Source organism: Oncorhynchus keta, chromosome 19 (assembly GCF_023373465.1).
Source record: "Oncorhynchus keta strain PuntledgeMale-10-30-2019 chromosome 19, Oket_V2, whole genome shotgun sequence".
In the NCBI taxonomy this organism is placed as follows: Eukaryota; Metazoa; Chordata; class Actinopteri; order Salmoniformes; family Salmonidae; genus Oncorhynchus; species Oncorhynchus keta.
The window spans coordinates 43,663,072-43,892,391 of record NC_068439.1 but is presented as its reverse complement, the minus strand read 5'-3'; the positions used below and the strand labels follow the sequence as shown (position 1 = coordinate 43,892,391).

The window sequence follows — 229,320 nt, the reverse complement described above, 5'->3', positions numbered from 1 at the left end:
ATTGGTATTTATCTATGTTTATTTCCAACAGGTGTGCTTATATTGTTTGATAAATCACACTTTTTATGCACTGGAGCATTCTAAATTAAGTTTAAGTTGTATTTTAGAATCATTTCTATACAATATTGATAAATGATGCCCCTGTATATGTATATAGATTATTATCGTAACAAATGCACTGATGTGGTTAGGTCCGGTGCAACCATTGTTTTAGAAATTGGGGGACATAACAAAAAAATGTATCCAGTCTAATAAACACTCCAAACAGCCTACCTGGCCGCTCCGAGGCGTCCGCATGGTCCTAAAGCATGCATGGACCTGGTTTTGTATCACAACCTATGATAAAATAGGAGGGACAAAAACCCAATTTCAGAATGGGGGGTGTCATGCCAAATAATATCCCCCGGCCAAATAGTGTTTTCTTCTACGTCACAATGAGATTCGATAAACTATTAGCGTCCGTTGCTATATCAACGCTGTGACGACCTAATGATTAGAATTTTGAAAATCATTACGGCCTAAATTATGTTATTTTATCATCGCTATGCAAACAAGGCTGATTTCCGCTGTTTAAAGTTTTGTTTAGCTAGTAAAATTAAAACATTAATTGGAACTACTTTTGGGTACCTTGTTAACATTACATGAAATCCATATCTTAAACGTTTCGGAAATGATACTGAAAACATGTAATCTGCTTGACACATTAAAGTTACTTACCTTACAGATCAAGAAGTCAGCTAATTTCTAATCCATTCATATGCGAATCCATTTGATTCATACACTGGCTTGTCTGGCTGTCATGTTTTTAGTTTAACCTGCCCTTCCCTTATCTACACTGAAATAATCTCAAATCAAATGTTATTTGTCACATACACATGGTTAGCAGATGTTAATGCGAGTGTAGTGAAATGCATGTGCTTCTAGTTCCAACCACGCAGTAACTACCTTATACACACAAGTGTAAAGGAATGAATAAGAATATGTACATAAAAATATATGGATGAGCGATGGCCGAACGGCATAGGCAAGATGCAGTAGATGGTATAGAGTAAAGTATGTACATATGAGATGAGTAATGTAGGGTATGTAAACATGATATAAAGTGGCATTGTTTAAAGTGGCTAGTGATACATTTATTACATCCCATTTTTTATTATTAAAGTGGCTAGAGATTTGAGTCAGTATGTTGGCAACAGCCACTCAATGTTAATGATGGTTGTTTAACAGTCTGATGGCCTTGAGACAGAAGCTGTTTTTCAGTCTCTCGGTCCCAGCTTTGATGCACCTGTACTGACCTCGCCTTCAAGCCAAAAACACTCAAATTTCATCAGCCTCCTGAGGTTGAAGTGGCGCTGCTGTTCCTTATTCATCACGCTGTCTGTGTGGGTGGCCCAATTCAGTTTGTCTGCGATGTGTACGCCGAGGAAGTTAAAACTTTCCACCTTCTCCACTACTGTCCCATCGATGTGGATAGGGCGCTGCTCCCTCTGCTGTTTCCTGAAGTCTATGATCATCTCCTTTGTTTTGTTGACATTGAGTGTGAAGTTATTTTCCTGACACCACACTCCGAGGGCCTTCACCTCCTCCCTGTAGGCCGCCTCGTCGTTGTTGGTAATCAAGCCTACCATTGTAGTGTTGTCTGCAAACTTGATGATTAAGTTGGAGGCGTGCATGGCCATGCAGTCATGGGTGAACAGGGAGTACAGGAGAGGGCTGAGAACGCACCCTTGTGGGGTCCCACTGTTGAGGATCAGCGGGGTGGATATTTTGTTTCCTACCCTTACCACCTGGGGGCAGCCTGTCAGGAAGTCCAGGACCCAGTTGCACAGGGCGGGGTCGAGACCCAGGGTCTCGAGCTTGATGACGAGTTTGGAGGGTACTATGGTGTTAAATGCTGAGCTGTAGTCGATGAACAGCATTCTTACATAGGTATTCCTCTTGTCTGGATGGGTTAGGGCAGTGTGCAGTGTGACTGCTATTGCTTCGTCTGTGGACCTATTGGGGCAGTAAGCAAATTGGAGTGGGTCTAGGGTGTCAGGTAGGGTGGAGGTGATATGGTCCTTGACTAGTCTCTCAAAGCACTTCATGATGACATAAATGAGTACTACGGGGCGATAGTCATTTAGCTCAGTTACCTTAGCTTTCTTGGGAACAGGAACAATGGTGGCCCTCTTGAAGCATGTGGGAACAGCAGACTGGGATAAGGATTGACTGAATATGTCCGTAAACACACCAGCCAGCTGGTCTGCGCATGCTCTGAGGACGCGGCTAGTGATGTCGTATGGGATGGCAGCCTTGCGAGGGTTAACACGTTTAAATGTTTTACTCATGTTGGCTGCAGTGAAGGAGAGCCCGCAGGTTTTGGTAGCGGGCCATGTAGGTGGCACTGTATTGTCCTCAAATCGAGGAAATCAAGGAAATATATGTAGCTATTGTAATCTAATTTCAGTAGTCCTAGTCCTTCAGTAGTCCTTTTATGATTATTTGTTTTCTATCTCGCATAGCTCATTAGTACACCCTTGTGGTTGAATATATATGTATCTATTGTAGGTCCTTGGATACAACAATGAATGTGGAGCAAATAAATACAAACAAAAGATAACTTACAATAATGAACACCCTGTGAAACAGCTGTAAAAACCAACCTGGCAATATTTAAGATTTTAATACATGAACTTTGATAGCCAGTCTCAGAAGGGGGGCTTGAAGAGAGAGACTGCAAAGTCCAGGCACTGCTGCTCTCTTTGTTCTGAGTGTTTGCAGTGCAGTGTTTTTAGTTATCTCACATATTATGTGCCTGGTATGAGAGCAAGAAAACTTTCTTAGCAGATAATGACAACAACAGTAGCTGTAGATTATGTAATGAAAAGTTGGAGGGTGGTTGGTAATGGATGACATCAGTTGGATCCATGTCTGGGTGTTGGGCAGAACCCCTAGTTCCTGGAGAACAGGAGCAGAGTTAAAGGGAACAGGGTAGGATACAAAGAAGTAAACAAGCAAACACACAGGTTACACTTTACTGAGAAAATTTCATGGATTAGTGCAGTGTTATAAATGGGAGATATGTACTTTTCATCACTTTTGGAAGGTATAGCCTACCTCAAGCTGGTCCCCCACCGACTGACCTGAACTCACTGGTTCTGGTGGATGGGATACCTCCTGGGGGGCAGGTGTTGAAGATGTCCACCATCATCTTGAAGGTGGCCTTGTTAGTCTCATCCTTGATGGGTATCATACATAACTAAAATCTAATTTTGGTTCCAAGAACCTTTTTTAATTGGTTACAGAATAGAAATTATAGTTAAGCACATACTCTTCTTTTACTGAAGAGTACGTGCTTAATGGGTATTGCCTCCACCCACTTGGTAGTGATCGGTCGCTGTCAGACACCAGCTGTTGCCATTCCTGGATTACTTTATTCTTACCCATATCTGTGTCATACCATATGTAGATTTTCATATTTGTAAGGACACACACACACTATAATTTTTACTTGCTGTGGTCAAATAAAGCAATCATTACAAAACAACTTATCAGGGCAAAATTTTTATTTGGACACTTACAGATCATGTGCCATGGTGAAACAACTTTGATTAGCCTCAACTCCGGCGCCACAGTCTTCACCCTCTCAAACTTCTGGCAGGCTAGACAGGGTACTGAACTTTATGTAAAAAGTGACAAATTGAAACATTGTGTGCTCTCTAATATGACATTAATTGAAATCATAATATTTCATATATAATAGAATGCGATTAATAAACAGAAGGTTATTTCACTTTCCCAGCTGTACACATCCTTGACAATTCCTCGTCAGAAGAAGCATAGGTTGATTTTGGCAATCATGCCCTTCCCTCTGAAATGGCCAGCATGCATCTCGGTCAGCATGGCCTCCTTCCTTCTTAGTAAAAATCACCCTCTTGTGTGACTGGCCATCCTTTCCCCGTAGGTAGATGTGATTTTTGTTGGAAGAAGAGTTGTTGAAATACTCAAGTCTAAGTACATTTGTACTGCTGTCGTTTGCTCTGTGTCTGTCTGTCTCTTACTTTCATCCTCCCCCATGTCTGTCTAGCAAAGACACCTAGTTAAGGACATTTGTAATTACCATAATTGCTTACACCTATCCATTTGATTGATCAGGTTTAATTTATAGCTAGATACCTCAATATGACAGATATACAACTATATCAGTGGAGGCTGCTGAGGGGAGGGGAGGGCAGCTCATAATAATGGCTGGAAATAAGTCAATTGTATGGCATCAACCACATGGAGACTACGCGTTTGATACCATTCCATTTAATCCATATTATGAGCCATCCTCTCCTCAGCAGCCTCCGCTCCACTGAACTAAATGTATAGTTAGTAATTAGCTAACGTTAGATTGAAAATGGTTGTTGAAAAATGGTTGTACATAGCTAAATCCGTCCAGTTATCTAATAGAAGTTAACTGTTTAAAGTTACTCTGAATTGTGAATTTCTCTGAATGTTGCGCCTCTTGTCGAGATCAGTGGTGTCATCATAGTACTTCTCCTGGTTAGAAAGATAAAATAAAATCTCCTCGAGGGATGCCATTAAAGTGCAAGCTAACGTCACATACAAACAGAAAGCTGCAATTAACAGTTACAGTAGCTTGCTTGCTAGCTAGCTAACGTTAACTAAATAAAACTGTCAGGCTAGCCAGCTGGCTAGCTGACTAGGCAGGCTTGAGGTATATAAATACAGTAACGTCAATCTAAAAACATCTTAAATTATGTATTCCTATTTGTACTTGTATAATGACAAATATACGGTAAAGAAAGTGTTCTCTTTCCAGTCTTTTCGGTCCTCTGAAGCAGCAGGTAGTCAGCAGGTTGTCATCGTTAAAAACACCGTCCTTGGAGAGAAATTCTGAGGTAATAATTTTGGGCGGACTGAGCGAGCGATTTTGTTGTGAAATAGAACTAGAACTGCCTGCATCCTCCTTCCTTTGCGACCGATACGAGGTCAAATAGAGCCAAGCAAACAGCATAGCAACGGACGCTTTGGTTCATTACGTTCCGGTCAGAATGAAGCAAGTTCTCGCAACAGCCCTAGCAACAGAAGCTAGAACTCATCGAATCCCATTGTGACGTTGAGGGGGACACTATTTGTCATGATAAGCCCCCGTCCCCAGTGAAAGTTGTGCCCCTGGGTTACATTGTATTATATAGCCTGTGTATGTTACACAAATTCACAATGGGATTCACAATGGAAAAACAATTCAATCGAAAAAAAATGATTTAATTATTACTCACAGAATTTCACACATTTTGAACATACAGTGCCTTCTGAAAGTATTCAATCCTGTAACGGATGTCGTCTGGAGATAGAGAGGAGGACCAAAGCGCAGCGTGGTAAGTGTTCATAATTTTAATTAAATAAAACACTGAATCAATACAAAAATAACAAAATGAACGAAACAGTCCTGTCTGGTGACATACACACGTAACACAAAGACAGAAAATAAACACCCACAAAACACAGGTGGAAAAAGTCTACCTAAGTATGATTCTCAATCAGGGACAACAATTGACAGCTGCCTCTCAATGAGAACCATGCTGGGCCGAACTCAAAAACCAACATAGAAAAACAAACATAGACTGCCCACCCCAACTCACGCCCTGACCATACTAAAACAAAGACAAAAACAAGGAACTAAGGTCAGAACGTGACAGTACCCCCCCTCAAAGGTGCGGACTCCGGCCGCAAAACCTGAACCTATAGGGGAGTGTCTGGGTGGGCGTCTGTCCGCGGTGGACGCTCTGGCGCGGGACTTGGACCCCACAGTTTTTGTCCGCCTCTTAGCCCGCCTACGTGGCCTCTTTAGAGCGGCGACTCTCGCCGCCGACCTTGGACTGGGGACCCAAGCCACGGGTCCCGAATGGACGGGAGATTCCGGCAGCGGACGGGCGGGAGATTCCGGCACTCCGGACAGGCGGGAGAAGGGTGATTCTGGTATCGACTGGCTGACTGACGGCTCTGGCGGCTCCTGGCTGGCTGGTGGCTCTAGCGGCTCAGGACAGACTGGCGGCTCTGGTGGCTCATCGAATCCCATTGTGACGTTGAGGGGGACACTATTTGGCAGACTGGCGGCTCCCACCCCAACTCACGCCCTGACCATACTAAAACAAAGACAAAAACAAAGGAACTAAGGTCAGAACGGGACAAATCCCTTTGACTTTTTCCACATTTAGTTGCGTTACACCCTGAATTTAAAATGGATTACATTTACATTTTCTGATCTACCCACAATACCCCATAATGTCAAAGTGGAGTTATGTTTAAGAAATGTATACAAATGAATTAGAAATTAAAAGCTGAAATGTCTTGTCAAGCCTTTTCTTATGGTAAGCCTAAATACGTTCAGGAGTAGAAATGTGCTTAACAAGTCACATAAATAGTTGCATGGACTCACTCTGTATGCAATAATAGTGTTTAACATGATTTTTAAATTACTACCCCTTCTCTGTACCCCACACATTCAATTATCTGTAAGGTCGTGCAATCGAACAGTGAATTTCAAGCACAGATTCAACCACAAAGCCAAGGAGGTTTTCCATTGGTTCACAAAGTAGGATACTTATTGGTAAATGGGTAAAAAAATATGTAAAAATAAAACAGACATAGAATCCCTTTGAGCATGGTGCAATTATTATTTACACTTTGGCTGGTGTATCAATACATCCAGTTACTACAAATATACAGGCACCCTTCATAACTCAGTTGCCAGAGTAGAAGGAAACCAACTCAAGGATTTCACCATGAGGCCAATGGTGATTTTAAAACAGTTACAGAGTTTAATGGCAGTGATAGGAGATAGGTGAGGATGGATCAACAACATTGTAGTTATTACACAATACTAACATAAATGACAGAGTGAAAAGAAGGAAGCCTGTAAGAATCGACACTGGAGACGAGAAGCAGGTACAGGAAGTGGACATTTAATAACCACGGATACGAACAGAATACGGACAACATCTGGACAGGGGAAATGAAAACAACAATAATGCTGACACGGGGATGAAACAGAGGAAACAGACAGATATAGGGTAGGCAATCAAAACGTGAAGGAATCCAAGTGAGTCCAATGAGCGCTGATGTGCATAATGATGGTGACTGGTGTGCGCCCTCGAGCGCCAAAGAGGGAGAGCGGAGCAGGCGTGACAGTACTCCCCCCCTAGTCTTGGTGGTTCCAAACTTCTTCCGTTTTAGAATGATGGTGTCCACTGTGTTCTTGGGGACCGTCAATGCTGCAGACATTTTTTGGTACCCTTCCCCAGATCTGTGCCTTGACACAATCCTGTCTCGGAGCACTATGGACAATTCCTGCGACCTCATGGCATGGTCTTTGCTCTGACATGTACTGTACACTGTGGGACCTTATACAGACAGGTGTGTGCCTTTCCAAATCATGTTCAATCAATTGAATTTACCACAGATGAAAAATTGCATGTTTTTTTTTAATAAATTGGTAACGTAACAAAATGTGGAAAAAGTGAAGGGGTCTAAATTCTGTCTCAGAAATGTATTGTTTGTTTATTTGGGAACCACTGATATTTTTATAAATATTCTCTTTGATTTTCCGTGAATGGGTGTGCGTTTCTGTATGTACTGTAAAAGTGTTGCATTCGTCCCTTTCCCTGCCCCAACTTGAGCTCTAACCAGGGACCCTCTGATTGTATGGGTATGAATAGTCTGTGCTCATGACTGTTTGTGAGTTTATTTGTGTGTAAAATGAAGATTCAGGCATTGTTGTGTGTGTGCATTGCTGTATGTGTGAACGTCCACAGTAAAGCATGGTTCTCTCATTTATATACTTTATCTGTCTGTGATTATGTGTTCCAGGCTCTCACAGACCTGTAACTTCTTCGTTAAGAGGCTCCTCTGTCCTCCACTCGTTACCTGTATTAATGGCACCTGTTTGAACTTGTTATCAGTATAAAAGACACCTGTCCACAACCTCAAACAGTCACACTCCAAACTCCACTATGGCCAAGACCAAAGAGCTGTCAAAGGACACCAGAAACAAAATTGTAGACCTGCACCAAGCTGGGAAGACTGAATCTGCAATAGGTAAACAGCTTGGTTTGAAGAAATCAACTGTGGGAGCAATTATTAGGAAATGGAAGACAAACAAGACCACTGATAATCTCCCTCGATCTGGGGCTCCATGCAAGATCTCACCCTGTGGGGTCAAAATGATCACAAGAACGGTGAGCAAAAATCCCAGAACCACACGGGGGGACCTAGTGAATGACCTGCAGAGAGCTGGGACCAAAGTAACCAGACAAAGTTCCCAGAGCGCTAAGAACCTTGGCGTGATCCTGGACAACACCCTGTTGTTCTCAACTAACATCAAGGCGGTGGCCCGTTCCTGTAGGTTCATGCTCTACAACATCCGCAGAGTACGACCCTGCCTCACACAGGAAGCGGCGCAGGTCCTAATCCAGGCACTTGTCATCTCCCGTCTGGATTACTGCAACTCGCTGTTGGCTGGGCTCCCTGCCTGTGCCATTAAACCCCTACAACTCATCCAGAACGCCGCAGCCCGTCTGGTGTTCAACCTTCCCAAGTTCTCTCACGTCACCCCGCTCCTCCGCTCTCTCCACTGGCTTCCAGTTGAAGCTCGCATCCGCTACAAGACCATGGTGCTTGCCTACGGAGCTGTGAGGGGAACGGCACCTCAGTACCTCCAGGCTCTGATCAGGCCCTACACCCAAACAAGGGCACTGCGTTCATCCACCTCTGGCCTGCTCGCCTCCCTACCACTGAGGAAGTACAGTTCCCGCTCAGCCCAGTCAAAACTGTTCGCTGCTCTGGCCCCCAATGGTGGAACAAACTCCCTCACGACGCCAGGACAGCGGAGTCAATCACCACCTTCCGGAGACACCTGAAACCCCACCTCTTTAAGGAATACCTAGGATAGGATAAAGTAATCCTTCTCACCCCCCTTAAAAGATTTAGATGCACTATTGTAAAGTGGCTGTTCCACTGGATGTCATAAGGTGAATGCACCAATTTGTAAGTCGCTCTGGATAAGAGCGTCTGCTAAATGACTTAAATGTAAATGTAAATGTAAATGTAACAAAGCCTACCATCAGTAACACACTACGCCGCCAGGGACTCAAATCCTGCAGGGCCAGACGTGTCCCCCTGCTTAAGCCAGTACATGTCCAGGCCCGTCTGAAGTTTGCTAGAGAGCATTTGGATGATCCAGAAGAAGATTGGGAGAATGTCATATGGTCAGATGAAACCAAAATATAACTTTTTGGTAAAAACTCAACTTGTCGTGTTTAGAGGACAAAGAATGCTGAATTGCATCCAAAGAACACCATACCGTGTAAAGGATAGAATGAATGGGGCCATGTATCATGAGATATTGAAGGTCACCACAGCTGCCTGATGGGGACGACAGAAAGCAGAGTTAGGCTGGAATTCAATCAAATTCGCCATAGCACTGTTAACCGAATGTCTGTTTACGAACTACTGTCTGCATGCACAAACAGACACAGACACAGACATGTACACACACACACGCACGCACGCACGCACGCACGCACGCACGCACGCACGCACGCACGCACACACACACACACACACACACACACACACACACACACACACACACACACACACACACACACACACACACACACACACACACAGTTATCTGGAAGCATTTACCTTTGCCACTCGTTCAGTCTCCTGGGATTGAGATGACCCGGATGTTTCTATCATCATTCTCCTGCATCACACTCTCTCCTTCGACCTCCAGTCTCAGAGTTGATGTGGCTGTCTCAGATCAACCTGATTCAACTCACTCTCTCCTCCTAGATTAGAATACCTTTACTAGCTCAAGCTTGGAAAATTCATTTGGAATTTTAATCTTCACTGCATCATTAAAACACAATACATCATACCTTTTGTGACTGAGATGGATGACAACGGCCTCATCCAACTCACTCTCTCCTTCAACCTCCTGTGACTGAGATGGGATGACAATGGCCTCGTCCAACTCAATCTCTCCTTCAACCTTCTTTGACTGAGATGGGATGAGAACAGCCTTGTACAATTCACTCTCTCCGTCAACCTCCTGTGACTGAGATGGGATGACAACGGCCTCGTCCAACTCACTCTCTCCATCAACCTCCTGTGACTGAGATGGGATGGCAAAAGCCTCATCCAACTCACTCTCTCCTTCAACCTCATGTGACTGAGATGTTTCTCAGCCTCTCTGTGATCTTTATTGGATCTAAATACAGAATAAGGAATCTCTCTAAGGTCACTATAATGTGGTATAATGTGAGTGTGAGGATGTGTTCCAATTAAAGAATTAGAATCATAGAAGTAGAATGAATCTTTCTAGAATTAGAATAGAATCAGTCTATGGTTCCAATACTCTGAGATGACTCGGCCTATCCAGAGTCATATATTTAGAGAATTTGGCCAGCTTTTAGAAAGGACTCCATGTTAGCGCCTTTGAGCCTTTCAATTATCCTTTCACTACAAGTCATTTATAAAATAGATGTTCTGTTACATAGCATTGTTTAAAATGTCAATATTGCCCATGGGGAGCCAGCTGTCATATGGATATCTTTGATTATACTGTGCCATGTAATGCATACATATTGATGTAAATGCAACATAATGCAGATGTTCCATCTCTCTAAATACATGGCCCTGGACCTACCTCTCCATAGGCGGTGACCTTTGACCTACGACAGAATCTGTATCTGTAGGTCTATGTGATCTTGTAACCAGTCACAAATGTGTCATTAGTGTAAATCACTTACCTGACTTCCTTCTTAACATCAGCATCATTGATGGGGTCATCCAGGTCTATGAGGGTGAGGTCATTTTACTGGCCTCTGACTCCTGAAAGACAGTACTAAGTCATGTTAAGATGTCACCTGCTGTGTTGTGTTTAGCAGTGTTTTAAACAACTGGGAACTGGGAAATCTCTGACTTCCAACTTCAGTGCGTTCAAGGGGGTGGGGGGGATATGGAAAAATAGTTTTGAACAGTCATCCAGCTCGGATTTCCAAGTCAGAAGCAGCACGGCTTGGTGCATCCGGTTGCGGACCCCTGACTCAACCTTTACCTCTCCCGAGCCCATTGGGAAGTTGCAGGGATGAGACTAGATCGTAACAAGATCGTAACTACCAATTTGATATCACAAAAAATGACAAAAAATGTAATTAAATAAATAAATAAAGTTGGAAACTCTGCCATCTTTCTAGAGCTCCAACATTCCGACCTGAAGATCACGGAAGTCATGATTTGACCGAGTTCAGTTGCCTTGAAAGCACCATTAACCCAACTCTCATTGTCACATCATAATGCATCATATGCATAGAAATAGAATGTCAGGTGTACAGTTCAGTTTGCCAGACAAATTGTCATGGTCAGAGGCTCTATCCTTTCTAGTGATTGTATTTCTATGGTCACTTCATAATGCATCATATCTATGCTTGTGTCTGAAATAGCACCCTATTTCCAATATAGTGCACTTCTTTTGGCCGGAGCCCTATAGAGTGCCACAGTAATGAGTCATAATCCCCATAAACCCAGTAGTCAAACAGGGAAATGGTTCCAATCGTTTTTCCACCATACTTTTTTCCCCATAGTGGATTTTAGAAACACTTCAAATAAGGGCTGTGTTTCAGGTAGGCTTACCCTGGTGTGACATTTTGATAACTGTGTAAATCTCTCTAGGACAAGGTGACTTTTATCAATATATTTGCCTGTATTTTCCCCCCCAAAATGAAATGCTAATTAGCTGCTAATGTGGCTATCATAAAGAACTACAAATGTCACGATGATCATGCTGATTGAGGCAAAGGTAAGAATCTCTTGATTAATTAATAAATTGGCTGCATTTCTTTAAATGGACAATTCTGTGAACTGTTTAGTGCAAGTTTTAAATTGACTCAATACGTGTTCGCAAAGGTGTCAACTAGAAATGATGTGTAGGAGCTTGCAGGGATTTGTAGTTTTGTATGTCTACTTTGATGGTAATTAGCATTTTCGAATCTGAGAGTAAATAGAGCCGAATATATTGCTAAAAGTCACCTCATCCGTGAGAGATTTACATGGTTATAAAAATGTCACACCAGGGTAAGCCTACACGAAACACAGCCCTTATTTTATGTGTTTCTAAAATCGCCAATGGGAAAAATGAATGGTGGAAAAACTCTCATGACTCTCCGCCATAGACTTTGTAGTTTGATATTACAGAATGAATAGCACATTATTTAATTTGTTAAACAATATTCAATCCACAGTAATTAATATAATTGAGGATTTAAAAATAATTATAAACTGGGTGGTTCGAGAACTGAATGCTGATTGGCTGAAAGCTGTGGTATATCAGACCATATACCATGGGTATGACAAAACATTTATTATTTACTGCTCTAATTATGTTGGTAACCAGTTTATAATAGAAATAAGGCACCTCGGAGATTTGTGATATATGGCCAATATACCATGGCGAAGGGCTGTGTCCTAGCACTCCATGTTGCTTCGTGCATAAGAACAGCCCTTAGCCGTGGCATATTGACCATATACCACAACCCTTTGGGCCTTATTGCTTAAATAACATGCCTACCTCAAACTCTTTCTTCTCCATGTCCTTGCAAAATCAGCACATTTCCTTGCCAAAATTAACGCTCCTCCAGCACTAGCGAGAATCAGACTGAACTGCTCCCGTGGTTTCAGATCAGTTTCAACATTTATCAGTGATGACGTAACAATGCTGTACAGATTTGACGCACTTGCGCACTTGCGGACTGTCTCAGCTCGTGCCCTCCCGAAGCTGGCTGTGGTGATTTAAGACATGCTATGCTTATGTGTGTATTTGTTTGTGGCCTCTGGCTCACTTTGCTGTCCCTTCTCCCTGGTTCCCCTCCTGGGCAGCGACCACCACCACCCTCATACTCTCTGAGTCTGAGTTGTTGAGTTCCTCATCCTTGTAGAAGCCTTCGTCGTGGCCGCGGTGGCCAATGTTGTTGAAGCTGCAGTATGGGCTGTGCTCGCTGCGCAGCACGGGCAGGCTGTCGAAGGTAACACTCTTGGAGGGGCTAGTTGTGTAGTGGTTAATGGCATTGAAGGACAGGCTGGGCGCCAAGGTGCAGGGGGACATGGGCATCATCAGCGCCAGGCAATCCGCCACGACTTTGTTGGGGGCGCAGGCCAAGGCAGGTGTGTAACCTGAGGGGTACAAATAGAACAGCAGAGGATAACTTCAGGAACATCACCGTTTACACTTTTGGTGAAAAACATGAAATAACAGCAGGCTAGGAGAGGTTAAGAATAGTTAGTTTCTACCATCCCTCATCAAACCCCAGGTCATTTTCACGTTGTCATTGATCACAGCACAGTGAAGGGGGCTGAAGGAGTTGCCCTCGGTCTTGTGGAAAACCTCCTGTTCCATCAGCACCTCTCCACACGTATCATGGCCTAGTGGAAGATTGATTCATTTCATTTAGAATTAAAAGTAATACGTTGCTCCAGCGGGAAACATTACGTACAGGAAAAAGATGACGTCACTGCAGACCACAACAATACCCTCAGAGAAAGCCAAGTATCTGACAATGGTGAAGTCACAAAAAACTCTTGAGCTACAACATATGCTATGTCAATCCCTGACAAACTCCTGTTTCAGTGTAAGCTCCTCCACTGAGAGTCATAACCCTACTTCTCCCACAGTGTTGTAGTCTTGTTCATTCCCCCACATTGCTCCATCCAGACCAATCTAATGCTTTTTAATCCACAAGAGGGAGTGAATGAGTGCATACTTCATGGAGGAGAGAATAGAGCTCCAGTCCAATTAGTCCAGTACGTACCATTGTAAGACCTGCCTAATTCAGGGACATGCTTACAGTGTTGGAGAGTGAATCAGAAAAGAGCTTCAGTCCAGTCAGTCCTGTACGTACCGTTGTAGCAGGCCCAGTGTAGTGGCGTGTAGCCATGGTTGTCTGTGATGACGGGGAGGGTCCACACTGACTGGGTGGCGCTAGGAGCCACCCCAGCACCCCGATGTGACCGGATGCCGCCGCCAGGGGAACAGGGATCCGCCCCTTACTTTCTCGAACCAGGAAGCTGGCGCTGTGTTGCAGCAGGTCCTCCACACACTCCTCCTGACCCGTCACCGCCTGGTTAGGAAGGGAGGGGTGACAAGAATGGATTTGAATAATTCATAATCAATTCAATAATAAGGAATCATAATAGGCATATTTGGGCATAATTTATATTCAATGCTAGATCCCTCACCAAAGCTATCCCTAGTAGTTCAATTGCCCCATCCCTAGATCAGAATTACGCCTCCCCCTCTCTTTCTGTGTGTGAGCACGTACAGCCAGCTCTACTCACTACCCTTCTGTGTAGAGCTGTTCTGTGCCACTTGTCTTTGGCTTCTACACTGGCTCCCTGGTTGAGCAGTGAGTACACACAGTCTGTGTGTCCCCAAAGCACCGACTGCATCATACGGGTTCTGATACACAAGACAACAGGTCATATTACAAACTGGTAATAACCAACCTGAGTCCCAAATGGCAATCTATTTCCTATATCGTACACTACTTTTGACATAAGCCCATAGGGCTTTGGTTTAAAGTAATGCACCAAGTAGGGTATAGGTTGCCATTTGGGATGCATACCTAGTGTCAAAATCTCTTTATTTCAGGAATTGTATCCAAAACCCAATTCAGTTACTGTCAATTCCCATCTTCAACGTGCACTGCACTATCGAGGTCAGCATTCCAATCAGCAAATAGATAGATAAACAGAGAGGATATAAGAATGTGAGATGATTGACCTTAAATAGCTAGAGGAAGATAAACAGAGAGGATATAAGAATGTGAGATGATTGACATTCAGAGGCTAGAGGAGGACAAACGGAGAAGATATAAGAATGTCAGATGATTGACCGTTGGTAGCTAGAGGAGGATAAACAGAGAGGATGTAATAATGTCAGATGATTGACCGTTGGAAGCTGGAGGAGGATAAACAGAGAGGATATAAGAATGTCAGATGATTGACTATTGGTAGCTAGAGAAGGATAAACAGAGAGGATATAAGTATGTCAGATGATTGGCCGTTGGAAGCTAGAAGAGGATAAACAGAGAGAATATAAGAATGTCAGATGATTGACCGTTGGTTTAAAGTAGTGCACCAAGTAGGGTATAGGTTGCCATTTGGGATGCATACCTAGTGTCAAAACCTTTTATTTCAGGAATTGTATCCAAAACCCAACTCACTTACTGTCCATTCCCGTCTTGAACGTGCACTGCACTATCGAGGTCATCATTTCCAATCAGTAAACGCAAACAATCCGAATGACCGTTGGTAGCTAGAGGAAGATTCTAGTTTGTTGGTGATGTGGACACCAAGGAACTTGAAGCTCTCAACCTGCTCCACTACAGCCCCGTCGATGAGAATGGGGGTGTGCTCGGTCCTTTTCCTGTAGTCCACAATCATCTCCTTAGTCTTGGTTACATTGAGAGATAGGTTGTAATTCTGGCACCACATAGCCAGGTCTCTGACCTCCTCCCTGTAGGCTGTCTCGTCATTGTTGGTGATCAGGCCTACCACTTTTGTGTCGTCTGCAAACTTAATGATGGTGTTGGAGTCATGCCTGGCCATGCAGTCGTGGGTGAACAGGGAGTGAAGGAGGGGACTGAGCACGCACGCCTGAAAGGCTCCAGTGTTGGATCAAAAGTGTTGCTACCTACCCTCACCACCTGGGGGCGGCCAGTCAGGAAGTCCAGGATCCAGTTGCAGAGGGAGGTGTTTAGTCCCAGGATCCTTAGCTTAGTGATGAGCTTTGAGGGTACTATGGTGTTGAACGCTGAGCTGTAGTCAATGAATAGCATTCTCACATAGGTGTTCCTTTTGTCCAGGTGGGAAAGGGCAGTGTGGAGTGCAATAGAGATTGCATCATCTGTGGATCTGTTTGGGTGGAATGCAAAATGGAGTGGGTCTAGGATTTCTGGAATAATGGTGTTGATGTGAGCCCTTACCAGCCTTTCAAAACACTTCATGGCTACGGATGTGAGTGCTAGTGGTCTGTAGTCAATTAGGCAGGTTGCCTTCGTGTTCTTGGGAACAGGGACTATGGTGGTCTGCTTGAAACATGTTAGTATTACAGACTCAATCAGGGACAAGTTGAAAATGTCAGTGAAGACACCTGCAAGTTGGTCAGCACATGCCTGGAGCACACGTCCTGGTAATCCGTCGGGCCCTGCAGCCTTGTGAATGTTGACCTGTTTAAAGGTCTTACTCACATCACCACCATTCTCTGTTCCTCCATGCCCTTCCCACATACCTAAATTCATGCCGATCGTAAACACAGATCAGATACTGCGGCCGCACCCAAATGGCCCACAAATCTGTAGGCTAAGATTTTTGAACGAGTCACACAAGACAAGTTTGGATCAGGTTAGAAAAAAACTACCATCAATCAATGGACCATTCTCTAAGTAAAAGAAAACAGCATAGTATGTCTAATTAAACAGCATAGCATGTCTAATTAACTAATTTCCTCCACACTGTTCAAACAATGAACCCCAAATAAAATTGTAGCCTTATAGAGTCCCCCCAAAATGTTTCGAAGTGATAATGTTAATCTAAGCTAAAACAGATAGCCATGTCCTTTATTATAACATTTTATTTTTAACTGATATGGGAGCTAATATGGTAAAGCAGAATATCAAATTAGGATAATGTTGAAGTTTACACTGGATGGATGACTGGATGAGACCATTCCACCATGCCTGGACACTGATGAGAACAGTTTGGTTTGAACTGAACATGAAGAGCTACATCCTGAAGAGAACTGTCTTCATATTATATACACAGCAGTAGCTGTGGGCAGATGTGTGGACTCGAGTCACATGACTTGGAATCGAGTCAGTCACAAATATGATGACTTGCAACTCGACTTTGACTTTAACACCAATGACTCGTGACTCGACTTTGACTTTAACACCAATGACTCGTGACTCGACCTGAATTGATACCCTTCCCCAAGCCCAAATATGAAAAATTATGCAGTGCATCAACTCTTCATTTAACGGAATAACTTCTCTGGGATAGGTGGACATAATTTTCACGTCCGGATGAAAAGCGTGTCCAAAGTAAACTGCCTGCTACTCAGGCCCAGAAGCTAAGGTATGCATATTATTAGTAGATTTAGATAGAAAACACTCTGACGTTTCTATGTCTGTGACAGAACGTTTATGGCAGGCGAAACCCCGAGGACAAACCATTCAGAATGATTGTTTTTGGAGGTCTCTCTCTTTTGAATGTGTTTTCATTGGGAATAAGATTTCCTATCGCTTCCACTGGATGTTCCTATCGCTTCCACTGGATGTCAACTCAACGGTCTTTAGAAATTATGTAACTTTTGTAGTCATGTTGCACGAGTTGGAACCGGTGTTTTTCTGGATCAAACGCGCCCAAAAAATTGACATTTTGGAAAAAACATCGAAAGAATTAATCGAACAAAAGGACCACTTGTGATGTTTATGGGACATATTGGAGTGCCAACAGAAGAAGCTCGTCAAAGGTAAGGCATGAATTATATCTTTATTTCTGCGTTTTGTGTTGCGCCTGGAGGTTTGAAATATGATTGTCTGTGTTTGTTTACTGGGGTGCAATCCTCAGATAATAGCATTGTTTGCTTTCGCCGAAAAGCCTTTTTGAAATCTTAGACGTTGGTTGGATTCACAAGTGTAGTTTTAATTTGGTGTCTTGCATGTGTGATTTCATGAAAGTTAAATTTTTATAGTAATTTATTTGAATTTGGCGCTCTGCATTTTCACTGGATTTTGGCCAGGTGGGACGCTCCCACATATCCCAGACAGGTTCAAGTTTGAATCGGACAGCAGCCAATCAAATTGTGCCAGCGGAGACAAAGTTGCGCGTGACAATGCAGAGGAACGTCGGCGGGTGAATTAAGATTGAGCCATTGGAAAGATGATAAAAAAAATATTATTTTCAGATACACAGACTACGCTGTAGTCAACAAACAACAGATTGCAACTTGCAAAACAATGCGGGAAGAAAATTACAGATGGAGTTGCAACAACTACCAAATTTGTTTGATATTTGAAGCTGCACAAAGAACGGTAAGTCGTGGCTAATATAGCCGACAGCTATATATAACTTTGTTAGTATAGCATGTAGGCTAACATAACATTAAATCAATGAGCCTCCACACAGTCAGACAGTGCGGGAACGTGATCATTGCACCCAAGATTCAGACCAGGCAAGATTGTGCTACAATACCAGATGAACAAAAGTGTCACAAGTGAACCACAACAGTCTCCAATCTCACAGTTCATGGAGAACCGTGTAGGGCAGTACAGCATGAATCATTCACAGCAGAAAGCTATCAACAATACAATACTGTCCGACCTGGTTATCGATTGCAACTTGCAGCTGTCTATTGTGGAAAACAAGAGTTTTCATCACTATCTGTCAGTGGTTGACAGTAAGTACAGCCCAGTGTGTCATAGAACATTGACATCAAAAGTAGAGAACCTCGCTACAGAGAGACGTTCAAAACTGAAAACTCAGTTGAGCAACACAGACCATGTTTCAGTCACAGTGGACATTTAGTCTGACCGAAAGATGAAGGGGTTCCTTGGTGTCACTGTGCACTGTATGGAGAAAGATAGAGAAAGGATACAGCTCAAGTCCAATCTCTTGGTCTGTGACTGCTTCAAAGGCCCACACACGGCCAAAAGAATCTGTGAGCAATTTGAGGCCATATGTGGTGAGTACAGCATTAAAGATAAATTGGACTATATCATTAGTGACAATGCTGCCAACATGAGAAAAGCCTTCACTGTGTGCTTCCCCATTGAACAAGAAGATGAAGTACATGACGCAGATCACCTTGATGACCCAGAGCTCTGGAATGAACTAACCCTGGAAGACCAGCAAACAGTGGATGCTGCTATTGCAAAGAAAACAGCACTTGCAGTGTTTTGCCCACTCTCCAGCTGTTGCTGGGAGATGGCTTGAAAGAAACAAAAGTGATGACTCCTTCTCTTTCACAGTTATCAAAATCAGCTCACTGCTACATACAAGCATAACATTCAAAGAGGTGTTTGAGGCTGACTTTGGGGAAAGAGGCATCCCTGCTGTTGTCAACACAAAATGGAACTCAACACTGAGACAGGCAGTGAAGGCAGTTATCCAATGTGACCATCTAAAGCTCAGTCATGTTCTAGAAAAGGCTGGGCACAAGGAGTTGTTGTTCACAGTACGGGAGTAGAATAAGATGAAGGAGTTGGTGGACACCCTGAAGCCATTTGGAGAAGCAACAGATATGACACAGGGGGAGAAGATAGTCACAATCAGTTCTGTTGTTCCCTCTGTCCTGTCCCTGAATCACCACCTGGAGCAGTGGAAGCCTCAAGTCCATTTCCTGAGCAGCCTGGTCAGAAGTCTCCAGGTATCCCTGAACAAAATATTTATTGGAATCTTCATCAATGTGAAAATGGCCAGGACACAAGATGCCCCCTTTTCAGATCCAGTCTACCTCAAAGCAGCTGCCTTGGACCCTGCTTTTTCTCTGATGTGGGTGGAGCAGCATGTGATGGTCAAAGAGGAGGTCAAGGAGGAGGTGGCACAAAGAGTGAAAGGTAAATATTATTGAGTTTAATGTAACTTTTTCTCATAATTGAATCCAATTGACTGCAACAATAATACATTTTCAGTTCAACCCACTGCATCACCAATATTCTAATACCAGCCTTTTTGTTTCTGCTATGCTTTTACATGTTTTGCCAGAACTGATTCTGCAAGATGCTACAGGGACTGAGCAAGCTGTGCCTCTTGTTGATGTGGAAGAGCGAGAGGTCCATAGTCTTGGACAAGAAGAAGGGCTGTTTGCAGCATACTGTAAGAGGCAGAAGAAAGCTGTTGGGACCACTCCAGCACTACAGCTAAGTCACTACCTTGACATATGCGAAGGACAGAATGCCCTCTTGTTCTGGGCAATGAACAGGAAGGCTCTTCCTTCACTGTCCCGAGTGGCCATCAGGGTCTTGGCAGTTACTGCCTCCAGTGCTGTGGAGCGTGTCTTCAGCCATGGTGGCATCATACTGCGGCCTCATCGTGCACAAATGACTGACAGACTTTTATCGAATTTTGTATTTTGCAAATGCAATGCATCATAGGGTCCTGAGATAAAATAATGTTTTTCATTTGAACTGTATATGCATCACACACACACACACACACACACACACACACACACACACACACACACACACACACACACACACACACACACACACACACACACACACACACACACACACACACACACACACACACACACACACACACACACACACACACAGTCACCATGTTCAGGTTTTATCTCCCATCTTTGGGATCTGTATTTTCTTCTCTTAGGCCTACTTGACGTTCCGCATCAGTTGTTTTGATGTACCTTTTAATAAATGATTGAAACGTTATGGCAGGATTGTTTTAGGTGTCTAGAGTATATCTGGAGAGAGAGAGAGAGAGAGCACTACAATATTTTGTTTTTGTTTTCATATTGATGTGTCTTTCTCATGGCTACCCATGTATTTCCATGGAAATATAGTTTTTTTGGAAAGCATTCATGATTTGCGTACATTTAATATACTATTACTCTTGTTGAATATGAAATGGTATTACATTTGGTGAAGAGCACATTATGACTTGTTTTAGTACTCGAAGATCAAAGTTTAGGACTTGACGGCCTTGACTTGAGACTTGACTCGGACTTGCCTGTCTTGACTTGGGACTTGAGTGCTGTGACTTGTAAAACAATGACTTGGTTCCACCTCTGGCTGTGACTGGAGCATCTCAGCTCTACAGAGTCCCCCTCCTTCACACAAGACACTTTGTCCACATTCACATCCACTGGGGCATCTATGAATAACATCACTAGTAAGATTTTTTTTACTACTGTATGTAATAAATATCTTAGGGCAGATTCAATGTATCAACCACAAGCTAAATCTACTTCAGCTTCAAAAGGGAAGTATGCCATATCCATGCTGTGGACCAAGTTCATGTGTCACGACTTCTGCCAAAGTCGAAGCCTCTCCTTGTTCGGGCGGTGCTCGGCGGTCGACGTCACCGGTCTTCGAGCCATCATTGATCAATTTTTAATCTTCCATTGGTTTTGTCTTGTCTTCCTACACGCCTGCTTTCAATCCCATTCATTACCTGTTGTGTATTTAACCCTCTGTTTCCCCTCATGTCTTTGTCAGAGATTGTTTGTTTGTTCAGTGTTGTGTTGTTTGTGTTGGTGCGCGACGGATCCACGTATCCACTTTGTTTTATTGTTATATTTAGTGTTGGAGTTATGTTTAATTTATTGTTATTAAACAACTCCATTCCATTCTCCTGCGCCTGACTTCCCTGCCACCTATACACACAACTCTGCATCATGTTTCCTTTTCAAAAAGGTTTAGTTTTAGTTTCATATTCCTCATAGGTACAGAAGCATACTGTTTTCACAGAAATTAAAGTATAAATCTTCCAAACAGTGTTATTAACTCACAGGATTGGTCCACTTACTTTTGACATTGAGAGTTTTGGACCGGTTCACTGTCTTGCCTCCCCTGTACACTGCTGTACAAACCTGGCTGGGTGTTATCAGTGAGGGTGGGGTTAAAGGTCAGGCATGATGTCACTTTCCACTGGCCGTTGCTCAGCTGCTGTGATTGGACGCTGGGTGTTCCGGAGTGGGTCCATGTGAGGTGAGGGGAATCAGATGGGCAGGAGTGAGACATAGAGCAGGAAGCAGAAACCACTTCCCCCACCTTCACCTCCTCACTCATTGACAGAGAGGGGGGGTCTAGAGAGTCTGCAATTAGTAAAGAGAGGAGAACAGTTATAGCATAGACCAAAAAATGACCTATTTTTAGCTGATGGGAATGAATACACAAGCAGCATATCAAACTGGGATAATGTTTTAGGTTACACCTGCAACAGTAAGAATATGTGTCACTGCATATACGCTACCGTTCAAACGTTTTTTGAAAGAAAATTTTAAAAATTGTGCATTAAAATAGCATCAAATTGATCAGAAATACAGTGTAGACATTGTTAATGTTGTAAATTACTATTGAAGCTGGAAAAAGCTGAATTCAAGTTTATTATTTTGATAGGCTAATTGATCATTAGAAAACCCTTTTGCAATTATGTTAGCACAGCTGAAAACTGTTGTGCTGATTAAAGAAGCAATAAAACTGGCCTTCTTTAGACTAGTTCAGTATCTGGAGCATCAGCATTTGTGGGTTCGATTACATGCTCAAAATGGCCAGAAACAAAGCACTTTCTTCTGAAATTTGTCAGTCTATTCTTGTTCTGAGAAATGAAGGCTATTCCATGAGAGAAATTGCCAAGAGAGAATCACTGGAGAGAATCACTGAGAGAGTGTCACTGAGGACAGGGGAGAATAACCATCAACTTCCAAGCATGATTTGCCCTATTTAAATAAACCTATTTTCCTCCCCTGATTTGCTTTTGGGTCTGTGTTATTATAGAATAACATCAACTACTAACATAATCAAGAATGTGTATCTTATATGATCATTTAGCTTGATAGCTAATAAATAATCAGCTCAATTGGTTGGTACTTAATGATTTAGTGAGACCCGGGTTTGTGCAGATTTACGAATTATGCCAGGTTCAGAATGAGACTTATGAGGAAATTAATGCATTAGTGACTGCTATGAAATCGATATTCTGATATTCTTTGAGTTAATTTGGGAAACGGTAACTCATTAAACAAACTTTCCCCATGGTGCCCCAGGTTAGGGAGTTAATGGTTACCTGATTAATTTAATTTAATAATTCTAAGCAAGGCTCTCCAGAGGGTAGTGTGGTCTGCACAACGCATCACCAGGGGCAAAGTACCTGCCCTCCAGGACACCTACATCACCTGATTTTTATGTATATTTGTATTTTATTTCACCTTTATTTAACCAGTTAGGCTAGTTGAGAACAAGTTCTCATTTACAACTGCTACCTGGCCAAGATAAAGCATAACAGTGTGAACAGACAGTAAACAATAAACAAGTCAATAACACAGTATAACATTTTTACAAAGAGTCTATATACATTGTGTGCAAAAGGCATGAGGAGGTAGGCGAATAATTACAATTTTGCAGATTAACACTGGAGTGATAAATGATCAGATGGTCATGTGCAGGTAGAGATACTGGTGTGCAAAAGAGCAGAAAAGTAAATAAATAAAAACAGTATGGGGATGAGGTAGGTAAATTGGGTGGGCTATTTACCGATGGACAATGTACAGCTGCAGTGATAGGTTAGCTGCTCAGATAGCAGATGTTTAAAGTTGGTGAGGGAGATAAAAGTCTCCAACTTCAGCGATATTTGCAATTTGTTCCAGTCACAGGCAGCAGAGAACTGGAAGGAAAGGCAGCCAAATGAGGTGTTGGCTTTAGGGATGATCAGTGAGATACACCTGCTGGAGAGCATGCTACGGGTGGGTGTTGCCATCGTGACCAGTGAACTGAGATAAGGCGGAGCTTTACCTAGCATGGACTTGTAGATGACCTGGAGCCAGTGGGTCTGGCGACGAATATGTAGCGAGGGCCAGCCGACTAGAGCATACAGGTCGCAGTGGTGGGTGGTATAAGGTGCTTTAGTAACAAAACGGATGGTACTGTGATAAACTGCATCCAGTTTTCTGAGTAGAGTATTGGAAGCTATTTTGTAGATGACATCACCAAAGTCGAGGATCGGTAGGATAGTCAGTTTTACTAGGGTAAGTTTGGCGGCGTGAGTGAAGGAGGCTTTGTTGCAGAATAGAAAGACGACTCTAGATTTGATTTTAGATTGGAGATGTTTGATATGAGTCTGGAAGGAGAGTTTAAAGTCAAGCCAGACACCTAGGTACTTATAGATGTCCACATATTCTAGGTCGGAACCATCCAGGGTGGTGATGCTAGTCGGCCGTGCGGGTGCAGGCAGCGAACGGTTGAAAAGCATGCATTTGGTTTTAGTAGCGTTTAAGAGCAGTTGGAGGCCACGGAAGGAGTGTTGTATGGCATTGAAGCTCGTTTGGAGGTTAGATAGCACAGTGTCCAAGGAAGGGCCAGAAATATACAGAATGGTGTCGTCTGCGTAGAGGTGGATCAGGGAATCGCCCGCAGCAAGAGCAACATCATTGATATATACAGAGAAAAGAGTCGGCCCGAGAATTTAACCCTGTGGCACCCCAATAGAGACTGCCAGAGGACCGGACAACATGCCCTCCGATTTGACACAATGAACTCTGTCTGCAAAGTAGTTGGTGAACCAGGCAAGGCAGTCATTAGAAAAACCGAGGCTACTGAGTCTGCCGATAAGAATATGGTGATTGACAGAGTCGAAAGCCTTGACCAGGTCGATGAAGACGGCTGCACAGTACTGTCTTTTATCGATGGTGGTTATGATATCGTTTAGTACCTTGAGCGTGGCTGAGGTGCACCCGTGACCGGCTCGGAAACCAGATTGCACAGCCGAGAAGGTACGGTGAGATTCGAGATGGTCAGTGATCTGTTTGTTGACTTGGCTTTCGAAGACCTTAGATAGGCAGGGCAGGATGGATATAGGTCTGTAACAGTTTGGGTCCAGGTTGTCTCCCCCTTTGAAGAGGAAGGCCAAAAAGATCATTAAGGACAGCAACCACCGAGCCACTACCTGTTCACCCCGCTATCATCTAGAAGGCGTGGTCATTACAGGTGAATCAAAGCTGGGACCGAGCTCCTATCTCAAGGCCAGAAGCCTGTTAAAACGTCTTACTCCTAGGCGTCCTGCTAGCGGGACAACTTCCGGTGAAACTATAGGGCACACAATTCAAATAAATAATTATAAAAATTATGGATATTAAACATTTATGAACATACATATCTTAAATTAGTTAAAAGCTTAAATTCTTGTTAATCTAACTGCATTGTCCAATTTATGTCTTTGTGCTTGTCTCCACCCGTGTTGCCAATATTCCCCATTATGCCAAGTGTATTTATACCTGTCTTCCCTCTTTGCCAGTTGCCAGTTGTTTCGTGAAACCTACCAGCGTTTTCCCTCTTGCTCCTGTCTCTTCTAGTTCCTGTTTTCTAGTTTTGACCATTCTACTTGCCCAGACTCTGAGCCTGCTTGCCGTTCTGTACCTAGCCACACAACACTGGATTATTGATCCCTGTCTGCTCTGACCCTGAGACTGCCTGCTGTTCTGGACCTTTTGAACCCTATCTGGATACTGACCTCTGCCTGCCCTTGACCTTTTTGCAAATAAATTCATTAAAAATCCTACAATGTGATTTTCTGGATTTCTTTTCTCATTTTGTCTGTCATAGTTGAAGTGGACCTATGATGAAAATTACAGGCCTCTCTCATCTTTTTAAGTGGGAGAACTTGCACAATTGGTGGCTGACTAAATACTTTTTTTGCCCCACTGTTTACTCTATGTAGACACAGAATAAAATAAAAACACAAGAGCCAAGACATGGTGACATAAAAGTGACATAAAAAGGTTACCACTCCTGAAATCAATCACACACAATGCCTTTCCTGGCCTTAAACAATGGTACCGCTTGAACCTATTGAAAGATGCACAATAGCATAGAGATAGTGGGAGCCCATTAATCAAAAGACTTTAATCAGGAATGACACCTTGGTCTTTTTCTTGTGGGTGGTGGCCACAATGTAACAATTGATGTCAACAATATAATCACGGTTAAGAAGGGAGGTCAGCCATAGAGCCTTTCATATGGAAACTGAAGTGGAGGCAGGTACACTTAGTTAAGAATCACAGACCGAGTCTCACGCAATGTTCCGTATCAATATGAAAGAGCTCCTGGTAAGTCACACGTCACAAAGGCTCTGAAAGGACTTTCATATGATTAGGAGACGACAGATGAGTGCTGCCCTGCCGCTCAATATAATTGACTGTTATCTGCTGCTTTTTATCATTCTTCCCCTCTAATCAGGGACTGATTAAGACCTGTGACACCAAGTGGGTGCAATTAATGATCAGGTAAAACAGAAAAACAGCAATACTCCTCGTAGGGTCAGATTTGAATACCCCTGCTCTCTACTGGGGTGGCAGGTAGCCTAGTGGTTAGAGTGCGGGGCCAGTAACTGAAAGGTTGATGGATAAAATCCCTGAGCAGACAAGGTAAAAATCTGTTGTTCTGCCCCTGAACAAGGCAGTTAAACAACTGTAGGCTTTCATTGTAAACAAGAATTTGTTCTTAATAACTGACTTGTCTAGTTAAATTTAAAAAACACTATACATGTGTAGGATGCCAACCTGCTTTATGAAGGCTTCACCATGTGTGGGTGTGGGTGTGCTGATTGTATTGTACTGATGATCAGAGAGCCTCATTGGCTCTTGGGCAGAAGCCGAATAGAATTTAAGGCTGAGCTACAAAGACCCCATCACACCAGTTTTCCAGCTCAGGTAAGAGAATACTGAATTCCAGATAATTGGCATATATTGTTTTGTTATGATACAACCATACCTCGGATGATAATTTAAGAATATCCCTTTCATTGACATTGTTCAATGTCCTCATTTCAACACAATTATTACTAATATCAATGTATTTATTTATTATGATTAAATGTTGCTTTTCTATGTTGTGAAATGGGCATTAGTCTCATTTGACTCATCATTGTAGACACAGGCATTGCTGATGAGAGTGTATAGTTGTCCTTTGGGGTGTAAACTGTATTCTCTGATTTCAGCTATGTGGATGTTACTGTCTAGCTCTGTGGTGCTACTGCTGAGTGGTGAGTCCTGAAAGTCTGGGTTTTGTTTTCCTTTTCTTTGCTTTTTTATACCAACGATAATCCTGAAGAATGTTGGTGTTTACCCATTAATTGTAGGTGGTTTCCCATTAAATGACTGGGAGCATACAGTGTTTAGAGTGTGTGACCATCTTTATTTTGTAAAAAATTTTTTTTTAAATCCAAATGTTAAGAATAATAAAAACACAGAGAAAGGATAGTCTGCAAAGAAATGTAAACCATTGATAAATGTGCTACCGTGAGATTAATACAAATGAGGTGCCATGCACACAAGACGCATTTAAATCAGTACTACAATAAAATATTGCATATCAAACCACTGTAAAAGGTTATTCCTACAGTGAGACTGATTCAGAAATTATAAATGGTTGCTGAGTACACGTTAGAATGTGTAGAATTGCAATTCTAAACTATATCCATATAATATTCATTATTATCTCTCTTACAGTTCTTATTTGAACAGCGGAAAATAAAAATACAGCAATATTGTGCTGTGGGTGACTATTAAATTGCAATCTGATAAGACCTGACGAATATGGAAAGACTATGGGCTCTATTTGAACAAACCTAACGCAATGGTAAATTTAAGCGCAGGCGGTAGATTTATGCTATTTTTCACTGTCACAATTATCAGCGTACTTACTGGAGTTGGTGCGAAAGGGCTGGGTTTGGATAAATAAACAAGTTGTAGGTGTGTCGAGGCTTGACCCCCCTGACTGACCATTCTGAACATGCACCATGGCTAAATATGTGGTTGCTTCAAGTTGTGTATTTAAGGTCTTTTATGTATTGACTTGGAATCAACTGTAATTCCAAAGTTGGTCTGTTATAGTTTGTTAAATGGCTTACAGAAACAAAATAACAACATTTAGATCTATTTTTACTAAATACCTTAACTTGAACTTGACCCATTTGCAGTCCACATTGTTCTACTGTAAGTAATTGCGCTGCTTCAATAGCATTCACACGGATATAGGGATAAGGCATACTGTAAATTGCATTATGGCTTAGCATGAACATGGCAAACATTGTCAAAAAGCAATATAAAATTAATGATTGATAAGGCCTAACAAGAGAACAAATATTTTAAATCAAAACAACAACTTGTTTTAAATAGGCTGTCACACTTACAGGTACCATCATTTCTCTCCGTGGGCATATAATATTAAAACAACAAAACACCTAACCAACAATGCAGTTAAAAAAATTATTATTATTATTATTAAAGTGACAATGCGTATATAATAACAGAGAGTAGCAGGGGAGTAAAAGAGAGGGTGTGGGGAGTGGACAATGCAAATAGTCTGGGTAGCCATTTGATGAGGTGTTCAGGAGTCTTATATCTTGGGGGTAGAAGCTGTTTAGAAGCCTCTTGGACCTAGACTTGGCAGTCTGGTACTGCTTGCCGTGTGGTAGCAGAGAGAACAGTCTATGACTAGGGTGGCTGGAGTAGTTGACAATTTTTAGGGCCTTCCTCTGACACAGCCTGGTATAGAGGTCCTGGATGACAGGAAGCTTGGCCCCAGTGATGTACTAGGCCATACGCATTACCCTTTCTGGTGCCTTGCGGTCGGAGGCCAAGCAGTTGCCATACCAGGCAGTGATGCAACCAGCTCTCGATGGTGAAGCTGTAGAACCTTTTGAGGATCTGAGGACCTATGCCAAATCTTTTCAGTCTCTTGAGGGGAAAAGGTTTTGTCGTGCCCTCTTCACGACTGTCTTTGTGTGCTTGGACCATGTTAGTTTGTTGGTGATGTTGGCATCAAGGAAATTGAAGCTCTCATCAACCTGCTCCACTGCAGCCCCATCGATGAGAATGGGGGCGTGCTCGATCCTCTTTTATCTGTAGTCCACAATCATGTCCTTGGTCTTGATCACGTTGAGGGAGAGGTTGTTGTCCTGGCACCACATAGCCAGGTCTCTGACCTCCTCCCTATAGGCTGTTTCGTCGTTGTCGGTGATCAGGCCAAACACTGTTGTGTCATCTGCAAACTTAATGATGGTGTTGGAGTCGTGACTGGCCGTGCAGTCATGAGTGAACAGGGAGTACAGGAGGGGCTGAGCATGCACCCCCGAGGTGCTCCTGTGTTGAGGATCAGCGTGGCGGATGTGTTGCTACCTACCTTCACCACCTGGGGGCGGCCCGTCAGGAAGTCCAGGATCCAGTTGCGGAGGGAGGTGTCTTGTCCCAGTGTCTTTAGCTTATTGATGAGCTTTCAGGGCACTATGGGGTTGAACTCTGAACTGTAGTCAATGAATAACATTCTCACATAGGTGTTCCTCTTGTCCAGGTGGGAAAGGGCAGTGTGTAGTGCAATAGAGACTGCATCATCTGTGGATGTGTTGGGTTGGTTTGCAAATGTTGGGTTGGTTTGCAAATCGGAGCAGGTCTAGGGTTTCTGGGATAATGGTGTTCATGTGAGCCATGACCAGCCTTTCAAAGCACTTCATGGCTACAGATGTGAGTGCTACAGGTCGGTAGTCATTTAGGTAGGTTACCTTAGTGTTCTTGGGCACAAGCACTGTGGTGGTCTTCTTAATACATGTTGGTATTACAGACTCGGACAGGGGAGAGGTTGAAAATATCAGTGAAGACACGTCCTGGCAATCCGTCTGGCCCTGCGGCCTTGTGAATGTTAACCTGTTTAAAGGTCTTACTCCAATTGGCTGCAGAGAGCGTGATCACACAGTCTTCCGGAACAGCTAATGCATGTTTCAGCGAGCATAGAAATAGTTTAGCACGTCTGGTAGGCTCGTGTCACTGGGCAGCTCATGGCTGTGCTTCCCTTTCAGTCAAGTGTATTTATAAAGCCCTTCTTACGTCAGCTGATGTCACAAAGTGCTGTACAGAAACCCAGACAAAAAAACCCAAAAGCAAGCAATGCAGGTGTAGAAGCACGGTGGCTAAGAAAAACTCCCTAGAAAGGCCAGAACCTAGGAAGAAACCTAGAGAGGTACTAGGCTATGAGGGGTGGCCAGTCCTCTTCTGGCTGTGCCGGGTGGAGATTATAACATAACATGGCCAAGATGTCCAAATGTTCATAGATGACCAGCAGGTTCAAATAAAAATAATCACAGTGGTTGTAGAGGGTGCAACAGGTCAGCACCTCAGGAGTAAATGTCAGTTGGCTTTTCATAGCTGATCATTCAGAGTATCTCTACCGCTCCTACTGTCTCTAGAGAGTTGAAAACAGCTGGTCTGGGACAAGGTAGCACGTCCGGTGAACAGGTCAGCGTTCCATAGCCGCAGGCAGAACAGTTGAAACTGGAGCTGCAGCACGACCAGGTGGACTGGGGACAGCAAGGAATCATCAGGACAGGTAGTCCTGAGGAATGGTCCTAGGGCTCAGGTCATTCACACAGGACACCGGATAAGACAGAAGAAATACTCCAGATATAACAGACTGACCCTAGCCCCCCGACACATAAACTATTGCAGCATAAATACTGAAGAATGAGACCGGAGGGGTCGGGAGACACTGTGGGTCCGTTCGATGATACCCCCGGACAGGTCGAAACAGGCAGGATATAACCCCACCCACTTTGCCAAAGCACAGCCCCCACACCACTGGAGGGATATCTTCAACCACCAACTTACTGTCCTGAGACAAGGCCGAGTATGGCCCACGAAGATCTCCCCAACGGCACAAACCCAAGGGGGGGCGTCAACCCAGACAGGTAGGTCACATCAGTGACTCAACCCACTCAAGTGACGCACCCCTCCTAGAGACGGCATGGAAAAGCACCAGTAAGCCTGTGACTCAGCCCCTGTAATAGGCTTTGAGGCAGAGAATCCCAGTGGAGTGAGGGGAACAGGCCAAGCAGAGACAGCAAGGGCGGTTCGTTGCTCCAGTGCCTTGCCATTCACTTTCACACCCCTGGGCCAGATTACACTCAATCATAGGACCTACTGAAGAGATAAGTCTTCAATCAAGACTTAAAGGTTGAGGCCGAGTCTGCGTCTCTCACATGGATAGGCAGACCGTTCCATAAAAATGGAGTTCTACAAGAGAAAGCCCTGCCTCCAGCTGTTTGCTTAGAAATTGTATGGACAGTAAGCAGGCCTGCGTCTTGTGAATGTAGCGTACGTGTAGGTATGTATGACAGGACCAAATCGGAAAGATAGGTAGGAGCAAGCCCATGTAATTCTTTGTAGGTTAGCAGTAAAACTTTGAAATTAGCCCTAGCCTTAACAGGAAGTCAGTGTAGAGAGGCTAGCACTGGAGAAATATGATCACATTTTTTGGTTCTAGTCATGCCGTGTTTAGCACTAACTGAAGTTTATTTAGTGCTTTATCCGGGTAGACGGAAAGTAAAGCATTGCAGTAGTCTAACCTAGAAGTGACAAAAGCATGGATAAATTATTCTGCATCATTTGTGGACATAAAGTTTCAGATTTTTGCAATTTTACGTAGATGGAAAAAGCTGTCCTTGAAACAGTCTTGATATGTTCGTCAAAAGAGAGATCAGGGTCCAGAGTAACGCCAAGGTCCTTCACAGTTTTATTTGAGACGACTGTACAACCATCAAGATTAATTGTCAGATCCAACAGAAGATCTCTCTGTTTCTTGGAACCTAGAACTAGCATGTCTGTATTGTCCGAGTTTGAAAGTAGAACATTTGCAGCCATCCACTTCCTTATGTCTGAAACACAGGCTTCCAGGGAGGGAAATTTTGGGGCTTCACCATGTTTCATCAAAATGTACAGCTGTGTGTCATCCGAATAGCAGTGTAAGTTAACATTGTTTCCCGAATGACATCATCAAGAGGTAAAATAAATAGTGAAAACAATAGTGGTCCTAAATTGGAGCCTTGAGGAACACCGACATTTACAGTTGATTTGTTAGAGGACAAACCATCTACAGAGACAAACTGATATCTTTCCGACAGATAAGATCTAAACTAGGCCAGAACTTGTCTGTGTAGACTAATTTGGGCTTCCAATCTCTCCAAAAGAATGTGGTGATTGATGGTATCAAAAGCAGCACTAAGGCCTAGGAATGCGAGGACAGGTGCAGAGCCTTGGTCTGACGCCATTAAAAGGTCATTTACCACCTTTACAAGTGCAGTCTCAGTGCTATGATGTGGTCTAAAACCAGACTGAAGCGTTTCGTACATTGTTTGTCTTCAGGAAGGCAGTGAGTTGCCTTGCAACATTTATTTATTTTTTTGAGAGTAATGGGATTTTCAATATTTATTTTTGTATTTTTATTTCACCTTTATTTAACCAGGTAAGCTAGTTGAGAACAAGTTCTCATTTGCAACTGCGACCTGGCCAAGATAAAGCATAGCAGTGTGAACAGACAACACAGAGTTACACATAGAGTAAACAATTAACAAGTCAATAACACAGTAGAAAAAAAAGGATATAGGCCAATAGTTATTTTATATTTTCTGGGTCAAGGTTTGGCTTTTTCAAGAGAGGCTTTATTACTTCCACTTTTAGTGAGTTTGGTTTACATCCGGTGGATAGAGAGCCGTTTATTATGTTCAACATAGGAAGGCCAAGCACAGGAAGAAGGTTTTTCAGTAGTTTAGTTGGAATAGGGTCCCGCATGCAGCTTAAAGATTTAGAGGCCATGATTATTTTCATCAATGTGTCAAGAGATATAGTATTAAAAAACCTGAGTGTCTCCCTTGATCCTAGGTCCTGTCAGTTTTGTGCATACTCAGGACACCTGAGCTTTGGAGGAATACACAAATTTAAAGAGGAGTCCATGATTTGCATTGTAATGATCATGATCGTTTTGTCAAATTTATCACTGCTGAAGTGAAAGCCTTCCTCTCTTGGGGAATGTTGCTTTTTAGTTAGCTTTGCGACAGTATCAAAAATACATTTTAAATTGTTCTGATTTTCCTCAATTGAGAAAAATACATGTAGTATGATCGAGCAGCAGTGAGGGCTCTTCGATACTGCACGTTACGGTCTTTCCAAGCTAGGCGGAAGACTTCTAGTTTGGTGTAGCTCCATTTCTGTTCCAATTTTCTGGAAGCTTGCTTCAGAGCTCGGGTATATTCTGTATACCAGGGAGCTAGTTTCTTATGACAAATGTTTTTTGTTTTTAGGGGTGAGACTGCATCTAGGGTATTACGCAAGGTTAAATTGAGTTCCTCAGTTAGGTGGTTAACTGATTTTTGTACTCTGACGTCCTTGGGTAGATGGAGGGAGTCTGGAAGGGCATCTAGCAATCTTTGGGTTGTCTGAGAATTTATAGCACGGCTTTTGATGATCCTTGGTTGGGGTCTGAGCAGAATATTTGTTGCGATTGCAAACGTAATGAAATGGTGGTCCGATAGTCCAGGATTATGAGGAAAAACAATAAGATCCACAACATTTATTCCACGGGACAAAACTAGGTCCAGAGTATGACTGTGGCAGTGAGCAGGTCCGGAGACATATTGGACAAAATCCACAGCTCCGAAAGGCTTTTGGACTGGGTCTGTGGACTTTTTGGACTGGGTCTGTGGACTTTTCCATGGGAATATTAAAATCACCAAAAATGTGAACATTATCTGCCATAATTCTGATAGGAATTCAGGGAACTCAGAGAGGATCGCTGTGTATGGCCCAGGAGGCCTGTAAACAGTAACTATAAAAAGTGATTGAGTAGGCTGCATAAATTTCATGACTAGAAGCTCAAAAGACGAAAATGCAGTCGTTTATTTTTTGCAAATTGAAATTTGCTATCGTAAATGTTAGCAACCCCTCCGCCTTTCCCGGATGCACGGAGGATATGGTCACTAGTGTAACCAGGAGGTGTGGCCTCATTTAACACAGTAAATTCATCAGGCTTAAGCCATGTTTCAGTCAGGCCAATCACATCAAGATTATGATCAGTGATTAGTTCATTGACTATTACTGCCTTGGAAGTGAGGGATCTAACATTAAATAGCCCTGTATTGAGATGTGAGATAACACAATCTCTTTCAATAATGACAGGAATGGAGGAGGTCTTTATTCCACTGAGATTGCTAAGGCAAACACCACCGTGTTTAGTTTTGCCCAACCTAGATCGAGGCACAGACACGGTCTCAATGTGTCCAGCTGAGCTGACTACACTGACTGTGCTAGTGGCAGACTCCACTAAGCTGGTAGGCTGGCTAACAGCCTGCTGCCTGGCTGGCACCCTATCTCATTGTGGAGCTAGAGGAGTTTGATCCCTGTCTATGTTTGTAGATAAGATGTGAGCACCTCTCCAGCTAGGATGGAATCCGTCACTCCTCAGCAGGCCAGGCTTGGTCCTGTTTGTGAGTGAGTCCCAGAAAGAGGGCCAATTATCTACAAATTCTCATGACTCATTTTAAGTCTAATACTGCGGGTAATGGAGTCACCAATGACTAGGGTTATCAATCTGTCAGAGCTAATGGTGGGAGGCTTTGGCATCTCAGACCCCGTAACGGTAGTAGGAGAGACCAAATAAGGCTCGGCCTCTGACTCCGACCAATTTCTTAATGGGGAGAACTGGTTGAAAGTTTCTGTCGTCTGACTGAGCGACACCAGTTGAATATTCCTACAGCATTTCCTTCCAGAAGCAATGAGAAAATTATCCGGCTGCGGGGACTGTGCGAGGAGATTCATCCTACTATCTGTACTTATTGGTGGCACAGACGCTGTTTCATCCTTTCTTACACTTAAATTACCCTTGCCTAACGATTGCGTCTGAAGCTGGGCTTGCAGCACAGCTTTCCTTGCCATAAGGTGATCTTTCTTCAGTATATTATGAGTACGGCGACTTTAATTAGAAGGCATAATGTTAATGTTACTGCTTAGCTTCGGCTGGTGGAGATCCTGACAAACCACGTCCAGATAAATCCTCCGGGGTGAAAAAGTTGAATTAAAAAAGTTGAGCGAGGGCAAAAATAATAATATAAAACGGTAGTTAAAAAGTAAAAACCGTAAATTTGGCAGGTAGCAAAGTAAGGTTAACAACAAACCGCACAGCAGCACGTAAACAAGTCTACAAGTTGTGACCGGAAATAGTCTGTAATGGTAGTCTGTAATGATTTGCAAGCCCTGCCACATCTGACTCGCATTAGAACCAGTGTAGTATGACTCGATCTTAGTCCTGTATTGAAGCTTTGCCTATTTGATGGTTTGTCACAGGGCATAACGGGATTTCTTATAAGCTTCCGGGTTAGAGTCCCACTCTTTGAAAGCGGCAGCTCTAGCTTTTAGCTCGGTGCGGATGTTGCCTGTGATCCATGGCTTCTGGTTGGGGTATGTTCGTACGGTCACTGTGGGGATGACATTATGCGATGCGCTTATTGATGAAGCCAATAACTGATGCGGTGTACTCCTCAATGCAATCGGAGGAATCCCGGAACATATTCCAGTCTGTGATAGCAAAACAGTCCTGTGGCTTAGCATCTGCTTCATCTGACCACTTTGTTATTGATCTAGAATCAGGAGGATATAATTGTGGTCAGAATGAGGGCGAGGAATGGAGGGCGAGGAAGAGCTTTGTATTCATCTCTGTGTGTGGAGTAAAGGTGGTCCAGAGTTTTTTTTCCCTCTGGTTGCACATTTAACATGTTGATAGAAATTTGGTAAAACTGATTTAAGTTTCCCTGCGTGAAAGACCCCGGCTTCTAGGAGCGCCGCCTCTGGGTGAGCGTTTTCTTGTGTATAGCTCATTCAATGCTGTCTTAGTGCCAGCGTCTGACTGTGGTGGTATGTAAACTTCAATAAAATATAACAAAATGGAAAAAAACACATTACTTTTTCATGTTTCTAAATATGAAGTATACAGGACCCAATAGCACATTAGGCTACTCTTGTTCTGTGCACAAAAGGGCAGTGTGCGTCACGGCAGGATAAGCTGCGTTTCCACAGTCAAAATTCATACCATAGCCAATTGCGTTACCACTAAAACCAGCTTTTCGTTGGTCTTAAATATCCCTATCAGCGCTGCCTGAAATTAGCACTTGGATCATGCTTTTAAGGACACACCTCAAATATTTCAACACAGCCACTCTGAGCTTAAGTGAGCTGATACAGTGCATTCGGAAAGTATTCAGACCCCCAATCAAGCTGTAGAAACATCTCAAGGATGATCAATGGAAACAGGATGCGCCTGAGTTCAATTTTGGGTCTCATAGCAAAGGGTCTGAATACATATGCTTTTTCTTTTTAATAAATATGCAATATTTCTAAAAACCTGTTTTTGCTTGGCCATTATGGGGTATTTTGTATAGAAAATAATATGGCTGTAACATAACAAAATGTGGAAAGATCAAGCGGTCTGAATACTTTCCGAATGCAATGTATAAGACAGTCAAACCTGGCGTTAGGGCTGGAAAATGCCAGTGAGCCTGTTTTTACATGATGAAATTGCAAACCAATGTACGTTTGACACTAGCGCTGCCTTAACGCCACCCCAGAACAGAGCGCTCTAGATAAAACAAAGGGTATTTGCTATGCTGACACTGATAACTTACAATATAAAATGTGTGTGTTAGGTACATATTAGCCCTGCAAATCCACAATGACAGAGATTGTGTTCTATTGACTATCACAAAAAGTGTTCAGCTGACCAAATCTGTGCCAATGGCATAGTATCAAATGTTGCATAATTGCTACAGCTGAACAAAGGACATACAATTATGGTATCTAGACAGATCAAATCAATTATAGGGATTTTCTGTCCACTTTGAAGAACATAACATTTACCATTAGAGCACTTTGTAGGACTCTGCTCTGCAGGACCAGCTACTGTCCCACCAAAGATAGGCACCTGCTGGGCAATGGGCGACCCCCACTACCGCACGTTCGACGGCCACTACTACAGCTTCATGGGCAACTGCACCTACATCATGACTAAGAACTGTCATGTTGACAAAGACCACCCAGCCTTTGAGGTGCAGGCCAAGAATGTGGTGGATCGTGCAAACTCGCAGCTTACCTCAGTGGGAATGGTCACTGTCAAGGTTTACGGAGTCAACATTGACATTGTCAACTCTGAATTTGGTCTTGTCCGGGTGAGTGGAGTCACAAGTTTTCTATCTGTGTTATCTGTTCAACAATCCTTGTCTTTGTTTGGTGTACATGGGTGTACTGTATCTGCATGTACCGTGTGTAAATTATTTTTCTAATGTGGTTTGATTTCCTTGCAGGTTAACTTCCAGTTGTGGAATCTTCCCATCAGCTTAGACAATGGCAAATTGAAACTCTCCCAGAGTGGATTTTCAGTTGTCCTGGAGACAGACTTTGGTCTGATGGTGCAGTATGATTGGCTGAAGTACCTGGTGGTGACTATGCCCAGGAGCCTGGCAGGCAAGGTGTGTGGCATGTGCGGCAACTTTAATGGCAAACAGGATGACGAACTCACCACTCCCAGTGGCTCCCTTGCCAGTAATGTTGTGGCCCTAGGCAAGAGCTGGAGGGTATCAGACAAGGGAGGTGATGCCTACTGCAGAGATGAGTGCACAGGCCAATGTGAGAACTGTGAGAGCGGCTTGGTTAAGCACTTAGAAAGGGAGATCTTTTGCACCTTTCTCACAGAGATAATGAATGGACCCTTCAAAAACTGCAATGCCGCCATTGACTACAAGATCTTCCAGGAGAACTGCTTGTATGACCTTTGTCGGGGCGAGATCATGAAGACGTACATGTGTGACACCCTGCAGGTGTACACCGATGCCTGCCAGAGGGCTGGGATCAGAGTGTACAACTGGAGGGGCATTGCCCATTGCCGTGAGTGACTTGCAAAGACAACTGATCATTTTCAGGAGGATTCGAGCATAAAGGACTGCAATACTTTATTTCCCATTTCAAATGTTGTAAAACTGAGTGTGGTTTGTGGTCTTTTCCCCCAGCCAAGCCTGAATGCCCAGAGCACAGTCACTATGAGTTCTGTGGAAGCGCCTGCCCTGCCACCTGTGAAGACCCAAATTCTCCCTCAAAATGCAAAGCCAGCTGTGTGGAGGCCTGTATCTGTGACGAGGGCCACCTGCGCAGTGGGAACAAGTGTGTGCCGAAGTCCCAATGTGGCTGCCAGTACAAAGGCCACTATGTCGAAGCCGGAACATCTTTCTGGGGGGATGATAGCTGTACCAAACGCTGTAACTGCAGCTCCACTGGTGGGAGTGTTGAGAGCCAGGTGGCCAGTTGTCCACTTGGACAGCAGTGCAAGGTGGTTGATGGCATAAGAGGCTGCTACCCTACAACCTTTTCCTCATGCATGGTGTCTGGTGATCCACATTACCACACCTTCGATGGACAACTCTACAACTTCCAGGGCACCTGTGTGTATCAGATGGCTAGTGTCTGCTCCAATGACACCAGCCTGGAGCACTTTAGTGTTGCCATACAGAACGATGGGCGAGATAAAAAGGTGGGGTCCATCACCAAGCTGGTAGAGGTCAAGGTCTATGGGTACACGATTGTCATCAGCAAAGAGCACCCAGGATTTGTGATGGTAAGAAATTACTTGTAATAAAAATGGCATAGTTTTGATTACAATGCCGTCAGAAAATGCTCATACCCTTTCATTTATTCCACATCGATTAAATAGTGTACCCCATAATGACAAAGTGAAAACATGTTTTCAGAATTGATTGCAAATTTGTTGAAAATGAAGTACAGAAATATCTGATTTACATAAGTATTCACATGCGTGAGTCAATACATGTTAGAATTACCATTGGCAGCGATTACAGTCGTGAGTATTTCTGGGTAAGTCTCTAAGAGCTTTGCACACCTGATTGTACAATAATTGCAATAATATTTTTGAAATTCTTCATGCTCTGTCAAATTGGATGTTGAGCATTGCTAGACAGCCATTTTCAAGTCTTGCTATAGATTTTGAAGTCGATATAAGTCCAAACTATAACTAAGCCACTCAGGAACATTCAATGTTGCCTTGGTAAGCAACTCCAATATAAATTGAGCAAAAAAAGAAACGTCCCTTTTTCAGGACCCTGTCTTTCAAAGATAATTCGTAAAAATCCATATAACTTCACAGATCTTCATTGTAAAGGGTTTTAACACTGTTTCTGTTTCACATACTTGCTCAATGAACCATAAACAATGAATGAACATGCACCTTTGGAAAGGTCGTTAAGACACTAACAGCTTACAGATGGTAGGCAATTAAGGTCACAGTTGTGAAAGCTTAGGATACTAAAGAGGCCTTTCTACTGACTCTGAAAAACACCAAAAGAAAGATGCCCAGGGTCCCTGCTCATCTGCGTGAACGTGCCTTAGGCATGCTGCAAGGAGGCATGAGGACTGCAGAACGTTGCCAGGGCAATAAATTGCAATGTCCGTACTGTGACATGCCTAAGACAGCGCTACAAGGAAACAGGACGGACAGCTGATCGTCCTCGCAGTGGCAGACCACGTGTAACAACACCTGCACAGGATCGGTACATCCGAACATCACACCTGCTGGACAGGTACAGGATGGCAACAACAACTGCCTGAGTTACACTAGAAATGCACAATCCCTCCATCATAATATAATAATAATAATAATAATAATAATAATAATAATATCCGCAATAGGAGAGAGGCTGGACTGAGGGTTGTAGGCCTGTTGTATGTAAGGCAGGTGGCCAGGGCAATAACCGGCAATAACATCGCCTATGGGCACACCGTTGCTGGACCAGACAGGACTGGCAAAAGTGCTCTTCACTGACGAGTCACAGTTTTGTCTCACCAGGGGTGATGGTCGGATTCGCATTTATCGTCAAAGTAATGAGCGTTACACCGAGGCCTGTACTCTGGAGCGGGATCGATTTGGAGGTGGAGGGTCTGTCATGGTCTGGGGTGGTGTGTCACAGCATCATCGGACTGAGCTTGTTGTCATTGCAGGCAATCTCAACGCTGTGCGTTACAGGGAAGACATCATCCTCTCTCATGTGGTACCCTTCCTACAGGTTCATCCTGACATGACCCTCTAGCATGACAATGCCACCAGCCATACTGCTAGTTCTGTGAGTGATTTCCTGCAAGACAGGAATGTCAGTGTTCTGCCATGGCCAGCGAAGATCCCATTGAGCACGTCTGGGACCTGTTGGATCGGAGGGTGAGCGCTAGGGCCATTCCCCCCAGAAGTGTCTGAAGTGTCTGGGTAACAGCTATAACTGGCAAATCTGGTGCAGTCCATGAGGAAGAGATGCACTGCAGTAATTAATGCAGCTGGTGGCCACAACAGATACTGACTGTCACTTTTGATTGAGACTCCCCCTTTGTTCAGGGACATATTATTCCATTTATGCTAGTCACATGTCTGTGGAACTTGTTCAGTTTATGTCTCAGTTGTTGAATCTTGTTATGTTCATACAAATATCTACACGTTAAGTTTACTGAAAATAAACGCAGTTGACAGTGAGAGGACGTTTATTTTTTTGCTGAGTTTATATTTGGCCTTGTGTTTTAGGTTATTGTCCTGCTGAAAGGTGAATTTGTCTCCCAGGGTCTATTGAAAAGCAGACTGAACCAGGTTTTCTAGGATTTTGGCCTAGCTTAGCTCTATTCTATTTTTTTATATAAAAAACTCGCTAGTCCTTGCAGATGAAAAGCATACCCATATGATGCCGTCACCACCATGCTTGAAAATATGAAGTATCAGTATCAAATATCAATGATGTGTTGTGTTGGATTTGCCTCAAACAAAACACTTTGTTTGCAGGGCATAAAGTTAATTTCTTTGGCACGTTTTGCTGTTTTACTTTAGTGCCTTATTGCAAACAGGATGCGTGTTTTGCTATATTTTTATTCTGTACAGGCTTCTTTCTTTTCACTCTGTCAATTAGGTTAGTATTGTGAAGTACTGTAACTACAATGCTGTTGATCCCTCCTCAGTTGTCTCCTATCACAGTGGACCCTCTACAAGGGTCCACAGGAAAAGTTCTGACACTTCATCAAAAAATAACAGTTCAATTATTTCGCACACAATATGTTAATACAAGTTTATAAGGGTTTACACTAAATTACAGAAAGGCAGGCCCTATTTGTCTGTCATTCATCCTCCCTACCGTGCCATGTTACAGATGTGTGGGGTAGAGATAAGGTAGTCTTTCAAGAATCATGTTAAAACATTGCATATGTTAGCTTAGTAGAAGCCTTTTAGAGGTTAAACACTATTATTTCACTATCTGTGCAACTTAGTGGTGCAGAGGTCTAAGGCACTGCACCTCAGTGCTAGAGGTGTCACTACAGACCCTGGTTCAATTCCAGGCTGTATCACAACTGCCTGTGATTAGGAGTCCCATAGGGCGGTTCACAATTGGCCCAGTGTTGTCTGGGTTTGGCCGGTGTAGGCAGTCACTGACTTGCCTAGTTAAATAAAAAAATATTTATTTAATCCATTTCAAATTCAGGCTGTAACACACAACAAAATGTGGAAAAGTCAAGGGGTGTGAGTACTTTTTGAAGGCACTGTATATGTTAAAAAGGTCAACAGTGAGGTTAACTGAACCATTCCTCTACTTTTTTGTTTCCTTCAAAGGTGAATGGTGAACTTGTGAATCTTCCTGTAATAATCAATAAACTGCACATATACAAGAGCGGTTGGTTTGCTGTGATCAAAACTGACTTTGGGGTGGAAGTGTCCTATGACTGGAACAGCATAGCGACAGTCACCGTCCCCAACACTTATGCAAATGCAATGTGCGGCCTGTGTGGCAACTACAACCACAATCCAAACGACGACATGCAGATGAGGGATGGAAAGCAGGCTGCCACTGCAGAGGAGTTCGGTCAGAGCTGGATATTAACAAAGATCCCTGGTTGTGTGAACGGCTGCAAAGGCCCCTGTCCTGACTGTAGCATCGCCCAGAGGGATCAGTACATGACAAACAAGTACTGTGGCCTCATCAGTGACCCAACAGGCCCCTTTCGTGACTGTCACTCCAAGGTGGAACCCATGGGTTTCGTTCAAGACTGTCTGCATGATGTCTGTCTGTACCAGGGAAACAGGAACATGCAGTGCAATACCCTAACTGCCTACACAGCTGCCTGCCAGGATAAAGGGGCCGTGGTCTACTCCTGGAGGTCAGATCAATTCTGTGGTATGGATTTTTATTTGATTTTTTAAATTTCTTTTTACAAATTACATGTCAGGTAATTTAGATGGTGACTATGCATTTACATTTTGCAATTGTCAATTCTCGTAGATGCCCAGTGCCCTGCGAACAGCCACTATAGGCTTTGTGCCCTGGGCTGTTCAGCCACATGTCAGAGCCTGTCAGCACCCACTGGCTGTGCAGCTCTGTGCAAAGAGGAATGTGCCTGTGATACTGGCTTCCTTCTCAGCGGAGACCAATGTGTTCATCTCTCCCAGTGTGGTTGTCTTCACGAAGGAAGATACTACAAAAATGGACAAGTCTTCTACCCCAATGGACTCTGTCAGCAAGAATGCACATGCAATGGCACGGTAGGGATGATGAATGACAGAAAAATATGACCTACCTTTCTGTAATTGAGTGTAAACCCTTATAAACTTGTATTAACATCTTGTGAACAAAATAATGGAACTGTTATTTTTAGATGAAGTGTCAGAGCTTTTCCTGTGGACCCAATGAGAAGTGTGAGGTGAAGAACGGCGTCAGGGCTTGCCAGCCTGTTGGAAAAGGAGTTTGTTCCATCTCAGGCGACCCACATTACAACACCTTTGACAACAACACCTATGACTTCCAAGGCACCTGCACCTACACTGCAGCTCAAGGCTGCCATCTGGAAGGTACACACCTCAACCCCTTCTCTGTGGTGGTGGAGAACGAGAAGTGGTATGCTATGTCATCAGCTCCAAAAGTGTCCGTTGCCAAGCTTTTAGCTGTAGAAGTCTATGGTAACATTCTAATTCTACGCAGGAACCAAATCGGAATGATCATGGTATGTATATGATTTTTTTTAAATCATGTGTCTGTGTTCCGTTAATGATCTTTAAAAAATAAAAAATAAAAATTGTCATTCATGTTGATGACTGACACATCCATATAAAAAAAAATCACTCAGATTGAGTTTAATTGCAGCCCAGAAGTGAGTGAGAATCAAACACAACATGTCTTCCCCAGGTGAACGGCATCCTGACTAACCTCCCATTGAGCCTACCCAACGGTGCAGTGCAGATTTATCAGGATGGCTCGAATGATGTCATATTGACAGACTTTGGCCTAAGAGTTACCTATGACCTTGTGTACCACGTCACCGTCACTGTCCCTGGCAACTACAGAGGCAAGACCTGTGGTCTGTGTGGCAATTTCAATGGTAACAAGAATGATGATTTCCTGCTACCTGGTGGACAGATGGCCAAAAACGTCAACTCTTTTGGGACGGCCTGGAAGGTCAGCATGCCTGGGATGGTGTGTGAGGACGGTTGCAGCGGGGACTTCTGTCCGAAGTGTAACTCTAAGAAGAAAGCCGTGTTTGGTGCTGACTGTGGTATCATTACGGATCCTAAAGGACCCTTTGCCGCCTGCCACCATGAGATAGACCCAGCCTCTTACTTCAGAGACTGCCTCTTTGATGTCTGTATGGCTGAGGGAGATTCAAAAATGCTTTGCCGCAGTGTTGCTGCTTACATGTTAGACTGTCAGGAGTTTGGTGTAAATATCGAAAGCTGGAGATCACCAACCTTTTGCCGTGAGTAGTTTAGGGTTTTTTTCTGACACTAGACCAATTTTTCTATAACTCTCTCAGGCTGGTCTCATAGAATAGACGTAACGTAGTAAAGGAAAATCCAGGGCACTCACATTTTTATGATATGTAACCATTTAACAAACAAAAAACTTTATTTAACTAGGCAAGTCAGTTAAGAGCAAAATCTTATTTTCAATGACAGCCTAGGAACAGTGGGTTAACTGCCTTGTTCAGGGGCAGAACAACAGACTTTTACCTTGTCAGCTCAGGGATTCGATCTTGCAACTTTTCAGTTACTAGTGCAACGCTCTAACCACTAGGCTACCTGCCGCCCCAACCATACAAAACAAAACGACGGTGGTTGGTTGGGTTAGATGGGTGGGCGTATAACGCGAACGTCCAGCATGCATGTTCTTGTTGGAGTTCGTTACTTGTTCCTTGTCAATCATTGGCTCATTGGTGAAATTAGCATTCTGACAATATCTTTAATTAAATCATTCAAAAACCTTTATTAATGCAATTGCAGACAGAAGTTAACAGGAACATAGCACGCATGTTTCCGAGTAAGTTCTGCAAAATAGAAAAGGTCCCAAGTTGCTTTTATCATGCTTGTAGTCAACCCCCTGTGATGTAACTGCCTATGTCATTACCTTCTACTCATGAGAGCAAAACCATGCCTACACATAAACAAGAGTTTTAGTGTTATCTAAAAGCTTAGCAGTAAATGTCCAAGTTGATTTATAGTGGAATGTCTGACTAGTCTCTTATCGCTTACACTCCACTGCAGAGTTCTGTCTTAACAGTCACATATTTCTTAGACAGTTTCTTTATAAGAGGCAGAGATTAGAAAAGACTGTGGAACAATATTAAACCTTTATAATGAATATATATATATATATATATATATATATTGTTAATATGTAGTCTAGGTCCCTATAAATGTAAGGAGGGAGGGGTCTTATAACCCCTCCCCTTCTATTAATACAACATAAGCATATTAAATTATTATAATACATCAAACATTTGGTACAGCCCCTATCAGGACCCCAAGGTGAACCCCTGACATTCTCATCACAGAAAACCTTTGCATTTTAGCTAATTAGCAACTTTGCAATGACTTACTACTTTTGAGCTACTTTGCAACTACTTAGCATGTTAGCTAACCCTTCCCCCAACCTTAACCCCTTAACCCCTTAACCTAACTCCTAGCCCTAACTTTAACCCCTATCCCTAACCCCTAGTTAAGCTAACATTAGCCACCTAGCTAACCTTAGCCATGACAAATTGGAATTTGTAACATATCATATGTATTGCAAATTCTTAACATAATGTATGAATTGCAGTTCGCAAAATATCATGCGAATTGTAATTCGTAACATATCATACGAAATGGGTGGTGGACATCCACAAATGAATTACATACCATACCAAACGTACTCAATTTGAGTGTCCCTTATTTTGTTACGTCTACCCGAGTCCAGATTGACTCTTCAAATCAGTCCAACATAACTTTCTTTTGGGTTTCACATTCAGATAACCTCATATTTAAAGTCATAACTAAAAGTCATGTTCATGCAAAAGGACTAAACAATAGTTATTTTCTCATATGTCCACAGCATTCTCCTGCCCTGCCAACAGCCACTACCAAACCTGTGCTGAAACCTGTGCAACTCCATGTCCCGGCCTATCTGACACCATCAACTGTCCCACCACCTGTGTTGAGCGATGTGCCTGCGACAAAGACTTCTACTTCAATGGTACTGGCTGTGTTAGCTGGGACCAGTGCAGCTGCTATACTGGTGGACACACCCTTAAGGTAGGGGCACTGCAAGCTGGAGACTAAAAGCATACTTTAAGCATTATTTGAAATATGTGAAAAATTATTTTACATATTCAGCTGAAACTGAATCTGGCCATGAAATTAAGAACTATGTATTTTGGAGAGCTGTCTGTGACTCACATTTGTATGTGTAAAAGTCTCACTAATATGTGTCTGGGATGTTTTTAGATAGGGGAATCCCTGATTTCAGACAACTGCTTTGCAGTCCACATCTGCCAAAAATCTGGAGTTGTTCTGTCACAGTCTATGGTGTGCCAGAGTGAAGAGAGCTGTCAGGTCAAGGATGGTCTACGGGGATGTTATCCTATCCCGTCACTTAATGCAGGGGTACATGACTGAGTAAGTAGCCTCTGACTTCCCCCATTGGTGAGCCACTTCACCATAATGTCATATGATTGTGAACCTAACCATCAATATATGAGACTGTGTGTCAAATAATGGTGTTTGTAGGGTATTGGACTTGAAACTTGTGATTTTAACTTAATGAGGATTTGAAAGTTAAAGTCCACAGTGTCTTTTGAAAACATAACAGCAGGTGTTAGCATTCATTCTTACATGATAGGTTCCAGTGGAGAAGGAAATGATATGCACTCAAAACATCTCTCCCCTTCTCTTTTACAGTGATATATGTGAGACAACTGAAGGACATTCTGCTATTGGAGAATCCCAGCAAAAAGACATATTCCTTAAATACCTATGATCATTCGTCAATGATTTGTAACAAACAGTAATTCAAATAATTTAGAAGGAATGCCATCAATACATTTAGAAGGAATGCCATTTTCTGCCAAACCCTAGCCTCATATTTTTAAAACAATTCCAGAAAGTGATTTGGAATGGTCAAATAATTTCAATGGTAATCAAGTCAACCAAATGCTTATCTCATTATAGGTTAGAAATTAGATGTTAAATATTTACTATGTAATAGAAAGGACTCCCGAGTGGCGCAGTCACCACAGACCCTGGTTCAATTCCAGGCTGTATCACTACCGGCCGTATTTGGGAGTCCCATAGGGTGGTGCACAATTGGCCCAGCTTCGTCCGGGTTAGGGTTTGGCCGGGATAGGCCATCATTGTAAATAAGAAATTGTTTTTAACTGACTTGCCTAGTTAAATAAAGGTCAAACAAATATATACATATATTATCTCCATGTAATTTGCTATCTAAATTATACTGAAAAGTATCGTTCCGAATATGCATTCTTGTTAATAAAAAATACAATGAAATATCCATTCATAAACGTGTACAGTGCATTCAGAAAGTACTCAGACCCCTTCCCCTTTTCCACATTTTGTTACGTTACAGCCTTATTCTAAAATTGATTAAATATTTTCTCATCAATCAACACACAATTACCCCATAACGACAAAGAAAAAAGTTTTTTTAGAAATGTTTGCAAATTTATAAATTATACACTACCGTTCAAAAGTTTGGGGTCATATATAAATGTATTTTTTTTTGTCCAAACACTAGTCTCAACCTCGACAGCAAAGAGGCAACTCCGGGATGCTGGCCTTCCAGGCAGAGTTGCAAAGAAAAAAGCCATATCTCAGACTGGCCAATAAAAAGAAAAGATTAAGATGGGCAATAGAACACAGACACCGGACAGAGGAACTCTGCCTAGAAGGCCAGCATCCCGGAGTCGCCTCTTCACTGTTGACGTTGAGACTAGTGTTTTGCAGGTACTATTTAATAAAGCTGCCAGTTGAGGACTTGTGAGGCGTCTGTTTCTCAAACTAGACACTAATGTATTCTCCTCTTGCTCAGTTGTGCAGGGGGCCTCCCACTCCTCTTTCTATTCTGGTTAGAGACAGTTTGCGCTGTTCTGTGAAGGGAGTAGTACACAGCGTTGTACGAGATCTTCAGTTTCTTGGCAATTTCCCGCATGGAATAGTATTCATTTCTCAGAACAAAAATAGACTAATGAGTTTCAGAAGAAAGTTCTTTGTTTCTGGCCATTTTGAGCCTGTATTCAAACCCACAAATGTCGATGCTCCAGATACTCAACTAGCTTAAAGAAGGCCAGTTGTATTGCTTCTTTAATAAGCACAACAGTTTTCAGCTGTGCTAACATGATTGCAAAAGGGTTTTCTAATGATCAAATAGTGTTTTAAAATTATAAACTTGGATTAGCTAACACAACATGTCATTGGAATACAGGAGTGATGGTTGCTGAGAATGGGCCTCTGTACGCCTATGTAGATATTCCATTAAAATAAAATCTGCCGTTTCCAGCTACAATAGTCATTTACACCATTAACAATTAACAACTGTATTTCTGATCAATTTGATGTTATTTTCATGCACAAAAAATCTGCTTTTCTTTCAAAAAACAAGGAAATGTCTAAGTGACCCCAAACTTTTGAACGGTAGTATATGTATATATATATATATAATCCCCGCCATGACCGTGAGTTCCATAGGGTGGAGCACAATTGGTCCACCGTTGTCTGGGTTAGGGGAGGGTTTGGCCGAGGAGGCTTGACTTGGCCCATTGCGCTCTAGCGACTCCTTGGGGCGGGTGCCTGCAGGCTGACTTCCATCGTCAGTTGAACGGTGTTTCCTCCGACACATTAGTGCAGCTGGCTTCCGGGTTAAGCGAGTGGGTGTTAAGAAGTGCGGTTTGGCGGGTCATGTTTTGGAGGACGCATGACTTGACCTTTGCATCTTCCGAGCCTGTTGGGGAGTTGCAGCGATGAGCGATTTTACAGACACAATATATTTTACATTAGTTATCTTGTTATTTTTAGTCCTAACCTTCAGCTCCACTCAACCATCGTTGAACACCGTCCAGTTTTAATTTCTATTTGCCATTTATTTTTCAACTGTGCTGTATTACAAAAGTTCAACCTTTCTATTCTCTTAGTTTCTAAAGATTGTAAATTAAAATAAACATTTTTGCAAAAAGTATTATGATATTATTGATCGATTGAGTATGACTTTTCAAATCACCCAGCAGGCTCCAGGCAAATGTTGCAATTCTTCAGCTTTTCCTGAACCTGCAACCAAAAACAAGCCACATATGGACAGTACCAAAAAAGATGATCTAAATGATTCTGTCTGTTCGCAGCAAAATCTGCAGAGCTGGGATGGTTGTAAACCCCATAAATATATATATATATATATATATATATATATATATATATATAACATTCTATTGGTTGCAAGAATTTTGGATAATAATTTAAATTTAATAACTCAAAGTTTTGAATCCAGCGTTGTTTTGTGTATCAGTTACCATGTGCCATGGAATCGGTACATCGAAAATCTCTTCCCAACTATTTTGCAATCTATTTGGCCCAGCTGTCATTTTTTGGTACACATGTGGGCACCTAAAACCGCGAGCAACTGCGGCCCCTCACGAGGAGTTCAGATTTTTTGTGGCCCCCACCCCCATCCAAGTTCCTCATCCCTGGTGTACAGTGAATTCAGAAAGTATTCAGGCCCCTTGACTTTTTCCACATTTGGTTACGTAAAAATTTAATCAAATTTTATTTGTCACATACACATATTTAGCAGATGCTACTGCGGTTGTAGCAAAATGCTTGTGTTTCTAGCTCAAAAAGTGCAGTAATCTCTAACAATTTCAGAACAATACACACAATACACACATATTTAAAGGAATGGAATTAAGAATATCTAAATATTTGGGTGAGCAATGTCAGAGCGGCATAGACTGAGTTACAGCAGAATAGGATAGCATACAGTATTTACATATGAGATGAATAACGCAAAATATTTAAACATTATTAAAGTTACTAGTGTTCCATTATTAAAGTGGCCAGTGACAATTTCAAGTCTATGTATATAGGCAGCAGCCTCGAATATGCTAGTGATGGCTGTTTAACAGTCTGATGGCCTTGAGATAGAAGCTGTTTTTCAGTCTCTCGGTCCAAGCTTTAATGCACCTGTACTGACCTCGCCTTCTGGATGATAGCGAGGTGAACAGGCAGTGGCTTTGGTAGTTGTTATCCTTGATCTTTTTGGCCTCCTTTGACATCGGGTGCTGTAGGTGTCCTGGAGGGCAGGTTTGCTCCAGGTGATGCATTGTGCAGACCGCACCACCCTCTGGAAAGCCCTGCAGTTGCGGGTGGTGCTGTTGCCGTGTCAGGCGGTGATACAGCACGACAGGATGCTCTCAATTGTGCATCTGTAAAAGTTTGAGGGTTTTAGGTGCCAAGACAAATTTCTTCAGCCTCCTGAGGTTGAAGATGTGCTATTGCGCCTTCTTCACCACACTGTCTGTGTGGATGGGCCATATCAGTTTGTCAGTGATGTGTACCCCATGGAACTTGAAGCTTTCCACTTTCTCCACTGCGGTCCTGTTGATGTGGATAGAGGGGTGCTGTTTCCTGGCGTCCATTAACAGCTCCTTTGTTTTGTTGACTTTGGGTGAGAGGTTGTTTTCCTGGCACCACACTCCCAGGGTCCTCACCTTCTCCCTGTAAGCAGTCTCGTGACTGTTGGTAATCAGGCCTACTACTGTTGTGTCGTCTATAAACTTGATGATTGAGTTGGAGGCGTGCGTGGCCACGCAGACATGGCTGAACAGGGAGTACAGGAGGGGCTGAGAAAGCATCCTTGTGGGGCACCAGTGCTGAGGATCAGCGAAGTGGAGGTGTTGTTTCCTACCTTCACCACCTGGGTAACAGCCTTATTCTAAAATGGATTACATCATTTTTCCCTCATCAAGCTACACACAATACCCCATAATGGCAAAGCAAAAACAGGTTTAAGAAATGTTAACAAATGTATAAAAAAAAAAAAAAAACTGATATCACATTTATATAAGTATTCAGACCCTATAATCACTACTTTGTTGAAGCACCTATGGCAGCTATTATAAAACAGATTTTTTTTAATTTTGCAAATGTATAAAAATAAAAAACCTGAAATATTAAATTTACATAAGTATTCAGACACTTTGACAGCGATTACAGCCTTGAGTCTTCTTGGGTATGACGCTACAAGCTTTATTTGAAGAGTTTCTCCCATTTTTCTCTGCAGATCCTCTCAAACTCTGTCAGGTTGGATGGGGAGCTTCGCTGCACAGATATTTTCAGGTCTTCCTGACCAAAGCCCTTCTCCCCCAATTGCTCAGTTTGGCTGGGCGGCCAGCTCTAGGAAGAGTCCTGGTGGTTCCAAACTTCTTCCATTTAAAAATAATGGAAGAAGGGGACCTTCAATGCTGCAGAAATATTTTGGTACCCTTCCCCAGATCTGTGCTTCAACCCAATTCTGTCTCAGAGCTCTACGGACAATTCCTTTGACCACATGGCTTGGTTTTTGCTCTGACATGCACTGTCAACTGTGGGACCTTATAAAGACAGGTTTTTGCCTTTCCAAATCATGTTCAATCAATTGAATTTACCGAAGGTAGACTCCAATCAAGTTGTAGATACATCTCAAGGATGACGAATGGAAACAAGATGCACTTCAAATCAAATCAAATTTTATTTGTCACATACACATGGTTAGCAGATGTTAATGCGAGTGTAGCGAAATGCTTGTGCTTCTAGTTCCGACAATGCAGTAATAACCAACAACTAATCTAGCTAACAATTCCAAAACTACTACCTTATAGACACAAGTGTAAGGGGATAAAGAATATGTACATAAAGATATATGAATGGGTGATGGTACAGAGCGGCATAGGCAAGATACAGTAGATGGTATTGAGTGCAGTATATACATATGAGATGAGTATGTAAACAAAGTGGCATAGTTAAAGTGGCTAGTGATACATGTGTTACATAAAGATGCAGTAGATGATATAGAGTACAGTATATACATATACCTATGAGATGAATAATGTAGGGTATGTAAACATTATATTAGGTAGCATTGTTTACACTGTGGATGTTTAAATGATGTATTCAATATGGACACGAAAAATACAATTATTTGTGTGTTATTAGTTTAAGCACACTGTGTTTGTCTATTGGTGTGACTAAGATGAAGATCAGAACAAATTTGATGACTAATTTATGCAGAAATCCAGGTAATTCCAAAGTGTTTACATACTTTTTCTTGCCACTGTACGTGCTGGGGGTGTATGTGAATAGATTTCAGGTTGCTAAAATGCTGTCAGTTCCCCTTTAAATTGTCTTGTGGATGAAAGAACGGTCCAAGGTGTTCACAGGCCACCACTGAAACAAGATACACAATTTATTAAGATGAGAACTGAGATTACTGCATTTATCACTTTGTTACCACACGCAGCGCACAGAATGAAATTGAGGAGCACAGCGAGGAAGTAAAATGTTAAATCACAATGCTTGGGAGAGAGAATTTTTCACATACTGTAGCTTTACGGAAAAACATCAATTTCAAGTGATTTTCCACATGCAATTATGGGATTTTTCTGTAAAGGGTCAGAGAGCATAAATGGAGGTAGCTTTACCCCAAATTAAGCATACATTTTCACAACTTCAATGTTATTGATTGCTTTTCAGATTTGAATCCGTTTCAGATTGATAACCCACCTGCAGGTGGAAAGGCCGGTGCGATAATGCCGTACATATATTCCTGCATAGTCAGGTGGAGACTATTGTCTCCTGAAGAATCCAGTCTTCCACAAGCTCCACACACTTTGTCAGCCATGTGGGCACTCACTGTCACTGTGACCTCCTGAGAGAGGCTGCATGACACCTGAAGGCCTGACATCCTCTCAATCATCACTGTCTTGTCAGAGACCTGCACTGAGACCTCATTACTCAGCTGGCGGGGAACTCACCTTATTCCCGTTGATCTGTGAACAACATTGAAAAATAAAGTATGGATGGAATAGTATACAATCTCACAATCCTAGATACTGAAGGGAACTGGTGTCATCCATAAACAATCTTTAATTATCTATAAATAAATATACAGCATCTATGAACTCTCCCAAGTTTCATGCTTGCTGTTGACAGTGATGATCAGGTCATTAAAGTAGATGTACACAGCAACAACGCTCTTGAGGCCAGTCTTCCCACAGGCCTGCAACTTCCCCACCACTCTGAACCACTCTTCCACCAGAGAATTTTCATCCTCTATTAGGTCCCATGGCTGTGATTTCACCACCACTTCCATTGAACAGGGTGAAGTCTCCATCAAACACTTTTTGAGATAGCAGCCCCGGTGACCATTCGTGACCTGGCATCTCTCGTTAGCGTTGCACTTGGTCACTTCACATCACCAGAGGCAGTACAGGTACAGAGCTCCTGGCAAATCATCTGACAACACAGACTCACCAATCTGAGGGAGAGAAATAGGTACAATACATTGTTATTGTGGCAGCGTTATAATGAGGAAGTTCTTATAATATAGGGACATACAGTATATCTATGAATTTACATTGGATAATAACTTCTTGGAATAAACATTTACAATAAAATACTGTACATTACAGTATACAAGTATTTTCTGAATTATATACCTGACAATAATGTGTATTGGTGGTACATATTCTTCTTTGTGTAATGTAAACACAACACATTGGTTGTGTATGTTCTAGGTAAACCCCACCTTGTAGGTGTGTCCTTTGTGGTAACAGCTGCACAAGTCCCACTTAAGCCTGTCCCATTGAAGTAGTAGTCTGCATTGCATGCACAACCCTCGGCACCGGTGGTGGGGGAGGTGATCATGTCAGAGAGGCTGGACCATGGGGTGGCGCAGCTCTGGTAGTGGCTGTTGGCAGGACATTCCAGGGCTGCAAAGGAATAGATTAAGTGATTATGCGATATTGTGTACAGCCTTAACACTCAATACTGCAGACTGCAGGAATCAAAATCACCTTTATTCACCAAGTACATTTGCATGTACCAGGAATTTGACCTGATGAAAAAGTCCTGACAACAATAGTTAGAATACACAGACAGAATATATAGAAAAGAGAAAGCCGAAGAAAGAAATCGGTCCCAATCCACAGATTACTGAATAATTATGAGGTTGGTGTTCTCCAGTTATAGATGTTCACCCCAGTCCTGGCAGTCGATCATGTATGCTGAACCTTACAGTTCAGACAAGCAGACATCATAGACACAATCTCTGAAGTAAGAGGCGGGGTCTATCACATTGTGGCAGGAGGCGAAAGGATCTTTAGGGTTTGTGATGAGACTACACTCAGCCTCAAATATATATTTTTTCTTAGCGTCACACTTGGGGCAGACTGATCTTCCAGGCTGTCCCAAAGGTCATGAGGTCCATGGTTATTTTCCCATTAGTCAGTTAGAACTCATTTTTTTTTGGGGGGGGGGGTTCAAATTGCCACACAGACTACACGTCTTGTCCCGGTAGTTGCCAGGACAAGATAGTGACGTGGTACACAAGGTCATAGGTGACTCTCAGGTTGAAGTCTGTTGTGATGACATCATAGGTGCCCTCTTGGTAGGCCTTCACTGCTCTGTTGTTTAGATTCACAGGGAGGCTCATCATAATTCCATTTACCTGGATGAATGACATATTAAGTATGACAATGACAACGGGTCAGTATCAAGCCTTACCTAATTATATGCAATAGGTTAGTTAGAACGTAAAGTTTTACTTTTATTATCCTAAAATTACGATGGAATTGTCTCATTCATTCATCAAACACAAAAATGGTATGCATACATTTGTCATACCAGTTAAATGGAATACTAGCCATTTTCATTTCCACTTGATTTTTCCTTAGAACCATGTTACGATAGACTTCTACAGCCACAAGCTCGGCCACGGATACCTTTGGATTATTTTACATGCTGTACCACCACCACAGAGAAGGGCTTGAGGCGTGTGCCCTCTTGATGGCAGCCTTGAGCTGCAGTGTAGGTGCAGCTGCCTTGGAAGTCATAGGTGCTGTTGTCAAAGGTGTTGTAATGTGGGTCGCCTGAGATGGAACAAACTCCTTTTCCAACAGGCTGGCAAGCCCTGACACCCTTATTCACCTCACACTTCTCATTGGGTCCACAGATGAACTTCACACACTTCACCTGATAAATAACATAAGAAATATGTAATTAAGCCATGAAAATAGCCTTCACATGAAAACATGTATTGTTTGGATGTATGGATTAACACTTGATTTGATCAATATTTTAGTAATTTTAGTAATGACTGTTTGCAGGGAGTTTGAACTCTGGAGTCAAATAGAATTGATGAAAGCTTGATTAATGAATGTTGGGGGAGGGACTCTGAAAAATAATATAGATATAAGATCAATATGAAATGTCTGACACACAGCAGAAGTCTTTGGGCCTCCATGCAAAGACCACAGCTCTTTTCTGCTGGCATGCTGCATTGTACGTTTGGAGGCTACTGCATAGTGTGTTCTTGTTGCCATTGTTAAGGCATACATCGTATAGTCATCAAAGAAGCTGTTAAGATCCACCTTGGCGTGGCAGTTACGGAAGTGATTTTACCACATAACTCATTGGTCTCAAAATTCTATTTCTGTGTGACGTCACAGTTAGGACAATGGTTATTGTCTTTACAGCCATGGACACAATCAGGGATCTCTGCAACTCTCCAGCTCTGACCAAGTTCCTCTGGTGTGGCGACCTGCTTTCCATTCTTCATCTGCATTTCAATGTTGAGTTTGCGGTTGTAGTTTCTGCACATGCCACACATTACACCAGCGTAAGTGTGGGGGATGGTGACAAGTGACATGGAGTGCCAGTTGTAAAGATACTTTCACTCCAAAGTCAGTGTGAACCACTGCAAAGCCACTACTCAGGTACACTTACACCTTACCTTTGAGCAGTTTCACTGGGAGGTTGGTAATCTCTTCATCTACCTGTAGAAAAAATGTAGAACGTGTTAATATGGGGCGGAATAGATGAATAAATAAGAAATATAGATTTATCTATTTACAACAAACAGTGAATAAAAGTGATTATAAACTGGTGGTTCGAACCCTGAATGCTGATTGGCTCGGGTACGACAAAACATACATTTTTACTGCTCTAATTACATTGGTAACCAGTTTATAAAAGCAATAAGGCACCTCTGAGGGTTGTTGTATATGGCGTTGCGTCGTGCATAAGAACAGGCCAACGGCGTGGTATATTGGTAGATATACCACACCCCCTTGTGCATTGTTGCTTAAATATATCCCAGCATACCTCACCAGAACTAAACCTTTGTTTTCTTTGCTGAAGATAATGGTGTGTCCATAAACAACGACCTCCACCAACTTAGTGCTGTAGCTCGCTTTTTTACTACGGCTGTCATTTTGCACTAATAATAATAATAATATATGCCATTTAGCAGACGCTTTTATGTGTGCATACATTCTACGTATGGAAGTGCTTAAGGGCTTTGTTGTTGGAGCAAACACCAGCCATCTGACACACACAGGTGCCCAGGAAGCTGTAATGGTGGCCATCGAAGGTGCGGTAGTGTGGGTCACCAGACACCATGATTGTGGAATAGGCCATTGGGGGGCAGTCTCACTTCCCATCAACTATCTGGCACCCCTGCTCAAGAGACAGCCAGTGCTCTTGCATCTCGGGCTCCTGAGTGGCGCAGCGGTCTAAGGCACTGCACTTCGGTGCTAGAGGTATCACTACAGACACACTGGTTTGAATCCAGGTGGTATCACAACCGGCTGTGATTGGGAGTCCCATAGGGCAGTGCACAATTTGCCAAGTGTCGTCCGGTGTAGGCCGTCATTGTAAATAAGTATTTGTTCTTAACTGACTTGCCTAGTTTATTAAAGGTTAAAAAAAAGCATTTTTAAATTAACCATTTTCAAGTTGGATGGGTTGCATGTACACCTCTCAATGCACTGCTCATCCCCCCCAAAAGGATGCTCTAGCTTTCACAAAGCGACCGCTGTACAGGCATCCACACTGGGCACACACTTAAGCACATAGGCCTTCACACAACTGGTTTTGCACATAGAGGGACCTTATGGGTCTTCACAGGTGGCAGGGAAGCCCCTTCCACACACCTCATAGTGGCTGTTCTCTGGGCATTCAGGGGCATCTTTTTGGGGAGGAAACAGGGCATCATTAGAAGGCAAGGCATAGATCTGATTAAGTTAGTGGCAGAGAATCAAACTATGGTTACACAGTCACACAGCTAGTGTGTTTACGACAAAGAATACGACTTTCCCGAAGCAGATCCTTTATTCGCACCACCACCCAGGGCATTTGATCTGATTCCAGAGCCGACCCAAAACAACGTCGCCGCAGAAGAGGTAGACGGAGCGGCCTTCTGGTCAGACTTCGGAGGCGTGAACACCACCCATCGCTTCCGAGTTTATAACTCGCCGATGTCCAGTCTCTAGATAACAAGGTAGACGAAATTAGGGCAAGGGTTGCTTTCCAGACAGACATCAGGGATTGTAACATACTCTGTTTCACGGAAACATGGCTCTCTCGGGATATGTTATCAGAGTCAGTACAGCCACAGGGAAGGGCAGAGGTGTATGCTTCATGATTAACGACTCATGGTGTAGTCGTAACAATATACACGAACCCTGTGGCCAACGTAAGACATTTTAACTTGTTAACCCTCGCAAGGCTGTTTACGGACATATTCAATCTCTCCCTATCCCAGTGTGCTGTCCCCACATGCTCCAAGATGGCCACCATTGTTCCTGTACCCAAGAAGAAAAGGTAACTGAACAAAATGACTATTGCCCCATAGCACTCACTTCTGTCATCATGAAGTGCTTTGAGAGACTAGTCAAGAATCATATCACCTTCACCTAACCTGCCACCCTAAACCCACTTAAATTTGCAAACCGTCCCAATAGGTCCACAGACGATGCAATCGCCATCACACTGCACACTGCCCTATCCCATCTGGACAAAAGGAATACCTATGTCAGAATGCTGTTCATTGACTACAGCTCAGCATTCAACACCATAGTACCCTCCAAGCTCATCATTAAGCTTGAGGCCCTGGGTCTCAACCCCGCCCTGTGCAATTGGGTCCTGGACTTTCTGACTGACCACCCCAAGATGGTGAAAGTAGGAAACAACATATCCACTTCATTGATCCTCAACAGTGGGGTCCCACAAGGGTGCGTGCTCAGACCTCTACTGTACTCCCTGTTCACCCAAAATTGTGTGGCCATGCACGCCTCAAACTCAATCTTCAAGTTTGCAGATGACACAACAGTAGTAGGCTTGATCACCAACAACGACGAGATAGCCTACAGGGAGGAGGAGAAGGCACTCGTAGTGTGGTGTCAGGAAAACAACCTCTCGCTCAACGTCAACATAACAAAGGAGATGATCGAGGACTTCCGGAAACAGCATAGGGAGCACCTCCCTATACACATCGAAGGGACAGCAGTGGAGAAGGTGTAAAGTTAAGTTCCTCGGCGTACACATCATGGACAAACTGAAATGGTCAACCCACACACAGACGATGCAACAGCGCCTGTTCAACCTCAGGAGGCTGAAGAAATTCAGCTTGTCACCTAAAACCCTTAAACGTTTACAGATGCACAATTGAGAGCATCCTGTCGGGCTGTATCACCACCTGGTATGGCAACTGCACCACCCACAACCACAGGGCTCTCCAGAGGGTTCTGCACAACGCATCACGGGGGGCAAACTACCTGCCCTCCAGGACACCTACAGCACCCATTGTCACAGGAAGGCCAAAGAGATAATCAAGGACAACAACCACCCGAGCCAAATAGCTTCTATCTCAAGGCCACCAGACTGTTAAACAGCCTTCACTAACACAGAGAGGCTGCTGCCTACATACAGACTTGAAATCATTGGCCACTTTAATAAATAAATCATTAGTCACTTTAATAATGCCACTTTAATAATGTTTTCATATGTTGCATTACCCATCTCATATGTACAGTGGGGCAAAAAAGTATTTAGTCAGCCACCAATTGTGCAATTAATTGTTATTCCTGACAATAACAGGACCTTACTCTCCTCCAGTTTTGTCTACACAAAATAGTTTGGTCTCATAAGATTTTTGTTTTGCTTGCTCACTATCTAGTAATTTCCACCAAGCAGCAGAACTGTGAATCATTGCAGTGAGCCCTTCATCCTTATAGCAGAAAAGTATGATTATCCCTGACACCACACAACAGCCTCTCTTTGAAAATAACAGGAACTCGTAAGCACTAAAACACATCTAAAAGCCATGCCAAATGGATTCTAATTTCAGACCTACAGTACTAACAAACATACACAAACTCTGAAATCGCTTACTTGAATGACTGGCTACTGGCACCATAGTCAGGTGCCACCTGCCAGGACAGGTGTCACCTCTGTACATGGCAAATCCTTCTGTCCAGATGTTATCACATCTCATATCGACTGGGAGGGGTTCGGGGAATACATCAACACAATCCGGATGCTTGGTTGCTGTTTATGTGTATTCTGTTCCATAGTAACTCAAAGCCATTTGCTATATCCACACCAATGCAGAGGTTAAAGGTCCAATGGAGCAGTTTTTACCTCAATATCAAATTATTTCTGGGCAACAATTAAGTACCTTACTGTGATTGTTTTCAATTAAAACAAAAATACAAACAAAAATAGCTTGTTAGCAAAGAGACATTTCTCAAGCAAGAATTTTGCCTGGATTATGTGGGAGTGGTTTGAGTGGGGAAGGGAAAACTGGCCATTATTGGCAGAGAGATTTGGAACTCTTTCCTATTGGTCTAATAACTAATTTAATAGACTAGCCTGTCACCAGGCTGGCCAAAACCCCATCCCATCAAAACAGACTGTAATTTCAGGCGGTCTTTTCAAACAGCTCTTACACTAAAATAGCATTATAATAATTTTCACAGTTTTATTCCAATCTCATTGTGTGGAAATCTTCACTAAGTGTACAAAACATTAGGAACACCTGCTCTTTCCATGCCATATAGACTTACCAGACGAATCCAGATGATAGCTATGATCCCTTATTGACGGCACTTGTTAAATCCACTATAATCAGTGTAGATGAAGGGGATGAGACCAGTTAAAGGATTTTTAAGCCTTGAGACAGTTGAGACATGGATTGTGTATGTGTGCCATTCAGAAGGTGAATGGGAAAGACAAAAGATTTAAGTGCCTTTGAACGAGGTATGGTAGTAAATGCCAGGCGCACCGGTTTGAGTGTGTCAAGAACTGCAATGCTGCTGGGTTTTTCACCCTCAACAGTTTCCTGTGTGTATCAAGAATGATCCACCACTCAAAGAACATCCAGCCAACTGTGGAACGCTTTCAACGCCTTTTAGAGTCCATTCACCGACGAAGAGAGGCTCCTAATGTTTTGTACACTCAGTATATATAAAAACGCAAGAATATCACATTTTTGACTGCACCTGGCCTTTAAGAAAAGCATACTGATGCATATGAAAAATAGATACACTGATTACATTTGGTAGCTTCAGAAAATGTGTATTGTAATATTCAGTAGATGTTATATCTAATGGCATTTACAATCCCTAACAAATATATTCCAGTTAAGTTGGTCTTTCAAAGCACAACAAAATGCGAGATGTCCAGTAGCTAAATGTCCAGCAGTTAAATGGTGAGGGAACTCCTCTCTGTGTAAAAGGTAGATTTCAGAATATTGGATGTTGTGTATTCCTGGAAAAAATCAGAACTCATATAAACAGTATTGAAAACATAGCTTGCTCCAAAAAATGTATCTCTTGGCACAACTTACCATGGGCATGGGGTAAATTGAGAATAGGGAGAGGGTAAGCATGATTAGCCATTGGCTCAACTTGACCCTTGCCAAATGTCACAATTAATTAATTAATGGAACGACATCAAACACATGGAAACCAGTTGTTTGACTCCATTCCAGCCATTACAATGAGCCCATCTGTCACGTTCTGACCTTTATTTTCTGTGTTTTGTGTTTAGTTAGTATGGTCAGGGCGTGAGTTGGGTGGGCAGTCTATGTTTGTTTGTCTAGGTTTTGGGAATTTCTATGTTTCGGCCTAGTATGGTTCTCAATCAGAGGCAGGTGTCATTAGTTGTCTCTGATTGAGAATCATACTTAGGTGGCCTGGGTTTCACTGTGTGTTTGTGGGTGATTGTTTCCTGTCTCTGTGTGTGCACCAGATAGGACTGTAATTTGAGTTTCACATTTCTTGTTTTGTTAGTTTGTTCATGTGTACCTGAAAGCATTAAAAAAGTACCATGGAAAATTACCACGCCGCGTATTGGTCCTCTGATCCGTTTCGCCTCTCTTCTTCGGAAGAAGAGGAGGAAACTCGTTACAGAATCACCCACCACAATCGGACCAAGCGGCGTGGTAAAGGACAGCGACGACAGCAGCGGCAGCATCAACAACAGAGGCCACCATCACAGGACTCCTGGACATGGGAGCAGATACTGAACGGAGAGGGACCCTGGGCACGGGCTGGGGAAAATCGCAGCCCCAAAGCAGAGCTGGAGGCAGCGAAAGCTGATCGGCGGCAATATGAGGAGCCAGCACGGCAGTGCGACAGGTACGAGAGGCAGCCCCAAAATTTTTTTTGGGGGGGGGCACACGAGGTGTGGTACTAAGCCAGGTAGCAGACCTGAGCTCACTCCTCGTGCTTATTATGAGCAGCGCATTACTGGTCAGGCACCGTGTTATGCGGTTGAGCGCACGGTGTCGCCAGTGCGTGTCCATAGCCCGGTGCGCTATAGGGCAGCCCCGAGAGTGGCATGCGAGTGTGGGCATTGAGCCAGGGCGTATGGTGCCTGCTCAGCGGGTCTGGTCGCCGGTACGCAGTCTTGGTCCAGGTTATCCTGCGCCGGCTCTGCGTGCTGTGTCTCCGGGCGCTGGGAGGGTGCAGTGCGTCCTCTGCCTGCGCTCCGCTCGTACCGGGCAACTGTGGGAGTGGAGCCTAGGGGAGAGGTGCGTGTAGTAAGCACTAGATCTCCCGTGCTTACCCACAGCCCGGTTCAACCTGTGCCTGCACTCTTGAGGGTCCGGGCTCGAGTAGTTGTCCAGCCTGGGGAAGTGGTGCCAGGTTGCGCACCAGAGCTCCAGTGCTCCCCACAGCCCGGTCTTTCAGGCTCCTCCTAACACCAAGCCTCCTGAAAGTCTCCCCAGCCTGGTAGTTCCTGTGGCAGCCCCACGCACCAGGCTGTCTCTCAGTCTCCTCCCTGCAGGTGCTCCCGCCTGTCCGGCGCCGCTGCCGGAGCCTCCCGCCTGTCCGGCGCCGCTGCCGGAGCCTCCCGCCTGTCCGGCGCCGCTGCCGGAGCCTCCCGCCTGTCCGGAGCCTCCCGCCTGTCCGGCGCCGCTGCCGGAGCCTCTCGCCTGTCCGGCGCCGCTGCCGGAGCCTCCCGCCTGTCCGGCGCTGCTGCCGGAGCCTCCCGCCTGTCCGGCGCCGCTGCCGGAGCGTCCCGCCTGTCCGGCGCCGCTGCCGGAGCGTCCCGCCTGTCCGGCGCCGCTGCCGGAGCCTCCCGCCTGTCCGGAGCCTCCCGCCTGTCCGGCGCCGCTGCCGGAGCCTCCCGCCTGTCCGGCGCCGCTGCCGGAGCCTCCCGCCTGTCCGGCGCTGCTGCCGGAGCGCCTCCCGCCTGTCCGGGAGCCTCCCGCCTGTCCGGCGCCGCTGCCGGAGCCTCCCGCCTGTCCGGCGCCACTGCCGGAGCCTCCCGCCTGTCCGGCGCCGCTGCTGGAGCGTCCCGCCTGTCCGGCGCCGCTGCCTCCTGTAGCAGCTCCACGCACCAGGCTGTCTCTCTGTCTCCTCTCTGCAGGTGCTCCCGCCTGTCCGGCGCCGCTGCCGGAGCCTCCCGCCTGTCCGGCGCCGCTGCCGGAGCCTCCCGCCTGTCCGGCGCCGCTGCCGGAGCCTCCCGCCTGTCCGGCGCCGCTGCCGGAGCCTCCCGCCTGTCCGGAGCCTCCCGCCTGTCCGGCGCCGCTGCCGGAGCCTCTCGCCTGTCCGGCGCCGCTGCCGGAGCCTCCCGCCTGTCCGGCGCCGCTGCCGGAGCCTCCCGCCTGTCCGGCGCCGCTGCCGGAGCCTCCCGCCTGTCCGGCGCCGCTGCCGGAGCGTCCCGCCTGTCCGGCGCCGCTGCCGGAGCGTCCCGCCTGTCCGGCGCCGCTGCCGGAGCGTCCCGCCTGTCCGGCGCCGCTGCCGGAGCGTCCCTCCTGTCCGGCGCCGCTGCCGGAGCCTCCCGCCTGTCCGGCGCCGCTGCCGGAGCCCCCCGCCTGTCCGGCGCCCAGGCGCCGGAGCCCCTCAGCCCAGAGGCGCCAGAGCCCCTCAGCCCAGAGGCGCCAGAGCCCCTCAGCCCAGAGGCGCCAGAGCCCCTCAGCCCAGAGGCGCCAGAGCCCCTCAGCCCAGAAGCGCCAGAGCCCCTGTCCCTCTGTCCAGAGCCCCTGTCCCTCTGTCCAGAGCTTCTGCCCCTCTGTCCCGAGCTGCCCCTCTGTCCAGTGGGGTCATTGAGAGGGGTTGCCATGGTGAGAAAGCCACGGAGGCGGAAAATAAGGCGGACAAAGACAAGGGTGAAGTGGGGTCCGCGTCCCGCGCCAGAACCGCCACCGCGGACAGACGCCCACCCAGACCCTCCCCTATAGGTCAAGGTTTTGCGGCCGGAGTCCGCACCTTTGGGGGGGGGTACTGTCACGTTCTGACCTTTATTTTCTGTGTTTTGTGTTTAGTTAGTATGGTCAGGGCGTGAGTTGGGTGGGCAGTCTATGTTTGTTTGTCTAGGTTTTGGGAATTTCTATGTTTCGGCCTAGTATGGTTCTCAATCAGAGGCAGGTGTCATTAGTTGTCTCTGATTGAGAATCATACTTAGGTGGCCTGGGTTTCACTGTGTGTTTGTGGGTGATTGTTTCCTGTCTCTGTGTGTGCACCAGATAGGACTGTAATTTGAGTTTCACATTTCTTGTTTTGTTAGTTTGTTCATGTGTACCTGAAAGCATTAAAAAAGTACCATGGAAAATTACCACGCCGCGTATTGGTCCTCTGATCCGTTTCGCCTCTCTTCTTCGGAAGAAGAGGAGGAAACTCGTTACACCATCCTCCCATAGCTCCTCCCACCAGCCACCTCTGCTTTTGTGCTAGGTTTAGGACATCATATTGTAGCTTATAGAGATCCCAACTAATGTATAAAACAGTCTTAAAACTATGTGCTTTGGATGAGATACAAAACCTCTAACACAATACAATAATTTGACTAGGTTAAATCAGTTTTTTGGACCTAACAATGCTTACAACATTTTCCATGTGGTTTCTGCCTTTACAGACTCAATGCAAATTTGGTGACATTATTCATTTTGTGTATGGTTTCCTAGAAACAAGGGGTGGCTCAACTAACCTTTTTCACCTCTAACCTATTGGTTTACAGAGCTGGTGAGTCATGGTTTTTAGCTGATTCGCTGCTGCGGAAATTGTATGCAATGCTATTGAATAACAGTATTTATGTTCAGGGTGGTGAATAAAAACATTGCTTTAGTCATACCCTACAGGAACTTTAAACCCAACACACTCAAGACATTGTTTGACATCTTCTGCTTCACAGAGTCGTGGCTGAGCGACGACAATATCAACATACAGCTGGCTGGGTATACGATGTACCGGCAGGATAGAACAGCGGCATCTGGTAAGACGAGGGGCGGCGGTCTATGCATTTTTTGTCAACAACAGCTGGTGCACGATATCTAAGGAAGTCTCGAGCAATTGCTCGCCTGAGGTAGAGTTTCTCATGATAAGCTGCAGACCACATTACCTACTGAGACAGTTCTCATTTATATTCTTTGTAGCTGTTTACATACCACCACAGTCAGAGGCTGGCACCAAGATAACATTTAATGAGCTGTATTCTGCCATAAGCAAACAAGAAAATGTTCACCCAGAGGCAACGCTCCTAGTAGCCAGGGACTTTAATGCAGGCAAACTTAAATCAGTTTTACCTCATTTCTATCAACATGTTAAATGTGCAACCAGAGGGAAAAGAACTCTGGACCACCTATACCCCACACACAGAGATGCATACAAAGCTCTCCCTCGCCCTCCATTTGGCAAATCTGACCATTAATTCTATCCTCCTGATTCCTGCTTACAAGCATAAATTAAAGCAGGAAGCACCAGTGACTAGATCAATAAAAAAGTGGCCAAATGAAGCAGATGCTAAGCTACAGAACTGTTTTGCTAGCACAGACTGGAATATGTTCCGGGATTCCTCCGATTGCATTGAGGAGTACACCACATCAGTCATTGGCTTGATCAATAAGTGCATTGATGACGTCATCCCCACAGTGGCTGTATGCACATACCACAACCAGAAACCGTGGATTACAGGCAGCATCTGCACTGAGCTGAAGGTTAGAGCTGGTGCTTTCAAGGAGCGGGACTATATAACTTAGAACCCGGAAGCTTATTATAAGAAGGCTAGGGGTCCCGCTAAGCCCTCCGACAAACCATCAAACAGGCAAAGCCAATACAAAGCCTCAATACAGGACTAAGATCAAGTCGTACCACACCGGCTCTGACGCTCGTCGGATGTGGCAAGGCTTGCAAACCATTACAGACTATAAAGGGAAGCACAGCCGAGAGCTGCCCAGTGACAAGAGCCTACTGGACGAGCTAAACTACTTCTATGCTCGCTTCGAGGCAAATAACACTGAAACATGCTTGAGAGCACCAGCTGTACCCGAAGACTGTGTGATCACGCTCTCCGCAGCCGATGTAAGACCTTTAAACAGGTCAACATTCACAAGGCCGCAGGGCCAGACGGTTTACCAGGACGTGTACTGCGAGTATGCACTGACCAACTAACAAATCAAATTGATTTATATATCAGCTGATATCTCAAAGTGCTGTACAGAAACCCAGACTAAAACCCCAAACAGCAAGCAATGCAGGTGTAGAAGCACGCTGGCTAGGAAAAACTCCCTAGAAAGGCCAAAACCTAGGAAGAAACCTAGAGAGGAACCAGGCTATGAGGGGTGGCCAGTCCTCTTCTGGCTGTGCCGGGTGGAGATTATAACAGAACATGGCCAAGATGTTCAAATGTACATAAATGACCAGCATGGTCAAATAATAATAATCACAGGCAGAACAGTTGAAACTGGAGCAGCAGCACGGCCAGGTGGACTGGGGACAGCAAGGAGTCATCATGCCAGGTGGTCCTGAGGCATGGTCCTAGGGCTCAGGTCCTCCGAGAGAGAGAAAGAAAGAGAGAGTTAGAGAGAGCATACTTAAATTCACACAGGACACCGGATAAGACAGGAGAAGTACTCCAGATATAACAAACTGACCCTAGCCCCCCGACACAAACTACTGCAGCATAAATAGTGGAGGCTGAGACAGGAGGGGTCAGGAGACACTGTGGCCCCATCCGATGATACCCCCGGACAGGTCCAAACAGGAAGGATATAACCCCACCCACTTTGCCAAAGCACAGCCCCCACACCACGAGAGGGATATCTTCAACCACCAACTTACCATCCTGAGACAAGGCCGAGTATAGCCCACAAAGATCTCCGCCACGGCACAACCCAACAAGTGTCTTCACTGACATTTTCAACCTCCCCCTACAAGAGTCTGTAATACCAACATGTTTTAAGCAGACCACCATAGTGCCTGTGCCCAAGAACACTAAGGTAATCTGCCTAAATGTCTACCTACCCGTAGCACTCACATATGTAGCCATGAAGTGCTTTGAAAGGCTTGTCATGACTCACATCATATCCCAGAAATCCTAGACCCACTCCATTTTGCATAAAGAGACACAAGAGATCCACAGATGACGCAGTCTCTATTGCACTCCACACTGCTCTTTCCCACCTGGACAGAAGGAACACCTATGTGAGAATGCTATTCATTGACTACAGCTCAGCGTTCAACACCATAGTGCCCTCAAAGCTCATCAATAAGCTAAGGACTCTGGGACTAAACACCTCCCTCTGCAACTGGATCCTGGATTTCCTGACTGGCCGCCACCAGGTGGTGAGGGTAGGTAACAACACATCCACCACGCTGATCCTCAACACAGGGGCACCTCAGGGGTGCGTGCTCAGCCCCCACCTGTACTCCCTGTTCACTCACGATTCCAACACCATCATTAAATTAGCAGATGATACAGCAGTCGTAGGCCTGATCACCGACAACGACGAGACAACCTACAGGGAGGAGGTCAGACACCTGGCAGAGTGGTGCCAGGACAACAACCTCTCCCTCAACGTGATCAAGACCAAGGAGATGATTGTGGACTACAGGAAAAAGAGGACCGAGCACGCCCCCATTCTCATTGACGGGGCTGCAGTGGAGCAGGTTGAGAGCTTCAAGTTCCAATGGGTTCCACATCACCAACAAACTAACATGGTCCAAGCACACCATGACAGTCGTGAAGCGGGCACGACAAAACCTTTTCCCCCTGAGACTGAAAAGATTTGGCATGGGTCCTCAGTTCCTCTAAATGTTATACAGCTGCACCATCGAGAGCATCTGGTTGCATCACTGGTTGCATCACTGCCTGGTATGGCAACTGCTCGGCTTCCGACCGCAAGGCACTACAGAGGGTAGTGCGAACGGCCCAGTACATCACTGGGGCCAAGATTCCTGCCATCCAGGACCTCTATACCAAGTGGTGTCAGAGGAAGGACCTGAAATTGTACTCCAGCCACCCTAGTCATAGACTGTTCTCTCTGCTACCACACGGCAAGCACTACTGGAGTGCCAAGTCTAGGTCCAAGAGGCTTCTAAACAGCTTCTACTCCCAAGCCATAAGACTCCAGTGCCCCTGCACATTGATTCTGTACTGGCACCCCCCAGTACAGCGGCAGCGTAGCCTAGTGGTTAGAGCGTTGGACTAGTAACCGGAAGGTTGCGAGTTCAAACCCCCGAGCTGACAAGGTACAAATCTGTCGTTCTGCCTGAACAGGCCGTCATTGAAAATAAGAATATGTTCTTAACTGACTTGCCTGGTTAAATAAAAATTAAATTAAATATATTGTTATTTTTTACTCCTCTTCTTGAATTATTTGTTACTTTTAGCTCTTATTCTTATCCGTATTTTTTGAAACTGCATTGTCGGTTAGGGGCTCGTAAGTAAGAATTTCACTGTAAGGTCTACTACACCTGTTGTATTCGGCTCTTGTGACTAATACAATTTGATTTGAATTATACATTTTTAAAGGTACATATGAACATTGTGCAGAACACACATTTCATTGTTTCACAGACATTAGGCTGATAAAAGGGAGAAAAAAAAATCAACATCCTCTTTCTCAGGTTGCAAGTTCAACATGGAAAGGTAAAACATTTAAAACAACACATTCCACTGCACCTATCCTGTGTATGTGACAATTAAACATTTTTCAAGAGGCAAAACAATTCTTATTTATTTTAAATGTTTTTTTGATAAGGCTTATCCAGTAGGCTAAATCACAATGTGCCGTCATAATAACATTCAATATTTGGGTTTGCAAGAGCTATTTTTGTAACATGAAACATTTTTTCATGTCATCATGTGTCCTTGACAGAATGCCAGTTTCCTGAATGAGGCCTGTTGGCCACTACCTGCATGGAGACCATGTGAGTGTGCTTGTCTGAACTAAAGCCTGTGTGCTTACCAAAGTTGCCATGGTGCAATAGAAAACTAGGCACTTTGGCACAAAGTGCACATTTTGTTTTATTTTAGCGGTATGATGACGGAATGTTATTCTAATGAAGACAAGGAATGCTCGACTGACTAGCGCTATAGGTAAGGCCATAGAATGCGTCATTCTGTGCTGTGCACAGCAACCTCCCCCGGTTATTTTCCTTTGTCAGCATAACAGGCTATTATTCACTCACAGCTAACTTTGCACTTAAATAATGGTGTTTTTGGCAGACTTTATTCTTGGTACTTCACCCTATAATTGCAGCCCTGAGTGACCATCATAACCAGTTTAATATTATTGGTGGCCCCCTAGATGAGTAAATGGTTTCACCTAATTGGGGAGGATGAGCTCGTGGTAATTTGCTGAAGGGTCTGAATACTTATGTGATATTTCAGGTTTTTTATTTTTTTTATAAATTTGCAAAAATTCAAAATATCTGTTTTTGCTTTGTCATTATGGGGTATTGTGTGTAGATTGATGAGGGAAAAAAATCAATTTAATCCATTTTAGAATAAGGCTATAAAGTAACAAAATGTGGGAAAAGTCAAGGTGTCTGAATACTTTCCGAATGCACTGTACTAGCATGTTTGCTAACCCTTCACCTCACCCTTTTTGGTAACTCTTCACCTAACCCTAACATTAACCCTTTCCCCTAACCTTAACCCTTTAACCTAACTTCTAAACTTAACCCTAACCCCTAGCCTAGCTAACGTTAGCAAGCCAGTTAACATTAGCCACCTAGCCACTTTTTTTTGCAAATTCGTAACATTTGACATCCACAAATGAATACATACCATACGAAACATCTCGGAATTACGTACAGAATCATTTGAAATGCTCTGAGACCAGGTTGACTGATGAGGAATGAGAGAAATGTGTCGCTGTATGGACTACAACAATAAAAGGGACTTGATCAAGGTCAATGTTGCCAATCAGGCAATGGAGGTGGACAGGAGTGTGACATTGAAGTGGAAACAGGTAATTTTGTGACTGAGATATCAAGAGGCAGTATTCCTTGTATGTAACAGGCATTCAATATGTAAGTAGGGCCTACAAAGATGTCCAGTGTGTAAACTCATAGAAATAAGGGTCAAGTATTGTTCCCTGGGATACAATAAGATCAAAATACACATAATGTACCTTCAGAGGGACACATATAATCTCACACGGGTACTGTTCGGTAACTTTTAGGGTACATGTGCAAATAATCTAGTATAGTAGTACATTTTTGTACCCAATAATTTTTTATATAAAAAAATATACAATTATCACACTCTCAACTTACGATACATTTCTGTTTCCCAGGGTCCAAACGTATTTTGTGTACCCTCAACTCTTGATGGTACTGGTCGGTACCTTAGCTTAGCAGAAAACCAATGTAATGAAGAAAGGTACATATGTGGATTCACCATAAGGTACAACTATGAATTTTTGCAACCTAAAATAAACTAAACGGCTTTGTCACTGGGCTGGTACCCTAAAAAGGCAAATTTGAACCATAATCATTATCATATTTCCCAGAATGCTCCACTGCAGGTAGATAAAAATAAATACAAGTTTGTACATTTATATTGATTGATTAATCTTGTGTTGTATAAATATCATACATTTGTCTAAACTAATCCAAATCAGTTACATTTTTTTTCTGCACCAATTACTGAAATGGTTGTTCCGGTTTAAATGGCTTAGGTCGTCTCCTCACATTGGTTCTAACACCACTTTCAGGCCTGATGTGTCAGGGTAAAATAAGGCCATATGAGATATGTAATATATGTCATAAAGAGTTACATTTTTATGATGACATTAGCCTAGGAACTCATTTGGTCAAGGCCACAGTACTGGAAGTGAATGACCACAACAACGATGTCTCTGTCACTAACAAATACAGTCATGGGTGGTAACTCTACAGTTCACTCAAAAATGCTGGGCACACGTAATTCCAAAGTGGATAATTGGGTAATATTTGGTTGAGACGTTGATCAATGAGATTCCAACCTATATTCACCCACTCAAAAAGACAGCCAAAAGTTAGTTGGATTTCCAATATGTTATCACTATGCTTTCAACCATCTAAAAAGCACAACCAAATTCCAATGGATTTTTGGTTTAGTTGTCACCTAAATGTCTTGAAGGACCTTGAAGGTCTTAAGGTCACTAATTAGTAAGGAACTCCCCTCACCTGGTCGTCTAGGTTTTATGTTTGGAAAAATAACGTTCCCAAAGTAAACGGCCTATTTCTCAGGACCAGATGCTAGAAAATGCATATAATTGACAGCTTAGAATAGAAAACACTCTAAAGTTTCCCAAACTGTAAAAATATTGTCTGAGCATAACAGAACTGATATTGCAGGCGAAAGCCTGAGAAAAATCCAATCAGGAAGTGACTCTTATTTTGAAACCTCTGTGTTTCTATACATCCCTGTTGCACGTTGAAAGGGATATCAACTAGATTCCTTTTTCTATGGCTTCCCTAAGGTGTCAACAGCCTTTAGACATAGTTTCAGGCTTATTTTGAAGAATGAGCGTGAACGACCACATTGCGTAAGTGGACAGGTGGGGGCTCTGAGTGATTTGTGTGCAAAAGAGAGAGGCGGCCATTGTTACTCCCGGTCCTAGTGAAAAGCCAACTGTCTCGGTTGATATATTATCGAATAGATATTTGAAAAACACCTTGAGGATTGATTATAAAAAACGTTTGACGTTTCTGTGTACATTATGGATTAAATTTGGAATTTTTGTCTGCGTTGTCGTAACTGCTCTTTCCAGTGGATTCCTGGGCATAACGCACCAAACTAACGGAGGTAATTGGATATAAAAAATATCTTTATGGAACAAAAGGAACATTTGTTTTCTAACTGGGAGTCTCGTGAGTGAAAACATCTGAAGATCATCAAAGGTAAATTATTAATTTGATTGCTTTTCTGATTTTCGTGACCAAGTTACCTGATGCCTGGTGTACTTATTGTTTTGTTACACAAAACTTTTTTGTTTTGTTATTGTTTTGTTACACACAACTTACACAAACGCTTGTATTGCTTTCGTTGTAAAGCTTCATTTCAAAATCTGAGATGACAGGTGATTAACAAAAGGCTAAGCTGTGTTTTGCTATATTTCACTTGTGATTTCATGAATATTAATATTTTCTAGTAATATTACTTGACTGTTGCGCTATGCTATTCAGCGTTGCTGATGACAAATATACCGGATCCTGGATGGGTGGTTCTAAGATTAAGACATCAATCAAGTGCAAGGGTGAAGCGAAAACCCGCAGACACTCGGCCCTCCATGGAATGAGTTTGACATGTGCATTAGATTAATGTGTTATCACAGGGTTGTCATGGCTCTATTTAATACTGTGAGTTTCTCAGTCTCTGTTCTGGACCTGGGGAGTGTCAAGAGACCTCTGGTTGCATGTCTTGTGTGGTACCAATGGGTGTCCAAACTGTGTGCCCACTGCTTGAAAAAAACAGTTCGGTACATTCAACAACTCGCACAACGGCCAATAGTGATGCAGTCAATCTCGCCAGTGTAACGGTTTTCTATAGGCAAAGGAGAGTCAGACCAAAATGCGGCGTGGCTATTGCGATCCATGTTTAATGAAACAAAGTAAACACGAATCAAATACAAAAACAATAAACGTAACACGAAAACCGAAACAGCCTAATACTGGTGCAAAGTAACACAGAGACAGAACAAGGACAATCACCCACAAAACCCAACACCAAACAGGCTACCTAAATATGGTTCCCAATCAGAGACAATGACTAACACCTGCCTCTGATTGAGAACCATCTCAAACATAGAACTAGACAAACTAGACATGTAACATAGAATGCCCACTCAGCTCACACCCTGACCAACCAAAACATACAAAGCAAACTATGGTCAGGGTGTGACAGCCAGGAGAGATTGACGCGCATGTTACTAACATTCACCCTCCGTGTACATCTGAGTGCAATTACGTGCTGCTCTGTTCTGGACCAACTGCAATTTGCCTTTGTCCTTATTTACCGCACCTGACCACACAACTGGGCAGTAGTACAGATGCAAAAAAACTAAGGCATGTTTTGACCATGACAGCTTGCTATCTAGGGTTTACAGCCGGCGGTTTAGCTAGATGACGTTACGGGTTGACGTTACAGGAAACGGCGCAGGTCCTAATCCAGGCACTTGTCATCTCCCGTCTGGATTACTGCAACTCGCTGTTGGCTGGGCTCCCTGCCTGTGCCATTAAACCCCTACAACTCATCCAGAACGCCGCAGCCCGTCTGGTGTTCAACCTTCCCAAGTTCTCTCACGTCACCCCGCTCCTCCGCTCTCTCCACTGGCTTCCAGTTGAAGCTCGCATCCGCTACAAGACCATGGTGCTTGCCTACGGAGCTGTGAGGGGAACGGCACCTCAGTACCTCCAGGCTCTGATCAGACCCTACACCCAAACAAGGGCACTGCGTTCATCCACCTCTGGCCTGCTCGCCTCCCTACCACTGAGGAAGTACAGTTCCCGCTCAGGCCAGTCAAAACTGTTCGCTGCCCTGGCCCCCCAATGGTGGAACAAACTCCCTCACGACGCCAGGACAGCGGAGTCAATCACCACCTTCCGGAGACACCTGAAACCCCACCTCTTTAAGGAATACCTAGGATAGGATAAGTAATCCTTCTCACCCCCCTTTAAGATTTAGATGCACTATTGTAAAGTGACTGTTCCACTGGATGTCATAAGGTGAATGCACCAATTTGTAAGTCGCTCTGGATAAGAGCGTCTGCTAAATGACTTAAATGTAAATGTAAATGTAAATGGGTTGCGTGAGTGATTTGTCCCAAAAACTACGCTTTTAGTCGGTTAGATATTTAGCACCAGCCTCTTGCTAGTTACGCATTCTAAAACTGACTGGAGCTCTATGTTAAGGGTCTCCGTTATTTAATTTACGGTTGTAGCTGACGTGTATACTGTTGAGTCGTCAGCGTACATAGACACACAGGATTTATTCAAGGTCAGTGGAAGGTCATTAGTAAAAACAGAAAACAATAATGGCCCAAGCAAGTTGGCCTGCGGTACACCAAACTCAACCGAATTAGCATTAGCTGCTTAAAAGTTCCTTCCTCACCATTTTAAATAAGCATGCTCCATTCAAAAAATTTAGAACCAGGAACAGATATAGCCCTTGGTTCACTCCAAACCTGACTGCCCTTGACCAGCACAAAAACATCCTGTGGCGTACTGCATTAGCATCGAACAGCCCCCGTGATATGCAACTTTTCGGGGAGGTTAGTAACCAATATACACAGGCAGTTAGGAAAGCTAAGGCTAGCTTAGTCAAACAGAAATTTGCATCCTGTAGCACAAACTCAAAAAAGTTCTGGGACACTGTAAAGTCCATGGAGAATAAGAGCACCTCCTCCCAGCTGCCAACTGCACTGAGGCTAGGAAACACTGTCGCCACCGATAAATCCACTATAATTAATCATTTCAATAAGCATTTTTCTACGGCTGGCCATGCTTTCCTCCTGGCTACCCCTACCCCGGTCAACTGCCTGGTACCCCCCACAGCAACTCGCCCAAGCCTCCCCCATTTCTTCTTCACCCAAATTCCGATAGCTGATGTTATGAAAGAGCTGCAAAATCTGGACCCCTATCAATCAGCCGGGATAGGCGATCTGGATCCTCTTTCTAAAAGAATCTGCTGAAAATGTTGCAACCCCTATTACTAGCCTGTTCAACCTCTTTCGTATCGTCTGAGATTCCCAAAGATTGGAAAACTGCCGCGATCATCCCCCTCTTCAAAGGAGGAGACACTCTAGACCCAAACTGCTACAGACCTATATCTATCCTACCCTGCCTTTCTAAGGTCTTCAAACGCCAAGTCAACAAACAGATTACCGACCATTTAGAATCCCACTGTACCTTCTCCGCTATGCAATCTGGTTTCAGAGCTAGTCATAGGTGCACCTCAGCCAAGCTCAAGGTCCTAAACGATATCATAACCGCCATCGATGAGAGACATTACTGTGCAGCCGTATTCATCGACCTGGCCAAGGCTTTCGACTATGTCAATCACCACATTCTTATCGGCAGACTAAACAGCCTTGGTTTATCAAATGACTGTCTCGCCTGGTTCAACAACTACTTCTCTGATAGAGTTCAGTGTGTCAAATCGGAGGGCCTGTTGTCTGGACCTCTGGCAGTCTCTATGGAGGTGCCACTGAGTTAAATTCTTGGGCCGACTCTCTTCTCTGTATACATCAATGATGTTTCTCTTGCTGCTGGTGATTCTCTGATCCACCTCTACACAGACGACACCATTATGTATACTTCTGGCCCTTCTTTGGACACTGTGTTGACTAACCTCCAGAAGAGCTTCAATGCCATACTACTCTCCTTCCCTTGCCTCCAAGTGCTCATAAATGCAAGTAAAACTAAGTAAATGCTATTCAACCATCCTACCGATCCTCGACTTTGGCGATGTCATTTACAAAATAGCCTCCAACACTCTACTCAACAAATTGGATGCAGTCTATCACAGTGCCATCCGTTTTGTCACCAAAGCCCCATATACTACCCACCATTGCGATCTTTCCGCTCTCGTTGGCTGGCCCTCGCTTCATACTCAACGCCAAACCTACTGGCTCCAAGTCATCTGCAAGTCTCTGCTAGATAAAGCCCGCCTTATTTCAGCTCACTGGTCACCATAGCAGCACCCACCCGTAGCATGCGCTCTAGCAGGTATATCTCACTAATCACCTCCAAAGCCAATTCCTCTTTTGGTCACCTTTCCTTCCAGTTCTCTGCTGCCAATGACTGGAACGAACTGCAAAAATCACTGAAGCTGGAGACTCATATCTCCCTCACTAGCTTTAAGCACCAGCTGTCAGAGCAGCTCACAGATCACTGCATCTGTAAATAGCCCATCCAACTACCTCATCCCCATACTGTATTTTTTGTATTTATCTTGCTCCTTTGTTATCTCATCTTCTGCACATCATTCACTCCAGTGTTTAATTGGTATATTGTAATTACTTCGCCACCATGGCCTATTTATTGCCTTTACTTACCTCCCTTATCTTACCTCATTTGCACACACTGTATATAGACTTTCTTCTACTGTATTATTGACTATGTTTGTTTATTCCATGTGTAACTCTGTGTTGTTGTATGTCTCGAACTGCTTTGCTTTATTCTTGTCCAGGTCGCAGTTGTAAATGAGAACTTGTTCTCAACTAGCCTACCTGGTTAAATAAAGGTGAAATTAAAAAAAATCTAAAAAAATAAATGTAGGACAGTGAAAAATACATCTACATTTAATTCATTTTAAATTCAGGCAGTAACACAACAAAAATGTGGAGAAAGTCAAGAGGTGTGAGTCCTTTATGAAGGCGCTGTATATCATCAATGCTATTTTGGCCTATGATTATATACTAATATAATGTAATAGCCATATTTAGAAAAAAACAAAGTTCCAAAGACTGGACCTATAATAATGTATAAGCGATCATACAAGAGGTTTTGCAATGATTCCTATTTAGAAGATGTGGAGAATATTTGTTGGTCTGATGTGTGTAATGAGGAACAACTTGACACAGCACTTGAAGCATTTATGAAATAGCTTCTTCGGGCTACTGATAGGCATGCGTCCATCAGAACTGCCAATTCCCCATGTATTGATGATGAATTGAAAAACTGTATGGAGAGGTATGAGGCAACGGGAATACTAAATAAGTCTGTCAACACAGCAGAATGGCAAACATACAGTAAATTCAGAAATCACGTAACAAAACTAAATGAAAAGAAGAAGAAACTATACTATGTAAAAAATATAAATAATATAAAGAATGATAGTAAAAAGCTCTGGAGTAGGCCACCTAAAAAATGTCATAAAAAAGCTCCATCCTCAGTTCCATCCTTCATTGAGGCAGATAGATGGCTTGTTCATAACAAAACCCTTTGATATTGCCAAACACTTTAATAACTTTTTTGTTGACAAGATTAGCAAACTTAGGCATGACATGCAACCAACAAATGCTAAGCCTTCATATTCATGCATAATGGACAAAATAATAAAAGACGAGCACTGTAGTTTTTAATTCCGCAAAGGTGAAAGGCGGAAAAGGTGAACAAATGATTGCTGTCTATTAATAAGGACAAACCACCTGGTACCGACAACCTGGATGGTACATTACTGAGGTTGGTAGCAAAATACATTGCGATTCCTATTTGCCACATCTTCATTTTAAGCCTAGAAGATGACGTGTGCCCTCAGGCCTGGAGGGAGGCAAAGGTAATTTCGCTGCCCAAGAATAGCAAAACACCCTTTAATGATTAAAGCAGCCGACCAATCACCCTGTTACCAGTGCTTAGCAAACTTTTGGCCAAACACAATGTTATTTTACAGAAAACAAATTAACAACAGACAAGCTTCCAGACAAGCTTAACAATAATACAAGCTTCCAATTGGCTCATTCATCCCTCCTCCTCTCCCCTGTAACTATTCATTGCTGTAAGAATGTGTTCTCAATCAACTTACCTGGTAGAATAAGGGTAAAGTAAATAAATACAAATCGTGTTTAACGTGATTTTTGAATGACTACCACCTCATCTCTGTACCCCACACATACAGATAATTGCAAGGTCCCTCAGTCGAGCAGTGAATTTTAAACACAGATTCAGCCAAAATCCAGGGAGGTTTTCCAATGCCTCGCAAAGGGCACCAATTGGTAGATGGGTAAATAAAAAGCTGACTTTGAATATCCCTTTTAGCATGTTGAAGTTATTAAACTTTGGATGGTGTATCAATACACCCAGTCACTACTAAGATACAGGTGTCTTTCCTAACTTAGTTGCCGGAGAGGAAGGAAACCGCTCATGAATTTCATCATTAAGCAAATGGTGACTCAACAGCATTGTGGTTACTCCACAATATTAACCTAATTTACAGAGAGAAACGAAGAAAGTCTGTAGAGAACAAAAATATTCCAAAACACGCATCCTGTTTGCAACAAGGCACTGAAGTAATACTACAAAAACTGTGACTTTTACTTTACTTTTTGTCCTGAATACAAAGTGTTATGTTTGGAGCAAATCCAATACGACGCATTACTGAGTACTACTCGCCATATTTTCCAGCATTGTGGTGGCTTCATCATGCTATGAATTCACCTTTCAGAAGGGCAATAACCTAAAACACAAGGCCAAATCTACACAGGACTTGTTTACCAAGACAGTGAATGTGGCCGAGTTACAGTTTTGACTTAAATCTACATCTAGCAATGATCAACAACCAATTTGAAAAGAATAATGGGCAAATGTTCCACAATCCTGGTGTGGAAAGCTCTTAGAGACTTACCCAGAAAGACCGACAGCTGTAATCGCTGCCAAAGGTGATCTACAAAGTATTGACTCAGATGTGTGAATACTAACGTAAATTCGATATTTCTGTATTTAACTTTCAATACATTTGCAAAACTTTCTGAAAACATGCTTTCATTTTGTCATTATGGGGTATTGTGTGTAGGTGGGAGAGGAAAAAATCAATTTAATCAATTTTGAATTCAGGCTGTAACAGTCAATCTATTTAGTTTTTAAGTGGAGATCTCTTAACAATCATTCTCACGATAGCACATTGGTAATAGTAAGTGACAAACATAAGTAGGTCTGGGCATGGTTAAAACCAGGTTATGCAAAAAAGAAAGATGTGAAACTTAGCCCTACATAGTATGTCACCCTATATTTTTTGATGATGCAACACCAAATTAACATCCTGAAGTATAATCTATAGTTGAGCAGAAATAGGAAGGAGAAAAAGGAGACACTTTTTTAAAAGCCAAGACCGATATAATAATTCTGCCTGAAAGATCTAACGTTGACCAAGTTTAAAACGTAGGCTATGAGTAAAAGGAACGTCTGTGGTGGAACTTTTGTGTGTAGGGTATAAGGTCGTTATAGAAGGTGATCTTAATACTGTAACACATGGGAGTCAAACTCATTCCACGGAGGGCCGAGTGTCTACGGGTTTTGGTTTTTCCTTTCAAATGAGACCAAAAAGTAATAAATAAATAATCAAACAAATACTTAAAAATTTAAAAAAGACCTAGACAACAAGGTGAGGGAAGTTCCTTACTAATTAGTGACCTTAATTCATCAATCAAGTACAAGGGTGGAGCGAAAACCCACAGACACTCGGCGCTCCGTGGAATGAGTTTGACACGTTTTGGAACAGAAGCAAACGACCGGAAGGCAAGTTCGAATCAATTCTCAATCTTTGTTGTATTATGAAACGTAAATGTGATGTGATGCATTGATGTTCATCATCGCTATTCATCCCAAAAACAAGCTAAATATAAACAAAATAAATAATCAGAAAGCCTATTGAGCATGAAATAAACACACACAAAAGCAACCAAACAAGATATGATGCAAAATGACTATCTCATGAAAGAGAAAAAGAATCAGAGCTATGGTTTTAAAGCTGATCTTGTAAAAAAAAAAGGTTAAAATCTTGGATGAGCGAGCAATGGGTAGCTATAGATAGATCAATTCTCAGTTGGTGCTGCCCAGCCTATTATTATTTTCTCATTTGCTGTCCAGCCTACTGTTAATTTGTCTTTGTGGATTTAACGTGGAAAATCTGATGTTTTAAAGGTACAAATTCAGCATATTTTATACAGATTTGTTTATGTTTAAATTTGGTTACCATAATAATGACATAATCCTGTCGTGTAAATTTCGACCTCAAAACAACAGTTTGACTTTTTTCAAATGCAATCTATTTTCCACGTCACAATACGTTGACAAATTACATTGAAACAATGTGGAGTCAACCAGTTTGTGCCCAGCTGGAAGGCACTCTGAGAAATCATATTGGAGGCGTGGCTTAGATTCAGTTATTTTTGTCCACCCGTGTGTGGAAGTGTTGTATCAGTTGAAGTGGTCTATGGTAGAGGTACACTTTTACACTTTCAAGAAACAAAAGGCTTTGTCACTGTGGTGGTTCCTATAAAGGCTAAATGTACCTTTCTGAAAGCATGATTTGTACCTGTGGCCTATATGTAAGAAAGGTACTATCTGAGGTACACACTGGGGCATAATTATGTACCTACAGTGCACCACCCCAGTGACAAGCATTTGTACCTCTTTAGGAACACATCTAAAAGAGTGTAGTACTTAAAGTCCAACAACTATGAATGATAGGCTAACTGGCTAAATATGGCAAAAGGCCTACATGTCAAGCCCAAAGAAGTGGATATATGATTTGATTTTATTAGGATCTCTTTCAGTCCTCATTTGGGCTAATCCTCCAAGAGGCCTTATACATTCAAATACAATTTATAATACAATCACATATTCACATTCAACACACTGTTACAAATGGAGGAAAGGTTAACAAAGCAAACATTTGCAATGTAATCCAAGATTTTGAGGAAAGACCGAGCAGTACTCATTTGATTAGTACCAGTAATCTGTGACGTACTCAGCCATTTCCTTTTCCAGTATCTACACCCTGCTCGCATCATTACACATTCATGAGATTGGCACGCCCCGGGACTCACTCCCCCTACCATCTGTTGGATAAAAGCAGGTTGAAGATGAGGACAGTACAGCTTGGACAAACTTGAAGGAAAGCAGAAGACTTCTATCTCCCACGCAAAACTTCACAGTAAGAGCAGAACAGAGGTTTTTTTTTCGAACAAAAACAAAAACAAACAAAACATGATTTTGGCTGGATTTTTCGCACATTCTTGGTTACTTGCACTACTGACTCTTGATTGTGCCAAACTTGGAGGTATTGTATAATGTTTCTATACATTTAACATTTTGAAAGGGATTACACTCAAATCTATTATTTGTCTGCTATGAAACAGATTGTCTGAATGTATCATGTTTATTCAAGCTCCCTCTCTTTTTATCCACACATTTTCTGCACACTTTTGCTCTGTCTCTTCTATTCACAGGTACCCAGAATTTTAGCTCTCTGCAGGAGCCTGACGTCCCTTTCCCTCCTGCACGCCCAACCCTACAGAATCTTGCTGCCATATGTCACTATGGACAGAGTCGCCCCCGGTATCCACCTAGCTTCTTTCCACGCTCTGGTGTCAGTTTTTTCCGGCGCTGTGGAAAAGCCATCAATCGTTTGGAGTCTTGGTACAGCATGTGCTGCAGTGGAGAAGTCGCCCAGCAAAATGTCCAGATCCTGTGCTGTGCTCAGCAAGCTGTGAGTTGTGTGTGTGTGTGTGTGTGTGTGTGTATGTATTTTTTTTTTATATGATTATATTGCATATTGGAATGATTTATTTGAAGTTATTCTGTACTTTTCTCTATGTTTCTGTCCTTGCAGTGGCAGAATGCACTCTCCGTGTTCTGTGTCGAAGAGTTTGCCGTAATGACCAGGGCATACCCGTGCTGCAGGAAGAGTGGAGAGGCCAGGTGGAGCTGCTTTAACGATGAACTCCCAAACCCCTTTTACGAGCCCACTGCAGGCTACATGGCCCCCCAGATGCCTCATGAACCAGGGTTCACCTGGAAGCCAAACACATGTTAGAGGCCACATGACTACAATATTTTGTATCACCTGAGCTTTTGTCTAAAAAACACCTCATGTTTAATCTAATGATTGATTAGTATTTCTGGACTGACTTTATTTGGATGGTATATTAAAAGGTTGGGGTTAGAGATAATAAGTGTGTTGATTAGAGATAGTAAGTGTGTTGATTAAAGTTGATCTGTACACCTAGGGAGACTATGCTATCCTTATTAGTTACCTTTTCTGTGTAATTTTCATGTTTGCACTGCTTCTTTTCTTGCCACTGAAAAATACAAATATTATGCAAAACCTTTTGCAACCCTCTTATTGTCATGATAATTAATTACACATTTCTACTACCACTGCCAAGTGTTGCTGTTGTTCCAACAAACTGACTGAATTTGATGTATTTTTGGTATAGTTACCTGCAGGCCGGATTGTATGGGTACAAATTCCTGAATTTCCTGAATTTGTAGTTTACTTTCAGACATGTTATGTAGCACTATATTGTTTTATTTATCTGTTATTTTACCAGGTAAATTGACTGAGAACACGTTCTCATTTGCAGCAACGACCTGGGGAATAGTTACAGGGGAGAGGAGGGGGATTAATGAGCCAATTGTAAACTGGGGATTATTAGGTGACCGTGATGGTTTGAGGGCCAGATTGGGAATTTAGCCAGGACACCGGGGTTAACACCCCTACTCTTCTCTGTTTCTATTGGATCACTTCAATATGGTGTTCTTCCACGCGGCAGGATACATTCCGAGTAAGAATTTCAGATTAGTCCTGTGTACCGAGTAGTGCTGCAGCTGACCGACCACCTTAAATATCTGCAGCTGCACTACTTCCATATTTTCCTTTTTTCGACTCCTTCCAGAGAGGATTCGCTTGGTAAGAGGGCTATGTTAGAGTGTATAAGCGCATAAGTATACCCGCAGCTATTCAATAGCTTGGAGCAGCTAGCTAGCCTCTCCATCAGGCTTAGACCAGCCACCCGGACAGCTGATGAAACCAAGGAGTATTTCTGTCTGTAAGTCCTTTTGTGGGGAAAAACTCAGACTGGGCGTGGCTCCCCAGTGGGTGGGCCCATGCCCAGTCATGTGAAATTCATAGATTAGGGCCTAATGAATTTATTTCAATTGTCTGCTTTCCTTATATGAACTGTAACTCAGTAAAATTGTTGAATGTTGCATTTATATTTTGGTTCAGTAGGATTTGAGGTTGATTTCCAAAAAGACGAGGGCTATAGCTTTCAAATGAGATGTTGCTTTCTATTTTCTGACAGAAATAGGGGGGAACCCACCCCCAACTCGCCAGACCCTGTACAGCATGGCTATCAAACTCATTCCACGGTGGGCAGAGTGTCTGGAGGTTTTTTTTCTTTCTTTCAATTAAGACCTAGGTAACCAGGTGAGGGGAGTTTCTTACTAATTAGTGACCTTAATTCATCAATCAAGTACAAGGGTGGAGAGAACCCACAGACACTTGGCCCTCTGTGGAATGAGTTTGATACATACTGTACAGGGTCCAAAACAACCACTCAGAGTTTAACAGGATAACTTCTATAGAAAAACAGCCCTAATGTTGTTAACCAATATTGTCTTCATCCAGTCACATTTGATTATTTTCAAAGCTATATCTCACAATATTTGACATACAGCAGGTTTTTAAAGGATCAGACTTGTCGCTTCATGTTTTCATTTTGGCCATGGAAAAAAATATTGCGATACTGATATCGTCACAGCCTTTGTACGTTTGTAGGTTGAAAATGTTGCTGAGATGTGTCATATGTTTGTAATGATTATGTTAACATTTTTCTATCATGTATCATTTTGCATCTCAACATTGTAGCGTGGAACTGACTTCAACTTGGTCAGAAACTGTTATATATGCTATATCAAGCTACTGCATTTTTATCAACTTCACTGAGATGGTCCATATACACTTGACTGTTTATCCAGGGGCCATGTGTATCAACCGTCTCAGAGTAGGAGTGCAGATCTAGAATCAGACCCCCCCCCCCGTCCATGTAATCTTATTTCTTGTCATCTAAAAGGCTAAACTAATCCTAAATTGGTACTCGCCGTTTGTTTCCTGACTCCGTTATCCCTTCTTCCCGTGTCGTTGCTGCAGAGCTTTTTGAGATCGGGCACTACAGCAAACTGTTGGGGATCCACATCCTGGAGCAGGCGGCCCGGGAGCAGGCTGGAGAAGGGGCAGTGGGGGCGGCCGACCAGAGGCCCCCACCATCACAGGGCCAGAAGTCCCTGTACTGCACCGCCATGGAGACCATCCGAGGAGAAGCGCACAGCAAGGAGGCATTGGACACTGAGAACAAGTTTGTATTATGCATTTTCTTTTGTTTCAGGAGTTTAACCCTTGGCCTATAACGGTCGATCTCAATCCACCGGTATCGCCCTTCCACATTGGTCTTCTCACGAAAATGTCTGTAGCGTCCAAAAGGTTTGGGCTACACACTAATATGACCCCTCTGTGGAAAGTTGAGACTATGATGAATACAATGGTGTTCTCCATTTTGAATGGAAGTATTTCAATCAAATCAAATCAAAATCAAATCAAATGTATTTGTCACATACACATGGTTAGCAGATGTTAATGCAAGTATTTATGGAAGTGTGCACTCCCTGACATGTATTTAAAAGGAATATGGTGGAAACTCCTTCCAGTCATGCTTGCACCAATACAATGCTTTTAAATGCATAATGGGGTGTGAACGAGTGCACACCTCTTGAGAAGGGTACAGAATTGGAGCGCAAGGAGGCTAACACCGCAGGCTCCGGACCCTCTCCGTTCCCCCAACCCTACAGTGGCAGCTGCCTAGGAGTCCCACACTCCCAAAGCACACAGACCGAGACTGAGGGAGACAGCGGTGATCGATGTTAAGTGGAAGGGTTTAGGAAAGGGAAGGGAGTTTTGGGAAGAGATGTATGTGGATGATGAGAAATGGTGTCTGGTTTGTTATTAAGCATATTGTGGTCATTGGTTGCAGTTGAGAGCACATACCAGTGGTTGACGCCTTGTACAAAACAAATTATTAATGTTCCCCCCTATACTCAGGCATGCAGTCAGGACGCCCTGACCTACTCCCCAAGATCCCCACACACAATGATGTCACCAGTAACTCTGGTGAAACAGCCCTCCAACTCATTGTTGGGAAGCTCGGGGCTCGCTACCACGGCTCCTCCCATCAGGTTTGTGTCTATGAACGAGTGTGTCTTTCACCAAGCTGTCCTGTTATATTGAGTAATTTCCCATTGTTTCATCAATACATCACATCTGTGTCATGTTAATACGGTTGTATAATGCTTTCATTCTCCGGTCCTCTCACAGGTCAGTGGGAAAGGAGGAGCACAAGGCAGCCAGCACAGAGCAGGACACTAGCACCCCCAAGAGGTGAGGAACGGAAATGCATTCTCAGACCTTTCCACTATAAGCTCTTGGTTTCACACAGACACACACAAACAACTTCTCTCTTGTCCTCCGGTGTTGAAGCACTGACATCAGTGTCATCAGTCGACGAGTGTTTCTGTGGAGATAACGTCATCTCACTTAGTGGCATAGATCCTCAGACATGCAGCTGTTCTGTAAGTATTCGATACCTCAACCTCTCAATACCTCAACCTATTAGTACCTAACAGTAAAAGTATTTAACACCTTAACCCAGCGGTGTCAAACTAATTCCATGGAGGGCCTAGTGTCTGCTGGATTTAGTTTTTTCCTTTCAAGTAAGCCCTAGACAACCGGATTTTACTTAATTAATATAATGTTTACATACCCTACATTACTCATCTCATATGTATATGTATATACTATACTCTATATCATCTACTGCATCTTTATGTAATACATGTATCACTAGCCACTTTAAACTATTCCACTTTGTTTACATACCCTACATTACTCATCTAATATGTATTTATATACTGTAATCGATACCATCTACTGCATCTTGACAATGTCGTTCTGTACCATCACTCATTCATATATCTTTATGTACATATTCTTTATCCCTTTACACTTGTGTGTATAAGGTAGTAGTTTTGGAATTGTTAGGTTAGACTACTCATTGGTTATTACTGCATTGTCAGAACTAGAAGCACAAGCATTTCGCTACACTCGCATTAACATCTGCTAACCATGTGTATGTGACAAATAAAATTTGATATGGATTTGGATAGGGCTGGGCGGTATATCGTATTTTACTATATACCGGTATTGATGCACGGAGCGGTTAGGGTTTTCACTTGACCTTTTGTAACAGTATTTCAATGTTTGGTTTGTTAAATGTGATACGCAACTCAGTTTTAATAGTTTACTCAGTTTTCTACTTGAGTAGTCTTTCTCCCCCTCCTCCTTCTGCATGCCGCTGACCACACCAAGCCTGCCCCATCACTCAAGGAGAGTGCGGATGCTCGACCACGGAGTCACAAGCACTTTATTGCGGTTCACTCTGCATAGTCAGATAGATGCAGAAAGATGTTGGTGAGAAAGATGCTGCTTTCTACAAGTGTTCTATAACTACACTATTAGTTTATCTTACTGTCTGCAAACTACTGTCTGATAGTTTGTCTTTTCTTAGCAAGTTCTAGCTAAAATTAATTGTTTGCCACCAATTCTAAATCACCAGTTAGGTAGCTTTCTAAAATGTACTAAGAGTCAGAGCAAACGAAGCTAGCAAATACAGTGCCAGTGCTGGTGTAGGCCTAGATAAGCATGTTTGTGCAGCGGTATCTTCTAAATCGGAGAGGAATAGACAACGCATGAATATGCTAGCTTGCTACATGAGGTAAGAAAATATGTAATGTAACATCTAATTAGGGTCCCCTGAAAACACTGTCCAACACTGTCAATTCCTCCCTGGCATATTCATTTGTTGCCATGTCAAACAATATATTCAAGATAATGCCCACAGTAGTGTTGGAATCATGGAAATATAATGCTTCATCTAATTCTGTAGTTGGGATATAGTGATATTCCATCTACAGAATTAGATTCATTATTCTATTTCCATTATGCCAACAGTTCATCAAATAACTAGGCCTAGATTTTTTTGCCCATATCATGCAGCTCTGCATGGCAGTGTGGAAATTATAAAAGTGTAGGAAATTGAAACATTTCTTTAAAATGCAGATTTTTTGTTTGAAGTTGGATTGAACCGTATAAAACAATCAGAATGAAGAAAGACCCACTGAACTTATAATTTGTGTTGCCACCCTAAAGGTCATGAACTACTCAAACATATTCAGAACTTAAAGATGGCGCGGGAGAACGTTGTACATTCTCCCAACCAATTGTGCAATTTTGGTATTGTTTTTGCATTTTGTGAGAGAGAAGACTCCAAATGCCTTCCATTCTCCTTGCTAATGTGCAATCGTCGGAAAATAAAATTAATGACCAACTAAACTCAGCAAAAAAATAAAACGTCCTCTCACTATCAACTGCGTTTATTTTCAGCAAGTTTAACATGTGTAAATAAATATGTTTCAAAGATTCAACAACTGAGACAAACTGAACAAGTTCCACAGACATGTGACTAACATAAATGGAATAATGTGTCCCTGAAAAAAAGGGGGGGGGTCAAAATCAAAAGTAACATTCAGTATCTGGTGTGGCCACCAGCTGCATTAAGTACTGAAGATGAGATGTTACCCCACTTTTCCACCAAGGCACCTGCAAGTTCCCAGACATTTCTGGGGGGGGTGGCCCTAGCCCTCAACCTCCGATCCAACAGGTTCCAGACGTGCTCAATGGGATAGAGATCCGGGCTCTTCGCTGACCATGGCAGAACACTGACATTCCTGTCTTGCAGGAGATCACGCACAGAACGGCTGGTGGATTGTCATGCTGGAGGGTCAGGATGAGCCTGCAGGAAGGGTACCACATGAGGGAGGAGGATCTCTTCCCTGTAACACACAGCATTGAGATTTCCTGCAATGACAACCAGCTCAGTCCGATGATGCTGTGACACACCGCCCCATACCATGACGGACCCTCCACCTCCATATCGATCCCGCTCCAGAGTACAAGCCTCGGTGTAACGCTCATTCCTTCGACGATAAACGCAAATCCGACCATCACCCCTGGTGAGACAAAACCGCGACTCGTCAGTGAAGAGCAATTTTTGCCAGTCCTGTCTGGTCCAGCGACGGTGAGTTTGTGCCCATAGGCAAAGTTGTTGCCGGTGATGTCTGGTGAGGACCTGCCTTACAACAGGACTACAAGCCCCAAGTCCAGCCTCTCTCAGCATATTGAGGACAGTCTGAGCACTGATAGAGGGATTGTACATCTGCAGTCCTCATGCCTCCTTGCAGCATGCCTAAGGCACGTTCAGGCAGAAGGGCAGGGACCCTGGGCATCTTTCTTTTGGTGTTTTTCAGAGTTAGTAGAAAGTCCTCTTTAGTGTCCTACGTTTTCATAACTGTGACCTTAATTGCCTATCGTCTGTAAGCTGTTAGTGTCTTAACGACCGTTCCACAGGTGCATGTTCATTAATTGTTTATGGTTCATTGAACAAGCATGGGTAACAGTGTTTAAACTCTTTACAATTAAAATCTGTGAAGATATTTGGATTTTTACTAATTACCTTTGAAAGACAAGGACATTTGCAAGGGCATTTCTTTTATTGCCGAGTTTATTAAGATTATCCTAACCGGCATTAAGATTATCCTACTGGACATTTAAAAAAACTTTAACATCTTATGTTTCACCGAGACGTGGTTAATAAAGAAACAGACAATATAGAGCTGGCGGGATTTTCCATGCACTGGCAGAACAGAGGCGCTACCTCTGGTAAGACGAGGGGTGTGTGTGTCTTTTTGTCTTTTTGTCAATAACAGCTGGTCTAATATTAAAGAAGTTTCGAGGTATTGCTCGCCTGAGGTAGAGTACCTTATGATAAGCTGTCGACCACACTATCTACCAAGAGAGTTCTCATCTGTATTATTTGTAGCCGTCTATTTAGCACCACAAAGTGAAGCAGGTACTAAGACCGCTCTCAACCAACTCTATAAGGCCATAAGCAAAGAAGAAAATGCTTACCCAGAAGTGTTGCTTATAGTGGCCGGGGACTTTAATACAGGCAAACTTAAATCAGATTTACCACATTTTTACCAGCATGTCACATGTGCAACCAGGGTAAAAAATTAATTCTAGACCACCTTTACTCCACACACAGAGATGCATACAAAGCTCTCCCTCGCCCTCAATTTGGCAAATCTGTCCATAATTATATCCTCCTGATTCCTGCTTACAAGCAAAAACTAAAGCAGGAAGTACCAGTGACTCACTCAATACGGAAGTGGTCAGATGCCGCGGATGCTACACTACAGAACTATTTTGCTAGCACAGCCTGGTATATGCTCCGGGATTCATCCAATGGCATTGAGGAATACACCACCTCAGTCACTGGCTTCATCAATAATTGCATCGATGATGTCGTCCCCACAGTGGCTGTACGTACATATCCCAACCAGAAGCCATGGATTACAGGCAACATCCACATCGTGCTAAAGGCTAGAGCTGCCACTTTCAAGGAGCGGGAGACTAATCCGGACGCTTCTAAGAAATCCCGTTATGCCCTCAGGCAAACGATCAAACAAGCAAAGCGTCAATACAGGATTAAGATTGAATCCTACTACACCGGCTCTGATGCTTGTCAGATCTGGCAGGGCTTGCAAACAATTACGGATTACAAAGGGAAACCCAGGCATGAGCTGCCCAGTGACGCAAGCCTATCAGACGAGCTAAATGCCTTTTATGCTCGCGTCGAGGCAAGCAACACTGAAGCTTGCACGAGAGCACCAGCTGTTCTGGATGACGCGAGCATAAAAGGCTGTGATAATGCTCTCAGTAGCCGATGTGAACAAATCCTTTAAACAGGTCAACATTCACAAAGCAGATGGGCCAGACGGATTACCAGAATGTGTATTTAAAGCATGCGCGGACCAACTGTCAAGTGTCTTCACTGACATTTTCAACCTCTCCCTGATCGAGTCTGAAATGCCTGCATGTTTCAAGCAGACCACCATAATCCCTGTGCCCAAGGAAGCGAATATAACCCGCCTAGATGATTATCGCCCCGTGGCACTCACTTCGGTAGCCATGAAGTGCTTTGAAAGGCTGGTCATGGCTCACATCAACAACATCCTCACGGACACCCTAGACCCACTCCAATTCGCATACCGCCCCAACAGTTCCACAGATGACGCAATCTCAATCGCACTCCACACTGCCCTTTCTCACCTGGACAAAAGGAACACCTATGTGAGAATGCTGTTCATTGACTACAGCTCAGTGTTCAACACCATAGTGCCCACAAAGCTCATCACTAAGCTAAGGACTCTGGGACTAAACACCTCCCTCTGCAACTGGATCCTGGACTTCCTGACGGGCCGCTCCCAGGTGGTAAGAGTAGGCAACAACAAGTCTTCCACGCTGATCCTCAACACTGGGGCCCCTCAGGGGTGTGTACTTAGTCCCCTCCTGTATTATCTGTTCACCCACGACTGCGTGGCCAAACACAATTCCAAAACCATCATTAAGTTTGCTGATGACACATCAGTGGTAGGCCTGAACATCAACAACGATGAGACGGCCTATAGGGAGGTTGTCAGAGAACTGGCAGAGTGGTGCCAGGACAACAACCTCTCCCTCAATGTGAGCAAGACAAAGGAGCTGATCGTGCACTACAGGAAAAGATGGGCCGAACAGGCTCCCATTAACATTGACGGGGCTGCAATGGAGCGGGTCGAGAGTTTCAAGTTCCTTGGTGTCCACATCACCAATGAACTATCACGGTCCAAACATATCAAGACAGTTGTGAAGAGGGCACGACAAAACCTTTTTCCCCTCAGGAGACTGAAAAGATTTGGCATGGGTCCCCAGATCCTCAAAAGGTTCTACAGCTGCACCATGGAGAGCATCCTGACCGGTTGCATCACCGCCTGGTATGGGAACTGCTCGGCACCTGACCGTAAGGCACTACAAAAGGTAGTGCGAATGGCCCAGTACATCACTGGGGCCAAGCTTCCGACTATCCAGGACCTATTTAATAGGAGGAGTCAGAGGAAAGGCCATAAAATTGTCAGAGATGCCAGTCATCCAAGTTATAGATTGTTTTCAGCCATTAGACTGCTGAACAATTCATAAAAATCGCCACCAAACAATTTACATTGACCCCCCCTCTTGTACACTGCTGCTACCTGCTGTTTGTTTCCTATGCATAGTCACTTCGCCCCCATAATTTGTATTATTATTTTAGCCTACTTGGTAAATATTTTCTTGAACTGCATAGTTGGTTTAGGGCTTATAAGTAAGCATTTCACGGTAAAGTCTAAACTTGTTGTATTCGGCGCATGTGGCAAATAATCAAATACCCTGTTTTTTGTAAAAATATTTTAATATGATATTATGGCCATATCGTCCAGCACTACAACCAGGTAAGGGGAGTTCCTTACTAATTAGTGACATTAATTCATCAATCAAGGACATGGGAAGAGCGAAAACCCACAAACCCTCAGTCCTCCGTGGAATGAGTTAACGTGCCATTTTATTTTTTATTTAACTAGGCAAGTCAGTTAAGAACAAATTATTATTTACAATGACAGCCTAGGAACAGTGGGTTAACTGCCTTGTTCAGGGGCAGAACGACAGATTTTTACCTTGTCAGCTCGGGGATTCGATCTAGCAATATTTTGGTTCCTGGCCCAACGCTCTAACCACTAGGCTATCTGCCGCACCTAACCTATCAACACCTAACAATGAAAGTATAGTACTCAACACCTCAACCTCTCGTTACAAAACCTATTAACTAGCCTACTAATATTGTTTCACTCGCTAAGTCTAGGGGCCTAGTTAACCGTCTGTAACCTGATTTTAAGATGTGCATCTATACTGAACAAAAATATAAATGCAACATGTCAAGTGTTGGTCCCATGTTCCATGAGCTGAAATAAAAAGACCACAGAAATGTTCCATACGGACAGAAAGCTTATTTCTCTCCAATGTTGTGCACACATTTGTTTACATCCCTACTAGTGAGCATTTCTCCTTTGCCATGATAATCCAGCCACGGAACAGGTGTGGCATATCAAGAAGCTGATTAAACAGCATGGTCATTCCATAGGGGCGCCTGGTGCTGGGGACTCTAAAATGTGCAGTTCTCACAACGCCACAGATGTCTCAAGTTGAGGGAGCGTGCAATTGGCATGCTGACTGCAGGAATATCCACCAGAGCCTTTTGCAGAAAATGTAATGTTAATTTCTCTACCATAAGTCGCTTCCAACATCGTTTTAGGAAATGTGGCAGTATGTCCAACTGGCCACACATCCGCAGACCTCGTGTAACCATGCCAGTCGTGGACCCTCACATCCGGCTTCTTCACCTGCGGAATCATCTGTGACCAGCCACCCGGACAGCTGATGAAACTGAGGAGTATTTGTCTGTTACAAAGAAAAACTAATTCTGAATGGCTGGGCCTGGCTCCCCAGTGGGTAGGCCTGGCTCCCAAGTGGGTTGGCCTATGCCCTCCCAAGCTCACCCATGGCTGCATCCCTGACCAGTCATGTGAAATCCATAAATTAGGGCCTAATTTATTTCAATTGACTGATTTCCTTATATGAACTGTATCTCAGTAAAATCTTTGATAATGTTGCATGTTACTTTATATTTTTGTTCAATATATGTGAGAAATCCGCTTATGAGGAACCAGAATTTTGACGACATGTTTAGTATCACGATACTCTATACCATTACGTTACTTGATGCCAAAATGAGAACACGCCAAAAAAAGGCGTATTAGCCACGGTCATAGACTGGCACTTGATCCAGACAGATCTTTTGAGTTCAATATAATTACATTTTTTACTTGAATATGTGCATTAATGAATCAATTATTCATTACATTTTACTTTGATAAAAAAAACAACATCAAGGTAATCATTTATTTGAAAGGTAAATCTCTATTGATGAACTGGGTAAACTAAGATGTAGCCTAGGCCTATTTACAATACAGGTGAATGCATATTTCAACAGGAGTTTGTGCATGCATTGAGTTATTGAGCTTGTTTTGGCTGATTTAATGAGGCTAAAGATGAAACTCAATCTGTTTACCTTCCATTTGGGACTATTGTACTTTATTGTACTGATCGAAGGTCACGCATGTAACCACGGTTATGAGAGCTATTTAGATCACTCCAGTATATTGGTACCACTCCGAGGTGAGGATTTCAAATCTAATCAAAGTTTGTCGAATCAAAGTGCGCCGAATACAACAGCTGTAGACCTTACAGTGAAATGCTTACTTACAGGCTCTAACCAATAGTGCAAAAAAGGTATTAGGTGAACAATAGGTAAGTAAAGAAAATAAAACAACAGTAAAAAGAAAGGCTATATACAGTAATGAGGCTATAACAGTAGCGAGGCTACATACAGACAGGTTAGTCAGGCTGATTGATGTAGTATGTACATGTAGATATGGTTAAAGTGACTCTGCATATATGATGAACAGAGAGTAGCAGTAGCGTAAAAGAGGGGTTGGTGGGAGGCGGGACACAAAGCAGATAGCCCGGTTAGCCAATGTGCGGGAGCACTGGTTGGTCAGCCCAATTGAGGTAGTATGTACATGAATGTATAGTTAAAGTGACTGCATATGATAAACAGAGAGTAGCATCAGCGTAAAAGGGGTTGGGTCAGGTGGGGGGCACAGTTGGGTCGGGGCGAGGCACACAATGCAAATAGTCCGGGTAGCCATTTGATTACCCGTTCAGGAGTCTTATGGCTTGGGGGTAAAAACTGTTCAGAGGCCTTTTTGTCCTAGACTTGGCACTCCGGTACTGCTTGCCATGCGGTAGTAGAGAAAAGTCTAAAACTGGGGTGGCTGGGGTCTTTGGCCATTTTCAGCGCCTTACTCTGACACTGCCTGGTGTAGAGGTCCTGGATGGCAGGCAGCTTAGCCCAAGTGATGTACTGGGCTAAGGTCTAGGGTTTCTGTGATAATGGTGTTGATGTGAGCCATTACCAACCTTTCAAAGCACTTCATGGCTACAGACGTGAGTGCTACGGGTCTGTTGTCATTTAGGCAGGTTGCCTTTGTGTTCTTGGGCACAGGGACTATGGTGGTCTGCTTGAAACATGTTGGTATTACAGACTCAGTCAGGGACATGTTGAAAATGTCATTGAAGACACCTGACAGTTGGTCAGCACATGCCCAGAGCACACATCCTGGTAATCAGTCTGGCCCCGCAGCCTTGTGAATGTTGACCTGTTTAAAGGTCTTACTCATGTCGGCTATGGAGGACATGATCACACAGTCGTCCGGAACAGCAGATGCTCTCATGCATGCCTCAGTGTTGCTCGCCTTGAAGCGGCTATAGAAGTGATTTAGTTGTCCGGTAGGCTCATGTCACTGGGCAGCTCGCGGCTGTGCTTCCCCTTGTAGTCTATAATAGTTTGCAAGCCCTGCCACATAAGACGAGCGTCTGAACCCTGTATTGATGCTTTGCCTGTTTGCTGGTTCGTCGGAGGGCGTAGCAGGATTTCTTATAAGCTTCCGGTTTAGAGTCCCGCTCCTTGAAAGCGGCAGCTCTAGCCTTTAGGTTCAGTGCAGATGCTGCCTCTAATCCACGGTTTCTGGTTGGGGTATGTCGGTACGGTCACTGTGGAGACGACGTCATCGATGCACTTATTGATAAAGCCAGTGACTGATGTGGTGTACTCCTCAATGCAATCGGAAGAATCCCGGAACATGTTCCAGTCTGTGCGAAACAGTCCTGTAGCATATGCTTCATCTGACCACTTTTTTATAGACAGAGTCACTGGTGCTTCCTGCTTTAATTTTTGCTTGTCAGGAGGAATCAGGAGGACAGAGTTGTGGTCGGATTTACCACATGGAGGGCGAGGGAGAGCATTGTACGCGTCTCTGTGTGTGGAGTACAGGTGATCTGGAGAAAAAAAATCCCTCTTGTTGCACATTTAACATGTTGATGGAAATTTGGTAGAACTGATTCAAGTTTCCCTGCATTAAAGTCTCCGGCCACTAGGAGTGCCGCCTCTGGGTGAGTGGTTTCTTGTTTGCTTATTTCCTTATACAGCTGACTGAATGCGGTCTTAGTGCCAGCATCCGTCTCTGGTGGTAAATAAACAGCCACGAAAAGGATAGCTGAAAGCTCGTTAGGCAAGTATTGTGGCCTGCAATTTATCCCAATAAATCTAGGGACTTCCTTAGATTTCATGCACCAGCTGTTGTTTTCAAATATGCACAGACCGCCCCCCTCGTCTTACCGGAGTGTGCTGTTCTATCTTGCCGGAGCAGCATATATCTCGCTAGCTGAATATCCATGCTGTCATTCAGCCATGATTCCATGAAACATAGGATATTACAGTTTTTGATGTCCCGTTGGTAGGATATATTCGTGATCGTACCTCGTCTAATTTATTGTCCAATGATTGCACGTTGGCGAGTATTATTGACGGTAACGGCAGCTTTCCCAGTCACCTTCTCCAAGTCCTGACCAGGCATCCGGCTCGTTGACCTCTGTACCTGCGTCACTTCCTCTTGCATATAACGGGGATGTTGGCCTTGTGGGGTGTTTGGAGAATGTCCTGTGCGTCCTCCTTGTTGTAGAAAAATATCTTTGTCTAATCCAAGGTGAGTGATCGCTGTCCTGATATCCAGAGGCTCTTTTTTTGCCGTAAGATATGGTTACAGAAACATTATGTACAACATAAGTTACAAATAACGCGAAAAAACCCACAAAATAGCACAATTGGTTGGGCGCCCGTACAACTGCTGCCATTTCTTCCGGCACCATTTTATTCATGTACAGATTTACTCCCGTGTACACCTGTGTCACAGCTGGGGTCCGCCCCTATATATAGACCCCATGGCCTCAACACACGTTCTCTACATCATTGAGGCGCATCTTGCACCTTAGAGGATTGGTGTGATCCAAATAGCGCACATCTTTATGTTTCACTATACTGGATCATTGCAATATTTTGGTATACCCATACCAGATTAGTCGGTGCTAGAGGGAACTGGCCAGCCAGTGGTGAAGACGCAGGGGCCGTCAATGTGGAAAGGGGGGTCCCGGCACAGTCCCCGGAAGGGGACGCGACGCCCAGGACCGCTGAACCAACCGCACAGGGAGGTGCCACATTTACCCGATGGTACCTAGCAAAGGTGCAAGAGGAAGCCCAGCTGGCCGCAGCACAGATATCAGCGAAGGGCACTCCTCTCAGTAGAGCCCAGGACACAGCCACACCTTGTGTTGAATCTGCCACCACAGATCCCAGCACTGGCCTGCCAGCCAAGTGGTATGCTGTCATAATCATTTCCATAATCCAGTTAGAGAGTCTCTGCTGTAGAGGCTGTCAAGCCCTCATCCAAGCGAGCCTGCAGGTATTGGAGGACATACTACACCCCGCATGACTCGGGCACAACCTCAATACCAGTGCACCAAGAGCAGAACAACCACCAGTGCAGTTGTAGCCGGCGCCCTTGCGTTCTGCATGGTGTTCATTACACCCTCCTGTAGTACTAACATGGACCATTGGTGCCATTCAGTGGCCAAGCCCACAGACTGAGGTGGTGCGGCCTTGGATGCCACAAAGTTCCCCCGGCCTGAGACAGCAGGTCCGGTCTCAGGGAAAGTTGCCAAGGTGTCCCAGACAACAGCGACAGCAGAAGGCTGAATCAGGGTTGTCAGGGCCAGTATGGGGCCACCAGAAGCAGACGATGCTCTGCCAACCTGGTCTTGTCCAGCACAGCCTGGATCAGGGGAAAAGTGCAATGCTCCAGCCCTGGCCAATTGTGAGCCAAGGCATCCAAGCCCAGTGGGCCTGGTGGCTCCAACATGGAATACCACAGAGGGCAGTGCGCATTGTCCGGGGAGGCAAACAGGTCCACGAACACTCTCCCGAACTTGTCCCACAGGTGCTGGACCACCTGGGGATGTAGGCTCCAGTCCAAAGGTGGCGGGCCCTCCCTCGAGAGCATATCCGCTGCCACATTCAGGATGCCAGGTACGTGTGCTGTGCGTAGAGTCGCTAGACGTCCCTGAACCCAGAGAAGGAGCTCCCGTGCCATAAGATGGAGGCGGTGTGACCTCAGTCCACCATGATGGTTGATGTAAGCCACCACTGTGGTGTTGTCCATTCTCACCAGGACATGTCTTCCCTTCAGATGTGGAAGGAAAGACTGCAGGGTCAGCAGTACAGCTCTAGTGTATTGATGTGCCTGTCGCACCAAGAAGGTAGCCAACAGCTGCTGGCCGACTTGCCCTTGGTCACACCAGCCGAACTGGGGGGCATCTGTGCTGACCAGCTCCCGGCGGCACATCCTCAGCATCTCCACCCCATCTGAGAGAAAGGAGTGACAGGCTGGGGACTGGGGACAACATGTGGAACCTCAGTACCTTTAAGTACCCATTGAGGTTGTAGAGGTCCAGAATTGGTCGAAACCCTCCGTCTCTTTTTGGGACCACAAAATAAGGAGTAGAACCCACATATATGTTCTGAACTCTCGATCCTGCGGATGGCACCCTTGTCCAGGAGTGAAAGAGAGCCGCAGGGGGTCGGCCACCGTGGTGTGGCCACCATGGTGGGGCCACCGTGGGGGTCGGCCACCGTGGGGACACGAAGGCCGGCACCCGAATTGGAGTCGGTTCCCCTCGAGCATTGTGGACAACACCCATGGGGATTCAACACACTCCTCCCACTTTGCTCTATGAGATCAGGAGAAACGGCCGAGGCTGGGGAAGGGCGTGTTAGGGGTCCTGCCGGGGCCCACCTTTCCTCTGGCGCCCCGAGCACCTGGCTACCCCAGGCACATCCCCTGACGGTTGCCAGGTTGTTGTTCCACTGCACAGCTAGCATAAACAATTTTACCCCAAGAAGTATACAATTGCGTCGGCGTTTCCTTCCCTTCATTGTAACGTATAAATAAATCCTTTATGAAACAGATATAAAGCAAACAAGATGTGTGTTATTCTTACCACACCATAGTACTTTGTAGTCCCATTTTGAAAACTTTCTGGTCGCTCTCCACCGCCGGCTTTTGATGGCCTGTCAACCTGGTAGCCCCTTCATGGTAGTGAACAGTGCCAGCATTGTCCCCAGGAACATCCTATCACTGGCCAACAAGGAACAGCTGTCATCTCCATCGAAGCTATCAACCTCCTGACACAGGTCATGCGCCCTCCGTTCAAGGTGGTCCCTAACCCTAACCCTGTCCAGGACTAGCAAGCAGATGGGCTCTGCCTGCGGTGGCTCCGGGCAAGCTTCCTGGGAGGGGTACTGTGCCCAGTAGAGGGCCTAACAGATTGCTGGCGCACCACTCCTGAAGGAGGGAGCTCATCCCCAGCCTGAGCCCGAGCCTGGCTGACCCACTCGCGCATGGCTTCCAATCACGCCAGGCGCAGGCGTTCTGAGAACATCACAAAACAGGCATCCAGTAGGGCGCTCCACCGCCCTCTCCGCGTGGCTCAAACCCAGGCAGTGCATACACGAGGTATGCAGGGGGTGTGCCACAATCACACCTGTCAAAAATGGAAGCCATAAACTCAGCCAAGCGAGCACGGCCATGGAGCTGGGTTCTGACACCCTGGTGAGGGATACATTACCCAGTATCTCTGCAAAAACAGGGAAGACACGTGTGGGAAAAACAGGCAGACAAAAAACAGCAACCAGGTAATGGATTTGATTTGTGGTTCTCTTTTTTTACACCAACTGCAATATCACCTAGCTGGTTTAATATCAAGCAGTAAAAACAGCACCATATGATGGAGTAACTCAACATCTCAACATAGTGGAAGCCCACCACAATACTCTTACATTCTGCAGGGGATTCTGCAGGGGAAAGAACCAAAAAAGAAAACACACACCATGTGAAGCAATTCACAGCACACACAGAACAAGCCAGTTGGAAAGTTGTGTACCACAGTTTGTGGCAGCAAGAGGCACCAATATATTAAAGGATGCACACAGAGTCTAGTGTAACGCTAACAAAACACAAGCACGACAACCACGGCGGAAGATACAGATCAACCACGTGCAGCAAGTGGAGCACTCAAGAGGAGGGGCTGGCCATGTGGCCGGATGCAAACAGCCAGTGAGTATAAGTCCACTCAAGATATTACACTTCCCAGTGACTTACCAAACGAACCGTACGGACGTCCACCGAGAAAATGAAAGATAATGTGTGTCGCGGCCATGGGGTCTATATATATGGGGGCGGGGCGGGGCGGACCCCAGCCGTGACACAGGTGTACACGGGAGTAAATCTGTTTTTGGTGACAATCAGCAATATTTTTGCGTTATGGTTTGTAAGTGTAACAGTGTAATTACATTTTAAATTCCTGCATAAAATGGGTATTATGCCACCTCCTGGTAGATTAGTGTGTTTACATTGTCTAATACACCCAGTGATAAAATTATGGGATTCTGGGTAATCCACCGCAGATTTATGCAGAATTGCTATGGTTGAGGTGAAAATTGAATGGTTCCGGGAGAGAAATTTGTCAAATCCACCTTTTACATTGTACATTAGAAATGTATGTTATTAGTAACTACTGTTGTTGGTTTGGCTTCAAATAAACCACTGTTATTTGCTGAATATCAGTTTTCCTTGTGGGTTTTATGCTAGCTAAAGTTCCCTCTTTGAAATTGGTAGCTAACTCGAAAATGCATCTTCTTTAGGAGTGCTATTTATATCCCCATCGACTAATGATCATTCATCCATACTATGTGTGTCCCATCATTGCAGGTAATTTATGACAAATGTATATGTTTTATAAACTCATAAGCACCAGCCAGTGTATTTGCCTGGTTTTGTTAGTTGAGGCAAATATGTAGCACCTTCTAGGTGTAATATATTTCTTTGTAATACATTCTAGGTATATTATATATTTCTTTGCCACAAGTGTGACATTGAGTAATTTCAAGTTATTTTTTATATATTTTGAATACTAAAATGGATGATGCTGTAAATATGAGATTACACATGGAAACAATGTATTTATTTTTATTATAGGAATTATTAGAAATGGTTAAATCCACTATATGATCACAATGACCTTGATAGACATTTTGATAGTTTTTTTGGTAGTATATTATATAGCAGATTTATGGAGAATAGCTGTGGGAGTGCTATTTATATCCCGTCGACGAATGATCATTCATCCATACTGTGTGTGTCCCAGCATTGCAGCTTTGGAAATAAATTAACTATCCATCCATTGCTCCATCCTGTGTTGACTCACTAACTTGAGGGACAGGACCAGGAAGGTTACATAAGCTAAATATATTTTGATTTGTTTAACACTTTTTTTGGTTACTACATGATTCCATGTGTCATTTCATAGTTTGATGTATTCAATATTATTCTACAATGTAGAAAGAACAACCCTTGAATTAGTAGGTGTGTCCAAACTTTTGACTGGTACTGTATATTGGAATCACAGAAATGCCTTTTCATATGCTGTCAATTGCACATTTGTATTTCTGTTCTTGGAGAACTGGCATCTTGAAAGTCTTGAAAGATGATGTAGGGAAAATATTTTTGCATAATTTACATGATGTGCTGTTTACATTATTTAACATTTTATTATGAATATGCTTGGAGGAATGATTACACATTTGGGTATCAGAAAAAAAAGCAAGGGTCTTTGATATGAGGTGCTATAGTTACGTAACAAACGCAACTATGGTGTGCGCAACTATGGGGCAAAACAGACTTGGTTTAGATTGTTGACAACATGTAAACTATATTACAGTTGTTCGTTATGTAGCTAGTTCATTTTAGCCATATGAGCATTAACATGAAATCAGTCAAAACAAGACATGGTATCAAGAACAAGAATGAAACTAACTGAAACGAATCACTTACTCATGCATGGCAGTTTCTTGTCATTGTTGCCTACGTTAGCTATTTGGCCATCCAGAATCAAAAGAACTCACTGACTTCTGCACATTTTAGCTGCTCATTGTCAGCTAAAACATCTATTAGCCAATCACATGTCTTGTTTCTTCTCTCCAATAGACAGTGAGGTTCTTACATTGTCAGAGAGCGACCAGAAAGTTTTCAAAATGGGACTCGAAAGTACTATGGTGTGGTAAGAATAACACACATCTTGTTTGCGTTATATCTGTTTCATAAAGGATTTCTTTATACGTTACAATGAAGGGAAGGAAACGCCGACGCAATTGTATACTTCTTGGGGTAAAATTGTTTATGCTAGCTAAACCAGTGGAATAGGGGGATTTACTGACTGACTTAAGTCATTAGCTGTCTAGCTAACGTTATCTATCGGTGTCAGGGAACATCAAGGGGAGAAATTCGTTAACGCTTTTCATTATCATATACGTTATTTGTGACTTTGAACAAATGGATAACAAACCAATGGCACCCGTTTGCCTACTAGCATATGATGTTATTAACTAGCTTTACCTGCCATTTAGCTAAACGTTAGCTTAGCTTGTATGCTAATCACAAGAGGTTGTCTAACGTTAATTGCTAGCTAGCTGGCTAGACAGACATGAACTGTAGCTAAAAGTGTGTCTTTGATAGCAATTTATTCAGCCTAGTTATTCATATTTCCGGGTGTATATCAATTGGCTTCTTTACATATGTAATATTTCTGGGTGATCTAGCAACTTGGCTAGAGTCCCCTGGCCCTGAGAAAGGGGGACTGGCGTTGCCCATTCCTATCCTACATGTTCCCATGACCAGTTCATCTTGAATGTTTCAACTGTCATCCAAACTATTCTAGTTTGCATAAGAATGGCATTTGTTGATTTTTATCTAGCTGTTTACATTCTTTCATTAGCTACCCTTTTACATTTTGCAGTGTCACAATTCTGAAAGCAGGTGTTTATAGAGCTGTGCAATATGGACAAAAATTCATATCGCTATACATTGCCTGAATTGATGTGATGATAAATGGAACGATAAGTCTAAAACATTCATGTGCATTTTTTTTTAAATTACCATTTAAACTGCTACTACCAGTAGTTTGATTGTAGTCGCCATCAATTGGCCCATTAACAATCACCCATATTAGCACCCTTGTTTAATTTCAAACTTCACATTTCTCTAGTATAGGCTACTTATCAGAATGAACGTTGTCAGCAAAAGGCCTGCGATAAATGATTTGTATGATCGGTGTTGATAATTTTTAGTTTATCGTCCCAGCTCTGCATAGCAGCATTAACCATTCTGATAATCCTATTGTTCTTCAATCCGGCTCATTTATGTCCCTCTCTCATCCCCAGTGTGGACAATAGTGAGTATATGCGCAATGGAGACTTCCTGCCCACTAGACTACAAGCCCAGCAAGATGCCGTCAACATCGTCTGTCACTCCAAAACTCGGGCAAACCCCGAGAACAATGTTGGCCTAATCTCGATGGCTAAGTAAGCTTGTGTTTTTTTGTGTGTTCAAAATACGAGTTGTCTGACTGAGAACCAGGAGAACAAATAACTATTCTGAAACGAGTGTTTCATATGAACATGTGAGTCTGAGACTAATTGAACTGTGTGGCCTGTAAAATGAAATGGAGGCCTCTGATACCAAATAGTGGCATTTAGGTGGAAAACCGATGCCTTGACTGACAGACATTCCCAGTTTTAATGCTGTTTGGTTGGATTTTTTATGTTTGACTGCAGTAACTGTGAGGTCTTGACCACACTGACCCCAGACAGTGGCCGCATCCTGTCCAAACTGCACGCTATCCAGCCCAAAGGCAAGATCTGCTTCTGCACTGGCATCCGGGTGGCCCATGTGAGTGTCATTGCTTTTGCAGAAAATGTCTTTGAAAATGTCATATAAGCCAGATCATTATTTTACACTGAGTTACAAAGGTTACAATTGAGCAGGCTAGTGTGTGTGTGTGTGTTCATGCATAATGTGTTTTTCTCTGTGTCTAAATAGCTGGCCCTAAAGCACAGACAGGGGAAGAACCACAAGATGAGGATAATTGCCTTTGTGGGCAGCCCTGTGGAAGACAGTGACAAGGATGTGAGTTTGCCACCTACCAGTGTCTTATCTAAACATATATTTCTCTTACTTTGATGATATAGCAACTAGCCTAACCGAGTATTATGTAATTTCTCTCACAATGGCACTATTTTCTGGCACATACAATTTTTGTATAAAATGAATGTACATTATAGCTGGTCCCACAGAAGGTGTGTTTTCAACAATAGACATGCAGCTTGTCACCATGGTTACTGGTCTTTCTCTCCCCCTCTGCTTCCGTTCATCCCAATCTATGGCCCCCACAGCTTGTTAAAATGGCCAAGCGCTTAAAGAAAGAGAAGGTCAATGTGGATATTATAAATTTTGGGGAAGAGGTAAGAATCGTTTCCTTGTGCCAGTATTTTTAATTAGCCCTATTATTTTTATGTTTTCAGTTGAAGTCGGAAGTTTACATACACTTAGGTTGGAGTCATTAAAACTCGATTTTCAACCTCTCCACAAATTTGTTGTTAACAAACTATAGTTTTGGCAAGTCGGTTAGGACATCTACTTTGTGCATGACACAAGTAATTTTTCCAACAATTATAATTCACTGTATTACAATTCCGGTGGGTCAGAAGTTTACATACGCTAGGTTGACTGCCTTTAAATTGCTTGGAAACTTCCAGAAAAAGATGTCATGGATTTAGAAGCTTCTAATAGGCCAATTGACATCATTTGAGTCACTTGGAGGTGTACATGTGGATTTATATCAAAGCCTACCTTCAAACTCAGTGCCTCTTTGCTTGACATCATGAGAAAATCAAAAGAAATCAGCCAAGACCTCAGAACAAAATTGTAGACCTCCACAAGTCTGGTTCGTCCCTGTGAGCAATTTCCAAGCGCCTGAAGGTACCACGTGTACTATTGTTTGTACAGATGAACAAGTATAAACACCATGGGACCACGCAGCCATCATACCACTCAGGAAGGAGACGCATTCTGTCTCCAAGAGATGAACGTACTTTGGTGCAAAAAGTGCAAATCAATCCCAGAACAGCAGCAAAGGACCGTGTGAAGATTCTGAAGGAAACGGGTACAAAACTATCTATATCCACAGTCAAACAAGTCTTATGTTGACATAATCTGAAAGGCCGCTCAGCAAGGAAGAAGCCACTGCTCCAAAACCACAGACTACGGTTTGCAACTGCACATGGGGACAAAGATCGTACTTTTTGGAGAAATGTCCTTCTATTTTTGTTTCATTAGAAACAAAAATAGAACTGTTTGGCCATAATGACCATTGTTATGTTTGGAGGAAAAAGGGGGAGGCTTGCAAGCCAAAGAACACCATCCCAACTGTGAAGCACGGGGGTGGGAGCATCATGTTGTGGGGGTGCTTTGCTACAGGAGGGACTGGTGCACTTCACAAAATAGATGGCATCATGAGGCAGGAAAATTGTGGATATATTGAAGCAACATCTCAAGACATCATTCAGGAAGTTAAAGCTTGGTCGCAAATGGGTCTTCCAAATGGATTATGACCCCAGGCATACTTCCAAAGTTGTGGCAAATGGCTTAAGGACAACAGTCAAGGTATTGGAGTGGCCATCATAAAGCTCTGACCTCAATCCCATATAACATTTGTGGGCAGAACTGAAAATGCGTGTGCGAGCAAGGAGGCCTACAAACCTGACTCCATTGCACCAGCTCTGTCAGGAGGAATGGGCCAACATTCACCCAACTTATTGTGGGAAGCTTGTGGAAGGCTACCCAACACGTTTGGCCCATGTGAAACAATTTAAAGGCAATACACTCAATTAGTATTTGGTAGCATGTAAACTTCTGACCCACTGGGAATGTGATGAAAGAAATAAAAGCTGAAATAAATCATTCTCTTCATTTTAAAAATAAAGTGGTGATCCTAACTGACCTAAAACAAGGAATTTTTACTAGGATTAAACATCAGGAATTGTGAAACTGAGTTTAAATGTATTTGACTACGGTGTATGTAAACTTCCGACTTCAACTGTACATGCATACATACATACAGTGAGCACCATAATTCATTTTTGTGTTATTTTGGTTCTGTACTCTAGCACTTTGAGTTTGAAAGGATACAATGACAATGAGGGTGAAGTGCAGACTGTTAGCTTTAATTCGAGGGTATTTTCATACATATCGGATGAACCGTTTAGAAATGACCACCTTTTGTACACTGTCCCCCCATTTTTAAGTTACTACAAGTATTTGTTGAATTGGCTTCACAGATGTGTGTTGTTAGGCAGGTGTATTCATTTGTGTCGTTAGTGAATGCAGGAGAGCTGTTGATGAATGTATTGATTCTAGACTGCGCTTGCCTTTGGAGGTTGTTGTTGGGGTGTGACAACACGAGGAAGACGGCAGTGTCGATGCAAATGAAGCTGGCCATCATAAGGCTCAGAAATGAAGATCAATCAATCAGGAACATTGCAAAAACCCTGGGCATGCCCAAGTCAGCAATTTGGTTCATCATTAACAAGAAAAAAACAACCGGTGAACTAAATTATGTCAAAAGACCTGGTAGACCTAGGAAGACCACTGTAGTGGATGGACGGAGAATACTCTCTATGGTGAAGAACCCCCCCCCCCCTGACAACAGCCCAACAGATCAAAAACACTACCCTGGATGCAGGTGTAGATGTGTCAAAGTCTACCATACGTGGAAGACTACACCAGCAGGACTACAGACGGTACGCTACAAGATGCAAACCACTGATAAGCCTGAAGAACAGAAAGGCGAGATTACAGTTTGCTAAAAAAGCACCTACAAGAGCCACAAAAAAGTATTTTGGACAGATGAGACAAAGTTTAACATGTAGAAGAGTGATGGAAAGTGAAGTGTGGAGGAAAAAAGACATGCCCATGATCCAAAGCATCCCACCTCATCCATGAAACATGGTGGAGGGGTGTTATGGCTTGTGCCTGTATGGCTGCCAGTGGAACAGACTCACTTGTCTTCATCGATGATGTGACTGCAGACAGAAGTAGAACAATGAATTCTGAAGTCTACAGAAATATTGTATCTGCTCAGATAAAAACCAAATGCCTCAACTCATTGGTAGGCACTTCATCATGAAACAAGACAATGACCCTAAACATACTGCTAGAGCAACAAAGGGGTTTTTGATGGCCAAAAAGTGGAAAATCGTTGACCGGATCTGGATCCAATTGAACATGCATTTTACATGCTGAAGAGGAGACTGAAGTTAATAAGTCCCCAAAACAAGCAGGAACTGAAGATGGTTGCAGTATAGGCCTGGCAGAGCATCACCAGGGAAGATACCCAGCTTCTGGTGATGTCGAAGCATCGCAGACTTCAAGCAGTCATTGCAGGCAAAGGATATTCAACCAAATATTAACAATGATTACTTTATTCTACATTATGTTAAACTGTCCAATGTTTTTTGATGCCCGACAATGGGGGGACAATGTACAAAAGCTTCTATAATTTCTAAACGGTTCATCCGATATGAATGAAAATACCCTCAAATTAAAGCTGACTGTCTGCACTTTATCCTCGTTGTCATTGTATCCTTTCAAACTCAGTGCTAAGAGTATAGAACCAAAATAACAAAAAAAATGTCACTGTCCAATGAATTATGGTGCTCACTACATGGAATCATGTGGTAACCAAAAAAGTTATAGTTTATATATCTATTTTACATTGAGATTCTTCAAAGTATCCACCCTTTGCCTTGACGACAGCTTTGTACACTCTTGGCATTCTCTCAACGAGCTTCATGAGGTAGTCACCTGGAATGCATTTCAATTAACAGGTGTGCCTTGTAGAATTGATTTCCTTATTGCGTTTGAGCCAATCATTTGTGTTGTGACAAGCTAGGGATGGTATACAGAACATAGCCCTCTTTGGTAAAATACCAAGTCCATATTATTGACTGAATTACTCGCGCTGCTAAAACACTCGACCACTGCTACTCCAACTTCCGGGATGCTTAAGGCCCTCCCTTCGTCAAATCTGATCACGACTCCATTTTTCTTATGCCTTGCTATAGGCAGAAACTCAAACAGGACGTACCCGTGCTAAGGACTATTCAATGCTGGTCTGACCAATCGGAATCCACACTTCAAGATGGTTTTCATCACGCAGAAGGGATATGTTCCAGGTAGCCTCTGGGAATAACATTGACTAATACACTGTTACGGTGACCTAGTTTATTTAATTTTTTTATTTTACTAGGCAAGTCAGTTAAGAACAAATTCTTATTTTCAATGATGGCATAGGAACAGTGGGTTAACTGCCTGTTCAGGGGTAGAACGACAGATTTTGTACCTTGTCAGCTCGGGGATTTGATCTTGCAACCTTTCGGTTACTAGTCCAATGCTCTAACCACTAGGCTATCAGGAAGTGGATAAGAGATGTTGTACCCACGGACTATTAAAACCTACCCTAACCAGAAACCGTAGATGGCAGCAGTCGCGCAAAATTGAAAGTGTGAACCACTGCATTTAAGGTGACTGGTAATATGGCCGAATACAAAGTGTAGTTATTCCCTCCGTAAGGCAATCAAACAGGCAAACGTCAGTATAAAGTCAAAGTGGAGTCGCAATTCAACAGCTCAGACACGAGACGTATGTGGCAGGGTCTAAAGACAATCACGGACTACAAAGAGAACCAGCCACATCGCGGACACTGTCTTGCATCCGGACAAGCTAAACACCTTCACCCACTTTGAGGATAACACAGTGCCACCGACGCAGCCCGCTACCAAGGACTGTGGGTTCAAATTCTCAGTGGCCGACATGAGTAAGTAATTTAAGCGTGTTAACCCTCACAAGGCTGCTGGCCCAGACTGCATCCCTAGCCACGTCCTCTGAGCATGCGCAGACCAGCTGGCTGGAGTGTCCACCATTTGTTCCTGTACCCAAGAAGGCAAAGGTAACTGAACTAAATTCCTATCGCCCCGTAGCACTCACTTCTGTCATCATGAAGTGCTTTTGAGAGTCTAGTCAAGGATCATATCACCTCTACCTTACCTGACACCCTAGAATATAATAATAATATAATAATAATAAATAATAATATATGCCATTTAGACCCACTTCAATCTGCTTACCTCCCCAAAAGATCTACAGACGATGCTGTCTCACTGCACACCGCCCTGTCCCATCTGGACAAGAGGAATACCTATGTAAAAATGCTGTTCCAGCATTCAACACCATAGTATCTTTCAAGCATATCATGAAGCTTGAGGGCCCTGGCTCTGAACCCCGCCCTGTGCAACTTCCTGACAGGCCGCCCCCAGGTGGTAAAGGTAGAAAATAACACCTCCGCTTTGCTGATCCTCAACACGGGGGCCCCACAAGGCTGTGTGTGCAGCCCTCTTGTACTCCCTGTTCACCCATGACTGCGTGGCCACGCAGGCCTCAAACTCAGCCATCAAGTTTGCAGACGACACAACAGTAGTAGGCTTGATTTCCAACAATGACGAGACAACCTACAGGAAGGAAGTGAGGGCCCTAGGAGTGTAGTGCCTCTCACTCAACGTCAACAACACACAGGAGCTGATCTTGGACTTCAGGAGACATCGGAGGGAGCACACCCATATCCACGGGACCACAGTGGATAAGGTGGAAGCTTCAAGTTCTTCGGCATATCCATCACCGACAAACTGAAATGGTCCACCCACACAGACAGTGTGGTGAAGAAGGCGCAACAGTGTCTCAGGAGGCTGAATAAATTTGGCTTGGCACCTAAAACCCTCAAACTTTTACAGATGCACAATTGAGAGCATCCTGTCGGGCTGTATCACCTCCTATCACCTTCTGCCCACAACCGCAGGGCTCTCCAAAGGGTGGTGCAATCTGCCCAACTCCTCACCCTGGGCAAACTACCTGCCCTCCAGGAGACCTACAGCATCCGATGTCACAGGAAGGCCAAAAAGATAATCAAAGACAACAACCACCCGTGCCACTGCTTGGTCACCCCGCTATCATCCAGAAGGCAAAGTCAGTACAGGTGCATCAAAGCTGGGACTGAGAGACTGAAAAACAGCTTCTGTCTCAAGGCCATCAGACTGTTAAATAGCCATCACTAGCACATTAGAGGCTGCGGCCCCATATACATAGACTTGAAATCACTGGCTGCTTTAATACTAGAACACTAGTCACTTTAATAATGTTAATGTTTACATATTGCTCATCTCATATGTATATACTGTATTCCATTCTGCTGTATGTTAGTCTATGCCGCTCTGACATTGCTCGTCCAAGTATTTTATACATTCTTAATTCCATTCCGTTGCTTTAGATTTGTGTGTATTGTTAGATATTACTTGTTAGATATTACTGCACTGTTGGAGCTAGAAACACAAGCATTTCACTACACCCGCAGTAACATCTGCTGGACACGAATGTTGACAATAAAATTTGATTTGCAGAGGATAAGTATATTAGAGTTAACAGCCTCAGAAATTGCAGCCCAAAAAAATGCTTCACAGAGTTCAAGTAACCGACACATCTAAACATCAACTGTTCAAAGGGGACTGCATGTTCGAATTGCTGCAAAGAAACCACTACTCAAGAACACCAATAAGAAGAAGAGACTTGCTTGGTTCAAGAAACAGGAACAATGGACATTAGACCGATGGAAATCTGTCATTTTGGTCCAATGAGTCCAAATTTGAGATTTTTGGTTCCAACCGCCGTCTCTTTGTGAGACGCAGAGTAGGTGAACAGATGATGCGTGTGTGGTTCTTATTGTGAAGCATGGAGGAGGTGTGATGGTGTGGGGGTGCTTTTCTGGTGACCCTGTAGTTCACTTATTTAGAATTCAAGGCACACTTAACCAGCATGGCTACCACAGCATTCTGCAGCAATACGCCATCCCATTTGGTTTGCGTTTAGTAGGACTATCATTTGTTTTTCAACAGGACAATGACCCACACACCTCCAGGCTGTGTAAGAGCTATTTGACCAATAAGGAGAGTGATGGAGTGATGCATCAGATTACCTGGCCTCCACAATCACCCAACCTCAACCCAATTGCAATGGTTTGGGATGAGTTGGACCGCAGAGTGATGGAAAAGCAGCCAATAAGTGCTTAGCATATGTGGGAACTCCTTTGATTGTTGGAAAAGCATTCCAGGGGAAGCTGGTTGAGAGAATGCCAAGAGTGTGCAAAGCTGTCAATATTAACCATGCTACTTTTGAAGAATATAAAATATTTTGATTTAACACTTTGGTTACTACATGATTCCATATGTGTTGTTTCATAGTTTTGATGTCTCAACTATTCTACAGTTTAGAAAATAGTCAACATAAAGAAAAACCCTGGAATTAATAAGTGTCCAAACTTTTGACTGGTACTGTTTATATATACAGAAAGTATTCAGACCCCTTGACTTTTTCACATTTTGTTAGGTTACAGACTTATTTTAAAAAGTCTATTTTTTTCACTCAAACTACACACAATACCCCAAAATGATAAAGCAAAAACAGGTTTTTAGATGTTTTTGTTCTTCTTTTTTTTTTACTCAGTACTTTGTTGAAGCACCTTTGGCAGAGATTACAGCCTTGAATATTCTTGGGTGTGTCCCTACAAGCTTGGCACACCAGATTGTCTCAAGCTCTGTCAGGTTGGATGGGGAGCATTGCTACACAGCTATTTTCAGGTCTATCCACAGATGTTCGATCGGGGTCTAGGCTCTTGCTGGGCCACTCAAGGACATTCAGAGACTTGCCCCGAAGTCACTCATGCGTTGTCTTGGCTGTGTGCTTAGTGTCGTTGTCCTGTTGGAAGGTGAATCTTTGCCCCAGTCTGAGGTCCTGAGTGCTCTGAAGCAGGTTTTCATAAAGGGTTTCTCTGTACTTTGCTCTGTTCATCTTTGCCTCGATCCTGACTGGTCTCCCAGTCTCTGCTGCTGAAAAACATCCCCACAGCACGATGCTGCCACCACAATGTTTCACTGTAGGGATTTTGCCAGGTTTCTTCAGATGTGACACTTGGCATTCAGGCCAAAGAGTTCAATGTTGGTTTCATCAGATCAGGTAATTTTTTTCTCATGGTCTGAGTGTCCTTTAGGTGCCTTTTGTGAAACTCCAAGCAGGATGTCTTGCCTTTTTACTGAGGAGTGGCGTTTGTCCGGCCATTCTACCGTGAAGGCCTGATTGGTGGAGGGCTGTAGAGATGGTTCTTCTTCTGGAAGGTTCTCCCATCTCCACAGAGGAAGTCTGGAGCTCTGTCAGATTGACCATTGGGTTCTTGGTAACCTCCCTGCCCAAGACCCTTCTCTAGGAAGAGTCTTGGTGGTTCTAAACTTCTTCCATTTAAGAATGATGGAGGCAACTCTGTTCTTGGGAACCTTCAATGTTGCAGACATTTTTTGGTACCCTTCCTCAGATCTGTGCCTTGACACAATCCTTTTTCGGAGCTCTACGGACAATTCCCTTGACCTCATTGCTTGGTTTTTGCTCTGACATGCCTTGGGACCTTATATAGACAGGTGTGTGCCTTTCCAAATAATTTCCAATCAATTGAATTTACCACAGGTGGACTCCCAAGTTGTGGAAACATTTCAAGGATGATGAATGGAAACAGGATGCACCTGAGCTCAATTTTGAGTCTCCTAGCAAAAGGTCTGAATAGTTATGTAACTAAGGTATGTTTTTAGATTTTTTTTATTTTTTATATTAGCAAAAATGTGTAAAAATCTGTTTTTGATTTGTCATTATGGTGGTGGGTGGGTGTGTGTGTGGATTGAGGGTGGGGGCAATTTAATACATTTTAGAATAAGGCAGTAACTTAACAATGTGGGTAAAGTCAAGGGATCTGAATACTTTCCAAAGTGTGTGTGTGTGTGTGTGTGTGTGTGTGTGTGTGATTAACACAATTACTTGGTTTTAACTCCTGCTTGTTTCCATTCCAAGCTAAATAAATGTATTTCATACATTTTCATAGATAACACAGTATTAACTCTTGAATGGTTCATTCTCACTCTCCCCTTCTCCCATATTCTCTATTGTGTGTCTCTTCCTCCATCGTCCTCCAGGAGTTTAATACGGAGAAGCTGACTGCCTTCATCAACACTCTGAATGGGAAGGAGGGTACGGGTTCCCACCTGGTGACTGTACCCCCAGGGCCTAGCCTGGCTGACGCCCTGCTTTCCTCCCCCATCCTGGCTGGGGAAGGAGGCTCTATGATGGGCCTGGGCGCCAGCGACTTTGAGTTTGGCGTGGACCCCAGCGCCGACCCCGAGCTTGCTCTGGTAAAAATGCAATAGGGTTCCTTTTAAAGTGACATTTTTGCATTTATATTTCGGTCATTTAGCAGATGCTCTTATCCAGAGTGACCTTAATCAGTGAACCAGAGTCACCAGCATACAGTTTTTCTGGCCTTTAACTGTGTTCCTCTCTACTCAGGCTCTGCGTGTGTCCATGGAGGAGCAGAGACAAAGGCAGGAGGAGGAGGCTCGCCAGGTGGCTGTTGCTTCTGCAGCCAATGTCACCACAGCAGACAGTAAAGAAAGTGAGGGTAGGTATAGATATGTGTGTATATTTAGTGAGTAAGTTTTGTGTATCCCTTTTGTCTGCTGTATTATTTATGCATAACCATTCTAATATCTCACGTATGTTAGGCATAAAGGAGAATACAGATGTTTGTACTGTAATGGTTTAATTCCTCAGAATCCGAGGAGGCCCTGCTAAAGATGTCAGTGTCTCAGCCTGAGACGGGTGGTGCTGCAGTGCTGCCTGACTTCAGCAATATGACAGAGGAGGAGCAGATTGCATACGCCATGCGGATGTCTCTGGCCGGAGAGGGTGCGTTATAATCACCATCCACTCTCATGCTTTCAGAATAGCACCCATTGACACACACACACACACTTTGCGGTGTGGATGATTAAAAATAGATTTTACATTTTTTTAACATTTCGTTTTTAAAGCTTGTTACTTACCAATGATCTGGACTGTCATAGTTACACCGCAAACCAAAACAAAGGGACATTTCCAGATACATAGAGTTTCCATATGATATACATTTGATTTGATTTTGACCCTCTCCCTCCATTCCCTACCAACCCATCCCTGTGATTAGAGTATGGCGATGCTATGGACACTGAAACTGCCAAGGTAGGTAACTCGCATGATCAATGAAATCAGAAACCTTATAGTTTGTTTTTCAATACAGTCGTGTGACGTCGGTCCGCTAAAATTTCCCAGTTGCAGTTTATGAAACACGCCCTTTCTCGATTTAGTCACTGGTGTTTTGTCTCATTTGTGTGTAAGTTCTCCATCTCCCTTCCAATCAGGATCACCTCTATTTGCAAGTACATGTACCAGGAATTTGACCTGCTCAAATGGTGCTGACAACAAACAGAATACATAATCAGTGCCTTTATTAATGATGTGCCTTGTGGTTCTTCCTCAGGAGGAGGATGACTATGATGTGATGCAGGACCCAGAGTTTCTCCAAAGCGTCCTGCAGAACCTGCCAGGTGTCGACCCTAACAATGAGGCCATCCGAAACGCCATGGGCTCCCTGGCCTCCCAGACAGGCCCACCCAAGCCTAACCGCAAGAAAGACGAGGATAAGAAGAAATGAGGCATGGGGACAGACAAATTGACGACACGCATGGGTTGTGTCTGAAATGGCACCTGAAATGGCACCCTAAATAGTGCACAACTTTTGACATGGCTCTGGTAGGGTAGTTGACACCGACATAATTATGCAAGGCTACAGACAGGAAGACAGTTGGACGGACACTAACGCATGATATGACGGACAGTCAACAACATTCACAAGAAACCCACAAGCACACACAAACAGACCAAACTGGAATGCCACCAGGATTGTCATTGGCATACAATCTAAATCTTTTCCGGTTTCTCACTGATTTACCCCATCTTAACTGACTGATTCGCAAGACTGACTGGCATTATATGTTGTATTTAATGACAGGGTAAATCAGTGAGATTGGGGACCTATCTTAACTGACTGACTGGCATTATACGTTGTATTTAATGACCGGGCCCCAAGCTTGTAAACTAAACAATATCCTCCTTTTATTTTGTTATTTTTCTATTGCAATAAATAAGATGGATGACGCTTGTTGGTGTGTATATCTGTCTGATTGATTGCTTGCCCAGTCCCCACTCCCCTCCACCCCATATAGCCAGAACAGCAAAGCTTAATTAGAGAAAGGTGTGAACTATTGTGGCAAGAATTAACATATCAGTTTTTATTATGTTATCTTTTGTGTTCACATTTAATATTAACAAATGACGTTTGTCCGTATGTGGCACCATTTCCACGACTATTTCTTTTTGTAGCTTCGGCAATACAAAAATTGCATTAATACAATGATCTGATAGGACCTCTTCATTGTGTGGCAGGAAGTAAAGGCACGTCATCTTGAGCGAGCGACAATAGTTGAATCACAGATCCAGGTAAACTATTTAAAAAAATATGTGCAATTGAGAATCAAAATTCCGGTCCAATCAATTGTCCACAGTGACAATGATTTATGGTTATTTCCCAGTAACTCGTTATGAAGGCATGGGATGGCCTCCACTAAAGGACCCCTCGCTCTGCTTGGGCTCAGCGCGGCCGGGCCATCTAGCCTGGCGGGGGAAGCCGAAATAAACTTGAACAGCTGCGAGACGTTTGCGCTTTTAAATGATTGATTAGTTGTGAAGCCATTGCAGGTTAATCCATATGTCAAGTATATAAAATTTAACGTCCACACTCGGTGAATTAATCTATTGAACCGATAAACAATTGGATGTATTTCTTAGCTAAATATGTTTTCGCTAGTCTGTCGTAGGTTTTAGCCAGCTAGCGATAGCTATTTGTTGACAATCGTAGCGAGACGGGCTATGTGTCAAACTGCATTGTGTTCATGCTAGCTGGCTAGGTAATAACAGCACCCCTCTCGAAATGTTTACTGTATGCAATGTTTTGCTAAACTGGCTAATAGTCGCTGCAAATTCTTGGGTCAAATACAATCCTGTTCGACATGGATCTGTGTTAATAACTTGCTTAGCTACTAACTAGCTAGCTACCTTTACTGAACTGCAACACATAAGGACAGCCAGCTGGCTAGCAATTTCAATGAGAAATTAGAAACACAGGATGTTTTAAACTTGGAATCATATCACTCATTTTCTGTCCTCTTGGTTTATCCTCTCTTGCAGGATTTGGTCCCGGCATGGGGGACATGAAGACCCCAGATTTCGATGACCTATTGGCAGCATTTGACATTCCTGACATCGATGCTAAAGAGGCCATCCAGTCTGCTGATGAGGCTGACGGGCCAGGCGGTGCACCTCTGGGAAAGCCGGACGGTGGGGTTGGTGTAGGGCCATCTCTGAGACCAGCTAGCCCCACGGACCCACAGGCTGACACCCCTATTGTCAGCGTTATCGTAAAGAACTGTGTACGGCCTGACATTGATGGAGGGGATGAGGACACAGACCAGAACACTATGGACAGCATTGCCGGGGTCGCTATGGGTCCACGGCTCGGTGTCTGTGCCCCAGACATAGCGGAATCTGAACCACTCAATCACAATGGGTTTGGGGCTGCTGGTATAACTATGCCCCTAACCCAGGCTCAGGCCCAATCTAATGGGGAGCCGTGGTCAGTGTCTACCCCCAAAACGGAGGGTGGAGGAGGCGGTGCTGGATCAACTAAATTAGTCAAGCAGGTTGGCAATATATTCAACAGACTGAAGCCTCTCATGGCGCAAGGGTCGGGAGACCCTGTAGGGAGGGCGAGGAAGATGCAGCTCCTACAGCAGCAGCACACACGGCAAGAGGCAGGCAAAGAAGCTTCGTTATCCTCCTCTTCATCTGTTGTGTCTGCGCCTCTTGTCTCAGGAGCGTCAGTAGGACTGTCCTCTCCTTTCTTCCCGCCTTCCAAGCCTCTGCTCCCGTCCCCGCCATCCGCCCTCTCCTCACACCCGTTGCACTCATCTCAGCCGTTTAACGGGGCACCTAAAGCCGGCCCGACATTGTGTCCCAGAGACTCAGAGGGGGTTGATTCAGATCCGGACCTAGGGCCCCCGCTGCTGATCCAGGAACCCCCTGGCTCCCCCTCCCGCACCCCTCCCAAACTGACCCGTCGTTTTAGGTCCTCTGCTGGCAGCTCTGACTCCACCCATCCCATGGCCTCATCGGCAGCTCACCCCAAACCAGGGGACATTCCCTCGGGCTGTCTACCACAGGAAGACAAACACCCAGAGCATGTTATAGAAGAGCGAGACTCACCTGAAAGTCCTGAGCCAGAAATACCCATATCGGCTGCACCAGTAACCGCCAAGAGGTGCTCCAGCCCTGCAGTAGCCTCCACACCACCCCCCTCAGACCTTCAGGAGCCTAAGGAGGAGGAGGAGGAGGAGATGGAGGTGGAAAATGGAATAGAGAAGGCTATGGATGGAAAGGCAGATTTTGGAGAGGAAGAGGGTGCAAGAACAGGAGAGGAGAAAATGGAAGTGGATGATGGCAAGTCTACACCTCCAACCACTGAAAGTTGCACCTCAACTCCAGGAGGGCCTGCTGCTCCTGCCCGGCCCCTCAAAGTGCGGATAAAGACCATCAAAACCTCCACTGGTGGAATCACCAGAACTGTTACCAGAGTCGCACCCAAAGCAGGTGCTGCTGGAGCCAAGGGTTTGGAGCCTAGCAAAGCTCCACCAGGGGTGCGGAAGACCCCAGTCAACAGGGCCTGGAAACCTGACACTCCCTCTGGTCGTATGGCACCCTCCCAGTCACAGAAAGCAAAGAGTCTCAACACACTACCCATGTCTACACTAGCAGCCAGTAGTGCTATGCTAGCCGCTGCAACCAAGGCTCAGAACAAGATGGCTGCCTCCTCGGACTCGGACAAGGCCAAGGTATCTGCCACTGCTGTTAGCATCACTAAATCTGCCGCCCTGCCTGCCACTCCCTCGGTTGCCTCCTCTCCGAAGTTCTCAGTAGCCACGGGTGGGATGAGTGTACGTCCTGTTGGTGCTAAAACGTCTAACGGGGGCAGCGCCAGCGTCCTAGCCGGTACTCACCAGCCAAACAAGCCTGCCTCCATTGTGAACAGCACGGGCGCCGTCATTTCCCGCAGCCAGTCTAGCCTGGTGGAGGCCTTCAACAAGATCCTCAACAGCAAGAACCTGCTGCCCAGTTATAAGCCTGACCTCTCGGCGGCTCCGCCCCCAGAGTGGGGGCTCCCTCTGCCTGCCATGGGCTACCGCTGTCTAGAATGTGGCGATGCCTTCGCCTTGGAGCGCAGCCTGGCTCGCCACTATGACAGGCGCTCGCTGCGCATCGAGGTGACCTGCAACCACTGTGCCAAGAGGCTGGCCTTTTTCAACAAGTGCAGCCTGCTGCTACACGCCAGGGAGCATAAGGAACGAGGGCTGGTTATGCAGTGCTCTCACCTCATCATGAGGCCCGTCACCGTGGAGCAGATGATTGGCCAGCAGGACACCACACCCATCAGTAAGGCGGCAGTTTCGGGAGAGTTTAGTGAAAATGGCTTCGTCCCATAGGACGCAGTAAAACAGTTTAAGCAATTTAGGACGCATACAATGTGGCTATATAAACAAAGCTTTATTTCTGTCAGGATGTGGTCCATGTTATTATATGAAACACAAGAGAGAGATACCATCATGCAATTGACTTCCAACTTCTTTGTATTCTTGCTTCGCTTTCTTGCTTTGTTGACCAGGCATGTGTTCCCCTTCTTCAATCTCCTCTCCTCCTCCAGTCTCCTCCCCCACGTCCGGAGCCCCCGCAGTGTCATCCAGTTCCAGCCCACTGAAGGACACACAGTCTCCCTCTGCAGCCCAGCTGAGACCGGTCCGCCGTGCGCCCCAGATCCCCCAGGTGCTGATGCCCCTCCCCAGCAAGAAGGGAGAGGTGCTGCAGTACCACAACTTCAAGTGTCCCGAGTGCCAGGCCCAGTTCTCTGGCAAGGCCGAGCTGGTCGCCCACTTCCAGCAGATCAGAGCTACCCCCAACTCGGTGAGTCCTTTGATACAGAGCCTGAAGTATGAGTGTGCATTATTCACAGGCTAATGACGAACTACTAGTGTCAAGCTTAGTCATACATAATGACTGAATAAGGCAGTTTCCCAGACACAGATTGTGGACTGCTTTACTTTATGTATTACGCAATATTAGTGTTTTACTATGAAAACAAGGCATTTGTAAGGCCTCAATTAACTTTAAAACATGTTCTCTCTCTTCCTTGGCCAGACCTGTGGGTGTGCATTGATGACTGGCTTATTACACAGCACTAGAAATAGTAGTGTATTCATAGTGTTATGCCTTAGTCAACTTTTAAACATTTTCTCCCTCTCTCTCCTCCCTACCCAAACCTGTATGCTGTACTCCCCTCCCATGATGCTGCTAATGTTTACTATGAAAACGAGTTCTGATTAATTCCTCAATGTGTGTGCTGTATGTCAATTGTTAAACCTCTCATCTTCCTGCCCAGACCTGTATGCTGTGCTCCCCTCCCATGATGCTGCCTAACTGGTGCAGTGTGTCGGCTCACCAGAGGATTCATAAGCACCGGGCACCCCACGTTTGTCCAGAGTGTGGGGGCATCGCCCGGCAAGCCAGCTTCCAGACCCACCTGGAGGAGGCCTGTCTGCACTTCGCCCGCCGCATTGGATATAGGTGAAGAGATAGCGTCTGAAACAAATGTAATAAGTCCGCACACAAAAGGATGTCGCAGAAGTATTTTCACTAGCTTAAACAGATGTTTCGGCTTAAGCAGCCTTATTCAGTGTGTCGGTCATCTGCACTGATAGACAATTGTGCTACAAATACATGCACGTGTACATACCACAAACTACTGCTTAGATGCAGCGTTATGTATTATTATGACACTCCATTGTCAGGTGGATGTATGAGGGATACATACAGTAATCAAATGCAAATACACTCCCTCTAACTCAAAGATATGTGAAAAGATGTGGTTGAGGATTCTTTCCTTAGTGGCATCACAATCAAGCCATCCAATATTAGCATCAGTGACTAAACCTATGTGTTTAACATTTTGTTGTTGTTCATATCTGTTCCCCAGGTGCTCCAGTTGCCAGGTGGTCTTCGGGGGTCTGAACTCCATCAAGTCCCACATCCAGACGGCCCACTGCGAGGTGTTCCACAAGTGCCCCAGCTGCCCTATGGCCTTTAAGTCTGCCCCTAGTGCACAGGGACACATCAGCACCCAGCACCCCACCCTCACCGGGGGACAGGCCAAGTAAATACCCCACAGTCGCTGAACCATGTTATGTCTCTAGGTTTAGAGCAGTGTTGTGCAATCCTGGTCCAGAGGACCCAGAGGTGTGTACGTTTTTGTCCTAGTGCTCTAGCACTAACACACTTAATTAATGTGTGTTAGAACAAAAATGTACACCTCTTTGGGTCCCCAGAATTGGGAAAAACTGGTTTTTAGTTGATTGTAAAGCATGTCTGTTTTTGTCACAATTTGAGCCCTGAAAAAAAAGTTTAATTCACTCCTAAATACCCTCTTTCTCTGTATTTGCAGATTGATATACAAGTGTGTGATGTGTGATACAGTTTTTACCCAGAAACCCTTACTGTACATGCATTTCGACACCCACCTGGCCAAGCAGAAAGTGCATGTGTTCAAGTGTCCTGACTGCACCAAACTCTACGCACAGAAAGGTTCCATGATGGAACACATAAAGGTTTGTTTAGTGAAATTCCAACTCATAGGTAAACATACGATTGTAGTAAAGGAAAGTGACATGTTAGTTGATCAATCCCCTGGATGGTAAATAGTAATTTATAGGAGCTAATTTGTCAATATTGTCTTCTCTTTTCTCTTGTCTGATTGGTTATCCCTTTCTTACTTCCTCTTATCCAGACTGCTCACAGAAGGCAGTCAGTCAAACAGGAGGGCCAATCCAATGCCTCTGCCCCTGCCCCCACCAACCCCTCAGCCCCCTCCCTTCCAAAATCCAAGCCCTCTGCAAAAAAGGACAACTCAGATGGGGAGGACTGGGGCCGAGACCAAGAGGAGGAGGAAGGAGAGGAAGAGGGGGGTGAGGACTATGAGGAACCTGAGAATCAGTCTAGTTCTATGGAGGTAGGCAGCCATCGTGGGACCATCTCAGAATGGAGCTGCCAGCAATGTCAGAAGACCTTCACACAGAGCGACGACTACATCTCTCACATGAAGACAGAGCACGGAAAGGTAATTATCTGTATAACCTATGACCCACTTCACATTAAAAAAAATAAAGATGCGAATCGATTTATTTTTAACAAATCAAATGATTTGCTTTGCCATTGTAGTATTTTGGATTCGGTTAGATCGCGGTGAATTGAATCAAATAATAATTTGTGAATTGCAAAACATAAAACTGTGTAGCCTTCCATTGGGATTATGTTGCTGTGTGCATTGCAACACAATAGATGCCAGTCAACTTGCAGAGAAACCTTCTAAGGAAAAATACATCTGACTAACCTAGAAAATACAGTGCATTCGGAAAGTATTGAGACCATATGACTTTTTGCACATTTTGTTACGTTAGACTTATTCTCTAAAATGGATTAAATATATATTTTCTCATCACACTACCCCAGAATGACAAAGCCGAAACAGATTTTTAGACATTTTTGCAACTATTAAATATAAAACAAACAACTTATTTACATAAGTATTTAGACCCGTTGCTATGAGATTCAAAATTAGGCTCTGGTGGATCCTGTTTACATTGAAATATGGCAGAACTATGCCTCTGGAAAAATGTACTAATTTGGCTGGGACATGCTTGCTGTAGCTAGATTTCCATACAATTTGCGTCCGATTTTCATGTGAATATTCGAAAATCTGCATAAATGCTAATTTTCCCACGAGATATGTTGCCATCAAACTGACTTATTGCGGATAAAAGTCTGTGCGTGCTGATGGAAATAGGATATGCCGGTTATAAATGCAGACCAAAATATATATAATTCGACATGTAATGGTAAAATTAATTCTGCGAGAAATTGATATAATAACCATCATAACGAAGTAAACATGGAGTTGCGCGATATGTTGTGTGGTCCTCCCACCACGACTTGGGAAACCGTGCAGTTTATTAGGCTACAGATTAAAGAAATTATGAACTTCACAGGGTGGTGAAAGTGCACATGATGAGCTTAATGCCTCTGTTCCAATAAATATCCAGGGTCTTATTTTTGTGACGTAATGATCGATGCTTTTTGACAAATAAAAATACCGTTCTTATCCATAATAATCTCTTAATGTAGGTTGCTTACATCATCGGCAAGCTGTTGGCTAGAGCACATGTGCCAAGACCAGACTAGGCACATTTTCTCAATAACGCAACAGATTTTGTGACAAACCCATCAGTAGAGTTCAATGCAATGGAAACCCATTTTACTTGTATTTTTCCATTCGGTACATGGGAATTTAACCAACTTTTTTATGTGCACGACGTGGTTTTGTACCAAGGTTGTTTAGTATTTGTATGACCTTAGTGTAATGTGTGGGGGTGTGTGCACAGAGGACTCACCCTCTTTTCTCCTCAACTTCCCCTGTAGACTATGAAGAAGTTCCCGTGTTGTGTGTGTGAGAGCTCCTTCTCCACCTCTTCCAGCCTGCGGCGCCATGTACGCGTCATCCACGAGGGCAACAAGAGAGTCTTCCACTGCCAGTGAGTGAACCCCATAATCATCTAAACATCCACAAAAGCACCATATTTTGTCCCCTGTAGCTCAATTGGTAGAGCACGGATAGTGGGCTTTGATTCCCAGGGCCACTCGTACATAAAAACAAAGGCTGTATGCATGACTAACTCACTTTGGGGGGGGGGAAGCGTCTGCTAAGTAGGATATATATTATACTTGAAAATGTCTGTAGAGTTGATATGACAAGACAATTAGCAGGGATATTTAGAATGTTAAGTTTAGTCGAATATCAGCCCACCTAAGGAAAGTGTGCAGCATCCTCAGAGCCTATGTGTATACTTATGTGTTTGCAGATATTGCACAGAGGGCAAGCGGACCTTCAGCAGTCGGCTCATACTGGAGAAGCATATCCAGGTCCATCATCACAGGGTCAGAGCCACTGACGGACAGGTCAGTTAGAATCCATTCTTCTTTCCATCACTTGGTGGGGGTACATTTCAGTAATGTTACCCATGGATCTGAGTATGTTAAACCAAAAATCAATACTGCTTTTTGACGTTCTCTCTTTTTGACCCCCCACCCCTCTGTCCCCATGCATGGATCTCCACAGATCAGGAAGCGTTCAGTCCCGGGTAAGGGCCCAGGCAGCTCATCTGAACTTGACGGGGAGGGGGGGCCACCAGGGGACGAGGAAGGGGGTGGCACGGACAGCAGAGAGGCCACAGAGGGGGGCGAGGAGGGCAGCATTCCTGTGAAGAAAACGCGAGCGTCGGCGCTTCCCGAGCCCGAGGAGGACGACAAAGTGTTCCGCTGCGTGCCGTGCGGCTTCACCACGGAGGACGGCGCCGAATTCCAGCGCCACATCCCGCAGCATTGCGCTGATGCTGCCTCCTTCCAGTGCCTGCAGTGTGGCGTGTGCTTCGCCTCGGCTGGCTCCCTGGGACGCCACCGTTTCATCACCCACCGTGTGAGAGATCCCCAGGGGGAGTCACACCACAGGCCACCCCGCACCCCCTCCTCCCCGGACGACTTACCCTCGTCCCCACAGGACGGAGAGGACGGTAAGGGGAAAATGAGCTGCAGGGTGTGCAGCCGGCGCTTCGACAGGGCCTCCGACCTTAACACCCACTTGAGGACCCATGGCATGGCCTTCATTACTGCCCACAAGACGGACAAGCCCCAGTAGGGTGAGAAGTTGCTGATCCTGGGTCAGTTTTGCATTTCCCTCACTAATGGTTAGGATTGGGGGAGAAGAAGCAGATCCTCGATCTGTAACTCGGGGAAACTTCACTCCAGAGCCGGACAAGCCCCAGTATGGAAAGGAGGGGTGAGGCCTCGGAGTAACCGACAGGCCTGGGAGATGAGGGGTTTTGACTTGGAATAATTTTAGGGGAACTGAATGTGGATAGATGAGAGCTGACCCAGATGTACTTCTGTGCCGTTTTGAGCCACTTGACCTCCTTCGTCACACCTGCATGCTGAGCAGTGGACTGGACACTCATGAGGATGGGAGTTCTGAGGGTCAAGACCACCTGATCATAGCATCGATATCACCCATACGTGTCCAACATTTCCATGATTGTGTACGTTTTTCTGCCATTAATATGGTTTGTCTATCTTTAATGTGAACCATGCTATCATTTCTACATGCATTTCTTTCCTTTTCCAAGCTGTGTCTTGAAAGGTATTCTGTCTCGCGTTGCATCCACACCGACCCACTGTACAAAGAAAGCACTCTTGTTGGTCATAGATCAGTTTCTATGGGTCCACCTCTTGAGTGAGGGTTCGATAACTGTTCTCAAATCAGTATCTGAAGCAAAAAATAGTATTGAGAGTAACACTGATTTTAAGTACTAATGACATTGTTCTATTTATTTATATGAAATACATTGTTGTCGTTGTTTGTGAGACATTGCAGCCAATCTTATGGTAAAGGGAACTTGAAATGTATGACACAGACAGGTGAGATTTATTTCTCTGTTTTGATACGCTGAACAAAAATATGAACGCAATATATAAAGTGTTGGTCCCATGTTTCATGAACTGAAATAAAATATCCCAGAAATGTTCCAGGCGCACAAAAAGCTTCTCTGAAATGTTGTGCACAAATGTGCTTTTAGTGAGCATTGCTCCTTTGCCAAGATATGCCACACCTGTTTGGTGGATTATCAAGAAGCTAATTAAACAGCATAATCATTAAACGGGTGCAATTCGGTCACACACAATGCCAGATATTTTGAGGGAGTGTGCAATTGGCATGCTGATTACAGGAATGTCCAGCAGAGTTGTTGCCAGAGAATTTAATGTTAATTTCTCTACCATAAGCTGCCTCCGTCGTTTTTGAGAATTTGGCAAGTACAGCCTCACAACCACGCCAGCCCAGGACCTCAACACAAACTGTCAGAACCTATCTCAGGGAAGCTAATCTGTGCACTCGTCGTCTTCACCTGACTGCAGTTTGGTGTCAACCATGTCAGTTGGCAAATGCTCACCTCCGATGGCCACTGGCACGCTGGAGACGTTCTCTTCACGGATGAATCCCAGTTTAAACTATACGAGGCAGATGGTGTTGTGTGGATGAGCGATTTTCTGATGTCAACATGGGGAACAGAGTGCCCCGTGGTGGTGGAGTTATGGTATGGGCAGGCATAAGCTACGGACAACGAACACAACATTTAATCAATGGCAGCTTGAGCGCACAAAGATATTGTGTCGAGATCCTGAGGCCCACCGTCCCGCCATTCATCCGCCGCCATCACCTCATGTTTCAGCATGATAAAGCAACGCCCCGCCCCATGTCACAAGGATCTGTACACAATTCCTGGAAGCTCAATGTCCCAGTTCTTTCATGGCCTGCATACTCCAGTTGCCCATTGAGCATGTTTGGGATTGACATGTACGAAAACGTGCTCCAGTTGCCGCCAATATCCAGCAACATCGCACAGCCATTGAAGAGTGGGACAACATTCCACAGGCAACAGCCTGATGAACTCTATGGGAAGCTGTGTCACACCAGATACTGGCTGGTTTTCAGATCCACGCCCCTACCTTTTTTATTAAGGTATGTAACCAACACACACATATTGGTATTCCCAGTCGTGAAATCCATAGATTGGGGCCAAATGAATTTATATTGACAGATTATTTTATATGAACAGGAAAATCTTTGAAATTGTTGCATTTATATATATTAAGTTCAGTGTAGATTATTGTAACCCGTCTTGTTTCGAGTGGTACATTGTCATCAATCCTCTAGCCAAGATAAGTGAGTTCCAAGGTTTTATCAGTGGTGGACATGGGTATATGTTGGGTACATGTCATACTCTAAAATAAAGTGTTTGGGTTTTGTTACTTATGAAAATGTGAATTTAAGTATAGTATTTGTACTCAAATGTTTTGTTCTTCAACCAATTTGAAACAAAAATGAACAGGATTTTTATGGGAGGTAGGCTAGCTATAGATTGTCACTCACAACTAAGCAGAGGGAGAGTGCGAGGGGTTGTAATTTGTGTTTTAATGTGTATGGGCATTTCTCTGAGTTGTTTTCTAACTGCAGAATCAGTGCTTGAACTATTTGTTTTTTTGTTTGTCACCTGCTATGAAGTACTGTGTGTGTGTGTGTGTGTGTGTGTGTGTGTGTGTGTATATATACACACACACACACAGTACTTCATAGCAGGTGACAAACAAAAAAACAAATAGTTCAAGCACTGATTCTGCAGATATATATATATCTTGTGCATTCGGAATGTATTCAGACCCCTTCCCTTTCCACATTTTATCCTTGGGTATATATATATATATATATATACACACACTGCTCAAAAAATAAAGGGAACACTTAAACAACACAATGTAACTCCAAGTCAATCACACTTCTGTGAAATCAAACTGTCCACTTAGGAAGCAACACTGATTGACAATACATTTCACATGCTGTTGTGCAAATGGAATAGACAACAGGTGGAAATTATAGGCAATTAGCAAGACACCCCCAATAAAGGAGTGGTTCTGCAGGTGGGGACCACAGACCACTTCTCAGTTCCTATGCTTCCTGGTTGATGTTTTGCTGGCGGTGCTTTCACTCTAGTGGTAGCATGAGACGGAGTCTCCAACCCACACAAGTGGCTCAGGTTTTCATCAAGGACCTTTCTGTACTTTGCTATGTTCATCTTTCCCTCAATCCTGACTAGTCTCCCAGTCCGTGCCACTGTAAAACAACCCCACAGCATGATGCTGCCACCACCATGCTTCACCATAGGGATGGTGCCAGGTTTCCACCAGACCTGACGCTTGGCATTCAGGCCAAAGAATTCAATCTTAGTTTCATCAGACCAGTTAGGAGCCTTTAGGCAAACTCCAAGCGGGCTGTTATGTGCCTTTCACTGAGGAGTGGCTTCCGTCTGGTCGCTCTACCATAACAGCCTGATTGGTTGAGTGCTGCAGAGATGGTTGTCCTTCCATCTCCACAGAGGAACTCTGGATCTTTTGTCAGTGACCATCAGGTTCTTGGTCACCTCCCTGACCAAAGCCCTTCTCCTGTGATTGCTCAGTTTGGCCGGACGGCCAGCTCTAGGAAGAGTAATGGAGGCCACTGTGTTCGTGGGGGACCTTCCATGCTGCAGAAATGTTTTGGTGCCTCGACACAATCCTGTCTAGAACCTCTACGGACAATTTATTCGACCTCATTGGTTTGTGCTCTGACATGCACTGTCAACTGTGGGACCTTATACAGACAGGTGTGCCTTTCCAAATCATGTCCAATCAATTGAATTTACTACAGGTGGACTCCCAAGTTGTAGTAACAGAATGCACCTGAGCTCAATTTCGAGTCGTAGCAAAGCGTGTAAATAAGGTATGTTTTATTTTTTGTAAATTTGCTAAAAACCTGTTTCCGCTTTGTCATTATGGAACATATATACACTGCTCAAAAAAATAAAGGGAACAGTAAAATAACACATCCTAGATCTGAATGAATTAAATATTCTTATTAAATACTTTTTTCTTTGCATAGTTGAATGTGCTGACAACAAAATCACACAAAAATCAAATGTATCAACCCATGGAGGTCGGGATTTGGAGTCACACTCAAAATTAAAGTGGAAAACCACACTACAGGCTGATCCAACTTTGATGTAATGTCCTTAAAACAAGTCAAAATGAGGCTCAGTAGTGTGGGTGGGCTCCACGTGCCTGTATGACCTCCCTACAATGCCTGGGCAAGCTCCTGATGAGGTGGCGGATGGTCTCCTGAGGGATCTTCTCCCAGACCTGGACTAAAGCGTCCGCCAACTCCTGGACAGTCTGTGGTGGTCTATGGTCTGTTGGTGGATGGAGCGAGACATAATGTCCCAGATGTGCTCAATTCGATTCAGGTCTGGGGAACGGGCGGGCCAGTCCATAGCATCAATTCCTTCCTCTTGCAGGAACTGCTGACACACTCCAGCCACATGAGGTCTAGCATTGTCTTGCATTAGGAGGAACCCAGGGCCAACCGCACCAGCATATGGTCTCACAAGGGGTCTGAGGATCTCATCTCGGTACCTAATGGCAGTCAGGCTACCTCTGGCGAGCACATGGAGGGCTGTGCGGCCCCCCAAAGAAATGCCACCCCACATCATGACTGACCCACCACCAAACCGGTCATGCTGGAGGATGTTGCAGGCAGCAGAACGTTCTCCACGGCGTCACCAGACTGTCACATGTGAACATAGCAAAGTACAGAAAGGTCCTTGATGAAAACCTGCTCCAGAGCACTCAGGACCTCAGACTGGGATGAAGGTTCCCCTTCCAACAGGACAATGACCCTAAGCACACAGCCGAGACAGCACAGGAGTTGCTTCGGGACAAGTATCAATGTCTAGGGTGGCCCTGTCAGAGTCCAGACTTGAACCCGATCGAACATCTCTGGAGAAACTTGAAAACATGTGCAGCGAGGCTCCCCATCCAACCTGACAGCTGTAAATTTGAAGGGGAAGAAACTATTCAATTTTAGAATAAGGATGTAACGTAACAAATTCAAGGGGTCTGAATACTTTCTGAATGCACTGTATATACAGTACCAGTCAAGTTTTCATTGAATCCATTTTAGAATAAGGCTGTAACATAAAATGTGGAAAAAGGGAAGGGGTCTGAATACTTTCTGAAGGTACTATAGATAAATAATGATTCCGCTTTTATTTTCCCATCTGTATTGTGGTCTGTGTGCTGAATTGCCATACATTTTATGTGCCGTTTCAAAATAAATGTGTACGGGAGAACTTTGCTTTATCAAGCCTTTACTTCTGTCCAGTCATTGAAGAAGCTTTATATAACTGTTTAGGGACAGTATTGTATTTTTAATTTAGGTACATTTACAACTACAGTATTTTATACAGATAGATAATCATTCCTCTGTTTATAATTGTGACACATACACTAGTGTCTTGAAAAGAGTGTAATCTTATAGCCCTTTAGGATATAACAGTTTAAAATCCCACTATTAGATTCTCCCATTTCACATGATAGTTCCATCAAGTCCATCCTTAGGGTCTTTTTTTTCTGGATGTAGCTCCACTGCCTGCCTGCTCTCAGTGGCCTGTCCTTGGGCTGAGGACTCCGAGATGAGCCCCTTCTCTGGATGGTGGACCTCAATGAGGAGCTCGTAGATCAGTGTGCCTACCAGAGCGCCGGCACAAGTAGCCACTAAAGGCACCCACCACCAACCACGTCCCGCCCTGAGAGGGAAAGAAAGAAACAGTAACATCTCTTACCTGCTATCTGTATCAGTGTATACACATAGTCAAAGTACAATACTTTGCGATCAGCTTAAGATCCTCATGTGAATTTCAAGATCCCCCTAAAAATGCCTAACATATTAAAGTACTTGTTTGGTTTACTTAAACAAGGGCATTAAGAGTGTCAAAATATGTAGCAGAACTGACTTACTTAAACACCTCATCCCCCCAGCCAGCAATGTATGTGAACAGTCTAGGCCCAATGTCTCTGGCTGGGTTCAGGGCGTAGCCACTGTTGGAGCCCATGGAGACTCCGATCACCAACACCACAGCCCCCACCAGCACCGGCTGCAGACCTGCAGGCGCCGGGCTGTTCCTGCTGTCCCCCAGAGCCAGGATACACACCATGAGAGCAGCCGTGCCAACCACCTGGAGGTGGTGAGCCGGTTAACCACTACAGAGCAGTGACACCATGATGGCTGAGGCGCCATTCAACCTCTCCCAAAGGATTGATAACAAATCAGCCCTTAGTAAAATACCTGATTGAGTCTTCCAGGTACAAATACATTTCCAATAGGTTTATTTTAGTTATCCTATATTCATGTAAACTAAGAAGGGGGTTCCGACCTGGTCCATGATGCCCCCCCACAGGCTCAGGTAGTCAGCAGGGTATGTGGAGAAGATGCCTGCTGTGGCTTTGGGACCACTCACGGTCAGGTGACCACCGCTGTAGAACTGTATAGCATCTGTGAATGGAAACTCGCACAATCATGCTCCAGCCATAACTTTTGATTTTCTAGTATTCAAGGTTGATATTCTACATTTTCCCCTTACCATAGTACTGCAAGGCTACGGTGGCAGCAGCCATAAAGGCCCCCAGAATCTGGAACAAGACGTAGAAAGGCAGGCGTGTCCAAGGATGCCTGCCCAGAAAGCAGAGGCTGAGAGACACTGCAGGGTTCAGGTGAGCACCTTTGAGAGAACAAAACAACCATTATTTGATCATGTATCAACTATTTTATCAAAATATGGCCTCTTTCTTTCCTCTCCCTCATCCACATGTATAGATTTACACTCATAGACTTTACCTGACACCCCACGGGAAACATAGACTCCAAAGGTGGTTCCCAGAGCGAAACCCAGATTGATTGACAGGTAGTGACCGTTACTGTTTTCAGATGTCGTTACCTGGGCAACGGAGCCACATCCAAACAGCTGCAGTCACAACAAAACAAGGTCTGTGTCAGAGGAGTTATATCCCTAATGCATCGTATCCCCATTTTTTAAACTACTGCTTGAATTGAGATGTCAAATAATCTCAGAATGTACTGTCATGGGTAATAAATCAGGTAACCAGGAAGGCCTATATCAAATTTCAATTGAAAGTGGTTCCCCATTGTCGTTTACTCAAATAGTGGGGTAACCTCAGAGAACCATTCCAGATTAGACACGATTGGCTGATAAGCCAGTCTTTACATTCCACTGTTCTGAGGAAGTGTATCGCTTTATGATTTTGTTGTTCGCTATAATTTTTTATTGACCCTGACAAGAGCAACAAGGCATTAATCTCAAGGCTTGGGGCATGTTCAATAGGGCAGAACGTTTAATATTGCAAACGGAAATGTACAAACATTCTCTTTTCCAAAATACTCAAACTCTACTGATTTAGGAATTCCCTCCCACACCTCTCCTTCCACTCGTGCTCTCTTTCGCTCTCTCTCGGAGGTCAAAGTCCTTGGTTAGCCATTGTAACGATCCACCAATAGCATAAATGGGGTTTTGCAAGCACTTACAATTCAAAACAAGATCAGAGCGAGATAGCATGTGGAAGGACTGGAGATTCAAATGAGAATAATAGAAACATTAAATGCCAAAGTTATCCTTAGTTGGATTGCACCTGCGCTGTCCCTTACACCATTCACTGTACTTTGACAGACCGACCAATGGACAGATGTCTAAAGGAATAAGGCTCAACCTGAAGGATACACACCAACACACATATAATCCTTGAAATACTATAATCATCTCCCTCTGCCTAACCTCAACCCTTACAACTGAGGTACTAGAAGGACAAGTCTCTCCAACCATTCCTACAGAGCAGCATGTACTATTCTGCCCAGTATCAGAAAGGCACTCACAATCATGATGTAGACCCCCAGGCACTCAGCCAAACACTCTCTGGCAAGGCTACTCCTGATTCGAAATTTATTTAGCAGTCGGTCCATCCCTGTAGCGTGTTTTGGACACTAAAAAGGAAGCTAATATAATGTCCTCATCAGTAGTACTACGTAACTTGGACAGTGAACTTTTCCTCTCCGGCTGACTATTAACACGTTCACAGACTCATACCCGCAATCCTCTACGTCACTTGTTTTATGGCATGACTGAGGCTTGTGTATGTAGAAGGGTTATCAATCTGTTGGTCGTTCCACGAATAGAGTCGTTTCTGTGTTCTTTTTAAGTAGGAATTGTGCACCAATATTACATTTGTTTGTTAAATTAAATGAAGAGCCCTTTAAAACAACCCCGATATTTGATTTTTTTTTTTTTTTTTTTTTTTGGGGGGGGGGGGCGTCAGCTCTAATATTGGAACTAGATTGTGGTTTATATCAATTTAATTGTCTGCATCATTTCCCATCCCCCATATTTATTGTATAACTATATATGATTTGAAATATATATATTTTTCCTTAACCCTACCACTTTCCCCTAACATTCTATTGGTTGCAAGAATTTTGTATCATCATTTAAGTAGAAAAACGCTAAGTTTTGAATCCAGCGTTGTGTTGTTGTATCAGTTCTTAAACCATGTGCCTGGGAATTGGTGCATCGAAAATATTTTGCAATCTGTATGGCACAGCTGTAAATTTGTTGATCTAGCTCCAACAGTGCAGTAATATCTAACAATTACCAACAATACACACAACCTAAAAGTAAAATAATGGAACTAAGGAATATATAAATATTAGGATGAGCAATGTCAGTGGCATAGACTAAAATACAGTATATACACATATGAGATGAGTAAAGCAAAAATATGTAAACATTGTTAGAATGGCTCGTGTTCCATTATTACATTTCAAGTCTATGTATATGGGGCAGCAGCCTCTAAGGTGCAGGGTTACGTAACCGGGTCAAAGCCGCCTAGTGATGGCTATTTAACAGTCTGATGGCCTTGAGATAGAAGCTGTTTTTCAGTCTCCCGGTCCCAGCTTTGATGCACCTATACTGACCTCACCTTCTGGATGATAGTGGTGTGAACAGGCAGTGGCTCGGGTGGTTGTTGTCCTTGATGCTCTTTTTGGCCTTCCTGTGACATCGGATGCTGTAGGTGTTCTGGAGGGTAGGGAGTTTGCCCCGGGTGATGCGTTGGGCAGTGTGATAGATAAATGATATATTTACCTGATTTGTATGACATTAATAATTAACGATTATATACACTTAACTAATAGTGAGACATTTCTCTCCTTCATTCTGAGTGAAGTGAGAGGAGTCTTTTGAAGCTTGGCCTAGCAACTGATTAATGATGGCCAGGTAAAGACCTACAGCTGGCATTCCCTAGATAAGATGAGGTGGGTGTAACCGAGATAAATAGAGCCTGGGGGAGTAGAACATAATTATTGTGTCTAATTATCCTGGCATCTGGGAGACAACACCAGAGGCAGATGACAACAGAATGAACCCAAAGTGGCTTATGGTGCCCCCCTATCTATATGGGAAGGGTGGAACCAAACATACTTGGTATCAGCTATATAAAAAAAAAAACTGTGCATTGTCTGTAAAGGCTGCTCAGCCCAACAGTCAAGACTGTTGAGTTGACCGGTTTCATTATTGCAATAATGAATTGATTTTAAATAAAGATGATTATTTGAAGAAATTAATTTCCACAACAGCAGACTGACTCTGTAGTGCCCTGCGGTTGCGGGTGGTGCAGTTGCCATACCAGGCGATGATACAGCCCGACAGGATGCTCTCAATTGTGCATCTGGAAAAGTGTGTGAGGGGTTTAGGTGCCAAGCCAAATTTCTTAAGTCTCCTGAGGTTTAAGAGGGGCTTTTGTGCTTTCACCACACTGTCTGTGTGGGTGGACCATTTCAGATTGCCAGTGATGTGTTTCGCCGAGGAACTTGAAGCTTTCCACCTACTCCTCTGCGGTCCCGTCGATGTGGATCCTCTGCTGTTTCCTGAAGTCCACGATCAGCTCCTTTGTTTTGTCGACATTGAGTGTAAGGTTATTTTCCTGGCACCACACTCTCAGGGTCCTCACCTCCTCTACTGTAGGCTGTCTTGTCATTGTTGGTAATCAGGCCTAATACTGTTGTGTCGGAGGCATGTGTGGCCACGCAGTAATAGATGAACAGGGAGTACAGCAGGGGGCTGAGCTTAATGATGAGCTTGGAGGGTACTATGGTGTTGAATGCTGAGCTATAGTCAATGAACAGCATTTTTACATAGGTATTCCTTTTGTCCAGATGGGATAGGGCAGTGTGCAGTGCGATTGCATCGTCTGTAGATCTTTTGAGACGGTAAGCAAATTGAAGTGGGTCTAGGGTGTCAGGTAAGGTAGAGGTATTATAATCATTAATTAGCCTATCAAAGCACTTCATGATGACAGAGGTCCGATAGTCATTTAGTTCAGTTACCTTTGCCTTCTTGGGTTGGGGAACAATGGTGGCCCTCTTGAAGCATGTGAGAACAGCAGACTGGGATCGGGAGAGATTGAATATGTCCATAAACACTCCAGCCAGCTGGTCTGCCCATGCTCTGACGACGCGGCTAGGGATGCCGTCTGGGCCGGCAGCCTTGCGAGGGCTAACATGCTTACATGTCTTACTCACGTTTGCCACAGAGAGCCCACAGTTCTTGGTAGCGGGTCAGGTCCGTGACACTGTGTTATCCTCAAAGCCGGCAAAGGGGTTTAGCTTGTCCAGAAGCAAGACTACAGTGTCCCTGACATGGCTGGTTTTCCCTTTATAGTTTGTGATTGTCTGTTGACCCTGTCACATACGTCTCGTGTCGGAGCCATTGAATTGTGACTCCACTTTGTTTCTATACTGACGTTTTGCCTGTTTGCTTGCCTCACGGAAGGAATAACTACACTTTGTATTCAGCCATATTCCCAGTCACCTTGCGGTGGTTCGCACTTTCAGTTTTGCGTGAATGCTGCCATCTATCCACGGTTTCTGTTTAGGCTAGGTCAGAGTGGGTACAATATCTCCTATACACTTCCTGATAAACTCAGTCCCCGTAACAGTGTATTCGTCAATGTTATTCTGAGGCTACCCAGAACATATCCCAGTCCGCGTGATCAAAACAATATTGAAGCGTGCATTCCGATTGGTCAGACCAGCATTGAATAGTCCTTACCACGGGTAATTTCTGTTTGATTTTCTGCCAATAGGAAGAGAGGAGCAAAATGTAGTCGATCTGATATGCCGAAGGGAAGGCGGGGGAGGGTCTTGTAGGCAGGCATCCTGGAAGTTGGAGTTGCAGTGGTTGAGTGTTTTAGCAGCGAGAGTACTACAGTCACAATGTGTTGATAAAACTTTGGTAACGTTTTCCTCAAATTTGCTTGGTTAAAATCCCTACAATAAATAATAATAATAATAATAATTATCCCAACAATAAATGCGGCCTCAGGATATGTGGTTTCCAGTTTGCAAAAGGTCCAGTGAAGACCTTTGAGGGCAGTCGTGGTATCGGCTTGAGGGGGAATATACACCGCTGTGACTATAACCGAAGAGAATTCTAGGTCGGGTGAACAAAAGGACTTGTGTTTCTGTATGTTATCACAATCACGAAACATAAACCCCCACCTTTTTTCTTCCCGGAGAGTTCTTTTTTCCTGTCTGTGTGATATACTGAGAACCCAGCTGGCTGTATGGACAGGGACAGTATATCCAGAGAGTGCCATGTTTCTGTGAAACAGTATGTTACAATCCCTGATGTCTCGCTGGAAGGAGATTCTCAACCACTTTATTATCCAGAGACTGAACATAAGCGAGTAATATGCTCAGAAGCGGTGGGTGGTGTGCACACTATCTGTCGGCGCCAAGTTTGAATTTGAGTTTCACCATAATATTTGCTGTAATATAAAGGTCTGTCATTTCTGGTGGATTAAACAGAAATTGCAACCAAATGTCTATGGATTGTTTTAAAAATAGCGATACTTTGGAGATTATTTCATTTTCAAATAACCGAAAGTCGGAGGTTGTAACCTGAATAGAGGGAAAATGGCCATTCTTTACTAATCTGCTAGAGAACCAGTTTGGATTTAAGTAAAGCTTTTGTATGACTGAAGCCTTTAGTATTTAATCATTTATACCCTCCGAATTCAAATTCATTATATAAATAGGCCCGTTTAATTTTGTCAGGCTTGCCATTCCAAATACAATTGAATAATTTTAGCTTATATAAATTTATAAACAAGTCATTAGCTTAGTGATTTCTTCACAAATAGACAGGCATTTTTGTTTCCATTGGATTACCTCTTGTCCTCTTGAAAATGCGCAGCAGCCTTGACAAAGGTATTCGGTGTACACCTTATGAAATGTTAACAAGATGACCAATGAACACCCCAGGGGTGAGACCTATGACTGACCGACAGATAGACATAACTGAAACGATCTTGAGTACATGAAGGAACTAACTTCTGTTGTAAATGGCACCATCTCTCCCAGGTTGGCAACCATCCTGCTTTTGGACACAGAGGAGGAAAGAGGCTGAGATCCACCGATGAGGAGGGCCGGAGGAGAAAAGGGGAAGACCACAGCCAGAGGGCCAAGATCAAAGGTCAGAAGAACCAACAGAGGGTTCAGCCACAGAACCTGAAGAGTCATTAGATGTCGAGGAAACCATCATACACACACACTATGGTTGTGAAACAAGAAAATTGCAACCATGGAAACACACATGCAGGGTATTTATTGCTCTCACATCCTACCCGTTCCCTTTGTGGACGGGGATGTGGAGAATAATAAATGGGTGAAAGCAGTGACATACATAGGATTACAGGGGAAGGGGAACACATCTGGCACACGGGTAATGATTTTCCATAAACCCACCTCCATAGTCTTTCTGTGGGAAACCCAGGTAGTACCAATTAGAAAGAAGGAGTTTGGATGTTAATTATTCCATTTTATGCAAAGTAACAATACCAGGGTTAGATAAAGAAACAGCAATTATACTATTCTGATGTTGGTCACTAGGGGAAAGGAAGCAGCATTGGAATGTGGATTATCCAATAAGACAATAGGTTATAGTTCAGATGCAGCTAAATAATTTAAAGAGGGTGGGCCCATTGAGACTAAATGGCCATGTTAGAAGAAGGTTCCTAGCGTACAACCAGGTAACAATTCCCAGTTGATTAAATGCATAGAAGTACAATGGGGAGAGTATCTGACTGGTAGTGTAAAGCCTCTAAATGATAAAGGAGATGTTGTGTTGGCAGGATTAAAACCAAAAATAACTCCCCCTGTTTGTATCTGCAACTCGGGGAATTGTAGGAAACACCACTAATTGCCTGTCTTACACAGGCCTAAAAACAGATACCAGTAGTTTTGATGTACTGGATAGGCAACAATTGATAACTAGGGTAAATATGTCAGACATAGGCAAAGGCATGGGTACACCTCCAGATCATCTCTGGCTACATGTTCCTCCCCATGGGATGGAAAGGGTGTTATTATCTGGGGGAAACTGAACTGACAGTAGCAACATTACTTGCTTCTGAGTTGCTGAACAGTTCTTTGCAAATTAGTTTCAGATCGAATGGCAGAGCTAAAAGAGCCGTGGCTCAAAATAATGAAGCTAATGGACATGTGTTGTCTCAGAGATGGCAGCCCTAGTCATCTTTCTAGGTGCAGGAGTTGTAGTAAAGGGGATTAATAATTTGACATACTCCATGCAGGCCCTTACTAGTTTGAAAGTTCAGGGTTTTAATCAAATCTGAAAAATGTAATGTTAATTTTGGAAATGTGATGGAAAAAGTTGTTGACTTTGTTTTCATTGTTTACTCCTATGCTTGTATAGGAGGTTTGGTCGATTTTGGTTACCGTTTATATTTGTAAGAAAATTACTAACTGCTCTTGAACATGCTGGAATGATGGTGTTGGTGGAAGCTGATACAAATCGTGCTGAAGGTGAGACTGGTTTATTTCTGGTTTCTCGTAATCTCATTATTTTTTCAACTCGTGCGGTTCTTCCAAGGACTCAAGAGGAAATGGGAGTATAGCCAGATTCATCCACCCCCACCAGCATTCCAGGAACCTCGGGAGTTGTTTCTCCCTTTAGAAGGCCATCACTGTGATCAAATGGATCTGGGGGATTTGCCAACTCTGTTTGATTTCAGAGGAGAATATTATGATTGACGCTGTGAGACTAATTAGTCTCAAAGGGGGAAATGAAAGGGGTTCACCTAGGGGTCGTACCAAATGTTTGATGTATTATAATAATTGATTATGATTGTGTTGTATTAATAAAAGGGGAGTGGTTATAAGACCCCTCCCTCCTTACATGTATAGGGTCCAAGACTACAGATTAACATTATGCGGTTTAATATCGTTCCACAGTACTTTTATAGTCTCTCTGCTTCTTATGAAGAAACTGTCTGAGAAATGTGTGACTGTGAAGACAGAACTCTGCGGAGGAGTTTACGAGATAAGAGATTAGTCAGACATTCCACTATAAATCAATTTGGACAAACTGCTAAGCTTTTAGATAGCTACATAAACAAGAGTTTTAGTGTTGAGTAGGCATGGTTTGGTCTCATAAGTAGAAGATAATGACTAAATGCTAAATGCTAAATGGCATATATATATATATATATATATATATGACGTATCTAGGGCTGGACTTTGGGTTTAATAAAATAACTTGGGACCTTTTCTTTTATGCAGAACTTACTCGGAAACACGAGTTATGTTCCTGTTGTCAACTTATGTCTGCAATTGCATTAATAAAGGTTTTTGAATGATTTAATTAAAGATAGTCATAATGCTAATTTCACCAATGAACAAGGAAATGAACCCCAACACCATGGTAGCCAGATCTTGTCTATTTTTTTCTAACTTTGTATAAAAATGTATTGTTGCGAGAATTTCTCTCTTCGGGATATGAATACCGAGTGTGTCCACTTCGCCGCCAGACAATTGTGTTGGTAAAGTACACGGTAATGTAAAAGTTGTATTTTTTTTGTGATCCAATAGGTATTATGGTACACTTATCATAATTTGGTTGTAATCCAGAGAGGTTATGAAAAAAAATCTAGATCCTCTGAGGCTATGGAAGGATCCAAAAGAAAACATGTATCATCAGCGTACAATGACACCTTTGTTTTTAAGGACTGGATTTCTAGCCCCTTGATATTATAGTTGGATATGATTTTAATAGCCAACATTTCAATGGCAATAATAAATAGATATGCCGATAGTGGAAAACATTGTTTTACTCCTCTTGACAGTTTAATACTTTGAGAAGTAAACATGATTTATTATTTTACACCTAGGGTTACTATACAGTTGAAGTCGGAAGTTTACATACACCTTAGCCAAATAGATTTAAACTCCTGACATTTAATCATGGTAAAAATTCACTGTTTTAGGTCAGTTAGGATCACCACTTTATTTTAAGAATGTGAAATGTCAGAATAATACTAGAGAGAATTATGTCTTTCAGCTTTTATTTCTTTCATCACATTCCCAGTGGATCATTAGTTTACATACACTCAATTAGTATTTGGTAGCATTGCCTTTAAATTGTTTAACTTGGGTCAAACATTTCGGGTAGCCTTCCACAAGCTTCCCACAATAAGTTGGGTGAATGTTGGCCCATTCCTCCTGACAGAGCTGGTGTAAATTAGTCCGTTTTGTAGGCCTCCTTGCTCGCACACACTTCAAGTTCTGGCCACACATTTTCTATGGGATTGAGGGCTTTGTGAAGGCCACTCCAATACCTTGACCTTAATCCATTTTGCCACAACTTTGGAAGTATGCTTGGGGTCATTATCCATTTGCGACCAAGCTTTTTCCATCCACATAATTTTCCCTCCACATGATGCTATCTATTTTGTGAAGTGCACCAGTCCCTCCTGCAGCAAAGTACCCCCACAACACGATGCTGCCACCCCCGTGCTTCATGGTTGGGGTTGTGTTCTTCGGCTTGCAAGCCTCCCCGTTTTCCTCCAAACATAAATGGTCATTATGGCCAAACAGTTCTATTTTTCTTTCATCAGACCAGAGGATATTTCTCCAAAACGTACGCTATTTGTCCCCATGTGAAGTTGAAAACCGTAGTCTTGCTTTTTATATGGCGGTTTTGGAGCAATGGCTTTCTTCCTTGCTTAGTGGCCTTTCAGGTTATGTTGATATAGGAATCGTTTTACTGTGGATATATATACTTTTGTACCCGTTTCCTCCAGCATCTTCAAATCAAATCAAAGTTTATTTGTCACGTGTGCCGAATACAACAGTGAAATGCTTACTTACAGGCACTAACCAATAGTGCAAAAAGGTATTAGGTGAACAATAGGTAGATAAAGAAATAAAACAACAGTAAAAAGACAGGCTATAAACAGTAGCGAGGCTACATACAGACACCGGTTAGTCGGGCTGATTGAGGTAGTATGTACATGAAAATATGGTTAAAGTGACTATGCATATATAATAAACAGAGAGTCCTTTGCTGTTGTTCTGGGATTGATTTGCACTTTTCGCACCAAAGTACGTTCATCTCTAGGAGACAGAACGCGTCTCCTTCCTGAGCGGTATGACTGCTGCGTGGTCTCATGGTGTTTATACTTGCGTACTATTGTTTTCACAGATTAACGTGATACCTTCAGGCGTTTAGAAATTGCTCCCAAGGATGAACCAGACATATGAGGTCTACAATTTTGTTTCTGAGGTCTTGGCTGATTTCCCCATGATGTCAAGCAAAGAGGCACGGAGTTTGAAGGTAGGCCTTGAAATACATCCACAGGTACACCTCCAATTGACTCAAATGATGTCAATAAGCCTATCAGAAGCTTCTAAAGCCATGACATTTTCGGTACTTTTTTTCCAAGCTGTTTAAAAGCATAGTCAACTTAGTGTATGTATACTTCTGACCCACTGGAATTGTGATACAGTGAATAATTAGTGAAATAATCTGTCTGTTCAGTCATTTTTCCAACAATTGTTGTGTCACGCACAAAGTAGATGTCCAAACCGACTTGCCAAAACTATAGTTTGTTAACAAGAATTTTGTGGAGTGGTTGAAAAACTAGTTTTAACGACTCCAACCTAAGTGTATATAAAGTTCCGACTTCAACTGTACATAACTTTAACCCATTGTATAACAGAGTTTCTCAAATTGAAATGTTCAAGGCATTTGTACACACACAACCGTTGAAAAGTTTGGGGCCACTTAGACATTTCCTTGTTTTTGAAAGAAAAGCACCTTTTTTCCATTAAAATAATATCAGATTGATCAGAAATACAGTGTAGACATTGTTAATGACTATTGTAGCTGGAAACGGCAGATTTGCTTTAATGGAATATCTACATTGGCGTACAGAGGCACATTATCAGCAATCATCAGATTTTATTAATCACATGCGTCGAATACAACAGGTTGACCTTACAGTGAAATGCTTACTGACGAGCCCCTAACCAACAACGCAGTTTAAAAAAAATACAGATAAGAGATAAAAGTAACAAGTAATTAAAGAGCTATAAAATAATAATGGAAAGACTATATACAGGGGGGGGTACCGAAACACTGAAAGGGAAAAAAGGATTCTGCTAGTCCGTGGTGAGTAATCGCAGTCCTGATGTCTAGAAGTTATTTTCGGTCATAAGAAATGGGAGTGGCAACATTACGTACAGAGTAAGTAAAAAAAAAAAAGTTAAACAATTAAAACGAACAAAAGACCACAATCGGCTGGTGGCACGTCTGCCTTCTCCCGCGCCATCTTATCACTCCTGTGTTCCAATGGCACGTTGTGTTGGCTAATCCAAGTTTATAATTTTAAAAGGCTAATTGATCATTAGAAAACCCTTTTGCAATTATTTTAGCAGAGCTGAAAACTGTTTTGCTGCTTAAAGCAGCAATAAAACTGGCCTTCTTTAGACTAGTTGAGTATCTGGAGCATCAGCATTTGTTGGTTCGATTACAGGCTCAAAATGGTCAGAAACAAAGAACTTAATAATAAATTAGACTTTATCTTTGTTGAATAAGTTCCTCCAGTTCTTTTTGTTATTCTGTGCCTCTATGGTACAGTTTTTATTGCTATCTATTTGTATTGTTAGTCTGAACTCTTTTGACCTAAATTGCTTCTGTTTTAAAGATGAGTATAAAATGTCCAATACAATAAGGGGATCTGCTATGTTGGAAAAAGTCCGTTATAAATTCTTCTGTCCTGGTTAAAAACAAGTTGTCATCCAATAGGCTTTGATAAAATGTCCAATATCCTCGTCCACGTGGAAACTCTAAGAGTAATGTACAGTGCATTTGAAAAGTATTCAGACCCCTGGATTTTTCCACATTTTGTTACGCTACAGCCTTATTCTAAAATGGATTACATTGTTTTTCCCCCTCACTCACACACACACAATACCCCATAATGACGAAGCAAAAACAGTTTTTGGGACATTTGTGCAAATGTATAAAAAATAAAACTGATATCACATTTACATAAGTATTTGCGTCTTCTTGGGTATGACCCCACAAGCTTGCCACATCTGTATTTGGGGAGTTTCTCCCTTCTCTGCAGATCCTCTCAAGCTCTGTCAGGTTGGATGGGGAGTGTCACTGCACAGCTATTTTTAGGTCTCTCCAGAGACGTTAGATCGGGTTTAAGTCTGGGCTCTGGCCGGGCCACTCAAGGATATTCAGAGACTTGTCCCAAAGGCACTCTTGCGTTGTCTTGGCTGTGTACTTAAGGTCATTGTCCTGTTGGAAGGTGAACCTTCGTCCCAGTCTGAGGTCCTGTGTGTTCTGGAGCAGGTTTTCATCAAGGATCTCTACTTTGCGCCGTTCATCTTTCCCTCGGTTCTGACATGTCTCTCAGTCCCTGCCTGCTGAAAAACATCCACACAGCATCTTGGCAGGTTTCCTCCAGACGTGACACTTGGCATTCAGGCCAAAGAGTTCAATATTGGTTTCACCAGATAATCTTGTTTCTCATGGTCTGAGAGTCTTTAGGTGGCTTCTGTCTTGCCACTACCATAAAGACCTGATTAGTGGAATGCTGAAGAGAGTCTTGGTGGTTCCAAACTTCTTCCATTCAATAATGGAGGCCACTGTGTTCTTGGGGACTTTCAATGCTGCAGAAATGTTTTGGTACCCTTCCCCAGATGTGTGCCTTGTCTCTGAGCTCTACGGACAATTCCTTTGACCTCATGGCTTTGTTTTTGCTCTGACATCCACTGTCAACTGTGGGACCTTAGACAGGTGTGTGCCTTTCCAAATATTTTCCAATCGTAATAGATGCTTCTACAACTTGGAGTCCATCTCAAGGATGATCCATGGAAAAAGGATGCACCTGAGCTCAAGTTCAAGTCTCAAAGCAAAGGGTCTGAATACTTAAGCAAATAAGCTGGTCTTCATTTGTAATAAATGTGCAAACATTTCTAAAAACCTGTTTTCGCTTTGTCATTATGTGATATTGTGTGTAGATTTCTGAGGTTTGTATTTTTTAAAATAAATTTTAGAATAAGGCTGAAAAGTAACTACATTTGGATGAAGTCAAGGGATCTTAATACCTTCCGATCTTTGGTAAAGGAAACACCCCCCCCCCATGCAAAGGACCACCTAACATTTGGCGAGCTTGCCAGGAGTGAGTGACCACTGCGCCTGGATTATCTTCGTCCCACTGTGCAGCTCATCAAATTATAAGGTAAGCAGACACCTGTTAAACCAAAGGTCTTAAATTATAAAAGCACTGTGTGGTTGAGGACTCACTCCAGTATGTAAGTGGCATCTCACTCATGGGGTTGATAATTACAGGAACAGTCAATACCTACATTTATGAACAAGCCCGTAATAGGATGTATATGTGATAAATGACACAGAATCCCAGGTGTAATAGTTAGAAATCCCTGAGGGTCTAATGGAACCTTGTGTGAGGAACTTGGTTATAGATTAGGATGAACCAAGTCAGTAGAGGTACTGGTTGACAAGTGATTGAATATGTTATATGCGCATTGGTGTCCTTACCTGAGCGAAGTTACGGGTTTTTTAAGAATTGTTGTGTATGGTGTTCTTACCTGAGGGAATACACTGGTTTTATGTATGGTGTTCTTACCTGAGGGAAGACACTGGTTTTATGTATGGTGTCCTTACATGAGGGAATACACTGGTTTTATGTATGGTGTCCTTACCTGAGGGAATACACTGGTTTTATGTATGGTGTCCTTACCTGAGGGAAGACACTGGTTTTATGTATGGTGTCCTTACCTGAGGGAAGACACTGGTTTTGTTTTGATATATGTATAAATGGTGGGATTTTAGATTTGGTGTAGGACAATTGTTGTATGAGTTGTGTATTTGATAACAGTGAATGGATATATGCTAGTCAATATCAAGAATTTCTATGTACTGAAATAAATCTAGACTGGTATAGACAACAAGTCTTTAAGACTAGTACAAGAAGGGACACATTTGCAAATTGCGTGTTGGGAAAGACATGCGAGTTTAGTCTTCCATGACATCCACAAGAGAGGAGACAGGGAGACCCCCGTACTGTCGTTAAAATACAATTGAAACCCATTATGGTTATTTACCACACATATGTGGAACCATTTACAGGAGCGTGGTTCGTGAATAAATGTAGTGAAACTAAAGACGAGGGGTTATTGAAAATAGAACTGGGTTGGGTATATCATCCTGTGTTACGTTCTACTACCTGTACACGGGGATAGAACTGGGTTTTTCTACACTACCATACAGATAAGTCACTCAGTCCACATTACATAGAACCTGATTAAAACAAAATCACAGGGCACCGTGACAGATTCAGCCAAAGGCAGTACAGAGACAGTGGGTTCCACATCAACGAAGGCTGGGTCTGACCTCTCTAACACTGCACTGCCTGATTCTGACTTGGAGCTTTTCGCTGACCAATTTTCTATGATTCTGCTTATGCAATAGGGGTTTGTCTCTCCTGGTGTGGTGTCTGGAGGAGTAGGGGTTTTCACAATGCTTGTGGAAGTCCTATTCGTAATAGAACTATGGTTTGGAGGCTATGATGCTGCCCTCTGCTTTGTGAAGGTTGCTGCTCACACTGGGCAGGAAAGATTTTGTGAGTATGGGTAACACCATGGCAGGCGAGGCTGCTAAATTAACCAATTTAAATTAGCCCATTTAAATTAGCCCATTTAGCAGCCTCATCTGCCATGGTGTTACCCATACACAGCAACCTTCACAAAGCAGAGGGCAGCATCATAGCCTCCAAACCATAGTTCTATTACGAATAGTGGTTGACTGTGTTGGCTCATTCCTCACTACATGTTTGTGTGGGTGAAGCCGGCCCTGTCAACACGTGGGTAAAGTTTGTTCGAGACTTAGGTAGAGAAGTGTCCCCAAACGGGACTACGGTGTTAATTTTGTCGAAACCCAAATCCATGGGAGAGTTGTTTGGTTCAATGAGTAGTCCAATAGCAGAGACGGATCAGGCCTGTGGAATGTTGTATTCTATGAGTGTTTTGATTTTTTGTTGTCTTGGTAAATGGGCAGTGAAGAAGACCATGCCTGGTTTAGTAGTATTGGCTTTACCTGCCTCATATGATGAACACTATGATACTATGATGCCACTGGTGTTGACCCCAACTATGACCCTCTTGCTTGCCCATCTGACCCAGAGGATGATGACTATACCACCTATATGTGAATGGTTAAAAGGTCCAGATGTCTAACATTGATTTCTGTACATGGTTATATGAGACTAGGTAGCCTCAAAGGCATTGGGGTTACCCTGGGGGTAACAAAAAAAATGGCTTTTCATATTTTTCATCCTTGAAATGCAAGAGAAAGGCCATAATATAATATTGCAGTTTAGGCAGAATTTAGATTTTGGCCACTAGATGACAGCAGTGTGTGTGCAAAGTATCAGATTGATCCAGTGGAGCATTGCAATTACTGGACAATATTTTGTATCAAGTTTGCCCATATTTTCCGAATTGGTCAATTCATACATAACTATAGAGAACATACAAAAAATTATATGGTAATACAAAATTTAAAGTTTACACACTCAGGAATGTCATACATGATGGATTAACTTTCACATATCTAGATGGCTGGGCGGGGTGGGTGTGGAGCCAGAGACAGCAGGGGTTCAAATTATAGAACCCAGTTCCTACATTTGAATATAAAAACTGATTTTATAAAACAAAACTATGCTACAATTTATCTCTGGTACCCTCAGAAGGACATATCAGAGCAAGATTACTGAATGTAAGTACATTGTTTACCTTCAGAGGTAACATTGCAAAAATCAGAAACTTTCTGTCCAAAAATGATGCAGAAAAATGAATCCATGCTTTTGTCACTTCTAGGTTAGACTACTGCAATGCTCTACTTTCCGGCTACCCGGATAAAGCACTAAATAAACTTCAGTTAGTGCTAAATACGGCTGCTAGAATCCTGACTAGAACCAAAAAAATTGATCATATTACTCCAGTGCTAGCCTCCCTACACTGGCTTCCTCTCAAAGCAAGGGCTGATTTCAAGGTTTTACTGCTAACCTACAGAGCATTACATGGGCTTGCTCCAACCTAATCTCTCTGATTTGGTCCTGACGTACATACCTACATGTACGCTACGGTCACAAGACTCAGGCCTCCTAATTGTCCCTAGAATTTCTAGGCAGGGATTTCTCCTATAGAGCTCCATTTTTATGGAACGGTCTGCCTACCCATGTCAGAGACGCAAACTCGGTCTCAACCTTTAAGTCTTTACTGAAGACTCATCCCTTCAGTGGGTCATATGATTGAGTGTAGTCTGGCCCAGGAGTGGGAAGGTGAACGGAAAGGCTCTGGAGCAACGGACCGCCCTTGCTGTCTCTGCCTGGCCGGTTCCCCTCTTTCCACTGGGATTCTCTGCCTCTAACCCTATTACAGGGGCTGAGTCACTGGCTTACTGGGGCTCTCTCATGCCATCCCTGGAAGGGGTGCGTCACCTGAGTGGGTTGATTCACTGATGTGGTCATCCTGTCTGGGTTGTGCCATGGCGGAGATCTTTGTGGGCTATACTCAGCCTTGTCTCAGGATGGTAAGTTGGTGGTTGAAGATATCCCTCTAGTGGTGTGGGGGCTGTGCTTTGGCAAAGTGGGTGGGGTTATATCCTTCCTGTTTGGCCCCGTCCGGGGGTGTCCTTGGATGGGGCCACAGTGTCTCCTGACCCCTCCTGTCTCAGCCTCCAGTATTTATGCTGCAGTAGTTTGTGTCGGGGGGCTAGGGTCAGTTTGTTATATCTGGAGTACTTCTCCTGTCCTATTCGGTGTCCTGTGTGAATTTAAGTGTGCTTTCTCTAATTCTCTCTTTCTTTCTCTCTCTTGGAGGACCTGAGCCCTAGGACCATGCCCCATGACTACCTGACATGATGACTCCTTGCTGTCCCCAGTCCACCTGGCCGTGCTGCTGTTCCAGTTTCAACTGTTCTTCCTTATTATTATTCGACCATGCTGGTAATTTATGAACATTTGAACATCTTGGCCATGTTCTGTTATAATCTCCACCCGGCACAGCCAGAAGAGGACTGGCCACCCCTCATAGCCTGGTTCCTCTCTAGGTCTCTTCCTAGGATTTGGCCTTTCTAGGGAGTTTTTCCTAGCCACCGTGCTTCTACACCTGCATTGCTTGCTGTTCTGTACAGCACTTTGAGATATCAGCTGATGTACGAAGGGCTATATCAATAAATTTGATTTGATTTGAATGTATCAAACCAGTTGCCATGATAATTTTTGTTGCTGTTGTGCACTCTCCTCAAACAATAGCATGGTATTTTTTCACTGTCATAGCTACTGTAAATTTGACAGTGCAGTACAAGAATGTAAGCTTTCTGCCCACATAAGACATGTCTATGTCCTGGAAAGTTGTTACTTCCAACTGTCATGCTAATCACATTTACGCACGTTAGCTCAACCGTTCCGGTATAGGGACACCAGTCCCATAGAGTTTAAACAAATCAAAAGATATTCTTCAAAGTAGCCACCCTTTGTCTTGATGACAACTTTGCACACTCTTGGAGGTGTGGTGGGGCATTGTCCTGTTGAAAAACAAATGACATTCCCACTAAGCACAACCCAGTAGCCATGCTGGTTAAGTGTGCCTTGAATTCTAAATAGACAGTGTCACCAGCAAAGCACTCCCACACCACCTCCATGCTTCACGGTGGGAACTACACATGCGGAGATCATCCGTTCACCTAATCTGCGTCTCACAAAGACACGGCGGTTGGAACAAAATATTTCAAATTTGGACTCATCTGACCAAAAGGACAGATTTCCACTGGTCTAATGTCCATTGTTCATGGTTCTTGGCCCAAGCAAGTCTATTCTTATTGGTGTCCTTCAGTAGTGGTTTCTTTGCAGAAATTCGACCATGAAGGCCTGATTCACGCAGTCTCCTCTGAACAGTTGAGGTGTGTTACTTGAACTTTGTGAAGCATTTATTTGGGCTGCAATTTCTGAGGCTGGTATCTCTAATGAACTTATCCTCTGCAGCAAAGGTAACTCTGGGTATTCCTTTCCTATGGCGGTCCTCATGAGAGCCAGTTTTATCATAATGTAACCGATGTGAAATGGCTAGCTAGTTAGCGGGGTGCGCGCTAATAGCGTTTCAATCGGTGACTTCACTCGCTCAGACCTTGAATTATTTGTTCCCCTTGTGGAGCGATGTGTAACGATGCTTCGAGGGTGGCTGTTGTCTATGTGTGCGATGAGCGGGACAGAAGCTATACAATAGCTTCTTGATGGGTTTTGCGACAGCACTTGAAGAAACTTACAAAGTTCTTGAAACTTTTCGCATTGACTGACCTTCATGTCTTCAAGTAATGGACTGTTGTTTCTCTTTGCTTTTTTGAGCTGTTCTTGCCATAATATGGACTTGGTATTTTAGCAAATAGGGCTGTCTTCTGTATACCACCCCTACCTTGTCACAACACAACTGATTGGCTCAAACACAGTAAGGAAAGAAATTCCACAAATCAAATTAACAAGGCACACCTGATAACTGAACTGCATTTCAGGTGACTACCTCATGCATCTGGTTGTGAGAATGCCAAGTGTGCAAAGCTGTCATCAAGGAAAAGGGTGGCTAAGAATCTCAAATATGTTGATTTGTTTAACACTTTTTTGGTTACCACATGATTTCATATGTGTTATTTCATAGTTTTGATGTCTTCTCTATTATTCTACATTGTAGAAAATAGTACAAATAAAGAAAAACCTTGAATTATTAGGTGTTCAAACTTTTGACTGGTACTGTGTATAATTTTAAAATTGAATTCCACAATGAAGTTCTATGCGTAATAAAGTAGGCACTTCATACAAAGGATTGTTACCTTTAAACAGGATTGGCATGACAACAACAAAAATAATTTATTGTGATTTATCCTATACTGTCTCTAACACCATTACCCCTTAGCCACAGATGTGGGAAACATACACACTCTCCCTACAAACAACCACAAACTCAGGTGGTCAACAGTTGTTCCATCTCCGAGCCCAACTCAAGAGAATACTTGATGTGCTAATGCATATACAGTTGTAGCCGTTTGAGAAGGCATGCAAAAGTGATGGACTTGCTTTGACAGTCATTTCTGAAGATCATTTATTTCATGTGACGTCATTTACGGCGGTCCCTCATTTTAAGGTCAATCGTGTTTCATGAAATTAACTCTCATATTGAGGTAATTATTTTTTATAAAAGAAACATTGAACATAGTCATATCTCTGGTAAAGCAGGTGAGCTGGTTCTACTCTTTTTTTTAGCCATTTTCTGATGTTTTGTGATGGAAAACTGAGCATGTCGAGAATAACATGTCAACCCCGTTACCCATAGCTAGAAGTGTTTTAAAAATACAACAATTGTTAAGCTTGCATTCAACTGCCCCTCCCTGCTGCACACAACAAGCTTCCATTCCCCCCGTCACAAGGGGATTCATGGCTGATTTAAGATGAAAAACTCAACCCTGTTACTTTAATGTCACTTACTATATCCATTTTATTCTTTACCCCTTGAGATGGTAAAATATAGTTTTTTATTAAGTTGAACATGTGCTCTTTATGGCAATGTTAAAATTAGGTGAATCGTTTATACTACCAAATTTGTGAAACGACCCCTGTATGACATCTCATTAATGCCGGTTGCCAGCTCTATGGTTCATACTGTTGTAAACAACAGTATCTTGCCAGTTGGTATCACACAACAGTATCATTAAATGGAGTGTAAATGGAATGATGTATAGATTGCTCAAAAGCTGTATATTTATGTATTATATATGGCTCTGTACTGTTGATAGAGCTCTCTGTTACAACACCATTGCAGCATAAATACGAAAAGTTTGATCGGGCTACGACAGTAGGATTCCACGAGAGTTACAAATTATAACATTCACACTGCTTTGACTTGATAAATACCACTTATTTGGATTATCTCTGTTTCATACTTGGAGGGGTTAAGCATAAATGAGGCTACCGGTAGTTGTCTTGAATTACCACTTACCAGAGGTACCTTACACTCACTGAAAAGGCCCTTGGTCCCCAGAGTCAACTTCGTCTGGGCTATTACCGCACAGCCAAACATCTGAGGGAGAGAGAGAGAGAGAGGGACGGAATGGGGATAGAGGAGAAAGGGCGGGAGAGGCATGGGGGAGAGCAATGTTCCACGGTCAAGTTAGTACAGTCAACATGCATGCTAGACAAACGTCTTCGATAGAAAGCACACTGATAAGGGAATGAAGATGGAAGAGAAAAAGACGGAGATTGCAACAAGGTTGGCGAGAACTAAAAGCAGCATGTAGAGACTTGCAATGGAGGTGATGGAAGAGTAAAGTAATTTCTAATTGAGAACATTCCATTTTAACCCAGGGTTGCTCTGTTCAGCACTCCAACTCTCAAGTCTTGACTACCTTGTCAAAACAAATCTTTCACTGACTTGCCAAGTTAAATAAAGGTTCAATAGAAATAAAGGGTCAATGGATTCTTTCAGAACAGCATTTCGATTATGCTCAACATTGTGGTGAGGTAGTTTTTGCTCCCAAGCACTTTCAAACACAGAATAAACAAATTCCTAGGAGATGTAAGAATGCATAAAACATTAACAACCCTTGAGAAATAAATACGTTTTGGGATAAAGTACTCACCATAAGGACGAACGTAGCCAAGGTCTTAACAGCGTATTCCTCACCCGTCTCTTCAGTCCCTCCATCCTTTCTACCCATCTGTACCAACTAAATCAATTGTTTCCATTTCTAAGTCTCCCAATTGTTCTCTATCAATATTACCCTCTCAGATATCCGATTGTCTCGTCCTGGTAGTCCTGCGTCAAACCCAAAATACTTACAACTAAAGTGGTTAAACTATCTGTTTACAGAAGCTCTGTCCAGGTAACTCAGCTTGTCCGTCCTGTATGACCCCTCTATTAACGCAATAAGTATGTCACGGGGAGTAGGACAAACGAGCAACTACTCTGTTTGGAACAACAGTCTACAACCATGTTAGATAAACTGCTTCCAGTAGAACTATTGACACTACGGTAGCCAAGCAAGTGAGAATGAGGTCAAAAACAAACTGCCATTTCATTCATGTTTATTTCTTAAAACAGTTTAGTCTCTGACAATATATATACACTGCTCAAAAAAATAAAGGGAACACTTAACACAATGTAACTTCAAGTCAATCACACTTCTGTGAAATCAAACTGTCCACTTAGGAAGCAACACTGATTGACAATACATTTCACATGCTGTTGTGCAAATGGAATAGACAACAGGTGGAAATTATAGGCAATTAGCAAGACACCCCCAATAAAGGAGTGGTTCTGCAGGTGATAACCACAGACCACTTCTCAGTTCCTATGCTTCCTGGCTGATGTTTTAGTCACTTTTGAATGCTGGCGGTGCTTTCACTCTAGTGGTAGCATGAGACGGAGTCTACAACCCACACAAGTGGCTCAGGTAGTGCAGCTCATCCAGGATGGAACATCAATGCGAGCTGTGGCAAGAAGCTTTGCTGTGTCTGTCAGCGTAGTGTCCAGAGCATGGAGACGCTACCAGGAGACAGGTCAGTACATCAGGAGACGTGGAGGAGGCCAACAACACAGCAGCAGGACCGCTACCTCCGCCTTTGTGCAAGGAGGAGCACTGCCAGAGCCCTGCAAAATGACCTCATCAGGAGCATGCCCAGGCGTTGTAGGGAGGTCATACAGGCACGTGGAGGCCACACACACTACTGAGCCTCATTTTGACTTGTTTTAAAGACATTATATCAAAGTTGGATACGCCTGTAGTGTGGTTTTCCACTTTAATTTTGAGTGTGACTCCAAATCCAGACTTCCATGGGTTGATAAATTTGATGTGTGATTTTGTTGTCAGCACATTCAACTATGTAAAGAAAAAAGTATTTAATAAGAATATTTAATTCATTCAGATCTAGGATGTGTTATTTTAGTGTTCCCTTTATTTTTTTGAGCAGTGTATTAGAACAGATGAGGCCAGAGGTAAGCGTTTAGAGCTCAATTATGGTAAGATATCCATGCTCTCTCTATTGCATCTCAAGAAATAAGTATGACATGAAGTACATTTTAAAATCAGAAGCCTTGGACTGTTGCTACACAGGCCATTAACACCACACCTACAGAAGTATCTGGCAATCATGAAGATCACATGAAAGTTAACCCATATTTTAGACTACATGTAGCAATGCCTTAGTTCAGGGCTGGTCAACAATCTTCAAAATTACTTCAGTTTGTCCTCGTGCAGCAGCAAAAAGGTAGGCGTTACACTTGTTTTCTGGACAGACCATTTAATTGTTGTGAGAAGTAGCCTACTTCTTTTGTACTTCATCTTAGTTCATAGAAATGGCATCACAAGCATTATTTTGTGTGTGATTCACACAAAAATCAAAAGCTTCTTAGTGTGATGCTTATTGAGGCAAAAGGGGTACAGAGTTCCTCTTGTGAGTGTGACTTCATCCCAAATGGCACCCTATTCCTTATATAGTGCACAAATTTTGACGAGGGCCCTCAACAGGTTGTTTTTCATATTCAAACAAGCATCACAATTTCATAAAACACTATCACACCTCTATTGTTCAGTCATAAATTCACATTGCAGAATCTGAAAAGGACTTAAAATATATATATATACATTGATAATTTTCTGGTGCCTGATTTAAGCTCTTTCTGCAAACAAACTTGCTATTCACAAAAGGGTTACTTGACTTAAGTTTAGTCCATACCGTTTCCTGCCTAGCTTATCAGTGGTCGATTAAGAATCACACTGCCATGCTATACGTTTTACAATACATAAATACTCAGGGTTTTTGGTGATCAAAGTTGGTTCTAGCCTGAGTGCCAGTCTGTTGCACCATCATGCCAACTCAACGGCATTGGCAAGAGCACAATCAGATCTGGAACTAAGGATCTAAGTTGATCCAGCCTGCCCATAGAGTGAGGCAATATAAACAGGCTTCATTAAATCCTTACCGAATATACAACCAACCCTAAACATTACTTTACTGCCATGTGCCACAATACAGTGAAATAATGTCTAAAAATGATGACCTTCCGAGCTCCAAATCAATAGGTATATCTCCCGCCTCCAAAGAATTTGTGCATGTCCAAAAATGTGTGTTGCCACCTGGGGAAAACATTTGCTTAATATACTGGTAAGTCCGTTGCACAAAGTTTCACATAATATACAGTTCTCCCCCATATTCAGTGATAAATACATGGCTGCCAACTTTGACCTAAACCATGACCATGTACAGTTCTCAGTGTCAGGTTATTTTCACATACAGACCTATGATTAGACACAATTGTATGCAAATTAATACGATTGCAGTCCTAAATATGATCTGCCATAATAAGGCACCTATCCCCTATGTAGTGAATGGCTCTGGTCAAATGTAGTGCACTATATAGGGAATTGGGTGTCATTTGGGACATATATTTGAGTTTCTCCATGTTGATCATCTTGGGGAAAAAAAGGGAGCACTTTATTGTGGACCAAGATACAACTTTCAAAAATAAGTAGACAAACTTCTACTGTCTATCATTTTGAGGTGAACTGTGCCTCAGGCTTCACAACTTCGGAAGAAAGAGCTCGTCTTTGGCTGAGTGGGAGACCGAGCAGGTGGAGCTAGAATCTGATCCAGCCCTCAAGCGGAGACTTGCGAGTCCAGATCTGAGGAGATGGTGTTTGGGAAATGATTATGGAAATCCAACAAAGATCAAGACTATCTACCTTTGTTACAACATCTTTATCAAACTGGAGCGTTGCAAAGTTCGCTATTTGCTAATATGAGGAGTTATATTTGAACCCAACCCTGAAGCACTTACAGGACCTTACGTCTAAATCTAAATAACTTGGCCATTTGACAATTACATGCCCATACCTTCGTACACTTTTGGCCCCTGCTCTTGACCCCTTTGTAACCCTTTTCTCCAAATATCATTGAACCAGAGAAAAGAAAAGAGAATCAAAGGACATGATTACTGAAGAGAAGAGATTGAAGAGAGTATATATGCAAGAATGTACAATGCTGTAATTTGAGAGTGATGACTGGGCAAGACCCCCCTTATACCTTAGAAAAACGTGTCCAGCGATCAAAGGGTGTGTTGGGGGAAACATGGGTCACCAGATGAAGGTCCTGACGGTCCTGAGGGTGGCCCAGTCGGCCCCTTTCAACATGAAGTCCCTCAAGGAGTTCCAACTGGACCCTCCGCCACCTCTCTCCGGCCTGACCTGGGGAGAGGGCACCTCAATACTGGGAACACCTGGCATGAGGGAGAGGTCACAGAGATTAATACAGTGTTACAACATTAAACAGTAATTACAATAATGTTATTAGACCAGTCTATTACAGAGATGATGCTCAGTTGGTTATGGCAATTGGCAAGCATCAGTCAACAACTATGGAATCTGCCTCAGTTAAATACCTAAACCAGTAGTAATGGCATGGCTCATCTATAACCATATATTCTTTTAACCAGGGAATTTAATTCACACTACACATTAGAATCAGCACTGCCCTGTCAATATCAAGTTTGTATTGGTATGTCCGAGGGTTGTGTTGTGTTTTTGCCATCATACAAACACCTTGTCATGCCAAAGAAAAAAGGCCAGTGACCAGGCCAAGGATGGCTGAGTGCTCCTACCCAACTGTCCTGGTCAAAACTGGCCATCGAATCAGCCTAGCGGTGAGAAGAACTCTTACATCTCTTTGAAAAAAATGGCCAAATACCTCAGACTCCTGGATCATCACTCAGTTTGGGCCCAAGCTGAACCCAAACCCCCACTGATCATCAAACGGGTCATGCTGGCCACCACCACCTTAAGAACCATCAAAGTACATTCCATCCTACTTTTCATCTTCATCATGTGTCATGCCATCAAAGAAGTGGTCTCTGAGCAAGATTAGGAGAAGTGAGCAAGGATAAACTATAAGGAGATGTAATGTTGCATCTAAGCAGTTGTGCTTGTACAAGGAAGTAATAGCATTTTGCTTGTTTTGGGTGGACACAGCTACATCACAACCTACACTTTAGCCCCACCTTCTGTTCAAAATCTTCTAGCACGAAATACTTATTTTGTGATAGAAGACAAGCCAATAAAATACTTATCATTAAAATAGCTTACATATAGCTAGTCAGCTCAACGAGTTAGGGCGCTGGTTTAATTAGCTTCAAGACAGATTCTTAACAGGGGTTATGCAGTGCCATTCATGTTATTAGCAATCTACACTGAACAATAATATAAAATGCAACCATTTCAAAGGTTTTACTGAGTTATATAAGAAAATCAGTAAATTGAAAAAAATGATTAGTACTGATCAATGGATTTCACTACTGGAAATACAGATATGCATATGGAAATACAGATATGCACAGCTACCTTAAAAAAAAGTTAAGGGCCTGGATCAGAAAACCAATCAGTATCTGGTGACCACCATTTGCCACATTCAGCACAACACATCTCCTTTGCGTAGAGTTGATCAGGCTGTTGATTGCAGCCTGTGGAATGTTGTCCCACTCCTCTTCAATGGCTATGCGAGGTTTCTGGATATTGGCTGGAACTGGAACACGCTGTCGTGCATGTCGATCCAGAGCATCCTAAATATGCTCAATGGGTGACATGTCTGGTGAGTATGCAGGACATGGAAGAACTGGGACATTTTCAGCTTCCAGAAATTGTGTTCAGATCCTTGTGACATTATCATGCTGATACATGCGATGGCGGTGAATGAATGGCACGACAACGTGCCTCAGAATCTCATCACGGTATCTCTGCATTAAAATTGCCATAGGTCAAATGGAATTGTGTTAGTTGTCCGTATCTTATGCATGCCCAATACCATAACGGCATCATGGGGAATTTGGCCAATATGACGCCACGCGATGCTGTCTGCCATCTGCCCGGTACAGTTGAAACCATGAAGAGCACACTTCTCCAGCTTATTTTCCACCATAATTTGCAAATTAATTCATTAAAAATCCTGCAATGTGATTTTCTGGATTTTTTTCTCTCATTTTGTCTGTCATAGTTGAAGTGTACCTATGATGAAAATTACAGGCCTCTCATCTTTTTAAGTGGGAGAACATGCACAATTTGTGGCTGACTAAATACTTTTTTGCCCCACTGTATATCACCTTCGGCCCTCCAGGTACCATGAAACAGATCAAATACGCTCATTTAAATCAAACGTTAGATGTAAAACTTGGCTACAACCACTAGCATAAAAAAAATAATTTACGCAATGAGGCTGACAACAGATCAGAACGTTTAGCTTAAAAGGTGTTGATAGTTTATTTCTTCACATTATAAGCGCTTGAATAGGCACATGGAAGTAGGCTATAAGCTCGAATGTTCCAAAACGCAACAATTAGCGGGAGAACTCATTGCTCAAGTGATCGCAAATGCAATTATGCGTGTAATTCTGATTATAATGGTGCATTTTAAAAATGGTGAAAATTCTCTTCCCCAAATTTGAAACTCACGTGCTGCGTACACGCATGTTAAAGCTCTACACCCATTGGAGTGTATCAATATGCTTAATTTTAAGCTGTTATTTGGCCACTTTAGTTGCGATAAACCTTATCAAAACATAGTTCTATGGACTAGGCTACATGAGGTGTGCGACTGATTGAATAATGTCGCATTTTTTTTTTTTTACCGTTTGCCTTACTGCACACAAGCTGGGCATCATTCACAAGTGATAGGATAACATTGTCACCCATCCGACTTCGATATAATCTAGTCTTTACATATACGAAACAATGTGTTCTGATGAAGAATGTACCATTTCCATACACCGGTCTTGAAACAAGGGCAGGAGAAAAAAAAAAAATCAATCCACTGCTCAAAATAAAGGGAACACTAAAATAACACATCCTAGATCTGAATGAATGAAATATTCTCATTAAATACTTTTTTCTTTACATAGTTGAATGTGCTGACAAAAATCACACAAAAATGATCAATGGAAATTAAATGTATCAACCCATGGAGGTCTGGATTTGGAGTCACACTCAAAATTAAAGTGGAAAACCACACCACAGGCTGATCCAACTTTAATATAATGTCCTTAAAACAAGTCAAAATGAGGCTCAGTAGTGTGTGGCCTCCACGTGCCTGTATAACATCCCTACAACACCTGGGCATGCTCCTGATGAGGTGGCATATGGTCTCCTGAGGCATCTCCTCCCAGACCTGGACTAAAGCATCCGCCAACTCCTGGACAGTCTGTGGTGCAACATGGCGTTGGTGGATGGAGCGAGACATGTCCCAGATGTGCTCAATTGGATTCAGGTCTGGGGAACGGGCGGGCCAGTCCATAGCATCAATGCCTTCCTCTTGCAGGAACTGCTGACACACTCCAGCCACATGAGGTCTAGCATTGTCTTGCATTCGGAGGAACCCAGGGCCAACCGCACCAGCATATGGTCTCACAAGGGGTCTGAGGATCTCATTTCGGTACCTAATGGCAGTCAGGCTACCTCTGGCGAGCACATGGAGGGCTGTGCGGCCCCCCCAAAGAAATGCCACCCCACACCATGACTGACCCACCGCCAAACCGGTCATGCTGGGGGATGTTGCAGGCAGCAGAACGTTCTCCACGGCGTCTCCAGACTCTGTCACGTGCTCAGTTTGAACCTGCTTTCATCTGTGAAGAGCACAGGGCGCCAGTGGCGAATTTGCCATTCTTGGTGTTCTCCTGCAAATGCCAAACTTCCTGCATGGTGTTGGGCTGTAAAAGCACATCCCTCACCTGTGGACGTCAGGCCCTCATACCACCTTCATGGAGTCTGTTTCTGACCGTTTGAGCAGACATGCACATTTGTGGCCTGCTGGAGGTCATTTTGCAGGGCTCTGGCAGTGCTCCTCCTTGCACAAAGGCGGAGGTAGCGGTCCTGCTGCTGGGTTGTTGCCCTACTACGGCCTCCTCCACATCTCTTGATGTACTGGCCTGTCTCCTGGTAGCGCGTCCATGCTCTGGACACTACGCTGACAGACACAGCAAACCTTGCCACAGCTCACATTGATGTGCCATCCTGGATGAGCTGCACTACCTGAGCCACTTGTGTGGGTTGTAGACTCAGTCTCATGCTACCACTAGAGTGAAAGCACCGCCAGCATCCAAAAGTGACCAAAACATCAGCCAGGAAGCATAGGAACTGAGAAGGTCTGTGGTCACCACCTGCAGAACCACTCCTTTATTGGGGGTGTCTTGCTAATTGCCTATAATTTCCACCTGTTGTCTATTCCATTTGCACAACAGCATGTGAAATGTATTGTCATTACATTGTGTTGTATAAGTGTTCCCTTTATTTTTTTTGAGCAATATATATATATATCTCCATGCACTTAAACAGCGAATGGGGGATGCTTTTCCAGTGCTTCATTTTCATGCCAGCCAGGTAGGCAGGCTATACCCCTGTTGCAAAGAGAAGCAATGTGCTTAATATTAGGAAAGTAGGAAAGCCTATACAAAGCTGATTGCGATCCTCTTTTTAAGAGGCCATCACGGTTCTCACGCAATTGCATAGCCTATAAAAATGTTTCTCAACATGAGCTCGCTCTCATGATTCGATTTTCGATTACATTTGCATTGCTGTTAGAGGGATTAGAGACAACAGTGCCAGACAAATAGCAAGTGTGGTAGGCTACTAATGGCCATCAGCAGCAAGCCAAATTATCGTGACTAAAATGTCACGTGGAATTTGACAACAGTCATGATTCGTGACCGCCGGTGTGGCGGTAATAAGGTCACCATAACAGCCGTAGCACCAAGTATGCACCATGCAGAGTTCTACAGAGAAATGTTTTATTTGATAATGCTGTAACAACCCAGCCCTGCACACCCCCTTGGATGACTACAGAGCAGAGACGTCCAATCCTTTTAATTTAAGGCTGTCCTTGAGGGTTCCCTTCAATTCATGTCTTTTGAACTAAGTACTGTATTCAACCAAATTATACTAAAAATAAACATGAGTTAAAAAGGGAAACTTGCAGAATGACAGCCCCAAGACCAAGGCTGTGTTCAGCTGACTAAATTGAAGACACTACTGTATTTACAAGCCACACAATACAAGCCAAAATGATGAAAATGCATTTTCCTGTTTATTTAATTAATATTTATATATTTTTTACAAAATAAAAAACATGAAACAAAAAAGCTAACCAGTCTGATTTGAGAAGGGGGAAAGCCATTGAACAAACAAGGACTACAGTACTTGTGTGTGTGATATACACTACATGGCCAAAAGTACGTGTGGACACCTGCTCGAACATCTCATTCCAAAATCATGGGCATTCATATGGAGTTGGTCGCACCTTTGCTGCTACAACAGCCTTCACTCTTCTGGGAAGGTTTTCCATTACATTCTAGAACATTGCTAAGGAGACTTATTTCCATTCAGCCACAAGAGCATTAGTGAGGTCGGGCAATTAGGCCTGGCTCGCAGTCGGTATTCCAATTCATCCTAAAGGTGTTCGATGGGGTTGAGGTCAGGGCTCTGTGCAGGCCAGTCAAGTTCTTCCACACCGATCTCAACAAACCATTAATTTCTGTATGGACCTCGCTTTGTGTACAGGGGCATTGTCATGCCGAAACATTAAAGGGCCTTGCCCAAACTGTTGCCACAAAGTTGGAAGCATGTCGTTGTATGCTGGAGCGTTAACATTTCCCTTCACTGGAACTACGGGGCCCGAACCATGAAAAACAGCCCCAGAACATTATTTCTCCGCCAAACTTCATAAATGGCACTATGCATTTGGGCAGGTAGCAGTCGCCTGGCAGCCGCCAAATTTCGATTCGTCCGTCAGACTGCCAGAGAGCAAAGTGTAATTCATCACTCCAGAGAACACGTTTCCACTGCTCTGGAGTCCAATGGTAGCGAGCTTAACACCACTCCAGCCGACACTTGGCATTGCGCATGGTGATCTTAGGCTTGTGTGCGGCTGCTCGAGCATGGAAACCCATTTCATGATGCAGCGACGAACAGTTCTGCTGACGTTGCTTCCAAGGGCAGTTTGAAAACTCCGTAGTGAGTGTGGGAACTGAGGACAGACGACTTTTATGAATTGGAGGACATTATTATTATTATGTTATGAATTGACTTGTTGGAAAGGTGACATCCTACGACGGTGCCACTTACGACGGTGCCACTTTGAAAGTCAATGAGCTCTTCAGTACAGGCCATTCTACGGTCAATGTTTATGGAGTGATGGCTGTGGGCTCAATTTTATACACCTGAAATAGCTAAAATAGACTAATATGAATAGGTGTCCACATACTTTTATCCATGTAGTGTATAGGTACACACACACTCATCCATCCATTTAAAAAACACACAGTACAAAAAGAAAATCACTGACAAAAAAAGTAACATTTTGTCCATCAGTAATCATTGCTGCAGGTTTCCTAATAATATATTGGTGGGGGACAGGTGGTGGAGTGAGCGTGTAAGGGATTAGAAAAATAACTCGAACACATAGGTAAGGGTGTGCCCTGGCCTCCCGTACATCAATGTTGTACTGCAGAATCTACAAAATGTTTCTTAAAAATTAAATCACGGGTAAAGCTAATTTGCAACATAAAATAATGGGAAATCAATTCAATTGGTATCAGTTTGAGGGACCACCAGTGTACACACACAATATAGATATCTATATCTAGATTGATCTATATATATATATATATCTATGGTAAAAAATAAACTTCACAACTCCTCTGTCAATTTAGAGAAACCATTAGTGAAACTAAAATGTTGTAAAAACCAAATGGGAAACCAAGGAAAAGTTAATCTGCGTTTGGGTTTAGGGTGGGAACAGTACATTTTGACCAAGTATAAGGGGGTGAGGGGAGAAATAGAAAGCCAGCCTGTCCCCCACCTTCAGATTTGTCTTTGTTCCTCCCATCAGTAAAAACAAAAAAACATTATTTCTTTTAGAAAACAGTCCTATGTTACATATAACAGAGTGGGGGGGGTTGAACACGATACAAAATTCCAAACACTCAATAATCAGCTCTTAACAAACTGTTACTATAACCATTTAACTCCACCCCGCTCTCTTTTTAAGACTGCCCCCATGCTCTCCTCGCCACACTAGTGCTTTCCCTCGGTGTGCTGAGTCAAGAGAATGGGATCACTGTAGGAGAGAGGGGGTTATATGGAGACCATTTGTGGGGAACGACGCCCCTCTCTGTCAGACTTCGGGACAGGGGGCTGGATGATGGGCGGGTGTTAGTTGGCCCCCCAGTTGTAGCTGTTGTATGCAGACTTGTTGATCTGGGTCTTCTGTTGAAGCGAAGCATTCTGGCTGCGCTGTCCAGTGCCACCGCTCTGTTAGAAGGAGAGAAGATTGGTCTGTTCCTTAGGCAGGGTATTCTGTGCCAACCATTTCTCTCCAAGATTGTGTGACACACACTCCGTCACATACACACACAGTACCTGTCCGTCCTGCTGCAGATGGTGGTGCAGGATCTGCGAGTGGGGCTGCTGGTGCGGTGCCAGGATGTGCATGAAGGGGGCTGGAGCATAACCAGCCGCAGCTGGGGGGTTGATGGGACCCCCGCCACCCAGGGCCGAGGGCAGGCTGAAGGAAGCTGCCGGTGTACCAGCGTGGAAACCCTGCTGCTTCTCATAAGACTGCTGCTGAAGGGACCAACACAACAAAGTTGGACGCCAGTCTTTCTAGTCTGCAGATTTTACACTTGTTTTCCTGCATATAGACACTGGTTTTCATAACCTTTCCGTATGTTTCAGAACATAATATTTTATTCTAGTGTTTATAGCATTATTCTCACCTGCTGTGTCTTTGTGTAAACAGACCCTGAAATGTCTGGGACCCCGGTGTTGCTTGATGTCACCGAGACTCCTGCAGAGGAAACAAAGGGGTTTGGACACATTTACTTCATCATGTTCACCAGGTTACAACCCCTGCAGGAGAAGCAAGAAAACCCCTGGGAGTCAGATCCACAGAGTGGTCCAGGATTAAGGCAGCAGTTTCAAATAAATTGTCAAACATGCATCACATTCAAATTAGGTGCAGGGTGAGAAACTCCACACAGAAACATTAAGGCTTGTACATGATTTGCTCCTATACCATTCCTATAGCAATAATGCCTTTTACATGATTTGCTCCCACACCATTATCGATCCTATAGGACTCCTTGTACATGGTTTGATTTCCTCCTACAACTCAGACTGCCCCATTGAAGCATGCGCATTGATTTTGTGACGTTGCCAGGTAACCCATCTCTATCTATACACCTTGGATCAAAACTCAGTACAAGGCTGTATAGGAGCAATTACAGGACTTTCAAGAAGATGGTCACTAGATGCTAATACACAGTATCAGATGCATCAATGTAAGAGAAGGAGAGTGGGGAAAAAAAGGCAGCAGGAGAATGAAAGAATGAGAGTAAAAATAAAAAAAAGACGATGCAAAGAAAGATGTGGCAGTGTATCAGTTCCAGTCAGGCATGGCGATGAGGGTCTGACTATCTGGTGGCAGCTACGTATTGTTCTACTGTCCCACTGCACTCGGAGGTCGGAAGCATCCATTTCAAGGGAAAAGCCAGAGAAGAGGCAAAGACTGAAAACCCGATGCTTCCAGTTTCTTCCAACCTGCTCAGGAGTTTCTTTTACGTCTGCTGTGTAAGGTTAGTCCCCCTGTATCGCCATGGAGACGCAGGACAGGGTCAACAAATGTGCGGCACAGAGAACAGAGACTAAAACCCGAGATTCTAACCTCCGGCGGTCACTCAAAACGACAACTTCCGTTTACCGTTACCTAGCATCAAACTCAGGAAATTCACTTTAACAACATAAAAAAAAAACACATTCCCTTTTATCTACTATAGTTGAGATAAAATATACATAGAGTTTGAGAGAGAGTATCACTTTGTAAACATGATACCGTCACACCCCAGTCTCCTGTCCCCATTTGAGAGCATGGCAGTTCAACAGGCAGGGCTTCCATTTTGTCACTCGTTCACCACCCTTGGTGTGTGTATCCTGTGTCAACCACACAGGACAATGGGCAGAGAGGTACTGCTGACACATACATTTAAGCAAGCACACATTGGTGGAAAGCTGGCAGCAGAGTGTGCATGGACCAGGGCTACTCAACTGTTAAGTGGTAGTATTGGGGCATGGAGGCAGAGGGTGGCGGTTGACTGCATAACGGGCATTTGTGTGGTGCAGACGGTAAGCAGCGATGAGTGAGAGGATGGAGGTGATGACGGCGCGAGGAAGTGAGGGTTGGTGTGTGGCGGCACTCACCGACTCCAGGCCCGCTGACAGAGCTGGCTTGCTTGTTTTGTGCAGAAGCGGCGGCGGCCACGGCAGTGCCGTATCCACCCTTACAGAAATCCCCACTCCCTGAAGCCTGGCCCATATCCTCATAGCCTGAAACAGTCAGACGCAGCCCACAGCGTTAGACACACCAGGCAGGGTTAGGGGGTGTCAGGCGGGGCGGGGTGGAGGCAGGAAGCAGAAGGTGGTGCAGATAGCAGAAGGTGCTGTGTGACCAAGCGGATAGAGGGAGAGAGATAGGATGATGGAAGGATAGAGGTGGAGAGAGGTGAAGTTTTAAGATGACCTCCATGTGGGAGGGGGTGGAAGGTGGAGGGTGTAGCTAGAAGAGCAACTCCAGTTGTTGAATGAGCAGAAGCAAGCAATGACAGGCAAAAGCAACAGAACACCCACCACCCTACTCCCCTGAAATATATGTAGTAGAAGGGCCATCGATACAGTCCACTTTTCAACTCCAAAACTACTAAAATAGAACAAATGAACATACTAACAAAAAAAGTACAAGGGTAAACTATATCCTTCCCTTCCCCATTCAAAAGAATAATGTAAGTTGCAGAATCATACAACTCCCATTTCAGAACAGTGTAAGAAACTTTTGAAGTCTTACAAACGCACACCCTGCAAAAAAAAAAAAAGACAAACCATAAAGAGCCTCGAACTAATAATCAATATTGGTCCCAGATCACTATAGCTGGCCCATACCAGACAGCACTCAGGGTTGGTGTCGGTCGAATGGTTTGATGGTAACGGAGGCAGCAGGCAGTTTGTCTCCAAGAAACAGAAACAACTCCATACCAGCAGGTCAACAGTGACTGTGGCTCAGGGTTTCCGTTATGAAAATGTGGCACCGGACATTTGACCGGGAGCATTTGAAATTTACCAGACATTTGAAATTTACCAGACATTTGAGAAATTCAGATGGCCGCGTATGCATTGGGTGCATAACCTGATTAGGCATCCACCAACAGTGGGGGGGGGGGGATCTTGGAGGTTTCAGGTTTCACAAGGTTGTGATCATGAAAAAGGAAACTATGACATACACTGCTCAAAACAAATAAAGGGAACACTAAAATAATACATCCTAGATCTGAATGAAATATTCTTATTAAATACTTTTCTTTAAATAGTTGAATGTGCCGACAACAAAATCACACATTATCAATGGAAATTAAATTTATCAACCCATGGAAGTCTGGATTTGGAGTCACACTCAAAATTAAAGTGGAAAACCACACTACAGGCTGATCCAACTTTGATATAATGTCCTTAAAACAAGTCAAAATGAGGCTCAGTAGTGTGTGGCCTCCACGTGCCTGAATGACCTCCCTACAACGCCTGGGCATGCTCCTGATGAGGTGGCGGATGGTCTCCTGAGGGATCTCCTCCCAGACCTGGACTAAAGCATCCGCCAACTCCTGGACAGTCTGTGGTGCAAAGTGGCGTTGGTGGATGGAGCGAGACATGATGTCTCAGATGTGCTCAATTGGATTCAGGTCTGGGGAAATTGGCGGGCCAGTTCATAGTATCAATGCTTTCCTCTTGCAGGAACTGCTGACACACTCCAGCCACATGAGGTCTAGCATTGTTTTGCATTAGGAGGAACCCAGGGCCAACTGCACCAGCATATGGTCTAACAAGGGGTCTGAGGATCTCATCTCGGTACCTAATGGCAGTCAGGCAACCTCTGGCGAGCACATGGAGGGCTGTGCGACCCCCCAAAGAAATGCCACCCCACACCAGGACTGACCCGCTGCCAAACCGGTCATGCTGGAGGATGTTGCATGCAGCAGAACGTTCTCCACGGTGTCTCCAGACTGTCAAGGCTGTCACATGTGCTCAATGTGACCCCGCTTTCATCTGTGAAGAGCACAGGGCGCCAGTGGCGAATTTGTCAATCTTTGTGTTCTCTGGCAAATGCCAAACGTCCTGCATGGTGTTGGGCTGTAAGCACAACCCCCACCTGTGGACATCGGGCCCTCATACCACCCTCATGGAGCCTGTTTCTGACTGTTTGAGCAAACACATGCACATTTGTGGCCTGCTGGAGGTCATTTTGCAGGGCTCTGGCAGTGCTCCTCCTTGCACAAAGGCGGAGGTAGCGGTCCTGCTGCTGGGTTGTTGCCCTCCTACGGCCTCCTCCACATCTGATGTACTGGCCTGTCTCCTGGTAGCGCCTCCATGCTCCGGACACTACGCTGACAGACACAGAAAAGCTTCTTGCCACAGCTCACATTGATGTGCCATCCTGGATGAGCTGCACTACCTGAGCCACTTGTGTGGGTTGTAGACGCCGTCTCATGCTACCACTGGAGTGAAAGCACCGCCAGCATTCAAAAGTGACTAAAACATCAGCCAGGAAGCATAGGAACTGAGAAGTGGTCTGTGGTCCCCACCTGCAGAACCACTCCTTTATTGGGGGTGTCTTGCTAATTGCCTATAATTTCCACCTGTTGTCTATTCCATTTGCACAACAGCATGTTTGTCAATCAGTGTTGCTTCCTAAGTGGACAGTTTGATTTCACAGAAGTGTGATTGACTTGAAGTTACATTGTGTTAAGTGTTCCCTTTATTTTTTTGAGCAGTGTATATATATATTATCAGAGACTAAACTGTTTTAAGAAATAAACATGAATGAAATGTATCGGCAGTTTGTTTTTGACCTCATTCTCACTTTCTTGGCTACCGTAGTGTCAGTTGTTCTACTGGAAGCAGTTTATCTAACATGGTTGTAGACTGTTGTTCCAAACAGAGTAGTTGCTCGTTTGTCCTACTCCCCGTGACATACTTATTGCGTTGATAGAGGGGTCATACAGGACAGACAAGCTGAGTTACCTGGACAGAGCCTCTGCAAACAGATAGTTTAACCACCGATGACCACTTCCAGTTGTAAGTATTTTGGGTTTGACGCAGGACTAGACGATCTAATATCTAAGAGGGTAATATTGATAGTGATATAAAATATACACTGCTCTATCATGCACACGCACCCTCACGCTGTTGCGGAAAGATTGATGCATGTTTGATAGTGTTTTGATGCTGTATTGTTTGTCCTTCATGTTCTAATACCTTAAAGTTACCCCTTCGATGTGTTTAAAATATATATATATATATTTACAAAAGTGCTCAAAATGACAAAAGCAAACAGATTATGCCAAATAATCTCAACATAACATTCATGTCAAAGACGCAATGACGCGTGTCCTTACCGCGCACTTTGAACACGTTAGAACAACTGTCCACGTTTACTTTTCCTCAGCCAACGAACAGCAAAATCACTAGCCTATGCATAGGTGCGCGTGAGTTCCAAGGTTGGGGAAGCAAATTTTCACCATAAAAATGCACCTTTAATAAAGCATTCCATGCGTCATCTTATTTACAGATTTATGTAAGATGGCCTACTATTTGTAATGTGATGAGTAGATTGGACAGTCATTATTTCGGCTAATAATATAACTCACTGTTCTCAGAAAAAGACTGCTCAATGAATGCATGGCTGAGCATGTGTTATAGCAGATATGTTCCTTTCTTTGCACAGGAAACACATTTCATGCAATTCTCCTACACTGAGACATTCAAAATATTTTTTTAATACGACAAATTAAAGGATAGCCTACTCTGCTAACACTGGAAAACATAACATTTAGCACAACTTTGACCATATAATTGGCCTACGAGAAGAGAAATAGAATATGACATCCATCTGAACTGGAGGAAATGATTTCCCCCCCAATTTTTTTTTGTTGAACAAGAATGCTCTCCACTGGTGCCATTAAGGTGTTGTTCTCTCAATTAAGTTGAGACTTTTCCCTTAGGTTTATGGACATGCCGCTTATGAGCATATGTCTAACTACTATCCCCATAGTAGTAAAGTGTATATATTCTATTGGTCAGCTTGTCTAGAAAGAAATAGCCCAGACAGACCCTGGGACAATTCGTACAACCAGTAGGCCAAGGCAACATATATTTTCTTTAAAGCAATGAATCTGATGCAACAGATCAGAACTATTAGCTTAAAATGTTGATAAACTATTTCTTAACATTATTAGAGCAGCAATGCACACATGGCAGTAGGCAACGTACAAATGTGCATTTGGTTACCAGACAATGAAAGAAAGTTGAAAACCAGTAGAATATGAGAGAAATAGGCTACTGGTTTCAATGGCATATGGAAGTATTGAAATAAATTGCCTCTACAGAAATGGTTTGATTTTGGATTTGCTACTTTGGAGGTAAAATTTGTAAGTCGCTCTGGATAAGAGCGTCTGCTAAATGACTTAAATGTTAAATGTAAATGTAAAACATACGCAAAATGTTCACATTTCAAACAATTAAGTAGCTATATGTTTTCAAGATGCATACGGCATCCAGCTCAATGCTAAGTGGTTGCCTATGCATTTGAATGGTGAATGAAAAGCGTGTTTCAATTGCCAGTTGAGAAATAAAAATCTTAAATCGTGGACCAAAAACTATTTTTCACACACTATTGCATTTAGAATTGTTGCGCACTGAGTGGGCTTATAAAAGAGCTGCCTGACAGATTTTACGCCCAAAGGCTCTGTACGCATGTGATACATAATGAATATACACTGACATGCCAATTTAATTCCACATACTTATGCAAATTAACACAGACCGAAAAGCATGACCGGTCAAATTTCCATCAACTGACATTTCCATCAATGAATAGGCAAAAAAAAAAAACGTTACTTCAGTGGGATTTTTCTTCTCCCGAACAATTGGGCGGCGCTAATTTTATTCATCAGCTTCTCCATTTTTTAACAGCCTAAAGCCGGCTATTACTGGCTAACGGAAACCCTGCTGTGGCTATGCATGCTTGATTAGAAAGGTTGGAGTTCATGCCGTTTCATCCACTAGCCATGTTGAAGAACATTTGATGTTGACCGGTAATGTGGGCAATGTCAGCCTTAGCAGGCTTAGGCACAGGCAAGTGTTGCATCAAACCCAACAAACCTTTGAATGTGAGAGGCCTACTAAATATAAAAGTGAAAGCACACATTGTCAACTAAACTGACTTTCAGTTGCATGTAGTGTAGATAGCCATTATATCAGCATGTACAGTGTACTGAATGACCCCTGAACAGATGCCGTTACACAGGGTGAGTCTTACCAGTGTTGTAACCATGGGTACCGTAGCCGCTGGCCTGCTGGAAGGCAGTTGCCGAGGCATTGACTCCAACGTTCACACCGTGCTGCTTCGACGAGGTAGGAGCCACCTAGAAACCAACACAGGTTAGAGGTGAAACTAATATAATTCTTTAACTAACATATGTAAAAAATAAAATGTAAAAGTGCTTTTTCAGGGGCGTCACACTAACACATGCCATTTAAAATTCCTTTTACAGCATACTGGATTCTCAATTAAAGCGAGAAACTGTTTACAGTACATTTGTGTCCCGATTAGAAATTAGGACAGTTCACAATTCATATTAACAAAATGCATTTGTACATGTATCAGGAGAACATGCTCTCGTTGACTTATAAACTCCATAATATATATTTTTTTAAACATCCAAAACAACATCCAGACAAATCATGTGAAGCCTCACCGGGAACATAGCGGGGCCATACTGGAAGGTGTTGGGCAGGCCTGGCACGCCAGTGTAATAGGGCAGGCTGGTGTAGCTGTAGCCTGGGGGCAGCGCTGGGTTGAGGAAAGGCTGCTGCGTGGTGTGGTGCGCCTGGCTCTGGTTCTGCTGCGTCTGCTGGGCCAAAGTGGTGGCCGGCGCCGGGGACGACGCATCACCTCGACCAAACTTTGATAAGTCACCTGCCCGGGGGTGAGTTAAAGGGGATGAGGGAGAGATGAGTGAGAAAAAGTGACAACTTCCATTGTGTTCAAGCAATGGGCAGGTGAGTCATTGAGATCAGTTAGTCACGGCGATTAAGGGGAGACTATCTGGTGCCAGCTGCACACTGTTCTAGCACCACTGCCCCCCTGATGCGTGTTTGTTCCCAACACCAAACCACTCCCATCACTGTGTTGGCACTCTGTACATAGACCGTAGAATAGGAAAGTAGAGTCAGACAACTGAGACTGAGGTTAGAACGTTGCTTTACCAGAGTAAGGGTTGTTGCTCAGGCTGCCATCTCTGCCAGTCAGTGCTGTGCTGGGGGTGGCAAACGGGATGCTGTAGTAATCCTGAGACGACAGAAGAGGCTCAGTTTTGACTTGTACGAAAGGATTATGAGACTATATATACCCAATTGCATCACATCGCAAAGTTCCTGGAAACAAATGAGTTCCAAGAACAGTTGTTCACATCTTTAAATAACCAGCGGTTGCTAGAGTTACTAGCAAAGTCATATTTGGCCAGTCCACACATGGATGGGTTATATCCAGATAGCTTAGACTCACCAATGGTATTCTTGTCTGGAGCATCTGTAGGTCATCATAGCCATACACCTGAGGCTGAGAAACAAGACAAAGGGGGGGTTACTTTGGGAATTTCCCTCCAATTGCAGTATACGAAGCACTAAATATGACCTTTTAGAAAGTGTAAAAAAAACAGAACATAGAATGACGATATGCGCAGATATAAGCAGTCAGTCACACTTCGATAGACCTCATGATTTCCATGACCTAAAGACAGGTTTAGATGACAGAGACCGTGAGGAGTACTTACAGGGTAAGCATGCAGTAGTCCGGGGGCCATTATGTATGGGTTGGGAAGCAGAGGGGGCACTCCAGGAGGCAGGTTAGGAGGTGCTTTCCCTGTAAAGAGACCAGCAAAAACAAGACAAAAAACATGTGAAATAATAGGATGGAAATAGTATTAGAAAAAAACAAAAAAAACATACAACATACTTCAAGTTAACACACCCCATCACAACTCAAATCTAAACCAGACCCCATTTACGTCCCAAATGGCAACCTATTCCCTATATAGTGCACTACATTAGAACAGGGCCCATAGGGCTCCAGTCAAAAGTAGTGCACGATATAGGAAACAGTGCCATTTGTGACGCACACCTTTACCAACAATCCATGTCTAACCTGAGGAGACTGCAGAGCTGCGTGATGAGGCGGAGGAAGCGATAGCCTGGGCTGGTGCTCCTGTGGACATGGCTGCGGAGGCAACGGCTGGAGGTCCCATGGAGGCTACTGTGTGGAGGCCCATGGCCGCTAGGTTGCTCACAGGGGCCAAGCCCGAGGGGGCTGACTGAGACACTATGTTCACTGAAGAGGGCTGAGGGGCCCCCATGGAGACCTGCTGAGCTGCTGCAACCACCGACGAGGAAGAGAGGACAGAGGAAGAGGGGACCGCCGAGACAGAGGAAGTGAAGGAGGAAGAGTGCAAGCTAGAGTCCTCTATGCTCTGGTGCTGTAAGGATGGATGAATGTAGAGAAGAGGAAATGGTTATGATAAACATGATTAAATACCCACTAGGTTAGATTAAGAAGTATTTGACGCATCCATCACAGGAAATGCAATCTCTTCTCTCACACACTCACCATTAGACTGGTGTTGGATGTGCGGACTTGGGATGGCGCGAGACTTTTCTGCTGTGTAGAAAGGGAACTGAAAGAACAAACGATCCTCCATCAATTTAGTTGAATAAAGAACCATTATCCACTGGCACTCCTACAATCCAAACTCTTCAAATTACTCAAGCCCTTCAAGAGTGGCATCTTACTTGCTGTGCTGAGGCATGGTATTCGGGGGCAGCTCTTCATTGTGCCCCAGAGCGCTGTGCGACAACTGATTGGATGTGGTCAACAAGGACACGGGCCCTGAGCAATTGTCTGTCAATGTAGCCATGGAGACTGACGCAGGCGTGGCCGAATCAGAGGCCGACTTCACAGACACTGCAGAGCCTGCTGCAGCTGGACAGAAACAGGAAGTACAGAGAGGGAGAGAAAGAGTCTGGGATTAGTGTCAACCCAGATAGACGACAGCTCTAGAACACACTGTCTAATAGGGCAGATTGGCATTCCAAACAGTTTTAACTTTTAGGGACACTGGGCGAATAGCTGTAAAATACTAATAGAGGACCACAAAATAACAGGCATGGTTCCTGAGTACTTAACCTACATCCAGGAAATGCATTACGATGCATGTTAGCAGATTACCACTCATAAACACCACATATTAGACTTCCTTCACTGCAAACCCTCACCGCTACCAAAATCACTCACCTTCCACAGAATGCGTCTGTATTGAATTGAATCCATTCTGAAAAAACAAATTCAGGTGGGCTTGTTAGGGTACAGAAATTTAGGAGAGTCGTTTCCATAGCAACAGGCTACTCAATAACAGAGGGAGCCAATCAAAGAAAAGTGAGAAAAAAAATCTAAGAATCAAAGCAATATGAATAGAGGAATTAATCTCAAGGAGGCAGAGCAATAGGAATGTAGGGAGGCTCACCTCTTTCTGCGGGGAGGAGTCAGGGGTGGGGAAGCGCCGGGCCTGGGGAGCCCTCTGGTCGTACATGTCAATCTGACTGGGGTTGGAGGGAATCGCCTCACTGGAGGACAAGAAGCAGAGAGATTAGATAAAGCCATGGGTTACTTTGAGAAAAGAGAAGGGGTCCAGCATCAAAGTGGGCCCACTTTGACGCTGGTGCCCCACACATGCGTGTGTGGTGTTATAGCGGTATACAACTCATATCGTACACCAATTTTGCAGTGTCTGGTATGACCGGTGTGCTCACCAGCTGGGGCTTGTGTAGAGGCTGTTTTGAACCTGGCTTCCTGGTGTGGTGGTGGTGGTGGTGTTGGCGCTGTCGTACTCCTGGAGCACAGGTTCAGAGCCAAACTGCAGTGCTCCAAACTGCAGATTCAGCCCAGAGATGTCTGCCGAGCCAGGCATCTCCACCGCCATCGCTGGGATCTGGAATAAAATATAATAAAGATATGGTTGACGTCTGGGAAAGCAAGGTAATTATTTATGAAAAGGTAAGCAGAGGTAGGGAGGGAAACAATGGTTAGGCTAACAGTAAAGTGAATGTGTGCACACCGTTGGCTGTGAGTGAGCAACTGTTACCTATCGAAAATAATTAGAAATTAGGCGCAGCATGACCAGCCATTTTACATTGTCCTTATATCAGTGTTGAGCTGTTACCTTGGTGGTGATGGAGGTCCTCTTCTTCTGTTGCTTGAGCTTGTGCTGCTGCAGTGGCAGAGGGCTGGAACCCTGAGCATCCGATGAGTCAGGGGACACCTGGTGCCCCAAGGGGGGCACCACCATCTTGGGGAGGACAGACACAGGGGGCGCCATGTGGGACGAGGGGCTGCTCTGTGAGGGCAGGGAGGAGGAAACTGAGGAAGGGGGGAGGAAAGCATCCAACACGGAGGTGGTGGGCTGGTAGGGATGGCGCTTGGTGAAGGGGCTGTGGACCGGAGGCTCTGGCTGGGCCTTGATGTCTGGGGGGAGAGAAGGATGGGAGAAAGGAATATAGGGGCGGCACCTGACCGCTATAAAACATCCAATTCTGAACCATGCATAGGGCATTTAAGATGTCTTCTCTTCATAACCAGTCATGTAGGCATTTTTCAAAATCTCTGTAAACCCAAGTTAGTCTAGCCACTATGTACACCACCTGCTTTACTTAACCATACCAATTGTCCCTATATATCTCCTCTTACCATAGTGGCCCAGCTCTGCGGAGTTGGTGTCCCAAGAAGAGGGGGTGGGGTTGGGCTGTCCTGTCTGGGACTGCTGGGCAGCCAGCTGGGCCAAGGCTTGTGCAGTCTTAAATTGCTCCAAGAACTGGGAGCCGCTGGTCGTCCCTGTGCTGCCTCCTTTAGGGTCCCCCACCTCCCCAAAGCCCTTCCGCAGCATGTTCACCTGCAATGGGAAAAAAAGAGGAACTGAAGTCCTGCAAGTTTCAGGAATGAGCGTCGAACAGAATATAACAGCTGTGCTGGTTTATTGCTAGAACTAGTGTTGTCACGATACCAACATTTTACTAACGAGGACATGCAAACATTCGTAAGGTTGTGGCAGTGATGGTGGACTGAAGATGGCGGTGTAAAATGAGTTATGCAAAATCACAATATTCATTATCTCTAAAACGGACTAAATAGTAGCACTACACCGATTTATTTAATTGTGGGCAATAACATTCAAGCTGAATAATAACACCAAAAAACAAGGCCAGAGAAGTTAATTGATAAATATTACAAACACAGTCAAGGACAAAACATGTCGGAAAGGAACCAGGACAAAAAATAAAAATGGAGAACCAAACTCCAAGACAATGCTACAATATTCCTCGACAGACAGATGATTTATGCTTTTCGCCACCTGGTACGCCAAGAGGAGAAACCGTTCTGCTAAAAATCAGTGAATGATAAATTGGGTGTACTTGAAGGGGAGACTCAAAATGAGTGACGAAAAAGCTGTGACCATGGATAAAGAAACAAGCTAAAAGATAATACTGTTGAAATGGATGTTAAAGAACATGTTTCTGAGAGAAGCCTTACTTGGAATACAGACTGTCGGATATTATTTCATCCTAATCAGACAGTTTTTTTTGCATGGGACGATACATTGGAGATAATATAAGACGAGTATGGGAAACAATAGAACACAGATAATTCTGGGAAACCAGGCCTGGTATTCATAGCTAACTTTGAAAAGTATGACAGGAACTTATATATAAATGCCTGGAATACTTCAATTTTGGAGAACCTCTGTTACAATGGGTTAAAGTTATGGTAAATTAATTGCAACTTCTCAGAAAGCATTAAAACAATTGTTTTCCACAATCAGCATGTCTATTTATAATGGCCTTCAAAACATTAGCTGTTCAAATAAGATCCAACAATAATATCAAAGGTCTAGAAATCTAGGGCTTAAAAACAAGGTGTTAACAATTCATGATTGTAGATTTAAAAGAAAATATGAACAATTTGGATCGCTCCACAGCCTCTATACATTTTCTAACCTCTGGATTACAATCAAATTATGATAAATATTACATATTGATCACTAATAACTTTTACATTACCATGTAGTTTACCAATAAAATGGTCAGACGGTTAAGTGACAAACTCGCTATTCACATCCCGAAAGAAAGAAATTCTCACAACAATAAAACATTATAGAAAGTTACTTTTGCTAAGATCTTGCTACCGTGGAAAGGAAAATAGCTGTCAATTAGTGGAATTGTTTTTCCCTCTTTAGTCATATCCCAGTTTACGCATTTGCTAATGGCCTTGCCTACACCTATAAACTTGTTTTTTAATAGGTTATATGAGCAAAAAAGTCCATTTTATTTAGAATTGTAAGCCAGACAATTTAAAAACAGGCTTATTTATATGATGAATATGAATTCAGAGAGCAGAGATTAAAAAAAAAAAGAGCATTATACTCTTACTACAGGCTTAGGTCATATGGAAGTTATACTTAAATCCAAACTGGTTCTAGCAGAAAAGAATGTCTCACCCCATGTTCAAGAATGGCCTTCACCCCCCCCCCCCAATTTATTTAGATTGCAACCTCTCACTTTCAGTTATTTGAAAATGAAATATCCCAAATATCACTATTTTTTAAAACAAGCCATAGAAAGTTGGTTACAATAAATTTAATCCACCAGAAAAGACAGAACAATTATGGTTAAACACAAATATACAAAATAACAAACTTAAGATTTCCTTTATTTTAAATAATCTATGTAAATAATATCATAAATTGGACTTGCGGAGTTGTCACACATATGCAGCTAACAAAAATATATGGAAATGTCTGCTTTACTCAAGATTACAACCAACTAATTGCAGCACTACCAAAATGTGGAAGAGGCAAGTGGAAGTGGGAGAAAGTAAAAGGAATAGAAAGGTTCAGAACTTTTGTGAAACATCAGTTGAAAAATAAAATGGCAAATAGAATTAAAACTGGACGGCGTTCTGAGCAAGATGGGAGGGGTTGAGCAGAGCTGAAGGATGGGATTAAAAACAAACACAATATAACTATTGTAAAATGTACTGTGTCTGTAAAATTTCCAAAAACTGGCTTCTACTTCCAGCTTATAAACTCAGCAAAAAGAAATGTCCCCTTTTCAGGACCCTGTCTTTCAAAGATAATTCGTAAAAATCTGAATAACACTGTTTCCCAAGCTTGTTCAATGAACCATAAACAATTAATGAATATGCACCTGTGGAACTGCCGTTAAGACACTAACAGCTTACAGATGGTAGGCAATTAAGGTCACAGTTATGAAAACTTAGGACACCAGAGGCCTTTCTACTGACTCTGAAAAACACCAAAGGAAAGATGCCCAGGGTCCCTGCTCATCTGCGTGAATGTGCTTAAGGCATGCTGCAAGGAGGCATGAGAACTGCAAATGTGGCCACGGCAATAAATTGTAATGTCCGTACTGTGAGACGCCTAAGACAGCGCTACAGGGAGACAGGACAGACAGCTGATCGTCCTCGCAGAGGCAGACCACGTGTAACAACATCTGCACAGGAGCAGTACAACCAAACATCACACCTGCGGGACAGGTACAGGATGGCATTAACAGCCCGAGTTACACCAGGAATGCACAATCCCTCAATCAGTGCTCAGACTGTCCACAATAGGCAATATAATCACCGGCAATAACATTGCCTATGGGCACAAACCCACCGTCACTGGACCAGACTGGACTGGCAAAAGTGCTCTTCACTGACAAGTCACGGTTCTGTCTCACCCGAGGTGATGGTTGGATTCGCGTTTATCGTCGAAGGAGTGAGCTTTACTTCGAGGCCTGTACTCTGGAGCAGGATCAATTTGGAGGTGGAGGGTCCGTCAGGGTCTGGGGCGGTGTGTCAACCTCCTCCCTCAAGTGGAACCCTTCCTGCTGGCTCATTCTGACATAAAAATGTTACATTTTATGCGTGCGAAATCCCACCGGGGGAAAAAAAAGTGTTGATAATAAGGGTCCTTTATTTTTTACAATTTGAGCTAGAGACATTATTTTTGCTGTAAAGCTGCAAGCATGCCTGTCACACTGCTGTACTCTATTTGTCCTCCCTGGCACTCCAAGGCCACGTGACAGCGTACTAGCAAAGCAAAGAGAAGAAATTACACAATGCATTAACTTTGCTCGCTCTGCACACTGCTCTAATGTATCAAATACACAAATGTAACAGAAGACTCAGTGACTGCATCCCCGCTCACCATCCCGGCTAAATTAGAGTTGAAAAACTGATTGAGGAACAGATGTGCAGGAAGAGAGGACGGGGAGAAGCAGGTGAGTGATGGCTGGAAGAGGATGCTGGATGGCTGATTACAGCTCCCACACGTGATATGATATGCGTGTGTAAGTGAAGTGGATATTACTGGACCGGCGTATACAAGACTTGTAGCTTTTTCTTCAAATGTAACTGAATTTATAAACAAAACTGACTTTATTAACATTTTATAACAGGCGTTCTTTGGATTGGTAGGGCTGGAAAATGTTAGTGGTATCATACGAAACTGTACTAAAGTATTTTTAAAAATGTTGGTATCATAACGTTTTGGGTCAATACTTTAGTCACTAAAACTGTAGAATAGGGTGAAGGCAGTTGTGTGTCCTGTGGGCTCACCATGCTGTGCTGGGTGTAGGAGGTGCTGCTGGAGGTGGTTTGAGACAGCGGCTGCTTGGAGTTGCTGAACACAAGTGACTGGGGGAGGGAGGGGGGCTGGCTGGCCTCTATGGGGCCCGGGGCCTCAGAGGACGGGGAAGTCTTCCCCAGCAGCACTGCCAGGTCAATCCTGCAGGGGACAGAGGTCAGAGTTAGTAATTAGCCTTATCTGAGCCAGAACAGCCCATAGAGCAGGAGCCCATCTCCTGCTTCTGTAGCGTGAGGCAGCTTTATGTACAAGTACAACCCCTAGACAGGACACGAGCCTATCACAGGGTCTGAGAAATGGATGTTGTTCTGACTCACGTTAGCTAATTGATTGGAAATGTGATAGTATGTTTTGGGGTGGATGAAACATAATACAGAGCTGAAAATCGTAGTCAACACCAGAAGTGCTTGAATTACAAATTTGAATGTTCTACACTCAGCAAAGGTAATAAAACGTTGGATATTTGACTAGACTGCAGAGTTTGGTGATGTTGAAGACAAGTGTTTTACATGGACATGAGTCAGGATACACAATGCATGGCTTTCAGTGAGTGGAAAAGTGGTTGCATGTATATGGGTCTTCTTATAAACTAAGGTACCAGTGAGGGTTTCTTATGCGGGACAACTTGTTACATTACATCATTGATAATAATCTGCCGATTTTTAAAAAATGTGATTGCATTAAGATTTAAGATGGGAACGTTGCTATATTCAATACAATTCACGAGTCGATTTAAAACCTGTTTAACGCTTTATCATGGTGGTGTCTTGACAGAGCTGTTCAAATTGTGACAAAAACCCACTTCTGTCATTGCATTTATGGCTTTCTAAGTTGTCGCTATAATACAAACTGAACAAAAATATAAAACGCAACACGTAAAGTGTTGGTCCCATGTTTCATGAGGTGAAATAAAAGATCCCTGAAATGTCTATGTTTACAACCCTGTTTGTGAGTATTTCTCCTTGGCCAAGATATTCCATCTACCTGACAGGTATATAAATTATATTAAACAGCATAATTATGACAGGTGCAACTTGTGCTGGGGACAATAAAAGGCCACTAAAATGTGCAGTTTTGTCACAACAATACTACAGATGTCTAAACTATTGAGGGAGTGTGCAATTGGCATGCTGACTCCAGGATTGTCCCAGAGCTGTTGCCAGAGTATTGAATGTTAATTTCTCTACCATAAACTTCCTTTATCGTTTTAGATTGAGCAGTACGTCCCACCGGCCTCAACCGCAGAGCACGTGTACGGCGTCGTGTGGGCGAGTGGTTTGCTGATGTCAACGTTGTGGACCGAGAGCCCTATGGTGGCAGTGGGGTTATGGTATGGGCAGGCATAAGCCACCAAAAACAAACACAACTGCATTTTATCTATGGCAATTTGAATGCAAGGAGATACCGTGTCAAGCTCCTGAGGCCCATTGTCTCAGTCATTCCATGGCCTACATACTCATACATACCACCCATTGAGCATGTTTGGGATGCTTTGGATCAACATGTATGACAACGTGTTCCAGTTCCTGCCAATATCCAGCAACCTCACATAGCCATTGAAAAGGAGTGGGACAACGTTCAGCAGCCTGATCAACTCTGCGAAGGAGATGTGGCGCACTGCATGAAGCAAATGGTCACACTAGATGCTGACTGATACTTTTCTGATCCAAACTTATTTTTTTAAAGCTATCTGTGACTAACAGTCACATAGTGTTCCCAGTCAGAGATAAGGGCCTAACGCATTTATTTCAATCGACTGATTTCCTGTGAATGGCTGTGGGTGTGTGCATTACGCGTCAGGCCCACCCACCTCTGTCCTGCAGTGATGGTGACATTCTCCTGGGGGAGTGGCATGGAGACCACACTGGAGGCTGTGAAGATCTTGGTCTCTGACAGCTAGAAGAGAAAGAGAGAGCAAGATGAGCAATTGAAATATATATATTTTAAAAAACAGAAAAATCAAATAGACAAACTCTCGTATCTGTTAAGCGTGTGACCTATTCCGATAAGGGTAACCAGTGGAGCACAAATACCAATAGAAATAGAACCTAGGCCTAGATTTCTGTTCATCTTCCCTTGACATTTATACTTACTTTCACACACACCAGCTTGCTGAGCGGGCACTAGGAGAGCCAGCAACTTGTGTAAGGTGCGAGTAGTTAAATTATTCCACGAGATATTTTATATTCATTTACAGACCATTTTACTTAAGAGTGTATAGACAGACTGACTGTAGAGGTCCGGACCAACAAATTTGCTTTCTGATTGTAGAGAAAAATGAGCAGGTGCGAGCCCATCTGACGCTATCGGGAATTTATCAGCCTCCATATGTGGTCTTAGCAAATTGTCTGACCTGCTGTATAACTATGCTCAATCTGAATTAGTGATCGTGATTTTAAATCTAGATTGGTTATTGCTAGTATCGGATGGGCTGAAAGATATTTGTATTGAGCTAAATCTAACTCGGCTAAACACTGAAAAATCCTCTTAGATATTATTCTAACAAAATCTCAATTTTAGACAATTGAATATTTGCCAATGAGATTAGTGACCATTGTCCCATTGCACATAAGATACTTTTTATGCAGTTCTTTATGTCTGAGCTGGGGTTTAAGTGACTGAGGGATTGTCAGCTAGCATCGACTCAGATCATGCCCATAATTGTTTTATTTCCCTGTTTAACTCTGTTGCAGATAAACATGTGTCAAAAAAACAACTAAGGGTTAAAGATGGATGTAATCCTAGGTTAACACATGAATTGTGATAACATCCTTTTGTTCACCAGACCTAGAATACCTTAAATGCTGACCGTTTTACGGGAGACTGAAACACAGCAGGCTGTTAAACAGCCATCACTAGCCTGCACCTTACAGACTGCTGTAACCCTGCACCTTACAGACTGCTGCCGTATATATACAGACTTGGAATCACTGGCCCCTTTAATAACAGATCACTAGTCACTTTAATGTTTAACCTCTTAAGTCGACCCCCTACTTTTTTGAACATTCTGTTAAAAATCGCGCAACATTTCAGCGTCCTGCTACTCATGCCTGGAATATAGTATATGCATATGATTAGTATGTGTGGATAGAACACTGACGTTTCTAAAACTGGTTAAATCACGTCTGTGACTATAACAGAACGCGCGTTTCATCGAAAAGCGCAAGAAAATCTGATCACTGAAAAATATATCAATGCGCCACTTGCATGTATTGTTGAATGGAAACCAAATTACATGGGGCTTAGATTGCAATCCCTACAGCTTCCACACGATGTCGCCAGTCTTGTCATTTGCCTTGGCTTTGTTTCTTGGTCAAACAAGCGAGAGACAGCCCATTTCTTCCGGTCTCCGACAGGATGTTTTGGATGAGAAATATCCGGACAGGATTTCAAGATGTGGAGCTATTGAATACACATCGCCCAGTGATCAATTTGATAGATTATTAATGTTTACTAATACCTAAAGTTGCATTACAAAAGTATTTCGAAGTGTTTTGTGAAAGTTTATCATCGACTTTAATTTTAAAATATGACGTTACGTTTTAAAAACACTTTTTTCCTTGATCACAGTCTTCATAGATCGATATTTAGGGTATATATGGACCGATTTAATCTAAAAAGAAGACCCAAATAGTGATGTTTATGGGACATCTACGAGTGCCAACAAAGAAGATTGTCAAAGGTAATGAATGTTTTATATTTTATTTCTGCGTTTTGGGTAGCGCCGGCTACCGCAAAATATATTGTTTAGGTGACGGTCTGCTATTCTGGGGGGTGCATGCTATCAGATAATAGCTTCTCATGCTTTCGCCGAAAAGCATTTTAAAAATCTGACTTGTTGGCTGGATTCACAACGAGTGTAGCTTTAATTCAGTACCCTGCATGTGTGTTTTAATGAACGTTTGCGTTTTAACGAGTGCTATTAGCATTTAGCGTAGCGCATTTGCATTTCCAGATGTCTAAATGGGACGCATGCGTGCCGGGTCGACGTAAGAGGTTAAATACCGCTTTACTCGTCTCATATGTATATACTGTATTCTATTCTACTGTATTTTAGTCAATGCCACTCCAACATTCCTCAATCTAAAATGTATGTTTCTTAATTCCCTTCCCCATACTACTTTTAGATGTGTGTTGTGAACTGTTACATTCTACTGCACTGTTGGAGCTAGGAACACAAGCATTTCACTACACCCACAATAACATCTGCTAAATATGTGTATGTAACCAATACAATTGTATTTTTCTGAGAAAATTACAGAAACTATTTTGTTAAGGCTAGATTGCCAGTCCTTGATCCCTGGATAAAAGCTAAATTAACACATTTATTGAATTACGTATCAGAATGGTAGTAATCCAGACAACTTCCAGAAAGTGGTAAAATCTTTGAAACAAAACTCACCCCCCATAGCCCTGGCAGGTTCTGAATCTTTTAATGCTTTCAATAACCCTTTCGCTTCAGCTTGCCACCTGTTTGAAAGGATAATCTCTGAAAATGAATCTCATCTCTCCACTAGAGGGAGTCCTTTAGTCACCTCAGAACAGATTGTAGAGAAGATGATGCACCAACACATACTTTATTTTCATGTGAACCCCTTGAGGTCTATGAACACAGGGGCTGGTTCACTTGATCCCTTCCTACTGCAGCTCTCTGCCCCACTGATTGCAACCCCTGACCTATATTTTTAATTTGACAAACGTTTCTGGTGTTGTCCCTAAGATCTGGAAAGCGGCACGTCCTCCCCCTACATAGACATACTTCTGACTTAACTGCCATTCCATTTCCAAATGATCTTGCTTTCCAATGTTAAGAATCCCTTACTACCTTTCAGCTAAGAACTTTAAATTCACTATATTCCTAATGTGCACCAATCTGGTTTTAGACCAGTTTCAGCTGCTATGGTTTAAGATAAGTTCAAATTGTTTGGATCAAAAATCATTGTGCTACGTTATCCAAGCCCTTCAATACCGTTGACCAGTCCATTCTTATTCAAAAGTTTACTAAAATAGGCCTGGATCAGGCTTCTTGCAATTGGTTTGAAAATTGTCAGACAGGACTTAATGTGTCATCTCTGATGGTGTTAAGTCTAGTTTCAGACAACACTTATGTATGCCATTGCCGAAACTGTTGAACAGGCTATAGAGGCTTTAGAGCAGAAAATCGGACCTTGTTACCTTAAAGTCAGCAAAAAAAGAAACGTCCTGTGTCAACTGTGTTTACGTTCAAACTTAAATATTTGTATGAACATAACAAGATTCAACAACTGAGACAAACTGAACAAGTTCCACAGCCATGTGACTAACGGAAGTGGAATAATGTGTCCCTGAACAAAGGGGGATTAGGGGGGGGTCAAAAGCAAAGTAACAGTATGCATTAAGTACTGCAGTGCATCAGCTGCATTAAGTACTGCAGTGCATCTCCTCCTCATGGACTGCACCAGATTTTCCAGTCCTGCAAGGCACTTGCAAGTTCCCGGACATTTATGGGGGGGGAATGGTCCCAGATGTGCTCAATGGAATTGAGATCCGGTCTCTTCGCCGGACCATGGCAGAACACTGACATTCATGTCTTGCAGGAAATCACGCACAGAACGAGCAGTATGGCTAGTGGCATTGTCATGCTGGAGGGTCATGTCAGGATGAGCCTTCAGGAAGGGTACCACATGAGGGAGGAGGATGTCTTCCCTGTAATGCAGTGTTGAGATTGCCTGCAATGACAAGCTCAGTCCGACGATGCTGTGGACACCACCCCAGGCCATGACGGACCCTCCACCTCGAGCCCGCTCCAGAATATAGACCTTGGAGTAACGCTCATTCCTTTGAAAATGCACACGAATCAGATCATCACCCTTGGTGAGATAAAACCACGACTCGTCAGTGAAGAGCCCATTTTGCCAGTCCTGTCTGGTCCAGCGACGGTGGGTTTGTGCCCACAGGCATCGTTGTTGCCGGTGAGGTCTGGTGAGGACCTGCCTTACAACAGGCCTACAAGCCCTCAGTCCAGTCCCATCAGTCTGAGCACTGATGGAGGGATTGTGTGTTCCTGGTGTAACTCAGGCAGTTGTCGTTGCCATCCTGTACCCGTCCGCAGGTGTGATGTTCGGATGTACAGATCCTGTGCAGGTGTCGTTACAAGTGGGCTGCCACTGCGAGGGCGATCAGCTGTCCATCCTGTCTCCCTGTCTTAGGCTTCTCAGTACGGACATTGCAATTTATTGCCGTGGCCACATCGGCAGTCCTCATGCCTCCTTGCAGCATGCCTAAGGCACGTTCACGCAGATGAGCAGGGAACCCTGGGCATCTTTTTTCGTGTGTTTTTCAGAGTCAGAACGGCGTCTTTGGTGTCCTACGTTTTCAGGACTGTGACCTTTAATTTCCTACCGTCTGTAAGTTGTTAGTGTCTTAACGACCATTCGACAGGTGCATGTTCATTGAACTGTTTAAACTCTTTTACAATGCATTTCTGTAACGTTATTTTTACGAATTATCTTTGAAAGACAGGGTCCTGAAAAAGGGACGTTTCTTTTTTGCCGAGTTTAGAAAGCCCTGGTTGGTTTAACGCAATGGGGATAAGACTGAATACATTATGTTCTCTGGTTCTCGCAAGAACGTTTCAGGTGGACTACATATTTATTAATTGCATGGATCTTTCATTGATTGGGTTCCCACCTACAAGTATCTGGGCATTTGGATTGATAGACTTAATGTTTTAAAAACATACGGATGAGCTAGTCAAAAAGCTAAGATTTAAAAGTGGGCTTTTTTAGAAATATATCTTTCTTCTCCCTATATAGCAGGAAGCAGATAGTCAACTTTCCTGCCAATTATTGATTATGGTGACACCATTTACCAGATTTCAGCAGCCACTACTCATAAACCTCTGGATGTGGTCTACCATAACGCAATTAGTTTATCCCTGGTGACAGTTAATACTCACCACTGCATCCTGTACCAAAAGGGTGGCTGGTCCTCATTAAAGTCCCGTAAATCAATTAATTACTCTTTGATTACGAAGCCATAATACACAAGCTTCCAAATGACTTAACTTTGTTGCTAACGTATAAAATGAGCTACCAAACCCACTCACAGGACTGGTTAACTCGAGGTCCCTCTGGTCTCAACAAATTAAGGTAGATCCTCCTTTAGTTTTAGTGCCCCCACTGTTGGAATAACCTACAAAAGTCCTTGCATCTTGATTCCTTGGTTAAGCCAGTTTAGGACTCTGGTATTTAATGAATTCATTGAGGATTGCAGTTTGAGTGTATACCTGGGCGATATGGCCAAAATATGGTATTTTGACATGTGTTTGATTAATAAATGTTCTAAATTTGCTTATTTCAATTAGTCTTTCTCCATTCAGATGGCTTTATACAGTTCAATTCAACTTCCAACCTAAAATAATTTCCTGCATTTCCATCCATTTCTGCTTTTCCTGCACCCATTTGAGATCATTTCCACGATACGGGCAAAAATACTAGGCCTTATTTTTAACCAAATGTTGCAATTGCAATTTATATCAAAATACATGTGTTGACTTTTGGAATCACAGAAATTGAAGGATTATTATAATTCTATAGTTAGAATATAAATAGTGGACACTTTGAATACAGTGTTTGACATGACGACGAATGAAAATGCCATGGATGAGTTGTGACACGGTAGGAACCAAAGTGATGTTCAGTGTTTCCTAGGGGATCCTATAATCTTTGGCTACATTAAATCTTTATTTATGCTTCACCTATTCCTCTGATTTAGAAGATACTGTTGCACAAATAACATGCTGAAGTAGGAGTAAACTATTATATATATATATTTTTTTTAAATGGACATTACACAGTGCATCACATTTAACAAACCAAACATAAAATACCGTTACAGAAGGTAAAGTGAAAACCCTAACCGGTCCGTGCATAAATACTGGTATATAGTAAAATACGGTATACCACCCAGCCCTAATTGAGTGTAGTGTTTTATTGTTGAAATTGTGCCTTTTTTTTTTTCATTCTTGTTTTAATTGTAATGTAAATCGTTCTTCCTGTTGTGAAAAATTGTTGGTACTCAGGGCACCATTGGGAATGAGACCCTGGTCTCAATTAGGCTCCAAGGCACTAAATACTGAAAAAAATGTGGCAAAGTGTTAGGGACAAATTCAATACAACACATTACGGAGTACCACTCTCCATATTTTCAAGCATAGTGGTGGCTGCATCATGTTATGGGTATGCATGTGATCATTAAGGACTGGGGTGTTTTTCCAGGATAAAAAAAAGAAATGAAATGGCGCTAAGCACATGCAAAATCGTACAGGAAATCCTGGTTCAGTCTGCTTGCCACCAGGCACTGGGGAGATTAATTCACTGCTCAGTAGGTCAAGAACCTCAACATAAGGCTACATCTACACTGGAGTTGCTTAGCAAGACAGTGAATGTTCCTGAGTGGCTGAGATACAGTTTGGACTTAAATCTATGCCAAGACCTGAACATGGTTGTCTAGCAATGATTAACAACCAATTTGACAAAGCTTGAAGAATTTTAAAAATATATTTTTTTAAATGGGCAAATGTTGCACAATCCTGCTGTGGAAAGCTCTTACGAGTTACCCAGAAAGACTCAGCTGTAATTGCTACCAAAGGAGTTCTACCAAGTATTGACTCAGGGGGATGAATACTTGTGAGATATTTCTGTATTTCCTTTTCAGGCTGTAACAAAAAAACTGAAATAAGTCAAGGTGTATGAATACTTTGAGGGTGCTATATGCAGAAACATACCATGTGATTTCTCATTATTTTTACAATAAGAGGAGATCTGTCAAAATACGGAGTACATCAATAAGTCATACATCAAATAGGCACACCACCAAATCAATGAATACGCATAGTAAAAATGTACTCACGTCCTCATTCCAGTCCTCAGTACCCCACTCTTCCGTCGCACTCCTCCAGGCACCTATAGGAATGTAGAGGAAAAAAATACTGAGTAATAGGTTTCAAACCAACCAGGCATTAAACCAAAAAAAGGATGGAGGTTCAATCTTACAAGGGGCAGAGTCAAACTTGGGTTGGTAATTTGTTCCCTCTCCTCCTGCAGAGTACTCAATCCCTACAAAAAGCAGAAGTGAAAGGTGAGACATAAGATTACAGAGGGGTATACTGGGTACCGGGTTTGAGGCGTTAGCGAGTTGACCAAAGTGAACTGAGTTTAACTCGGGATAACCTGGACCATGAAAATAGCTCACCTTTAAGCAAAGTACATTTCTATGGCAATGAATCCTTCAGAACTAACCTGCTCCAGGGCAGACTAACTTCATTTATTTAGAATGAAGCGTGAGCTGCGAGTTGAGCAATGAAATCAGATTCCCTCCACTTGTTAAGAATTTGTCATCATCCCCTTCATTTGAGAAAGACAGATTCAATATTTTATTACCCAAATGTTTAAAAAAAAAATAGTGTTAAAATAGTGTACCGGTACACGTATTCGTACCAAACAGTTTGATACGGGGACTTTGGTTCAGCCTGTGAACCCAAATTAACACATAGAAAAGATATAAAGGGGGTGCAATTGACACTTGAGACAGTGTCATGGTGCGTTCGTAACCAAGTGGAAATTTACTACATATGACATGAGAAAGATACACTTGAACAGCCCTCAAACTGGTAATTACTAGTGGAAAACTAGGCTATCTACTTCTCCCACATGGTGACCTCAGAAGTCACCTAAGGAAATGGCCTCCAGAAGAGCAGTTTTGGTAGTTAATACAACAAAATATTAATGTGTTTTAACTCATTTGTTTAGACATATAGCTGTACTTTTAGTTTATCGTTGACGCCAATTGGTTTCTCAACGAGTTCAAATCATATGAATGCATTCAACTTGTATTAACGACTTCACAACAATTTTAAAGCTGAACATTGTGAATTGCCTGTAAATTTTCCCACTGTACCAAAACGTGACCCTAAAACCGCATTGCATACAGAACCGTTACACCCCTATTAAAATACCTATCACATTACACATTTAGTAATAATAGAACACACTTGAAACTTCACAGTAAAACTTGACTTAAATGATTTTATCGATAGGAGTGGGGAAAAGGTGCTTCTGCATTGATAAGTACACCAAAGACTATGAACGAAAAGTCATAAAATAAAGATGACACATCTAAAAGCCAATTTCACAACATAGCCAGAATGGTCTCAATTATGCACGCCCATTACAAGCCTGCTATAGTTAGCAGTCTGAGCTGGAATGTTAAGCTAACTTCCACCTAACCCTTTGGTAGGCCAGCTGGGTTTTCCACCATCTTGCCTACACCCATCTTTCTGATTATTTTAGGTCTACAGGAAGTGTAAAGGTTTTGTGTTTTTGGACTAGGCACTAGCTTAGTTTCTTAATGGTTCCTTCCTTTGGCTCTAGATAAACTAGATGGACTTTCAATCATCTTGCAGAGATATATGAAGGGTCTAGGCTGGGTGGTTTTGGACTGGGGCTGAGCAGTAGCTGGGCTCCTTACTGGGTCCTTCCTCTGGCTCCAGGTTTCCCGTGTTGTTCCAGGTGCTTCCCCCGCTGTAGCTCTCCTCTGTCTGGGTCGGCTCAGCGTAGTCCGCCGGGTTGAACGTTCTACAAAAGAGAAGAAGCCGTGGTTTTGAGCACAACCCCTTCCTATGAGTCTACCAACTGGAATATTTGACTGGGGTGAGATATACTGTAAAGGAGGAAGTAAGTAAGCAGCGAGATCGAGGAAGTGATTGAGGTGATCTGATGTGTAGCAGTTAGACAACATTCATCTGAGAAATTTCAGGATGACAGATTCAAAAATACTGGAGGACAACCAAGGAATGGGAAAATAATCCAGGCAGTGCCTTATTTATCCTCAACTCTTTCTCTGGCACTGTGCGGTGGCAAAAAACATAACATCTTTCAACGCATCATTTCACAGCAACGCTTCAGAGACAATTATAGAAAAGCACGCATCCTTAAAATAACTATTCTCTTGCTTCTTTCAGGCTCAGGCACACAAGTTGTACAGTGCAGAACAACGTAGTGCAGTACAGTAAACAGACTTCAGTCATTTTCAGGATCTGACTGGAATTTAGACTATTCACGTTTGACTATCTCCCGGTGAGAACTAACAATAACAGGGGTGCTGTAGATTGGCAGGGAGGGACTTTTGATTGAACCACTGGTCACGCCCATTTAACAGAATTGAAATACTGTATCCCTGACAGAAATATTAGAATAAGCTACTACCGTAGATTGTATTTTAGTTTAGCATGTGTAAATTCCCCAGTGTAGAGATGTACAGATTAAATTCTGATACTGCTACAGTGCTATTTGGGTTATTAATTGGATTCGTCCTGCCCTTCTTGATTTATTGCATCCTCCCTACACATTGATATTTGACTGCATTGTTAAGATAAGCATTTCAACGCACCGCTATAACACCTGCCAAACTGTGTAAGCGACCAATAAACATTCATGTGATTTCTTATGGGGCTTGGGTGAACAGGTTTACCCTCAATGTTCAATAGACAGCTGTCATTTAACCCCATATCGTGTTACCAGGGTGCACGACATTGGTTTCATCTGCCCTGATACCCTGTGTGTCTAGCTCCATCCTTCCCTCTCTCGTGGCATTTGGCAGAATGATCCCCCCAACAGATAGCAAGATTGACACACTGACACACCAGTGGCGGTGCACTCACCTCTCATCTCCTGAAAAATCATATCTGGGCCCCTTATCAATCTGGCTTTAGAGGAAAAACAACAGCAACGATTACAAGCAGCACAACGGGGACAGATGGGGATGCAGTGTGTGGTTTTAGACTTCATTATTTTACAGAGGAATGTAGGGAAATCACATGCATGGACAAGTCACTACACTCACACTTCTGCAACACACATCTGTCAACACTGCATTGTTGGGGCAGTGTCACTTTCTATAGGTGTAGTTGGTAGACTAAAAAAAGGGGAAAACATGGCTGCCAAACAAACACTCAAACTGAAGACTGTGTTCCATAAGTAACAATAATTGCATTATGATCAGGAGAGGAAGCACAGTTAAAACCAACAGAACACACTCATGCAAACACAGGCGCCCAAAGGCCACAAGAGCAGCAGCGGAAGCAACACATCCTAAGAGGGACATGTTGGGGACAACGCAACACAAACTGCCTGGCTGTCAGTCTATGTAAGCCTATGGCGCTGGCTCACTCACTCTCCAGGTTAGTCACCATCAGAACAAGCCAAACTTGCGCACACATACACGCCGGCTGACTGGAGCCGTTCTGCCACAGCCAACGCATTGGCCCTCTCCTCTAACGTATCCCTATTAACACTGTAGAATAACATTAAAAGATAATTTCAACTTGTTAAAATGAAAGCACTGATGCAGTTGAAGTAGCCATTTAAACACAATTTTCACATTTTATGATCAGTTAATCTTATGTTCCACAAACCAGGTGATTCAGACATAAAAGTCACCATTAATTATGTCAAAGGGATGAAATGAACATGCAGGTTCATCTTTGAGGAAGCGTTTTAACCTGCTGCACCCCTGGGAAAGAGCCCACACTAGCAGCGCCCACTCACCTAAACCCCACAAAGCCTGGTCTTTGACAACCCTAGAAATAGTAGACTCATCTCACTGGAGCTTAAATGCTAGCCCTGACACCTAGGAGGAATTATATAGCCAACTAAGTGTTAATTATAATTAAATACAAAGTGACATACAAGATAGAAATATGTCTAATGTAGAATGAATTTGATACTACTCATTATCAAAGCCGGTATAAAGGACCGTTTACAATCTCATCACTGTGAGCCTCGTCAAAACAATCAAAAATATATTGTATATAAACATCTAGGGTGCTCAATGACCAGGATTGGGTAAGAGGCAATGCATACACAGACAGACAATACAAACACACAAACCGGTGCTCCATTCAACCCAAAAGGGAATGACAAGGAACAAGAACACCATGTCAGAGACACCGAGAGCAGAACTCTATGTGCAACAGTCTCAATGCCCACCCGTTGAGTTACGTGTATGGTGTGGGGTCTACCAATATCGGATTTGAATGCAAATCCCATATTTCACAGACAAGTGTACAGAGGTGGTCATATTGAGTTTACATAAGGGTTTATGTACAGCCCATTTCAACTTGATTTGGCAGATGTATATTCTTAAAATGGGCCAGGTCCTGCTCTCTGGTGACCATGGCAAAAGGGAACAGACATTTTTCTCTGTGAGCAGCACAGGTGTTCACTTACCCCATGCCCTGCGCAGAAAACCGTCCCCCTCGCCTGCCTCGCTCCCGTTCTCCCCCTAGAAGAGGGACAGACAAGTTACACCACTGACCCAAAAATACTACAGAAAATAGAATGCATTGTCCCTTGAGGAACATTTGCAGTCTTGAATGCACATTAAAATAGTATTGAGCGCGCTAGAGAGAACGCATGGCTCTATAATGCAACCATTTAGCCGCATTTTGCGACCCTTTGACTTGGCGGAGTGTAAAACATTTAATTGGTGTAATTGGTGCAAGCTTCACATTGAGTGCATATAGGACTCAAGTTTACTGTTAAGATTGGTAATACATGGCTATTAGCAGTAGGTATTATATTTAGAGTTAGCAATCTAACACGTGTTTTGAGTTTCTACTTCCTTGGTAGTTGAATTAGCCCATGTGATATTAGTACACAGATGTATGCAAAGCCAACAAGAAAAAAAGTGACCATTTAAGAGCTTTATTTTGACAGTAACCACCTAATTGTCAACCCAACATTTATGACAATCACTAGAATAGGGTGCACATCAAAATATCTTGAATCATGCATTCCTGACAAAATCATGGACTGGTGGCACCAACTGAAAAGGTTAGTAGCACCAGGGTAAAAGGTTCATCCAGAGCACTGGAATGCTATGACATCTGACACACTGGGAGGGGGCATTAGCCTTAGTTTGTGTTGGGAACTTGTATCAGGAGTCCAACCAACAGCTCTTGCCAATGATCGAGGGACTTACCTCTTCCTCTGCCCCTCCCCCTGTGGCCTCGCTCTGTGCCCCTGCCTGCTACCCCAGCAGCCTTTCCTCCATCCAGACCATTCTCCTGTACACGGACTGAGAGGAGATGGCGAGCGCATTAGAGGTAGGGAGGAAAAACAGACGTGTGTGTGTGTGTGTGGAGTCAGAAATTACGTTTGAAGTTAGACATGTCTGTTCAGTCGCTACAATGGCAATTTTTCTTCCAGAAATCTAAGGAGAGAATGTTGGTAGCACACACGGTCCCCTCCATAACAAGGGCAGGAGCGACAAAGAGCCTATTTGTATGCCAGTGTCACGTCCCACGACCCTAAAGCAAAAGGCATGTGCTTCCTACTCACACTCTCGCCCCCTACTAGCCCCTCTACCCCTGCGTGGGGCTCCACCTCGACGACGTGCCACGTCCCTCTCTGCTCCCCTCTCCCGGTTCTCCTTTCCTTCCTCTCCGGTCTCAGCATGGCCAGGCTCCTTCTGACCAGACACTCCTTTTTTCTTCCCCACCATCTCCCAAGAGTCCTGGGGAGAGAGGTGAGGTGACAGGGTTCAGTTTGATTATGTTAGGGGAGAATCTTAACTTCCGCTTAGTCTCCCACTGACATGAATGCATACCAAAGTGAAAATTCCACTTAAAGTGGAAGTTAGGATTCTCCCTGTAATGAGCTGGATGGGTAACTTGGTTTACTCCCTCCCTTTGCCAACAACTAAGCCCGGACACAAAGGCCAAACTCACAGTATCTGGGCTACCTTCCAGCAACACGTTGATGGCTCTGTTGACATCCCCGTTGCAGTCATGCAATGCAATCATAGACTCATCCTGGTCCTTGCCTGTGATGTCAATCAGCTAGACAGGGAAATGGATAAGAAACTTTGTTGAGTATATTGCAACGTAGCCCTTTACCCTCATACGTGTTGAAAACGGCATATTTGGGCACTAATAAGCACTTGAAATTGGAACACAGTGGCTGTAAAGTAACATGATATAAAATGTCAGCTCAGTCTCTGCGCTTTATAGCACAGTATGGGTTTTGACTGCCCCTTTCTAACACCTCCCACAAAAAAAACAAGAAGTTGCAAACATCCCTCATTTGGCTGCCTGAGTAGCACAGCGGTCCAAGGCACAGTAGTGCTTGAGGCGTCACTACAGAGTCTGGTCTCCCCCCATGAGGTGATGTACAATTGGCCCAGCATCGTCCGGGTTAGGGGAGGGTTTGGCCGGCCAGCATGTTCTTGTCCCATCGCACTCCAGCGACTCCTTGTGGTGGGCTGGGTGCATGCAAGCTGACACGTCACCAGTTGTATTGCGTTTCCTCCGACACATTGGTGCGGCTGACTTCTGGGTTAAGCGAACCTAGTGTAACAAAGCAGTGCGGTTGGGCAGGTTCGTGTTTTGGAGAATGCATGGCTCTCGACCTTCACCTCTCCTGAATCCGTACGGGAGCTGCAGCGATGGCACAAGACTAATTACCAATAGGAAATCACAAAATTGGGGGTACATTTGAGACGACTACGTATTTTGAAAGATGAGATGTTGAGGATTATAATAAATACGACTAATGTCATACAAGCAGGTCAAAACACCTGTGAACGCCTAAAACCCAAAGACTATTGTATAACTTAGTAAGTCATGCTGGCAACAACCCTTCAAATGATGCCCACCTGAACCAGATAGATGTTTTTTTTTTTTTAAATGGGCCATTTTTGGATTGTGTAAATAGTAAGTGTTGGCTGGGATGTAGGGTTGTCCCCAAACAAAACTACAAGTGCATGCTCTAGTTTCAATGGCACAGCTAGGAGAGCTAAACATTTTTATATTTAGTCATAAGTGTTTTGTAATTACTTTAGGAGAGGTGTATGGCCTTTGAGACAGCAGTTAGTCCTCATTCAAACCATTGTAATTTTATTTGTCTTACGTTGCACTTAACCCACATTCTCCAGGAATAAGCGTATGTTTCTGAACGTATCCAGAGTATATTACGGTGTTATTAACAAATGAAAAATAAAATAATATTTGGAATAAGTCTTGTCAGGTGAACCTGTTGTGTCCAACTTGTCTAATACATTTCCCATAATCTCCAAACTGTTTTAATTTTTACCATGCTTATGTATTCAGACCACTACTTCTCCCACATTTTGCTAGGTTACAGAATTATTCTAAAATGGATTTAATCGTCGTCGTCCCCTTCAATCTATACACAATACCACAAAGCAGAAACAGGTTCACGAATATTTGCTCATTTATATAAATAATAAAATAACATTTACATAAGCATTCAGACCCTTTACCCTGTACTTCGTTGAAGCACCTTTGGCAGCGATTACAGCCTAGAGTCTTCTTGGGTATGACGCTACAAGCTTGGCACACCTGTATTTTGTGAGTTTCTCCCATTCTTCTCTACAGAGCCGCTCAAGCTCTGTCAGGTTGGATGGGAAGGGTTGCTGCACAGCTGCTTTCAGGTCTCTCCAGAGATGTTTGATCGGGTTCTGGCCGGCCACTCAAGGACATTGGGACTTGTCCCGAAGCCACTCCTGCGTTGTCTCGTCTGTGTGCTTAGGGTCTTTGTCCTGTTAGAAGGTGAACCACCGCCCCAGTCTGAGCGCTCTGGATTAGGTTTTCATCAAGGATCTCTGTACTTTGCTTCGTTCATCTTTCCCTTCTAGTACCTGCCACTGTAAAACATCCCCACAGCATGATGCCGCTGCCACCATGCTTCACCGCACGGATGGTGCCAGGTTTACGCCAGACATGACACGTGGCATTCAGGCCAAAGAGTTCAATCTTGGTTTCATCAGACCAGAGAATCTTGTTTCTCATGGTCTGAGAGTCTCCTTTAGGTGCCTTTTGGCAAACTCCATGCGGGGTGTCATGTGCCTTTTACTGAGGAGTGGCTTCCGACTGTCCACTCTACCACAAAGGCCTAAATGGTGGAGTGCTGCAGAAATGGGAGAACCTTTCAGAAGGACAACCATCTCCACAGAGAAACTCTGGAGTTGTCAGTGACCATCGGGTTCTTGGTCACATCCCTGACCAAGGCCATTCGCCACAGATTGCTCAGTTTGGCTGGGCGGCCAGCTCTAGGAAGAGTCTTGGTGGTTTCAAACTTCTTCCATTTAAGAATGATGTAGGCCACTGTGTTCTTGAAGTCCTTCAACGCTACAAAAATTATTTGGTACCTTTCCCCAGATCTGTGACTCGACACAATCCTGTCTCTGAGCTCAACGGACAATTCCTTCGACCTCATGGCTTGGTTTGTGCGCTGACATGCATTGTCAAATGTGGAACCTTACAGACAGGCGCGTGCCTTTACAAATCATGTCCAAGCAATTGAATTGACCACAGGTGGACTCCAATCAAGTTGTAGAAACAAGGATGATCAATGGAAACAGGATGCACCAAAGCTCAATTTCGAGTATCATAGCTAAGGGTCTGAATACTTACGTAAATAAGTTTAATACATCTAAAAAAAACATTTTTTTCACTTTGTCAATATGGGGTATTGTGTGTAGACTGAAGACATTCTGTATTTAATTCATTTTAGAATAAGCCTGTAACATCAAATGTGAAAGGTCAAGTGGTCAGAATACTTCCAGAATGGAATGTATGCTTATCGTATGCTTTTCATATTTATTCAGTGAGAAACATTTCAATTTAGCCCTATCCAATTCCCACAAGTTTAAAGGGTTATGGAATATTTTTGACAATTCGACTTTATGCTCTAGCTACCAGACCAGAGAAAAGGTGTCAAGAGAGTCTAAGACACTTCTAGATCTCTATGAATTTACACTAATGTAACAGTTCTCCCTTCAGGCAGCAAAAAGAGTCTTAAAGGGCACTGGGATGCCATGTTCACTCTCACCTGCTTAACTTTTTCTTCAAAATCAGCATCATTGTGGTCCGAAATCATCTGCGCGAGTCGGATCTGCTCAGCAGTGGCCTGTGTAGAGAAGGGTGGAACAACTTCTGAGTGACCACAAATAGCCTTAAAAAGTGGCTCATGTAGTCTCAAATGTTTTTTTATTTATATAACTAGGAAAGTCAGTTAAGAAAAATTATTATTTACATTGACAGCCTACCAGGGAACAGCGGGTTAACTGCCTTGTTCAGGGGCAGAACACAGATTTTGACCTTGTCAGCACGGAGACTCGATCAAGCAACAAGTACTTTTTTAAACACTTGTTTTCCTAATAACATTCAAATCAGCAAATGAAAAAAAGGGCAAGTATACGTTTGTTCCACCTGAGCGAGTCTGACCACAAGTCAGAGACCACTATGATGACATACCAAATGGGTTTGATGGATCACAGTAGAAGAGCAGGAATAAGCTGTCTTCCAATGGTGCGACTGCTGTCGGCATGCAAAGATTATTCAACTTGAAAAAACGCTTGGAGGTAAGTAAGGATGACAGCAGTGTAGTCCACGATGATACGGAAATCACTTATTGATATCTACATAGTGCATTGATGTGAATCACACTGCTGCACTCTCCTTCAGCTATTTGCACCTTACGGATTGTGGTCGTTGTGGATGGCTGTTTACAAATCTAATTGTGTATTTCAACCCAATAATGGAGTTTAAGCTGCCTATCAGTCATTGTTTTTGAAAACAGTGGACAGCCAGTGAAAAATGCACTCTTGCAACAGCTGCATAGTGAGAATCTGAGCCTATGGAATTAAAGTGAGGCTTTTATTGTTGAATCTAATTTATGGTGATGTGAAAAATCCTTTGACCTAACCGACACATGCTCAAACTTCCACACTATTGATAGACAAAGGGACAATCTGTAGTTAATACATCAATTTTTGGACTTAAAACACACTACCATTCTAAAGTAGACACTGCATTTATGGTAAAGGCTGAATGTTGATTCAATCAGAATTGGCAATCTAACGATTCAGCGTCATAAAATTCCACAGGTAGGTGATTCAGACAACATAAAATTGTCCAGAACTCAAGTGCCTTCCACTAGCGCCGGCTGTCGGCTGAACAGCTGACTACTCATTTGCAGCCGGCTACTTTTTTCACTTAAATTAACTAGGCGATTATTTTCAATGCACCAATCAGAAAAGTCTGCAGAGCCCTCTCCTGCTAGAATGAACGATATGCATCTTCTAGTGATCTACTGATATGACAGGTGCCACCCTGTCAGTCACAAAGAGAGCGATGACAGGGAAGCCATGCTGGTTTGACAGTCTGCAGTCTGTCCTACCTCCCGGTACCCGTGGCTGGTTGTAGTCTAATTTCTTTACACAGAGGTGGTGGAGAGCATGATGCTTCATCTGCAAGTAAAATGTCAAGGCTTTACAGTGCAACAATTGTACTTACATATGTACCTAAAAATAGATGTGCGAACTGAAATTATGACCAAGTATGTGCGAGTTATGATTTGTAGCTACATTACATGACCAAAGGTATGTGGACACCTGCTCATTCCAAAATCATGGGCATTAATATGGAGTTGGTCCCCCCCTATGCTGCTATAACAGCCTGTACTCTTCTGGGAAGGCGTTCCAATAAATGTTGGATCATTGCTGCGGGGACTTGCTTCCATTCAGCCACAAGAGCATTAGTGAGGTGATGCACTGATGTTGGGCGATTAGTCATGGCTCTTTCGGCATTCCAATTCATCCCAAAAGGTGTTCGATGAGGTTGAGGTCAGGGCTCTGTGCAGGCCAGTCAAGTTCTACACCAATCTCGACAAACCATTTCTGTATGGACCTCGCTTTGTGCACAGAGGCAATGTCATGCTGAAACAGGAAAGGGCCTTCCCCAAACTGCACAGAATTGTCTAGAATGTGATTGTATGCTTTAGCATTAATATTTCCCTTCACTGGGCCCAAACCATGAAACAGCCCCAAAACATTATTCCTCCACCAAACGTTACAGTTGACACTATCCAGTCGGGCATCCACCAAAGTCTGATTCATCCGTCAGACAGCCAGAGGGTGAAGCATGATTCATCACTCCAGAGAACACGTTTCCACTGATCCAGAGACCAATGGCAGCAAGCTTAACACCACTCCAGCCAACGCTTGGCATTTAGGCATGAGTGTGGCTGCTCATGAAAACCCACTTCATGAAGCTCCCGACGAACAGTTATTGTGCCAACGTTGCTTCCAGAGGCAGTTTGGAACTTAGTAGCGTGTGTTGCAACCAAGAATCAATTATTTTTTACGAGCTACATGCTTAAGCACTCATAGTTATGTAAGCTTGTGTGGCAGCCTACCACGCTGCGGCTGAGCCTTGTTGCTCCTGACGTTTCCACTTCAAAATAACAGCACTTAGTTGAGTGGGGCTCTAGCAGGGCATACATTTGATGAACTCACACATTTGATGAACTCACTTGTTGGAAAGATACGTAATATGACGGTACCACATTGAAAGTCAGTTCTTCCATGTTGTTTGAGGATTGTATGGCTGTGTGCTTGATTTTATACACCTGGCAGCAACAGGTATGGCTTAAACAGAAGAATCCAAAATTTGAAGGGATGTCCACATACTTTTGCAAATAGTGTAGCAACATGAGGAAAGGCGCCGATCCAACGCGGGAGAAGGCTAATTTGTTATAAAATAATATTACATTTATTAGTGTAGCGACTTTTTTCCCCCACATAATATAACCATATACAATTTTACTATCACATGTCTTCAAGTGATGACTGTGCCACCCGTGGCCTCCGCAATGAATTAGGTGCACCATGAAAATAACAGTTAAGCAGTCGCAATTAATTTAAGAGATTTAGTCGACCAATCAACTAAATAGTCATCTCTAGTATTTACATAGTTTTGTTGACACGGTCAGTTGATTTTTAATGTTAGTTTGAATCTGCTGCTTCAACTGATAGTGTCTACTACTAGTCAGATCCAAAATCTCACACCACCACTTGACAATTTGAGTGGCACTGTTACCATGGTAAACTCCCGCCCTTAAAGTGGCAGATAAAAATGTTCTCATCAGATATTTTAGTCAAGCGACTTGGGTAACGAATAAATTGAGGAATATATCACATCACTTCCTACTAAAATATTTTTTGTTTTAGAAAAATTAAGCATGCTTTTTTGTAAAAACAAACGTAAATAAATATATCAAATAAATATTTTGGCTGGTAAAATAAATACAATTGGAGTGGCTGGTAGATTTCGCCATCTACTTGCCACAGTGGCTGGTGGACCAAAAAGTTCATTTTAGGCCCTGGAAACAAAGAATCAGCTGTTGGGTCTGTGTGTGTTGTAACTAAGTGCATGACATCCAGTGTGGGCAGAAGGGTCGAGGGCGAGGTACCAACCTGAGGTCTCTGCTTGTGCTGTGTCTGGCCTGTCTGCGTCTGCTGCTCCCAACTGCCGCAGGCTCGGTTTCCGCCCACAGACGTCATCATTTACAGTATATACAAATATCAGTATTTACAAAGGAATAACACCTGAGAAAGAGAGTTTGGAGAGAGGTTACCATTTGGAAAAACCAACAGACACTAAAACCATCCATTTTTGGTGGTTAGGTGAAACAAATTAGTACGGTAGGGTTTGGGAACATCACCACGGATTTAAGTGCAAATTATTCACTAATTACAGAATGCATATTGTAAAGTACGACCAGGGTTAGTTAAAAAAAACTAGTTGGTAAGACTGCTTATGGCAGTTTTGCAGTTCCCGAGAAGTGGCTTAATTAACCTATAAATGAGTGTGGCCTGGTAAACAATCTAGAAATAACCATTTTGATTTTCAATAGCAATTGTTAATGCGTATCTTTCACATGATGTTAGGGAGCAAATGTACTACCTAGAAAAACAGTACCCCCCCAAAAAACATGGCGTTTAACCCCAGAACTGGGAATAGAGCATAGATAGTGATATCGTAAAGGCCAAGGGCCCGGATCCCAGGAGCTTAAGTTCATCATTAAAATGTTCTTAGGAGTATTGTTAAATATACTGGTTTCTCAAAACCACAATTATTAACATTGCACTTAAATTGTAATCTAAAACGTCTGCCTCAGACCACTCGTAGAACAGCTAAGTGAATCAGATGCATTTTTGCCCTCCTGCGTCAATTACTTTAAAGACCAAGGTCTCTTTTACAAATAGCCCCTGTATACACACACACGCATACAGTGCATTTCAAAAGTATTCAGACCCCTTCCTCCACATTGTTACATTACAGCCTTATTGTACAATTATTATTTTTAATTCTCATCTACACAATAATCCATAATGACAATGTGAAAACAGGTTAAGAAAAGTTTATAAATGTATAAAAAACAAATATAAATAAATATAAAAAATGTACATAAGTATTAAGACCCTTGCTATGAGACTCGAAATTGAGCTCAGGCGCATCCTGTTTACATTGATTATCCTTTAGATGTTTCTACAACTTGATTGGAGTCCACCTGTGGTAAATTCAACTAATTGGACATGATTTGGAAAGGCACACACCTGTCTATATAAGGTCCCACAAATGACAGTACATTTCAGGGCAAAACCAAGCCACGAGGTCAAAAGAATTGTCCGTAGAGCTCTGAGAGTAGTGTTGAGGCACAGATCTGGGTAAGGGTACCAAATCTCGGCAGCAATGTCTGCAGTCCCCAACACGATGGCCTCCATTTTTAAATGGAAGAAGTTTGGAACTACAAAGGCTCTTCCTAGTGCTGGCCACCCAGGTGAAGATTTGTTTTTTTTATTTCACCAGGTAGGCCAGTTGAGAACAACTGCGACCTGGCCAAGAAGGCTAAGCAGTGCGACACAAACAACAGTTACACATGGAATAAACACACGTACAGTCAATAACAATAGAAAGTCTATATACAGTGTGTGCAAATGGAGTAAGTTGTTAAGGCAATAAAATAAATACACAGTAGCAAAGTAATTACAATTTAGCAAATTAGCAATGAGTGATAGATGTGCAAGTAGAACTACTGGTGTGCAAGAGAGCAAAAAAGTATATAAATACAATGGGGATGAGGTAGGTAGCTGGATGGGCTATTTACGGATGGGCTATTTACAGATGGGCTGTGTACAGCTGCAGCGATCTGTAAGCTGCTCAGATAGCTGATGCTTAAAGCTAGTGAGGGTGATACAAGTCTCCAACTTCAGCGATTTCTGCTATTTGTTCCAGTCATTGGCAGCAAAGAAATGGAAGGAAAGGCAGCCAAAGGAGGCGTTGGCTTTGGGGATGACCAGTGAGATATACCTGAAGGAGCGCATGCCAAGGGTGAACGTTATGACCAGTGAGCTGAGACAAGGCGGAGCTATACCTAGCAAAGACTTAAATGACCTGGAGCCAGTGGGTCCGCAGACGAATATGTAGCGAGGGCCAGCTAACGTGAGCATACAGGTTGCAGTGGTATATGGGGCTTTGATGACAAAACGGATGGCACAGTGATCGACTGCATCCAATTTGCTGAGTAGTGTTGGAGGCTATTTTGTAAATAACAACGCCGAAGTCGAGGATCGTTAGGATGGTCAGTTTTACGAGGGTATGTTTGGCAGCGTGAGTGAAGGAGGCTGTGTTGCAAAATAGGAAGCTGATTCTCAATTTAATTTTGGAGATGCTTAATATGAGTCTGGAGGGAGAGTTCAGTCTAACCAGACACCTAGGTATTTGTAGTTGTCCACATATTCTAAGTCAGAACCGTCCAGAGTAGTGATGGTGGGTGGGTGCGGGTAGCGATGGGTTGAAGAGCATGCATTTAGTTTTTTACTGCCGTTTAAAAGCAGTTGGAGACCACGGAAGGAGTGTTGTATGGCATTGAAGCTCATTTGGAGGTTGGTTAACAGTGTCCAAAGAAGGGCCAGATGTATACAGAATGGTGTCGTCTGCGTAGGGGTGGATCAGGGAATCACCCACAGCAAGAGCGACATCGTTGATATATACAGAGAAAAGAGTCGGCCCAAGAATTAAACCCTGTGGTACCCCCATAGACTGCCAGAGGCCCGGACAACAGGCCCTCCGATTTGACATACTGAACTCTGAGAAGTAGTTGGTGAACCAGTGAGAAACCAAGGCTGTTGAGTCTACCGATAAGAGTGTGGTGATTGACAGTCAAAAACCTTGGCCAGGTCGATGAAGAAGGCTGCACCGTACGGTCTTTTATCGATGACTGTTATATCGTTTAGTACCTTGAGCATGGCTGAGGTGCACCCGTGACCAGCACAGAAACCGGACTGCACAGCAGAGAAGGTATGGTGGGATTCGAAATGGTCAGTGATCTGTTTGTTAACTTGGCTTTCGAAGACTAGAAAGGCAGGGTAGGCTGAATATAAGTCTATAACAGTTTGGTTCTAGAGTGTCTCCCCCTTTGAGGAGGGAGATGACCGTGACAGCTTTCCAATCATTAGGGATCTCGGACAATACGAAAGAGAGGTTGAACAGACTGATAATAGGAGTTGCAACAATTGAAGTGGATCATTTTAAAAAGAGAGGTTCCAGATTGTCTAGCCCAGCTGATTTATACAGGTCCAGGTTTTGCAGCTCTTTCATAACATCAGCTATCTCGATTTGGGTGAAGCTGGGGAGACTTGGGCAAGTAGCTGCGGGGGGTGCGGAGCGGTTGGCCCGGGGTAGCCAGGAGGAAAGCATGACCAGAGGTAGAGAAAAGCTTCTTGAAATTCTCGATTATTGCGGTTTTATCAGTGGTGACAGTCTTTCCTAGCCCCAGTACAGTGGGGAGCTAGGAGGAGGTGCTCTTATTCTCCATGGACTTTAGTGTCCCAGAACTTTTTGGAGTTTCTATGAAAAAGCTAGCCTTTGCTTTCCTAACTGACTTTGTGTATTGGTTCCTGACTTCCCTGAAAAGTGGCACATCTCAGGGACTATTCGATGCTAGTGTAGCCCGCCACAGGATGTTTTTGTGCTGGTCGAGGGCAGTCAGGTCTGGAGTGAACCAAGGGCTACATCTGTTCTTAGTTCTACATTTTTGAAAGGGGCATGCTTATAAGATTGAAGAAATTACTTTTAATGAACGACCAGGCATCCTCTACTGACGGGATGGTCAATATTCTTCCAGCATACCCGGGCCAAGTCGATTACAAAGGCCTGCTCGCAGAATTGTTTTAGGGAGCGTTTGACAGTGATGAGGTGTGGTCATTTGACCACGGACCCTTAGCTGATGCAGGCAATGATCGCTGAGATCCAGATTGAAAACAGCAGAGGTGTATTTGGAGGGCAAGTTGGTCAGGATAATATCTACGGCAGTGCCCATGTTTACAGATTTAGGGTTGTACCTGGTGGGTTCCTTGATAATTTGTGTGAGATTGAGGGCATCAAGCTTAGATTGTAGGACTGCCGGGGTGTTAACTTTTTATGGCTGCAGGGGCAGTATTGAGTAGCTTGGATGAAAAGGTGCCCATATCAAACGACCTGCTCCTCAGTCATAGTTGCTAATATTCACATATTATTATTATTATTATTAGTATTGGATAGGAAACACTGAAGTTTCTAAAACTGTTTGAATGATGTCTGTGAGTATAACAGAACTCATATTGGCAGGCAAAATCCACAGTTGAAACCAAAACAGGAAGTCAGAAATCTGAGCTTGTATGTATTCACCAGAGTCCTCAATGAATTTCCCCTCAGATATGAATGATGTTGCACTGCCTATGGGTTCCACTAGATGTCAACCATCAATATAAATTATAATGAGGCTTCTATGTTGTTGTGGGAGTGAATGATATCAGCTGTCCATCAAGCAGCCATTTTGTGATCCCACTTTTTCCTCATGGTAGTCATTGCGTTCCATTGCTCACGAAGACAAGAATACTCCGGTTGGAACTTTGAAGCTATATGTTAAAAACATCCTAATGATTGATTCTGTACCTAGTTTGAAATGTTTCTTCGACCGGTAATATTACTTTTTGAAGTTTGTCCAATATAACGCTGACCAGAATTAGCGTTTGGATATGTATACCAAACGCTCTAACAAAAGAAGGTATTTGGAGATAAGACATTTTCGAACAAAACAAACATTTGTGGACCTGGGATTCCTGCAGTGCTTTTTGATGTACATCAAAGGTAAGGGAATATTTATCATGTAATTTCTTGTTTATGTTGACGCCATCTTTGCGGCTGTGGTGTTTTTAAATTGAGCGCCGTCTCAGATTGCATGCTTTTCTTTTTCCGAAAAGTTTTTTTGAAACCTGACACAGCGGTCGCATTAAGGAGAGGTATATCTAGAATTCCATGTGTATAACTATAATATCATCTACATGTATGATGAGTATTTCTGTTGAATGATGTAGCTATGCAAAATCACTTGATGTTTTTGGAACTAGTGAATCTAAATAGCCAATGTAAACTCAATTTTTTATATATAAATATGAACTTTATCAAACAAAACATGCATGTATTGTGTAACATGAAGTCCTATGAGTGTCATCGGATGAAGATTTAATTTCATCACTAACCTTGAATTATCTTTATTTCTGGTTTTTATAAAGGTTATATTTTGCTGGAAAATGGCTGTGCTTATTATGGTTTGGTGGAGACCTAACAATCGTTTTGTGCTTTCGCTGAAAAGCCTATTTGAAATCGGACACTTTGGTGGGGTTAACAAAGAAAATAGATGTAAAATTATATAAGACACATGTATGTTTTAGGAATTGTAATTGAGATGTGGTTTGAATTTTGGCGCCCTCTATTTTCACTGGTAGTTGTCACATCGGGGTTGCAGCCATAACTGGTTAACCTCTTAAGCCCACCCGACACGCAGGCGCCCCATCTAGCCATCTGGAAATGCAAATGCGCTACGCTAAATGCTAATAGCACTCGTTAAAACTCAAACGTTCATTAAAACACACATGCAGGATACTGAATTAAAGCTACACTCGTGAATCCAGCCAACAAGTCAGATTTTTAAAATGCTTTTCGGCGAAAGCATGAGAAGCTATTATCTGATAGCATGCAACACCCCGAAATACCTGAAGGGGACGTAAACAAAATTAGCATAGCCGGCGCTACACAAAACGCAGAAAATATAAAACATTCATTACCTTTGACGAGCTTCTTTGTTGGCACTCCTAGATGTCCCATAAACATCACTATTGGGTCTTTTTTTCGATTAAATCGGTCCATATATACCCTAAATATCGATCTATGAAAAGTGTGTGATCCAGGAAAAAAATACTGTTTTAAAACGCAACGTCATTTTTTTCAATTAAAAAAGTCGACGATAAACTTTCACAAAACACTTCGAAATACTTTTGTAATGCAACTTTAGGTATTAGTAAACGTTAATAATCTATCAAATTGATCACGGGCGATGTGTATTGAATAGCTCCACGTCTTCAAATCATGTTCTGAAATTTCTCCTCAAACATCCTGTCGGAGACCGGAAGGAATGGGCTCTCTTACTCGTTTGACCAAGAAACAAAGCCCAGGCAATTGACAAGACTGGCGACATTGTGTGGAAGCTGTAGGACTTGCAATCTCAGCCCCATGTAATTTGCTTTCCCATAGACAATACATGCAAGTGGCGCATGGATATTTTTCCCAGTTTTCGGTGATCAGTTTTTCTTGCGCTTTTCGATCAAACACACGCTCTGTTATAGTCACAGCCGTGATTTAACCAGTTTTAGAAATGTCAGAGTGTTTTCTATCCACACATACTAATCATATGCATATACTATATTCCTGGCATGAGTAGCAGGACGCTGAAATGTTGCGCGATTTTTAACAGAATGTTCGAAAAAGTAAGGGGTAACCTTAAGAGGTTTTAAGCATATCCCAGTTTAGGTCACCTAACAGTGCATTCTCTGAAGATAGATGGGGGGCAATCAATTCACATATGGTATCCAGGGTACAGCTGGGTCTATAACAGGCGGAGACTTATTTCTGGAGAGATTAATTTTTTTAATTAGAAGCTCGAACTGTTTGGGCATAGACTTGGAAAGTATGACAGAACTTTGCAGACTGACTCCTCCCCCTTTGGTAGTTCTATCTTGACGGCTAATGTTTTAGTTGGGGATGGGAATCTCAGAATATTTGGTGGCCTTCCCAAGCCAGGATTCAGACACATCAAGGACATCACGGTTGGCTGAGTGTGCTAAAGTACTGAATAACAAAGTTAGGGAGGAGGCTTCTGATGTTAACATGCATGAAACCAAGGCTTTTACGGTTACAGAGGTCAACAAATGAGAGCGCCTGGGATCACACATGGCCTGGGTTAACCTTCACATCAGCCGAGGAGGAGTATGATGAGGGTACAGCTAAAGACCATCAAAACTGGTCGTCTTATGGGTTGGGGACAGAATAAAAGGAGCAGATTTCTGGGCATGGTAGGATAGTCATGGCATAATGTACAGACAAGGGTATAGTAGGGTGCGGGTACAGTGGAGGTAAACCTAGGCATTGAGTGACGATAAGAGGTTGCATCTCTGGACACACTAGTTATGCTGGGTGAGGTCACCGCATGTGTGGGAGGTGGGACAAAAGAGGCATCTGAGGCATGTTGAAACAATGATAACTATCCTTAACAACAGTATACAAGGCATATTGACATGAGAGAGACATAAAGCAAGGCATAACGCAATCACAGGTGTTGATTGGGAGAGCTAGCTAAGACAATGGGTAAGACAACAACAGCCAATCAGCTAAGACAGCAACAACAGGTAAAATGGCGATGAATGGGCAGAGAGGGTCAGTTAACTACACACAGGGCCTGAGTTCGAAGCTGGGGCTGACAGATAAACACAATGGAGAACCGTGATTAATGAACAGTCCAGCAGGCATCAGCTATGTAGCCAAGTGATCATAGGGTCCAGTGAACAGCAATACATGAAACAGGGAAGCCGCTAGGTAGTAGTTACAACGCTAGCAAGCGGAAGACACGGTGTTAAAAAAAAAATTAAAACTTAGCCGGCCCGGGGCTAGTAGAAGCGTCTGCTCCGACGTACGGCAAAGACCGGTTGAGGGCACAGTGGATGGAATAACGTCGGCAAACCGGTTGTGATGGAACGGCGGCGCTCCATATTGACAAAGGGTCTAGGCCAGTAGGCAAAAGAGGTATTGTAGCTGGAGTAATTGTTTGCTAGCCGTGAGACGCACCTGGCTCGCGGCTAACTGGTGCTAGCTTCGGGACAAGGGCGTTAGCCACTATAGCCACTCAGAAGCAGCGATGATCTAATGCAAAGGTCCTGAGCTTACAGCAAGAAACCTGGTGGTGTAGTGGATTCTAGTCGTGTTAATGAAGAGTCCGGGAGGCATCTGCTGTGTAGCCGAGTGATCATAGGGTCCACTGAGCAGGACGGGAGATGGGCCTGGCTGAAGGCTAGCTTCGGGGCTGGGCCACTCGGTGGCAGCTAGCTAGCTGTGATGATCTGGAGTAATGATCCAGGGCTTAGGGCAGAAATCCGGTGTTGTAGTGGAGAAAAACATTCCGATATGCTCAGGGTTGATAACGCTCTGAGCAGGCAGGCTGGCAAGTATTATCCAGGCTAAAAGCAGCTGGTATCTGTGCTAAAGGTAAAGGCTGCTAGCAGTGGCTAACAATGACTAAATAGCTAGTAGATAATTAGCTTCTGATGGATGGTTATAATGTCTACAAATAGCAGATCTGTATCACATTGGGTGAGGCGGGATGCCGGAAGGTACATTTAATTTTAAAAATGTTGAGATTGAAAATATATAGAATTGTTCATTTAGTCTTTTTTTGTATACACGTGAGACCGACAAATCATGCTGTGGGGATGTTTTTCAGCAGCAAGGACTGGGAGATTAGTCAGGATCAAGGGAAAGATGAAAGGAGCCAAGTACAGAGAGAACCTTGATGAAAACCAGTTCCAGAGCACTCAAGACCTCAAACTGGGGCAAAGGTTCACCTTCCAACAGGACAACAACCCTAAGCATACAGCCAAGACAACGCAGGAGTGGCTTCGGGACAAGTCAATGGCATTGAGTGGTCCAGCCAGAGCCCAAACTTGAACCCAATCGAACATCTGGATAGACCTGAAAATAGCTGTGCAGCGACGCTCCACATCCGACCTGACAGGGCTTGAGAAGATCTGCGGAGAAGAATTGGAGAAACTCCCCAAATACAGGTGTTCCAAGCTTGTATCGTAACACCCAAGAAGACTTGAGGTTGTAATCGTTGCCAAAGGTGCTTAAACAATGTACAGAGTAACAAGGGTCTGAATACAAAATGTGATATAAATTGGCTATGGATGCTACCAATCTTTTTTTGCTTTGTCATTAGTATGTGTAGATTGAGGGGAAAAAAACAACCAATTTTAGAATAAGGCTGTAATGTAACAAAATGTGGAAAAAGTCAAGGAATCTGAACACTTTCCATAGGCACTGTATGTACGCATGTATGGAGCATTATGTATTTTTCAGTTTTATTCACGTTTTCAAGTACTGGTGACAAATAATGCATTCCGATTATTGCATAGATTGTGACGGACACCTATGATGTTTGTTAAATACTTATTTGAGCTAATGCTAAGCTATTTGCCAGCTATGCCATGTTTGTTGACATTATACAATGCATTCTGGATGTCACGTAAACGTCTGTCAGACCAATGCTGTTATGAGTAAACTCCTGGAAGGGAATGAAGTGAAGTGAATGATCGTAGATGACACACCCCCTAAAAACATGCATACTGCAAACAGACCAAACTCATCTCGTCTCCTCTTATCTTTGGTTGACAAAAAAAACAACATCCAAAGTGTCATTAATTTAGATTTCTAGAAAGTACTCAACAATATTGATCAATGGTAAGCTCACTTGCAATGTGATGAATTATAAATAATTAGTGCTATTAGCTAATTCATATTGTGGTTTCTGTCAGCCGAGTTATCTAAAAATTCGTAAGGAATGTTTGTGTAAAATTTGTGATAAGTGGCCAGCTCAAATGCTGGCCGTTGCATCAATCGAAACTGGACATTCTAAATAAGTCTTCTAATCACACCGGTTTGAGTGTACGCTGCAGGGACCACTGTAGAATGATCACACCCGCCTCCCAAGTGGCGGGAGTCGCAAAATCATTTCAAAAATCCATGTTATTCAATTATTGCACCCACTGCACTCGAGAGCGTCTGCGTTGCCAAGGGCTAAAATAGAAGTCATTCCTAATTCTGATGCAGATCGCGCTGAAAGTCCTGCCTCTCCCATCTCCTCATTGGTTTATAGAAGCAGGTACCCACGTGCCATCTCCTCATTGGTTATACCCACGTGGGTGATTGAAAGACGAACTTTGTTGCCAGTTGTTGTGGTAATACAATGAAAGTTTAGATGCGATCACCATAAGTTCAAAGATGAAAAAGGAGAGATGACTAGAAACGATTTGGTTGGCCGTTGTGTGGATTAATTGTTGGGGTAGAGGTCCTTGTGCATTTCAGGTAAAATAACAACTCAATGTTTATATCCCAGGAAAATGTTGCCAGCAACAGCAAACTAGCTAAATACGACAAATTAACGTTAGCTAGCAAGTGCAAGCTAACTAGCTAAATTGCCATACATGTTTAATGCTTTTCGACCTGTCCCCAAATTAATGTCATTCGTTCAGTTTGTTTTGATATTTTAACCTGCGTTTGGTATAGGGGGACAAAATAAATTCATGCACGATGGTGCAGCCGGTTTGGGTTCCGTGTAAGGCACTGCTAGAGGCGTCACTACAGACCCGGGTTTGATCCCAGGCTGTGCCGCAGCCTGCTGCGGGCGTCATCCAAGTAGGGGTGGGTTTGGCCAGCTGGGATGTCCTTGTCCCCATCGCGCTCCAGCGACTCCTTTTGGCAGGCCAGGCGCATGCATGCTGACCTCAGTCACCAGTTATACAGTTCATAATGCCATTTAATTTGTAGCTAGTGGTTATGTTAGGACATACATCGCCTTGTGTATCTATTTTAATTTGAGTTTTTCTAGAAATATGCGGGGTTTCTGACTGTGGCTGTTGTAAAGACCTATCCAAAGAGATGGTTAACTAGGCTAACGTTACCTAATTTTAAAAAATGGTCCTAGCTATCTAATTGTCCAACTGAAATTATATACATAGTTAGGTAGTTAACGTTAGGTTTAGTATATCCAAATAGGGTCCAATGAAATTTGAGTTCGCGAACATTAGTTAGCTACTTTAGCTAATTGAGATCTGGCAAATTACATTTATTTGGCACACATTTGCTGGGAGGCTAACTAACAAGATAATATAGCTACTATGGTAGCTTGTTAGCTGAGGCTAGCTAACAAGTTACTGTAACTACTATGGTAACTTGTTTGCGAACCAATTTAGCAGATTGTAATGGCGTCCACTAGCGAACGATGCAATTCACACATCGCTCTGGATTTGACATCCACAACATGGTTTTATTTAGCTAACGATAGCTAGCGATTCGTCTCTAGCTAAGCTACCCAACGTTACATAAACCCCATGAATATTATTTCACCACAACCATTAACTAGCTAACGTGCATGGCCTTAGCCATATAATTTGCTTCATAAACATAACATCATTGTCCAAATGTTAACGAGCTAAGATGTAATTTTTAGGGAACATCCATCCAGCCTGGTCGTTGAGATTCCGTTCTTCTCAACCTCATGGCGAAGAGAAGATAGCTAGCTAGATTGTTGCAAATCATCACTTTTAGCCTAACTGGCAAACATGGTTACTAGTAAGGCATATTACTGAGCCCACAAACGCATATGCCGCACATTAACGTGGTAACTAACTCACAAATCACTTTACAAGTTGCACTATGCAGCACCAGCAAACGCGCCTCCGTTAAACGCCACCGATGTCTGTTTAAATAAACACGACACCGAGGCTCTAGGTAGGCCCGTAGGCCCAAAATAAAGAAAATAAATAACAAGCGATACTGACCAGAAACCCAGATGAATGTCAGATATTCTGCTATAAAAACCGACCAAGCGGTCTCTCTGTCGACCTCCTAATCGGATTTCGACGAAATGAAACCTCAAAGCCCAAAAATAATACACTTATATGAGGAACTATGCCGAACCGACTCGCGCAGACAATAAGCGAGAGACTCGGCATTTACCTGTGTCTTTTCCACTTTGACACTGCAAATAGCTCCGTCACGTGGTCGACCGGGCGCTTCAATGTAACTAACCCCCGGACACGTGATCACCCATCTCTAAAAAAATGCATATCAAATAAATAAACAAACTTTAAAATATTTATAGTGATTTCCTATCCTAGATTGTCAGAGTAATAGTGGTCCTGCTTGACTGGCTGCACTACAGTGACAGTGATGGTGTGTCTAAGGAGTGTGCCAGGTAACCTCAATCTTATCTAAAAAAATCATTGTTGGCATGCCAGTCGCCCTGAATGCAATTAAGACTAGATTGTAATTATCTTGTAAACCTATTGGGGACCACTGTCCAATTCACAATATGTGATGAGTTGACATTACATGTGTTAATCAGTGCTCAGGTACCTGAACACATTGAGAAAAAAAGTGTCAAACACAATGTAGTGGAAAGTAGCCTACCATACATGGTGGTGAAACGGACAGCACTCTCCAAGGTGCTAATTCATTCAAATAATTTTAGACGTCACTGCAGAATGCATACAAGTCCGAATTTCTTATTGCCTCATTTTCTAGACATCAATGTTCAGCAACATTTTTAGACAACACTGCAGAGTAAACGCCATATGCATACATACTCAGCTGTGGGGCTTACAATACCCGAATTTCATATCATTTTTAAGGCATCAAAGTAGGAATAGAACAAATATCGGAATATAGCTTTAAATAAAATCAACTAGGCCACAGCAGAACACAAATATGAGAATATATAGGCCTCCTGCCTATGTGATAATATGAATCACATTTTAATAATATAATAATAATAATATATGCCATTTAGCTGACGCTTTTATCCAAAGCGACTTACAGTCATGTGTGCATACATTCTACGTATTTTCAGATTACAAACTTTTTCTGCTCTTAGATTTAACTTCATTCAACTTTCTAGAGTTTTCCCTCTTAGTTAACACTGTGGAAATTGTGACAGAAGCAACACAATATTAGCCACATTCAATGCAACATACTGAAACATATGGCACAGATCCATATATGGATCTGTGCCATTTACTTGGAACTGGACTGTGTTTACAGCTGTGGTCGAGTAGATGCGCCTGTTGTGAGATCAAATCAAGAGCTGCATGTAGCCATCAATCAATCAATGTTTTTTTTATTTATAAAGCCATTTTTACATCACCTAATGTCACAATTTGCTGCACAGAAACAGAGCCTAAAACCCCAAACAGCAAGCAATGCAGGTGTAGAAGCACAGTGGCTAGGAAAAGCTCCATAGAAAGGCCGGATCCTAGGAAGAAACCTAGAGAGGAACCAGGCTATGAGGGGTGGCCAGTCCTCTTCTGTCTGTGCCGGGTGGAGATTATAACAGAACATGGCCTTGATGTTACATGTTCATAGATGACCAGCAGGGTCAAATAATAAGTGGTTGTTGAGGGTGAAACAAGTCAGCACCTCAGGAGTAAATGTCAGTCTACTCCTGATGTCTCTAGAGAGTTGAAAGTAGCAGGTCTGGGACAAGGTATCACGTGAACAGGTCAGGGTTCCATAGCTGCAGGCAGAACAGTTGAAACTGGAGCAGCAGCACGACCAGGTGGACTGGGGGCAGCATGGAGTCATCAGGTCAGGTAGTCCTGAGGCATAGTCCTAGGGCTCAGGTCCTCCGAGAGAAAGAGAGTGAGAGTGAGAGAGAGAGAGAGAGATAGATAGAAAGAAAAAGAGAGAGAATTAGAGCAGGCATACTTAAATTCACACAGGACACTGGATTTGGTGTTGGAGGGCCAGTAGCATGCACTCTTTCCTCTGGTCTAAAAGAAAATTCCAATGCCCCATGGCAGTGATTGGGGACACTGCCCTGTGTAGGGTGCCGTCTTTCGGAAGGGACGTTAAACGGGTGTCCTGACTCTCTGAGGTCATTAAAGATCCCATGGCACTTATCGTAAGAGTAGGGGTGTTAACTCCGGTGTCCTGGCTAAATTCCCAATCTGGCCCTCAAACCATCACGGTCACCTAATAATCCCCAGTGTGAGGCGTAGAGCTAACAGACTGACCCTAGCCCCCCGACACATAAACTATTGCAGCATAAATACTGAAGGCTGAGACAGGAGGGGTTGGGAGACACTGTGGCCCCATCCAACGATACCCCCGGACAGGGCCAAACAGGCAGGGTATAACCCCACCCACTTTGCCAAAGCACAGCCCCTACACCACTAGAGGGATATCTTCAACCACCAACTTACTATCCTGAGACAAGGCCGAGTATAGCCCACAAAGATCTCCCCCATGGCACGAACCCAGGAGGGGCGCCAACCCGGACAGGAAAATCACATCAGTGACTCAACCCACTCAAGTGATGCACCCCGCCTAGGGACGATATGGAAGAGCACCAGTGACTCAGCCTCTGTAATAGGTTTTGAGGCAGAGAATCCCAGTGGAGAGAGGAGAATTGTCAACTTCACATGTGTGTATATATTTGTGTTGAATAATTATTTGTATAGATTAAGAAAATACATTTATATGAATTTCATGATTTATTTCAATTATTTTTCTTTCAATTATGTAGTGATGTGCTCCTGTGTTCTGATTATAACATGGAATGGGACCAAATGGAATACACCATTGGTGTGTTTTGATTCTTCCACTAGATGGCATTAGCATGTTGGGGAGCAACTTGGTCCACTGCATTTATTAAAGGAAAGGGGCTTATAAAGTACAGTATGCCGGGTGATCAATCAGTATGACACATTATTCTTGGAGTTTCAGCAAGGAAGAACCTATTTTATTTTTTAAAGTTCACAATTTTAATGCAGAAAATAGAGACAAATGGTATGGACAAATTATAGGCACCCTGGAGCTATTATAGTGCATTCATAAAGTATTCAGATCCCTTGACTTTTTCCACATTTTGTTACATTACAGCTTTATTCTAAAATGGATTAAATTGTTTTTCCCCCTCAACAATCTACACACCACATAATGAAGAGCAAAAAACGTTTTTTTAGAAATGTTTGGTCATTTATTTAAAAAAAATAGTTTTAAATGAAATATAATTTATAATGAAATAACATATACATAAGTATTCAGACCCTTTACTCAGTACTTTGTTGAAGAACCTTTGGCAGCAATTACAGCCTCAAGTCTTTTTTGGTATGACGCTACAAACCTGGCACACCTGTATTTGGGGAGTTTCTCCCATTCTTCTCTGCAGATCCTCCCAAGCTCTATCAGGTTGAATGGGGAGCGTCACTGCACAGCTATTTTCAGGTCTCTCCAGAGATGTATGATTGTGTTGAAGTCCGGGCTCTGGCTGGGCCGCTCCGGCTTTGTCTTGGCTGTGTGCTTAGGGTCGTTGTCCTGTTGGAAGGTGAACCTTCACCCTGGTCAGAGGTCCTGAGCGCTCTGGAGGAGATTTCATCAAGGATCTCTCTATACTTTGCTCCGTTCATCTTTCCCTCTATCCTGACTAGTCTCCCAGTCCCTGCCGCTGAAAAACATCCCCACTGATGATGCTGCCACCACCATGCTTCACCGTCGTGATGGTGCCAGAAATCCTTCAGATGTGACGCTTGGCATTCAGGCCAAAAGGTTCAATCTTGGTTTCATCAGAACAGAGAATCTTGTTTCTCATTGCCTGATAGTCTTTAGGTGCCTCTTGGCAAACTCCAAGCGGGCTGTCATGTGCCTTTTACAGAGGAGTGGCATTAGTCTGGAGTGCTGCACGGATGGTTGTCCTTCTGGAAGTTTCTCCAATCTCCACAGAGGAACTCTGGAGCTCTGTCAGAGTGACAATCCGGTTCTTGGTCACCTCCCTGACCAAGGCCATCCTCCCCCGATTGCACAGTTTTGCCGGGCAGCCAGCTCTAGGAAGAGCCTTGGTGGTTCCAAACTCTTGGTGGACCTTCAATGCTGTAGACATTTTTTTGGTACCCTTCCCCAGATCTGTGCCTCGACACAATCCTGTCTCGGAGCTCTACAGACAATTCCTTTGACCTTATGGCTTGGTTTTTGCTGACATGCACCGTCAACTGTGGGACCTTAGATAAACAGGTGTGTGCCTTTCCAAATCATGTCCATTCAATTTAATTTACCACAGGTGGACTCCAATCAAGTTGTAGAAACATCTCAAGGGTGACTAACAGAAATAGGATGCACCTGAAATCAATTTAGAGTCTCATAGAAAAGGGTCTGAATACTTATGTAAATAAGGTATTTATGTTTTTTTAATTGTAATACATTTGCAAAAAAAATTGCTTTGTCTTTATGGGGTACTGTGTTCAGTGATGAGGACCTTTTTTTATTTAATCAATTTTAGAAGAAGGCTGTAACAAAACAAAATGTGGAAAAAGGGAAGAGCGCTAAGAACCTTGGCGTGATCCTGGACAACACCCTGTCGTTCTCAACTAACATCAAGGCGGTGGCCCGTTCCTGTAGGTTCATGCTCTACAACATCCGCAGAGTACGACCCTGCCTCACACAGGAAGCGGCGCAGGTCTTAATCCAGGCACTTGTCATCTCCCGTCTGGATTACTGCAACTCGCTGTTGGCTGGGCTCCCTGCCTGTGCCATTAAACCCCTACAACTCATCCAGAATGCCGCAGCCCGTCTGGTGTTCAACCTTCCCAAGTTCTCTCACGTCACCCCGCTCCTCCGCTCTCTCCACTGGCTTCCAGTTGAAGCTCGCATCCGCTACAAGACCATGGTGCTTGCCTACGGAGCTGTGAGGGGAACGGCACCTCAGTACCTCCAGGCTCTGATCAGGCCCTACACCCAAACAAGGGCACTGCGTTCATCCACCTCTGGCCTGCTCGCCTCCCTACCACTGAGAAGTACAGTTCCCGCTCAGCCCAGTCAAAACTGTTCGCTGCTCTGGCCCCCAATGGTGGAACAAACTCCCTCACGACGCCAGGACAGTGGAGTCAATCACCACCTTCCGGAGACACCTGAAACCCCACCTCTTTAAGGAATACCTAGGATAGGATAAAGTAATCCTTCTCACCCCCCCTTAAAAGATTTAGATGCACTATTGTAAAGTGGCTGTTCCACTGGATGTCATAAGGTGAATGCACCAATTTGTAAGTCGCTCTGGATAAGAGCGTCTGCTAAATGACTTAAATGTAAATGGAAGGGGTCTGAACTTTCAGAATGTACTGTACATATCCCAACCAGAAGCCATGGATTATTGGCAACATCTGCACTGAGTAAAATGTTAGAAAAAGAAAACCCAATTAGCAATGGCAAAATGTATAGAATTGCAGGAAATTAGCTTTAAAACTGCAATATTTCCCCTCAACTCCATGGACACATTTGCATATTGCAGGAAAGTGGCTTCAAATGTATCTACACTGCCAAGATGGGGGTCTCTAAAATGTTCTCTAAAATTCAGCTGCTGGTCGACCACGCACATTGCCACGCCCACCACCGAAACCAGTTTCTAATCCAAAAAAAAACCCTGATGACCGACAGGGTTCGAATTACTGTCTTCTACACATAAGAAGAGCACATTAGCCTGCTAAACCAAAGCCTATAGACAATGCAACTCTTCAGGAATCAGGCAAGGTTACTCATCATGCAAACAATTAACCAGGGAGAATTGGTTCGGTGACCATGCACATATGATGAGTAACTTTGCCTTGTGTTGACTAACTTTGCCTGAGACCAGAAAAATTGCTTTTGCTTACCAGGCTAATATGTTCTTCCATTTTAGATTTTCATTTTAACATTGCAATATCATTGTGCCAGGAATCGTGCGCCCTGATATGAAAATATACAGTACCAGTAAAAAGTTGACACACCTGCTCATTCCAGGGTTTTTCTTTATTTTTACTATTTTCTACATTGTAGAATAATAGTGAAGACATCAACACTATGAAATAACACATGGAATCATGTAGTAACCAAAAGTGTTAAATAAATCAAAATATATTTTATATTTGAGATTCTTCAAAGTATCTAACATCTGGGATAGAAAAAGGAGGGAAACACTTTTTAAATAAGTTTTATTTTGACAAACAAAGACAGACTACAATGCTTCTATCTACAATAGAGAGAGGGGTAGTTTTCACATTAAATATGCTTGGTTTGTAACAGAAAAATAACAGTTGTTACATAAAATAAGAGCTCTTAAACCAGACAGCAAAATGGTTACTAATATATAGGATAATACCACACATTGGATGTGTCCATAATGGTACCATATTCCCTACATAGTGCACTACTTTTGACCAAGGCACAAAGGGGGAATAGGGTGCCATTTGGGGGACACCCCATAATCATCAGTAGTTATACAGTATACATGCAGGGTGTAATGATAATTTAACGCAATACCCCCTTTAAAATGATACCATCAAGGCCAAAGACTGAAAACGTCTAATCTTGGGAGGTGAGACAACTGTAAGCCACTTTCATATTTATGCTTAGAAGGCAGGTTAGATTCATACATATTTATATTATTAATTGTATTTATACTGTACATCCGACAGCCACCACGTGCAACATTATAACAGCATGTTGTATTTTTCAGTATAACCATTTATCTACTGGTTAATAACTGACAGAGGTAAGCTAGGTATAAAAAGGACATTACGTTTCTGTACAATATTACATTTAGTAATAAACAACAAAAAAACATAACTCATAATTCTACGAATTTGAACTATGGATTTTTATCTCCATCTTATGTCAGAGAAAAAAAAGTAGGTTAAATCGGAGACATCTTAATGTTATCAAACAACTAAATGCCTCTGTGTGTAAGGTGCACTGCAAACACAGGAATGCGACCTACTGTATGGACCCTAAAACGGAGGTATCCTGGTTAACTAGGCTACGGATCTGTGTGCTGAAAACTCCACGTGTGTCTGAGTGACAACAGAGCTGCACTGCTTTTATATTGATTGTTTCTCACTTGGGCGAACTAGAAAACAGGCACTGCCCTTTTTAAAAAGGTGCAATATACAGTGGGGCAAAAAAGTATTTAGTCAGCCACCAATTGTGCAAGTTCTCCCACTTAAAAAGATGAGAGTGGCCTGTAATTTTCATCATAGGTACACTTCAACTATGACATACAAAATGAGAACAAAAAATCCAGAAAATCACATTGTAGGATTTTTTATGAATTTATTTGCAAATTATGGTGGAAAATAAGTATTTGGTCACCTACAAACAAGCAAGATTTCTGGTTCTCACAGACCTGTAACTTCTTCTTTAAGAGGCTCCTCTGTCATCCACTCGCTACCTGTATTAATGGCACCTGTTTGAACTTGTTATCAGTATAAAAGACACCTGTCCACAACCTCAAACAGTCACACTCCAAACTCCACTATGGCCAAGACCAAAGAGCTGTCAAAGGACACCAGAAACAAAATTGTAGACCTGCACCAGGCTGGGAAGACTGAATCTGCAATAGGTAAGCAGCTTGGTTTGAAGAAATCAACTGTGGGAGCAATTATTAGGAAATGGAAGACATACAAGACCACTGATAATCTCCCTCGATCTGGGGCTCCACGCAAGATCTCACCCCGTGGGGTCAAAATGATCACAAGAACGGTGAGCAAAAATCCCAGAACCACACGGTGGGACCTAGTTAATGACCTGCAGAGAGCTGGGACCAAAATAACAAAGCCTACCATCAGTAACACACTACGCCGCCAGGGACTCAAATCCTGCAGTGCCAGACGTGTCCCCCTGCTTAAGCCAGTACATGTCCAGGCCCGTCTGAAGTTTGCTAGAGAGCATTTGGATGATCCAGAAGAAGATTGGGAGAATGTCATATGGTCAGATGAAACCAAAATATAACTTTTTGTTAAAAACTCAACTCGTCGTGTTTGGAGGACAAAGAATTCTGAGTTGCATCCAAAGAACACCATACCTACTGTGAAGCATGGGGGTGGAAACATCATGCTTTGGGGCTGTTTTTCTGCAAAGGGACCAGGATGACTGGTCCGTATAAAGGAAAGAATGAATGGGGCCATGTATCATGAGATTTTGAGTGAAAACCTCCTTCCATCAATAAGGGCATTGAAGATGAAACGTGACTGGGTCTTTCAGCATGAAAATGATCCCAAACACACCGCCGGGCAACGAAGGCGTGGCTTCGTAAGAAGAATTTCAAGGTCCTGGAGTGGCCTAGCCAGTCTCCAGATCTCAACCCCATAGAAAATCTTTGGAGGGAGTTGAAAGTCCGTGTTGCCCAGCAACAGCCCCCAAACATCACTGCTCTAGAGGAGATCTGCATGGAGGAATGGGCCAAAATACCAGCAACAGTGTGTGAAAACCTTGTGAAGACTTACAGAAAACGTTTGACCTCTGTCATTGCCAACAAAGGGTATATAACAAAGTATTGAGATAAACTTTTGTTATTGACCAAATACTTATTTTCCACCATAATTTGCAAATAAATTCATTAAAAATCCTACAATGTGAATTTTCTGGAGAAAGAATATCTCATTTTGTCTGTCATAGTTGAAGTGTACCTATGATGAAAATTACAATTAATTCTCTCATCTTTTTAAGTGGGAGAACTTGCAAAATTGGTGGCTGACTAAATACTTTTTTGCCCCACTGTACATGTATTGGCCAAATTCCCAATTCTAGATACAGCTTGAGAAAAGTTGAGAGAGACAATAAATCACACATAAAACAGTCTCAAATACAGTTATGCCTCAAGCAAGGAAGTAATGGTCGAACTGGGAATGTTCCTGCAAATGGAGTGCTTTTTTACAATGGGGTTTATCTAGTGTATATCAGGCACCAAACCACAATGAACCAACACATATCAGCATGAACGCTAGGAGGTGGCTATATACAGTGCATTCGGAAAGTATTCAGATCCCTTAGCTTTTTCCACATTGCTACGTTACAGCCTTACTCTCACATTGATTAAATACATTTTTCCCTTCATCAATCAACACACAATACCCCATAATGACAAAGCGAAAACAGCTTTTTTGATATTTATATATTTCTTAAACAGAAATACATTTACATAACTATTCAGACCCTTTGCTATGAGACTCGAAATTGAGCTCAGGTGCATCATGTTTCCATTGATCATCCTTGAGATGATTCTACAACTTGAATTTACCACAGGTCGACGCCAATCAATTGATTGGATATGATTTGGAAAGGCACACACCTGTCTATGTAAGATACCACAGTTGACAGTGCATGTCATAGCAAAAACCAAGCCATGAGGTCGAAGGAATTGTCCGTAGAGCTCAGAGACAGGATTGTGTCGAAGCACAGACCTGGGGAAGGGTACTAATCGGGGGAGAAGGGCTTTGGTCAGGGAGGTGACCAAGAACCCGATGGTCACTCTGACAGAGCTCCAGAGTACATGGGAGAACCTTCCAGAAGGATAACCATCTCTGCAGCACTCCTCCAATCAGGCCTTTATGGTAGAGTGGCCAGATGTGTCACATCCATTATTTTCTATGGTGGAGTAGGTCAGGGTGTGACTGGGGGGTTTCTAGTTTATATTTTCTGTGTGGGGTTCTAGTTTTGTTTTCTATGTTGGTTTTTGGTATGATTCCCAAGAGGCAGCTGGCTATCGTCATCTCTAATTGGGGATCATATTTTAGTAGCATTTCTCCACCTGTGTTTGGTGGGATAATTTTTATGTGTAGTTGCATGTTAGCACTCCATTGTCGTCACATTTTGATTATTCTTTATTGTTTTGTTGTGTGGTTCACTTACTTTAAAAACAAAGATGGTGGATCCGCGAGTTGAGCGGGTTCTTCGTCCCGCACCAGAGCCGCCACTGACACTAGACACCCCCCTAACCCTCCCTTTTGGTTTCAGGTTTTGCAGAGTCCGCACCTTTGGGTGGGGGGGTACTGTCACGTCCTGACCATAGAGAGCCCTTATTTTCTATGGTAGAGTAGGTTAGGGCGTGACAGGAGGGGTTTCTCGTTGTTATTTTCTATGTGGGGTTCTAGTTTAGTTTTTCTATGTTGGTGTTTGGTATGATTCCCAATTAGAGGCTGCTGGCTATCGTTGTCTCTAATTGGGGATCATATTTAAGTAGCATTTTTTCCACCTTTGTTTTATGGGATATTGTTTTTAGTTAGTGTATGTTACACCTCTTAGTTACGGTTCGTTGTTTGTTTCGTTTTTTCTTTGTTTATTGTTTTTGTTAGTTTCTAATAAATAATATGTGGAAACCATATCACGCTGCAGCTTGGTCCGATATTTATTCCAGCGAACGTGACAAGATGGAAGCCACTCCTCAGTAAAAGGCACATGACAGCCCACTTGGGACTTTCCAGAAAGCACCTAAAGGGCTTTTAGACCATAAGAAAGCATCACGTCTGGAGGAAAGCAGGCACTGCTCATCACCTAGCCAATTCCATTCCTACGCTGAAGCATGGTGGTGGCAGCATCATGCTGTCAGGATCGAGGGAAAGATGAACGGAACAAAGTACAGAGATCCTTGATTAAAACCTGCTCCAGAGTGCTCAGGACCTCAGACTGGGGTGAAGGTTCACCTTCCAACAGGACAACAACCCTAAGCACACAATCCAAGACAATGCAGGAGTGGGTTCAGGACAAGTTTCTGAATGTCCTTGAGTGGCCCAGCCAGAGCCCCAACTTGAACCTGATCAAACATCTCTGGAGAGACCTGAAAATAGCTGTGCAGAGATGCTTCCCATCCAACTTGACAGAGCTTGAAGACTTGAGGCTGTAATCGCTGCCAAAAGTGCTTCAACAAAGTACTGAGTAAAGGGTCTGAATACTTGTGATATTTAAAAATAATAATAATAATGAATTTGCAAACATAAAAACATGTTTTTGCTTTGTCATTATGAGGTATTGTGTGTAGATTGATGAGGAAATAAAACAATTTAACACATTTTAGAATAAGGCTGTAACGTAACAAAATTTGGAAAAAGTCAAGTGGTCGGAATACTTTCCGAATACACTGTACATTCGTAGACAGACTACTCACATACTATTCTCTCTCCCGAGCCCAAGCCTTGACCTCAATGACTGATTAAAGGAAGTGACTTGTTGCCTTGCATTGTTGAAGGTTTTATCAGCTTACTGTGGGCAAAAAAGCAGAAATATACCGTAAAGCACAAGACATAGACATAGATTTTCTTCCACTTCCTTGGCCTTCGTTTCTATCCTCAAAAAGTATACTGCATTGCTGTTGTTCATGAAAATAACCATCACACACTGACTGAATGTCAAGACAGGGGAGTCACATGTGAAGAACTATTATGAGCCAGTTTTCCAGACACAGATTAGGCCTAGCACAGGACTAAGGAATAGGTTTAATCTGTGTCAGGGAAATCGGCCCCATAGAGATAAGAGACAGGAAGATGGTGTTGTCACCTGTAGACGATGGGGTTTGGGTTTCCATTCTTTGGTGGGCAGAGAGGTGGGCTTCTGACCCTCCAGGAAGTACTCCCATCTGGTCACGCATCTCTGTGTTCTTGAGAGGGGTGAAAAGTCACTCAAAGCGAGACCCCTATCCCTCAAAAACATGCACACGCACCACAACACAGATAGCTGTATGAGTACGGACCTCAGCTTCCAGAAAATCACCTTCTCCTCTGGATCCCTGATCACTTGATCTCTCTCCTGGATCACTGTCCGTGAGTTCTGCAGCTGTAACACTCACAAAACAGAATACTCTTACAGTGGCAACAAAATTATGTGAACCCTTTGGAGTTACCTGGATTTCTGCAAAAATTAGTCATCAAAGTCACAACAGACAAACATAGCGTGCTTAAATAAATAACACAGAAATTGTATTTCTTGTCTGTATTGAATACATCATTTAAACATTCACAGTGTAGGTATCATGACACTAGGCGAGACCCAAATGCAGACACAGGAGGCAGATGGTTGGAGTTTAAGATGTTTAATAAATCCAAAGGGAATAGGCAAGAGAATGATTGTGGACAGGCAAAAAGTTACAACCAAGGGGCCTCCCCCTGCACCTGGATATTCCAGTGCTACTGGCAAAAATATTCTGCGGTAGGATGAAACTACAGTTGAGTTGTTTGGAAGAAACACAACACTATGTGTGGAGAAAAAATGGCACAGCACGCCAACATCAAAATCTCATCCCAACTGTCTGTAAAGTATGGTGGAGGGAGCATCATGGTTTGGGGCTGCTTTGCTGCCTCGGCCTGGACAGCTTGCTATCATCGCCAGAAAAATGAATTCCCAAGTTTATCAAGAAATTTTACAGGAGAATGTAAGGCTATCTGTCCGTCAATTGAGGCTCAACAGAAGTTGGGTGACGCAACAGGACAACAACCCAAAACACAGACGTAAATAAACAGAAGAAAATGTGCCTTCTGGAGTGGCCCAGTCAGAGTCCTGACCTCAACCCGTTTGAGATGCTGTGGCATGACCTCAAGAGAGCAGTTCACACCAGACATCTCAAGAATATTGCTGAGCTGAAACAGTTTTGTAAAGAGGAATGGTCCAAAATTCCTCCTGACCGTTGTGCAGGTCTGATCCGCAACTACAGAAGACGTATGGTTGAGGTTATTGCTGCCAAAGGAGGGTCAACCAGTTATTAAATCCAAGGGTTCACATACTTTCCCCACCCTACACTGTAAATGTTTATGCGGTGTGTTCAATAAAGACAAGAAAACGTATAATTGTTTGTTATTAGTTTAAGCAGACTGTGTCTATTGTTGTGACCTAGATGAAGATCAGATCAAATGTTTTGACCAATTTATGCAGAAATCCAGCTACAGTATTTACAAAGGGTTCACATACTTTTTCTTTCCACTATAGATACTGCAGAGGAAAACTAACATTCACTGTAACTTTCACAGAAGAGGCTATATCATCACTTATTCATGATGAGTATTCTGTTTCAGCAAACAGTTTTGCGTGGATTACAGTAACTCCCCTACCACCTTTACAAACCAAAGCAATTAGGAACCCTCTACTCCCTCCATCTCAATATCATTTCCCTATTGATGGCTGCAAAGCATGCAGGGTTTGTGTGTCTGTATTGTATAGTGCCTTCGGAAAGTATTCAGAGACCTTGACTTTTTCCACATTTTGTTACTGTTCTAAAATTGATTTTTATTTATCCTCTGCAATCTACACACAATACCCCATAATGACAAAGGGTAAAGTGTCTGAACAGTGATGTCATATTTCAGTTTTTTATTTTTAATAAAATTGCCAAAATTTCTTAACCTGTTCTTGCTTTGTCATTATGGGGTATTGTGAGTAGATTGTTGTGTTACTACCTGAATTTAAAATGGATTAAATGTAAATGTATTCTTCACTGTCCTACATGTATTTTTTTAGATTTTTTTAAAATGTCACCTTTATTTTTAACCAGGTAGGCAAGTTGAGAACAAGTTATCATTTACAATTGCGACCTGGCCAAGATAAAGCAAAGCAGTTCGACACGAACAACAACACAGAGTTACACATGGAGTAAAACAAACATACAGTCAATGAATGATACAGTAGAAAATGTGTCTATATACAATGTGAGCAAATGAGGTGAGATAAGGGAGGTAAAGGCAAAAAAAGGCCATGGTGGCGAAGTAAATACTATACTATAATAAATAATAAAACTTTTTTTTTAAATAAACACTGGAATGGTAGATTTGGAGTTTAAGATGTTTAATAAATCCAAAGGGAATTAGGCAAGAGAATGGTCGTGGACAGGCAAAGTAGAGATAGAAATAATGGGGGTGCAAAGGAGCAAAATAAATACAGTAGGGAGAGAGGTAGTTGTTTGGGCTAAATTATAGATGGGCTATGTACAGATGCAGTAATCTGTGAGCTGCTCTGACAGCTGGTGCTTAAAGCTAGTGAGGGGGATAAGTGTTTCCAGTTTCAGAGATTTTTGCAGTTCGTTCCAGTCATTGGCAGCAGAGAATTGGAAGGCTAGGCGGCCAAAGTAAGAATTGGTTTTGGGGGTGACCAGAGAGATATACCTGCTGGAGTGCATGCTACAGGTGGGTGCTGCTATGGTGACCAGCGAGGTGAGATAAGGGGAGACTAGCAGGGTCTTGTAGATGACCTGGAGTCGATGACCTTTGGCGACGAGTATGAAGCGAGGGCCAGCCAACGAAAGGGTACAGGTCGCAGTGGTGGGTAGTATATGGGGCTTTGGTGACAAAATGGACGGCACTGTGATAGACTGCATCCAATTTATTGAGGAGGGTATTGGAGGCTATTTTGTAAATGACGTCGCCGAAGTCGAGGATCGGTAGGATGGTCAGGTTTACAAGGGTATGTTTGGCAGCATGAGTGAAGGAGGCTTTGTTGCGAAATAGGAAGCCAATTCTAGATTTAACTTTGGATTGGAGATGTTTGATGTGAGTCTGGAAGGAGAGTTTACAGTCTAACCAGACACCTAGGTATTTGTAGTTGTCCACATATTCTAAGACAGAACCGTCCAGAGTAGTGATGTTGGACAGGCGGGCAGGTGCAGGCAGCGATCGGTTGAAGAGCATGCATTTAGTTTTACTTGTATTTAAGAGCAATTGGAGGCCACGGAAGGAGAGTTGTATGGCATTGAAGCTCGTCTGGAGGGTTGTTAACACAGAGTCCAAAGAAGGGCCAGAAGTAGACCGAATGGTGTCGTCTGCGTAGAGGTGGATCAGAGTCTCACCAGTAGCAAGAGCGACATCATTGATGTATACAGATAAGAGAGTCGGTCCAAGAATTTAACCCTGTGGCACCCCCATAGAGACTGTCAGAGGCCCGGAAAAAAGGCCCTCTGATTTGACACACTGAACTCTATCAGAGAAATAGTTGGTGAACCAGTCGAGGCAACCATTTGAGAAACCAGGGCTATCGAGTCTGTCGATGAGGATGTGGTGATTGACAGAGTCGAAAGCCTTGGCCAGGTCAATGAATACGGCTGCACAGTATTGTTTCTTATCGATTGCGGTTAAGATATCCTTTAGGACCTTGAGCGTGGCTGAGGTGCACCCATGACCAGCTCTGAAACCAGATTGCATAGCGGAGAAGGTATGGTGGGATTCAAAATGGTCGGTAATCTATTTGTTGACTTGGCCTTCGAAGATCTTAGAAAGGCAGGGTAGGATAGATATAGGTCTGTAGCAGTTTGGGTCAAGAGTGTCCCCCCCTTTGAAGAGGGGGATGACCGCAGCTGCTTTCCAATCTTTGGGAATCTCAGACGACACGAAAGAGAGGTCGCACAGGCTAGTAATAGGGGTTGCAACAATTTTGTTTTAGAAAGAAAGGGTCCAGATTTTGCCGCTCTTTCAGGACATCAGCTGACTGGATTTGGGAGAAGGAGAAATGGGGAAGGCTTGGGCGAGTTGCTGTGAGGGTGCAGTGCTGTTGACCGAGGTAGGGGTAGCCAGGTGGAAAGCATGGCCAGCCGTAGAAAAATGCTTATTGAAATTCTCAATTATAGTGGATTTATTGGTAGTGACAGTGTTTCCTATTCTCAGTGCAGTGGGCAGCTGGGAGGAGGTGTTCCTATTCTCCAAGGACTTTACAGAGTCCCAGAACCTTTTTGAGTTTGTGTTGCAGGAAGCAAATTTCTGCTTGAAAAAGCTAGCCTTGGCTTTTCTAACTGCCTGTGTGTATTGGTTTCTAGCTTCCCTGAAAAGTTGCATATCACGGGGGCTGTTTGATGCTAATGCAGAACGCCATAGGATGTTTTGTGTTGGTTAAGGGCAGTCAGGTCTGGAGAGAACCAGGGGCTATACCTGTTCCTGGTTCTAAATTTCTTGAATGTGGCATGCTTATTTAAGATGGTGAGGAAGGCATTTAAAAAAAATAACCATCCTCTACTGATGGGATGAGGTCAATGTCCTTCCAGGATACCCCGGCCAGGTGAGATTAGAAAGGCCTGCTCGCTGAAGTGTTTCAGGGAGCGTTTGACAGTGATGAGTGGAGGTCATTTGACCGCTGACCCATTACGGATGCAGGCAATGAGGCAGCGATTGCTGAGATCTTGGTTGAAAACAGCAGAGGTGTATTTAGAGGGCAAGTTGGTTAGGAGGATATCTATGAGGGTGCCCATGTTTACGGCTTTGGGGTGGTACCTGGTAGGTTCATTGATAATTTGTGTGAGATTGAGGGCATCAAGCTTAGATTGTAGGATGGCTGGGGTGTTAAGCATGTTCCAGTTTAGGTCGCCTAGCAGCACGAGCTCTGAAGATAGATGGGGGGGCAATCAGTTCACATATGGTGTCCAGAGCATAGCTGGGAACAGAGGGTGGTCTATAGCAGGTGGCAAAAGTGAGAGACTTGTTTTTAGATAGGTGGATTTTTAAAAGTAGAAGTTCAAATTGTTTGGGTAAAGACCTGGATAGTAGGACAGAACTCTGCAGCCTCTCTCTGCAGTAGATTGCAACACCGCCCCCTTTGGCCTTTCTATCTAGTCTGAAAATGTTGTAGTTCGGAATGGAGATTTCAGAATTTTTGGTGGTCTTCCTAAGACAGGATTCAGACACAGCTAGAACATCCGGGTTGGCAGAGTGTGCTAAAGCAGTGAATAAAACAAGCTTAGGGAGGAGGCTTCTAATGTTAACATGCATGAAACCAAGGCTATTACGGTTACAGAAGTCATCAAAAGAGAGCTCCTCGGGTATAGGAGTGGAGCTAGGCACTGCAGGGCCTGGATTCACCTCTATATCACCAGAGGAACAGAGTAGGATAAGGGTACGGCTAAAAGCTATGAGAATTGGTCGTTTAGAACGTCCGGAACAGAGAGTAAAAGCAGGTTTCTGGGGGCGATAAAATAGCTTCAAGGTATAATGTACAGACAAAGGTATGGTAGGATGTGAATACAGTGGAGGTAAACCTAGGTATTGAGTGATGATTAGAGAGATATGGTCTCTAGAAACATCATTGAATCCTGGTGATGTCATAGCATGTGTGGGTGGTGGAACTGAAAGGTTGGATAAGGTATAATGAGCAGGGCTAGAGGCTCTACAGTGAAATAAGCCAATAAACACTAACCAGAACAGCAATGATTGATTGATGCAGGGGGATATGTAATCAATTTTTACAATAAGGCTGTAACGTAACAAAATGTGGAAAAAGTCAAAGGGTCTGAATACTTTCAGAATGCACTGTATGTGTGTGTGTATCTGCCGCATGTGTGTACGTGCATCCGAGTGTGTGTGTTGCTCACCTGTTGGATCATGTGGCAGACCTTCCTCTGCTGGCTCTTCAGCATGTCGTCCAGATGATGGATCTTCTCCTTCAGGACAGTCAGCTCCTTCTCCAGCTCCTCAGATCTCACACCACAACCCAGTGGTTACATAAACAGAATTACCATCATATCTACACTGTGTATGAACTTGCCATATTTATGGGTCCAAATTTTAAAGGGAGTATACCGTATCCTTTTTAGTATCTTCAAAAATATGCTGTATACTCTTTTCAAACTTTGGATTTATAAGTATGGCAATTCATGAACGTTGTAGGCTTGAGTAGCAATGTTTCAATGTCTGTTGCTGAGGACTGTATTGTTGTATACTCATGTAGAGTTGTATATGAGATACTATGTGCAGACAGTCTACGTTTCAGTTGTATGACTGATTTGTAGTCATTATGGCGACAGATCCTCCTCACCTCTGCTTTTTCTCCTGCCCCCCCCTCCTTGGCTGCTCTCAGCTGCAGCAGTTCAGCCTCGCTGTCGGCCATTTTGTCCTTCAGGACAACACCCTCCAGCTCCATGCCCCCAAGCAGCCGCTCCAACTCCTCCAACCTCGCTCCTCCGCCTACCCCTCCACTCGCTGCAGGTGCTTCGACTGCTTGTCAAGACGCCAGCTGAACTCACCACTTTCAGTCTGCAGGGGGAGTTCCCAATTACATCTAGTTATAGTAATGGTCAGGAAATAGTATCAAATGTCTTAATCAGTGCATATTCAATTGTGGACTGGGATGTAATATTATGCAACACATATGCATCATGATGACACTGGAACTAATGACTGTGTTCTGAGATGACACTGAATAACAGTTGAACGAACAAAACGATAGAGGATAGAGAGAGAGGGATGGGGAAAAGAAGGAGGGAGACCGATGAGACAGTAGACAAGTTGAGTAAAAAAAGGATGGGAGATGAAAGAGGGGGATGAATATTCCTCATCATCTGGTGAACACTGACCTGCATTCAGTCCTTTCCTCCTGGTGTCTCTTCTCACTCTTTCAGCTGAGCATTCAGGCGCTTGCTCACCTCCCATACTTTGCACTGCCCCCTGAATTCTCCCTGACATGTGCGAGAGAGAAAAAGCAAGCTCAATGAACCTGGACATAGAGTAAACAAACAGATAGAGAGTGCTTGGTGCTGACATACTATTTGCATACCATTTGCAAATAAGTGTTTCCGTAATTGCCTGAGGTAAAAGGTCACCTAAATAGGTTTGTGCGTCAGGTGAATGTCATGTGTCTGTCAGCTGAATACACACTGGTTTTCCCGGTAGAAGATCATATATGTAACAATATATGTATCGTTTTCTTTAACATGACAGCTTTTTAGAATGGAGGCCAGTGTAACAGGACTCTAGCATACACAGACAGGTCATAGACTTAAGTTACTGTCTGTGTAGATGTTTATTCCCTTAGAATGTATTGTTTTTCCCACTACCTAGGTAATGGATGTCTGGTGTCTTTTTACAGGACGTTATGATGTGCTGCACTGAGCCTGAGATAATGTGGTGGGAAATTGGATATGTTGTGCTAAGGTGTGTGTGTGTTGCGTGCGAGATCTCGCGATATATTTGGTCTGTATCACTAGTCTTTTCACAGAACAGAGTGATGTGGTGAGTGGACACATATGCTTTCCTATGACTTGGCAAATACTTTTATAGTTTGAATATAAATGTAATTTTCAGTTCATGTTCAAATTCATACTCAAATTGTCTCCACAGTAATTTAATACTTTCTTTATATAAAAAGCACTCGTGAAACTAATGCAAAACAAAAACCACAACATTTTAGATAACGAAAGTTAGAGGGTGTTGACATGCAAATATGGTATTACATTTGTATGACTCTGTCCCAACAATGTTATGATTGGTGACAATTGTTTGGTTGGTAGGCAGGGTGACTATGTAAACATTGGCTGGAAACTGAGGCAGAGTGAAGGAGTTAGCGGAGTAAAACAGAAACAAATACTGACGATGCTGGATTGTTTGCATTTGAGTATTAGAAAGAGCTTGAGATGAGCCTCTGAAGGCCTTTTCACACTGCATTGTTCTTAGCCCCAGGCTAGACTCGACCTGGGCTAGCTTAGCCTGTGTTCACACAAGCATTGTTAACCCTGGCTGGGCTATGATTTAACCCTGGGCTAAGGATTCACACTTGTATTCCAAAGCCTTGGGCTAACAGACAAACAACATGCGAGCAACATTCTCTCTCTTACACGCAACCTATGTTACAAGTAATAACACATTTATTAACATAGTATGTACTGTTTAAGATGTATTTTTATGTGTGACAATGATGTTAGGCTTGCTCAAAGTCACACTTGCAAGTTTAAATTGCACTCTTGACTGGCCTGTGCAGGGGACCCATCCTCTCCTCGCTGGACCACATTTCTTCCCTCTTAACTCAGTGTTTGCTCGCGCGTGCCATCTCATGCTTTTGAATTGGATTTGACACCATCGACTATCAATTACAGAATCCCAAATAATTTATATTTGTCATTGGATGTTTTTCTTTTTTAATACAGTCAGTGATACAGGAGTCAAATCACATAGGGAATCTCATCAATTGAACATATGCGGTGGTACTTAATGAATATGATGTCAGTCAATGACAAGATGACATAAACTCTACAGTGTAAAGTCTAATAATATAATAATAATATATGCCATTTAGCAGACGCTTTTATCCAAGTCTACACATCAGAGTTATCGGATTCACATGGAATTGTTGTTGAATTTAAATGTTTGAATATTAAATTATTTGTGATGGGATGAAATGTGATTTGAGCTTCTAAAATGTGAGATTTGGGTTTTCATAAGGTTAGGGCTCTGCTCAATCAGTGGCCCGCCCCTGTGAAGAGACAGGGGTTATTAAACTTTTCAGACACACCCTTCTCGCTCCACTCTATAAAGCCTTGATGAAAATGTAACCTCCTGTTCCGAGGATGTGAGGATGACGGTCCGATGTCAGAATGGTTCAGATAATAACTACAGAACGAAGCCAACATCAGCATGACCTTTGGTTGCGAATGGTATGAACTTTGAACTCTTATTCACTACAGAAGTGTACCTCCTAGCCGTTGAGTTAGCAACAGCAGCTGCAAACGAGGGTTAGGAAGTAACAGACAGAGTATCCCGTCTATCACACAACAACGTTACAACTTTTTCCAATTTACCACCAGAGACATTCTTCAAAGGACTCGGGTTTGGCAACACGGCCTTCCATCTACCAACAACCTACTGAAGCGCAGCTCAGAGTAAATATTTATTGCATTTTCCTTTTCCAAATGGGCGGTAATTCAGAATGCATAAGATACTGTATTTACGATAGCACAGCTTATTCCTTTGTTACTCAGTCTTCCCGCTCTTTCACTCAAACCCAGCCCCTTTTCTTTTGTGTAACAAGCTGTCATATCTGCTCCGCCCGCTAGGGACGTTTTCCTTTATAACGTCATTTGTAATCAAATTATGATTAATTATGTGTGTGTGTAATTCTGTGTGATTAGTTAGGTATTTAGTAAATAAATAAATGAACCCAATTTTGTATTGCTGATTCAACTTGTTAGCCAGGGTTCGTGAAGATAACCAATAATTTACAACTTTCAGATGAGACTGAATTAAGGTGATGATTAATATTGACTGCTATTGATGTAAAATATTACTAGGTCTTTAAGAGTTTATTCGGATGAAAACAGCTCTATAAATATTATTTTGTGGTGCCCCGACTCTCGAGTTAATTACATTTACATGATTAGCTCAATCAGGTAATATTAATTACGGAGAAGTTATTTTATAGGATAACATGTCATATCACTTAATCCGGCATAGCCAAAGACACGACACATGTTTCCCTCCACACATCTTTTCTGTCCTTCACACTGATCAGCTACATGTCCCATCCTTTGGCATTTAAAACACTGCAGTGCATACAGCTACAACTCTTCACTGTTCGTAAGCCAACACAACAGGAGGCCTTTCTTTCTAACTAGATCGGCGGGTTAAGACAGTACCAAAGATTATAGATATACTGACAAGACACATGTTTCTCCGACCCTAACAATGGGAGTCATTGTCCACAAAGCGGCAAGGCGGGCTGTCTTGCTGCCACCTATCCTTTCTCTCAGCCATCGTTCACCTTTCACTGTCCCCTTTCATCTCTATGGTCGAAAATCCGGTTAGAGCAGTCAAGCTGTGATTGGTCCAAATACCTGACCAATTGCGTTTTTCAGTAGACTGTTACAGGCTGTTCATTGGCTAGAATTTCCATTATTATATTATAGTAAGCAGTTGTGAGAGCAAAATGTATTTTGGAGAGCAAACTGAAAAATTGGCGTGACAGGGAGAAAAGACATCCATGATGGGACACAACATTTCTGTGAGTGCAGTAATTTCTGAGTCTTTACATGTAGTAAGTATTTATTTAGGCAAACAAACATCTCTGCTTTCTAATTTACTGCGTGTGGAAATTCAGTTCTGCTAGCTCAAAGTCACACTCGCAAGCTCTTAAGTTTAATTTGTGCGCACCACGCTGGCCTGCACTTGTCCTCTGCTCGACCACAGTTGTTCTCTCTCCACTCAAGGAATAAATAGTATGAATTTACATGCAGAATGCATTACAGGCATCACAAGCATGTGTCAATTAAGTAAAAGTGTCACATTTGTGACTGGACAGTGAGCATTCTAGGAATGTGCAAGTGTGAACACTTCAGAATGTGCAAGTGTGAACACTCGCTTAGCTCCGCGCTAAAATCTCCCTTAGCACAGGGCTAAGGAGGCTCTTAGCCCTGGGCTAATTTGCAATGTGAACGCACCTTGAGTGGCTTAGCTACCTTATTGTTGTTATTATTTTGTCTGGCGACCATCTGTTTCCTCAAAGTCTTCATACAGTACCGAACCTAAAGAGAAAGACACCACACATATAAGAATTTACATTAAAAATACACACA

At 43.3% G+C, this 229,320-nt stretch overlaps 7 protein-coding genes and 2 pseudogenes across 21 annotated transcripts; 4 read left to right on the top strand and 5 right to left on the bottom strand.

The window, feature by feature from the left end:
• Nucleotides 1-12,771: 12,771 nt before the first annotated feature.
• On the bottom strand, nucleotides 12,772-14,499 carry LOC118397697 (serine/threonine-protein phosphatase 6 regulatory ankyrin repeat subunit A-like; annotated as a pseudogene).
• Nucleotides 14,500-26,183: 11,684 nt separating this feature from the next.
• LOC118398343 (IgGFc-binding protein-like) lies at nucleotides 26,184-46,509 on the top strand. Its single transcript, XM_035793578.2, has 12 exons — nucleotides 26,184-26,503; nucleotides 26,791-26,835; nucleotides 36,542-36,831; nucleotides 36,967-37,546; nucleotides 37,669-38,270; nucleotides 41,307-41,868; nucleotides 41,974-42,233; nucleotides 42,347-42,691; nucleotides 42,874-43,441; nucleotides 45,055-45,254; nucleotides 45,447-45,617; nucleotides 45,900-46,509. The coding sequence occupies exons 2-11, from the start codon at nucleotides 26,793-26,795 to the stop codon at nucleotides 45,615-45,617; spliced, it is 3,621 nt and encodes a 1,206-aa protein (XP_035649471.1). The 5' UTR covers nucleotides 26,184-26,503; nucleotides 26,791-26,792; the 3' UTR covers nucleotides 45,900-46,509.
• A 32,742-nt stretch (nucleotides 46,510-79,251) lies between these two features.
• Nucleotides 79,252-80,591, top strand: LOC118398346 (extracellular matrix protein 1-like). The gene is made up of 3 exons (XM_035793589.2): nucleotides 79,252-79,541; nucleotides 79,711-79,970; nucleotides 80,094-80,591. Exons 1-3 carry the CDS (start codon nucleotides 79,469-79,471, stop codon nucleotides 80,295-80,297), a joined length of 537 nt encoding a protein of 178 aa, XP_035649482.1. The 5' UTR covers nucleotides 79,252-79,468; the 3' UTR covers nucleotides 80,298-80,591.
• An 18,674-nt stretch (nucleotides 80,592-99,265) lies between these two features.
• LOC118398345 (26S proteasome non-ATPase regulatory subunit 4-like) lies at nucleotides 99,266-112,367 on the top strand. The gene is made up of 10 exons (XM_035793584.1): nucleotides 99,266-99,413; nucleotides 100,573-100,713; nucleotides 100,966-101,080; nucleotides 101,231-101,317; nucleotides 101,584-101,652; nucleotides 110,308-110,523; nucleotides 110,678-110,789; nucleotides 110,942-111,076; nucleotides 111,354-111,388; nucleotides 111,687-112,367. The coding sequence occupies exons 1-10, from the start codon at nucleotides 99,316-99,318 to the stop codon at nucleotides 111,858-111,860; spliced, it is 1,182 nt and encodes a 393-aa protein (XP_035649477.1). The 5' UTR covers nucleotides 99,266-99,315; the 3' UTR covers nucleotides 111,861-112,367.
• A 112-nt stretch (nucleotides 112,368-112,479) lies between these two features.
• Nucleotides 112,480-122,036, top strand: LOC118398344 (zinc finger protein 687b-like). Of its 4 annotated transcripts, none has more exons than XM_035793580.1 (10): nucleotides 112,480-112,705; nucleotides 113,453-115,750; nucleotides 115,980-116,275; nucleotides 116,751-116,935; nucleotides 117,345-117,521; nucleotides 117,810-117,972; nucleotides 118,152-118,481; nucleotides 119,840-119,952; nucleotides 120,280-120,376; nucleotides 120,537-122,036. In XM_035793580.1, exons 2-10 carry the CDS (start codon nucleotides 113,467-113,469, stop codon nucleotides 121,110-121,112), a joined length of 4,221 nt encoding a protein of 1,406 aa, XP_035649473.1. In that variant the 5' UTR covers nucleotides 112,480-112,705; nucleotides 113,453-113,466; the 3' UTR covers nucleotides 121,113-122,036. The 4 variants fall into 4 exon arrangements, with proteins under 4 accessions (XP_035649473.1, XP_035649474.1, XP_035649472.1 ...); XM_035793581.2 differs by lacking the exon at nucleotides 112,480-112,705 and adding an exon at nucleotides 112,729-112,963; XM_035793579.2 differs by lacking the exon at nucleotides 112,480-112,705 and adding an exon at nucleotides 112,729-113,172.
• A 2,658-nt stretch (nucleotides 122,037-124,694) lies between these two features.
• On the bottom strand, nucleotides 124,695-148,389 carry aqp10b (aquaporin 10b). 3 transcript variants are annotated; one of them, XM_035793590.2, is made up of 7 exons: nucleotides 147,985-148,381; nucleotides 147,345-147,425; nucleotides 127,731-127,857; nucleotides 127,477-127,614; nucleotides 127,270-127,388; nucleotides 126,854-127,071; nucleotides 124,695-126,642 (listed from the first exon to the last, which is right to left on the bottom strand). In XM_035793590.2, the coding sequence occupies exons 1-7, from the start codon at nucleotides 148,060-148,062 to the stop codon at nucleotides 126,423-126,425; spliced, it is 981 nt and encodes a 326-aa protein (XP_035649483.1). In that variant the 5' UTR covers nucleotides 148,063-148,381; the 3' UTR covers nucleotides 124,695-126,422. The 3 variants fall into 3 exon arrangements, with proteins under 3 accessions (XP_035649483.1, XP_035649484.1, XP_052326596.1); XM_035793591.2 differs by lacking the exons at nucleotides 147,345-147,425; nucleotides 147,985-148,381 and adding an exon at nucleotides 128,781-128,991; XM_052470636.1 differs by lacking the exon at nucleotides 124,695-126,642 and having other exon boundaries at nucleotides 126,850-127,071; nucleotides 147,985-148,389.
• A 2,410-nt stretch (nucleotides 148,390-150,799) lies between these two features.
• On the bottom strand, nucleotides 150,800-153,856 carry LOC118397698 (HCLS1-associated protein X-1-like; annotated as a pseudogene).
• A 2,584-nt stretch (nucleotides 153,857-156,440) lies between these two features.
• Nucleotides 156,441-207,362, bottom strand: ubap2l (ubiquitin associated protein 2-like). 9 transcript variants are annotated; one of them, XM_052470629.1, is made up of 30 exons: nucleotides 207,243-207,362; nucleotides 195,551-195,682; nucleotides 192,124-192,201; nucleotides 189,000-189,110; nucleotides 188,611-188,785; nucleotides 188,252-188,347; nucleotides 187,498-187,552; nucleotides 185,931-185,975; nucleotides 184,739-184,845; nucleotides 183,265-183,327; nucleotides 183,122-183,174; nucleotides 176,040-176,125; nucleotides 174,202-174,370; nucleotides 170,272-170,473; nucleotides 169,748-170,049; nucleotides 169,338-169,516; nucleotides 169,052-169,151; nucleotides 168,823-168,859; nucleotides 168,321-168,510; nucleotides 168,139-168,205; nucleotides 167,681-168,007; nucleotides 167,309-167,410; nucleotides 167,041-167,094; nucleotides 166,743-166,824; nucleotides 166,232-166,452; nucleotides 165,793-165,898; nucleotides 160,632-160,757; nucleotides 159,152-159,222; nucleotides 158,796-158,999; nucleotides 156,441-158,687 (listed from the first exon to the last, which is right to left on the bottom strand). In XM_052470629.1, the coding sequence occupies exons 2-30, from the start codon at nucleotides 195,638-195,640 to the stop codon at nucleotides 158,589-158,591; spliced, it is 3,597 nt and encodes a 1,198-aa protein (XP_052326589.1). In that variant the 5' UTR covers nucleotides 195,641-195,682; nucleotides 207,243-207,362; the 3' UTR covers nucleotides 156,441-158,588. The 9 variants fall into 9 exon arrangements, with proteins under 9 accessions (XP_052326589.1, XP_035649488.1, XP_052326588.1 ...); XM_035793595.2 differs by lacking the exon at nucleotides 207,243-207,362 and adding an exon at nucleotides 207,065-207,236 and having other exon boundaries at nucleotides 167,309-167,397; nucleotides 167,680-168,007; XM_052470628.1 differs by lacking the exon at nucleotides 207,243-207,362 and adding an exon at nucleotides 207,065-207,236.
• Nucleotides 207,363-213,224: 5,862 nt separating this feature from the next.
• Nucleotides 213,225-224,317, bottom strand: LOC118398350 (uncharacterized). Of its 2 annotated transcripts, XM_052470626.1 has the most exons (3): nucleotides 218,770-224,317; nucleotides 218,577-218,676; nucleotides 213,225-218,282 (listed from the first exon to the last, which is right to left on the bottom strand). In XM_052470626.1, the coding sequence occupies exon 1, from the start codon at nucleotides 224,315-224,317 to the stop codon at nucleotides 223,328-223,330; it is 990 nt and encodes a 329-aa protein (XP_052326586.1). In that variant the 3' UTR covers nucleotides 213,225-218,282; nucleotides 218,577-218,676; nucleotides 218,770-223,327. The 2 variants fall into 2 exon arrangements, with proteins under 2 accessions (XP_052326586.1, XP_052326585.1); XM_052470625.1 differs by having other exon boundaries at nucleotides 218,577-224,317.
• Between the last annotated feature and the right edge of the window lie 5,003 nt (nucleotides 224,318-229,320).

What these genes read in the sequence shown, in the direction of transcription:
- LOC118398343 (XM_035793578.2), top strand. Translation starts at nt 26,793, where the DNA reads ATGTGGATGTTACTGTCTAGCTCTGTGGTGCTACTGCTGAGTG. An exon ending in TGTGGTGCTACTGCTGAGTG is followed by an intron (nt 26,836 to 36,541) that starts GTGAGTCCTGAA and finishes AGCACTTTGTAG; the next exon opens with GACTCTGCTCTGCAGGACCA. An exon ending in CTGGTGGACACACCCTTAAG is followed by an intron (nt 45,255 to 45,446) that starts GTAGGGGCACTG and finishes GGATGTTTTTAG; the next exon opens with ATAGGGGAATCCCTGATTTC.
- LOC118398346 (XM_035793589.2), top strand. Translation starts at nt 79,469, where the DNA reads ATGATTTTGGCTGGATTTTTCGCACATTCTTGGTTACTTGCACTACTG. An exon ending in TGATTGTGCCAAACTTGGAG is followed by an intron (nt 79,542 to 79,710) that starts GTATTGTATAAT and finishes TTCTATTCACAG; the next exon opens with GTACCCAGAATTTTAGCTCT. An exon ending in TGTGCTGTGCTCAGCAAGCT is followed by an intron (nt 79,971 to 80,093) that starts GTGAGTTGTGTG and finishes CTGTCCTTGCAG; the next exon opens with TGGCAGAATGCACTCTCCGT.
- LOC118398345 (XM_035793584.1), top strand. Translation starts at nt 99,316, where the DNA reads ATGTCTTGTTTCTTCTCTCCAATAGACAGTGAGGTTCTTACATTGTCA. An exon ending in GGCCTAATCTCGATGGCTAA is followed by an intron (nt 100,714 to 100,965) that starts GTAAGCTTGTGT and finishes GTTTGACTGCAG; the next exon opens with TAACTGTGAGGTCTTGACCA. An exon ending in TGGACACTGAAACTGCCAAG is followed by an intron (nt 111,389 to 111,686) that starts GTAGGTAACTCG and finishes GTTCTTCCTCAG; the next exon opens with GAGGAGGATGACTATGATGT.
- LOC118398344 (XM_035793580.1), top strand. Translation starts at nt 113,467, where the DNA reads ATGGGGGACATGAAGACCCCAGATTTCGATGACCTATTGGCAGCATTT. An exon ending in CCATGATGGAACACATAAAG is followed by an intron (nt 117,973 to 118,151) that starts GTTTGTTTAGTG and finishes CCTCTTATCCAG; the next exon opens with ACTGCTCACAGAAGGCAGTC. An exon ending in TCAGAGCCACTGACGGACAG is followed by an intron (nt 120,377 to 120,536) that starts GTCAGTTAGAAT and finishes GGATCTCCACAG; the next exon opens with ATCAGGAAGCGTTCAGTCCC.
- aqp10b (XM_035793590.2), bottom strand. Translation starts at nt 148,062, where the DNA reads ATGGGTAGAAAGGATGGAGGGACTGAAGAGACGGGTGAGGAATACGCT. An exon ending in CGTAGCCTTGCAGTACTATG is followed by an intron (nt 127,389 to 127,476) that starts GTAAGGGGAAAA and finishes TTCCATTCACAG; the next exon opens with ATGCTATACAGTTCTACAGC. An exon ending in TGGGGGGATGAGGTGTTTAA is followed by an intron (nt 126,643 to 126,853) that starts GTAAGTCAGTTC and finishes TTTCCCTCTCAG; the next exon opens with GGCGGGACGTGGTTGGTGGT.
- ubap2l (XM_052470629.1), bottom strand. Translation starts at nt 195,640, where the DNA reads ATGATGACGTCTGTGGGCGGAAACCGAGCCTGCGGCAGTTGGGAGCAG. An exon ending in GGCTAGTAGGGGGCGAGAGT is followed by an intron (nt 188,348 to 188,610) that starts GTGAGTAGGAAG and finishes ATCTCCTCTCAG; the next exon opens with TCCGTGTACAGGAGAATGGT. An exon ending in CTCTACACAAGCCCCAGCTG is followed by an intron (nt 169,152 to 169,337) that starts GTGAGCACACCG and finishes CTTGTCCTCCAG; the next exon opens with TGAGGCGATTCCCTCCAACC.
- LOC118398350 (XM_052470625.1), bottom strand. Translation starts at nt 224,317, where the DNA reads ATGCGGCAGATACACACACACATACAGTGCATTCTGAAAGTATTCAGA.